Source organism: Pipra filicauda, unplaced genomic scaffold (genome assembly GCF_003945595.2).
Source record: "Pipra filicauda isolate LSUMZ 115617 unplaced genomic scaffold, ASM394559v2 scaffold132_size2486313_pilon, whole genome shotgun sequence".
Lineage (NCBI taxonomy): Eukaryota > Metazoa > Chordata > Aves > Passeriformes > Pipridae > Pipra > Pipra filicauda.
This window is the reverse complement of record NW_024103796.1, coordinates 1-233,258: the sequence shown is the minus strand read 5'-3', so window position 1 is coordinate 233,258 and position 233,258 is coordinate 1. Positions and strand designations below refer to the sequence as shown.

At 47.5% G+C, this 233,258-nt stretch overlaps 1 protein-coding gene and 2 long non-coding RNA genes across 3 annotated transcripts; 1 reads left to right on the top strand and 2 right to left on the bottom strand.

Annotated features, from left to right (window-relative positions):
• Positions 1–39,218: 39,218 nt before the first annotated feature.
• Positions 39,219–227,492, bottom strand: XKR6 (XK related 6). Its single transcript, XM_039378217.1, has 3 exons — positions 226,759–227,492; positions 61,129–61,325; positions 39,219–40,630 (listed from the first exon to the last, which is right to left on the bottom strand). The coding sequence occupies exons 1-3, from the start codon at positions 227,466–227,468 to the stop codon at positions 39,666–39,668; spliced, it is 1,872 nt and encodes a 623-aa protein (XP_039234151.1). The 5' UTR covers positions 227,469–227,492; the 3' UTR covers positions 39,219–39,665.
• LOC113999600 lies at positions 62,001–63,203 on the top strand. Its single transcript, XR_003544916.2, has 2 exons — positions 62,001–62,095; positions 62,876–63,203. It is a non-coding gene; the product is annotated as an uncharacterized LOC113999600 (long non-coding RNA).
• On the bottom strand, positions 178,714–179,059 carry LOC113999169. Its single transcript, XR_003544775.2, has 2 exons — positions 178,997–179,059; positions 178,714–178,886 (listed from the first exon to the last, which is right to left on the bottom strand). It is a non-coding gene; the product is annotated as an uncharacterized LOC113999169 (long non-coding RNA).
• Positions 227,493–233,258: the final 5,766 nt, after the last annotated feature.

Here is a 233,258-nt window from a genome sequence, read left to right as displayed (position 1 = left end):
TGGAAAGGTACAAAATTGAAATAAATACTTTCTGATTCATGTATAAATCTTTTGTCAAGATGACATTTTGTTTGTTTTTTTTCTTTTTTTTTTCATCAGTACATGTTTCAATAAAACATTTAAAATGACAAAGCATCGTTTAAAATGACAAAGCATCATTTAAAATATGGTTCATGGAAGAAAACGGTTGAAATCAAACAACTTTTGGCTTGTTTTGGCATGAGATCTTGACACAATCTGGGTTCCCCAAAACCACGTAAATGGTGGTAAAATATAAATGCTCAAACTTATTTAAAAAAATAAACAGGCTTTACAAAACCCTCTGATCCTTGACTTAGCCACTTTTCTGTATAGTCTGCACTTACGATATATACATTCATTATTGTCCAAGGGAAGACAGCCACTGACGTTCATTTAAAGAGCTTGGTGGAGAGGCTTAACGAACATTAATTAATTAATGCAGCCGACGACAAGTAACACCCTGAAAAAAAACTCCTGACAGTGCAAAAAAGAAAACAGCTCAGAAACCGAATGGGACAAGGAAGAGGCGAGTGCACAAGCCCAGATCTGATGCAAAGCTCTAGGCCAGGTCTAACAAAACAGCTGTGGCCAGGATAAGCTTCTTCTCCCAAGGGGTGCCAGCGCACACCCAATGCTGATGACACGGGGCATCGCCCTGCAGCTCCCAGGGGTATTCCTGCTCCCGGGAAAATCACCCCTTGGCACATGGAAACCTTCTGCAGAGTCTCCTTCCTCGCTGGTGGTGAAGGCAAGAGCTGAGCTGAATGGGATATCCTGGTGTAAGCCTGGCCTGGGGTGGGCGGGGGGTGAAGTCTAGACCAGAAATCATGAAGCGGGAGGGGAGGAGGAGTGAGTGTGAATGTGGGTTTGGGATCTTTGAGGAGAGGCAGTGGGGAATTCCCTGCTGGGCAGTGGGTTTTATCAGGATCGTGGAGCAGGCTGGTTTGTGTGCTTTAATCTCAACGCTGTGCTTATTTCCTTGTCACTGTAGCCTTGGGCTGTCGTGGTCCCTCGAACCTCTACCATGTGCTTATCGTTCCGGGGCAATGGGCAGGGGCTGCTTGGGGCAGGATGAGAGAGAATGGGCTTCCCTGGTGGATAACGGTGACTTCTTCCAAATTTCAGTATTCCAGGAGCTTTTAGAGTTTCACTCAAAAAGGGAAAAGAAACACAGTTACCTTAAAAATAGTATTAAAGAGAATCTTCCTGTGGGTTGTGTTGCTACCAGCAAGTTAAACTACACAAACCAAGGAGGGCATTTTCTTTGTTTGGTTGGTTTTAAGGCAGTAGAAGACTTTACCACCTCAGAAAGGAAGGAGAGGCCCATCCTGGCTCAGTGGAAGGGCAGGCAGGACTTGAGGTGGTGCTGCCTGTCTCATTCCTGGTGCTCCACAGGCTGATGGGGACTAAATCCTCTTGGACACCTGGTTGTTCCCATCCTGTGAGGAAGACCCTCGTGGCATGAACTGTTTGCAACGCTCTGGATGTTGTTACAGGCTCAGGGCTCCCATACCAAAGGGAATCCCATTGCAAAGTGAGCCCTGTAAGATGGGCTAGAGGGTCAAGGGTTGGGAAGGGTACGCCCTGGGGAAATTGTTTTCTCTCCCTCCACAAAAAGCCAGAGAGTCACAGTTAAAACTTCTTGGGAAATGGCAGCTTCAGGCCTTTTCCTGTTGAAAAATACCACATCTTTTGGGAAAGGAATGACTTGATTTGAAGCCCTTGGATGTCTTCTTGGACATTTTCCTTCAGTTGCTTTTTTTTTTTTTTTTTTTGGTCATTTCAGAAACAGCTTTTATTTCAAAATGCAGGATAATTTATATTAAAAAAAAAAAGAGGATGAAAACAGGGAAAGATCAAAACAATCTCCCTCTAAGAAACCCAAACTGTTTTTGTTGGCATATGCATTGTTTTGCATATTTTTGTTTCATGTTTGCTGGTAGCCTTGAGGTTTCCATGTGGGTTGGAAAAATAAATTCACAAAAATTCTTAAGGGATGGAACAGTTCTTTCCTACCCAACTCCCCTGTGCAGAAAACTCAATTCACCTTAACTAAAGCTCTCCCCTCCTCTGTTCCTGAATTTGTGACTCAGTTTTCAGAGGCAAACAGCGCAGAAGTTCTCTGAGTGCTGCTTTCCAGTGAGAGGGACCCACTGGAAGCTGCTCCAAGAATTTCCATGTAGCAGTGAGGGTGAAAGGAGGTCATTTCTCCTGTTGTTTTCCCTTAAAAAAAATTCACATGATGCACAAGAAGGGTTTTTATGGGCTCCTTTTCCACCTCTAATAAGATATTTTTCTCTTTTTTTCTTTGATTTTTTTTTACCATTTTGTGTCCTAATCCAATTTTCTTGCAGCTTTCTAAAGCCCTCCTCAATGGAGCTCCTTAGATATCTGGCTTTCCTGAAGGAATCAGCAGGAATTCCAAGCAGAAATTCCTGCACTGGGGCAGAATGGTTTCCATCCTGCTAACCATTCATTCCAAAAAAGAAAAAACTTGGGATAAAACAGCATCCTTCACTGACTATGGGGTAGGATGGGATTGTGACAAACTTTTCCTCTCCTCCAGCACCAGTTGCTGGGATTCCTGTCCTAAATCCTGTCTGCTAGAGCCCAAATCCATTGACTGAGGTTTGTACAGTCAAGGAGAGTCTGGCTGGGGGTGCTAAACTCCTATCAAAGCTGAGAAATTATTTTAAAATCACTTTCCCCTGCACATCCTTTCAAAGAGCAACCAGCAAACATTTCCTGGGATGTTCCTGTGGTGCCGTAGGGCAGCCTGGAGCGTGGCACAGAAGCACTGGCATCTCCCATGCAGCCAAATTGTGCACTTTTGATTCTTCAGTGAGATTTTTCAATCCAAAGACTGAGTGTTCATGGAGGCAAAGAGATGGATTAGGTGGCTGGTGGTGGCTTGGGACAGTGGGACAACCCCCTGTTGTGCACAGTCGTGTCTCAGGAATAAGAGCAGAAATTCCTGTACCTGATCTCCTCCACATTTCATATCCAGCCTTGCCTTTGATGGAAATGCCCCAAACCATCAACCAGATGAAAGGAGTGAATAAAACTCAGAACAGTGTTGAGCTTCTGCCAAGAAAGACTGTCAAGATGTGTCAAGAAAGAGCTGGTGTTGGCGACGTCGATGAGCTGATCGATGACTGCTGGGCGTTTCTACCCCGCCTTCCAGACAAGGGTCTCAGGAATGAGAATGAGCCTCACAACCCCCCTGAGGTAGATTTTATTGTACCTGGGTGGGCAAACGGAGTCACACGTAAAGGAATTAAGAGGAAAAGCTACAACAAGGATCCAGGGATTCTTGGTACCTCTTGCTCTGAGCGGTATTTTCCTTTCTGAAGAAGAAGACGCGTGGCTGCTGGAAGGTGGGAGAGACACCAAATGAGCTCCTGGGACAACAGGTCAACATTCATTTTCCTGTTTGAAGTCCAGGGTTCAGCTTGTTAAAGGTGACAAAAGGACACTGTGCAAAACACCAGTGAAAGAGAGAATCCGAAAGAGGTAAGAAACGAAACTGGGATGGGGACACAAACTACAAAAGGTGAGATCCAAATGAGCATTTGTGAGGTCTTCACAAGAACACCTTCAACTGAACATTGAAACTACGATGGACAGACCAAATCCAGTGGCTTCCAGTGAACTTTCTACCTTCTTATCTCACAAGAAGGAAAGAGGGAAGGGAGAAAGGCAAAGATAATGAGGGAGAGAGAGACTGGGGAAGGAAGAGATTTATTAAAAGAAAAAGGAAGAAAAATAAGAGAAAGAAGGAAAGAAGGGAGAGAAATTGAGAGAAAAGAGAGAAGAGAGATAAAGGACAAAAAGAGAGAGGAGGAAAGAAAGAGAGAAAGAGAAAGGGAGAAAGAGAGAGAGAGAGAAAGAAAGAGAGAAAGAAAGGAGAAAGAATGGCCTTAAGATAGAGAAAAGGAAGAAAAAAGGAAGAGTAAAGGAAGAGAGAAAGAAAAAGAAAGAAAAAACACATGTAAAGCCACATAGTTTTCCCCATTTGGAACCTGCCCCTGTTGGGACAGAGGCAAAGGGGGGATTTTCCCTTCCAACATTTGGCAAAGTGCTGCTTGGTGGAGAAAATACAGGGAGACTGTCCTATGCAGAAGGTTTTGGGAGATAGCACCTGGCAGAAGGTTTGCTACAATAAGTTGGTTATTCTTTATTGCGTTGGAAATACAACAGTCATGGAAAGTCCTGCATTAATCCACAGCCATTGCCTGCAAAATCTCCACCTCACCTTGACTTTGCTGAATATTTTCAGGGTTTAGGGCTTGAGAGGGTTTTTATCTTTTTTTTTTTTTTTGGTTTTAAGGGTGGAAATTAAAGCTGGTCATGGGATTTGTTCTTCTTAGGGGCAGGAAGGGGAAATTGTCTATACAGAGGTTCTTCGGATGGGTTGTGGTGAGGATGAGGTTAAAGGGTGAGCAAAACATGATGCTCAGATTGGAAACCAGTGTAATATTTTTGAAGAGAACTTTTATCTAACCCTAGAACATGGTCCTGTTGAGCAAATCAAGGCTTGGTAGACAGCTGGAAGATGAGCATCTTTCTGGCAGCTGGTAAAGAGCTGTGCCATGAGTTATTTCTGTGGGATTCTGGTAATTTCTATCAGGTGTCTGGTTAATTCCTCAAATGGAAACATTTTCATGAGATGAGGGAGGAGGATGGACCATTGGAGACTGATTTTGCAGGAGGCTGCTCTAAAAGCCAACTTCCTCTTGATGTGTGTAGGACCATGAGGAGGCAGATGGACCAAGGGCAAGGAGACACTACATGTCCATAAATCCAGATTGCATCTCTCAAGGAATAAACTCTTTCCTAACAGGGCACAGCTCCTTCTCCCAGACGTGTTGGAGACACAGAAGGCCAGCTCTGCAGAAACAAAACTAACAGGAAAAGCTCTGGTAAGGAATTGAGTACTGATGTCCTCCATCTGAGGGTGCTCCACAACCCTGAGGGGTCTGAAGTCACTGATCTCACAACCTTTGAAATTAAAAATTTTCCAAATAAAGACCTTGGACTCAGGATTGACTGAATCCATCTTAAAGAAAGATCCACTGAGCACCACGCCATGAACCATCAACCAGGTGATCTCCTCTCACCAGAGAGCCAGTGTTTGGACATTTCCACTGTTTTACTGGATCTGGAACAAAGTAAGGATAAAGCTTACCAAGCTGGGGAGACGACCACCACGAGCAGCTTTTCAGAGATGCAGCCAATCCTACAACAAATCACAGGATTTGGAGTCAGCATCAAGGCCACAAGCCGGGATCCATCAAACTGTACGATCTGGCCCCAGGACAGTACCAGTGCATATATCTGCATCCCAGGCAAGGATTCCTGCCATTGCCTAATGCCAGGCTGTTTGTCTCTGTCCAGATTAAAATCAGTTAGAACATCAAGCAGCAAACTCAGAGTGTAACTCATTTGTGGAGATCAGGGAAGACTGGAAGTTAATTGGTCAATGACTAGAAGGAGAGAGGCATGGAGTTCTCTTGTTTCTGGAGCTGAGAAGGAAAGATTTGTTCCCTATCCTCCTGTGTGAAAAGAGTATTTTAAAAGCTTTCAGGAAAGAAAAAGCTGATGAAAGCAAACTGGAAAAGTTTAGGTTACTTGGACAGCTCAATGCCCAGCATGGAGTGAGGAGAGGAACAAAGAGGGGAACTGCCCTGAAAAGGGAAATTAAATGAATCAACCTGCCTTCTCTGGTCTTGGTGTGGGCTCAGCTGGGATTTGTGCATGTTATACCTTTGCTAGGCTCCCACACCTCTTGCATAGAGTTGCCGTGAGCTGGACAGGTTCACCCCAGAGGCAGTGGCGGGTTGGTAACAGTGCTCTGCCACTTTACAGGCTGCACGAACGAGATTGTGTTAATTATGCTGGAAAAGCCCTTTGAAACCCTCTGGGATGGAGATCACGAAGAAGTTGGATAGCTCTATGTATCTAAGTCTAGCTCTGTCTGATTTTTGGGAAAGGCCACTGGAGATTTTTTCAGGCATCGAGAGACAAGACTGCGTGCATCCGCATTGACCAGCACAGGGAGAGCAATCCCAGGAGCCATTAATGGTCAGTAAAAGCAGCAAATTTAGATAGTGTTGGTGCAGTTCCTTCTGGAGGCTTGGAAATGTCCCCATCCTGGAGTTTCAGCAGAAGCAAAGCCTGAAGAAAACTGGGAAGAGGTGTGGTGGGGGCAGGAGATGTGAAAATGGTCATTGCTCACGTGACTGCCTCTTGGATGTTTGGTCCTGGCTCTCATGACATCCATCAGCCAGGCTCAGCTCTGCAGGACACAGAGCCAGCTCCTCTGGAACATGGAAAGTTTGTGCTTCTGGAAGGGAGCGTGGAGCTTATTGCGAGTGCTGAAGGTTCATCGTGTTTCTCATGGTGGCAAGGGCTGGTCGTCCGTGTTATTTCAGCAGTGTGGGATGGCTGCCCCAAAAAGCCAAATTCATCCACTAGAGAGCTGGGAGAAACCCCAGGGGATGCCTGCTGTGATCCTGATAAAACACATGCTGCCAAGAGGAAAAACCCAGCCTTTTTTCCCCCGGGGGAAGGACCAAATCCTGCCCTCATAAAACCCCTCCGTCGTCAGAGACCACCAGGCCTGGCGCTGGTGTCTGACTGGAGCAAGACACTGGGGTCCTCCTGGTCCCAGTGGCAGCCACAGCCTGGCCTGGAGGTAAGATCCCAAAGGAAAGTCAAACCTGGACTTCACAGCAAATTAAATGGAACGCAACTGAACCACGACTGTGATGCAAAACATCATTTTGCCGGACGAAACGCAGTTTCCACAACCTGGTTTTAAGGAACAGTTTTACACAGAGATAGATACACTATGCTAGATCTTGAGAAATTAAAAAAAAAAGAGAAATCAATATGCTAAATAAACTAAGACACAGTATAGGGGATATTCTGATCAACAAACCAATCACCATTAGAATCAAAAAGTAAACCAGCCTTTCACTTAGGACCCTAACAACATTTCTCAATGCACTAAGTACATTTTAAACCATGCAAGTTTACACAAACATCTTAACTAGGTTTTTTTTTTTTTTTTACTTTTTAAAACACCAACATTATGCATTTCTTTGTTAATTATATTGGTTAAAGTTGCAGCCGTTCACTGCCAAATATCAGATACATCATATACATATTTTTATACAGAATCTGGACAACACAACATTACACAGCCTAAATAGAGAAAAAAAGATTATTTGTTCCTTTGTTTGTTTGTTTTTTTCAGTTTTGTAAAAAATATGAAATGGTGATAGGAAGGAGGGAGAAGGTGTGGGAAATCTTCTACCAAATTAAAGGATTATATCAAAATAATTCCCAAATCACAGTACAACAAGGAAAAAATAATGGTTCAAACTCAGCTCCACATTTAAGATTCTCTTAGCTAAGAAACAAGACTTTACACACAGAATGTATCAGTATTTAAAAATAGAAAGAATTGCAACACCATGCTGTCTGATTCCAAATACATCTTAGTTAAAAAAAAAAATGTTTAAAAAGGGGAAGAAAACAAAAATAACAATTACTCAATAAACTTAGTGATTGCAAAGTTATCTCGTTGGTTTGGATTTCCTACCTACTCGTGATGCATTGCTGGGTGGTGGAGCTGGAGGTGGCCAGAACAACGCCAGGATAAAGGAATGACTCGGGAATCGCTCGCCGGTCCTGTTGTCTCACAGTCGGGGCAGCTGGAATTCTGAACGGGGTCTGAAACCGTCCCAATGGTTTGGGGTCTCTGCTTTTCCTTCTACTCGGCTCGTTCGGGCTCTTGGACAAGAGCAGGGGGTGCCCTACTCGGTTCCCATGGCCATTCCCTGCCCATCCACAGGGAGCAATGCATGGGTTTGGTTACACATGGAAAGGAAACAGAACCTGGAAATCAACCATGGAGGATGCTGTCGTTGACATGGCAAGTCATACAAAAATGCTAAAATTTCAGATATAATCAAAGATACAAAATCAGTTCTGACAAGTTTTTTTTTTTTATAGTTTTTTTTTTTTTTTAGTTTTTTTGTGTGGTTTTTTTTTTCTTTTTAATAGCAACCATTACAGTGCAAGGTTTTAAAAGTTATTATTACAGTAAAAGGTGTGTATCTGGTTTTACAGTAACTGTAGCACTGATTTTTGTTCTGTATAGTAGGTCCCTGATGTAAAGTGTATGCACCAGTTTGAGAGAAAACCCCGCACCATAACGGCTCTTTAGCTTTAAATACATTTTTCTTCTTTTTTTTTTTTTTAAACAGATACAAAATAACACATCAAGTTCACAAGTTCACAAGCACGGACTTTTGCCTTAATAAAAAGCATGAAAACTTCGTCGAAACCCCGACACTTAAAGAAATGTAAAAACTGTTCGATGAGGGACGCGAGTGTGCGTTTGAGTCCCGGTGTTCTGCCACCCCACTGAGCTCCTGGAGGTCACAGGTGATTCTGTGCTCTCCAAACTGCTGCTTCTTTCTCACTCACCAGTTGTCTTTTTTTTTTTTTTTTGCCAGGCAAACTGGTGTTCAGCTTCCCACAGCTGGGATTTGAGTTTGTGCATTTAATGTAACAAAAATCTACTTTTTTTTTTTTTTTTTTTTGGGTGGACGAGTTCCCTAAAGAAGGATCATCCACCGTGGCTCTGGGACTCCAAGCCACAGGTCCATTTGGAAGGGGCTCTTTTTTTTTGAAATGGTCAGGATGAGATGCAAATGGCTGCAGCCCTGAAATAACCCAGCTAACTCAGGGAAGATGCTCAGCTCCTGCCCTAAAAAGCCAACTTCATGCTATGCAAGCCACCAAAAGGGACAGAATTTGGGAAATCAGTGGGGCAAAACCAAATTCTACCCCCTTGATTTAATGGATTTAATCCAGAATGGCCTTAGTGCAGCTGACTGCCCTGTCTCTAGGGGCTGGATAAGAGCAGCTGAGGTCTCACCACTTCATAACTGTGTCTACTCTGAAAGTACAGCAGAACATCCCAGTGCTCAGAGAGGAACCATCGCTGTGTCTGTCACTGCTGAAGAACATCTGCCCTCTCTCCACATCTCTCTGTCCAGCCCATCACATGCCCTGGACGCACACACACGACTTAAGGTCATCACGTAATCATTCAGGTTGGAAAAGACCTCTAAGGTCATCAAGTCCAACCATCAACCCAGCAGCACCACCACGTTCAGCACTAAACCATGTCATCAAGTGCCACATCCACACGTTTTTTGGACACTCCTGTCTCTCTGCATCCAGCTTTGACTTGGAGTTAAACAAGCTTTAGAACAGTAGTAGAATCACAGAATATCCTGAGTTGGAAGGGACCCAAAAGGATCATGGAAGCCCAACTCCTGGCCCTGCACAGGACACCCCAACAATCCCACCACGTGCCTGAAGCATCGTGGAACTCACTAATTTCGTCAAACACTGATTTTATTTTATAACCAACTCGACTTTTATCTAAGAGAGAAAACACAGTAATCAGAAAATAGCGAGGAAAATCTGAGGCTGCAGATCAAACCACAGCTCCAAGAAGATGCATCCAGCTGACTTCATAACTACAAAAATACAGGCTTACAGCAGGAATGTTCTTGTCCCTGAACAGTATTTCAGGAATTTATTTAGTGGTTGATTCTGCAATTTCTACCTCGTTATGTTGCCTTTACTCAGGTAAATAGGATGCGTTTAATCTGAGTTCAAGTTATTGAAAGTTAGACCCAAAAAAGTGGTGTGGAATTTCTCTCCAGAGGGGCCCATCTCCTTCCACTGATGACAGAGGGAGCAGATGCAAAGAGGTCAAACCTGAAACTTTAACTTTTTGAGAGCGAAAGTGGGTTTAATCCCTCTTTCAACTCCTCTCCTCACCCCAAATGGGTGAGTAAGTAAATATACAGTACTCAGGTGGGAAAGGCTGCAGAATTACTTAAAAGGAATATTTTAGACTAACAAAAAATGTATTTTGAAAATTGCATCTGCAATCCTCAGCGAAGTGCAGTCCCGGCCAGAGGCCAGAGGAGGTTTGATGAACATTATGAACTCAAGGGAGACAAGGACAAGTGTTTTTTCCAGGTTCATCCATCTCTGCCTCTCCTCGGGACACTTGTGAGACTTCAAGAAGCAGCAGGAGTCCAGCACAAGAGTGGGATTTCTCAGAAACTTTAGTTTCTGTCAGACACATCATCCTCCCATCAGGTCCTCCTGCAGTCAGCTCCACCATTGCCCCTCAGCTCGTCCTTGCAGGAATTCCATCTAGGAATCCACTCCTCTCTCCCAACACACCTCCAACCTGCCACTGCACCTTGGCCACCTTAGTTTTAAAACTCCCTGCTTTTTTGGGAAGAGCCTGGCTTTGCTGGTCGAGCCTACCCAGCACCGTGGGAGCTCATAATGATTAGGCTCATAAAAAAGTAAAAAGCTTGACAAAATCCTTGGTCAGGAAGGATTCTTACCCCTTTAAAGAGGAAAGGATCAGGGATTGGACACATTCCCCTCCCAGTGCTTCTCTACTCTGGGCTTTAATTACATGAGACATTTCTCTGGGAGCTTGATGAGCCAGTGGAGAAGCACTCAAAGCATGGAGGTGTGTTCTAGATGTTCTGCCTCACTGCAGGAGGCATTTCTTTAGCTATGATCATTATTCTAAAGCAAAAATCAATTTAAAAGACAAATTCAACAACAAAAAAAAACCCTTGTAAAAGGAAAAGCACCACTTCTCCCAAACTCTAAGCAACAACAAGGCAGTGAACCACAAGCCTAACCCCAAAATGCTGAAAAGTCAGAGTGTCCATGAAGACTTTTTATTGCCTGCACAGAAAATATTCAGACAATTAAAGGACAAGATTTGAGGCTAGAAAAGAAGTGGTGAAAGTTTGATGAGGCAAGTTGCTTCTGTTAAACTCTATCAAGCTTTGGGATGTGAGACTGTGAGGCTCCTTGAGAGGGTCAGGCTTTGTTATTCTACGAATCAGTGAAGACCTTTTAGGGTGATTTTGCCCCTTGGATGTTAATGTCTGAAATTCTCTGATGAGTTGCAGATGGAAGAAGGACAGCAGGAATGTTGCCTCATTCCTGTACAAAAGAACTTGCTGAAAATGTCCTGTGATCTCCACATTGTGTGAGAGGATCACCCTTGGCTCTCTTTGTAGTCAGTGGAAGGAAATCAGCATTTCCAGAGACTGATTGATCTCTCATCTTTAGATATCTCTGCTAGGAGAGGTGAGTCTTATTCTCCAAGAATCAAAGAGAAAGTTGAGCAGCACTAACTTGAGTTTGGAGAGTTAACTTTCAGTTATCCAAGTCAGATAAAGTGGATCTTACCAGCAATATTCTGTCTTAAAAATTTGTGCATGTTTGGATTTTTTAAAGCACCAACACATTTCAGTGATAGCTTATTCCATCTTGAACTTATCAATCCATTTTGGAGTAACAGCTGTCTTAAATTTTCATTCCTTCATTTCACACCAGGGCAACACAGCTGCTTCTCCACAGCAGTTGTCAGCACAATTCCTCTCATCCCAATGCACCTGTAGTTTGTTTCCAGCGAGATGTTCCCAAGGAAATCAGCAAGATCTGTTCTTTATGGAACACAGGGAATGCCTCAGCACTGCATCATTGGCATTAGTCCTCTAAAACCTCTTTGGAAGACGAAAACAAATGATTCCATTTGTTCTGCCAGAAAGAAAAAGATGCTGATTTTGTGCAAGAGACTGAGGGTTTTCTTCTCCAATAACAAGGTATCAGTCGTTGCAGTTGAAGCCTTTGAATTGTTTTTATATGTTGCAATAAAAATCTGTAAGAGGTGCTAAAGGACCTTACAATATCCCTTTGGAGGGGCTTGACAAGCCGATCTGGGTTGCTTAAAGCTGTGCTGCAAATTTATCTTAATTCCCAAGTCAAGCAACACTGGCTGTGACCAAATCTTGACTGAAAGCAGCCCTGGATTTTTAGCAGGTGACACTTCTCTACTAAAACCCTGATTTGAGGAAGAAGATGAAAATGAGATGATTTAGAAGTGCTACTGTTCAAATAAGGTGTAAAGTGGCCATTAAGGTTCCAATGAGACGTTTTGCAGAAATAGACATTTTAAATGTCAACGAGTTGACTCAATGTTGGATGTGAGAAGTCCTTTTCTTTCCACACTCCTAAAGAGTGGAAGAAACAGAAGATCACCTTGATAGGTGAGAATTCTGCAGGGCCCACTTTAACAATTGATTTTGGTCTGGGGACACTGGGAGCCTCATTAGCTGAACAAACAGAGATTGATGCTCATGTTTGAGTTGGTACCTCGGACTTCTTCTACAGTCAAGACAGACACAGACATTTCTAGGTCATAATTCATCTGACAGAGTGCAGGCAGCTGCTTTACAATGACAGGAATTGCATCCCAGAAAGGCATATTCCTTTTTGCAGGATGTAAAAATGGTGTCCATTCATTAATCCACACAAGTGGGGCATCCACACTGTGGATGTCTAAAGTGAGGCAAGATAAATCTCACCTTCAGTTGCAAAGTTACTCATTTTCACATCTTTTTGCCTCCCAAAGCAGCCAGGTCATTTTTTAAATTTTGATTTTAAATTAATTTTAAATTAATTTTAAAATATTACCTATATGGAGCAAACAGAAAAATCGAGAACCAAGGATCTCTTCCATTGAAGAGTTCCTGTTTCTAGAGGAGACAGTAAAACCCTCAAAACTTCAGAGATTCCCGCTGGAGCTCTGGACCTTTTCAGTTCTGGATAAAGAGCAAGGGGAAGAAATAAAATCCCCTGGAAGAATGTCACTATTCTTGCCTCACACCTCCCCATCTAAGGTATAGAGAGGTGACAAATTGTCATGGGGATGGAAACAAAAGATACCTTAATAAAGAAGAGAAAACAAGCCACGTACTAAAAACTGATGTTGCTGCTACTAAGATAAGCTTTCAAAGGACAAAATCGGCAGGGTAGAATCACAGTTTTCTTCTTAGTGCTTCCAAAAGCAACCATCTCAAGATCCTGTCATGATTATCCAGCCTGGACACACCTGGGGAAGAACATCTGGCTGCACATGGGGCTGCCAAAGCCTGCAAGGTTAAAGGACTTATCTTCTGGAACTCCTCAAGCAGCTAAATAAACTATAGATGTAGCTATGGGACATGACAATAACCAGATTTTAATCACTGCTGAAATATTTTCAGACTAGACCAAATGAGAAATGAGCAGAGAATAGTTTTTTCAATTACCTTGTGTAATTTTTAATACCAGATTAATTTCAGCTCTTTTTGCTTCGTGTAAACCAGGCACTCCTTTTCCTGAGAAAGGAACTGTGCTGCTCAAATAAAGTGTTATTTGTGATCTCTGTTGTTTGAATTACAAATGTTTGGCTGATAGGGATAAAAATTGCTTGTGTCATTACACAAGAAGTGGCAGATACATTTGTTTTTCCTGATAAAATGTGACATATTTGTAGCAAAAAAAAGTAATAATGCAAAAACATCTGATGTATTGAATACAGGACCTGATGGAGTGAGCTAACAAGGGATCCAGAGAGTTGTGCAGCCCCTGATTTGCCAAATCTGTGGTTTCTTAACCCAGTCTCAGTTGTGATGCTGAATTCTTCCCCAGGCCTCACTTGATGCAAATTATCTCAATGCTCTTGGCTATGAATTTTAGGAAAGCCCAAGGCTGAGTTTCTAGTGAGCATCGGAGCTGAGGAAGGGTTTTAGGAAGAAAACAAAGAATTACATTTTAAATCAGTCTTGGACTGGGGCAAAGCCAGAAAAAAATAGCCAGTAAAACTCCCCTAGCCTGAAAAACTAGGAATGATTGCAGGAAAATGCAGCCAGCTCTGAAGGTGCTGAATTCTGCAGAAATATCTTGCTTATGGAGGGGAAATGCACATAAACACAGCACATTTTACACTACTAAAACTCGTGCAGCACTGTGGAGTCTTTATTTTTAAAAAAATACCAAGAAAACAAGTGTAACAAGGCCATATGCTCTCCATGAGGCTCTGTTGGCAGCATAACAAAGGGAAGGCAGGGCAAAAAAATTCTGGGCTCTTCCTGGAACAAACTGATCCCCTCAGCTCCCATGGAAAGCAGGGATGGTATTTTTGGACTTCATAAGAAACCTTTGGCACCTTGCAAAGTCGAAGCCTCCTGCTTTGATGTATACCCTGGGATAAGAACAGGGTGCAAGTCACGAGGATTAAAAGGGCCACAAAAAGTTTGTTAACACTGGAACGACAACATTGAGGCAAAATCCATTTTTAGGCATTTCTAAGCACTTTCCAGTCATGTTTTGGGAGCCGGAATAGTCTAAGGTAATACAAGAGGCAGGGTTTAGAGGGGGAGGTATTTTAATAATAAAATATATATTTCTTGTAAAATATATGATCTCTCCCTCAAACCTTGTCTCTCTTATTAAGCAGAGACTAGTTTGCAGGTCTAGCCTAATATTAGCTCCTCTTGACTATCATGTAGCTTGTCATGACATTTAACTGACAAAGTTCATGGTGACTGTGTCTATAATAAATAAAAGAAACACTTCCAGGGCCCATCCTGTCTCCCTGTGACAGTCTCCCTTGGCCTCCAAGACAGGGTTCCCACAATCAAAGTGCCTGTTGTCTCCAGACCAACTGCTAAATCCTCACACAGGGAATTGTTTGGATCGCCGCTCTCTGTCTGCAGCCAAAACTGTGCCAACATGTTGCTTACAACTAAAAAACTGTGACAACTGAGTGCCAGGCCCTGCTCTGTTTAATTTATTGGTGTGGATGGAGACAAGGAACTCAACAGGACTGGGATAATAATCTGTGTCTCATCAAGTTTAGAGCTTTTGCCTCTTCGGAGCGAATCCAAATGTCACTCAACCCCTCATGCTGCATCTCAGGGACGGTGATGAAGGGACCCCAAGCAGCACCACCAGAAAGGTGGTTTAGTTGTTCATCTTGAAGGCTCAAATTGGCTGGGCAGTACAAGGCTCATCTGGCGCTCAGGAAGAGCTGTACAAAATGTCCCTGCCAAGTGATGTCATCGGTGTTGAGCTCATGATCCAAACAGGGACTGGCACCAGGAAGAGCTGAGTGTCCCCACAGCTAATGCCATTAGCACCTCAGGAAAGTAATTCAAGGTGCATATTTAAGACTCAAGGATGCCTCAGAGATGGGACAGGCCCACTGAGAAGGGGGAAGATTGTCCTTTCAGCTTCTGCCAGCATTACATCTCCTCCTTGTATATCCAGTAAAGGACTGTGGGCTGGAGGGCATGACTGCTTTGGTGATTCCAGGCTAATTCTCATCAGGATTAAGATGATCTACTGCTTGTTTGAACAACTATCTTTTCCTGAGTGTAGAACAGACATAGTTCACAGGCATTGTGTCCTCAGCCCTCTTTGCTAACTGAGTCCATATTTCAGAGAAGGATTTCAATGGCTTTAAATTACAGCACTTTTCCTATATATTTTTAGTATTGTAGGATCTTCTGATGGTGCACTGGTGTCTCCTTCATCATGTGAGCCTGGGCATGTCCTGATGCCCAACTCTAGGGCCATCAAGGGACCCAGAAACCCTCAAACTATGGTTTCACCATCCTGCCTTGGACACAACTCTACTTCTTGACTTGACCTGAGCAGTGAGTGAACCAGCTGTGACTCTGTGCAGGGCTTTGTGCCTCCAAACCTTATGAAATAACTGAGAGAAAATAAAACAGAGCCCTGAAGCCTCTGTCAGTGCTTTGCTGCCTAAATGATCTCGGGAGCCACTTCATCCAAATCAAATTAATCTTGGTTTCTGTAAAGGCTCCATTGTCAGAACCTGCTTAACCCTTTACCCAAATCTTCTCTCTAGTGGGTGAGACAGCAGAAGACATTCCCAATACTATTATATCCACTTGTTATATCCCATCTGTCATGCAACAGGCAACAGAGAGGCAATTCCTGTCCAGAGCACACCCTGCTCACCACTGCTGCTGCTCTGTGCCAGGGTAGAAGCTGGTTCAGCTCCATGGAAGCTGGTAAAGCTCTCCCACATTTACAAAGGTGGAGGAACATTTTGCTCGTGCTACAACTGCCGAAATAAAAGCGATCTTTACTGAAATGAACAATCCTGCCACCTGGAAAAGAGCAGGGAGCACAGCAGTGAGTATGGATCTAGAACCACTCTCTCCTCCAGAGATGGAACAGACACACAGAAACTCGCAGTAAAGCAGTGCTGATGCTACAGAAGGACTTAACCCCTCAAAGGCAGCATTAGCAAATTGTTCCAAATTGACCACAGTAACAAACCAACAAGATATGACAAAAAAATCCTCCCATAACCAAAACCAAAGGCATACCATTAGCACCAGAGGAAATACTTGGGACAGCAAGGGAAGAAAATCTAAGGTCCTTTCAAAGAGATGAAGGAAAAGAAATGCTGAAGACTTTCCCTGTTTCATCAACCAACCACCGTCCCTCTGAACATCTTAGGACACCAGTAATGATACTTCAGACATGAACCTTATCCAGCACCTACTCCTGCAGCTGTGGAGGGCAGCAAGGATACCCCTGGCCCCTCGTTAACATTAATCAGCATGACCAAATCGTATCCACCAGTGATTTCCATGACCTGGTCCTTCCCAGACCACATTCCACTGCACATGAGAAAAAAAACCAGGCTGTCTCTTCCATTTACTGGACAGACTCATTGTCACTGAGCTAAAAGGAGACCTTTTTAACTTTCATCAGGTTTCAGAGAAAATAACCACCAAGTACAGAATCCAACCCTATTTTTAAAGCAAATAAAGAACAAATAAGGCCGGGAATTCGATATGAATTCTGAGCAGAAATGAACCAGATGCATCTCTCCCTTCTGCCTAATGCAAGATGATTAATGAACAGATTGAAAGGATTATTTATTTCATCTCAAAATTTGGAGATTATAATGGTCAGATAGGCAAAAAATGAGCTACCATAATGGACCCTCAATCATATTATAACAGTTTAACAAGAAATTGTGCTTTTTGGTATCTCAAGCCCCTCAAACTCCATAAAGTCACATTATTTCATAATAAACCTTTCAGAAAGCTCAGTAGAATGGCAAAATGCCCAAATTCAAACACACACTTTGGAAGCATACTTTTCATATAGATATTTTTCTCCTTGTTAGATTATTTCTTTTTCCAAATCAACCTCAACCTGTAATTCCATCTGCTTTACAACTTCATGAACACATCTGTATTTCATTCCAGAGAGACAAAATACTACACCATGAAAATAGAAATAGGTGGGAACAGGCAACAAAAAGAATAAAACCAAACCAAAAAACAAGCCAGATTTGTACAGACACCAGACAAGAATGACGGAAAAAATGCTGTTTGTACTGAACAATTGTGCCAGTTTTAGAGAGAAGACTACACAGAAGGGGTCTCGTAAACCAAGCCTAAATCTGTGCTTTGCAGTCCTGTCTTGTGCTTTAAGTGAAACCCAACAGCATTTTCTCCACTGAGATTTATTCATCTTTGGGTTTCATTTCCTGCTTGTTTCTGTAATTTTTTAAATTTTATTTTATTTCCCAATGGGATAACTGGATTTGAGTTCCGTAGTAATTTTTCTCCTTGCTTTTTTTTAAAAAAATACGTCAGACTCCATTTGTGTCCAATTCTTTCTGGTCACTAATTTTTTGTTTGCTTTGACAAATGGGAAAATGTTACTTCCCCTGCAGTCTGGTGGAAAGGAAATGGAGATGATTCCCCTCATTTTGCTCCCAGTAAAGTGAGATCCCTGTAAATATTTCCTAATCAAACTAAGATTATTTGGGGCTTGGTGCTTTTTTTCCAATTCCAGCCTATGGAGCAGTGTGGAGGTTGGAGAAGAATTGCCCTGGGAATGTGTGGGCTTTGTCCCCTCACATTTCTGGCATCAGGATCAAGCTGTGAGGCTCTTGGAAAGGCTTTACTGGGAATAAACAGATGAGAGGTCCATCCACCTCAAGATTCCTCCCTACTGCGGCTCCCCACCTCATAGGACTCATCCAGCATTTCTGTGCCAGATGTTGGTTATTGTAGTGTTACTGGCTTGTCACTGGGTCCAAGGACATTTTCCACCACATGAGCATAGGGAAAAGTCTTTCTCACCTCACCAGGAGCTCCCAGCTTCCTCGCCCCTTCCACTGGCAGAGCACAGGGTACTGTGTGCTTCAGAATGATGCACATGACCCAAAATCGAGACAGTTTTCACTTGCCAGGATATTTGTGCACTGACAGTGGAAGTCTTTGAACTTGGTTTTAGCCCATCAAGGTGAGGTATCCAATTGTGAGCTTCAAATTCTCAGTTCCATCCTGAAGGAGATGTCTGATGCCTCAGACAAGTGCCTTAATTAGCAGGGGGTGAATTGCCCTGGGGAACTCTTTGTCTCTCTTCATTCCCACAAAAAGGACCTGGATTAGTGACTCTGGGTCAGTGGCTGCCATTAAACAGACAACTTTTCAATGAATGTGGTCCCCATGCTCAGGAAAATGCCACATGTCAATTATTTCAAAGAATGAAACCCCTCTTCACCCAAATGGAAACAGATGAACATATTTTTCCTTCATCAGTCCTAAAAGCCTTGTTTGCGCCCTCTCCTCCTCCTGCCAAATTCAGTGTTAAGATCAGAGAACCAAAATTGAAAGATCAGGACTGCAAATAATTTTCTTTCAATTTTGCTGTTTGATTCCAGTTACAAACAGGCTGTATTTGGGGAAAAGAAAAAAAAGTAAACCAATTCATGTTTGACAATTCTGGTGTCTATCTCACATCTCAAAAATATCACTTGAATGGAAAAGGAACAGAAATAATAACCATTCATTCATGATCACAATATTGATTCCAGTGTACAGGAAAATAGGATCCAGACAGGATTTTACAACTGAGAAGGGAACATTACAATAAAGATTATGACATTTTATGAATATTCGTGTTATAGCTTTGAGCTTTATTGCAAAGCAAAAAATATATATTTGTATATATATATATATATTTTTATCTACATATCACCTCTGACATTGTATACAACACTAAATCACAAGAAATCAAAGAAATCATAGTGAGGTAGATACAAAACAAAGGGATGTGGAAGAATCTAGCTGTTAAATTTGGCTTAACACAACTGTCATTAACATATGTATATTCAACACAGCAGTGAGCTTTGATTCACAGCTTGATCAATGGATCCTACTAACATTGATATTGATATTAGAGCCCATTTAGTAATGATGCCATTTGGGAATGGGAAGGAAAGTAAATCAGAAGCATTTCCTACAAAACCAGTCGTCTCCAAGGGAAAATTTTCCATTGATTTTTCATGACTTTTAAAGGTGATAAAACAGCTCTGAAAAATAGCCTGTGTTCTAGGGGTAGTGCCTGAGGGCAAAGAGGGGGGACTCCACAGCAGGGGAATCTACTGGGGCTGAACATAAGCAAAAGAAAGTCAAACCATTTCCCCTTCCTTTTTGATGGCCAAGAGAAAGCAGCACACCCTGGGAACGCTCGAGGCTGCATCCAGCACTGTGTGCTCGTGGATATCAGCTTGGACTTGTGGATGGTGGCCAACCAAACAAGGCTTCAGCAGAAGGGCATCCCCTTGATGGATTCTGTTGCTGTTTTCAAGGAACAGCAGACACGTGGCAAGAAAGACGGTACCGCTGAAGTGACCGGTGTTGGTGGTACCTGGTGGGATCTGCACTCCCACAAGGAGACCTCTTAAGGCACCTGGATGACTGGAGCTCTTCGGATAATTCTCAGCACAACATCTTGGGAGGGGTTTGGAACAGCCTTGGACTTTTAAATTTAGTCTGTCAACCCAGGAAAATATGCAGCCAGTGCTTCCTTCCACAGGCGAAAAGACACGGAGATGAGAGGCACTGGATTTTACTACAGCAAGGGACAACCAGGTTGGATACAGGAAAACATTTCCAATATGTTTCCAGCGTGGCTGGTTAAAGTTCTTAGGGCAATTGGACCACCTTCATCCATGCACATGCAGCAAAGGATGGACATGACGCCCTCTCACCATTCAGGAGCCACATTATCAGGAGGATAATCAAGGAGCTCTCAGGTGCTTTATGACAGGTACAGACAAAAACAGGTTTGAAACTCTGGACTAGGAAGCCCCTTTGCCGCTGCTCAACCATCTCCTAATTTTCTTGCAAAGGTAGGAAGGGGTAGTCTGGAAGGAATATCATTCCCAAGCTGTTCTGCAAATGATGGCAATCTGGGCTTTATTCTTATATAATTTACAATGTCATGGCTGAATTAAAGAAAATGAGGAGAATTGACCAGAACAAATTGGTAATAAGCAGGAGAAGAGGCCAATGTGATTGTTGCCAGAATGCTGTGTGAATCTACTAAACAAGTCCCTGTTGGAAAATGACCTTATCCTTCAGGAAAACACACAGAAGGTTATTGCTTGTGCATTGATTTTCAAGAGTTTTTTTGTGAACCCTTGGAGTGACCAGAACATGGTCACAGAGAGTGTGGAGCACTTAAGAAAAGCAAATGCCCTCAATTCTTGAGTGGGTCCCACTCTCTGATTCCTTTAGTCCTGGGAGGGTAATGACTGATGTGGATGTGGCAGGAGCTGCAGAGTCATCACGGAGCTGTGTTGGAGGAGATAATTTTGAATGTTCATTAGCAGAGCACCGAGAGGACAAGTCTCATGAGAAGCCATGGTGGGAAGTGTTTTGGAAGCATGGACAGGTAAATCCTGTCCACTTTTGGTGGGATTCAGCTCACCTAAACATAATCACATAAAGGCCACACAACAGATCTAAACAGGAAACCAACTGGTTAATCCTGGGGTATCTTGCTGTCTAAGTATGGAATGGACCTTGCTAACTCCTGAGATACCCAGATCTTCTGGCTAAATTAGAGGATTGGATCCCATGCTCATAGACCCAGTAGTCTCTTTGGATAAGCATCCCCACCCAGGGGTGTGCGTCAAGAAATACTTTCTCTCTTGGGGTCTGAAAGCTGTAAGTGGCTTTATACTTCACAAAATGAACTTCTCCTGTTGTTTGCCAAACACACTCTTAAAGATTTGTTTTTTCATGTCACAAAAAAAAGTAATTTTGAACTGAAACACGGATCTGGTTCTATTTTGACTCTGATGGTTGCATTGCTTTGCTACAAAGGGACTGGTTAACCAAGAGAGGAAAAAATTATTGTCAAACATTTTCCATACATTTCTGGCCCTGAATAGATTTTTCTAGGTGAGTCATGGAACAAGTAGCCTTTGCAAGTTACTTCCTTTAAGAATCTGGAGTGTATGAAGTTAAAAGATTATGGATTGTGTCAAACTTGCCCTGTAGGTTCTTCCATTCACTGAATCTAGCAATTAGGAAAGTATCTTCATTTTTTTTCCTTAAAACTTTAGTAGAATCTGGGGCAGAGGATGACTGCACTTGGCCTCCTTAGGTGGGCACTTCTCAGCACTGCATTTTCAGGGAAGGAAATTAGGTGTTCTGACTTAAAGTGAGCCAGGGCAGGGGAAATACTGTCTTCAAAAATATGGAATAATCATTAAATTAATCATTAATAATCATTAATAATCCTTAACACAGCCTGTAGATGCCAGCATCCTAATAGCAAGTCCAAGGGACACCTATAGCTCCTTGCAAACACCAGCCCCAACCAGAGCCCAAAACCTGTCAGTAGATGGAAAAGCCCAAAACCTGCCAGTAGATGGAAGAGACCAAACCCCATCAGTAGAGGGAAGAGCCCATGTTTGTGCAGGAAGAGCAGATAAGGAGACCCTCGAGGTGTCACACGTGTCACACCATTAAATAGAAAATGTGCAACATGTAAGGCTGGGTGAGATGTACCACAGTAAGTTACTTAGATGTGAAAGCTGCTTTCTAGAGAATTGAGTTACATTAAATGCTCACAGGAGGTTTCTGAGCCCACCTGGATTTACAGATCAACCAACTGACTGGCAACACTTGCAGCCAGGATGTTGTGAAAGATGGAAAGATTGCATCCAGCTTTTCCACTCCTGTTGTTTTCAGGTAAATGTGGCTGTAACTTCAGCAGGAAGACTGACATGAAGTTCTTGGTAAGGATTCAAATGTAAAAGATTGGCTGAAAGAAGCACCCACCATGCCACAGACTGATGTGGTCGCTTGTGTTGCCACAAAATACACAGAAGAGGTGCCAGGAATCCACTCCCTTCATCCTTCCCACTTTTACTAGCTTCTGTAAAGGTCCTTTCTGTATCCACAGCTGTCCCTTGGTCACTTGGAAGAGCTTCACTAAATCAGGTGTCCAGTGAGTCAGAAACGGGATTTCCTCTGTCCTACCCCAAGAAACTGGAGGTCACAGAATCACAGAATGTCTCAAGTTGGAAGGCATCCAGAAGGATCCAGACCATGAGGTCTGTGTGTAGTGTATCAAACAAGAGTGGGCTGATGGCTGCAACCCAGGATTTTGCCCTTGGCCAAGCTGTTTCAGCACCTGGAGGTACTGAGGCTGAGGAGAGCCCGATAAAGGGATTTGAGGAGTGTTCACATCATGGGCTCTGGCTCTCAAGGGTGGGGAAGCCTTGAGAGGAAGGAAGGAGAAGAACAACACCTGAAAAAATCGTGGTGAGGGGATGAAGGTTGAAGCATGGCCCAAGGAGGCAGCATTGGCTTCCTGAACAGAAGAGAGATGGAGGAGAAGGGGTAGGTTGGTGAAGATCTCACCGTAAACTGGCCCGAATCGCCTCCCACCATCACGGAGAGGGACCCCGCGGTATCTGCAGAGGAGGACCATGAGTGCAAAGTGCTTAAAGGCTTGGTAAGCAACAGCAACCCCAGTTTGACAGGCACAGAGAAGTGGGAGTGATGCTCTAAGCTGCGAGGTGAGTCAGTGGTGGGCGGGGGACGTGACAGCATCTCGTGGGCGCGTGTTTTCCTGAGCTCATCACTGGACGACCCTGTTTCCTCACCAACACTCTCCTCAGCACCTGTTGGTAAACTGGGGCGGGGAAAGAAAGGTTCTCAAGGCTAAATTCTCCCAGGAATATGAACTAGGGGAGGAGAATTTTCTACCTTTCCTAACAATTTCCTGACAATTTTTAGACGTTTCCTACCTTTCTAGACGATTTTCTACCTTTCTACCCATCTAAGGACAGAGAAGAAGTTTACCCAGTAGAGTCAGGCTATTTATTACAGCTTAAAGAACTACAAAACCTCTACTTCAATGGTATAGATGGGCATGATCCTGTGTTTGGATGTGTGTATATGTTATACACACCCTACCATGGACATACGCTATTATATATTTCTATAATATATAATATAGTATATAATACACACACACACGGGTGAGATACTCAAACATCTTAACTCCTCTTAGTCATAGAATCAAAATGCTCTTCTTTGAGGGTCAGGTAACACTCACTACATTTTCTATATAGACAACTTTGTACATACAAGTCGTAAAGTGCGTTAAAAAGCGCGTAAAATTTTCTATGTAGAAAACTATGTACATATAGCACACACATGTACTAGAACACTTGGAGTTAAGCCAAATTTCACCTTCATCTTCACATCCCCAATACCTACAATACAAAACCAGAATCAAAAAAAAAAAATATATATAAGGAAATGAATAAAATAAAAAAAAAAATTCCTAAAACCCGAAGGAGAGAGAGAGAGAAAAAAAATGACTCAAGAAACAAAACCAAACCCAAAGAAACCTCGGTCAACAGAAGCCTGGCACATGTAGAAAACATCGATTCACTTAGAGAACATAAAGAGGGTCATGTCCGAACCTCCTTTTTCTTAAAAACAAAACCAAACCAAACCCCTTTTGTTTGTCTGTTTGTTAGCTCTTATCGTTTGAGAAAAGTCACAGTAGCACTCTCACCTTGAACCAGAGTTTGGAACTTTTTTGTGTTTCTTTGTACAAAAGAAAAAACGGTTTAGGTTATGGAAAATAGTTGGGAAATTTGAGGTTGGAGAGAGGAGATAGAGAGAGAAACTGGAAGATTGCATAGTTGTGAACAGTGGCTTCTCATCAAGGTGAAAAAGTGCATCATCTGATAAAATAGCATTTGATTATTATTTTTTCTTTTTTGTTCGGTTCCATACTTTTGTTTTTTTCCTCAGTCAACTGTACATGTCACACATGAAAAGGTATTTACAGCACACACACATGCTAACATTGAACGTCTGACACCGAAACAGCCATTCTTTAAATGTTCCATCAGAGTTTGTTCCATGCAAATTTTGTATTCTCTTTAAATACATTTTTTGCTACATCCTAAGACCACAAACTTGTCTAAGCCCATCTCATGTAATTTTGATCATTAGCAACACAAAAAGGGGAAAAGCACCAGAATGGCTCGGTTTGATCACCAAACCTCTGCTTTGACTTCTTTCTTTTGTTTTTAATTTTCATTCCTTCATTCACTGCTGGTTGTTTGTTTGCTTTTAAAATTACTATTATTATTATTTTTTTCTATTGTTGTTGTCATTTGTTTGCTTTAATTTTCCAGAGATGGGAAAAAACAATTGACTTTTTTTTCATTTTTAATAAACTTTCTTGAGGTAAGAGTTATGCTCAGCACCTGGGGCAGGCAACAAAGCTTTGAAAAGCATTTGAGAAATGAATTGTGAGTCCAAACACCAACATTGTTCACTAACAACGAAACCAAACAAATAAAATTGAGATGAATATTCCAGGTTTTCATGCGGGCTGAACCTCCCACCCTCTTTCCAACCCTCTTTCCTTTTCCCAAAAATCACGAACAGAATGTAAAGGAAATAGAAGCCACTCGGCACATTCCCTCTTGCACCAGCCAAAGGAACAAAGACAGGTGTTGTGCATTAAAAAAGATACTTCAAAAGCTTTTCACGCTTGCTGCCTGCCTCGAGTGCATTTTAATATATGTCTGATCATTTACATTTATATAGGAAAGTCATATTTGTTACACTTTATACAGGATCGCTTCATTTTTGTCTTTTTTTTAACCTTTTCACTTGGGTTCTTTTGTCTTTTGGATAATGAGTTGGTTGTAACAATCTACAGTAAGGCTGCACAGGAAGAATACTGTGTATTTTAATTTTTTTTTATCTCTAAGAACCAAAGTATATAAAATGAGGTTTGATTTTAGCACCTTTTACAGTATTATTGGTGTTGTTCCCTTCAGGAGAAAATACCTTCACTCAACATCTGTTCTGCCACCTCTCTCTGGTTTCAGCAATACTTCAAAGGTAACAACAAGGTGATAATTGACCCAACCCAGCAGTATTTTGACAAAAAAAACCCCTCTCCCCCCTGAAGTCAGGCAGAACTACTCATGTGAGCAAAGCAATGCCTTCGCTTCCCTCCTCCCCAACGGCGAGGGCTGCTCAGCTCACATGGAAAACCGAGCATCCAAAGAGGGAAAAAAAATACCCCGAGGTGGTGTCTGGCTGAGGCAACTGAGACAGGGAGGCTCAACAGCTGATGGTTTTGCTCGGGGGCAATAACAGCGCTGGCCACAAGGTGAGTTCCATCACCTTGGTGCCAAGAAAAGGCAAGGATGCTGCCTGGGATTCTGCCCTGGAATGCTGCCTCACCAACCCCTGTCACGGCAAGGGGAGACCTCCCCGTCCCGCAGCAGGAGGAAGGTGTTGAGATTTTGAGAAATGCTGAGAAATTACAAAAAAGTTTCTATGATGTGAAACAGCAGCTTTCACTGAGTGCGTTTCAGAGGGGCAGGAGGAGAGAAGGGAGCCACAAAAAATAAAAACATGGGAAAGAGAAGCTCCTTGCCAAGGTTGTAACACTTTACAGGACGTTGAGCTGTTGGTTTCACTCGAGCAGTGTGTACTCCTGCAGAGGAATGGTCCATTCCTCCTGCAGGGGCATCAGAACCTCAGTTATATATATATAATTATAACTATAGCAATCTATCTATCTATCTATCTATATTTATATAAGTATACATTAAAGTCTGTTACTGCACTGGCACCTAATACAGAGGACAAGTACTGGCGTTGCTGTTGGATGCAAGTGGTTGCCTTGACTGAAGTCCTGTGAAGGGTAAAAGCACCACAAGAAAAGGCACCACGAGGCTTTGAGAGTTGAAATGTTGCTGCCCTAACAAAGCCATCGTCAACAAACATGGAGAGCCTTTTGGAGTTACTGAGGGCAGGTGGGGCCAGGCCAAACTCTGGCCTCGCTGATGACAGAAAAACAAGGGTTTTCCCAGAAAAAAACACCAGGGTTTATGCAGGGTGGGCTGGTGCCTTGGGGAGACTGAGACCAGAATTTGGTCCTTTAAGGGGCACATTGATTTTGCGAGCTCTTATTTAGCACTTTGGATGCTTTTTAACAGCCTTCCCTAAATTAAAATGGCTGCATTTTGCCTTGTTCAACATGTTTGCACGGATGTAAGAGAAGCAGAACTGAACTTTGAGTGCTCAGAGAATGATCTCACATAAAGAGGGCACAGCCTGACGTGGGATCCCTCCTGGGATTGCTGGATGCCTTCCGCTTCCACTAAACCAGGGGAAGTTGAAGGCACTCAGCAAGTCTGATCTCATCCCTCTGCAGAGCCCTGCCCTGAATATCTCAATCTGTCACTCCCTGGGAGCCCAGAGAATAAATTGTCCTGGGCACAGGCAACAATTTTGATGGGTTTAGCGAAGTCCTGCCAGACTGAGGCGGAGATAAAACCTGCACGTCTGGGTCTTAACCCCTGCTTCTCATTCCCTCCCTACTCAATCAACATGCACTAAACACTTGTGTTGGCCCTTGCTCTATTTCTTCTGCTCATAAATTCCTGCACAAACATACACACACATTAACCTCCAAGATGTGGAAAATAGAGGAAGAGCTGGGGAATGAGGCAGAGCACAAACTCAGAGCCCTCCCATGAAAGGAGAAGTCGCTGCAGACACTGTTGTCCATCAACAACGGGCTCCCCAAGCGTAAGGTCATTGCTTGGTGATCGAAAAAGAAAGAGAAGAGACTCGCAGGCACTCTATGCCAAGTTAATAGCACCAGTTTTGCATCATGTTGACACCTGTCAGCTCATCCCATCCAAAAATCCCTAACTCTTCCGACAGCTGCTGTCAGCAGCGTCGCACCAAGGCAGAGATAACGCCAATGAGTTTAGCAGGAATTCACTCTCTGGACGTAGAGGAGGGTCAGCTCTGCCCTCTGCCACTTCTCCTGGCCAGCTCAGAGCAGAGGGTGTTGGCAGCCCTGTCTTACCTAAGCACCACGTGTGTGGCTTCTGGCAGAAGCTGAAACGGTGTTGGAACACCACTGTGGGGGACAAATGGAGTTGCCTGTGGCAGGACTTGAAGTAGTTTTCCTTGTTCACTCAGACCTACTCTTGGGGGTATAATTTCGGATTGTGGTCTCTCTAGACCCCCAGGAAGGAGGGCTCAGGTAGAGAAGTGACCTAGGAAGGAGCCAAACTCTCCCAGTTGAACTGGCAGGTACTTGATCCTGACTTGGGTGGATGGGCATCTTCACCTGCAAGCCACGCTGGGTCAGAATGGCACTGGAAGGATGAATGACCTGGATTCAGAATGGGCTGAATTTGGTTAATAAGGCAAATTCAAGGCATGGGCATGACTAAGTTTCAAGCTTAATAAACAAAAAATGTCCTTCTTCCTAGGAAAACTTAGGCCATTATTTCTGCCTGATGTGCCTGATCCAGAGGGTCTGTGGTGAGCAGGCTTCTCCTTTGGAAGATTTTCAACCAGACAGGATTTAGGGTAGAAGAATAAGACGTGGGCATGCCTGTGGCATGAACTGTTGGGAATGCACCTGAAGATCCACACACTCTTTCCATCTCTGCTTTCTTTTCCATGGCTCACCGGGACTGTGCCAAACCCCTGGTTTCTCAGTTGACTTCCTTGAATACTTTACAAAGGAAGAGTGGGGCATTTCAGGGGATGGAGAAAAGCACTTCCCAAAATCTTAATGTGACATTTCAGATCAACTTCTCTCTTTGTGTCTGCTGAGCTACATGGAGACAAGGGAAAGGTGACATGGTGGATTGTTTGGTCTTGCTCTGCCCACCACAGCCCTGCAGTGCTTTTGATGGTAAAGTCTTGAAGAAGTTCCACCAACACTGACTAAATAATCCTCCCATCACCCTTGTGAGGGAACCTCTACACTTCACAATTTACAGATGAGGCACAGAGCAAAAGAAAAAAACCCAAACCCCCAGGTGTTCTGCTGTAACAGCTTCTTTTGACCACTTTGTAGTGATTGCGGAATTTGTTCTCCTTGAAGAAAGTATATCTGAGGAATCAAGTGCAAGAGTGTTTTCCAGCTTTTGAGTGTTAACAATGAGCTCCAGCAGTGATTAGTAAAATTTCAATGTTTATGGGAAAAGTGGCACTTCTGCAGTAGAAGTATTTAAATTGTGCTATTCTCTGTGGCTGTGCCAATTTTCCAGTAGTATCAAAATTCACTAATCAAAAACTCTCCCAGGATAAAAGCTAATTTGAGGAGGTACTGTGGACTTACAGGATTCCTTTCAATCGGAAGAGCTTTGCAAGAAGTAGGGTTGACAAAGATCTTTAAATGCATGTTGCAACACCTGGGGTAAGGATGGCAGAGATCCAGGGCTGGAGCTGGGATTGGCGATGGGAGCCAGGCAACAGCCTGACCATTCCCATAGCACATGCCCTGGAGAACAGGCCAGTGGCACTAAGGAACATATTTCACCTGCCAACAGAGATAACCCTAAAATCCCCTTGGCTCTCCCAACCAACAGCCCATGGCAGAGATGGAAAGAAAATGTGGATCTTCAGGCACCACGATTTTGCCTTCTGTACATGACAGTGCGTCAAAAAACGTACACAACAAAGGGATGACATTTCCTTGCAATCAGAAAGTCATTCAAAGCCTCCAAAATATAGAGCCTTTCTGTGGAAATCCTGTTTTTAAGGGAACAAGCCCATGATGGAGCACACTGTCAGGTTCCTGATCACAACACTATTAATCTGGAACAAGGAACACACAGGAGACCATCAAGAACCTCTCCCTATCTGTTATCTCATACTGGTTTCATAGTGGGTAATCAGCTTTAGTGGAATGGTCTGAACTTGGCCTGATGACTTGAGTGAAAGTCATCAAAACCAAGATGTGAAATAGTCCTTCCCTGAGTAAATGAAATACTTTTGAAACTAATTCCCATTCCTCATTGGAACAAAAGGCTGGAATGGTAAAAGTTTGCAGAGCAGAAACATAAGCCAGAACCATTGGTTGTTTTCTGATAGGAAAATATTTTCCACAAAAAAAACCCCTCAAGTTTTAGATCCATTTTGGGAGGGAGGCACATTTTGTAGCTAATGGCAAACTTTGATGTTCGGTGTAAAATCTCTTCCCTCTCACTCTCCCTACACAGAAAAGATGGGGGCCAAAGGGATTGGGCTGTGACACCTGTTAAGCCATTTTTTCAGAAAACACCCATCACAGGTCTCCTCCAAATGGCTGCAATTGCACCCAATTTAAGGCTTGTTTAATTGCTCGAGTAGTTCTGGGAGGTCTATGGATAAGTACAAACCAGTCCACTTTCCCTACTACTTATCCATCATAAATTTGTTGACCGATACCTTCAGTGACTATTGAACAAAACAGGTTCTATGGGAATGATGTGAACATGTAGCAATTTGAGGGGGTCACCTGGGGAACACTTGGTCTATAGTTTCTCTCACAGCAGTGTCAGCTCATCGAATCACAGAATCACAGAATATTCTGAGTTGGAGGAGACTCACAAGGATCATGGAAGTCCAACTCCTGGCCCTGCACAAGACAAGCCCAAGAATCACCCAGTTGAAGTCAAGCAGCTTCGACCTCAGGCCACTGAAATTTCTGCGGGCACGTGTCCCTGTGTGTACTCGACTGCCCTCAGAAACTGAAACAAAATCCTAAGGAGAACAGATTGTAGGTGTAATCGGCTGGCATTTGTCCTGGATCTTCGCTAGTTAGGAAGGAACAGTGTTTGCTCTGAAAGTGGAAGGAGGGGAGGAAAGGCGGGGGCGGTTTGCAGGTGGTGTTCAGCTGGCTCTGAGGGAAGGAGGTTCTGGCACTGGCAGTGAGTTTTATTGGTAAATACAGCTAGAAAGGAAAATATGAGCTGCTTGTCCTTGTGACTGATGAGCGGGAATGGCATCTGGAGGGAAAACAATAATCATTCCCTTTGAGTGGCATTCGGCATTTGAATTTTAAGGGCTTGAAAACAGATTTGGAGGGTTTAATCCCTGCGAAGGAGGGCCCTGTTTGCTGTGTGTATTAACAGGGCTGCTCTCATTGTAATGGTGATACTGGTGGAAGGAGAAACTATCTCTTGCTCAGGACTACAAAGCCCCCATGTGATCAGGGGTATGCCACACTCAGATGGCTCTACTTGGAAAGATACTCCTGCTTTTGTCCAAGTTTTGCCTGGGCTTTGACAAAACCTACAAACTCAAACATGAAATCTTTTATCACAGGCTTAGAAAAAGAGCAATAAGGCCCAATTTGGGTTCCCTGGCACCAATAGAAATTACTGGTTTTAGCATGGGGAGTGTAAGGAGGCACCTGGCCATCAATGGAGCTTTACTGATTTATACTGAACCTTATTTTTGGTCTGATTTTGGCTTCCAAATTTCTTAAGAAGTGGAAGATCGGGTGGTACAGCATTTCCTCAGACGGACTTTAAGCTTCTGATGGTCTTTTGATTTAAAAAAAAAAAAACTATACAAGGAATGTTTATTTCAACCCTGCTTGCAAATCCCAAATTGCCAGCACCTCGCACCAGGAGTGACTTTCCTCATCTCAAAAAAGCCCTTTGGAATTCACAATGTGTTCATATATACTAAAACATATATACTGTTGCAGTAACATGGCATGTATGCTTGTCCATATTCCCACAGGATTGGGGATATAGACACAGACATACATGTTGATTAGTCCCTTTCATCCTGAAAATTCATAGCCACCCGTTTTATATCAGGCTTAATATGGAGGAGGAGGAATTCTCTCTCCTCCCGCTGCTGGAGTGGGTCATAGCAAAATAACCAGGTGCAAGCACAGCCAGATGTTTTCCCTATTGAACAGTACATTTTCAGGAAAATTAAAGGGTGGTTTATTGATAAATTGAACTTTTTGTCTTTTTTTTTTTTAAAATATCTATCTATCTATATAATGCCCTCAATACCTTATAGGCTATATCCTATTTAATTCCACAAGGTGGGCAATAAACAGCTTTGAAAGCAGTCTGCATCTACATCTTTTTGCTCTACTAGATACAAATGAGACTTTAATCGCTTTCAAAACCACACTTGCCCTCTCTCACCCCTCTCAGTCCATCCCTGTTCAAGACACAGATGTGTGGTGCTTCTTAGGACAAAGAGGGAATATCTATTAGTTGGCCAGCATTTGGTTGGGTCAAACAAAGCAGTTAGCATAGCACCGAAGGAGTTACATTGCTGTTTTTTTTCCCAACTTCAATAATTTTTTGGAACAGAAACAGTAAAAAGAACCCAGAAGCACCGAGCTGAGTGCTTAAAACAGGGCAAAGAAACAGCTGGGGAGAAGGATGGGGAAGGAGCAGACCCAAAGCCGACGCAGATGATCAACGGCCCATCTGCAAGAGTGGGGCTTCTGAATTTGCTCTGCCCCAGCAGGAAGATGTGCAGCTGCCTGGAAATTCAGGTGGAAGAGCCTGGCCCATGTAGCCAGAAGGTTTTGAACTCCCCTCCCCATGGTGGGTACAGAGAAGGGACGGGGAAGGTACGTGGCAGACCAAGACAGAGCTTCCTTCTTGCTTCATGCAAGGCAAGTCTTAGGTTAGAGAAGACAACAGCCACCTGAAACACCACCCAGTTCTCCAAAACAGACCAGATTTCACAGTCCTTACTCAGGAGAGAAAATGAGACCCAACAACAAAACCCAGGAGTTTTGCCTGAGTAAGAAGTGTGGGAGCAGACTTCACAAAGCTTTTCTAAAAGGGAGCAGGGAGTCCTGCCTGGCATTGCATTTCCAAAAGAGACATTATATAATGGTCAGGACACTTAGACAATAAAAACACTCAGCTCAAAAACACAAAAATAAAACAAACCCAGGCTTTCTATCACATGCTTTTTGGCCCTTCTGAATTATCTCACCAGTGGTGACATCTGGAGCAATGAACTGGATCCCTTCCCTTATTCTACAGAAAGTTGTCCTGGCTTTCACCCGAGTGGCTTGGGGTTCAACCAGGGGTGAATCCACCTCGATGGATCAACAGCCAAAACTCCCGTGGGTGGCAAGGGCAATTTTGCCTGTGGGAGGACGGTGAAGGCAGGCCTGGTCTGGTCTCTCTGGAGGTGGCACAGGTTTTTCTCCAGGAAAGTGGGTACTCCGAGAAGAGTCACGCCGGAGCAGCGTTGGGTCTGACTTATCCTTTCACATCCCGCCTTCGCCCTTTGCGTAAGGAAACTTCAAAAAAAAAAGCTACTGTACAACTGAGTAAACTGCAATTATTGTGCTGTCTTAGGCAGTCAAGAAACGTAAAAGGCAAAAACAGAAAGAAAAAAGGGTTATTTTCACATGTTTATCAGTTGAGACACTAGTTTTCCCATGCCTACAAGAGTCCTCAGCAATACCAGCCTCCCAAATAAGGTCCAGGCTATTCCAAAACAGCGTGAGCAAATTTTTCACTGTATTCAGATGGAAGCTGATGACTGAAAGATTAGTGCGCATTAACCGTGGCTGATGAGAGCGACTTTTAAAGAAATTCAAGTATTCATCAGTAATCTGTTCGGTTCAGAAATACTTTTGTCATCTTTAGTTTCAAGTTTCCAGAAACAGCAAGGAAAAGGGAAAGGTCACCTGTTGTGTAAGAAAATAATATTGCAAACAGTGCTGTTACATTTGACCAGGAAAGCAAGGCTATTCAGCACAATTTTCTCCGTTCCTTGCTTTTGGGGAGAGAAAAGACTTAAGATCACTTTGTCAACACATGCAGGTTTTCCTTCTGCTTGTTGTAACCAACCCCTTTACTGCTCTTTCCCCGTAACAGCACAAACCCAGCAAGAATAAAATTTTTACGGCGCACTTCCAGCACCTCTCACACGCATTAACTTAAGCCTCACAACACCCCTGTGAGGTAGGTAAATATTATTATACCCATGTACAGATGGGTAAACTGTAGGCACAGAAAGGTTAAATCACTTGCCCAAGGTTACACAGCAACTTCGTGGCAGAGCTGGGGTCGAAACCCAGGAGTACTGTCACCCAAAAAATCTGCAATGACTTTTAGACCGTGGCCACTTTTCTACGCTCGCTGTAAAACACCATCTGACCAACACGGCGTTGCACAAATCCAAACAACTCTGCGCATTACAAAGTGCCTGGTTTTCAAACAGTTGCCTTGCTGCATGTGTCCCAAAGGGATGGGGAGGGGAGAGGAAAATTTATGCCCTCAAATCATTTTGTCTGCTTTGCAAGGTTTTGTCAAACGTTTTGTTTCGGGTTGGTGTTTAGTTTTTCAGTATACAACAGCAAAGGAGAGTTCATGTTATTTTATCAACAGCATCACTTTCCAGTTGGGTTCTGTGCATGCCTGAATATCCACTAAGGTCCAGATGGTTTATGCTGATTTATTTTGATCGTCACCAATTGCCTCCCTCCTCATCAGTGGAGAGCCAGTGGAACATATGCAGCGATCTGTCAGCTCATTTTCTAATTTTTCTCATTATCCTACTGTCTGAGCTTCAAGTAAGGAAACGAGGGTTGAACACAGGCAATATCTAGCACAGCAGGAAGGCTCTTCTACCTTTCTTCACATCACACCTCGACAGAAAAGAGTCACCACATTGTTTTTCCCAAATTCAAACACAACAGAACAATGAAGCGATTCTGAACATGCTCATGGAGAAATAAGTGGATTGCAACAATCTCTAGCAGGTACCCAAAGGTCTGGAAATGCGTTCTGCACACAGTGAAAGGTTTGCCCACGTCTATTTGGGATAGCCTCAAATCTTCTCGTTCAAACCAGGCTGAGATTCTCTGCACCAGAATACACCTGAGCTCCAAGGAAAAATGAAAACCAGCAATCAGAACCCTGGGAAAACGACCAAGCCCAAGGCCCAAGGGCTTGAGACAACTGCCAAAATAACAGCATGCAAACTTCAGCAAGCAAAGGGTACACAACGGAGTTCACATCGTCCCTACCACCCTCCACCTCAGCCTCTGTGGGGATTGGCAGAGACCTTGTTTTGTTGTGGTTATTTGGGGGTTTTGTTTTCTGGTGGGTTTTCTTTTGCACAACCACGTTCGATCTGAACAGAACCCAGAGAAAAGCAAACCCAGTAAAAGAAGAAAATATCCCTAGAAAAAGCCTGTCTCCACAATTTTCCGCTGACTCCGGCAGCTTCCAAATTGTCTCCTGCCCAAGCTGCCCAGCAAGCAGGCACTAAAAGGTTTTGCAAATGCACAGTAGTAAGTTTTCCTTTTCAAAGCACCTCTGAGCTTCAATGGAATCATGCTGGACGAACCTCAGACCACATTTTCTTCAGGAGGTTTAGTCAGGTGTGCGGGTGACAGGTGGAACATGCATTTCTGTGCAGGGGACGGAGGGAAGGGTAAATTGTGAAGTGAATCTTGAGTGTACAGAAATATAGCTGAAGAGCACAGGGAGATTGTGCTCTGAAAGTCAATAGCAATGCTCCCCTGATGAGCCAGGCTTTAGCAGACCATTGACTAAAGCCTGGAATTAATTTTGTCCTTTTTCATCCAGTCAGCTTTAAATAAAAATGCATGCAAATGAGTGCTGACTTTTGGCAGGTGCAGAGAAGGACGGGGTGAAGCAGAGAATTAGCTCCAATCTCAAATACTGAAAATATATATATTTACACTCTAAATCGGTGGCTCACTTGCAGTTTTCACTAGTAATTATTCAACACTGGTTCCTCTTCTGCAGTTCAGGTTGGAAAAGCTGCAGATAAAAAATGCCTTGTGTGGGTGGCAAAGCATGACAAGGGCATGGGCAGGGACCTTGTAATTCCTGTATTTCCATTGTTGATTTGGTCTGGTCTGAATCATTCCTGTCTCCGAATTAGCTGCCTATGGTTGTATAACACTATCACAGTAAACATGCCACCCATCTGACATGGTTGGAGGGATGGATGGGTTGACATCAGAGCGATAAAAGTGACGCTGTTTGCAAAACAACCTCAGCAAAAAGAACAGAGTGAACTGAAAAACAACTTGTCCATTGAATCGGGCAGAAAACAGAAAAATGCCAGATTGGAGCTGACGTTCTCCACCACGTCCTGAATCCTGGTCTGTGGGTACAGAGTTACATCTTTATTAGCAAATTAAGCACTTCCAGGATCCATCCACGAGGCCAACTGACAAGTGCTGGCCCCAATCACACTGCTAAAATCTTCCACCCCTGATGCAGAGCAGCTGCATCCAAACTGCTGGATGGGGATGGTCTCTGGCCATGCCTGGGGAAGCTGTGCCCGAGTCCAGGGCTTGTTGGAGTGGGTCAAAACCATGCCAGGGAAGGTTTGAACAGTATAACAGTCGGGATGGTGGAGCCCTCGTGCCTCGGCTTTGCCCTGGCATGGCACATTTGGCTGGTTTAGATGATTCCAGGGTGGATCCAGCAGCACAAATGTGCCAGAGAAGTTGCCCGCTGATCTTGTGATGTGAATAAATACAGGCTCAACCTTCTCCATGGCAGTTTGAAAACCTCCTCACTCAGTACCTTCTGGCAAGAAGGTGGGACATGGTATAACTGAGCTACCAGGGGTAAGCTGAGAAGTTGAAACCAAGGTGAAACCAAAACAAGTCATTGACTATCCCGGAAAAAGTGCACAGGAAAAGTCAAAGGGTAAAAAATAAACAAAACAGGAGGAGAGGTCTAGACTCAGCACTGGGATTAGTACCAATAGAGAGCTGGGGGTAGTTTTCCTCCCCGAGCTTTTGGCTTGGCAAAAGGCGCTGTTTGGCAACAAGATCACAGGTAATCCCAAGAGGAAATGGTCACCACCCCAAACTGTCCACCGTGAACTCGTTGGGTGTAGTGGCAGAGCACGTGCTTTACGTTAAGGCTGTAATGGAGTCCTTGAAAAAAGAAATAGTTCTTCAGGGTTGACACAGGCTCTCACTGGAAATCCTTTACTCAATGAAGATGCCAGTGGATGTCATTCAAAGAAAGGACTAGAAACAGAGGCGGAAAGTTTATGCAAGGAAGAGTAATGAAACAGTCTTAACACGCAGTGGAGGCCCCTGCCTTCGTTGTTATCCACACTACGAGCCACGAATGAGGAGGACTTTGGAACAGGGATGTGTCAAGCCCTTAGTTAAGCTGGTTTGGTTGTGAGAAATTAGCACTGCATTGAGAAGTAAGGACACTTCCAGAGTGTTTTGCCCCTCCGCTCCCGTCACGGGAGGGAGAGGACGGCTGTTGGTGTGGTGGTGTGGAGTAAGATCCTGTTCCTGAGGGAAGGCAGGCTGAAGTTGCTCATGAGAGGCAACACTGAAGGGTCTCCTCCTCGACACCTGGTGACTGTGCCTTGGCTCGTTGGCTCCTTTCACTGTCCTGGTGTGAAGCGGCAGCATCCGGCGGTTCAGCGGGGCCAACGACTGGGATCACATCTCCAGACCTCAAGGGGGACAAGTTTGGGGAGAGGGACCTTCTCATGGTGCTTTCGAAAATAAGGTTGCTATCTCCTGGAAGAGAGGCCCCCAAGGAACAGCAGGGTTGTTTGCTGCCCATTCCTTTCTCATGCTTATGCCAATGAAATGCAGATTGCAGAGGAGAGCTCTTCGTGGAAGGACCAAGGAGACTCTTTACACAGGGAATTGGATCAGAGTTAAGCCTACACTTGCATTAAAGGTAGGTGAAAAGAAAGTCCTGGGAGGAGAAAGGCAGGCCTGTTGCTGGAGGATGGGCACCTCCATGTTTTTATGACTCAGTAGGTGAGGACAGCGAGTTCACTTCACAAATTACCTTTTTTTATGGAGACTGATCAGGGAAGAAACCGGGTGAAATGTTAGTAGGACACTTGAGACGGGAGTGGTTTTGTGACACAGACAATGGAGAAGGGAAATGAAAGCTTTTCACAAATATATATAAGTTCATGTATATATATATATATATACATATATATAAATGTATTTATGTGCACAGTAAACAAGGGACTGGGAAGTTAGATAGGGAATGACAAGACCAAATCCCTCCCTTTGCATGAAAATGTGACCATCACATTAGTTGTAATCAGAGCCCAGAAACATTTGCCTGAAATGGAGTTTGACTGGGAATTACAGTACCAGTGACAATTTGGCTTCATATAAACTTTGCCGTGTGTCTATAGTTTGGCGTGAGTGAGTCCTGCCCTCCTGGAAAAGGACAGACACCAGTTAAAAGTTTCCTTTACAAAACAAAATGAAACAACTGAAGAAACCCCAACATTTTCTCAGAACACTGCAAAGGATCACTGATTGAAAAAAATGTTTCTCTTCAGGTATATTCAGGCGAAGAAAGCATTCAGCTTCTTTAAACTGTTATATAAAATTGGTACTAGTTTCTTTAAATACTATTATAATTAAAAAAACCAACTGATTCCTCAAATTAAAAAAAAATCATAATCATAATTAAAAAATATCCCCCCCCATGCTGATCTCCTCTTCAGAATAGGTCAGCATGGGAGTTTTGCACCGTAGACAGTTACAGTATTTCTGGAATAAAAAATTGCAATTACACACAGAAAATACTACAGCATTCACTTAAAAATACCTCATTTTGTTGTTGTTGTTGTTTTTTTCCCCTCCCAAGTAGAGGGATGGTGGGATTGAAAAGATGCCCTGAAACGGGATTATTCCTTTTAAAGGAGCAATACTCTCGAAACGGAAAAAAGGGTGTTGTTGGACAGACGCAAACCCGTGATCGAACTCGAAAACAAAGAGATTCCAGCACAGAAACAGAATTGGAGAGATGGGAATGTTCAGACACCGAGCGGGTTACTTGGAAATGTCAAGACAACCACTCAGCCCTCGGCAGGTGACCGTCTGGGCTTTGCCATCGTCGGAGGTGGCAGCATCTCCTTGCAGTGAGAAGGCTAAAGCTAAACCACGATGCTCTCGCTACGCTCTTGGATCTCCTCTGCTTGTTGTTTCTCGCCATGTACTTACAGTAGAGGGTGACACGAGACAGTTTTTTATCAGCAGTTCCCCACATGTACCGAGTCGAAGAATTCTCAGCTAAATCACAACAACAACATCAACGAAAAATACAAAGCACCAAATCATCTCGAGACGTGAGTCAGTTTACAGGTTATTACCGTTTGAAGAAGTTTGTTGGTTGTTTTGTTGTTGTTTGTTTGCTTTTTTTTGTTTGTTTTTGTGTTTGTTTTTTTTTTAGATCCCGACTTTTCATGTTTTGTTTTCCTTAAAAACAAAACAGAACAAAAACAAAAAATCAAAACCCAAAAATCCCCAAAATGGAACGAAAGGATGCTTTACAATCACTTTAAGGCTCGCACTGAATGAGACATGACAGGTCTTACACGAGATTACAAATAATACATGTATGCCTTTCACAGCCTTAAAATGATACAGTAGGTCAAATTATTTTGCCAGTCACTGATCAAGTATTGTGCCTTTAAATTGACTCGCTTTTTGCTACTATGCTGAGTTTTATTATTACTGAAATAATTATTATTAGATATGTGTAAATGGACTTTAGGAGGATGTTTTTGGTACATAATTTCAATAATTCCATATTTTCCAGAATTCAAGGTGGCAGGCCTTATTCTGGGCTCAGGCTTTTGGTATTTGCTCCACTGGAGACAGTGGTGCTTTAGCACGTGCAGTTGTTGGAAACAAGATCAGATCCATCATTATCACACTAATCTGGTGCAAACCCACCATTCCACATGATCCGTTTCCACAAGGAAAACGGTTCCATGGTTGGATCGCGTTCATAACACGACTCGGTCAAGGCTCACAGGCTTGGCCAACTGGTGCTATAAATTCCTTGCCAAATTATCTTACAGACCTGATTTTGTCTTTCAGCTGTTGGAAAAACCAAACTCCATTAGGGGTGTCTCAGCTTTGCTTTCTTATCTTTAGATATTTGGGTTTGGTTATTTTTCTGTTAAATCCAATAAAAGCAACGGGATTTTTCTTTTTCATACATTTCTCTGTTGTTGTTGTTCATTTTTTTTACTATTTTTTTTAATTTTAAGGTTTGCATTTCAGTTGGTTTTTTGGTTTTGTTTTTTTTTTTTCTTTTTTTTTCCTGGCATATAATCATCAAAGAGTTTTGCATGAGAAAGGTGACAGTACTTAATGAAACTCAGCACCTAAGGGCATAAGGCAGTTGTAGGTTTGTTTGTTTGTTTTTTTTTTATTTTTCAATCAGCACCAATCCCATAAATAATGTTCTACACTTGGTGTACGGTATAAAACTGATGTGGAGATGCCTCCTTCTCCACCTGTGAATCCTAGGTGTGGAAGTTGAAATACTGTTTCTTGTGTGTAAAAAACAAAAGAAAAGTTTTTCTTTTTGTTTTTACTTACAAAACATAGAGAATATCTTTTTTTTTCTTTTTTTTATACATACAGCAACCAGAAAGAAAGCTTATCTGAAGGTTTGTGTTTGTTTCATGATCTGTGTTTACCGTAAACAAAAATAAGGTCCCCTCTTTTACTTTTGCTTTAAGGAGCTTTTAAAGTGAAGATTCATATTGTAGCAACTCATATAAGAGAGGTCCATCTCTATACCTAATACCTACAGCTGTGGGGGTGACATATTGGAGGATGTTGATAGTTCTTCTTAACCTCCTGTCTACAAAATGAGCATCCCATGCAGGATATCTTTTTCTTGGGATGTCAATCTTAATGAGAGGCCCCTCGGGTGGGTAGGGTCGCCCAGATGGAGTAGATGGAACCATTGCTCTCACCTGGAAAACGGGCAAGCAAGTGTCAGCTGTGAGTTCCTCCTGTTGCTCCGTGACCGCTCTGGTGGGCGTAGCCTGGGCCCCCCGGTACCCAGGGGTTTGGGGCGCCATGGGCTCAACATCGGGGGGCAAAGGAATGCCCCAGAGCAGCTCGGCGCAACAGGAGCTGACAAGGATCTTAGCTCTTGGCCCCATGGGATGCAGCACACCATAATATAACAGCATCAAAGCTATCCCAGCAGCAAAGCTAAGAAAGACACAACACAGTGCTGGCACGGCATATGAGTCAGTGGTTTCAGGATCTCTGTAAAAATACCAAAGGAGCGTCAAGGTCGCGTTCTCCGTCAGGACCACCGTGTAATACGCAAACATTCGGTATCGAGTCCGCCCTTCCTTGACATTAAACCAGCAGAAAATGTACACAATCCCTACCACCATGTTGAAGAGGATCTCCTCCCACTTAGACATGCAGAAATCTGTCCCACCATGGATGATCCAGAAAGCCATGGCACACCAATGGACCACTACAAAGATCCCAAAGTAGAGCTGGAAGATGGAAGCAAAGAGAGCAAAAGAAATAACTCGGGATGAGATGGTGAAGATGCGCCAGAAGAGATGGATGAGGGCCCCTCTGTAGCTCATACTCTTCTTGTCGTCCCTAGAGTCCCGAAGAAGCTTGTGATAGGAGGCTAGCACCCAAGCCAGGGACATCAGGGAGGCCACAGAGGACACACCTGCCGGAAGACACACAGATCCACTGGGTTAGAGAGGAGGTTTGGTTGAAAACATCATCTGCTCACTAAATTATTGCATCGGGGGCAGGCTTGGGAGCCTGAAGGTTCAACTCACGTCAGGTTGTCCTTACAGTCTGGAGGAGAGAAATACAGAAATATCAGTGTGGGAATTGGAAAGGATGCTGCATTCAGGAGTTTTCTGACACATTGTCCTGATCTCCAGGAGCCACCGGCTCTGCCACCCCACCCCAGCTCATCTCTTTTAACAGGGAACAACCTCTGTGCTCATCCTGATTGGATCCACATTTGAGAATTTGAAATCCAGATCCCATCTAAATGCTTCATCCCAAGTATGAAGGTTATTTTCTGTAGAAAGGAATCTTATCTTGGAATGCACCACTGCAAGAGCAGGACATCCATACTCTCTGCAGCTGCATGGATTCTTTCTTATTCTAAAATACTGTTATATGAGCAACATTCCCATTGACTCTGCCTTACTCAGGAATCTCCATTTGTATTTGCCTTTGAGAAAAATAGGCAGTTTTTTTATCCTGTGCATATAAATATATAAATACAGGGAGCATCAAGACTCATCAATACCCTTCAAATGGTCCCAAAACAAAGAATCTGATCCCTCCAGAAAATCCCCTGCCCTGGTTCCAGGGCAGCTGGAGGTATTGGAGGTATATTGGAGGTAGCTCATCTCCAGCCTTGTCTCCTGGATGGACCACAGATCCAAGTCACAGTTGTGTCTCCCGCCCTGTTTCTTCTCCCTCTGAGGAGACCTTGGATTTGGTCCACTCTTTCCTAAAGCACTCAGACCCTGAGGATTGTTCCCATCAGTGCCTGCAATTCCAGCCCTGGGGTCACCCTCAGAAGGCACCCCATGATATTCCAAAAGGAAATCAGTCTTAACCAACCATCATCTCAACTAACTCATCATCCCAACCAACACTTAAACAATTTATTTTCTCCGAAAGATAAAATAGTTCCCCACTACACTTCAGAGGTTTTTAAAAACAAAAAAAAAAACCCCACTGATCATCACAAGGGTAGATTGAACAACTCATTGAGCAAAACATCACAATAAAAATTAATTGACAGATTCCTGGGAAAAGAAGGAGTCACTGGCATCTTATTCCTTTGCTCCCACTGCTGCTCACTGGACAACTGTTCTGCAGGTGAGGGAACAGATGATGGACCAAAATCCATGTTTGGGAAGTTCAATAATTTGGTAGCTATAGTTTGATTGAGCCTTGGCCAAAGATTTGTCTGGGAGCATCACCTATAAATACTAAAGAAAAAATGCTAATGATTGTAAGCAAAACAAATAATAACACCTTTCTTTCTCTGATGTGTAACATATTAGAAAGTCAGAGAATCATAGGATGGCCTGGGTTGGAAGGGACCTTAAGGATCACCTGGTCCCAACCAGCTCTTATTTTAATTTTCCTACCCTAAAAAACCCAAGGAACATCTTTCTGCAGCTACTCAGGGTTAAAAAGCTAAAAAGTCCAAACCCCCTAAATTTCTTCTTCTCCTGTTTTCTCTCTGCCCACAGGGGCCTGGCTTCTATGGGAATGCGAATAAGATCCACTGGCTCTTCAGACCTCACTCCACAGACTTTATCTTCTTTTTTGAGGAGCCCACCCCACAGTGCAGTGGAGTTAGATTTCCCTCCTTCCAACCTATCTATGTCTGGAGGAGAGGTGATGAGGAAGGTGGCCAGGAAGGATGACAGAACTCCATCTCTGCCCCTCATTGGAATTCTCACAGCCTGCAGGTCCACCAAAACTGTGTCTTTCCATTAGCTTGTCTCTCTGAATCCTTTGCCTTTGGACTTACAGCTGCTTTAGCATTTCAGACTAAATTTAAAAAAAAACAACAACAAGCCACAAACCAGTAAGACCAGTGGCCTTATCAAAGAAGGAAGCTTGAAGCCACCAGCTTTCATGATTTCCCCCAAGTTCTAAGTCCTCAATAAGAAACAATAGATATTGGACTTGGGGATTCTAATCACAGAATCACAGAATAGTCTGGGTTGGAAGGCACCCCTGGAGACCATCTAAGACCATCCCAAGGCAGGGTCACCTGGAGCAGGTGACACAGGATCTCATCCAGGTGGGTTTGGAGAGGGAGACTGCACAACCACACTGGACAACCTGTTCCAGTGCTCTGCCACCCTCAATTGAAAGAAGTTCTATCTCATGTTGAGATGGAGTTTCTTGTGCTTTAGTTTATGGCCACTGCTCCTTGTCCTGCCACTGAAAAGAGTGGCACAATCCTCTTGGCACCCGCCTTGGAAATATTTATATGGATTTATGAGATCCCCTCTCGGTCTTCTCTTCTCCAGACTAAACATGCCCAGCTCCCTCAGTCTGGATGGAAACTTCTGAATGTGAACATCCTCAGCCCCAAGCAGATGCAGATGAGATTTATTTTTAACCTTCCAGATGTGTTACATTTTTGGTAGATATAATTAACAGTCCTGGAAGGCTGAGTGATGCCACACAATTTTAAAGTGATGTGTGTAAGTACAGTTTGTTGCAGTATCTTTTAGCTATTCAGTTTAAAAACTTTCCCTGATTAACAGGAAAAAAATTATGTCTTATTTTATTGCTGTTTTACTAGAAACTTGTATATTTTAGTGATGTTTTACTAGAAATTTGTTGGGCATTAGGTGTACCGGTACTCTGAAACTCAAGCAGCACCAACCCTCAGGAGACAGATTTGTCACCCTGGCTTAAAAATGTTTCTGTTGGGCTTATTTATTCTAGAGTAGAGAGAGGACTAAAATACACCTGAAACAACCCCTCAGTTTACACAGAAAGGCTTTTCTGTAACGTTTTCAGTGAAGAACATTCCACTAATCACAGCCAGGGTTGTAAATTGTACAGAGCTGAGATTACGTGTGTTGAGTCACTCACATTGCACGGTCCCTGCCTGCTGATAGTCATCTGAACATCTCTGCCAGTCAGCAGAGAGAGGCAGACACCCCCAGAAAGTGATTCACCCTGTCCTAAGATCCATGTGTGGGACAAGGAGTGGTTGACTCATGCTCCCAAGGTGTCTGACTCCAACCCTTGCCAGGGCACGCGCGAGCACAGGCAGTCAGGCGGGATGAGTCCTACCCTCACAAACAGCTCATTGTCTCCTCGTTTGCACCAAGATCTGAGGGAGGCAACGGAGTATCTCCAGACATTTTGACATATTTCTGCTGTTGTTTGAAAATTCGAGAGTGCGTGGTGAATGTGAGTTTTGGCATCCTAGTGATGGACCTGGGTGTAAGGCGGTGAGATCCCATAGGTGGATGTCAGCAGGAATCATGTGAAGAGTTCTACACTCCTTCTTACTGTGTTGCCACAGAAATTATTCCCTGGCTATTTCATAAAGACTTAAATGACACAGCACTTTTGTTCATCTTGACCACAACTTTCTCATTCCCATCTTTCCCTGTGACATCTTCACACAATTTACAATTCTCATAGATTGTGGGATAAACTGTCTCTTTTTTGACCCTCCACTTCTCCAGACCTTGTTTCTAACCAACTACAGAGATCTCTCCAATCATAACTAGAACAAAAAGTCTTGGAAATTTGGATCATATGAGAAGTAACTTTTTATTTTGATTATGAGTTTTGCTCATGGTGACTGACGCACCTTCATCTACGATGAGTAGGTTTCAGCCCCCTTCCCAGGTTTGTTTATCAAAGGGATGAGGTTGGGTAAAAACTGAAATCACTTCAAAAAAACCACTCCCACTCCTCCCACTCTGTTCTTAGTCTCGGGAGTGGAACATTCCCACCATGCACAACCACATCTCTGGGCATTCTCAAGCCAGGAGGAGGTCAGCTACTATGGAGCTGAATCTGTGGGGTCTGTCTCCCCCCTACCCATAACAAGTCAGACTGGCATAGACTAAGATTGTCTTCAAACTGTACAACAGCCTTTGAAGTCCTCCTATCACCTGCTAGGAAGCAAAGAACGACTCACAGGCCAAAGTCAGCACCATTGAGGAGTCAAGGCCCTGTTCCTTGAATGACACATCACAAGAATTAACCCCCCAGATCCCTTTAGTGACGAGCCCCGAAGTCCTCATGGCGAGACATCTCCTAACCTACATTCAGCACAGAAAGGTAGAGGTCTATAATGTCCCGTTTGACAGATGAAGCACTAAGATTTAAAGGATTTACCCAAGGTCTCCTGTAAAATCCAAGTGAAAGCAGGGAATAGATCTTCACATCACAGTGCACTTTGCCAAGGCATTTCAGGCAGGATTCAGTAGAGATTCACCCCAGGGTGTCCATGGTTAAACAATGTCCCTTACTTTACTCAGTACAGAATGAAGGCTTAGTGCAACCACCACAGGTGGGAATCCAGCAACATTTGAGATGCTTTGGGATATTCCAGACCTCCACGTGGAGCTGGCAGATGTGACAAACTTGCACACAGAAGACCAGAACATTTTTGAGCTGGGAGCTGGAGTGAGGCAGGGTACTCATGGCATCTCAAATGACATTAGGTGATGCTCAAAAAAATTGTTTCCTCAGTCATTATGGCCAGAGCTGTCTGAAGGCCATTACTTAGACTCTGTGGTTTTATTGTCTCTATCTCCATTGAATACAAGGGGAGATTGGACTCCCTCTTTGCATGGAGACACCTCCATCAGAGACACCTTTGTTTAGGTGTCTGAATCTGGACCTGAACTCAACAAGCATCTTGAACTGGCTTGATTCTGACTTCTTCCCTCACTAATTCTGCATTTCTCGGAGGGAGCTTGTGAACAGTCCTCAGTGGTGAACACACATGGCACAAAGGCTGTGCAACAGCAAATGGTGAAGAGAGGTGAGAAAGCGGTGGGATAAAGGCAGAGATAAAAACCATTATATTTCTGAGAATGTTGGACAAAGGAATCGACTCGTTGAGAATTGTTTTGGATTGCTTTGGATCATGAAAACACGAGTGGACTTGGGTATAATGCAGGCAACAATTTGATACCAGAGGAGAGGAGTCTGAACCACTCTGAGTTCAGGGAAGCCTTGCTGAAGCTCACAGGGACATGCTGAATTTTATCCTGTTTCGGTTTCCATCCTCCAGTTCCTACTGATGGTCCAGAAAAAGAAAAGGTCCTCTCAGGTTTGTAATGAGGATCTTTGAAAAATCCACATCCACACGAAAGAATCATAACAATGACTCCCCTTAAATTGTCACGGTAGTTTTTAAAGCCCAGGATAAAAACAGTGCATGGAAAGCCATCCCTATCTATCCAGACTATTCCTGGTATGCAATTACACATGGTTTTACAACTAGTCTAATAAAAGCCGTGGAAAAATAACATGCACACACACACACACACACACACACACACACATATAAATGATTATTTAAAATGAACAATATACCCATTTTTTGCCTTACTTGCAGTGTGGTTCAGCTGAGGAGAGAGGTTTTTCACTAGGGGTATGTACAGTTTTCATCACAAATCCAGCTGCAGGTTGTTGGCTGTCAGGAATTTGAAAGCAGTTGCTGTAGCACATTCCCTAAGTATTTCCTGTGGCGCCTGTCCCTTTAAAGTTGAAAATGATGCCTAAACAGTGCTCTATTTCTTGTTGGTTTTTTTTTAATATTAATTCTCCTTAAGACTCTACTAAAACAAAATGGGAAGATACCAACGTTTCTCCCGGGTGAGCTGGACAGCAAATATTCTGTGTGACACAAACCCTTCCATCAATCCCTGTGCAAAGGCAGAGCTTGTTTAATGCCAAGTGCCATGTCTCAGTTCCTCCCCAGTGCTCTCTGCTCAGGCCTCTGTGCTCTGAACCCTGTTATCGTGTTTTCCCCTTTAGGTGGCACGTTCCTCCCTGGAGCTCAGCAGGAGCCGAGGAACAGGCTTTCATTTTGATGCACACAGAGTGAAAATGCATTTATGTACAAAAGAGATCAAGCCAGACTCTGCTTTTGTAACAGCATTGCCTGAAAGTCGCTCCCCCTTATTTTTTAATCTGTTTTTATTTATTTGTGTCAGACTAAAAGGGGTCAGAATCAGACCCCAGGTCTGATTTTCATTGTTTCCCGATGGATTTTGATGCTTGATCATTCTTTATTCTTTCTCATCAGAGAAGGGAGTGACTTTGGTCTTCTTTCCTTCATTTTCCCTCTTTGTCCCTTTGAACATGAAAAAGTGCAGAACAAATAATAAAGGGCTGCATAGGCCATTTTGCCATTCATTTTCCTCATAGGATTTCAGGACACTGTCCTAAACCAGTTTCTCCACCGAGGTATTATGGAAATGAGCACTATGAACATAATTCATAAGTCTGACCCAGGAATGGCCTCCTCACATCTATGTGACACCTCTGGTCTCTGCTCAGAGCTGGAGTGACCAGGGATGAAAAACCAGAGCTTAACACTGGGAAGACTGGGAAGAGATGTTACACCAGTGTCACGTCCTTAGCCGTTTTCTCATGGAAAATGTTTTGGTTTCATCAGGCAAGGGGTGAGTTTCAAATCCTCAGCACCTGCTCCTTTGCTAGGGAGCCCTTCTGAGACCTTCCTTCAAGGAGCATCACAACCCTGTTCTCCCCAGGGTCCAACTCCCATAGGACACAGCGTCACGAGTCCCTAAGAAATACAAAACTGCTGGTGGTTGGGAAAGGCAGGAAACAAAGGTAAGTAACTCACTTCAGGGACATATTTCCAAGTAGGTCTGGATAACCAAAGAAGGTCTTCTACTACTGAATCCCACTGGGACTTCCTGACACAAGGCTTGTGTTGAGTTTCTATATAGGATAGTCCATGTCCCAGGTAGGGCAAGGAGGGCTCTTCCACATTAGACCAGAGGAACATCCATGTTCCCAAACCTTTCATCATGAGAAAATCCACAGCAAGGCAAGTTCAGAACAGCTTGTTCACACGGAGAGTTGCTCTCCCACCCCTCGACAGTTAAAGGCTGGCTCCTGTCCTGAAATGCTGCTTCCTGAAACCTTTTCCTTTTGCTAAATTAAGACGTTCTTAATGACCCCAGAAATGCTGAATCCCTTTTTAGCTCCTTCCCCTAGCCCCTGTCTCAGCACAGCCGTGAGGAACTGAGGTCCTTGGGTTCACTGGGGATTATGTTTGGAAAGGACTCTCTTTCCCCCCCTTTCATGCTGCTGCCTTTCAGCTCTCCCCAGTGCCCCCTTTTCTGTGCTGCTGGAAGAGGTGACCGGCCACACTCGTCTGATCTGTGCTCTCATTATCTCGGCTGCTTCTGTCGTGTCTCCTCCTATTCATCTCCTCTGTGAACTCGGGCCCTGCCAAACCAGCTCAGGCCCCGCGGCCATCGAGTCTTATATCTCCTCCTGGACTCCAGCCAGCCACTGATCCTTCTGTAAGAGGCACGAGCACCCCGGGCCAGGCAGAAATGGGATAATCTGCCCTCTCTTCTGGATTGTCCTTGAATAACCTCAGCCAAGTGTCAGATCTCCTGTTGAAAATGTTGGATGTCACCCACCACATCAGGACTGGCAAAGCTTCCCCACCCTGTTTTAAAACTCTCATAAAGAAGATTTCCCTGAAGCATCACGTGCTTCAGGGTTTGTCTCACCCAAGGAATGCTGTCTGGGACACGGGATGAGTTGCACTCTGGAAATGCTCCATTGACTCTACCTGGAGTGTGGATCACAGAATCACAGACAGGGTTGAGCCAGAAGGGATCTTAAAGATCATGTTGTTCCAACTCCCTGCCATGGGCAGGGACACCTTCCACTAGACCAGGTTGCTCAGATTCCCATCCAACTTTGAACACTTCCAGGGGTGGGGATCCAACTGGACCAATCAAACAAGGAGAAGTGGATAAGATGAAAAGTACCCTTGGTAGCAAAGATTTGGCATCCACCAACTCCCCACAGGAGCTCAGGAGAGAGTCCTGAGTATCAGCAAGGTAAGGAGAGCAGAAAGCAGGATTGGAAAACCCTGTTCCTGGCTCCAAGATGAGCAGAATAGTCCACACTGGCTCCTGCAAAGCAGGAGTCGACAGATGCAACATAACATGGGCAAAACTGAGTGACACAACACAATGATTTTATATCACTGAGGGCCGAGCAGGCAAAAAAAACCTCCCAAGACACACCTGATGTGAGAAGGGTGCAATGATCCATCAGAGAACATACTCAAGTGGCATTTCCTAGAACAGCCAGATAGAGTTACCACCATCCTCAAGTGGTAGCAGAAAGATAAAATCCCTCTGTTACATCACTGAGAAGAAGGCTGGTCCCAACAGGCCTATATGAACTGTCCTCATCAGCATGAAATTCCACTATTTGCTTTCCATAATATCCTTGTCCCTTTCCTAGGATGCTGGCTGCAGGTATCTCAGTTTTTCCTTACTTATTTAGGAAAAAAAAGCTGCTGATGCCTGTTCCAGAGCCAAAACATTTCTGGTAGCACTTAGGTCAAATCTTAGTCCTTATATATGCACAGATCTTCAAACAATCCTCATCTCACTTGGATAACAGAGATCTTTGATCCTGTGTAGTGACTTGCCACCAGATAACAGCTCATAAAAAACAGCAGAGAGGAGAAGGACACATGGGAACTCAGACCTGGAGAGACCCTGGTGGTGGTATCTGAACCAGCAAAGGAGAAACAGAGCCAGGACCATTTGCTGATCCTCAGCCCAACTGGCAGAGTCTGCCATGTCCATACAATTAAACTCTCTCAGTAGTTGTATCCAATCTGCCTCATGGGAATGGTTCCTGGACTATGTGAATTTGTTTTCTCATGCCTGGGAAACTTTGGGAAAGGGCTGGCTGGCCAAAACTGTTCCAGAGACCAACTTAACACAATCACCTGAGTGCCAGTGCTTGGGCTCCAACACTGTTTGCATTACAGGTATAGACAGAATCTGATCACAGTCCTCTGTTTATCAAAAATATGGTCATATAATCCCCTTCATCATGTTAAAAATAATGTGGAAGACCTGTGGTTCAACTCCTGGAGGTGGAACCTCTCATATTATCAGATTTTCCAGGCTGGGCAGAGTAAATTAGTCCAGGTGGCTGCTGTGTCTGGACAGCTCTGGGGAGCCCAGGCATGGCAGGTAGAGCTTAGGTAAAGTCTAATTCAGATGTGCAGGCAGCTTTGTGCCAGAAAAATGTTATTTTAGCTGTACAAGTTGATCCCTCTAGGAATCTGGTCTCAGCTGTGCTCCCAAAGCTACATCTGAGGAAAATGTCAGTGTGAGTCCATTGCTAGAGCCAGAGACAAATCCTGCCTTATGGAAAACAGCCTCTTCTGAAGGTCCAGCCAGCCACCAGAGTCTCTGATGGGAGTCTAAGGTGGACTTAAAGGAAATTAAATTCACAAACACACATTTCAGGGGGAGAAATGCATGGCAGGTGTCTAAGACCACTCAGGAATTTGGGGTGAGTTTGGTGCATAGTTTCAGTCCTGAAGAAGCTGGAGGCAATCATGGACTAGGGACACACACACACAACAAGACTAGTCTTACTTTTAGAGTTCCTGTTGATGTGACATTAATTACAATGATAACACAAAGTTATTTCTTTTGAAATGACTCTTCCATTTTGAATAAATGTTAATTCTAAATGTTAAGAAAAGGTAGAGACCAGAATTCACAACTGAAAGCTGGTTGTTCCACTTCAGTGGATGCTGTTTTGAGGGTGTTAATACAGAACAGTTCTTTGTGATTTTTGGCAAGTAAATCAGAAATCTCATTAATCTTACTGATGATGGTTTTGATGTTGGTGTAGGGCTACATTTGATGGTGTTTTCAACTGGAATAGCTTCTATCACTTAAACTGGGGCTCATGTAGCCCAGTAAGCACAACCCAGCAGTGAGGACTCAGGTTATCTCACATAAGTGCCAGCACTTCTCCAGGATTTTCCCACCATGCCCAAGTACATCTTTTCCCAGTACATCCTCCAAAGGGCATAAACCTCATGAATCTCTGAATCTCATGTGGGCAGGGTGGTCTTGAAGTTGACAGAGACACTCAGAACCAACAACTCTGTCTTCTAATGCCACAAATACACAAAGGAGAGATAGTCTGGTCAGAGCTTGGTCTAAATTTCTCCAGGTATCAATCACCTGGGTTAATTCTGCATGAGAAATGTGCTGGGAAAGCAGCAGCCAGGATTTCCCGGGCACAGATTAGGTTGTTTGGAAATGGAGCATGAGAAGTCTTATATGTGTCTATTTTTGTCAAAAGCTGCATGAATTGCTGCTCTATTCAGGCCAAGGTACCCTCTGCACAGTCATCACTGTAATTATGAAGACTTTTAGTTAAATCCCTGTTAATCTGAAGCCCTTAACTGCTGTCTCAGAATCACACTGACAAAGAACCCCACCTGAGTCTCTAAAAGTGAACAGCTACAGACAAGAGGATGTGAAGCTCCTCAAGGCACCCCAAGAGATTTCACTTGAAATGTTGCACCAGGATGTTCTGACAACACCTCCAGCAAGGATTTAAATCTATGCAAGCAGAGCAAAATCCCTCTTTGCAGATGTTACAGGGCAGTAGAGTCTGCCACAGAAACTTGGTTCAACCTGAAAGGAACACCTGAGAAGGGCACAGGCCACCTCTAAAGGCTTCCATTGATATTTCTTGGTCTACTTTCTGGTTCCTATTGTGCTCTGGTTCCTCAGTTCAGAAATCAGAGTAGTCTGATCCTTGTACCTACACAGACATTCAGATGTTCAGAGGTATCCAAATCTTACCCAAAGCACCCAAGGTGGGAAAAAAGTCAGTGTAAGCTACTTTTATAGTTGATCTGGAGAGCTAAGCACCACCATTGGCATGGATCTACCATGGATCTCTAGAGGCTAAAGTCACCCAAGTATGACTGTGCTGCCCTTGTAACCTCTTGGTTAGATTTGCAGTTTGCTGTGGTCACTAATTGCTGAGACTTGATTTTTGACCCTTTGCTAATTAAAATAGTCTTTCTGAGAACGACAAGACAAAAAAACCCCACCCCAAACATGTGATTTCTTTAACTGGGAAGAACAAGAGGACAAAATCCAAGAGGAGTTATTTTCTTGGAGGAAAAATCACATTGCACATTCAACAGCTGGTTCTTTATGAAGGACACTTTAGTCATAATTTTTAGTGACCAAGTCTTTGCTAAGATTCTTGAATATATTGAATCCAGCAGAGTCACTTCCAGTTTACATCCCAAAAAAACCAGAATGAGCCTCCTATACTGAGATTTTTCAGACCTAATGACATTTGAACTCTACCGTTAGGAACCCTTAGAAGAGAAAGACACCTTACGGAACTTCTGGAATGCACCAAAATGGGGAGGAAAACCTCTTGCTAAGAAAAACAATGCATGGCTCCATTTCAAACAAAATCTTTTCCCGCCCATTTCTATGTTCTGAGAACGGATAGTTGGCATGAAACAACTCAACTCCACAAACACATGCAATAAATGTGCATTTTGATACTGTACATTTGACATTTGTTGCAGCATCTCTATCCTGGCATCCTTTTTTAAAAAAATTCATATGAGAACCACAGCCACTGAGAAGAATGTAAATGTGCCTAAAACAAGCTGATAGGATGTTGCAATCTTGTAAGTAGGGGTAAAATATTCTGAAAAACAGGGGAGAAGCACATCAATGCTGGAAAGAACTCCAAGGAGTTCTACTGTCTGCTGTGGAGAACAACCATGAGAATCTCTTTTTCCTTGGCACAGGTCTGGGGCAGCTCTTGAACCTGGGACCCGGTGCCCAGAACTCAACAGCTAAGCAAAGCCTAATTCTGTTGACTGCTATATCCATTCTGTCTCAGCCTCCAAACCAGGGTGGGCCAGTCCAGAGTGCTTGGTGGGAATGGTTCTTGGCCTGTGCCATGACCTGAGCCAAGCACAGAAATTGTTTGGGTTGGTGCTGGCTGCTAGGAGCTAAAACTGCGCCAAGGACTGTGCTGATAATTGAACCACGTGGTTGACCAAGATTTGGTGGCTGTGCTCATGTTCTGACTTGTTTAGATAAAACCCAACAGACTTGTCACCAGATTGGGGAAGCAACATCTTCTGCCAGGGCTTAGTGAAGGAACCTCCTGCTGCAAACACAGCTCCCACGGCCACTTCCTTGGAGACAAGACAACAACAAGGCACTGCTTCAAACAGTCTGTGGCAGCACCAAACAGGGATCCTGCAAACCACCTCTGGTTAATGGTTTGATCTGGACACAGAAAGTTTGCAGGCCATTAGAAAAATTACTTCATCCCAGTTGTGGAAATGCTTTTGACCTGGCAGGGAAGAGGAAGGAAACTCAGCTTGGTTCACACTCACCGGTCAAGTGAAAGCTCTTCATTCAGCGTGTCTGGAGACGTGGCAGCAGTGCACACTTTGCTGACCTCATGGTTTATAAACCTTTGATGTTACGTAGGTGGCCTCTGGTGGAATTGCGTCAGCATCACTGTGGGTGAGGGGACTGGTCCCCTGAAAAGGAGGAACATCTCAACATTCCCGGAGAGTGCACAGGACTGGCATCAATGAAGCGAGTCTGGCAGAGCGTTTCTGTGAGGGGGAGTGACAAAGTGACAAGAACGGATGTGGTGCAGCTGGTGCTGTCTCGCAGTGGGGTAGCTGAAGGCACCAGGGACACTGATTTCCAAGGATATCAGCAAGAACCCGTTTCTTCCTCTGCTTCCCATGCTTTGAACGCTCTGCAAAGGTCTAAGTGATATGCAGCAGGCCAGAACTCAGCACGTGAAGTCATGCTCATCCTGGCTTGTCTACTTGTCTCCTGGGTCTTTTTGCCTCTTCTTGTGTGTTCAGGATGGAGTTGAGGTTGCCTCTTCAACAATGTCCTTGCTCAAGGTCAGGATGAGATCAAACCATGAGCCCATTGCCCTGCTGCAAACATCTCTTTGCACCTTAAGATATATAATGTACATGAGATATGGGCTCCTGTGCTACAGATACAGCTGTGCCTGGTGGACATCCCCCACCAGTGATCATTTGTGTGGAGACATGGATGTACTGAAGGCACTGAGAGCCTGAGGTTGGTCAAATGCCACTTAGGACAAAAGTCATTTCAGGAGATTTCTACTGACTCAGTGAATCTGCTGCACTCCCAGACTCAAGACTGTCACCTCAAGCTAATCATAAAAAAACCAACTAATAGTTGCTGAAGCAAGAAAGTTCTTTCCTTCAATATTCAGCAACTCTGAGTTGCAGCAACCCAACCTGCTTCATCTCCATCTCCATCTGGGGTAGAAGCACAGAGAATTCCCTGCCCAGCACCCACCAAGCATCTTCCCCATGTTTCTTTGCACACCCCAGTGGCTGTGTGCTCCCTGTTTATCCAGAGGCAGCATGACATGAACCCCAGAGCTGCACACTTGAGCAACCTGAAGACAAAAAGAGTTGAATTTCCATGCATTTCACCAGCCCATTCCACAGCAGGGTGCAGCCACCTTTTCCTATGCCCTGATCAAAACCTGCCATGGGAGGACTGTCTCCAAGAAAGCCTGCAGCATGGAATTACCCAAAAAAGCTTTAATTTCCTGTGTGGAATCTGCTTGATGTGCACTCCCCAGGAGCCTGCGGTGTAGGGATCCTCCCCAAGACCTCAGGCTACTCCAAGCTCTCTCTCCATGCCTCAGTTTCCCATCTGCCCTGCAGCTCCTGGGAACAGCATGAGCTAATGCTTGTGTGGTGCTGTGATGATGTAACCCCTTCCCAATGACTACCACAGTCTGACAAAGCCTAAATTTGGCAGCACTGGCCGAGTGCCAGCGCTGTCCCGTGAATGGTGACTCATCTTTATTGGCTGTGCCGTGTCCTGTGTGTGACGGTGACACGTGGCCCGGAACAGAAGGGGTTTCATCAGCACTCCCAAAATAAGAGCCAGAGACATGGCAAGGTGGTGGACGGGGAAGCTGCAGGTGGGGATGGGCGGAGGGATGACGTCTCTCCTTGGGCTGGCTCCAAAGCCCATTGGAAAAGAAAAAAAAATCCCGTCACTGGCTTCCAAGGCTCCTGGATCCGATCCTTCCCCGCCGAGCTGGGACAATATGGCTGATGATAGGGCGAGCTTTCCCATGCCAGCCTGCCTCAGGCATGGCCTGCTCTCAGCATGCCAGAGCAAGGCGTCCTCAGTGCCCACTGCCAACTGTGGAGATGGCTTTTTGATGCTGCTGGGAGCTGGCAGGGGACCAGCGACTCGCTTCAAGCAGGGCACCAAATTGCTCCCTGTCATCCGGCTCTGGTGACGAGGAGGGAAGGCAGGAGCAGAGCCATATGCCCCAGTCTGGCAAAGCATTTGAGTCATATGAGTGGCCTCCCAGGCGAGTTGCTTATGAGTTCAGAGCTATTTGGGCATTTTGTGAGGAGCCTCCTTGGTCTGCTGGTGAACATTTAAAGGGAAACCGTGGTGGAATCAGGACAAACTTTCAAGGCAGATGACCCTGGTTCCTCCCTGCCAAGCCCCTTCAGCAAGAACATGACTGGTGGGGTCCCTTGCCCACATGGCAATGAGCAACTGCTTTTCTGCTCATGCCTCTTCTGTCACAGGGAAACAGGGCTGTGTGATGGATGTCTCCCATTTCTTCTACTCCCCAAGGAATGGCATAAGAAAAAGGGAAAAAGAATATGCCTTCAGCTCCTTGGGCAAAGTTATAGCATCTCTTTTCCTTGTGATCTGTCTCATAGCCCAAGCCGAAGCCCAGAGCGTGGCTCTGGTAGACCTTGCCCCCTCCACATCTCCTCTGAATGAAGAGGCTATGAAGTAAAGACTCTTTTAGTCACACATTGAAGTTTTCCTGGTGAATCTCAGGTAAAATGCACCAGTCAGAAAGGGAACAAGATTTCTGCATGTGGAAGAAAAGTACTTTGCTTGGGTTTTACCCATCCCAAAGGGAGTCTGCAGATGCCATGTTGAATCTTCTTTGTGCTGAGCCCTGTGGAGTCTGACACCTGTGTAGAAAGGGTGGCCCTCAGCTCATCTATGATGAGTAACTCTGGTTACTCCACAAACTGGGACAATTTTGTGTAGTGAGGTCACAGGGACTGGATTTGGGGTTTTGGATTCATGTTTGAGCACTGTTGGAATGCATTTATCTAGTTACACCCAAACTGAACGACACCTGTGGAGAACAGGCAGCAACACCCCACAGCAAGCACTTTTCCCTGCACATCCTTTTCCATCCAGCCTGGCACTTTCCGCCCATAGTGGTGGTTCTCTACTAAGAATTAAGTGTTTATCTGCAGGGATTGTTCTCCAGCCCAACACACTCTGGTCCCATCCATATCCCATCTCCTGCCATTCAAGGTGGTTGCATCCAGCTACCTGCTGGGAATGGTCCCTGCTCTGTGCTTACTCCCAAGCAATCCTTGGAGATTTTTTGGCTCAGAGACAGCTGGTCCAAGCCAAAACCATGTCAGACCCATTCCAGCAGGGCAGCAGTGGTAATGATGGAAGTCCACTGCTGGTGCCATTTATGCTGGGCTCTCCAATGGATGTACCTGCTCAGCCCAAGAAGTGCAAGAAGGATCTTGCACTAACTTCTAGTGCTCCCTCAAGAATAGAAATGGTGAAAAGGACGGAATTTCAAATCTAATGAGTCTCTTCTACATTTCTAGTGGAGACATGGGAATTTTAGTCACTTCAGTTACATTCAGGCCAGTGTTATGTCATTTGAAAATCACACCTTTGAGCAACTAAAGGCTGAAGGTCTCTTTCTAACTCGGGTGTCCCAGCTAAGAAGATTTGTTTGATCTTTGGGGCTCGAGTAAGAAGTAATTCATTCATGTGTTATCCTTTAGAGATGGCCTTGGTTTTAAATCTCAAGCCATTCCTCAACAAGTCATGGTGCCTTGAGATATTCCCTATCCTATGATTATCCCAGGACATTTCACACAGAAGGCAGCTCACAGCACATCCATTATTCACAGCATATTATTGGTTAACTATCGGCCTGTCAACGGGGAAGATGAACTGAGGAATTTATCTCCACATTAGACTAACTCATTATCACATAGGAACCTTCTCAGTCAAGTGCAGCAGGGTTTAACTTGGCTCATCCCAAACCCACTCAGCTCCACCAGGGATGCCTTCTCGGGGCAGTGAGACATCTAACCTGCTGCTTGTCCTTCAATACTCTGCAAGATCAGTTAAGTCTTCTAAACTAAGTGACAGGTATCTTAGTGTGCCCCTGTGAAAAAGGATCATAAATGATCATAAATGCTCCCCAGACATGGTACAGAAAGAAGGAGAAGGTGACCAAGAATAGGACTTTGCTTTAGGAGGGACAACAAGATTTGCAAACTCTACCAGGATAACTCTATAGCCAGCACACTTCTGTAGCTGAGATGTCTGAAACTCCTTTCAGTGCCTAATTTGTATAACTCTGCTTAAAAGAATGAACCAAAAAACTGCTGAAGTTAATGTTGCTTTTCCTCAAATATATTAGCAACTTCAGAGTACTTATTGTGGGCTGTGGAGAGTTCAGACACCTTGCAGAATCCTGGAGATTCCAGGACTTTGCCAAATGAAGGCTTACACTGCAAATCTCTTTCAGATCAACACCAGGATTGTAGAGGAGGTGGCCACAGCATCAGGGGATAGATGTAACTTTTTGGGGGGGAGAGACCCTGGGCTGAAAAGTGCAGCCTCATGCAGGAAGATTCTCAGGGAACTCTGTGTAAAGGACTCGTGACACGAGTGGAAGGACGTTCGAGGTCCTGCTAAATCTCATTAAGCCTTAAAGTAGCCACATAAAAAAAAAAAAAAAAGTGAAAGCAAACCTCTTTAAGAGGAGATTTATGCCAGGAAAAGCTGGCATCCCTCTCACCTCACTGACTGCCTAGAGGTTGGGGTCTCCTTTAAGCTGGTTGTTTCTACTCCTTCCCATTCAGTGTGGAGGAACCAGCACCTCTGAGGAGTGAAGTGAGTTAAGGATGGTTTGTTCTGCAAGAAGTGAGGTGGATTATCTGCCAGGAGTGATTATGAAATGAGGATCTGGGCTGCTGGGCCTTTTCTGTTGTTGTTAATATTATGTTTCCTCCAGCAAATATAGTGTTTAAATCAGAACAAGTGCCCTGGCTGGTGTTGTCCAGGAGTCTGAGAGATGGACATCCTTTCAACCCATCCTCTCCTAAACCTCAGGGACAATTAAGGTGAGTGAGGAACAGGGCTACATCCTCTCCAGTGACCCATCACCTCCTTTACCCTAACCCTAAGGAAAAGTATAAATCCACCACCCAGCTTCTGTCCAGAATCCCTGGAGAAAGCCTCTGCTGGAGGTTGAGCATCTCATCCCACCTCCTTCAGTTGCTTTGGACATGGACTGATCCATGTTTTGGAGGCATCCTTTTCCCCTTACCTTCTGTTGATCCTGTTTTGGACCCCCACAGCTGTGGTTGTAGCAGATGGATTATTCACAAAGGACCTGCCTACCAACACCAGGTCCTTCCATATGGATATTCAGGAGGTGATGCTGATCCATGTGCCCCAGCAGCCACAGCACAAAGTATTCCAAACTCAGGCTCCCAGTGTGCACCTTCCAGGTCAGACCTGCTCACCTGATGGACTACACTAAGTTCTTACCTCTTTGCTGTCTTTGCTACTTTCTGTTCTTCCCCAGGCAGGGGCAGCTGAGTCTGCCTAGTGCTTGGGACATGATAAAGGAAGGAATCCTGACTTTTATGAAATCCCAAGGGTGTTGTCCCAAGCTTTACTGAGGCTGGGTCTTCACCTCCAAATCCAGCTCCAGCACTTCTGCTGCTTGTGGTGTCAGACCATGCAGAGGACTCTCACTTTTGGGTGAAACTCTGTTCTTTGAGTGTTGAAGGAACAACAAACACAGGTTTCACCCAACCCTCTCAGACAGGTACCTCTCAGGGTAAAATGGTCTTGCAAGGCATGATGAGGTTTTTCTTTCTTCCACTCACCCAGTAGACATGAAAACAAGGAAATTAAACATTAACCGGATTGTATCCCCCTCTACTAGTCCTCACAAGATCAGCCCTTTCTGCCACCAGATGCTCTGGGTCTGAGTAAAGACCTCCAATGTATTCACTCTTCTCTCCTCAACAGCTCTCTTAACACCAGGAACTAGGAGGAAAAAACAAAACCTCCTGATAACCATTCCAACAACTCCCTTTCTAAAGCTCCTTATATAGAAGGAGACATTAGCTGACCCATTTGGGGAAAACTGGAGCCTGGCTTGGCATTGCAACAGGCTTGACTTTGCAATCTGAAGAGCAGGGAGGATTTGGGCTTAGAGGAGGGATGTGCCACAGAAAATGGCAAATTGACCTTGCTCTGGCACTTAATGAATCCATAAGAGTTTGTGTGAATCGTATGGAAAGAGCTGGAGCCTGGACACATTAGCAGGGGCTGTACCTGGGTTTATAAGCCCTGCCATGGGTTGGTTTGCCAGCGTGAATCCCTCAGGGATGCAGTTGATGCTGAAGCCAGAACTGGCCTCTTCCTGTGATGAGCCACTGCTCCCATGGACATGATGAGCCAGGAGAGACTTGATTTGATTTTTAAACACACTGCCTTCCTAACAACATCCGTATTCCTTTGGTTTCTGCCTGCTTTAAGGGAAATCTTTGATGCTCCCTTTCCTAACGGCTCCTCACAGCATTTAATTTCCTTCTGTATAATTATGTACTGGTTGGGAGGAGGAGGAGAAGGAGGAAGACAGAAGCACGGAACGGGCATGGAGGAGCTCTAGGAAACCTTGCACCTGAGTCAGGGAGCGCTGAGCAAGCTCTGCTGCTCACATCCATCAGCATCGCAGCGCCGGGATGCGCGACCGCATCCCTGGCACAGGCGGGGAGGGAGGCGGGGAGAGGGTGCGCTGGGGACCCGGAGAGCTCGGCTGCTGGAGCGTGGCAGGCAAAGAGCCCTCCAGGGCTCGGGAAGGCAGGCGGGGACGTGCGCTGCCTTGGAAGAGAGCGCAGCCGGCTCGGCGTGGTGGAGGAGCGGAGGAACTGCAAAGCCGGAGAAGGGAGGGGGGAGTTGGAAAATGATGCAGCTTGTTCGGTGGATTAGGCAGCCATGCCTGGAAGTGGCAAACTGAAAGAGCCACAGATTTGAAAGACTAGAGGGATTATTCAGCCGTGTTGTCTGACTCGCAGCACACCAGAGGCCAGCAAACTTCACCCAGCGCTTTCTGCAGAGAGGCCAACAGTCTGTGTAACGCCCTGGCAAACCTGGCAGATGATCTCTACATTTTCAGTAGGGTTAATAACGTTGGAAGCAGCAGGAAAAGGGGGCTGGCAAATGTAAGCAGTTCTAGCAGGAGTTGTAGAAAAGGCATATTCATCATGTCAGCACTTTGGAGGCCTGGAGAGCTCGTGATGAGAGGTTTCAGAAAAAGGCTGCATAAACAGGAGGAGGGAGGCCTCTATAAACAACCCTGATGGACATGCTGGAAGTATGGAGGAAAGAGAGAGCAGTCAGACTTACTGGTGCTGCAGATAGTGGTGACTTTGGTACAAACAGCAAAATTTAACCCCTAAGTTAATTCTGATTTCAGTTCTAATCTCAGCTCCAAAAACTCCTCATGTCTGTCAGAAATGACTTGCCCCAACCAGGCTGTCTCTAGGAAGATGAGTGTCCTCCCTGGTGTGTGAATCGAGCAGGGGCTGAATAATCCAGGAGCTCCTCAGTTGATACCACTGTTGGCCCTTGTAAAGGACAATTTCCCCTTGAGCTGGTGACTCTCAGGCAGCCAGCATGCCCATGGGCTGGGAGAGCAGCTCATCCCAGTGCTGGGACAGGGCCATATCCCTCTCAGCTGGGATGGGTGTCCCATGCTTGGCATATCACTGCAGTGAAGCACATCAGAACTGGAAAACTATTCCCTGTGGTGGCTTCCAAGCCTCTGATCATCTGTCTACGTTTTGCAATGGTACCTCCACTACTTCTCTGTCCCTACACATTCCCCTTCACTGCCTTCCCCCTCTTTTATTTGACTTGCTCAGGACCACAGTACCAATGATGAAACCTTAATTTCTGTGAACTCATCGGAAAAAGTCCTACATCGTTTGGCTATTTAAGCTCCCCCCTTATACTACACTTGACACCATCAGAGCATTGCAGACATTGAACCATTTGTCCTCACAACACAAACTCAAATCTGGCCAGTTTTATCACCCTACTTTATGTAAGGAGGGAAACAGAGGCAGGGAATGGTCGTGTCTGCCCAGTGCCAGGGGGTAAACTTGGCAACACTTGCCATGGCAGCAGAGCCCTCCTGCCTCCTCCTCATACCACCATCACTCCTTTAGCCTGGACTGGGTGTGGAACAGCTGAATCTCATCTTTTCCTTTTATTATTCAGTGGAACAATCAGAAATTTCACCCAGCGAACGCAGCGCAGAGCTGGGATGAGATTTGTCCAGAGCGGCAGCCCCTGACACGCCGGGGCGGGAAGTGAGCAACACATCCATGTCCAACACATCCCTGCCGAGCATGGATTCGGAGGGGGAGGCCGGGAAGGTGGGGAGAGGGGGAACGAGGGGGCCACTTACATGGTAATGCTTCTGCACGGTTCTTTTGGATCATTATGCAGAGCTGTAGCACCAGTTGAGGGGCGCTCTCGAGGAACGTTTCCAGGAGGCGCAGCATGTTTACGTCTGCATATTCGTACATCATAGCCCAGTAGAAACGCCGCTGGTGTTCCTTCCGCCTCTGGCTCTGGATCCCCAGGTACATAGTTCGGATATACCTGCGGGAAACACAGGAGGAACAGCTGAGTGTGAGGCTTTGGCACGTGTCAAAACCCGAGGAGGGTTGGGCCAGTTGTTCTGGGGACAGGGAATCAGTGGTAGACATAGGGGGTTCTTCTCTCTCCTGCAAGATCTGAGGAGCACTTTTAGAATCCAAACAATTGTTAATGTTGAAAAAGACCTCCAAGACCATCAAGTCCAGCCTTTGACTGAATACCACCATGCACACTAAAACATATCACAAAATGTACTTCATCTTGCACAAGTGGAAAATCTTTAACTTGTACCAGCCAAATGTGAAGCCTGGGGGAAGGAAATGCTTGTGAAGCACAAGAAAACAACTCTCTCACTTTATTTTCATCATAACAAGAGAAGCTACTTGAAAAATACTGGTCATAACACTTGGTGGTGGATTGACAGACCATCTAAGTCCCTTCAGCACTCTGATAAGGAGGTTCTGTCACAAACCCCAGAGTTCAAGAAGCATTTGGACAATGCTCTCAGGCACAGGGTGGGATTCTTGGGGCTATGCTGTGCAGGCTGGGAGTTGGACTTTGATGATCCTTGTGGGTGTCTTCCAACTCAGGATATTCTATGATTCTATGATTCTGTGATCTGACCCTATTTCATCACAATTGGAGCAATGAGACACCACCCTCACCTTCAGCAGGTGTGACCCACAGATGCAAAAGGCCACAGCTTGCCACCGGTCAGCTATGGGGACTTTGGGCAATGTTGGACTACAAGGAGGTGCCTTGTGCACAGACAGGTACTGCTCTGTTTCCATAGACCTGCAAATCTCACTCTGGGGACACAACTTCCCTTCAGGGGACATTTGGGCAATCTTTGTAAATGGACTTGACCAAGGCAGGGCAGCACAATGTGCCCAGATGCCACAGCAATCATGGCATCTAGGAAAGGAAGCCTCTCCCAAAACAGGGTCCTTTCCAATACTCCCAGATATCAGAGAATCCTGGAATGGTTTGGGTTGGAAGGGACCTTAAAGATCATCTTGTTCCATCCGCCTGCCATGGGCAGGGACACCTGTCACCTGTCACAGGTTGCTCAGAGCTCCATCCAGCCTGTCCCTGGAACACTTCCAGGGACTGATGATCTAATACTGGGTCTTCTTCCTTCCCATCCTGAGTGGTGGCTGTAGCCTTTTTTGGAATGGGAATCATTTCCCCTAATGCCAGCCCTAAAGTTGGTCATCTGAGCCAGTCAATAGTTAGAAATGTCCCCTCCCGGGACTGTTCATCTGTCCCAGCCCCGATGCCAGCGCGGCAGCGGGATGAAGTGCCTTCTGGAGGCTCTGGGAGGGGCTCACAGCACTAACTGGGGTTTCGCCAGAACGATTAGATCATTCCTTGCCACTCGGGCGAGACTGTACAGCAAGGAAGAAAGAGCAGGAGGGAAGGACGGGAGTCTCGACAGCCTCTGTGTCTCCAAATTACACCCGGGGACAGGAAGCTTGCAGAGGCTGCTCTGCAAGCCCTGCCCTTTCTCCAGCACCTTGTCCTTCCTTCCCGTTCGCACTTCACGCGCACAGAAGACGAAAAATCCCGAAAGAAGTCCGCAAGGACACGAAAAATGACGCAGGAAAGCCACCAGATGGGGCTCGACGCTCGAGAAAATGCTACGCCAGTCACATACGACACTGGTGACACTGGTGTGACATCCCCAGCAGACCCCGAGTGGGGTGGGAATGGCCGTAGACCACCTGCTCTCCCAGTCCCCAACATGCCCAGATCCACTACCTGCGCTTGGCACTTCCCTGGAAGATCCCAGCCCCAGAAGATGCAGCACAATGGAGGGATCCTGCCTTCCCTTCACCCATGCAAGGAATTAAATAAATGCGGTTCAGCTGGAAAGGCAAAGTCAGGGAGAGTGTAATGGCTCAAGGAGAAAGCAGAAAAAGTGGACCACGCAAATGGTTTTTATAATATCAATGACACAGGGCCACCAAATCCCAAGGTGATGGTGCCCATAAGGTGCTGCTCACAGGCAGAGACACCATCACCTCTGCCAAACTCTTGCCACCAAATCTGTCCTGTAGTTCTGGATGGCCTCCCCTCCCCAGAAGCTCCTATTCCTGCTGGTACATGAAACTCTTCTTCTGAAGCTTAAGTCACTCATTTCTCATCTCCTCAGCCATGGACAAGGAGAATTTATTCATTTTCACCCTGCAGCCAGTCATTTACCTGTTTGCACATAGTTACCACATAAACTCTTCTCTCCAGACTGAAAAATCCCATAGAATCACAGAATCATTAAGGTTGGAAAAGAGCTCTAAGATCATTGAGTCCAATTGTTCCCCCCAGCACTGCCAAGGCCACCACTAACCCCTGTCCCCAAGTGCCACATCCACAAGGCTTTTAAATCCCTCCAGGGATGGGGACTCCACCACTGCCCTGGGCAGCTGTGCCAGGGCTGGACAACCCTTTCCCAGGAAGAAAATGTTCCCAATATCCGATTTAAACCTCCCCTGGCACAGCTTGAAGCCATTTTCTCTCGTCCTGTCCCTTGTTCCCTGGGAGCAATCCCAACCCCCACCTGGCTCCCCCCTCCTGTCAGGGAGTTGGAGAGAGCGAGGAGGTCCCCCCTGAGCCTCCTTTTCTGCAGAAAAAAATTCTTTCAGTCTCCTCTCACAGGTGACATTTCCTACACCTCTACTCTTCCACATTGCTGTTCCCGTCACCTGTCTCCACTTCTGGGTTATTTTTAAGACCAAAAAATACTTTTCCAAGCACTCCAGCTTGGCCGAACCAAACCATAACAGTGACATTGAGTCACTCAAAAAGATTAGGAAGAAACTAAAGAAGGGACACCAAATCCTGCAGTGATTTCTCCTTGATCTCTAGGGATTCACCACCATCCACACAATTTAAGCCTGAATGTTTCTTACTGGCCACAGTGAGAGGACATGAGAACAATTCACAGAGGCATCATGAAAGGACATGAAAATACATTGGAGTAACATAATTTCCTGATCCTGTCTCCATCAATGGCCGGAACAGTGGCAATGACAGAAACACCAAATTGTCCTGGTTGTTGAGCCCACAGCCTTTGGCAAAGGTCAGCTGTGTTTTGCTCTTCCATAGAGGAGGAAACTGAGTCATACAACACCAAAAAGGTGCTCTGAAAGGTCTTTCAGCATCTAAACTCATATCTTTGGGCGCCTCTAACCACAACACAAACATGAGTGGAGTGCTGCCCCACCTGCTGATGGTCCTGCATCCACGGTGGACATTCTCCTTCACACCCTAAAACCCAGCCCTGCCCAATCTGACCTGAGCAGGAAGACCCAGAAGGACAAATCTCTTCCTATCCTATGAGACTGGGACCTCAGGAATCCCTTGGCACAATATTGGCCAGCAAATGGTCCCAGCACGTGAGCAAAGCAGCTCCAAGGACCGTTTGGGGCTGAAGGGAAATGAACTTCCCTTTGTACTCTCCTTGGTCCATGACAAAATATGGTGCTGCATCTTCAGCTTCCTTCAAACTCAAATCTGGCAAAGAGAGGAAAAGAAGGACTAAAACCCCATTCCTCCTTGGTGCCAGTCAATTGTGAGCTTAACTGGGAAATATTCTGAGAATAACTGGGAAAGGCAATATTTCTACCTGGTAGGCTTCCAACAATTACTAAATATCTACTTAATTAATCAACATAAAATTTCACGCAGCTCTGACACTGATATTTCTTAACCTTATTTCCAAACACAAATGTTCAACACTGGTGTAAGCAGTTTTATTCCAGTTTACCTATTTCCTTGTGGTATTTTATTTACTTGTTTGAGGGATTTTCCTACTTTCACTAACACTGCTTAAGTGTAGACAAACTCTGAAGAAAGAAGAAAAAAAAATCAATGTCATTTCACCTGAAATTTGTTGTTCTCGGTCAAGCTGGTACCAAACAGGCTTCTATAATTAGACTTTCAAATCCATATTCGGGCCTGATCTTCAATCTTTAGCAACACGATGCTTCCTCTTATGTCAGAGAAAACCATTCACCGCTCTGCGCTTTTGAAAATCAGGCTAATTTATTTATTTAAGAGCTTAATTTTGGATACAGGAGCCTAACTTTATGCTTGGTTTTTTGTTTTTTTTTTGAATGCTGGCTATTTTTATATACGAGAGTGTGTGTATTTGTGTATATTTTTAGTTCTGAGTCTCATCACGGTTTCAAGAGATAGAACTAATTTGGGGTTGGGAGGGGGATTGGGGGGATTTTTTTTTGATTTTTTTTTAATGCACAAAGGGTTGGTTGTGCCCTCCCTCCTGGCAGGATTCCCAGAATTCCTGTTGGTGTAATTACCCTCACGCTTATTTACTACAGATGTTGCAGCAGCACATGAACTGCACGGGGCAAAGTCACTGCTGTCCCTGTGCCAATGGAGCCAAAGCCACTGGATCCAGAAATGTGGTCAAATAACCTTTGGAGAGAAGCACAGGAGGCAGGAGATGCTCCTACTGTAAAAAACCCAACACCCTCCCCCGAGTGCTGCGGAAAAAGATGCTCCATGTGGATGGCAGTGGATGGGTTTTGGAGGCAGAGGCTCTGTCATTAAACAAAGGAGACCAAAAACCAGCCTTTGTCCTTGGCCAGCTGGCATGACTCCACTCCGTGTGGCTACACCCATCTTAGTTGGACTTGGCCATAATTTCCAGAGACTGTGTTGACAGTGGAACTGGGTGGACTGTTGCAGGATGGTGCCTGAGCCTTGGCACGGTTTGATTTTTGGAGTCCGGGTATCACCACCAGGACGCCTCAGGCAACGGGCTGGCGTGAGATGAAGAGGATGTGGATGTGTGAGAGGGTCACAAGAGCACAGACAGGCTCATCAGCACAGGCCCTGGGCTATGCTTTGAGGAAAAAAGAGCCCTCATGGCCTGGCCCACACAACCATAAGCTGACCAAGGTCAGGAATCTCAGACTGTAAGAGACAACAAAGGACTGATTGCTTTTCCTGAGACCAGTGGGCCAGGACTGACCACAGAAATCAACTCTCTCATCCTCCAAATCCAGGCAGCTGCCTTCATACTCAGTATTGGGAATGATCCCTGGTGCCTACAGAGTCCTGAACCCTGTGCAGGTTATGGTGACGTGAAAAGTCCCAGCAAGACTGGATCAATCCAGTGATTATGCTCAGAACTGAGCGTAGAATCGTAGAATAACAGAGTATCCTGAGTTGGAAAGGACCCACAAGGATCATTAAGGCCAACTCCTGGCCCTGCACAGGGCATGATGAAGCTACAAGTGCCCAGGAACAGGCCTTGAAATTGCCTAATTTACTAGTATAGGTATAAAGAAATATGGAAAGTAGTATTTGATGTACTCACTCCACTCCCAACAACTCCAGGTTGGGAAACTCTTCTTGACTGAGCACAACCAATTCCTCCTTTCAGAAAAGCAAATCCTGGCTTGAAAATGGGAGAACATGCTGGAGAAGCCAGAAAGAGGTGTCTGGGGAAAGGTGGAGCTCAGAAAATTAACTCTGCTGAGTAGGTTGCAACTGATGCCTGCAGCACCTCACATGTCCCTTTGGCTTTGTAGGGCTTGTCAGGAGCAGGATGCAATGGGTACAGCACCTTCCCAGGGTCTCATTAACCTCCTTCGCTTCTCCCCAGAGAACCTCACCTTGCCACGTGGGGTAGGTTGACCCTGGATGAAAGCCAGTAGCCTACCAAGCTGCTCTATCACTCCCCTCCTCAGCAGGATGGTTTGGGGAGGCAGAAAATATGATGGAAAAAAACCCTTTATAGATTGAGATAAAGACAGTTTACTAAAGCAACAGTGAAGGTTGCACACAGGCAAGCAAAGGAAAAAAAATCCAAAGATTTCATTCTCTACTTCCCATCAGCAAGCAATGTCCAGATGTTTCCTGGGAAGCAGGGCTTCAGCACATGTGCTGGTTGATTCAGAAGGCAAACGTTGTAAAAAACTAATGGGTCCCCCTTTCTCCTCCCTTCTCTTAGCTTTTTTATCTGAGTGATGTCATGTGGGGTGGAAGATCCCTTTGGTCAGTTTGGGTCAGCTGTTGGCTATGTCCCCTCCCAGGATCTTTCCCTCCTGGTGGGAGCAGAATGTTGGGGAGACAGCACTGATGTTGTGGGAGCACTGCCCAGTGGTAGCCAAAACACTGGGGTGTTTCCAACTCCTTTTCTAGCTCCAAATGCAAAGCACAGCACTGTGAGGGCTGCTGTGGGGAAAACTGGCTCCATCTGAGCCAGACTCAGTCACAGAATCACACTGAAGATCATCAAGTTCAACCATCAGTGCAGGACCACCGTGTTCACCACCAAACCATGTCCACAACTGCTATATCCGTGCTTTTTGAACACCTCCAGGGAAGGTGATTCCACCAGTGCCCTGGGCAGCTGTGCCAGGGCTGGACAAGCTTTTCAGTGAAGAATTTTTCCCCAATATCCAATCTAAACCTCTCCTGGCACAACTTGAGGCTGTTCCCTCTTGTCCTGTCCCTTGTTCCCTGCGGAAGAGCCTGACCCTTCCCTGTCTCCCCTCTCCTGTCAGGGAGTTGCAGAGAGCCAGAAGTTCCCCCCTGAGCCTCCTTTTCTCCAGGTTGAATCCCCCCAGCTCTCTCAGCCTCTCCTGGTGCTCCAGCCCCTTCCCCAGCTCTGTTCCCTTCCCTGGACACGCTCCAGCCCCTCAATGTCTTGTTATGAGAGGCCCAGAATTGACCTCAGGATTTGAGGTGTGGCCTCACCAGGGTGTCCACACAGGGGGACAATCACTTCCCTGGTCACACCACTGCTGGTACAAGCCAGGTGCCGTTGGCCTGCTTGGCCAGCTGGGCACACTTGGGCTTGTGTTCAGAATTCCACCATGGCACTACAGGAGCATGTTATGACCTTGGTGTCGTGGTATCAACTGTATGGGTGGACACCACCTCCCTCATAATCTCGTGGCACCAACCTTCTCCCTGGTGCTCCCTCCTGGAAGGAGAGGGGTGGGATGCAGCACATTATCCATCTGACAGCTCACTCTCCTGCCACCTCCTCCACAGGCTCACTATTGCAAGAGGCCATTGGCCTTGAGCACTGGAGGGTGTTCATGGATAAAAAGCCCCCTTCTCAGAAGGGAGGAAACGAGGATGTGGAACTGCTTGGCTGGAAGGCTGGGAGAGGAGGCTGCCTGAACATCCCCTGAAAATGAGGTTATGTGAGGCCAGATCTCAGCTGGAGCGAGCTGGCATCCACAGGGCTCCAGCAATTTACACCAGCTGCGGCTTTGGCCCGCTTTTTTAATTTTAATGAATTATTTTCCTTCTGAAAGATCTAAGAGCAATATAAGATGCGGCGCTCAGGCGACGGGGGAGCGTGAAAGTAAAACGCCGTCTATTTAAAAAAATCAAAATCAAACTTGCAGTTCCCATCACCACCAGCGTGCTCAGGATCAACATTTGTTAGTGCTTGTTTTCTTGGTTATAATGTCACAAGCTTTAGTGATGAGGATTCACAGAGGGATTATTGCTGTCACTAGTTTGAGTATCAAAGTAGTAACTTCAGGGTCCCACCCAGGTGCTGATACATCGCAGCTTCATCTGGCTGCTTCCATGGCATCAAACTCCTCCAGAACAAGGGGCTGCATCCAAACTATCTCTAGGGAACGGCTCATGGCCTGGACTAATCCTCAAAGCATGCAGGACTTATTCACACCACTAATGGTTTTGTTGTGCCAAAACCAGGCTGGGGACTATTGCTGAACTGGAAAGATCACTTTCCATCTCAAAAGCAAGAATGGAATCCTTATTTCTGCACAAGCCCTTCCTCTAATCCAGCCTCTTCACAGGTCATCCCAAGTACATACAACTACAATCTCTCAGCATTTTGATGACTTTCATCCTGATTTTCAGAACTGAGATTCCCAGAGCTTTCTGACATCTTGCCACTTTTTGGGATTTCGTCATATGGTTTATACTTAAAAGTGAACAAAATGCAACAGGAAGTGTATTCATCAAGTTCCAGTCCTTCTGCCTTGCACTTTCTGCTCTCTGTTGCTCAGTAAACATCCTTCAGTGTAAAGCTACCCCTTATCTACTTAATTGTTTCTACCAGCTCCTATTAAACTGTTAATAATCTCCATTCTATGCCTTGTCTTACTTATTGGAGAATGTTGCTGAACACAAAATAAGCTTATTCCATGCCTTTAAGGCACTTAAATGCATGGCATGACATCACCCACAAGTTGTGCAGACCAGTAGGTCATGGAGGACTCTGAACACAGAATTGTAGAATAGAATCGTAGAATAGAACCACTGAACCATTAATGTTGGAGAAGACCTCCAAGATTGAGTCCAACCTGTGACCAATCACCACCTTGTCAACCAGCTCAAAGCACTGAGTGCCATGTCCAGTCATTCCTTGAAAACTTCCAGGGATGGGGACTGCAATGCCTGACCACCCTTTCAGTGAAGAAACTCTTTCTGAGAGGGAGTTTATCATCATCCTGGTGCCAAACCTGGAACTCCAATATGAGACTTTATCCACCTCCCCACTCATCACAACATCACTGTGATCCTGCATCAGGCTTTGGAGTCACTCACGACAAGATCACACAACAGCCATTTCATCAAGGTGACAAAATTGCATTACTTGGCCCATATTAACATTTTTGAGTTAAACTGTACCCCAGTTTACTGCATCAATCTCTTCTCATGTTTTCTAGCACCCAGACATACCTCTTGGCTCCTTATGTCCTTATCCCTGCTTGAAAACTTCTCTTAGTGAGTGAGAATCTTGAAAGCCTTAGCCAAAATTTTAATGGATTAAATTTTAGTTTTAAAGCCAAAGGATGGTGTCAAGTCAGACTTTTGGAATACCCCTAATTCAGAAGTACAATAAGCAGCAAGTTAAGAAATTCTGGTCTTCATGTTAATTAAAAACCCCCATTCTTTAAATGCGTGTATTTGAGAGAGGACGATACTTGAATGTCCCTTTATACCAGAAACTCTTGCTTTTTGCAAAATACTATTTGCAACTGAAATACCTACTTGAAAGAATGATAGTCCCAGTCCTCTGCTGCATGGGAGAAACTGTTATAATTTCATATTCTAAGCCAGTTTAAAGCTGTTTTAAAGCACAGATGGCTTTACTAGACACCAACCGCAAAAGAGGCAGCTGATTTATAAAACTTATGCTGGGAAGGATCATATCATGGAATAATTTAGATTAGAAGGGGGTTTTAGAGGTGTCTGGATCGAGGCTCATGGTCTTGTGCAACTGAGTTTTGAAAATCTCAAAGGATGGAGACTCCACAGCCCCTCTGGGCAACCTGTGCCAGCACTTAACTGCGGTCACTGCAGACTCAGAGAATCCTTCAGGTTGGAAAAGACCTCAAGGCATTGAGTTCAACCATCAACCCAGCACCACAACCCTATGCACCACTAAACCATGTCCTCAAGTGCCACATCCACTCTTTTTTGAACACTTCCAGGGATAGTGAAAAGATTTTCAGCCCAAGATCACTTTCAGTATTTGAAGGAAGTCTCCAAATCAGCCCCTCTTTGGAAAGAATCAATTCCACCGAATAGTTGAGGGAGATAATAAAATCACGATGCTGTAGGATTTTTAGGATCTGGTTCCCACAGCTTTGGTATTTGCAGGCTGATTTAACTCGTGGCTGATAATCTGGGGGCTCTGATACACAAAACGGGGTGCTCTGATAATTTCAGAGTAGTGTCCTCAGCAGCTGAATGGGACATACACCTGTATGACCTTCTCTGAGGCATCGCTCATGCTCTTTGTCTAAATCCTTTTTTACTGATGGTTTAAGCAGATATTTGGGGCTGTGAGACCACAGGCAGGGCTGCAGGTGTGATTTCATCCTGCTGACAGGCACTGTGGCCATCACCTCCAGCAGATGCACAGGGTAAAAAAGTGGGGCAAGGGCATCGCTGCAGATAAAGCTCCAGAGGCCAAAGGTGCTTGAGCTGCTCATCCCCGTGTTGCTCAGTCTGGGGGATGTTTCTGGTGTTTACCTTTGGGACTCCTCTCCTTTCCCAGCTGCAGAGTAATTTTCTCTGACTCACAGGCTGAAAGATCACAACTAAAAGGAGAGAAACAAATCATAAGGCTTTGATTTGCCAAACTTTCCCAAATCTGGTAGTTACTGAGCTATCCACGCTTAGCCAGAGCCTGGCCAGTATTTCTTTGTTTGCAAAAACAGTCATGAAAGTTCTATTGGAATATTCATTACAACCCCAATTTTGGAAGCAGCCAGGCAGCCTCTCCTTGCTGCATCCCCATGGGCTGTGGGGTTCCCCTTGATATCCATGTTGCAGAATCCCTATTCCCAGATCTTTGCTCAGTAAATCAATACAGAATCAGAGAATAGCTTTCTGGCGGGAGCTCTCATTGTTTCGAGCCAGGCTCGTGGAAATCATGTTTATGATTTCACTTGCCAATTATTTTGTGAGATGTGGAGCTCCAAAATAGAAAAACAAGCCCCAAGATCTCTCCAACACTGGGGTATGAATGCCCTTTTTTGATTTTAATGTGGGAAGCATCTCTGTGCTGCTCAAAGGAGCGGGGTAGCTGGAGAGGGTGTCGCAGTGATGGGTGCTGCACAGACATGTCCCAGCATCCATCACATGTGGGATGGTCTCACGTCCTAGCACTGAGCCCAATGTTTTCTTTTATCACAGATTCCCCCCCCCAAATTAGTTATGAATACTTAAACCCCAGTCCCTTCCCTATTTTGCACACACTTATTTACTTAAAGGATACTCCAACACCTACTGCTATTGCCTCCAGCTAAGCCTTCTGTTTTAAATCAAAGCTGTTAAATAGCTTTACACAGAGAGGAGGAACTTGGTCTCAGACTGAATTTTTCCTTCAAGTGTGTTTGCAAAAATAGGGTTTAACGTCAGGGCTCTCCTTTTGGAAATAAAACTGCTCCCAGTCCAGTAAGTCCTACAGGAACAGAGGAAAACCTCGAAAATAAAGTGGAGGGCTTTTGATTCACTTGTCTTGGCTCCAAGCAAGGGAAGTTTCAGGGAAAATCCAAAGAAATGCCTGAGGGCTCCCAAAACATGAGTGTTCAAGCGCATGATGCTCAGAGACACGTGGGAATAGTCGCCTTGCCCTTTGAATAGGATGGGCCATTTTACAGCATTTAACCCAGATGGTCTTGAGAAGTGATTTGGCATCGTGTGGACCCACCAGAGCCACAGGATATCTCAGGAGAGGAGAATTTGGCATTGCTCTGGGATACCAGTCAAAGGCAGGGACACATCTTCATCTCCTCACGGTTCTCTGCAAGCCTCCAAGATCTGTCAGTGGAGGATGCAGAGCAGGAGAAGGGAAAGTCATGTCTTTTACCAGCAGTGAGTCCTTTGGAGATGGAGACACTGGTTTTCTCTTCTAGGGGTTTTCCACATACTGAGGAATTTAACAAACCAGTTTGGGGTCATGAGTCCAATGATCTGAGCAGATACTGCAGATTGCCTGTGGTCTAAACCCTCAGAAACTGATGTGGACCCCAGAGCCAAAGAGTAACACAACTGGGAGCTTATTCCTTCCCTCAGAGGGAAACATTTCCTATTTCCAGGCTCTGGCTGCTGGGGAAGACAAGAGGGTTGTGTCTCTCACTGGGAGATCAGGGAACTGATTTGGATTCTAGGAGAGCATTCACTACATTTACAGTATTTACTCTCTCCATGGCCATCAAGGTCACTGATGCTGAAGCAGGGCCTGAAATCACCAGACAAGACTTTTCCACGCAGCACAATCTCTCCTAACCCCCACAAACAGTGGCTTTGTAGAGCTGAGGAGGTGGATGCTCCAGGAGTTTTTTAACAGCACGCCAGAGAAACACCAGCCAGGAGGAGTTTTGGGGCGGGAAGGATTCTGCTTAGGAAAAGGGGAGCTGGTTCTTGAGGACCTGGTGGAGCTGCAAAGAGCTGCTGCAGAGCTGCCAGGGTCAGAGCTGTGGCTCACTGCCAGCTGCAGCGAGCCCTCCCCGCCGCTTCCATCCCTCCCTGGCACACGCTGCTGCAGAGCAAAGCACCAGGACTCCCAGAAAATCCTCGGGATGCTGCTCAGGGATGCCTGAGTCCACCCCAGCCTTGCAAGGGACCGTCACGGCCCTGGGACTGCACATTCAGCAGCACATCCCCGGCTCCTCCGTGCTCCAGAGGCATCCCTGGAGCAAAGCTCCCGCCGCGGCGGCTTTGCGGGAGGGGGTTGAGACTGTCGCCTGCGTTTTGCCACCCCTTTGAGGAGAAGGAGCTAAAAATTGGGTGAGCGCCTGTGAAATCCTGGAAGAGCAGCCTCAGATCAGGGCTATTTTTAGTTCCACAGAAGCTGCGCATACATTAGTAAGGGCTTGCCTTCCTTCCCCGGGCTCGAAGAAATCACACGGTGTCCTCCCAGCCTGCCAGGAGAGAGTTTAACCCTTGTTGTCTCTCCACAGTCAGCCCCATCCAGCTGCACCTCAATATGGGCCCTGATGGGGGCCAGAAAAAGGGACAGAAAGGTCTTCATGGGCATTTTGGCTCTAGTCAGGTGGAGGAAGAATTAGAGGGGACCTTTGCCCCATGGTCCTTATATCTGGTGTCTGGTGAAAGGAGCAGGGACTGGAAGGAATCTCCAGCACAGAAATGGCATCTTACTCCCATCACTATCAGCCCTGGCTGAGGAACTGCCACACCAGGGGCTGAGAGGGGCAGGGGGGAGTTCAGAGCTTGCAGGACCTGAGTTGATGCCTCATCTCCAATGACCTCTTGTAATGGCCAAGACGGATTCCCTTCATGAACTGCCACCTTCAATGCACCCACTGTAGAATCACAGAATCACAGAATGGTTGGGATTGGAAGGGAATTTAAAGCTTGTCCCATTCCAACCCCTTGTCATGTTCAGGGACATCTCCCACTAGACCAGGTTGCTCCAAGCCCCTCTAACCTGGCCTTGAGCACTTCTAGGGATGAGGAAGTAAAGCACCATGAGGTATTTAATACAAATCTGCAATCCTTTGGCCATGTTTTCCTGGGAAACAAGACCTCATCACCACATTTTCAGATGCTTGGTGTCACATCTCCTTCCTCCCACCGGCGGTGTCTCCTGTGCTCCAGACACATCACGCCAGGAAAACCATGGCTTGGACCCATAAAGGGAGCGAGGCCAGGGATGAGCTCACCGGCTCGCTGCAACGCACGATGCCTTCCAGCACAAAATTAACAAAAAATAATTGCAACATTTGTCCCTACTTTTTTTTTTTTTCCCCTCCAGGATGAGGAGCAAACCCCGCACGAGGTGCCCGCGGACGCTCCCCGCGCTTCACACCCACAGCGCCCGTCAGCCCCGCTGCCCGTGCACTTTAACATTTTCCAGCTCTTTAATATTTATTACCTCTGCTGCTTCGTATTACTCATCAGCTATTCCTGGCCAGAGGAAATGCACTGGTGGGTTCTGAAGCGTGGATGGAGGTTCTCTGTTCTTTGGGGGGGGGGCCCTTGGTGAGGCACCGCCTCACAAACAGACACACGCTGCTCCGCACTCGGCCCGTGCCGTCTCCTGGGGCTTTGGAGAATCAAAAGAGCCTCACAGTGACTTTTCAAAGGCCACCAGGATGTGTTAAGCCACCAGGAGAGGACACACAGCCTTCTTGGAAGGTATAGAAACCCTTGCCTCAGCTGATCCCTGCAGAAACACCCCTTTCCCCCTTGGAAGTTCACCTGAGCATCCTTCCCTGCTTCACCTGCAGTTATTTTACAAGCCTCCTCCCAGCCCCGTGATTAAAATTAACCACGAGCCTGGCAGCAGCTTTGCCTACTTGCAGGATTTCTCCCAGCTGCTGGGGGCTGCCAGTAAGGATACATGTAATAAAATGAAGCAGGTCAAGCTATGCGGGAACCTATGGATGGCTGCAATTGCAGTTGTTTCATTTGATAGTTAACTCCTAATTAAGACTGATTTTAAATAATATGACAAACAGGACTACTTTCTAGTGATCACATCCAGGAGAAGAACCAGCCCAGGTAGAGTATTACCCACTACTTCAGCATTTTTTCTTTTTTTCCTTTTCTCCTACTAATTTTAAAGGAGCTTGCTGCTTGAAGCTTAATAAAAGTGAAGCCACCTGACCACGTCCTCGCTCCACCACCCTCTGGGCACAGCTGAGTCTTCCCGTGCCAGCAGACAGTTTATCCAAGTGACACAAATGCGGTCACAGGAGCTTTCCACCAGCAAACAGCATCTGGGAGGCGAGGTATGGAATCCTGCAGCTCAGCCCAGGGGATGGATGTTCATGCACAGTTAGGTGCAGAAATGGAGGCAGGGAGGTTAAATGACTTCCCCCGAGCTAGGGGGAAGTTGGTTGGTGGGTTTTAATTTAGAACAGAATGGAATGGAATGGAATAGAATAGAGTGTTTCAGTTGTAAGGGACCATCTAGCCCAACCACCACTTTGGGAGGTCCTTGTCTCCCTGTCCCTGCTGGATGGGCTCCTTTTGGAAGTGCAAGGTGCCTAATCCAAAGGAAAAGAAAACCTTTTGTTTTCACACACGTCCTTTCGACCTCCTGCTACTCAAAATGCTTCCAGGGCCCATTTGGATGCCTCCTGCATTCCTGATCCAGCCGAGGCAGCTGCCCTGCACTGCACAGAGGATGTTTGCATTAACATTGACTATGGTAAATGCTTAGAGGAGATATATCCCAGAAGCACCAATAAACTGCCGGACTCATTGATCCAGGCGTGACTCAGGAGTCACCACGGAATAATCTCTTTCGGCACCTTCCTCTGGCTGAGCCCGGGCAGAGTTTCTGCTCCCATCAGCAAAGCAGTCGAGGTCTCTTCCATCTTGCACTTCTCCAGGGGAAGGCCAGCTTGAATGACACGTGGGGGCTATTGATTTCTGTAATGAATGAATGGATTTTCCCCTCCTGTGCTCACACCCCCCTCCCTCTCCCATGGAATAATTCAGCGCCTCTGTCATTTACTACCCAAATGCCTCTCCGAAGTGCAAACATGCAGCCTTTCCCTGCTGGCTTTGTGTGCTGTCTCCAAAGCCCTGACCTTGGCTCCACTGTTTTCTCCTGCCTTCTCCCTCCAGGAGGGATGATTTACACTCGTGCAGTGAGGCAAAGATCCCAGGCAATGGAGAACATGGAAGTTTTCCTCCCCAGAAGGAAGGTGTGTGGCGAGAGCAGTTGGATACTCTGAGATTGTGTGTCACATGCTGCAGAACTGGATGGAAAAGGTGGGGCAGCTGCCTGTTGGGATGGATTTGGAATAGATTCCCACACTCCAGGGATCTGCTCCTAAACAGGAGCAGAACAGATGTTTTGGTTGTTGAGGATCTGAAGGAAGTTCAGCTGGGGAGGTTGCAGTTATGGGTTGAAGAAAAAGAACCCTGGTGTACATTGGGCTCAGCTGAGAAGTTGTGGGTGCCCCATCCTTGGAAGTGTTCAAGGCTTGGTTGGACAGGACTTGGAGCAACTTGGTCTAGTGGAAGGTGTCCCTGCCTGTGGCAGGGGGGTTGGAACGAGATGGTGTTTAAGGTCCCTTCCAACCACCCTGTGAGTCTGTAATTCTGTGAGGAAGAGTCTCACTGTGAGCCCAAAATGTCCTTTCTCGCTGCCCTCCCCAGCTCCTCCCCAGGTAACCCCCTCCCACCACGTGCTTATCCCCAGCCAGGTGTCTGTACCTTACCTGAAGCACCACAACCACTCTCCTGCTTTTGGGACCCTTCTTTCCCATCACCCCACCTTCAAGGGACCTGTTCTCCTGTGACCTGCTGCCGGTGGCTGTTGGCCATGGCTTAGGGAATGGCTCTGCAGCAGAGGGACGTGCCCCCTGTGCACGTGTCCAAAGGGGCCCTGTAGCAGGCACAGTGCCCAGGGGCAGCCTGACACTGTCTGTCAGCCCTCCTACCTCTACAGGTCCTGCCTGGCCCTTCACAGGAGTCAGGACCTTCAACACCATCACAGGATGCAGCATCTGTCACCTCCTACATTTGCAGAGAAGATGTTGGAGGGACCTGCCAGGAGCAACTGGTTTGAAAAAGCTCTGAGAGATGGTAATATAAAAAAGACATTAAGCTGCTAGAGAGTGTCCAAAGGAGGGCCACAGGGATGGTGAAGAGTCTGGAGGGGAAGCCTTGTGAGGAGTGGCTGAGGTCACTTGGGTCTGTTCAGGCTGGACAAGAAGAAGCTGAGGGGAGACCTCATCGGGGTCTTCAACATCCTCGTGAGGGGCAGCAGAGTGGCAGATACAGATCTCTTCACTCTCATGACCAGGGATAGGACTCAAGGGAACGGTGTGAAGCTGAGTCAGGAGAGGCTTAGGTTGGATATCAGGAAAAGGTTCTTCCCCCAGAGGGTGGTTGGGCACTGAACAGGCTCCCCAGGGCAGTGGTCACGGCCCCAAGGCTGCCAGAGCTCAAAGAGTGTTTGGACAATGCTCTCAGGGACAGGGTGGGATTGTTGGGGTGTCCTGTGCAGGGCCAGGAGTTGGACTCGGTGATCCTTGTGGGTCCCTCCCAACTCAGCACATTTTATGATTCCTTCTATTATTGTATGTCCTCCCCATAAACCTGTGATCACAGAGCTCAGCATCCAACCTGCCACTGTAGGGAGCTGGGATTTGACACAACCCTTGCACTACAAACTCTGAATCTGACTCAGGTTGCCCTTTGCCTCCAAAGCCAAGCCCTGACTGGTTAAAAATTTGCAGCTGGTTGTAAACATCTCAGCCCAGGACAGAAACCCTTCAAATCCTAATCTAAAACATCAGGTGTTTGAGCCCCCAGAGCAGGTAAGTTATGGTACAGACAGGAGGGCCCATCCAACACCAGGGACTGGTCTGGGCCACCAAAAGATTCATCATTTCCTCTTCCATCCTCCCCTGCCTCCAACACACCATCCCACATGCTGCCCCATCCCACATGCTGCCCCACCTCAGCACCCAACTAGGAACAGTCCCTGTGTGCCCACTCTTGCCACCCAGGAGAGTGGGGGAAAACAAACCCCTTCCTGTGGGTTCAAACCCCTTCCTGTTGGTTCAAGCCTATTTTTGTGGGTTCAAATCCCTTCTTTTGTATTCCAACTTCCTCTTGTGGGTTCAAACCTCCTCTTGTAGGTTTAAACCCCTTTCTGTGGGTTCAAACTTCCCCTTAGGCATTCAAACCCCTTCTTGTAGGTTCCAGCCCCTTCCTGTGTGTTCAAACCCCATCCTGCAGGTTCAAACCTCTTCTTGTGAGTTCAAACCCCTTTTTATCAGTTCAAACTCTTCTTGTGTATTCAAATCTCTCCTTGAGTGTGCAAACTTCCTCTTGTAGGTTCAAACCCCTTCCTGTCATTTCAAACCTCTTCTTGTGGGTTCAAACTCTTTCTTGTAGGTCAAACCCCCTTCTTTTGTGTTCAAATCCTTCCTTTTGGGTTCAAATCCCTTTTTATTGGTTCAAATCACTTCCTGTGTGTTCAAATCCCTTTTTGTGAGTCCAAACCTCTTTCTGTGGGTTCAAACCCCTTCTTTACCAGACGTGAAGGAAGGGCTTGACCTTGGCCATCGAGCATCTCAGGCAAACCCATCCACCACCCCGAGCCAAGCAAGGAGACAAAGCTCTCAGATTCCCGTGTTGGGGCTGCAGTGCAGGATATCCAACACTTAAACACCTCCTGAGACATGGCAGCGTGTCAGGAAGACTCTTGTCTGCTGGCTCGAAGGGTGGCCCAGGGAGGATATTGCCGAGGCTCAATTCCCTGCAGCCGGAAACGCTTCCTGAGCCGCGCGGGGTGGCCGGGAGCCAGCGGGCCCGGTTACCAACGTGGGATCATGAGGACACTCTGCTGGAAAGAGGATGCTGCAGCCTTGAGTCATCTCCAAGCTTTGGAGAGAATTAAACTTCCACCTTCCACCCCCCCCCCCTTGCCTGCGTGTCCTGCCACTTGAGGTGACGGCTAAAAGCAGGATGCCAATCTTGCGCTTTTTAAGGTAGATTTGGGAATGGATGCCTCCTCCTTGTCTTTCCTCACACCACCTATTTCTCTGTATGAATATTTTGTGCCAAATGTTTCCCCTCTCTGATACCCCCAAACCTCTGGGGTGGCCTGAGTTGCAGTAGGGGTTTGCTCCAGCTTTTTTGCGAAGCTCAAGTAAGTTCATGTGACTAAGAATCTTTTCTGGAACCACCAGAGTAGATCCAAGTCTCCTCAAACGGGATTCCCTTTCTTACTTCAGCTGTCCAAAAGTGGGAAAGCTGATCCAAACTCATCATCTCGGTTCCATCTTTTATCAAAGACAGATTCCCAGAAAGCCACTCATCCCATCCCAATATAAGTGTCTACAACACCTCCTACAGATTTCCTGTCTCCTTCCCTTGACTACAGAAGGGTCCAGACGACTGACTGAGAGCTGATGGCTGATACCAGATGTCTCCCATCTCCTTGGCATCGCTTCCCTATCACATGCCTCTCATCTCCCTGCTGTCATTTTGATATGTCACTTTGAGGAATCACTTCTACTTCCCCCATGGAAAATATCTGGGGGACATGGGAGACTGGGGCAGTGTCAGGGACCATGCCAACAGGTAGGAAAGGAAGTTTTCCTGTGGGAAGCAAAGTTCACATGGAAATGGAGTACATTGCCATCTGAAAGCTGGAATGGGAGCTCCCAGACCTGGCTGGGATGCGTTTTATTCCCACCATCTCTTAACTTGGTCTTCTTTTTCTCTGTGGAGAAAATGCACAGCCTTGGGAAGGTGACACGTGCCATGAGAAGAGAAAGCTCTGTGGTGACCTTAGTGTGGCCTTTCAGTACCTGAAAGGATCCTACAAGAAAGATGGAGAGGGACTTTTAAAAAGGGCATGGAGTGACAGGACAAGTGATAAGGTAGATTTAGATTGAATATTAGGAATAAATTCTTCCCTGTGAGGGTGAGGAGGCCCTGGCACAGGTTGCCCAGAGCAGCTGTGGCTGCCCCATCCCTGCAAGTGTCCAAGGCCAGGTTGGACGGGGCTTGGAGCAACCTGGGATAGTGGAAGATGTCCATGCCCATGGCAGGGGTGGGAACAAGATGGTCTTTAAAGTCCCTTTGACCCAAGCTATTCTATGATTCTATGAATAAATCTTATCAAGAACAGACCCTGTCCCATAACTTCCACATCCTTCTCCACCCAGAGGAGTAATCTTGCCTTTCAGTGAAACTCCCCATTGAGGACAATCCTGTGCATAATCCCTACCTGGCTTCTCCAAGCATCCTTGAGGAAGCTGGAGACCAGGGACAAGACTCATAGGCATGTGGGACTGTTTCAGAGAATATCAGATATCAAAGGACGGCTGGCAGGTAGGATATAAGGCATGAAGAAGACCTCTACCCTTCCAGACCCACATTTGGACAACTGAATAGAGCTCTTGGGTCTCAGTCCAGAGGGGGAATCTCTACAGCAAGAGGCTACCAAGTCAGGCAGGCAAACTCCACCTTTCCACAGACAAGAAAGCAGGTTCTCCTCCTCCTCCTCATGCTATTTGTTGCTCCATTTATGCATTTTCCACAGAGATCTTGCCCTTCCCTGGCCCCTGATGGCCACTGCAAGCACCAGCTGGAAGAATCCCTGGCTGTGAGACTGACAGCATGGACTGCATGTCCCTGCAAGCCACAACCACCAAGACCCTCTGTCCTTGCAACCTCCAGGGCTGCTGGTCGTCCTGTCACCAGCTCTGCCCTTTGACAGAGATGTCACTGTTCAGTGCTTGGAGAAGGGAAGCAGCATATAAAGGAGGTTTGGGAGCACAGAGGGTTTGTAGGCAGCAGAGAGCGGTACATGAGCAGAATAAACCTCTCTGAACAGCTTTGTTTGTTAAGGCAGCAAATGGAGAAGGCTGGGAAGCATGAGGGAGCAGGACAGTAGTGGAGCCAAGACACTGTCCACAAGTCCTCTGCTCCAGTGTTGGATCAGCCCTATGAGCAGAATCATAGAATCACGGAATCATAGAATCATAGCATCATAAAACCATAGAATCATAGAACACACTGAGTTGGAAGGGACCTATTGAGTTCAGCTCCAGGCCCTGCACAGACACCCCAACAATCCCACCCTGTCCCTGAGAGTGTTGTCCAAATGCCTCTTGAACTCAGACAGGTTGGAGCTGTGACCACTTCCCTGGGGAGCCTGTCCAGTGCCCAATCACCCGCTGGGTGAAAAACTTTCTCCTGATAATCCAACCTAAATCCCCTCCAACTCAGCTTCATGCCGCTTCCATGAGTCCTGTCACTGGTCATGAGGGTGGAGAGTAAGTGCAACTGGAAGAGAGTAAGTGCAACTCCTTCCCTTTTTTCCCTTAGGATCAGGTTTGTAGGAAGCCAAATCTAATTCTTACTAGTTATTCCCAACCCATTATTCAATTCTTGCACCCCATCAACCCTACATTAAAGTTACTCATAAATAGATCCTGTTTCTGCCTCCCATTCAACCAGTCCTTCTGACCACTATTTTAGACACTTTTTATTTTAGAACTGGATAAAATAGTTCATCCTGGATGCAGTGCAGGGTTGAGAGGCCCAGGCACAGAACCCAGGAGTGCTGGCTCCCAGGTATCACTGATATTTATATTATAGCCATGTTAGAAGACTTCTGCTGAGATCAGAGTTTGATTGTAGCGAGTCCGGTGCACACGCATAGTAAGAGACAATTCTTGCCCTAAAGGATTTACAATCTAAACTGACAAGGACAGAAACACAGCAAAGGAAAAGATGTGTTATTAACAGCAGGGGACTGAGGCATTGAGAGATGCAATAAATCGCCTGCAGTCACAGAGGGAGCTTGTGGAAGAGGCAAAACCTGACCCTTGATTTCCCACCGCCGCTGTCGCGTCTCAACCATCAGGGAAGGCACACACCGGGAATCTGGGCGAGTTGGGAATTTGCTGATGGTTCAGGTGAGGTCAAGACCCCTCCTAAAAAGCACATCCCAGCACAAAGGCATTCTTACCCTTATCTGTGCATGGCTGGGAGGGAGGAGAAAAGCCTCCTCTGATACCACCAGCCCCGCTGTCATTGTCATCCCAATGGGACGTTCACCCAGACAGGTCCCCTCCAAACCCTGTTAGAGGGGTCAGGGCTGAGGCTGATGAAACACTCTAGGCACGTTTCTAGACTGGCAAGAATAACAGAATCACAGAATCACGGAATCATTAAGGTTGGAAAAGACCTCAAAGGTCATCAAGACCAACCCTCAGTGCACCACCAACACTGTGTTCATCACTAAACCATGTCTTCAAGTGCCATATCTGTTTGGTTTTTGAGCACTTCCAGGGATGGTGACTCCACCACCATCCTGGTCAACCTGTTCAAATGCTTTACAACCCTTTCTGTAAATAAATCTTTCCTAATATCTAATCCAGGGAGGGGAAATCAAAATCATGACTGGACATGGCACTCAGTGCTCTGGTCTGCTTGACAAGATGGTGATGGATTGAAGGTTGGACTTGATAATCTTGGAGGTCTTTTCCAACCTTAATGATTCTGTGATTCTACGATTTTTGAGATTTTGCTTCTGACATAATTTCCTGTCCCATTACCCTGCCAAAGCTCCTTGAATCCCAGGGATGGATTTGAACCATAGCAGTGCTGCAGAGGGAGATCTAAACTATTCAGTGGAACCCCCAAATATGAGGAGTTTAACATTAGGTATGGCAGGATTTGATTTCAGTTTATAAAAATCAGTAAATTCAGGTTTTTGACTGATCACATCCAGCCCTGTGTCTCATTTAGGTACTTATTGCAATCCGATCAGTTTTGGCCTCAAAGTGACCCAAACTCTCTGTCCAGAAACTAAAATGGCCAGATCCACAGGGGAGAAAGAGGCAAGGGAGAGGCATGGTGGGGTTGAGGTTTGGACTCTTCAGAAGTGTCAACCAACAAAATGGCAACCAAATAATAAAACAGTGGGTTTAGAGACACAGCTGTTTTTAAGAAAAGTAAATGTCAAGTCCTTCAGAGCCAACTTAGAATTTCAGTTGCTGAGTGATGTGGCACTGGAGGTGAAATAGAAAGGGAATTGTGTGGGATTACAGTCCTGCAGCTCCACCCCCCCATGGCTATGAAAATACCATAAGTAATAAAGATCATCCAGTCCAACCATCAACCCAGCACCACATGTTCACCACTAACTCATGTCCCCGAGTGCCACATCACACAGCTTTTAAGTCCCTCCAGGGATGGGGACTCCATTACTGCCCTGGGCAGCTGTGCCAGGGCTGGACAACCCTTTCAACGAAGAAAAGTGTCCTAATATCCAATCTAAACCTTTCCTGGAACAACTTGAGGCAGTTTCCTCTTGTCCTGTCCCTTGTTCCCTGGGAGCAGAGCCTGGCCCCTTCCTGGCTCTTCCCTCCTGTCAGGGAGTTGCAGAGTGCGAGAAGGTCCCCCTTGAGCCTCCTTTTCTCCAGGCCGAGTTCCCCCAACTCCCTCAGCTGCTCCTGGTGCTCCAGACCCTTCCCCAGCTCTGTTCCCTTCTCTGGACACATCATTACACTGGTTTCTATTCTGAAGCCATAAATCATCAGGGTTCCAGCCCTCAAACAAGCAGAGCCATAATGCAGGAAATCAGGGTAAACCGCCCATGATCTTACGCAGCAAACCCCGTATTTCTGAGCTCACCCTGCCTCCATTAGGTCACAGATCCATCTTATTGTGTAACTGCTTCCCTTCCCCTGCTTCCCTGGAATCCACACTGGATTAGGAATGGTTATGATGTAAATAAATAGCTTAGTGCTGTGGGTGCTCTCAACATCTGCGTGTGAACCCTCGTCCGCAGCCACGGCAACGGGGAATTCACATGATCTGTCTCATTTCATCTCCTCCTTGCAGCTCCTCGTGTGGGAGCAAACATTCCCATGAATTATTCGTGTCAAATCCTGGAGTCCCTGTGTGCTCCTGAGTGCCAACAAGCACTTTCCTTACCCGATGTTTACGGAACAGGAGCATCAGGTGAGGGATGAGCGGTTTTAGGGCTCGTGTCATTTATTGGGCCAAGGAAAGGAATTGTTTTTAGCAGAGAGCTTTGTTCCAGTCTCTGGGACCTCATAAAAAGTAATTAACTAAGCACTTCAGGGTCCTTCTCTTGCCCTGAGGCCAACAGGCAGAATCTGACCACTTCCACGCTCTTGAACCCTCCGAGCTTTCAAAACTGGGTGGGCACATCCAATGCCTGCAGGGATGAACAGGGGGGTCCAGACAGCAGGGCAGCTCCTCTGTAGCTGAGCTCTCACAAAACAGGAAGAACAAGATGTAAAAATACCTTACGTCAATTTATTGTAAACATTTAATATTGTCAGTCTTCCACGGGAAAGCAGCTCCAATGCCCTGAGCTTAAGCCAGTGTGGGAGAGCTCTTGCCTCTACAAAGCCTTAGCCTTGCACAGGATCCTGTCCCAGGGCACTGAGATTCTGCTCATTCCTGGCCAGTCCCCAGAAAAAGGGTAAAGCCCTCAGGGTGTGACCCCAAAAATAATTTCTATGGCTTTAGGAGGGTCCTCAGGTCTAACTTTCATCACAATGCTCCTGATCCATCCCAGTATTGGAAAACATCACCCCGGCTCGAGCAGACTTTATGTTTGAGCTGGAGCCCTTGAGCTTTGCAATCTGTCCCCTCCCTATCCCACCCTCAGTGAAAGTTAATTTAGGATGCCAGTTCAAGTGAAAAATGGTGTTCATTTGGGAAGCACCAACTGAGGGCAGCTGTCCATGCACAGAGGCAGCCACAAGGAAGGGACAATCCTTGCTTCTAGGAATATCAAGGACAAGTCCCCATGAGGCAAAGGCATGCCTGAAATTCCCGCAGTTACCCCAATCAAAGGAGAGAGCTCCTCGGTGATTGTCACAGCACTATCCCTGCCAGAATCATTTCAATAAAACACAGTAAAACCCAACAGTAACACAGCTTTTCCTCACGGACCAGGTTGTTCTCAACCTAGAACATGTTCCCTGATAACAGGATTCCACCATGATGGTGTCACCAAAGCCCAGCAATGCCACTCAAGAGCCCGTGATCTTAAATACTGTATTTTCCTTCTCAGCAGTGAAAACTGCAGCTCCTTCACCCATTCCACTGAATAATGGGAGTGTTTCTGCAAGCTTGCCATGGTAATTTAAAATCAATTTTACTTTGGTATCCCATTATAACTTTTGCTATAGGAAATTAACACTTTCGTAAATCATCTATTGTCTGCAAAAACAACAAAGTGCAATAAACGGTGAGGTTTGGTTGGTTTGCAACGAAAAAAACCCCAAGGGATACGATATTTTAATGGTATCAACATTTAAATATATGCTTTTGTGAAGTCATAGAATAGTTTGGGTTGGTAGGAGTCTCTAAGGCCATCTAGTGCTACACTCCTGCCATGGGCATGGACACCTTCAACCCAGGTTGATCAGGGCCCTACCCAATTGGCCTTGGACACTTGCAGGGATGGGGTGTACCCTTTGGATGTACACTTTGAATGAACCCTTTGGAGGAGCCTTCTGGTGATGCTGTTGTGAAAGCCAGAGCTGTATCTTCCACAGCAAATTAACTGTTCCCGTGCTCCTGGACTTCAGGGGCTGGTTTTCTGGTGGTTTTCTGCCTGTTTTCTGACTGGAGAGCAGGAATTACTGAATATATCAGTTAACTCCAGCTCTTTGCATGAGAATCACTTTAATAAAAACCATGCTAAAAGATGATGAAGAAGAGAAAAAAAAAATCCTGTCTCTGAGTTCCCCCATTTAAATTGCTACAGCCATTCAAAAGCAAAGTGTTTCACGCTGTCCAAACCTCCAGATTATCCAGCCCAGCTCTTTAAATGCACAGGACAGAAAAAAAGGCATTAGGCTAGGCCTTCATCTCCTCTCCTGATGCTGCCTGCTTTCAGCCCTTGCTGTCAGCAGTCCCCTCCCTCCATCAGTGGAATCAAAGGTAAAACCAGCTCCAACATGACAAATAACAAAAGCTCCGGCTCCTCGCTCCGGAGCCGCGAGTCATTAGGAAGTTCCTGCCTCTCTCCCAGCTGCACGTTAATGAGCGGAGGGAGAGCTGGGGATGGTTTTGCTCTGTGTTTGAGAGCCAGCTCGGGGGATGGAACCTGCAGTTCCGTGGCTTTCACAGGAAAAACGTTCCCCTCCCAGGCTCCAAAAAATCCTCATCAAAACCAGGATGCGCAGGCGGGCGCAGCCTGATCCAAAGGATGGAGATGGAGGATGGATGGGGATGGATGGCTTCAGTTGCAGAAGGCCCCTCTGATCAATCCATGTATCTCCCCTTGTTTCCCCTGAGGCATTTTGTGGGTGGATGTATGAATTTTAAGTGCAAAGTGACTTTGGGATTAACATCAAGGGTGCATGGCAGGAACACTGAATGAATGGACAAGCCAGGGTGGATGTTGAACATGGACTTAAGAATGTCCTCAATGGTCTGGATGGGTCAAAAGGTCTGTTTTGCCTTCCTCAGCTTGGTGGACCTTGTAAAACAGGGGAAAGAAGGCAAAATTATGTCAGAAAGGCTATGCCTGCATCTGCAAAACTGCCCTTCTACCTCTTGGTCTCCCTCTTCCCTGGACCTGACAAGGAAGGGGAGATGCACCCCATCCCCATTTGGACATGCTTAGCTACTTCAGAAGGTGGGATATGGAGCCAGAAGACCTTCTTGGACCTAAAATAAAGCACTTTCCATGAAACAGAGTCACAGAATGGGGAAGTTTGGAAAGGACCACCTGGTTCAACCTCCCTGCTCAAACAGCATCATCCCAGAGCACACAGCACAGGATTGTGTCCAGATGGTTCTGGAATATCTCCAGTGAGGGAGACTCCACACCCTCTCTTGACAATCTGCTCAGTGCTCAGTCACTGCACAGCAAAGAAGTTCTTCCTCATGTTCAGATGGAACTTCCTGGCCATCAGTTTCTGCCCATTCCTCTTGTCCCATTGCTGGGCCCCCCTGAGCAGAGCCTGGTCCATCCTCTGCCCCCTCCCTGCAGATCCTACAGACATGGATGAGGTCCCCTCTCAGTGTCTCTTCTCGAGGTTGGACAGCCCCAACTCCCTCAGCCTTTCCTTGTCACAGAGATGCTCCAGTCTCTTCATCATCTCTGCAGCCTCTGCTGGACCTGCTCCAGGAGCTCCATGTCCCTCCTGTCCTGAGGAGCCCAGAACTGGACACAGCTCTCCAGATGTGCCTCACCAAGGGTGAGCAGAGGGGCAGGATCACCCCCCTCAACCTGCTGGCAATGCTCTTCCCAATGCATTCCAGGATCCCATTGACCTTCTTGGCTGTCAGGACACACTGCTGGCTCATGGACAGCTTGTTGTCCACCAGGACCCCCAAGTCCCTCTCCACAGAGCTGATTTCCAGCAGGTTGGCTCCCAGCCTGTGCTGGTGCCTGGACTTGTTCCTCCCCAGGTGCAGGACCCTGCATTTGATTTGTTGAATTTCAGACACTTCTTCTCTGCCCATCTCTCCAACCTGTTGATGTTCTTCTGAAGAGCTGTACAGGCCTCTGGGGGATCAGCCACTTTGTGTCATCGACAGACTTGCTGAGGAGGAATCTGCTCCTTCATCCAAGGCATTGATTAATAAATTACACCATCCTTGGCTCAGTATTGAACCCCGGGGGACACCACTAGTGACAGGCCACCAACTAGACCCTGTGCTGCTGATCACGACTGTCTGGGATCTGCCATTCAGCCAGTTCATGGAATCATAGAATCATCAAAGTTGGAAAAGATCTCTAACATCTAAGTCCAGCCAGTAAGTTAACCAGGTCCACCACTAGACCGTGTCCCTGAGCAACACATCTGTAACACAGTTCTCAATCCAGCTCACCATCCACTCTGCCAGTCCACACTTCCTGAGTTTGTCTAAGAGGATATCATGGGAGAGTGTCAAAAGCCTTGCTGAAGTCCAGGTGGACAATATCCACTGCTCTTCCCTCATCCATCCAGGTTGTCTCATTGTAGAAGTCAGTCAGGTTGGTGAAGCCATGATTTCCCTTCAGTGAATCCATGCTGACTGCTCCTGATTGCCTTTCCTAACATTGGTGTTTTCCCACCTAAAGCATTTGGGCTTGACAAACGGGCATCTTCCCTTGGGGGACAGGGAACAGCTTCACTGTGAAATGCTTTGCTTGTGTTAAATGAGGATTTTCCCGACTCAGACATGCAGAGACCCCCGTCCCTGCCACGCCAGCTGGGGAGAGCACAGTCACACACCAAGAGACCTGGGCTCTGTAAATCCTCCTGGGAGCTAGCACGGTGTCTCGCAGACCTCCTGCTGCACAGTAAGTCCTGGGGGATTGCTCATGCAGTGCCACTCCACTATGGACTGGGATAGACAGGTGGGTGGAGAAGGAAATACAGTAATAAATTAAACCTTCCTTGTCCCAGTCTCAATCATCCCAAATCAGCAAGAGGCTGCCTGTGCCTGGGGTGCCATGTCTGAGACAATCACAGCTGACAGTGCCTTCCAGGGATGCTGTCAAAGACTTTTAGGCTCATCATCGGGTGAGGGAATGATTTCATGACCGACTTCGTGGGAAGGAGCCCCTTTACAGATGTGCTGGGAGCTCAACCTGCTTAACCTCTGCTTCCCACAGCCTGACCCCGCTGCAGGATTGGTGCCACCAGCCCTGAAGGTGAGGGTTGGGTCACAGGGGCAGGAGGAGAGTTTGGGTGAAGAGCTGACAGGGATGAGGAAGTCCATGTGGAATACTCCTGTTAGGTGGATGGTGACCATGCTGTGGTGCAGCCAGACCTGGTGGGATGGGGACAAGCCCTTGGCTTCTCCTTCTGCCCCATGTTTTTGTCATGGTTTGGGTACTGCAGGGCTTGACACAAAACTTAGGCAGTGCCTTGGGGTTTGTGGTGAGCGGATGTCCTCAGAGCACCGTTATTCCTGACTCCAGCATCAGATGTCTGATGTCAACTGGGCTTCCTCTGGGGCCCAGGGAGAGCAAGGGGCAACTGCAGAGGGTGACTCATCCCATGAAACCAGCACTGAGTCATCCTCTGGAGGAACCTCTGCCTTGGATGGGGAGTGGGAGGATGAGGTGGCTCACAAAACCCATGGGTAGAGGAGCAGCAACGCCTGTCAGGGCTTCTGAAGGCTTCAGGGGATGAGGCACCTTCCAGGAGGCAGCCAGGGACTCACCACCCACTCGTCCATTCACACTGACTATAAAGTGGCCTTTTGAGTCATTAGGAAGAAAAAGTTGTGGGTTTTTTCACAGTGAGACCCATCTGTAGATTCAGAGATTCATAGAATGGCCTGGGTTGAAAGGGACATTAAAGATCCTCTAGTTCCAACCCCCTGCCATGGGCAGGGACACTTTCCACTAGCCCAGGTTGCTCCAAGCCCTGTCCAACCTGGCCTTGGACACTTCCAGGGATCCAGGGGCAGCCACAGCTTCTCTGGGCAACCTATGCCAGGGCCTCACCACCCTCACAGAGAAGGATTTTTCCCTGATATCTAATTTAAACCTACTCTCTGTCAATGTGAAGCCATTCCCCCTTGTCCTGTCCCTCCAGACCCTTGTAAATAGTCTCTCTCCATCTTTCTTGTAGGCTCCCTTCAGGTACTGGAAGGCTACAATTAGGTGTCCACCAGATCCTTCTCTTCTCCAGGTGAACCCCCCCAGCTCTCCCAGCCTGGCTCCAGAGCAGAGGGGCTCCAGCCCTCGGAGCATCTACGTGGCCTCCTCTGGACTGGCTCCAGCAGCTCCACGTCCTTGTGCTGTTGTTCCCCAGGGCTGGAGGCAGCTCTGCAGGTGGGGTCTCAGCTGAGGGGGCAGAGGGGCAGAATCCCCCCTCCCCTGCTGCCCACGCTGTGGGATGAACCCAGGACACGAGAAGTTTCTGGGCTGGGAGTGCCCATGGCCAGGGCATGTCCAGCCTCTCCAAGGCCTGCTTTAGGCTGAGAGGAATAATGAGTTAATTATATATTATATACCTCATTTGGAAATCTCTCCATCACCAAAGTACCAAATCAAGGGGAGTGAACCCCACCCTTCCACTCCAACCATTTTCCTATTTACAAATTGCCTTCATATTTATCCAAATCCACTTTCTGGCACTACACTTGACCAACTTCCTTCTTTTCCAGGGTTTTGCCCACAAGTCTCTTTATGTAATGACTCTGGAATTAATTTTTAAACAGTTTTGATTTGTTTTTTACATTTATGAGCACCACACAGGACAAGACACCCCACGGAAAAAAATACAATGAACAAATAAATCACATATATATAAATACATACCTTAAGCACAGGTATAGGTTCATATATATGTACAAACCTACATGAATCTATGGCTTATTTATTAATTTTTGGTGTATATACATGTATATATGTATACATAGAGGTATATGGCATAAATAAATAAAATCTGATTTATGAGCTATATATTTATATGAATAAACAATATATGTCTATATATGGCCACATACATGGTTTTTTTATTCATTTTTACATCTACACAAACAATCCCCTGCTGGCAGAGAGGTGAAACCAGGAATTGCTGTTAGAGGTAAATATGGGAAATCAGCTTTGAGGTCAAGCTGGAGTAAATAAATGAGTATTTTGATGATTTTTTTGTAAAAGACCTTAGGAGTGATTTGGAAAAGCCCTTTTTGGATATCTAAGAAATGTCACTTCTTGGTAAAATTCTTCTTCCTGGTTGCATTTCACTTTTTAAAGTTCACAGGCATTTAAAAATCTTCACAAGCCACCCGTAGTGTTGGGTGGGATGACCCACTACCGTGGAATGAATTAGCATGGAAAAATGCTGTAAGATAAAATAAAATAAATAAAATAAAATAATAAGATAAAGTAAAACAAAACAAAACAAATAAAATAAAATAAAAAAGGCAGATGTAACTTCATATGGATGGAATCAGTGTCTTGGGAAAGGCAAAGAGTTTCTCACTGGTGATCCAAGGAAGCAGCCAGGCATCCCCTTCACTGCCACTCCCATCTCCCAGGCTTTGCTCTGGGAGGTGTGGCTCTATATTTGATCTCCAAAAGAGCGTTGGAATGACTCATTTGATGATACACATCCCCACACACACATCCCAGGCTGATGTAAAGGAATCTCTTTCACATTAATTCATGAATCAACCCCGAGCTCAGACGCGGATCTGACAAACTCGGTGGTTGCAGAGACATTCCCCTCCTGCTGCCCCTGCCCTGGGATTTAATTCAGCTTTTGATAATCTCAAGAGCAACTGGCCAGAGGGGGGAGTTTATTAATGCCTTGATGTTTGGGAAGCGGGGGAAAGCAGCCAGAGATCACCTCCCTGGGCTGAGTGCAAGTCAGGACAACCAGGAGCAGTTCTCCACCACGGAGACGTGGATGTGCCACCCAGGAGAGCTGAGGGATGATGTGATGAGAAGCAGCGAATATCTCAGTGTGGAGTAAAGAGAAGGAGCCAGGATCCAGCCCTTTGCCTCTCCTGGAAAATCACTAAAGCAAGCAATAGTAATTGGAGAGCTACTTGTAAGCCGGGCATATTCTCCCCTGCTAAAAGCTTTGCCTGTAGCGCTGAAGGAGCGGCTTGTGATAAATATATATATATATTAAAAATATCTGCTCTGACAAGCGTGAAGCTGGAGAGCAGAGAGGGAGGGGAGGAGGTGAGGCGGGTAGGAAGCATAAATCAAAATGTTTTGCTGCTCCTAATTAAATCCACCAACCTGTTTGTAAGAAAGCCGCTCTGTGTCAACAGGAAGGGATGGGGACAAGAAGCTGCCATGGCCTGATGGCCGTGGTGGCCACTGAGCCTCACACACAGGAACACGGTGGCCTCAGAGCCTTTACACTGTGATTTCAGCCTCAGAAAAACCTCCAACCATCTGTGCCAGAGGAGAAGGCAGAGCAATCACTGCTAAGCAGAGCAGAGAGAGGGGGGAAAAAAAGCATTGCAGGCTGGAAAGGGAGGGCTGGAAACCTTCTCAGTGCTCCATGTGGTCTCCAGCCAGACGGCTGCAATGTGCTCCTGCCAGCCCTGCAGCCACCATGGCTCCTGCCAGGAATGGGTCAGGAAGAGCAAAATCAGATAAAAGGGAAGGATGGGAAGGGAAGAAAGCAAACCAGAAATCATGTTGCTGCTGCCTCACAGTCCAGGAGGCTGCTTGTGATCCCCACTCATCTCCCAAAGGATGCAGCAGAACTAGAAAGGGCTCAGGGAAGGGGGGTGAACCAGTGGGATGGAACAGATTCTATAGAATCATGGAATCTCAGAATGGTTTGGGTTAGAAGGGACCTGAAAACTCATCCAGTTCCAACACCCCTGCCATGGGCAGGGACACCTTCCACTATTCCACATTGCTCCAAGCCCCATCCAACCTGGCCTTGGACACTTCCAGGGATGGGGCAGCCACAGTTTTTCTGGGTAACCTGTGCCAGGGCCTCACCACCCTCACAGCCAACAATTCCTTCCCAATATCCCATCTAAACCCTGCCCTCTGGCAGTGGGAAGACATTCCCTTTGGCTGCCCTCCAGGCCCTTGTCCAAAGTCCTTCTTAAGCTCTCCTGGAGCCCCTTTAGGCTCTGGAAGGGGCTCCAAGGTCTCCCTGGATCCTTCTCTTCTCCAGTAGAACCCCCCCAGCTCTCCCAGCCTGGCTCCAGAGCAGAGGGGCTTCAGCCCTTGGAGCATCTCCATGGCTTCCTCTGGACTCATTCCAACAGCTCTACATCCTTCCTGTGCTGAGGACCCCAGGAAAAACTGTCCACAGTCCAGAAAAGGGACAGCTGATGTGATACAAGATAAAGAGCTGCAAATTCCTGAGTGCCCTGCAATGAAAGATTTCCTAGCAAGAGCTTGGAGCACCATGGAATGGTTGGGTGATATTTCAAACCCAGCAAAAGGAAGGCTCTTTTTTTTCCATAAAGCACAGTTAAACTGGGCAACTCCTTGTCATACTGCCAAGAATTCAGAAAAGAAAAAAAACCCCAGACTAATTCCACCAACGAGGAAAATTCTGTTATTAAATTGACAGCACCACATTTAGCTCAGGAAGGCCCTTCAGGAGCATCCTGGGATGCAGCACTGTGTGCCTGCCTTGTTCTTATACCATCCTGCTGTTACTCAACCTGCTCTTTGTGAACTTAAAAGCTGGCTGATCCAGCAAAACTGTTTTTTTTTTCAGTGCCAAGCACATTTTTATTTCAAGTTTCTCAGCAAATTCCACCCAAAAGTTGTGTTGTCATCTGCAGGGCAGCTTGTGATTGCAGCAAAGGTACCCAGTGGCCTGAAACCTCGTACAGGGATGGCTTTGCCCTGGCTTTCCCACAGGTCCCTCAAAAGCTGCCCCAGCTGAAGCACTTGTAGCCCCAGAGATGGTCAGGGAGAAACTGTGCAGGGTGATCCCACCTCCTGCTTGCAAATGGCATCACACAGTTTGGGATAACATCATGGGAGGAAGGTGGTCAGGGACATCAAAGCCATCTCTTCATCAGGGACTGGTGCAGCCGGTCCGAGATCTTATCAACAACCTACAACTCTTCCCACTTTCCTGACCTTTGCTCCCTTGCCTTTCACCCCAGCTGCTGAACGGATTAGGGAATCTTTATAGGAGGCTGATGCCTTTCTAGGGTTCATATTGATTGTGAGTAGAAATCTGCTGACTTGGGAAGAAAGAAGGAGGGAAAAGAACAAGCTCTGGAGAAACACACGGAGGGTGCTGCTGTTCTTCAGTCGCCAGACAAAATAAACACTGTGAAATTTCCACGGGTTGGTGGAAGGGTTGTTGGTGCTAATTATGGCTGTGAAGTGGGCAAAGTGAGAGTGACAATTAGGTACTTAATAAATGACTGTTTGGGGGTTTATTTGTTTCTCCACGGATGCACAGAGTGGGAGGTGGTGTAACAGGTCAGTAATGAGCTGTGGAGTGATTTCCCTCAGCATCTGGGCTAGGGAATTTCACTGGAGAAAATCAGATCCTGAGCCATCAGACTCTTGGTTTTGGCTTCCAGAGAGCTATCCAGGTTTGACTTATCCACACAAATAATGGAGAAAAAAAATAACCACGGTCCCTGTTGGTGATTTGTTCCCATTCCTACCTACCCACGCTGCTCAAAGATGTGGAACTCGTTCCAAGCTGGAATTTGAGTGACATCACTCTCCAAACACTGGAGCTCACTGGGCGATTTTATCTCCTACAGCAAATTTTGCCTTTCTGAGGGTGAGTAACTAATGGTGCCCATTCCAGGAGTGACTGTGCTTTTAGAAATCAAAAGTTCACCCACTGGGTCTGTTCTGACTCGGGAGGCAGGAGCCATGGGAACCATTGTTAGCCTTTCACGGGAGAGTGGGTTGATATTTTTTAATCAACATTTGCATGCTTTAACTTCACTTCCATTTTATTTTTATCCACCTCCTTTCTCCTTGTACTTTTTTCAGTGCACATAGGGAAAGAAAGAAAGAGAACTTTTTAATTAAACTTCTGAAGAAAACTACAGTACAAAACTCCTCTTTATATTACAGGAGATAAATCACTGCAAACATTTTGAAGAGCCCTGACTATCCTACTGTCTTTAGAGAGTTGTGTCAGTGAAATGAGACGTCAGAAATGATCTGGGGTCCAAGTCTGGCTCCAGATTGAAGGGGCCACTAGATCAATTTAGCTGTCACTGCCTGCTCCTCAGGCTAAGAAACCAAGTCAGGGCAGTGTGATGTTGGACACATCTTGGTCAGGTTAGATGTGGCTTGGAGCAACCTGGTCTAGTGGAAGATGTCCCTGCCCTAGGCAGAAATTATCTTTAAGGTCCCTTTATTGCAAGGCACCTTTATTTAGGCAAAATGCTAAAACTGAAGGAGCAATGAATAATGCAACCAGCTGAACTGAACATTAGGTGAGTAAAATATGGGCCTACTTTGGAGTTACTTCCCAGGTCCTTTCTGTAACCAGCTGAGAGAAATGCATTTGTGCTACTTTAGATACATTTTCCTTCCATTAATTGTAAAGGGGGTCAAGGTAACGGTTCAGAAATGTGTCTCCAGTGTGAAGGTTTTCTTCTGCTTAGATGACTCTTATCTTGTTTTTCTTCGAGTCCAACCATTAACTCAGCACTGCCATGTTCACCACTAAACCTTGTCCCCAGATGACACATCCACATGTTTCCTGAACACTTCCAGGGATGGTATTTCCACCACTTCCCTGGGAAGCCTGTTCCAATGCCTCACCACTGTCACTGCAGAGTGTCACAGTGGAGCTTCTGCTGTTTCTGCCCTGCTGTCAGTGCTGGACCATCTCTATGTAGGCTGAATCAACACAAATCCAGTGGGATGGGGAGTTATAGAGACCTCAAAGAGGGACCTTTTTTCAGGAGAAAGCACTCAAAAGAAAAAAAAAAGCCCTCTAGACTAACAGTAGACTAATGATAAGGTGTCTTCAACTCCTCCTCAGCTGGCTGATTAAACACACTGAACACAATGAATTGACAAAACACTTCCTCACTGGTGCCAACGAGGGTCTTGTTGTGCTTCCATGGACTTTGGAGCAGCATTTTGGTCGCCAGACCCAATTCTGAGCAGTTTGGCAGCAGTAGTGTAGACAGAAGTCAGTCCAGCTCGTGGGCAAGACAGGGAGGGATGCTCCCCTTCCACACCCTGGCAAGGAAGATCCTTGGATCTCATGGCTCATATCCCGGCCTTCTGCCCCTCGTGCAGGAGCATTTGCCTGTCAGATTAATAATGCAGTCAGAGCAGGTTGTCACCACACATAAGGTGAGCTGTGATAAGCCCAGCACCTGATAAAGCTGTCCCCAACACTGACAGCCAGTGTCATTTCCCACACTGTCAGCAGCAAAGGAATAGGAAGAAATGCAATGGGACTTTTCCAAAGTATTTCCTGGGCTTGTTGATCCTGCTGGAAAGCAGGCAGGGGAAGGCCAGGATCAGTAACAGGGTGCCTGAAATCCCCCACAACAAAATCCTCCCATCTGTCTTCACTCAGACACCAGGTTTGGTTGACAAGGGGAACTGCAAAGGGCTCCTGTCACGTAGTTGGCTTTGTGTCATGCAGAGTTCAGGTGGGAAAGCAGCCCAGCAGATATGTGGTTGAGGTTGCAGAGAATCAGAGCAGCATTGGGTGGAAGAGAAATCTGGAGGTTTCTGTTGGACCATCTGCTCAAACCAGGACTGTGTCCAACACCTGATCAGGTCAGTCATGGCATGGGCTAAGCAGGTCTTGACAACCTCTGTGATTCATGAAGCTCCAAGAAAGAGGTTCCTCCAAGCTGGAGGTTCCCTCACTTTGCTGAGTAGCTTTTCCAGTGCTGCACAGTCTCCTGTGAAAAAGCTTTATCTGATGCTCAGTGTGAACATCCCAACATCTTGGAGAAACAGTCATGGAATCACAGAATGGTTTGGGTTGGAAGGGACCGTACAGATCACCCCATTCCAACACCCCTGCCATGGGCAGGGACAGCTTCCACTATTCCACGTTGCTTCAAGCCCCATCCAACCTGGCCTTGAACACTTCCAGGGATGGAGCAGCCACAGCTTCTCTGGGCAACCTCTGCCAGCCCCTCCCCACCCTCACAGCCAAGAATTCCTTCCCAATATCCAATCTAAACCTCTCCTCTTTCAGCATCCAAAAACACTTAACTGAAAAATGGCTTAACTGAAAAAGGGAAGCCATGTGTGAATTTGGGCATCAGTTTTGCATTAGAAATAAAATGGCACCAAAGAAAGAGCAGAAAAGTATAAGAATTTTAGACTGACATTCTAAAAATCAAGTGTTTCAATCTCCCGTGTCAGCAGTCAGCTCAAAAGTAAATGGAAAAATCACCCTGAAACAAAGGAACTTTTTTTTTCTTGATATCCAAAAGCAGAGGGTGGGGAGGGTCTGTCTGTCGAACATGGAGAGGGTAGGAGTATTTAAAATGGTGTAGTAAAATCAGGGATAGATCCCTCTTCCTTCAAGTTTCCTCCTGAATTTCCATCCCTGCTTGAATTCACCCTGAAGCACGGAGTGGGTTTCCCTCCCTCCTCTGCAACCCAGGAGTTCAGAGCCCACACCAGGCATTATGTCATCCTGTGAGGAGGAGCTGGGCAATCCTGCAACCTCTTCCTTCCCAGCCCTTTCATACAATCCCTCCTCTAACAGCATTGCTGAAGAGCTGGAAGAAAGGAGCTTGGCCCCAGGGGGAGATCCCACGCCAGGATGTCCTGACAAGCATCCCAAAATTCCAAGAGCTTCGGGGCAGGGTTGAGAGTGGTGAAAGTGCCTCCCTGGCTGCTGTTCACCTGCAGCACCAACAGCCAGTTCTCTCCTGCTTGCAAGAAAACCTGTGTGCAGCAAAAGGTGATGTCATCCTTTCCCTGCTCCTGAAATCCAGCTCCTTGCTGAGTGTGGCTCAGGGCTGGTGTTATTAACAGTCCCTTTTGACACATCCCATGCTCTGATGGTTTCTTTCTTCCTTTTTTTTTTTATTTCCTATTTTATTTTATTTTTTTTTTATTTTCCACTCCTCTCCCCTCTTTTTGCTGCACAGTGACCGGGCTCCTGAGACTCAGGTTGATTAAATTCCTGTGCCGAGCAGCTTCCCTGGAGTCCACATAATTTATGTAAATACGAGAGATAAGGAACGGAGGGGAATCACAGGAAAAATGGAGCATTAAGCCGCCAAGATCCATTAAATTCTCCATCACCCTTTTCAGAATCTCAATGTTCAGCCGCACCGCCCCCATGTTTTCCCCCTGCCACGGCAGCGTGGATCAAATTAACACTCATCGGGCTGAGGAAATCCACGGGATCAGTCCCACCTCCTGCCTAACACTTGGATTTAGCCCTGCCTGCAGTGAATCAGAGCGCAAAACGAGCCCTATTTGAAAAACAGGTGGTGCAGCTGGTTGCAGCCTCCTTGCCTGGCTGGATCGCAGCGCAATGCCGAGCAGCTGGAGCTCCCTCCGGGCAGGAATGACGCAGGACACATCCCAAAGGACGTGGGTGGTCATGGGGAAAGCAAGGGGAGCAGGGCTGCTCCGTTTTAGGATACTTGGGAGACCCTCTGCACTCCTTTGGGGTGTATCCACACTGCCAGCTAATGGAGTGTTAGTCTGAGCCCACCAGACTTAGCAGTCCCTGAGCTTTGCCCCAAACCAGCCTTTCAACCCCAAATCCTGGGAAGTTGTGCTGAGAATGAGTAGGAATAAGGTCAGCAGCCTGTTGTTCTCCTTTGTGCAGCCTCTGCACTTCCTAAGCCCTTCCTAAGCAGCTTGATGAGTGTAAACCCCTTCTCCAGTGTGTCCATCGTTTAGTCATGTGGGTTGGACTTCAGAGCCAGCAAACATCTCCATGGAATATTGCCAAGACATTGGCAGTAGACTTGGGTGGTCTGGCTTGTTAAACTGTTCATAGAATTGTGGAATGGTTTGGGATGGAAGACACCTTAAAGACCATCCAGTTCCAACCCCCAGCCATGGGCAGGGACACTTTCCACTATCCCAGGTTGCTCCAAGCCCTGTCCAATCTGGCCTTGAACACTTCCAGGGATGGGGCAGCCGCAGCTTCTGTGGGCAACCTGTTCATAGCAGGGAAAAACCATCTGGAAATCTGTTCCTAAGGTGCACAACTACCTGGTAAGCACCATCCTGGGCACGGGGCAGCCACCTACAAGTGCACACACACACGTCCATGATCTCTGCCTGGTCCCAAACTGGGCTGAGCTCAGTCAGAGGAGAACCACCACAGTCACAGTGTCACCATGAACAGTGGTGCTCGAAGGGCACCTGCTGCCACAAATGGCAGCTGAGAGCACTTGTGACAGAACCAGGAGTCTCAGGGCAGGCTCTGTGTCTGGAAGCCACTCAGACCCAGAAATCTCCTCTTACACACAGCATCTCCCTTCCCTGGGGTTTTCAGTCCTGCCCAGGAAACACAGTTCACCCCAGCTCCTCAGAAACCTTTCCCTCTCCAAGTGGATGGCATCGGTAATAATGCCATAGATTTTTATTTCAGTTTTGAGCTCATAGGCTCTACTTGAATTGCTTTTCCTAACAAGTGTGACAGACAGAAACACTTCGTTAATGGACGCAAAGACTCTCCAACAACACTATGATTTTGGGATGCTGCAGCTTGAGGGAAAACTGCAAATCCTGAGTGGTGATGAAGTCCCAGGAGCAGAAGTCACCAGCTCTCTCTCAGCCCTGTCCCCAACCTGGATGCTGCAGCAGTACCGTGGGTGTTTCTCCTTACAGCTCTTACTCTGCAGAGTCAATCCTTGGTGCTCGTGCCCAGGGCACAATTAACTATTCCAATAATCTAATATCAACTTATAGATCTTTCAGTAGTCATCCAGAATCAAGATCTAATTAAGACTACAAATAAGTTAATCATGTGTGATGAAGTCTTCTAAGAAAATTACACCCAAGACTTACATCCTGTCTGAGCTGCAGATACTCCTGACAGAGCCCTAAAGCAGAGACCGAAATAGTGACAATTAAATGGAGTGATGGGCATGAAAAAACAAAGTTTCACAACTTTCAGAAAAGAAGGCCACCTGTAATCTGCAGCTTCGAGTGCTGAAATATTTGAGACAGATTTGATCTGACAGATTCTCTTGGAATATCAGATAATTTTGCAAACCACTCAGTGACCAGCAATCGAAAGAGACCTATTGAGTCTCTCCCTTTGCCTGAGTGAAATATCTTGTTTTGAGGAGTGGGCAAATGAAACAAACCACCAAGACCACCTGTGACCACAGTCAAAAAGGGCCACGGAGAAGTGACAATCCTTTTGAACTTCCAAACCAACAACGGGAACGATACATCCCTGTAAATAATCCGTGTGCCTGACATTTCCCAGGGTTTGAAAGGTCTGCTCCTTGGCTTCATCCCGTGCCATGGACGCATCATTTGCTGTGCTATCATGCTAAAAATGACCACGGTCATTAGGAACAATTTAGGCTTAGGAAAATAATTATGGTCATTAATGGGGCTGAAAGCAGACACTATTAGGAAGCAGGAGTGGGGTTGTGACAGTCGACCGTGTGTGCGGCGTGATTGACATCCACGGCAATTATGGTGTTCCCACCATCCCAACCAACTCCAGTTGAGGCTCAGAAGGCAGACAATAAGTGATATGGCCAAGGGGTGTCTGAGAAAGGCCAACAGGATCCCAACAAGACAAGACACAGAAGCATCTTGGAGAGTTGGCAGCCACCAAGTCACCTCTGACCACAGCAAAGTGTGCCTGCAGTTTTGAGTCTACTGATAATATTCAGTGAGTGGTGTCAGTGGCTCATAAACGAGGTCATGTCTGGCTCTTGCATCATCACTTCACAGAAATGGCTGCAGAGAGATGCCTAAGCCAGATATCTAAGTTTTTGAGCCAGCTGATGGCTTAGGTAGGACTAAGCATGGGCTGCTGCATGGAAGAGATGGTTTATCCTCTGGTGTAGCTCTCCCAGTGGAAAACAATGATGTTTTTCTGATGAATGAAGTTGGACTGAAGTTGTGGCAGGGGAGGTTTAGGTTGAATATTAGAAAAAATATCATCCAGAGGGTGGTTGGGCACTGACCAGGCTCCCCAGAGTAGTGGGCACAGCCCCAAGCCTGACAGAGCACCAGGAGTGTTTGGATGATACTCTCAGGCACAGGGAATGATTCTTGGGGCTGGTCCTGTGCAGGGCTAAGGGCTGGACTGGAAGATCCTTGTGGATCCCTTCCAGCTCAGCATATTCTGAGATTCTGTGATGGTTAAATGAAATCTTTAAGCATCCAGTTGGAATGACATTTTCAGGTCAGCTCACATGCTGTGACCCAGGAAACACTGGTCTGAGAAACTCAGTGAGAAGGGGAAGAGTTGGACTCAGTGATCCTTGTGGGTCCCTTCCAACTCAGAATATTCTGTGATTCTGTGTGTGATTTCCAGGAAAGTCCTGCCTGGATTTCCTCTTTCTCTGAAAAGCACGGGATTATTGGCAGTTAGTTAATAAAGCTCATTTGGGTTGTCTGGACAATCTCCTGAAGATTTAATATATTACTTAACAAAAGAGTGGATTTGAAATGGATACTGGTCAGTGAAATCGGCCAATGGTTGATTGATATCTACACTGGTAACACAAATCTGTGCTGTTTTCATTGAGAACAAGAAGGAAGGGAAGTTAAACTCCACACACACTGTTCATATCTGAGGCAAATCTTTTCCATCCCCTAAACAGTAATCTGAAATCAGCCTTGATGGGTACCCTGGCCACAGGTATGAGTTTCAGGACATGGATGGCCACAGTTTCGCTCCATGGAGGACACCAGTGATGTCCCAAGGGTGGATCAGACCACTGTGCAAAGCCCCAAAGCCACCTTTCGCTGCAATATCCAGGAACAGCCACTCTCATCCAGGTGCATTCCACTTCGTTGCTACTGCCAAAACACGTCCCTCTCTTCATTAACTCCAAATCCACAGACCATCTACACCCCTCAGTGACCAAGTTATACTCCTGGGGACCGAATTTCCAGCTGCCTTTATAGCCAGATTGAAAAATATCTTGTCCCATCAGCAGAGAAATGACTTACTATGTTTGTGCTCCCTCCTCTAACTGTGTTGCTTGCAAGTCTCCGGTCCTGCATTGACTTCCAGGCTGAATTGTGCCAATTCAGCAGCTGGGATCTTGTTGTGATTGAACTTGATAAATTGAGGAGCCTTTTAGGACAGGGGATGTCCCTGGTGTTTATTTAGTGAGCCAGACTAAATCAATCCACAGCATTGTACACAAATGGGGAATTTCGCTGTCCCTGCCTGCTTTGGGATTCCTCCTGGGGAGAGGAAAGGTGTGACCAGAGAGAGAGGCACATGAACAGGGGAAATAATGGATTAAACCATCCTAAAAGATGCAGTTCTGTCAAACTTCCCATGTGGTTGAATTAAGAAAAATGAATTAACTGTTTGGAGAAAGAGAATGTGCTGCAGCCATTTGTCTCCAAGGTTATCCCTGGGGTGGGAAGGTGTAGGAAGGAGCAGCGAGATTATCCCATCACCAGTAAGTCCCTGAGTATCAGGAGGATGAATAAACTAAGGATATAAAGTGCTCAGATGTTACCAAAATACGTGTGGTGGTGTTTGGGTTGCAGGATGACCAAACAGAAGGGGAATTATCATGGCTTTGTAAAGCAGGACTCAAAGGTTAAGTGGACACCCAGGCTTTGGTGCTGCCTCCCAGGCTTCAGCATTTCTACAAATAGCTCATTTAATAAACAGGCCCTTTAGTTTTGGAGTCCCTTCATGCTGTATTCCAGCAGATATTACATGGAACACGGTGGCAGGAGGCAGCATGGACAGACTTGCAGCATGGGAAGGACTAATTAACAGGCAAACATCCCAGCAGCCAGAAAGTGAATCTGGAGAGGCAGCATGGAGAGATTAAGGCAGCCAGGAGTGCAAGATTGCCATGAGAAGAGCCCCCATGCAGGCATGGGAAGAAGAACTGAGGCCAACTGCAGAGAGGAACATGGATGGTAATGACTGAATCATAGAGTGGTTATAGTTGGAAGGAACTTTAAAGATCATCTAATTCCAACCCCTCTGCCATGAACAGGGAACCTTCCACTAGACCATATGTAAGAAAATATTTTTTTTTATATAACTGCATTGTTGGGGACAAAATTATACAAGAATTGAATAAGAGTGGTACCAATGATAACTTCCCAAAACACACCTCTTTGATGATTTTAAGACTGAAAGGAAAAATAGGGGAGTTGACTAAACAGTCTCCCAAGGGCCTTTACAACCTCAGATGCTCTGTGAAATGCCTGTGGTGGAGAAAGTTGTGTCCATGGACTGCAGCCAAAGCCATGCAGTCCAAAGCCAAGGGGGAATGTGGGTTCAAGGAATCACTTGCAAAGCAAAGGAAAAACAGCCCTGTTTGGAAAGATGGTCAAAAGTTTGATAGCAAAGACAAAATGCAGGGAAATTCCACAAACTTGCTTTCCACAGGGAATTAGACAGCAGCTCAGCAGGAAGGCCAAGGAACAAGGACTCTCCTTCCCGTCGAGGTTGGTTCTTTGCAACGTGGCCACAGAGCATGGATTGGCACAGGGGCAGGCAAGAGAAAACCAAACCAGCCAGGTTTGCATTAGCAACCTCTGACCCCTTCAACCCAGCAATAATTTGCAAATGAGGACATAAAAATGCAAAAACTATGAAAAGGGATAGTGTAACAGCCCATATGGAGCAGAGGAGGCCGAGCTGCAGAAGGAGGAGGTGTCCTCAGGCTGTTTGCCTGCCCGAGGCGGCAGAGTTGTGTTCACTCCTATCTGCCCTGAAGAGGACGTGTTTAGGGATGAAAATGTTGCATTTTAGGAGCATTAAGCCTTTTGCCAGGCTTTGCTCAGGGCAGGCCAGGCAGTGGCCTTTGGTCTACTCACACAAGCAAGACCAGGTGGAAGCGGCATCTCCGTGAACCTCGCGGGTCGGAGAAGGTGGAATGACTCCCTCCCTCTCCTCTCTGCTCCTGCCACAATGCAAAGAGTGGGAGGCAGAATGACCTACTTGTGTCACGCCCTGAATGCCTCTTTTTGCTCCAGCCAAGGCATCTCCACACACCAGTCCTTCCCTGGCTCCTTCTCTGCCTGTTTGCACTGTCTAAAAGGATTTGTTGCTCCCTTCTTCCGTCTCCTGCTGTCCCCCACTCATTCCCTTGGCTCCTCTGCAGCTGGGAAGGCAGCACAGGCACTTTGAAAGATCCAACAGGAACAGAAAGCAGCAGCTGGACCACTCACAGACCCTGGCTTTGCTGTGGGAGGTGGAGATGTGGTGGAGAAGCATCCCCTGACATTACACTTCCCACCAGCTCCCCATGAAATAGGGATCCAGGTGCTCTCCTTCATGACAGATGTAAATCCACCGGTATGATTAGTGTTCCTCCAGGTTTAGGGCAGGATTACTGGAATCATCCTCTCCTCTCTCCCCAAAAGGGAGGGTGGGAGGAGATGAGCTTTTGGGGATACAGATCTATTTTTGGTTAAGATATTTATTTATTTGTCTCCTTAGCCAAAAATACGTGAGGGACGAGCTTTTCCAAAGCTCTCAGAATCAGCAACACTTTGCTCCTTCACTGATTTTGGAAGGAAAACCCCTGTTAACTTCAGTGGGAGCTGAGATAGCCCAGCTCTGGAAAATTCAGCCCTGAAAGCATACATTCTATTAATTTTTATTTTTTTTTAAAGATTTTTATAAAAACTATCACCTCACGCATCATCGTGGGCTTTCGGCACAGCTCCCACAAAGCCAAAGACATTTTCACTGCATCACGTGAGGCAGCAATAAAGAACCTCCTGTCTGTATTACTGAGCTCTTGTAGATACTTCTTCCACCTGCAGCTAGAGCCCAACAGCTGTGACAGGTTTCATTTAAGGTCCTTTATTTACAGCTATGACGGGCTCTCATTTAATCAGCCCCGTCCATCCTGCTTCGCACCTTCCATGTGGATAATGGTCCTCGGGCTGCCTCGCTGGGCTGCTGCTCATGGAGCTGGGAGACACAAGGAGAAAACCCCACAATTAGACAGCTAATGACATTTTCCCTCTCCCAGGGGTGGACAGGAGTTGTCATATTGACTTCCTCGAGGAAGATGCTGAGAAAGCTGGGGGTGAGAAGGCTCTGGGGAGACCTTAGAGCCCCTTCCAGTACTTAAAGGGCACTTGTAAAAAAGAGGGAGAGTGACTTTTTATATATGGGAAGATAGTGATAGGACAAAGGGGAATGGTTTTAAATTAAAAGAGGAGAGGTGATGTCAGGAAGAAATTCTTTCCTGTGAGGGTGCTGAGGCTCTGGCACAGGCTGGCCAGAAAAGCTGTGGCTGCCCCATCCCTGGAAGTGTTCAAGGTCAGGTTGGACAGGGCTTGGAGCAACCTGGGCTAGTGGAAGGCGTCCCTGCCCATGGCAGAGAGTGGAACAAGATGAGCTTTAAGGTCCCTTTCCACCCAAACCATTCTGCAATTCTGTGATTCCCTGCTGTTGAGTTTTCCCTGGACACAGATTGTTGGACAGATTGCATTCCTGCCACTTCTTCTGACTTAGGATGGTCAAAATGGAGCTGCTGCTCAAGTTTTGTCCACTGACTACCCACCAAGCCAATGTCTTGTGAAGCCAGACGTGGTGCCCTTCAGGACACACACTGGCAGAGGGGTCACAGCATCAGCCTCCCCAGCCACCAGTTGTGTGCCACAGCTCCCCCTGCACACTGCAACCACCAGCCTGCAGCTTGGCCAGTCCCACACCAGCTCATGGGACAGCAGAATTCCTGTGGCTGTGGGCTGCAGAGGTGTAAGGAGCAGGACTTCAGTGCAGAGGGAGAACGAGGGGAGAGCGACATATTCAACTCTGCTTATAAGAGCTCATATGAGGAGATGCTAAAATGGATGGTTCTACCTAAAGCTTGATCCAAAGCGACTTTGTAAGGGTCGTTCACCATCTCTGTGATTTAACTCTTCTTCTCTTCAACACACAGCTCAAACCTCTAAATCATCTGAGCAAGAAAATCAATTTGGAGTCATAGAATGAAAGGATGGGTCAGGTTGAAAGGGAGTACAGTGGGGTCATCTGGTCCAACCTCCCTGCTCAAGCGGGATCATCCCAGATGACATTACTCAGGATTTTGTCCAGGCACCTTTTAAATGCGTGCAGGGAAGGAGACTCCACAATGAAAAAATAGGAAAAGGGAAAAGCAGTGTGTTGTGCTGTGAGTGGGATCACAGTCAGACCATCCCTCCTGTCCACAAACACCTTGTGCTGTGAAGTACCTTGAGGTCTCCAAGGAAGAGCATCTGTGAGAGGTGGGTTCCCACCACAGCAAGGTAAATTTGCAGCTTGGCTTTTGGGAGAAGAGCTGTGGCCTCCCCACCACCTCAGCATGGCCCATCCACCATCACCCATTCCCCCAGTGAGCAGGACAGGGTTCCTCTCCTTGCTGCAGACCTGGCTGAGAAAGCCCGGCTGGTTTCTGCGCATTAACGTCATCCCCATAACCCTTCCCCGTGGGAGCACATCAAGAGGAAGTTAATGTGAAGAGATGGGCCTCACCATCATCTGTTCCAAAAGTGACAACGATCTCTGGCCATCCCAGTCTCTGGGGGGTTGAGTCCCACAGCCAAAGGGCGGCTCTGCAGAAGGTCTGACCCCGCTGCACTCGAGGAGTTCACCCCAGGCCTTGTCAGCGTCAGCCTCCCTGGGGACCTGAGCTGTCTCAGCTGGTCACATCACAGGGGCAGGAGACAGATGATTTACAGAGAGCTTCCCCTCCCTGACTTCATATATTTCGTATCTCACTAATACTGGTGCCTTCCCAGCTCCCCTGGGAACCACAGCTCCTGCCATTTGTTCAGGGCAAATCCTGGATGGGGCTTCAAACTGTGAAGAAGCACTTTCCTCTTTGATCTTCCACCTTTAAGTACCCCTGCTCTGTGCTAATTCCAAAACTGCTCCTAGGAAACACTTTAGCCAATGCTATTGGCCTCACATCCCACCCTGGCACTGCCTAATTCATCCATCCAGCTGTACTCAGCAGGTGGCTCAAGGAAATGATGGAGCAGTTGGTATCTCGAGCTACTTTCAGGCACTTTCAAGACTTTCACCTCTCCCTTTTTCACTCACCTTTTTTTCCAAAAGCAGAGTGGTTTTCTCTGTGCTGCTCTGGAACTGGATAGCTCTGAGGCAGAGCAGGGTATTCTCAAGAACTCCAGATTAATCACTGATGGGACCTCTTCTTTCTCCATGAATAAATCAGGACTCTGCTTGCAGTGTCCTTTGGGAATGTTCAAAAAGCCCCTTCCTGCACTCAGGCAGGAATTTGTTTAATTCATGCTGCTGGGGACTTTTCCCAACAAACAAAATCACAGTCCTGTCAAGCTGAAGAAATCAACATGAAAGGGAAGACCCACTTCCCACAGGGGTCTGGAACACTCTTGCAGGAGATCATGGAGAGGACAAGGTCTCTCTGCCCAGGTCCAAGCTGTCACCTCACTCATCAACACATCTGATGCAGGATCAGAGAAAAGAGGGGTTCAGCACTGACATTTCTGATCTTGCAAGCTAAATATTCCCAAGAATATATCCAGTTATCCCTCAGATAACTCAGCAACCTGTGCTTTGGTTCCTGGAATGATGCCTAAACACAACAGGTGAACTAGCACCCACCCAAACAAGTCCTTAAATATGGACCATCCTCAATAGAGCTTAAATATCCCGAGTCCTTACGTCAGGCAGGTGAAACAAGGAAGACATGGATCTGTTGGGAAGGGTCCAGAGGAGGCCACGGAGATGCTTCAAGGACTGGAGCCCCTCTGCTCTGGAGACAGGCTGGGAGAGCTGGGGGGGTTCACCTGGAGAAGAGAAGGATCCAAGGAGACCTTGGAGCCCCTTCCAGTGCCTAAAGGGGCTCCAGGAGAGCTGGAGGGAGACTTGGGACAATGGCCTGGAAGGACAGGACAAGGGGGAATGGCTTCCCACCGGCAGAGGGCAGGGAGAGATGGGATATTGGGAAGGAATTGTTGACTGTGAGGGTGGTGAGGCCCTGGCACAGGTTGCCCAGAGAAGCTGTGGCTGCCCCATCCCTGGGAGTGTCCAAGGCCAGTTTGGACAGGGCTTGGAGCAACCTGGGCTAGTGGAAGGTGTCCCTGCCCATGGTGGGGGTTGTAATTAGGTTTTAAGTTCCCTTCCAACCCAAACCAATCTGTGATTCCATGATTCTATAATTTTACCCATCACAAAACATTGTTACTAAACAGGCTCCTTTCTTGTGTTTGTGTGTGTTTTGGTTTTTGCTGTTTGGGGGATTTTTGGTGTTTGGTTTTGCATTTTTCACCTCTACTGGATCTTAGATTAAGTAGATGAGTTCAAGATATCTCAGACAAAGTTTCTTGCTTGTTTCAAATTTAAAAGCTCTTCAGCTATAGAAAAAAAATCAGTAAAAATACAGAAACACTGATTTAGTGATTTGTTAACTTGTACATCGAGTGGTAAAAACATTGATAAACCATCAGCACTATGCCCAGAACGGAGCTCTCCCAACTCCTTCTCCTACTCAGGCTTTCCATCCATGACATTTTCTCTGCAGATTTATTTTCAGGGGGAAAAAAATCACTCTGATTACAGTAGGAAGAGAGTTTAGAGTAGAAGAGCCACTTCCCAGCGGTGCTGGGGGCTCTCACACTATATCACGTCACTGCAACTTCAAATATTGCCAGACATCAGCTGACACTTGGTTATTACACTATTACATGTGTGTTTTTCACTCAGAGACAGGTATTTTACATGATTTTTTTCCTCCTCTCTGATATGTAAAATTAAGCTGAATTCCATTGCATTTTCCATGGATCCAGTTGGTTCCCAAAACTCAGCTGATTTGTGCTAATTTCTTAACCTGGTTTTGTGTCGGGGTCCCGGGTGGATTGAACTAATTTGAAACAAGGCGTGTCTGATTCTGGAACAGGAGCATCAACACAGGGAATTAATTATGAACCACTAATGTCAAGTGCCTAGTCCAGAATAAGTCCTTGGATAGATGAACCTTAAGGCCATCTCTAATTTTTCTCAAAAGAAAATTGGTTTTTCTTGGGCTGTCTCTTGATCTCTCTTGGGTTCCCTGCCCATGGCAGGGGATTGGAACCAGAGGGTCTTTAAGGTTCCTTCCAACCAAACCATTCTGTGATCTTCTGATACTATGAAATAGTCACACACATATTTTGTCTGTGGATGGGAAGCTCAGTGTGCAAACTCCTTCCTACACTTGGGGCTTGATCTTCCCCTTGAGGTCACCAGGCTTATTTGTCTAAAAACTTATTCAAATCATTGTCCCCACCTAATCAGAGTTCAGCCAAAGAACTATAGATGAGAGAATCACAAAATATTTTGGGTTGGAAGGGACCTTAAAGCTCATCTTATTCCAACCTCCCTGCCATGGGCAGGGACACCTTCCACTAGCCCAGGTTGCTCCAAACCCCATCCAACCTGGCCTGGGACACTTCCAGGGATGGGGCAACCACAGCTTCTCTGGACAACCTGCGCCAGGGCCTCACCACCCTCCCAGCCAAGAATTTCTCCCCAATATCCCATCTGACCCTGCCCTCTGGCCATTTAAAGCCATTCCTCTTTGTTTCATTAATTATAACCCTTGCTCAGCTCTGGGTGAAAACCCTGCCCCGTTACAGCACCTTAAGCAGGTGAAATTTAAACCCGAGAAGCTTTATAGGCATGAGGACCTTGGATTGTATGTCGGATTACAGAAATTACCCTTTCATCCTGGGAAGTTTCAGCAACCTCGATAGAGACCATGACAGAGACAGGATAACTGTCCAGTTTTGCATTTATGTGCTCAAATGGTTTTCAGCAGGAAACAAAGTGCACTGGCAGCTCCTAATTGCAATATATCCATAACAAAAGTGAGGAGAAATACTGAACTTTGACTGGATTTGTAAAGCCACCAAGAATGATGCTGTAACATATAAATATGGTAAAGAAGTCCTTAGAAAAATCCAGATGGACATTAGATAAAGTAAGAGGACCATACTGGGCAGGTGTTTGGAGATGTCCCAGAGGTGAGAACAGGTTTTTGGCCTCTGTCAAACTGTTGAAGTCTCTGGTAAAGTCAACAGAGTGAATTATTGCTTTGATTTCAGCAATAAGAAAGGGCAATTCTGTGTGTTGATTGCTGCTTGGGTAAACCTGTGACTCCCTTCATTGGTTCTGGTGTGATTTGTCATAAATAAACCAAAGAAAAGGAGCAGTTAATTGGGCCTCAATGGGATCTGACGGCCAACCTCTACTTCCACAGGTGCTGTGAGGTGCAATAGGGCAGGACACAGAGGTTGCTGTGCCTGGGTGACTCTTGCTTTCCACTCTCTTCTCCTTCCAGAGGTTTAACAGCCCCCAGACATGATGGACACATCACGAGATGGGGATGCTGAGGGAGATGCTCTGATTTTGCAGCAGTGGGGTGCCAGTAGCAGTGCTCCCCTCCCAAGATGTCCTATCCAGTCCTATCCTTGTTCTTGTCCTTGCTCAAGAGATACATCCACTCCCAAGGTGGGAAGAGCCGTAATAGGGGGAAGAGTTTGGGTGGATGGACGTGTTTGGAGAAGGACAACTGAAAACATCTGACCAGAGCTTTGATCCAAAACGAGTGGTGATAGTATGACTCTTCACTGGCTTACTGGTGGAGCTTGGAGCTCCTGGCACCTAAAGGCAACAAGACTTGGTGGTGGTCACTCTTTAGGAGAAGGGACTAAGGAGATGGTCTCCAGGAGCAACCATTTCTGCAAGGAGATGGATGTGGATGTGCCTCACCCACAGCCCTGCTGCTAAATGTGTGTCCTCGCCTGCTAGAGCCTTTGGGATTTACCTTATCCCTTGGGAAGCAGGTGACAAGCTTTGCCCAACATAAGCCTCAAATTTACAACCCAGACAGTGGGTGATGGTGTGAAGATCTCAAAGAAGATTTTCCTTTTTTTTTTCCCCCAACGTAAAGGCCACTCATTTTGCTGGGGTTCATCAGAAATGAAGTCATCTTCAGGTGCTCAGCCTGTATTTTCTCTGCTTCCTCCCTGCCCCTCTACATCCAGCTCTGGGTGCAAACCTGACACCCCCCAAACGTGCCTGGGGATGGTCTGCTTGGCTCCCACTGTGGCAGGGCAGCAAGGACATCCCTGTGGGAGCCCAGCCCCTGCTCCCAGGATCCCCACGTGCTCTCCATGAGGGCTGGGTTTTGGTGATGCCCTTTCAGGAAGGAAGGGACTCTGATGTCAGTTTTTCAGTCACAGTTCTCCTGCACACACACACAAACATAGACAGAGGTTTCCAGATGTCTTCTTCAACCTCTGCACCCCCAAACATGGAGTAGGACCAGCCTGGACATTAAGTGAAGTTATCTGAGGATTTATTTGGCATTTCTGAGAAAAGTGTGTTTTGATCTCCATATTTTCCCCTCGATATTAGAAGACAGGAATTCAATCACCCACCACCTTCTCCTCCCTGGGCTGAGCTCTTGTGGCTCCCTCAATCCTTCCATTAGGTCAGGTGTGAGTAGATAGAAGACATTTCTCTCCAGCAAACCCAGGGTAAGTCACCTCACCCACTCCTTGACTCAGTTTCTCCTCATTTTCTCTGACACCCCTCTCAGGACCCACACAGGGCATCCATTGTCATGTTACCTAAAAGTCATTTTCCACCCAGGGAGTCCAAAAACCTCCTGGTCTCCTTGAGAAACTTCACACTTCCAGGTGAGGTGCCAAGCATACATGAACTTGCTTTTCTCAGCCTCGTGTCACCAACCCACCAGCCCCCAGTGGTTGAAGGACAATGACCCAGCACAAGACCATGACCTTGAGCAACCCCACGAGCCCCCACAAAGCTGAAGACACCAGAAATCAGGAGGGCGTTCAGCAGCCTTGGCTGAAAATTCCAGGAAAACCAGAGAAATCCTGAATTTGGCTGTGAATTCTCCCACTCTAAGGACTCCAAAAACTTTGGATTTTCCTCCTTCACACTAACCCCATCTTTTTTTTTTTTTTTTTTTTGAGAACAAAAAGATTGATGGAGCTTAAAAAGACGAATTACCTGATCTCCATATTCAATGAAGCTCAAACGCTCCATAAACGCGACATGAGTTTTAACAGTATTTAATGGTTTGCATTAATTAATAAGTCTTTAAAGATGTCAAACATTTGTATGTTTAAAAATTTTATAACTTTCAATAAATTCAGTGGGGCTTAATGAACTCCTCCAGATTTATACAGCTTCTGATACACACTCCATCTCCAACAAATTCAATAATGTTTGTAATTTTAAGGGAAAGGAGAAAAGAGAAGACGGAAAAAAGAAAAAGAGTGGGGGAAAAAAGGAAACAATTTATTAAGTTGCAATTTAATGGAAAATAGATGTATTTTTCATTTCTTTTCAACATTTTATTATGTTACTTGATTGATTTTTTGAGCAGTTCTGTGGGAGAACTGCTGGTGCAATGAGGGGTGGGGAGTTCACAGGCTGAGCAAACCACTGGCATCCTCTGGGAAAAATTTGGGGTCACCTCTTTTAGTGTGGGTGGGGTGAAACAAGCCAAATCAAGGTTCATCCCCAGGGAAGTGATAGAGACCTGGAAACATTAAACGACATCCTAGCCAAGAGGCCAGTGTGGACATGGGTTAACCCGGGGACCTTTTGATTATCCCCAAAAAATACATCCAAAAGGTGAAAATCCCACTCGTCGAATGATTTTCCACAAACAGAAAGGTTGTTCTGCAGAACAAACAGGTAGAGGATCTCTAATTCCTTCTCCCAGTACAAGAAGGACATGGATGCCCCATCCCTGGAAGTGTTCAAGGCAGTGTCCCCGCCCATGGCAGGAGGTTGGAACTAGATGAGGTCCCTTCCAACCCAAACCATTCTATGATCCTAAAAAACTAAAAGCTGAGATATTAACATTTACTACTGGACAGAGTTTGATTTTCTGCCATTTCTAGAAATGTTACTAATTCAGAAGATGCCTCTTTACGACTCATTTACCAGTGCAGACTTAATTATTTGCAGGATGATAGGAGCTGCATTCCTACCCTTAGAAGAGGGATAACACACAGCTGGAGTCAGTGCTCCCCAGATGATTTATGGTTATTAGCAGAAGGGTTTCAGTTACACCCTCCCGTAGCATAGAAAGCGCTGGAGAGCTCAGAGTGGTCCTACCAAGGGATGTCCCCCAGCTCCCGTCAGGATCAGCGTGGTGATGAGGAGGTGATAAATCATGTGGAATGGGGTCAGACCCCAGAAGAAAATCCCAACTCCCATATCCCAGAATGGTGCCTCAGCCTCGAGGATGGTGCTCCTCATCGAGCTCCAGAGGTCGCTAAGGCTGGTGAGGTTTCATTTTCCAACCATGTGACTTCCACAGGCAGGGATCATGTTCCTAAAACCAGCTATTTCACTGGAATGCTCCCACCCTGAGAAATGTTTGAAACCTTCTGCAATCTAAATAGGAGTGTTCCTTTTAGGAATCAGGATTGCTGACTTCTAAAACACTGATTTTATTTTACAGGATGATGTTTGTTTGGAATCAGAAGGCCGCAATAATGGCAACAAAATAGCAGCAAAGAGCTGCAAAATGAGGCCTGGATATCAATTAAAATACATATCTCTGTATGTATATGTCTCTATATATGTTTATGTCTCTATATAAGGAATCACAGACTCACTGAGGCTGGAAAAGACCTCCAAGGTCATCAAATCCAACCTGTGCCCAATCCCCACCCTGTCCCCCAGCCCAGAGCACTGAGTGCCATGTCCAGTCATTCCTTGGACACCTCCAGGGATGGGGACTCCACCACCTCTGTGGGCAGCCCATTCCAATGTTTAACCCTTTCCTTGAAGAAATTCCTCCTGATGTCCAACCAGAACCTCCCCTGGCACAGCTTGAGGCTGTTTGCTCTTGTCCTGTCCCTTGTTCCCTGAGAGCAGAGCCCAGTCCTCACCCACTGGCTCCCCCCTCCTGTCAGGGAGTTGCAGAGCCAGAAGGTCCCCCCGAGCCTCCTTTTCTCCAGGCTGAGCCCCCACCAGCTCCCTCAGCCGCTCTTGGTGCTCCAGCCCCTTCCCCAGCTCCGTTCCCTTCCCTGGACATGCTCCAGCCCCTCCATGTCTCTCTTGTCTGAGGGGCCCAGAGCTGCCCCCAGCACTGAAGGTGCCCCAGCAGTGCCAGCACAGGGACAGGCACTGCCCTGGACCTGCTGCCACACCAGGGCTGGAATAGCCCAGGTGCCACTGGCTTCCTGCCCACCTGGGCACACCTGGCTCATGTTCAGCCCCTGTCGACCACACCTCCAGGTCCTTTTCCATCAGGCAGCTTTCCAGCCAAACATACATCTATATCTGATCTGTATTTGTATTTGTATTCATCTCCACACGGCTATGCACCTCCCCCCCCCCAAATATATAAATTTAATATCTAGATTTTGCTAGTGTTATTTCTGAAACAAACTATTTCAGAAATCCAATTCCACACTCGTATCCTAAAGGTCAACTTCTTACATCCATTTGGTACGAACACAAAGACTGGATATTCCAATTCCTCCCCACACCTTTGGTAATTACACATTTCAGAGAAGCTCTTTGCTCAGAGGAAAGCAAAGTGAGAGGCAGGGGCAGGGCTGAAGGCAGAGCAGGGGAAGGAAAGAGAACATAACTCATCCTCATGAGTGAGATATGTGTATGAATATTTTCCTAAGAAAACCTGCTGTGCTCACATTGGAAGAAAGCCCAGAGAAGCTGTGTCTGCCCCATCCCTGGAAGTGTTCAAGACCAGGCTGGACAGGACTTGGTGCAACCTGGGATAGTGGAAGGTGTCCCTGCCCATGGCAGGGGCTTGGAACTGGATTATGATCTTTAAGGTCCCTCCCAACCCAAATCCTTCTATGATTCTGTGATCCTATGACTCGATCACAAGCCCATGGTCCCAGAAGGTTTTTCCCAATGACTTTGCATGCCTAGGAAGGTACCAGGAAGAACCAGCTGGACTTGCACCCAACACCTGCCAAGAGAGCCCTTTATGTTTTTGCGTAAGAAAGACCCAAGAAGGTTTAAGACATGGTGTGTCTCTGGAGAGAACTGTGTGAAAGGTTTGGAAACAGCCACAGCAAAGCTCTCATTGGTGTCCAAGAGCCTGATTCACACCACAAGCTGCAGCACACTGTCAGGGGTGTTCAGGAGCACTCATGTGAAAGCTGGGGGCTTCTGCCATCCACATGCCTCTTCTTATTGTGGAATCACAGAATGGTTTGGGTGGGAAGGCACCTTAAAGATCATCCAGTTCCAACCTCCTGCCATGGGCAGGGACACATTACACTAGACCAGGTTGCTCCAAGCCCTGTCCAACTTGACTTTGAACACTTCTTCTTGCTCCTCTGAGAGACTCACACAAGAGAGACCTCAAGCCCAAGGTCCATCTACATCTCTAGCCGTGACCAGTAGCAGAGCAGATGTCCAAGGAAGGTTTATAAGGTGACCTTCTCCCATGCCCACCAGACACTGCACATCAGCACCTCAGGGACCCTCTGATGTACAGACTGCATTGCTGTCCATGGATGTATGTGCCTCCATGGACTTCTGCTCCCTGTTCAGACTTCCAACCTTCACAGCACACTCCAGCACCAAATGCCACCTCACAATAACACCCTGCAGTGCCACATGTTTTTTTGAGGCTCGTTCTTGGCTGTTTCACTGATTGCCCCCGGTCACGTCACTGGGAACCTTCATGATTTTGGAGCACAGTCTCAGGCAACTCTATTCCCTTTGTTCCTTGAAGTCACTGATCCTAAAGGCACCTGGTCCACTGCCCCAGGCTGTGAGCCCCAAATCAGACACAAGTCCTAGTCCCAAATTAGCTACTGACCTTCTTTGGAGTGTTGCTTTCCTTGTGTGACCTGTTCCCTTCAGGACAGTTTTATAATGTAAGCTTGTGTCTAAAAATGCAGTGCAGGAGGACTCCAGCCTTACCCTCCACAAGCTCCTGTCACGCAAACCAAACCCTGGCAGATGTTGCTCAGTTTTACCATCCCTGGTAAGGAGAAGGACACGTGTGACCTCTTTAAAGCAGGCACAGACCTCATCCAGATTCAGTCCTGGTCTTGTTTGGCTTCTTAAATGGCTTTAAGCTGACAGAAGGCAGAGTTAGATGGGATATTGGGAAGGAATTCTTGGCTGGGAGGGTGGTGAGGCCCTGGCACAGGTTGCCCAGAGAAGCTGTGGCTGCCTCATGCCTGGAAGTGTCTAAGGTCAGGTTGGACAGGGCTTGGAATAACCTGGTCTATTGTAAGGTGTCCCTGCCCATGGCAGGGGGGTGAAATGAGATGATCTTTAAGGTCCTTTCCAACCCAAACCATTCTGGGATTCTATGATTCTTTACCAATCATTTCTCATTGCCAGTGACTCACCTGGTGACTTATGCATGTTCCCCACCCAGCTCTGCCCAACATCACACAATTTGGGGCCAAAACAGGCCGCTCCCCTCCCTGCTCATTTCCAGCACAAAGTGCCCTCCCACATCCTGAAACCTCCCCTTCTGCTCCCCTCATTTTATCTTCACTCCCATTCATCCCTGGGAGCCACAAACAAGGAACAAAGCAGCCCTGGATCCCTTATCCTAAACTGGTGCCTCTCTGTGCCACTGGGACGTTATCAGTGCTCTCCGTGGTTTTGGCAGGACACTGTGTCCAGCAGGCAGCGGGAAGCTCAGTGCCCGTGACGGAACTCGCAGGGATGCTGCCCATCCATATGGAGATTGCACTGGGGGCACGCTGCTGACGTGCTGCTGCCTCCGCTCTCCCGACGGATCCCTGGCGTGCTCCCGGCCCTCATTTGCCGACAGGATCGGCTGCTTGGACTCGCAGCATCCTGGGAACTTCCTGGCTATCAGCTTTACCGGGCACGCTGAGGTAGGAGACAGGCAGAGGAAGCGAGTCTGTAATTGCAACAGAGGGGAAAGCTGCAGGGGAGTTTGTCTCGGAATGACAAACAGGAGCTGGAAAGGCAAGGAGAGGCTGAGGGGAAAAAGGGATAAACAGTCACGAGGGTGGCTTGGCCCGCTCCAGCCAAGTGCCCTGGGGAAGGGGGAGGCAGGTCTCACTCCTCGCCCCTGAGATGGTACAGCAGCACCAACCACGTTGCTGTGGTCACCGACATGCCCACATGGAAACATCTCTGTTCTCCCTGCAAATGAAAAAAACACACCCCGAAAAAAAACAGGAAAAAACCCTCTTTGTGCTCAGGGAAATGTTTTATCTGAGCTTCTGGCAGGGACATGCATGGTGAGGGGACAGGGCAGGTGTGGGGAGGGAGCAGAAAGGCAGAGCCCATGTCAGGATGAGAGCAGATCCTGACCTGGCCATGCAAATGAGACCTGGACTTGAGCTGTTATTGAAGAAGATCTTGCCAAGGCCAGAGCACCCTGATGGACTGGTGTGGGGCTGATAAATAACCACATTACAATGCTCTAGCTGTGCTCAGAGCTGCACACTCGTGAGCTGGCATGGTCTGATGAGTCTACAAGCACCGGGAGACTGAGGCACAGAGCAGTGACCCAGTGTGCTCAGTGCTCCTCTGACCTGTGTCACAGAACAGGTCAGGTTGGGAGGGACCACAGTGGGTCACCTGGTCCAACCTCCCCGCTCAAGCAAGGTCATCCCAGAGCACCTTGTGTCCAGACAATTCTGGATTATTCCCAGTGAAGGAGACTCCACACCTTTTCTGGGCAGTGTGTTCCAGTGCTCAGTCACTGCACAGCAAAGAAGTTCTTCCTCATGTTCAGGTGGAACTTCCTGGGCATCAATTCCTGCCCGTGGCTTCTTGTCCCGTTGCTGGGCACCCCTGAGCAGAGCCTGGTCCATCCTCTGCCCCCTCCCTGCAGACGCTGACAGACATGGATGAGGTCCCCTCTCAGTGTCTCTTCTCGAGGCTGAGCAGGCCCAGCTCCCTCAGCCTTTCCTCATCATCTTCATAGTCCTCTGCTGGATCTGCTCCAGCACCTCTGTGTATCCCTCCATGATGAACCTACCCTCAAGGAAATCAGGATTCCAGGGACATGTAAGAAACCACAGTACTCTCCCATAAAAACCCAAAAATGTTGCTCCCTTGAGACATCCCAAACTTCATCCCCCCACCTGCAGCTGGGAGACACCAGACTGGCTGATTTTGGGTTGCTCTAAATTCAAAGAGAACACCCCAAGTGGTCGGAAGCACAGAGGAAAGGAAAATGTGAAGAGCTTTTGGGAAAGAGATGAAAATTTTCCTTTTGCCCTGTGTTCCTGGTCCTCCTTGAAGGTTCGGGTACTCGTTGTTCTGGAGCTGGGGCGATAAAAAAAAAAAGAGTCTGTGCCCTTTTTGGATAATATAATAAAGACTTAGATGCTTTTCGGACGTCAGCTGCTGCCAGTAATCAGCGCTTCGCAGCTGCTGAGTCACAAATAGCTTGAAAAAATACTTCCAGCCCTTGCTCTCCTAAGAGCTAATCCCAGAACGGGCAGTCATAAAAAAAAAAAAAAATAAATCCCCAAATTACCAGAATGGCCCCAGAAATCTCTTTTAAGGCGATTAGTTCGATGTCGGTTCTGGATTGTCTTTACCTCGTTGCTTTCTCCTCCATGTTCCTGCTTCCTCTCTTTTTCCCAGACATCCTCACATGGCTGGAAAAGGTCATTCTTCTGTCCCTCATTCTCCAAACCAGCCTTATTCCAAACATCTTGGGGTCTGCTTTCCACCTGATATGGGCTCTGCCTTCCTGCTCCCTCCCCGTACCCAAACTGTCCCTTCTCCATGTGTGTCCCTGCCAGGAGATCAGGTAAAACATTTCACTAAACACAAAGAGAATTTTTTTCTGGAGTTTTTTTTTTGGGGTGTGTTTTGTATTTTACAGGGAGGACAGAGATGTTTCCATGCATAAATTTTTCAAGCCACCCTTCAAACCAAACATAAACACACGGCACAGCCAAGGATCTTACCCTGGTGTCCAGAGGGCTCCTCTAAGTTTGTCTTAAGCTTGTTCAAAATTGCTTTGTCCATTATGACCGAAAAAAAAAAAAGAAGAAATAACCAGCTCGTTTATGACCCTTTTTTTTTTAAGGGAATGCCAAGATCCCTGCAAGAGTCATCATCATTAATTAAGCAGAAAAAAAGGACCAGGTGAAGCCAATGTGAGCATGTCCATGCAGCTGTTTGCATCATTTTAAATATATAAGCTTATAAATATATAAATTACATCAACTATATATAAATAAATATATATTAATTTAAATTTTATATATATATTTAAGTGGGTTCAGAGGAGGCCACAGAGATGCTCTGAGGGCTGGAGCCCTCTGCTCTGGAGCCAGGCTGGGAGAGCTGGGGGTGTTCACCTGGAGAAGAGAAGGATCCAGGGAGACTTTAGAGCCCCTTCCAGTGCCCTGTGAAAAAGAGGGAGAGTAACTTTTTACATGGGAAGAGAGTGACAGGGCAGGGATGAACAGTTTTAAACTAAAGGAGGGGAGGTTTAGACTAGATATTCAGAAGAAATCCTTCCTTGTGAGGGTGGTGAGGCCCTGGCACAGGTTGCCCAGAGAAGCTGTGGCTGCCCCATCCCTGGAAGTGTTCAAGGCCAGGTTGGATGGGGCTTGGAGCAACCTGGGCTAGTAGAAGGTGTCCCTACCCATGGCAGAGGGCTGAAACTGGATGATCTTTTGAATTCCCTTCCAACTCAAATCATTCCCAGTTGTGTGCAGAGGATCAGGAAATATCTGGAAAGTCTTGCCAGTTCTTGTTTATGGACATGGTATGGTGAAATGCAGATACTGGCAGTGGGAAGCCATTCCCCCTTGTCCTGTGTCTCCAGGCCCTTGTCCAAAATTCCTCTCCAGCTCTCCTGGAGCCCCTTTAGGTGCTGGAAGGGGCTCTCAGGTCTCCCCAGAGCCTTCCCTTATCCAGGTAAACATCCCCAGCTCTCCCAGCCTGGCTCCAGAGCAGAGGGGCTCCAGCCCCTGGAGCAGCTCTGTGGCCTCCTCTGCACCCTCCTCTGAAGGGGGGTGGCTGTATCCAGACCACTTTGTGGGAACACTCATGGTCCCTGCCTCATGACTGGGCATTATGGGATCAGTGCTTGTTGGTCTTGGACAATCAGTGCCATGATAACAAGCAATGCAGACAAAAGCAGACCCCATGTCAGGGTCCAGCACTGCTACAGTTACTGGTGCAGACACCCTATGGCTCTCCCTGCTTTCCTCTGGATGACCTACTGCTCTTCCCCTCTCTGCTCAGTGATCCCAGTTTTGGACATCCCCATCCAGAAATTCCATTCCCCTTCCCAAGGACCCAGTGTTTTATGCAAGAACAGGAAGACATGAGCCATCCACACAGACACAGCCCAACAGGAGCAAAAAGAACCTCTCTAACTCAGCAGAGAATATTTTTATAACATTAACAATAATATCCGGATGGCCTGGCCTACAAAATGCTGCTCCAGGGCATCCATCCCAACGTGGCAACGTTCCCGAGTGGCTGCTGGGACTCTCTGAACTAAGTTTAGCCCTGCAATGAGCTCAGACCCCTCGCTGAGGTCTCTGACTCGTGGTCTCCCAGCTGAGCCGGGGGAAGAGGTTTTGCTGCTCCCCCTTCCCTGCCTTGGCACCGATGACTCCGTGGCCACAGGTGGCTTTGGCTGCGCCAGGGAAGATGTAAATGCACCCGTGGGATGTGGAGTGGACATGTCCCTCCCCCTGTGGTGACAGCATGAGGCTCTGCTGGTGCTCAAAGCCTCGGCTCCAAGGGATCAGTGCCTGCCCTGGGTTGCTCCCTGCTCTGTTTTTGGCTTTGTTCTCCTCCTCGCTGCTCCCCATGGGAAATAAAACCCCATGGACAGCGTGGGTTTGCCCAGAATTCCCTACCAAGCCCTGCAGCGTGTCCTTGCAGGACCCTGCAGCCCAAGGCTCACAGCCACGACCCATCCTGGAGGAGATGCTCAGGGAAGAGCTTTGGTGCTCCTGGGTGGCATCCCAGCACTACCTCAGGCATGGGGTCTCCCCCCACTGTGTTTGGCACCTCGTGGATGCCCTGACTGGTTTTCCCAGGGAGCACAAGCTCCCCCCAGTCCTTCCCCTACTACGAATGCACTGGACACAGCTGAGCTTTGCCCCTCTGAGAGTGAAGTGCTGACCAAGAGGCCTTCAAGGACATTTTTACTACGTATGGATAATCAGGAAATAAATAAGGAATAAACTGGGGAGGGGACACCACCCCAGGAATCTCAGAGCCACCACCAGGACTATGCACAGGCAGAGGGGAAGGAGGGGCAGCGAGGAGCCAGCTTGCTATTTTAAGGACAAGCTCCAATAGTAAAGTAATCATCTCCCGAGCAATGCTATTTTCTGGATCCGTGCCCTCGAGTCAGCACGAAGCCACCGTGCTTTCTATTCCGGTCACACCGAACGCTCCTCACCGATCTATCCATCTTAATCCCAGCCCCGGTAGCCGCACAGCCCCGCCGGGACCGAGGGGTGCCCGGGAACGGGGGGTGCTGAGCTGGGTGTACCCGTGCCAGCGCACCCCGAGCACACCGGAGCATCCTCGCCATCGCCTTTCCCCCCGGGCGGGATGATCCTTTCATCTGCATCCTCGCTGCTGCTGCTGCTGCTGCTGGTGCTGGACAAAATGCCTCCCACGTAATCAGTTCCCAGCCTCCCTCCCCTCCTCCTCCTCCCCCTTCGCTGGCTCTCCTGGCTCCGTCCCCTCCTCTGGCGCACCACGGCTACAGATAAAGGGATCGGTCCTGCGGCGACGGGGTCATTTCAGGAGCTGGAGCGGCGGGTGTTTGCACGCACGACAGTCCCGTCCTCGCTGCAGCACCGCCTGGCCACGGGGAGCCGAGGAGATGCCAGGATGCTCCACCTAAGTTAAGCACCTGCATCGCTCCTCTCTGACATCCCAGCCCCTCGCTGCGTTCCTGTTCCTTCATCCTCTCCGTGAGGATGAAGAGCTGGGTCCGCCATCCAAAAGCGCTGAGGAGGGAGACGTGGCACAAAACTTCCTTCGCCCCCTCCCATCCTTGAATGCCTCTCCCTCCACCCAGGGCATTCAGACCACGGGGTCTGCTCTTCCTTTTCCTCTTTCCATCAGGAAAAACTCTTCCTCTCTCTTTTTAGAGCCAGGCAGGAGCTGCACTTCCTGCTGCAAGGATTTCCCTGCAAACTTCACCTTCAAAAGCCCAAATCTCCAAAGCCCCGAGGCACAACAAGTGGTCAGGAGCTTGGGGGGGGTTGGCATTGTTTCCTAAATAAAACGTTTCATCAGAAGCCCATGAGATTAAAAGCTCAGCTGACTTCCAAAAAATGATGTTTATACGGAGCACTAAAGGATTTGGAGTTTTAATAAATGTACATATAAACATATGCTACATAAGGGGCCTCCTGGACACAAATTAAACTCCAGTTATGCTTTGGGAGGAAACTTTCCCTGGGATTGTGTGTTTTCTGCCCACTCAGACAATACCTAAATGGTAATCCTTGCAATAAAAATGTACTGTATTGGAAAGCCCAAATATTGCCTAATTTTTTTTACCTTTTGCTTCCCAGACCCCATTTTTTTCCACCAAAGTGCTCAAATCCCTGAGGTCCAAGATGTGCCTCCCTCTGTGCCTCAGTTTACCCAACTGGGAAACAGCCCCAACACTGGTCAGATGACATGGAAGCTTGTGACATGTCCAAGACCTGTTTCTGATAAAAAAAAAAATGAGCTGCAAATCAAAAATCAAAGCAGAGAAAACCCTCAGGGCAGGATGGTTGGGGTCTTTTGGGGAGGGAGAGCTTTTTTTTTTTTTTTAGGTTTGTTTTTTTTTCAGTTTTCTAAAAAATATATTTAACATGATCTAAAAAAGCCAGCCAGAAACAGTCACAAGGGACCTGAAGTTTAAAAATATGACCTCATAACTCTTCCCTAAGCTGTGGACCAGCTCAAACAGGGGCATTAATCAAGTTCTTTCACTGAGAGCTTTGCAAATCTGTGACTCAGATCTGGTCTTTACATGATTTCCTCATTCCCATTTCCCCAGTTTGCATCTTTTCCCCCCTTCCCACCCCTTCTGTCTCCAGCTCAGCAGAGCATTTAGCAAAGTCATGCTCTTCAAATATATATAAATAAATATTTATTTGTACACTCAGTGGGTGAATTTGAGTGAAGCTGAGGAGGAGGAGAAGATGGGATGGGATGGGATGGGATGGGATGGGATGATGGGATGGGATGGGATGGGATGGGATGGGATGGGATGGGATGGGATGGGATGGGGTGGAGTGGGGTGGGGTGGGGTGAGATGAGAGAGTAAGAATGGTTGTTTGCAAGGGGCTGCACCAGTGTGGGAGATGCAGAGGTTATAGTTCTACTGGTAAAATCAATTCCAGGGACCCTTCCTTGAGCTCACTTGGCCATATCCAAAATGTTAACACTTCCCTTCTGGCCAAACTTTCTGGGTCAGGTCCTTGAATCAAAATTTAGGGGGGGTGGTGTGTAGATAGATAGATAGATAGATACACACATATACACATATATCTCCACAAGTACTCAAACCTAGAATTTTAGGGGTTTTTTTCCCTGCCTCTAAAAAAGGTGAAGGAAAAAACCCCAAAGAATAAAGAAGAAAAAAAAAAAAGAAAAGAAAAAAAAAAGGAAGAAGAAATCCAAACCTCTAACAAAAGAACAGAATAGGATCCTGCTATGTCATTCCAGGTCCCCAGGACTAAATTGGAGCAGGTCCCCAGGAGTCACTTGAGTGGCAGAGAAGAGGCAGAGTGCTGCAAGAGCCAGTCATACACCCTGCAGCTGGCAAAATAATAATAAGAGTAATGATAATAATCAGCCATGTCCAATCAGCCCTAATATCCATCACCACCATCAGGTTCAATGCAGGATTGAGAACTGGAAGTGAATAAATATGCCTGTGATTTCCACTGTGTTTTGAGACTGATTGGAAATCCCAGCAGAGGAATGTTTTCAGCCATGGATGCATTTTCCAAGCCAGGGCTGCTGTGGTTCTCTCCTGGCTGCACTCTGGACTCCTGACACCCTAAAATCATAGAAGGGCTTGAGTTGGAAGGGACCTTAAAGCCCATCTTATTCCAACCCCCTGCCACGGGCAGGGACACCTTCCACTAGCCCAGGTTGCTCCAAGCCCTGTCCAACCTGGCCTTGGACACTTCCAGGGATGGGGCAGCCACAGCTTCCCTGGGCAACCCTTGGTGAGGGAACACCCACCACAAACTCAGATGGGGATTCATTCTTTGAGTTGGCCAAAATTTTCAGTTGGACCCACAAGTAAGACTTTGTGCTCCACTTTGTGCAATGTCCCACTGCTCAGGCACATTCTTCTCACCCAGCCCATTGTGGAGACTTTCAACCCCCCAGTGCTGCAGTAAGATCATATCCCTTCAGTTCCTCATGGTGGTCTTATCATTTCTCCTAATTAATGCAATTCCCTCACTTTACTAGTCAAAGGCCCACCTGCAGAATTCAGTGCCTTGCCCAAAAAATTCATGGAAAGCAATGGGAACATCCTCAGCAAAGCAATGTAGAGTCATAGAAGGTTAAGGTGTTGGAATGGACCTTAAGGATCATCTAGTCCTGCCATGGGCAGGGACACCTTCCACTAGACCAGGTCACTCAAGGCCTTATCCAACTTGGCTTTGAACACTGCCAGGGATGGGGCATCCACAACCTCCCTGGGCAACCTGTGCCAGTGTCTCACCACCCACACAGTAAAAAATTATTTCTAATATCTAACCTAAATTTCCCCTCTTTCAGTTTGTACCCATTGCCCCTTATCTTATCACTACAGTTCCTGATGAAGAGTCCCTCTACAGCTTCTCTGTAGTCCCCCTCCAGGTACTGGAAGGTTGCTGTGAGGTCTCCACACAACCTTCTCTTCTCCAGGCTGAACAGCCCCAGAGTTCTCAGCCTGTCTCCACAGGGGAGGTGCTTCAGCCCTCTTATCAACTTTGTGGCCTCCTCTGGACTTGCTCCAACAGTTCCACATCTTCCTTATGTTGGGGACACATGTAGGAATGGGGAGACCTGGAAAAGATCTGGGCCATGATGTGGGATCTTGCTGAGGAATGTGGCACCTCCCCCCCAGCCATGTGGCAGGAGCCAGGGCCACCGGAGCTTCCCTGGAGTCAGGAGTTACACACTGTCACTCCTCTGGGACTCTACCATCCCCATCCAAAACTGCTAAAACAGTCCTTGGTGCAGCTCACACTGCCCCAAACCCAGCCAGGGCTCAAGCTGGGGGTGAGCATGGCCCAGAGGAGTCCCCAGAGCCCTCGGTCACATCCATGGCTGCACCACGACATTCCCTTCACACGCCCCAGTTTCCACATGGGAACCCCTGGTGCCTTCCACCATCAGCCTGGAACCACAGCAAGAGGCCAGATGTGGCCTTTAGTGACCTCCCTGGGGGAAGCCCAGCGAGCATTCCGATGGTCAACAGAGTTTCAGGGAAGGACAGAGAAGTGATGGAGGTCCCCACACGGGCCGTGTCCTGCCCACCATGGCATCACCTCCATGGTGTCCCACCTCTCAGAGATCCCTGATGAGGGGCAAGGAGGGGACAAGGCTATTTTCTGGGGAAGACTGTGTTTGTCCTGAAGCACTCAAGTGATGATGGACGATGTTGGTGTCTTCCAGTGCCACACTACAATGCCAGGATCACAGCTATTGGCACAGCGGGAATTTGATGTTACCCCTTCCTCTTTCCTCACTGGATCCTCTTTCTTTCCTCACTTTGCTGCTCCTTTTTTATTCTTCCTTTTTGTTTTTTGGTGCTACAGGGAGGAAGGAGTTGCCTTGGAGAAGGAACAGTGCAGACCAATCCATCAACTTCAGCCTCGCCGGCAAGGAGGAGCCGAGCCAGCAAACTGCCAAGCCCTGAAAGCAGCAGAGAGATGTCTCTACCTTGGGGGAATCTCTGCATGGAGGGATGACAGGAGAGCCCCTCAGCCCCGCTGCCTCTCCGAATCCTCCACACTCTCGGCATCCCCTCTCCGCCCTCGCACCGCACCGACTCTCTGGTTACCGTGACAACGGTGGCTCACAGGAGCCTCTCAGGTTCAGCTCTCACCCACCCCAGCACAAAGCACAGCCTGTGGTGCCTCTGCATCCCATGTGGGATTTCACGGGTTCACCATCAGTCCAAGACTCCTGGGCCGGGGCCTTGGAGGAGGCTCCACATTGCAGTTGAATCCTGGAGTGGAAAGAAGCCATCTAGGTTGGGGATTGTCTCTTGGATCCAGCTCCTAGGAATGGCTAACACAAGAGATGGATGCTGAGAGAAGCTGGGAAGCAGAAAAGACAAAGTGGAAAAACCCTCACAGTTGATCAGAGAATCAAAGAACCCCACCATGGTTTGGGTTGGGAAACACCTTAAAGCTCATCCAGTTCCAACCCACTGCCATGGGCAGGGATACCTTCCACTAGACCAGGTTACTCCAAGCCCTGTCCAACCTGGACTTGAACACCTCCAGGGATGGGGCAGCTACAGCTTCTCCGGGCAACCTGTGCCAGGGCCTCACCACCCTCACAGGGAACAATTTCTTCTCAATATCCCATCTAACCCTGCACTCTGGCAGTGGGAAGTCATTCCCCCTTGTCCTGTCCCTCCAGGTCTTTGTCCAAAGTCCCTCTCCAGCTTTCTTGGAGCCCCTTTAGGCACTGGAAGGGGCTCCAAGGTCTCCCCAGATCCTTTTCTGCTCCAGGTGAACACCCCCAGCTCTCCCACCTCGATGCTGAGGTTACACCTCTACAATGGAATAAATCCATTCTGGAGCCTTACCCCCAGCCCTGAGGCTTGGTCGTGCCAGCATTATTAATCTTTCTCACCCTCCTAGGGAGGTGGCTGCATCCCAACCACGTTTTAGGGATGGTCCCTGGCCCATGCCACCTCCTGAGCTGTGCCAGGGATGGTCTGGGTAAGTCTGAGTTGGCCAGGGCTGAAACAGCGCTGGGGATGTGGTGGAAACGTAAGAGCAGAGAAGGCTGAACCCCAGCCCTTGTGTCCTGACCCGGTTTTATTTACCACTTACAACAATCACTCAGCCATGGCAGGGCCTGGGCAAACCCGAGTCCATCTCCTGGAAGTGCTTTCAATCCATCAGTGCCCTGGCTGAGTCAGGGCAGTGCCCAGAGCAGCAGCAGTGATTTCATCAATGAACGAAATGAGACGGTGACTCACAGGACACCTTTCCAGTTGTCCGCCCTCTGCTCCAGGGAATGGACTCAAATGCTGGATGCTTTGGCTAAAACAGCCACCAAGGACATGAAGCCTCTTTGTAGGGACACAGACACTGCCAGGGGTGTTTGCAGGGAGCAAGGGCTGTGCCCAGGGAAGTGGCCACAGGGTGGGAATAAAGGGCAGGAATGATTTAGCATCACAGAATCACAGAACATCCGGAGTTGAAAGGGACCCACGAGGATCAAGTCCAACTCCTGGCCCTGCACAGGACATGCCAGCAATCCCACCATGTCCCTGAGTGTTTCCAAAGGCTTCTTGAGCTCTGGCAGCCTTGGGGCCATGACCACTGCCCTGGGGAGCCTGTTCAGTGCCCGACCACCCTCTGGGGTAGCACCTTTTCCTGAGATCCAACCTGGTCCCCAAAAGAAACACAGCTTGTTCTGTCATGTTGCTAAGGATGGGTAAACATGGTATCTCTGTAACCTGGAGCACAGGAAAACAGGCAAATAAACATCCAGCTCCTGCAGGTCTTCTCTCCACCCCAGTCCTTGACACCAGTGACCCACAGGGCATAGGGAGGACTTTGTCTGCCAGCACAGTCTTGGCCCAGACCAACAAATGCTGTCCCAAATTGTCCCACCTTATGGGTCTTAAAGAGGAGCCAGGACCAACTGCTACACAGAGACAACACTGATCATGGAATCATACAAAGGTTTGGTTTGGAAAAGACCTCTAAAGGTCATCCAGTCCAACCCCTGGAATGAGCAGGGACATCTTTGACTAGATTAGTTGTCCAGCTGATGGGTTGTCCTCTTCGGTTCTTATCTTACACCCTCACAAACATCACAAAATTAGAAATCTGCGTAGAAAAGAGAAAGGGAGGCAGACAAAGGTAAGGAGAGGGGATACAGTTCATCCTCCTTTTCCCAAGGCAAAGACTGTCTCATGGTCTTACCCTCAGCAAAAGTAATCAGTGAGTCCAAATGAGGGGGACAGCCCTACCCAAGCTTCAGTCAAGACTTGCATATCCCAAAAAACTCATCACAGTGAGTCTGGGAAACCAGACTTTCTGGTTCTCTTTTCTTGGCCAGAAATCCAAGATAACATTTTGAACTCTCCTATAGCAAACACAGAAATGGGAAAGGAGTAAGAGCAGAGCACGTTCAAAGGAGGTGAGATCCATTATCAGCATAAAGACATGGGTATAGGAGAGTGTGTAATGACTTTTCCTCATTCCCATTAATCTGGGAAAACTTGATGTGAAGGCAAGATCCCTCTGCTTTCCAGTTAGGGATCAGGGTGGTACAGCAACAAGGAGGGAGTTATATATACTGACCTATGGAATTAATTCTGTGGAGGGGAAAACACAGCTCAGTGTGAATCTTTATTGGAGAGGGAGTTAATTATCCCCTCTACAAAAAAAAAAAACAAAAACAAAAAGGCATCATACTGTCACTGTTGGAATTTGTTTGCAAGAGGACTTTGTCAGTGTCAAGGGAAAGGCAGGCTGGGGTCCAAATCAGCTTACTAAAGGGGGGTGAGATCCTGCTGCTTCCAGTTGAGGTTCTTCCTAACAGGGCCCAAAAGTGGTGGAGATGTTATTTGCAGGCAGCCAAGTTCCCAGTGCAGGCAGGAAGGGACTGGCACAGATAACTTTTATGTATCACGTGGAGTCATGTTTTAAGTCTTGGGAACAGAGTCCACTCCAAGCTCTGGATCTTTGGCCTTGGTGGGAAAACCTGAACCAGGAAAATATGGATTTGACCTCACTGACATTGAGAAACCAGCTCAGATTCCCTGGGTTGGCAGAACAAAGGCTGAGGAGCTGTACTTAACTGCAGGAGATTCAGTTCTGTGTTACACACACACACACACTGAGTTGTCCCAAGCATTAAAATTTCATTACAAGGAGTGTACCAGGAATAACCATTATCAATTATATATCACACATTGCTCTAGTCTAAAAGAAATCTGATGGCTCGGGGGTTCTGCTGAGAGAAGGAGTCTCTCCTGCAAGGTCTGGAGCTGCTTGTGTTGAGAAGCTTTGTGATTCACCACACAACTCCCACTCATCCAGCCCCATGTCCCTACGGTGGGAATATCCAGCCCAGGAGGTGCTTTACTGTTTCTATGGGTTCCATCAGGTCATGCTGGATTACCATGGAATCACAGAATAGTTTGAGTCGAAAAGGACCTTAAAGCTCATCCAGTTCCATCCCCCCGCCCTGGTCAGGGACACCTTCCACTAGCCCAGGTTACTCCAAGCCCTGTCCAACCCGGCCTTGGACACTTCCAGGGATGGGAGAGACACAGCTTCTGTGGGGTAGCCCTCTGTGGGATGCCCAGGAGGGGACAGGAATTGAGGATTGGATCTTATGGCTTTCAGAGGGGTGATTCTGTACAGCTCCCACTTCTCTGGATAATGTCACTGTGCCAGAAGCCCCTTATGTTCATCAGTCGGCCACCTGAGGTGCCACCTACACCCATGGGCACCTCCAAAAGTGCTGGTTTTGTGTGTCTTGGACATCTCTTACGTGTAGGATAACTGGAGGTATCTCTACTGCTGGCAGAAGGCTCTTGGGTGACCACAGTCTCCTCTTTTTAGATACTTTGGTCTAATCACCAGACAGACCGACATCCAAGATCTGTGGTGTGACCCTCTGAAAGCAGGAACAGCCATCCCTTCAGTGTTTACAGCACCCAAACCTCCTCTTTCCCTCAGGCCTGAAGGCTGAGCAGCTTTTAAAATCCCAAACCAAAAAGACAAAGTCTTCCTTTCTCAGCTCCTCATCCCCTCTCCTGCCTCCAGCTACTCAGCTCGAGCAGCCCCGGCCCTGTGCAAAAAAAACCAACAGTTGGCTTCCACTTCCTCAAGTCCAGGAATAAATGCTGGGGTTGTCCAAAGGTTTTCCTGTGAAATGATCCCCTTCTGTGGATGGCAGACAACGAGCAATCCCAGAATCCTGAAAGATGCCACTAAATGACAATGACAGGGACATTAAGCCGTGATGGGGCAGAGGGAGGGGCTGCCCTGTTAAAGTCTCAGTGCTGATACTTTAATCCAATTAGTGCCTCTGTGAGCACCAAAGCACCAGATCTTGTGGAAACATCAGCAGCTGGGTGATAACAGCCAGGCCAGGGGGGTCTGCAGGAGTTTGCCCACCCCCTCACTGCTTTTGGGGGGAGATACACAGGCAGACAGGGATAGAACATGGGGGAATGGTTTTTAAACTCAAAGAGCAGAGATTTAGATCAGATATCAGGAAGAATTTCTTTACTCTGATGGTGGTGAGGCCCTGGCAGAGGTTGCCCAGAGAAGTTGTGGCTGCCTCATCCCTGGAAGTGTCTAAGGCCAAGTTGGATGGGGCTTGGAGCAACCTAGGCTAGTGGAAGGTGTCCCTGCCCATTGCAGGGGGTTGGAATGAGATGGACTTTAAGGTCCCTTCCCACTCAAACCATTCCATGATTATACTACAATTAGTCCAACATTTCTCTGCTGCCAACAAGCCCACTGCTGCAGTTTGAAAGCCTTATTTCCCTTTCCCATTCAGTAGATTGTGCCTGAGAAAGTGATTTCTCAGGATGCAGATTAAAGCAGAACAGCAGAGAGCCCCCAGTGCAATTATGAAAAGGAAGTCATAAAAAATAGTAATTAAAAGTCGTATTTCTGCTGGGTAAATGCCTGGGCAGGGCTGGGAGCTGGTGGAGAGAAAGATGCCTGAAATACAGAGGATGCAGCAGAGGTAGGGATGGGACAGAAAGGCTTTGTCTGCACCAGTGAATGACTCAGGGACTGGGATTGCACCACCTCCACTGTTACAGGTTGGCACAGCCCCTGGCACAGTTTTAATCCAGCAAAATAGGCCTGTTGGGTGCTGGTCTGTGCTGTCACCTGTCTGTGACTCAGTTTCCTGGGATAATGTGTCTTTATGGCTGTCCTGTCTGTGGATGGTGGGACATACAGAATTCCAGTGTGGCTGCTGAACTTGAGGTGGGGAAAAGCAAAGCCTTTTGGGTTGGGTGGAAGAGGTTTTTCCCACTGAAATGAAAACATGGGCAGAGTTTTATTTGGTTCAACCCCGAATTGAGCACATGTGACCTCCTGGAGTGACAGTCAGGGCACCTCAGATGGCACTTGGCCCCTGTTTGGACAAGGGGAAAACTAGCAAAAGCCTCCATCTAAAAGCAACATCTTTAAAATATAAATTATCCAGCCTTCCTGCACCGTCCATCAGCCCATTTCTGCTGCAGCAACACAGGTCCAGCCCCATAAGCAACAAATGAGACCCCAGCTGGAATGAGCCTTCCAGGAAATGCTCAAAAGAAAAGAAACCCCCGAAGGCAAAGCCCTAAAGCCTGGTGGGACTCTTTGCCTTCCTGCTGCTGAATCACCAGCGATGAGGGCAGCAGGATTTAAACAGGACAAACAAGAACGGAGCAACAGCACATGGAGATTGTAAACGTGAGCCAGATTAAAAACTTAATGGGTCTAAGTGGGCACAGGGGGGAAAGCAGGAGTGGGAGGCAATGAGGCTGGGAGGGAGGTGCAGGCTGGTTTGGTCTGGTGGGTGGAAAGGGCTGTGGGAAGCTCCAGCAATCCCACAGCACTCAGGGGAAGGGAACCAGATGCTCAGGGAGTGGGAGCTGGAAATGAAATGACTCTCCCTGACATGCAGCTGCCACTGTGCTGGGCTGGGTCCTGCCCAAGAGCTCCAGGGAAATTTGGAGGGATTTGTGTGCAAGGCAAGGTGGAGGTTCATGACCTTCACCATCCCACCCCTTGCTGTGGTCCCACGTGGGTTTTGGGGCAGGGGATGGGGTACAGACCGATGGAGGATATTTGAGGGGTGGTGGGAAATTATGTATATGGAGGAGGGAAGGGTTTTTCAGCCCTGTGTAAAAGTTTCTGGGACAAAGCAGAGATGGGCTGATGGAAAACAACCCAGTTCTCTTCATAAAACAGGAGGATGCTCAGACCAGGATAAGCCTGGTGGGTAAGATGTGCCTCAGATGTGGAAGACTGAGGCTCCAATCCCTGCTCCATTTACTTCTCCGTGGGGCAGATGACCAGACCAGGTGGGACCTTCCAGAAAATCTGCTCCAGATGAACAGAAGTAGCACCTCTGAGTTTTGGCACATTTTGTTCACAAATCTCCACCTGCCTTCTACCATCAATGGCTCAATATTCTCTCTTTGCTCCAGGTAAACCTGGAAGCAACGTGCTCCAAAATCCCTGCAGAGAGGGGAGTGTTCAACCTGCCGTTTTCCAAGGATGTCCAAGAGCCCCCAGGGATCTCAGGCACTCCCCAGCTGAAGAGCTCTACAACTACTGTTGGGAGAGGGAACATTTTCTGGGCCAAATACCTGATGAATTTCTAATTCTAACACTTTTTTTCCTTTGTAACCATTTAGAAATGATTTTCAGACCATGGATGGACCAGATCTGGTGGCAAGAGGGGCCTTCAGAAGCTGAGATGGGAGGGCTCTTCTGAAACCCCGTTAAAACAAACCCTTTCCTGGTGTGACTCCTCCTGATCCAAAATGCTCTGTCTCATCTCCTTCAGCCTCCAAAAACCTACTCCTACTGGTTGAAATCCCGAGAGCAAAGATTGTTGTTAGGATATATTAGGGTATGGAACAGATTGCCCAGAGCAGCTGTGGCTGCCCCATCCCTGGAAGTGTCCAAGGCCAGGTTGGACGGGGCTTGGAGCAACCTGGGCTAGTGGAAGGTGTCCCTGCCCATGGCAGGGGGTTGGAATGAGATAATCTTTAAGTTCCTTTCCAACCCAAACCATTCTGGAATTCTGTGATTAAAGTGTTGCAGGTTTGTCCCTCACGCTCAGGTTTTTGGTCTGAGCCCCAAGTTGCAGTTCCCCAGTGTGAGGCACGTGCTGAGCATCAGGTTTAGAAAAGCTCCAGCTTGGAACCCTTGAAACTCCCTGGCTTTAGGAAAGTTCACAAAGGGTTCCTTCCTCTTGCTGTATCAGCCAGTGGGATAAACCCATGATCCTTCCCTTCCATGACAATTTGTATCCCTCAGTGCTGTGCACAAACACAGCTTAAGTTTCACTCTGCCATCCACATGAGGTGATGGAAAATGAAAGCCATAAATAATCAAGGCAACATCAGCTTTACCATTTTTACAGCTGTTGGGAAATCTCAATGTTCTTGCAGAATCCCAGGGTTCAGAAAATCCTGCTTTTCCCATTTGCCTCCCAAAGTGTTCCTTTACAGGCTCTAACATGGAATCACTGCCAGACCTCTGAGAAAACAAATTGCTCTTTGAGAAGAGCAAAGTAAGGTTGGTGTCCAAGGGATAGTGGATTCTCTAGTGGAGCACAAACTCCAGTGAAGGATTTACCCAAGGCTGTGACACTCATAAGGAATTTGGCTGTAATTTAAGAGGGGGTGTGCTCCCCCACTGCTTTTTCCTTCACTGAGGATACTAATTGGTTCCTATTCTCTTTCCACATGCCTGGTTGTGTGAAAGTTGTAGGATTTATCCCCAGAAAAATCAGTATTTAGTGTTGTGAGGGGTCCTCAGCTGCTGGCTGACACCCTCCATCCCTATGTAGTCTGGTTTCCTTAGGAAATCAAAAGGAAGCTGTGGTGAAAGACCAAAATTAAACATGAAAGCTTTGGAGACAGAATTTCGCACCTCACGGGCAAAGAGAAGCATTTAAAGTGCCTCTGAGGTGAGATTTGACTTGAAAACTTTCCTCCAGGCTCTAACACCTAAGGGAAAAAATAATAATAAAAAAAAATGGAATGCTGATGTTTTTTTTCTCTTCTCGCCTGGATTTAGAATCGTGGAATGACAGAATCACACAGGTTTGGAAAAGACCTTGAGGATCATCGTTTTAGTTACTTTCTGAGGGCCTGATGTGTGTCCTGGAGAGTCTGAGGTTGGCAATGCCACGGGGGAAACAGCTGAATTCCAGAACACAGGGGAAAGAGCTGGTTGGTCACACCAGTGTGACCCACTAAAGGGACAGGAACTCTGCCAGGTGGCTCAGCACTCACCTCCTGGCTGGTGGTGACCATGTTCTCTCCCTGCTGTGCCTGTCACCCCAAATCCCAAGTCCCCCCATCTCCGAGACCACCATGGAAAAGCCTCCACGAGCTGTAGCATCATGCAGACCTCGGATGCATCCGCTTTTTGGACCTTCCCTGAGAGTGTGGGCCACCTTCTCATGTCCTCCTCCAAGAAGGAGCCTATGGGGCTTCCCTTGGGAAGAGGGGACATGCAGGGTGTAACCTTGTCCCAGCATGTACATATGTCATCAGAGAACCACAGAATCATGGAATGGTTTGGATTGGAAGGGAAACATTAAAAATCATCTCATTCCAACCCCCTGCCATGGGCAGGGACATCTTTCACTATCCCAGGTTGCTCCAAGCCCTATCCAACCTGGCCCTAAACAATTCCAGGGATGGGGTAGCCACAGCTTCTCTGGGCAACCTGTGCCAGGATCTCACCACTGTCACAGGGAAGAATTCCTTCCTAACATCCCATCTAACCCTACTCTCTGTCAGTGTGAAGCCATTTCCCCTTGTCCTGTCCCTCCAGACCCTTGTCCAAAGTCCCTCTCCATGTTTCTTGTCTGCTCCCTTCTGGTACTGAGAGGCCACAATTAGGTCACACCAAAGCTTTCTCTTCTCCAGGCTGAACATTCCCAGTTCTCCCAACCTTTTCCTCACAGCAGAGGTGCTCCATCCCTCTGATCACCTAGGTGGCCTCCTCTGGGTTTGCTCCAAGAGGCTGGGATGCGTGTTGGCACCTTTGTGCAATGTACAGCTGAGCACATGCAGGTGTGCTGGGAGCACGAAGGGCCTGTTTGCCCTCTGGTCGTGTCCACGTGTGAGGGCAGGACGGTCCAAGCCACCCCCTTCCACGCAGATCCCTGAATCCCAGCAGGTGACCTGCTCCCTGTGAGGTATCAACCAGCAGTAACTGAGGTATCAACCAGCAGTAACGGGATCTGGCTGTGACTCATCATCACGGCCCTGACAAACTGTTGATCCCATTGATAAAAGCCCGGAGGGTTCGGGCACTCGGCCAAATCCCTCCACTTCATTCATGGGAAGGAGGGCCCGGGCTGGGCTCAGCTCCAGGGAACAGAAGCACAGGCAGCTCTGGCCATTGCACAGAGTCCTCCTATAGCCATGGATGGAGGCCAGAGGCTCGGGAAGGAGCCGTGGCCATCCCCACACAATGACATTCCAGCCAAAAAAACAGGAAGGCAGCAGAGTCCTGGGCCAGGAATTCTCCTTGTGGGGGGAAATAGGAGCAGACCCTTCAGCAATACCCTGTTCCCTGGGAAAGGTCATGTCCTTCTCCCTGTGTGCAAATCCCTCCACTGGCACTGTTAACCCAAGCAGTGCTGCTTTCCCAGTGGGATTTAGAGCCAAGCTCCAGTCCTACACACCAGCAAACAGCAAGACAGGAAAGGACAAGGAAGGATGGAGTCCCTGGGTGTCTGGGATTCCTGTGCTGCAAATATTCCTTGTGCATTCCCGCTTTCCTGTGCGCCCAAGCTCTCCTAGATGCTTCCAATGTTGGAAATTACATCTGCTCCTTCCAGCTTTTCCTAATTGCTGCTGGAGAGGAAAAGGCACCTGGAGCAGATGGGGGGTTGGAATGAGATGACCTGTAAAGTTCCTTCCAACCCAAACCATTCCATGATTCTATGGGCTACTGGAGCATATCACAACCATTGGGACACCAATCACAGGGGAAAACCTGGAAATAGTAACCTCTAAATTAGTTCCCTGGTCACCAGAGGATCAGTTCAAAGGGATCATTCCTGCTGGAGAAATTACTGGAATAAGCACCCTCCTAGAAAATGAAATAATTTTTTGGCTGAACTGGTATTTTCCAGCAGGGAAATAAAAGTTTGCCTTGAGAAATTCCTGTACAGCTTTCCCAGGAGATTTATAGAATCATAAAATCATTAAGGCTGGAGAAGCCCTCTGAGATCATCGAGTCCAACCATTCCCCCAGCACTGCCAAGTCACCCATTAAATCATGTCCCCGAGATATCCAGCCACACCTGGATATCTCTTAAATCCCCCCAGGGATGGGGACTCCACCACCACCCTGGGCAGGGAATGATTTACTCCTCAGTGAAATCTGCTTGGAAAAGGGATGGAGAGGCAGGAAACCCTCCCCGTAGCCTCAGGCAGTGCTGGACACGCTGATCTGACCCATCAGCAGGGGTCATCTCTCCTCAGTGGGTTTAAAGTGTCAGGTCAGAAGACCTGACAGCCAACCCTATAATATTTTAAGCTGTGGGGATAAGAACTGAACCACAATCCTCTCTCAGAAGGCACGTGGAGGACCCAGGCTTGGATGGGCTGAACAGCTCCTGCTTTCACTGATACATCTCCAGGCCTTAGGGGTGAACTGCAGGGAGTGACAACCTGTCCAGGACAAAAAGACTCTTCAGTGTGACCCCACCTGGACTTTGATCCCCAGCCAAAGCTGCTGTAGGAGAGAGGTGATGGCTGGTTTGCTTCCAAAGCTGCAGCAGTGGCTTAAGTCGGTCCAGCCCCCAGACTAGTGTTGGATTAGTCTCACTTCAGTGCTTTAATGTGTCTGTGAAGGTTAAGAGCTGATTCCTGGAGGTGTCAAACATGCAGTGGGGCTGTGCTGGAAGGGGGAGTAGAAATGACAGCTTGAAAGCAAGCAAAAGGCAGATTTAGAGTGTTTGTGAAGATACTTCTGAGGAGAGAGAGAGGTTGGTCTGTGGTGCAGTGCCCGGGAGCAAATGGGGGCTCAGTCCCACCATTCACTTGGGGCTGATTTGGCCAAATCATTGATCCCACAGAAGACAGCGAAGTAAATTTAGAAAAAGTGAGTCTAAGACAAGGCAAGACACGCAACAGCAAGACCAAAACACCTACAGAGACCCCAGTCCTGCTCTGGACCACAGCAAGCAAACCCTTGGAGAGCGACGCACACCATCCCCTCATCCTGAGGTTACCTCCAAGCCTGGATGCAGGATTCAGGGAGGCACCTACTCAAGCCCCAGTGAGTAACTATGTCAAGCAGAGAGGAAAATGAACACTTGAGCTGCATACTGGAGCATTAGTCACGAGTTCCTGTGCGTGAGGAGAGTCGATCCCAGTGTTGTGCTCTTCCCACACAAGCAGTCCCATTGAGATCCAGAGTTACTCAAGCAGGGAAAGTCGAGCAAAGTGAGGATGTGTGGGTAGCTCTCGCAGTGCTTTTAAGGTAACATTTGAGGTTGCCATCCATTTCTCCCTTTTGAAATTCACTGAGCAATTTTCTCCCTCTTGCAATCTTCTTTTTTTTTTTTTTTTAATTTTTTATTTTTTTTTTAAAACCCCAAATTCACATTACAGAGAAAAATGGCAAGAAACTGTAATTGTAGAGGAGGGGAGGGAATGCAGAGTAGGGAGAGGAGGCAGCTGTATTGACCATCTGCTATACCGCTAAAAACACCCACTTAAGTATCTGTTTACAAATCAAGTTGCCTGTGTTAGTAGAAACAGAGGCTCTTGCTTCAGAAGTATCAGATGATTGGCTGCCAACACACTGAGTTTATTAGGTAGCAGACTGGGTCTTTCTGAAAATGTGTGGTGGGAGGAACGAACCCAAAAGCTGTTCCTTAACAAGGAAATATTGAGAGGCACAAGGTAGAAAAAACAATTCCCAGGAGGAGCTGCAAGGAGTGCCCATCCCTGAGCCAGCTGCCATTCCTAGAGGGATCCCAAGCTTTCCCAAACATGAGGTGCAACCATGCCATACAGCCACAGAACCATGGAATGGTTTGGGTTGGAAAGGACCTTAAAGCTCATCTCATTCCAACCCCTCTAGACACCTTTCACTAGACCAAGTTGCTCCAAGCCCCATCCAACCTGGCCTGGAACACTTCCAGGGATGGGGCAGCCACAGGTGACTTCCAGGTGAGACAATGTCCTTTGCCCTTCCTCCCCCTTTGGATAGCTCCTGCTATACCATCACTGCCTGAATACCCATCAGACAGCACTGCTTGGAATTTCATGTCCACTTTACACAGAAACATTAAACAAAAAGCCCCCAAATCCTTTCCAGAGGTGTTTAATCACAGCAGGGATAATGAAGCATCCCAACCCTCAGGATGTCAGGTCATCATCGCTCATAAGTGCCTGATGATGCAAACAGAGCTCTAAAGATGTGTTGCTAACTGATCCATACTTCCATTTCCACAGTCCTTTGAGAAGCAGGTGCAGGAGGATCCAGCTGCATTTTGGGAAGTCTGCACACACAGCTGAGGCCACCTCTGCTTCAAAAATCAGGGGCCTTGCACTTCTGACACAGCCACGTCTCAGGTGATGCCCTTCAGAGAACATAAATTGGGTCTCCAGGAACTACCTCCCCATCCCTTTCCACCCTAAAAAGGGTTTGGAGGTAACAGGAATTTTAGGGTAATCCAGCAATTGTGTCCTGAAGTCAACTAGAGGAAACCAAGTTTTCTCTGATTATAAAATTCATGGGATAGGACTTAAAAACCAGGGAACAGAGCAGGGAGAGTTTCCTTAGGACTAACTGCACTCAACTCTCCCAGCTCCAGTTTCTGGGATTCTATAAAATAGGAAGTCAGGTGCTTGCTGTCCTGGAAACTTATCCAAAGTGGTCAACAAGTCCCAGGAGAAAGACATTTTAGGCGCCAGACATCAGTCAATGAACCTTTAAAGGTATTCCCCTGACTTCTTCCAACTTGCCCACTGCTGGGCACATGTGGCAACACATGGAAATGCAATCATGGAACCACAGAATCCTTAAGGTTGGAAAAGCCCTCTGCTAAGGTCATCAAATTCCAACCCCGGCACTGCCAAGGCCACCACTAACCCCTGTCCCCAGGTGCCACATCCACAAGGCTTTTAAGTCCTTCCAGGAATGTTGACTCCATCACTGCCCTGGGCAGCTGTGCCAGCGCTTGACCACCCTTTCAGTGAAGAATTTTTTTCCCAATATCCAACCTAAACCTCCCTTGGCACAGCTTGAGGCCATTTGCTCTTCAATCTGAGTATTTCCACAACTGTGGATCAACAAGTGGCCGTGACGTTGATGCCCAAGGCAACCACAACTGTTCTAAATCAAAGCTGCTCCATCAAGGTCAGTTAATTTGCCTTTCTTTCCATCCATGGGAGATCTGGCTTGTATTCCAGCTCAGGCATGAGCAGGGGGCCAAGTGGGACTACAAAAACAGTGGTAGGGATACTTAGAAATGCGAAGGCAGATGGCACAGCTCCATCCCAACTCCTGCCTGCAGAAAGCCCTGGCAAACTGCTCTGAAGTCCTGGCTGACCTGTCTGCAGCAACTGCCTGTTTCAGACTGTCTGAAATCCCAGCCACATGCCAGGAATCTTCTCCCTGACAAACAGTCCCACCAGAAACCTCTTTAGGAAAGCCCTGCCAGCCTCTCCTCCCTTATGCTCCCCTGTGCTGTAGTTTTCTCTTGCTCGGTGTGTCCATGCAGGAACACCAATTTTTTAGCTCCAGTGACATCAGAGAGGCAGTCAACCCTCTCCTGCAGCCTGTGTTGTGCTGGCAAGCCTGCATGGCAGCCAGATCCAGGCAGTGACCAGCCCTTCATCTCCTGCAGGAGATGGCATTCCCTGTCTCTTTGAACAACTGCATGTTAGGAGGGAGTGAATAGAGCAGACACTGCTGATCAGCTGTTAATGCTCACTCCAAAGATGAAAACATTTAACATGAAATCACATCTTAGGGGACAGGATTTTTTTTTTTTTTTATTATTATTATTATTCTCTCTCTCTCTTTTTATTCCCTTCCCTTTTAATTCACTCCTTTATCTCCCAGGCCTTGATAGTGTCAGGAACTGACTGATGACTACGGTGTTAAGTTGCCTCTGGTTAAATCAAACACTGCTTCAAGCAGGGAGTTTCTGGCTGGGAGCAGTTCAGGAGTGACATGGAGAAAGGGAATAAAAATGCTCTTTTGATGGGTGGAGGGAATCACACTCTTTGATTGACGAGGAGAGGAAGAAAATATCCCTGTGCTGGTTTTCCCCATTGTCTCATAGTGAGGGGTCAGATAATCTGGGCAACGTGCAGGGGCTGTGAGGCTGGAGTGGGACAGGAGAGGATGTTCACAGGAACAAAACCTTGTAGAAGTGACAACAGCTTCCACTCAGAGGGAAGGGAGGATCTTGTGCTTTGTGTTCTCAAACAGAAGCTGTGTATATACATCAAAAAAAGCCTCCTACTCCAGTGGAGTTCTGTGTTCCACAGCCTCTCTCTCCACAGGAAGAAATCAGTGGAAATGTGAGTCAGGGGACTCCTTTTGCTGCTCAGCAGCTGCCTCTCAGAGGCTTGTTCAGCTCCTGGACCAGCCCCTTCCAGTTGTGCATCCAGGTGCACACACCATTCCCATGCTGTCGCCACAATGCCAAGCAGCAACACAGTCATTCCCAGTGGCTCCCAAATGCCCAAATCAGAGCTGATTTTGCTTCAAGGTCAGTTCCTGCCTCTGCTCCCACCAGGTGAAGCTTCTCCAGGAAGCTGGTGAGCTCCTCCTGCTCCACTTTGTGCCATTTTGCATTAACATCAACGCTGCTGAGAGCAGCAGAGCCCTGCTCTTTGCTCATTCAGCAGGGCTGCTCATCCACACCCACATCTCATCCACACCCAACACATCCTGTGAGCAGCCAGGGAATCCATCCCCCACTTAGAAGGGCCATTCTGGTAGACACTGAAAGCTGGGAAAAAGGGTAATTTTAGGAGCTCCGTGGCCTGCAACACATCAGGCAGAGCCAGTCTCCCTGTAGGGAAGGCTGCATTCCAATGGATGTGTCCTGAGGGATGGAGCATGTCACCCTGGTGGCAAGGTGGAGTCTCCACTACGGCTCTGAAGTGACACAGCAGCTGTGATGGTGTCTCTGGGATATTTGGGGTCCCTTGGAGCCCAAACCCTTCTCCTCCCAAGGCTCTGTACAGCTTTTTGCAGGCTTTGCACTGTAAGCTGCTGTGCTATCCCATAATTTAAACATTTAGGAGAGGTCCACAGTGGGGTCACAAACCCAAACTCCTTTGGAGTTACTCAAGCTGGATCAGATCCTGTAGGATCTCAGAAACTGCTGTTAACTGGGTTAACTGGGTTAACTGCTGGGTTAGACTCATCCACTTTCTGGCTCCAACAACAGCCAATAACAGATTCCCAGGGAAAGTGTAAGGATGGGCTAAGATGAACATTTCCCACAGCCCTCCCAGTCTCCGGCAATCTCCACATTAGGAACTGCCAGGGAAGGGAATGGAGCTGGGGAAGGGGCTGGAGCACCAGGAGCAGCTGAGGGAGCTGGGGGGGCTCAGCCTGGAGAAAAGGAGGCTCGGGGGGACCTTCTGGCTCTGCAACTCCCTGACAGGAGAGGGAAGCCAAGGGGAGTCGGGCTCTGCTCCTAGGGAATAAGGGACAGGATGAGAGGGAACAGCCTCAAGCTGGGCCAGAAGGGGTTCAGGTTGAACATCAGGAGGAATTTCTTCCTGGAAAGGGTGGTAAGGCATTGGAAGGGGCTGGTCAGGGAGGTGGTGGAGTCACCATCCACATCCAAACAGCCCCTCTTTGGCAGTGATTTCCAGAGTATGGATCCAGTATCTGGATCCTGTGAGATCCCAGTGCATCAAAGGAGTCCTGTGCCTCAGTTTCCCCTGTGCTTTGACTGCAAATGCTCTGGATCTGGGGCTGTTTCTGCACAGAAAACACTGGATGTTGTATCACACCACAGGTTTCCTGGGAAGGGGTGGCAGCCAGTGGGGTTTAGTCCTCTCACTAACAGTCCCTAAAACTTCCAGACACCTGGCAAAGGGCAGCTTTGCCTGCACAGCCTGACAACCCAGCACACAAATCCAATGCCCCTGAGACACAGGGCCCACATCCCTGCTAGGGAATGAAATGGGTCAGGGCCAGTTCTCTGAGGGCAGAGCAGCAGGCACAGCTCACATCCATATGGCTCAGCTCCCCGGCCTCCAGAGCAGGCTGGCTCTGTGCCGGCTGGAAAACATCCCTGCTAAACCCTCAGCCATGCCCAGATATTGTCTGGGAGCAGGAGAGCTGGTCTGGGCCAAACCTGTGTTTGGGATCATGGGAATGATGCGGTGGCACGGATGATCCCAGAGCAGGAATCAGTCTTGTGCTCTTCCCCTGCTTGGTTTGTCAGTGCAAACACAGAGCCATGGCCCTGGGGGAGCTTCCAGCCTGGACACACAGACCATTCCTGCAGGGAGCCATCACCCTGAGCTGGATAGCTCCATCCATGGCACATCAAACAACAGAGGACCCTAAAATTTAGAATTGCAAATACCTGAACTCCAGTGTCCAGGTCCTGTGTTTAATTTGCTGGTACAGACATACCCTCTCCAGCTGGATACATCCTCCATGTTCCCACCTTCCCACCCACTGCTTCCCAGAAAAAAAATCAGAGGAACAGGCAGTCTTGCATCCTACAGGGTGCTGAAGGTAAAAGTAGCCATCTGGTCCATACACATGGGCAGAGTATGTTCCCACTCCAAATTATCCTAATCCCAAAGAAATGACAGACACAAGCATGGCAGAATAGGGAGAATCACAGAATCAAAGACCCCCATCGTGGTTTGGGTTGGGAAACACCTTAAAGCTCACCCAGTTCCAACCCACTGCCATGGGCAGGGACACCTTCCACTAGCCCAGGTTGATCCAAGCCCTGTCCAACCCGGACTTGAAGACTTCCAGGAATGGGGCAGCCACAGCTTCTCTGGGCAACCTCTGCCAGGGCCTCCCCACCCTCCCAGCCAACAATTCCTTCCCAATATCCCATCCCTTCCTGCCCTCTGGCAGTGGAAAGCTATTCCCTGTGTCCTGTCCCTCCATCCCTTGTCCAAAGTCCCTCTCCAGCTTTCCTGGAGCCCCTTTAGGCACTGGAAGGGGTTCTCCCTGGATCCTTCTATTCTCCAGGTGAACACCCCCAGCTCTCCCAGCCTGTCTCCATAGGAGAATCACAGAATCATTTAGGTTGGAAGAGCCCTCTAAGATCAACCATCCCCCAGCACTGCCAAGGCCACCACTGACCCATGTCCCCAAGTGCCACATCCACACAGCTTTTAAATCCCTCCAGGGATGGGGACTCCACCACTGCCCTGGGCAAGTGTGCCAGGGCTGGACAGTCTTTTCAGGGAAGAAATTGTTCCCAATATCCAACCTAAACCTCCCATAGCACAACTTGAGGACATTTCCTCTTTTTTTGAGAGTTTTACCAGTAGGAACCCCCACACAGCCAAACTAGCATGGCTTTACTAAGCCAGGCTTTACCCGACTTCAACTCACACCACAAACACATCCCTGCAGGAATAAATGATTAAATCCCATAGAAATGTGACTGGAAAAAACTGTGGGAGTGCTACAGCTTTAGTTCTGGGTCTTCTGCCCTGGCTCCACAACACATCTGAAAGGCTTTAAGTCAGTCCTGAGAGGACATTTATTATTACAGCTTTCACATTTGTATTTTTAACCTCCTTGAAGGCTTCCCAAGGATTGCCAGAGGAGGGGGGGTATTTTAGGCACATGAAGCAGATGAAAAAACCCCACCAAATTAGCACTTAGTGCATTTAGTGGCCTGGCAAGTGTTTGATCTGATCCTCAGGTTGGAAAGGGTTGGATTTCCTTGCACAGAAGCCAAAGAGAATCCTCCTCCCAAATCAAATGTCAGCCTCCAGTACCAACACATCTCAGGCTGTGGTTTCAGAGGATGCTTCCAAGAGCTGGGAGCACGTGCCCACCCCTGTCAGGTGAACACAGAGACTACAAGAGCAAAATTGCACAATCACATTAACTTAACTCCAAGTGGTGGTGATGGAAAAGCTCCAGTGCATCCTGGCAGAACATCAGGAATCCAAACTTGCAGCAGCATCCCCTGTGAGGAGCTCAGGGACAGACAAACAGCCCACGCACAGAGGTGCCGGGTGCTTTTTGCACGCCACCTTTTTCTGGGCAGGGAAGTGCTACTGATCCTGCAGTGCTGGAACCAGCAAGAGGAGCTGAGGAGCGTCCCCAGAGACATCTAGGAGGTCTGGCACTGAGCAGGGAATTGAATACACTCCCCCAAGTGTTTCTAAAGCAGAGGACATCGCCTTGTGAGCATTATAAACCAATGGACACCTAAGCGATGGGATGAATCAGCCCCAGCCAAGCCACCTTACAACCTGCTGTCAAATTTCTTCTGCTCTCCTCCAACCCAGCTGAGACAGATGGAGGATTATAAGGAGGGGAGGTTGTTTCATATTGGTGTTTCATTGGGGGTTTTGTTTCAGGTGTTGGTCTCTTCTCCCAAGTAACAAGTGGCAGGACAAGAGGAAACGGCCTCAAGTGGAGCCACGGGAGGTTTATGTTGGATATATGGAACAATTTCTTCACAGAAAAAAGGTTGTCAACACTGGCACGGGCTTCCCAGGGCAGTGGCAGAATCACCATCCCTGAAGGGATTTAAAAGATGTGTGGGGATGGTGCTTAGGGATGTGGAATAGGGAATGGCTCTGTTGGCAGAGTGGTGGATGTGCCTTGGGAGGAGGACCTGAAAAAGAAATTATTGAATTGGTTGATACAGAATCACAGAATCATTAAGGTTGGAAAAAAACTCCTAAAATCATCAAGTCCAACTGTTAATCCAGCACTGCCAAGCCATCACTAAATGTGTCCCCAAGTGCCAGCCTGTTGAACTTCTTACAATTGGCCTCAGCCCTTCGCTCCGGCCTGTCCAGACCCCTCCTGCCCATAGAGAGGCACCTGTGTCATGTTTGCCAGTCCTGTACACCTTCCTCTTGAAGAATAACCCTTCTATCAGGCTGGAATATTTCTTCAGAGCAGCAACCATTGAGTAAGGATGGGCAGCACCTTCAGCACGTAGGAATTCTCAGCTGGGGCCTCTGGCTACTGTTGCAACACCACTTTTGGGAAGGAGGGCAGGCAAAAACATGACAGTGGGTCTGCACACGCTGGGGAGCATCAAGACAAGGTGTGACATTAACTTTCCCTTCTTTGTTGGTGGACTCTTCAGTCATTGTTGCTCCAGCTGTGATTAATCCTGCAAACCTTTGGGGGATGTAACAGTTTATGACTGTACTGCTAATGAAGGGGATTAATTAGTCCCTCTTCTCTCTCAGCTGCTTGGAGGGGGCAGCTGTCCTGGTGTGGTTTTGGACATCACAGGGTGTGATTGTAAAAAGCCATTCAACCCTTGGGTTCATCAAGTTCAACCTTTGGGTTCAACCATGCCAGGTCTCCTTGCAGTGACCCAGCAAAGGGAGACCTCGACCCTCAGGATCAAGGCACAGTTGTCTCCTTGCTGGTGGCTTCAAGCCCATGGGGAGACACAGGATGCTTCCAGCTGGTACCCCAAGCTCCTTCTATCCCACTGGCTGATGGATTTGGGATGATCTGGGTATAGATCATAGAGTCATAGAACAGCTTGGGTTGGAAGGGAACTTTTAAGGTCATCTAGTCCATTCCCTCCTCTGGACCCCACCTCTGAACTCTGCCCAATCCAGCCTGGATTCACCCTTGATGTACCAGAAAGACCAGAAACAGATGCCATGTTCCAGCAAGGTCTCCAAGATGAGATGGGATCGAGCTGGTCTCTGCCAGAGACCCTTCCTCCTCCTTCCACTTCCACTTCCACTTCCATTTTCCACCTTGTGATCAGCTCACACTTGGGTTTTCTTTCCTTCTCCTGCTGTTTCCAAGACAAGCCCCTGAACCTTGGCAGAAGTTACCACAGTGAGTCCTCAGGTGTGGGTCCATCAAGTCCATATTCCCAACTCCACCTGCTCCACACGTTGCTCCTCAAGGCCAGCCAGGCTCACCTGATGTCCCTCTGCTCCTCTCCCTGCATCCATGTCATGGAAGCCCCAAGGCCAGGTCTGGAGCTGAACCTGTGCTCTGTGGGGCTAACAGAAATAATTCCATGAGTGGGAATTTGCATTAAAACAGGTCTTTGTGTGAAGATCTCCCCTCTCTGACCAGTAATTCCTATGAAACTTGTAATGCAAATACTTTTTGAAGCATGGTGGCGGCGCCAACATCGGCAAGAAGATGCCAAAGGGCAAAAAGAGCAGCAGCAGCCTCTGGGAAAGCACCTGGTTTGAGCTTTTCTTCTGACACCAGCACGTGCTGGTGTCTCCACTTCGGAGCAGGGCTGGAACCTCCTGCTCTTTGTTCTGGGGAATTTGAACTTGTGCAAATCCTTTGCATTTCCACTTCTCTCTCCTGGTGGAGCAGTGCCCATCCTGAGCTCCTGGAGCACACAGACTTCCTCGGAAAGAACATATTTTCCAAGCAAAGATGCTTAGGAAAATGAGATACTTGATGAAAAGCTATCCCCTTGCCTTCCCTCCCAATTATTTTTTAAGTACTATAGACACGAAATAAAGTATTTTTATTAAAATGTCAGCAGGCAAACAAAAAAAATCTGAGGAGATACTCCATAGAAAAGCCAAAATCAACTCTAAAAAATGACTAAAGCAGAAGAGTTAACCCCCAGACTGTAATTTCTTTCCCAGGGAGACAGTAAAGCCTCCTGAGCTCTCAGTACAGAGGGACTCCTGCAAAGTCTGCCGTTATTTGATTTTATTGTTTTCACTTCAGAGTAATAACAGCCCTTCTCTAAGACTGGGGACTGGATTTGTCCTTATAATATGACCTTTTTGTAGCCTACAAGTAGTGAGAAAAGGACAAACTGGCAGAAAAATGGACAAGATCTCTGGCTTTCTACTGTGAGAAGTCAGGTTTTATCCACCCTCAGCTCTGAGCTGCTCCAGAGACAAGAGACAGTGATCTCCACTTATCCCTTGTGATCTGCTGCTTCCAGAGCTCCTGCTGGGAGCCCAGGCCATGTTCCCAATGTTTTATTTGCTTTTCTTGCAGTGGTTGAGCAATCTCTTCTCACTCTTTGGAGCAGGAGGAGCCCCTTCCCTTGTTGTCCAGCACAACAACCACATGGATTTCCTGTAGGTGCCCACAGCTCTTCTTGTTAGTGGTCCATTCCAGCATCAGTCCCTCTCCTGAAATCACACCCATCCTGGTCAGAAACACAGTGTTTTTTCTCCAAAAGCAGAAGGAATCATGATATGCTGGAGCATGCAAGTGTTGCTGTTTGGGTTGATCCACCCAAAGTCTTTCAAATCCTGCAGAACCCCAACCAGAACATCAAGTCTCCAGCAAGGGGTTTTATTTCTCATTCCCCTGGTGGGATTTGATCTCTCCTCTGGTCAACTGCTCCCTCATTTCCACTAAGAGAAACCCTGGGAGCTACTCACTGTCTGTTTTGAGAGGTGCAGAAGCAAAGGAAAATGTCCAAATACTGAAAAAGGAAGGATAAATTGCTTCCTTGGGTAAATCAGAGCAGGTCAGTGCAGGCTGGTCTACACAAAACCCACAGTACTGAAGTGAGGAACTGATGTGAGCCTCCATCACGAATGAGAAAAAATTCATATTTCGTTTTCAAACACATGGGATAAGACACATTTCCAAATGAAGCCACAAGGAAAGGGAATGAGTCAGATACAGGACACTTCTTACAGTGTGTAGGAAGCACGAAGACCATCCCAAGCAAACCATCTGGGCCCGAAATGTCAGGCAAATCCTTCCTGAAGGAGCATATTGGTGGGTACATCAATCAGAGGAGTCCTTCCAGCATGCACATGAGTGAGCCAATACCTCATTACGGCTCCATGTTCCACTGCACATTGACCTTAAGAGTCTAGTGCTTTATAGGAAGGAGTTTAATTCAATTAGCAAACCCACAGGGTTTTCAGCCAGGCTGCCACTGACCTGCTGATGTCAGGCATTTAAAGTAGCACAAAGGCACTGGAGTTCAAATGGACCATCTTCCCCGGTTTTCCATTCGCAGCCAAAAAAAAAAAGGGACACCAGTGATGCCAGCAGAGTGGGATTTGTTTGAAGGAACATTCCAATGTTTGGTTTTGAACTTTTAAAGGCAAGGAATATTGGTTGCTATGATATATAGAATACCCCATGTTGGAAGGGACTCGTAAGGATCATCGAGTCCAGCTCCTGGCCCTGCACAGGACAACCTCAAAAATCCCACCAGGGTGTGTAATTCTTCAGGCTTTCAAAGTATATTCAAGCAAGTGACATTCATAAAACAAGGAGAAAGTAAAATCATGGAATCATAGAAGCACAGAATGGGTTGGGTTGGAAAGGACCTTAGAAACCATCCAGTTCCAAACCCCTGCCATGGGCAGGGACACCTTTCACTATCCCAGGTTGCTCAGAGCTCCACCCAGCCTGGCCTTGAGCATCCCAAGAGTCTTGTATTGGGATCAAAAGACAAGGACAGATCAAACAGCCTTTTCTTTTCTTGACAACTCATTGGAGAAGCTGCTTTGCAGTGTGGCATTGTCCTCACATGGGTCAATCACAGGGGGGTTGTTTTCTTTGGGGGACGAGGGTTTTGGACAGGACAAACCAAATGCTGGACAAGGCAATGCCCACAGGATTGCTCATGGCCTTGATCATACCAGTGGTCCATTAGGGACACCTTCCACTATCCCAGGTTGCTCCAAGCCCTGTCCAACGTGGCCTTGAACACTTCCAGGGATCCAGGGACAGCCACAGCTTCTCTGGGCAACCTGTGCCAGGGCCTTACCACCCTCCCAGCCAAGAATTCCTTCCTAATATCCATCTAACCCTGCCCTCTGGCAGTTTAAAACAGCTCTCCCTTCACCTTCCCTGGGAGATGTAACACCTTCAGCTTCACCCTGCAGATACAGCTCTGAGTTCACTTCAGACATTGACAACAAAAGCCCACAAAGAGGATGGTTACAGCACATCATGGCCACAACTTTGTCACTGAGGAGACCCAGGGCCTGGCACTGAGTGCAGTGAATTCCAGCATGTCTTCTGGAAAGAGGGAGGGAGACCCCACACTGCTGGGGAAATACAAATGAGGTCACTTTAGCAACAAAACATCTGCACAAGGGGCACCATCTCTCTCCTCCAACCCATTAGAGGATGACTTGAGGGGGGAAGCAGCGTTAATCCTGACCTGGAATACCAAATTCCACCTCATTTTAGGCACAGATTTTTAAATGTCCCCAGGTCTGAGTGCAGGTGTATTTTTTTTCTCGAGTTGAGGAAAGAACTACAGAATCATAGAATCATCAGGGTTGGAAAAGACCTTTTAAGATCATCAAGTCCAGTCATCAACCCAGCACCAACACCATGCTCATCACTAAACCATGTCCTCAAGTGCCATATCCAGACATTTTTTGAAGACTTCCAGGCTTGGTAACTCCACCACTTCCCTGGACAGTCTGTTCCAATGTTTTACAACCCTATCCATGAAGAAATTCTTCCTAGTATCTAATTTAAACCTCGCCTGATAGCAGGAGGTCAAACTGGAAGGTCAAAAACTTTTGAAACACCAGTGAAACCACAAACTCCATAAAACCAGGGGCTGTGTCCCACTTCTCCTCCATCCAAGACATGAATAATGCTGCATCCTCAGCCAGAATTTGGCAGCACAGCTGCATTCAGGGTGTCTTTAATGGTGTGAGTGTGTGCACATCACATCTGTTGTACCTTCACCTTTGCACACCATCCCGTGGGCTGTGAACTGATGCTCTGTGCCCAGGGAGGTCTCTACTTTCAAGGCAGAGACCTCACAAAGCACCCGGGAAATTCAGGGAGCAGCGGGAACTGCCGAGGTGCACATGAGCAGAACACCTCCAGGAACGGGCAGGAGGGGTTAAAAAACAGCAAAGCTTTAAAAACTGGAGGTTCCTTCCCAGTGCTTTGGCTCCCAGGATAGCAGGGATGCAGCGAGGGAGCGAGCCTGGAGAAGCGGGGGTGGGGAGAGGCAGGGGCACTGCCAGCTCTCATCCCTCTCCAGGGTATCTGAGAGCTGGGGGAAAAAAAAAAAAAAAAGGAGAAAAACCATCCAGTGACCTCACCGAAATTAGAAACTTAACAATGAACACGCTCCACATACAACTTGCCCGTCTCCGTCGTCATGGAGACGGCTACAAATCTGTGTCAGCTGCAGTCCGCTCTCCAGCTCCTAAAATTTAAACGAAAAAGGAGGGAGGCGGGAAGAGGGAATTCCTCTGCACTGCCTGGCTTTGATGTGCATCACGTTTAAAGGCACAGGGGATTATCTGAGCCTGATGCCGGATAAAGCGGCGGCTGTGGAGCAGCTGATGTGTGCTGGCCACGTTTGCCTCCAGCAGAGCATCTCCCCAGCCTCCACAGGGGCTGTGTGCAAACATTTTGGTGCTGAGGATGAACCCAAAAACGTGGAATTCCCGGGAGGCTACAGAGCATCAGCATCACCCTGCAGGCAGCAAGCTGAGATGGTATCTCAGAGGGGATGGAAGGGCCAGGAGAGCTGGAAAGGAGTATCCAAGGGGTCTGTGGTGGTGCTCAGAGGGGAAACACTCCGATGGTCTCTTCATGACAAAAAGGGCAGAGTCAGAGAGGAATTCCTGCTGCTGGGATGGCAGGAGAGAAGAGGAAACAGGAAGGAGAAGGATGGGACCAGAGACTTGTTTCTCCAGGACTTGGAGGTCACAGCTGAAATTTGGGGCATGAACAACACCCTCCAGGTTGGGCAGAGTGTTGGCTGGGTCTGCAGAGCAGCAAAAATAGAGATGTCTGTGCTGTTGGACAAGACACTTGGACCTGTGAGCTGGTTCACAAATGAGTAGTGGGGAAATACTGAACATGTGACCATACAGGAGGATCCTGGAAAATTGCCCTTTCAACCAGGCAGGAGCAAAGCCAGGGGATAAAGGGTAGGTAAGGTTGGAAGGTACCACAGTGGGTCATCTGGTCCAGCCTCCCTGCTCAAGCAGGGCCATCCCAGAGCACATGGCACAGGATTGTGTCCTGACAGTTCTGGAATATCTCCAGTGAGGGGACTCCACACCCTCTCAGGACAATCTGTTCCAGTGGTGATCACTGCCACAGTAAAGAAGTCCTTCCTCAAGAGAATCAAGGACACTCCCCAGACCTTCCTGGAGAAATTCTCCCCCATCTTGGCAAAACACAACTGACCAACCAAGACCCTCAGCCTCTCAACTCCCACCTCTGACAATTACTAGGATTTGGGCAATTTTTACCTCTCCTGCATTTCCTTTTCTTTCTTATTTGGACTATTTTTGGTTGTTTAGGCTCATTTTTGCTACTATTCAACTCAATCCTATTTCTGCTGCTACGCGGAGTTGAAGGCAAGGTATCATATGGAACTAAAGGGCTGGAGGAAACTCCAGCACAAGGAGAGATGAGAGGACTCTGAAACTCTTACAGCAATGAAGAAATCATGGAATCATAGAAGACTACACCACCAAGGCTAAATTACACAATATCATCCTCAAACCACAGATGATCTGCCAAGTTACAAAGCAAGGGAGAGCTAGGGCTGTTCTCAGCCTTATATGTTTGGAGAACCCTTGGGGAGATGCTGTAGGGTTGCCCATTAAGGTCACTAAGGAACACTGGAGGTGTCCATTCAGAGACATAAAGGAGACATGGACTATTTTGACCAGTTCCTGTCGTTTCAAGGGCAAAACTCATTGAATCATCCCCAGGTGACCAGTGCAGAACCACAGAAAAGCATCCCAGAATGGGTTGGGTTGGAAGGGACCTTAAAGACCATCCAGTTCCAACCCACTGCCATGGGCAGGGACACTTTCCACTAGCCCAGGTTGATCCAAGCCCTGTCCAACCTGGCCTTGAACACTTCCAGGGATGGGGCAGCCACGGCTTCTCTGGGCAACCTGTACCAGGGCCTTCCCACCCTCACAGCCAAGAATTCCTTCCCAAATCCCATCTAACCCTGCCCTCTGGCACTGGGAAGCCACTCCCCCTTGTCCTGTCCCTCCAGGCCTTGTCCTAGGTCCCTCTCCAGCTCTCTTGGAGCCCCTTTAGGCACTGGAAGGCCACAACAAGGTTACACCAGAGCCTTCACAAGCCATGTGCAGGTTGAAACCATGAGGATGGAGAAGGCAAGCTCAGTTCTCATCAATTTTTGTATGACTGGAGGGACATTTTGGCCACAAATTCAGGAAAACAGAGCAAAAGAAACCTAATTTTCTCCTGCAATCATTCCCTGCTCCACTATGTTCCCATTACAGGGGTTTTTGGATGGATAGGGTTGAGAGGTGAGAAGTTATCCAGGAGGGGAAGACCCTTGGAAAACTGTTACTTGGATACGGATGCAAAACAGAAACACACCTCCCAGTGACTGTGGTAACAGAATGACCCTCCTAATTCAGGAATGAGTTCCGTGGAATAAGTTATTTCCATGGAATTCCAGAGGTGGAATTACCTTGCTCACTGCAATGCACTGTCAGATACCCTACCACTCGATTAAGATCTAAAATGTGCATGGAGGATTTATTGAAATGGTCTCATTTGCTGCAATGTAATTAATTAGACACATTCCCAGCCAGGCACAGTTTTAATGCCATCCATCTGATCAGGCTCCAAAAAAAAAAGCAGAGAAAGAAAAAGGAAGGAAAAAAGGACAAATTTAAAATGAGTTAAATCAGGAAATGAAATGCATGAGTGTAACTCCTCCTTCCAGAGCATGGAGGTTCTGCTTTTCCTTTCTAAGAAAAATCCTTCAGAAGGCATTTTTGCTGAATCCTGGATTTCCCCCATCAGTGGAGTGTAGTTGAAACCAGAACTTGGAGTGGAAGGAGGGAATTAACAGCAGCCTGTTGAACAGTGATCCATCAACACCCCACCCTGACTAATTAGCAGGGCTCTCCTCGTTATGTGCACTGCACTAACTCCCCAATTAATTCCTTCATATTTGCAAAGGCATCGAAAGAGGCAAAGCATTAAATATAGATGCTAAATAAAAGGGAATAAATAGCAAGCAACACTTGGCTCTCCAGGCTTCCAGGCCCCGTCAGCAGGGACATTCACTCCCTGCCCGGAGCAGACTCTTAACTAAGGCCTGTAAGTGCATTATTAATTTTTCAGCAGCATCCACCAGACATAATGAAGACACAGTTACTCTGTGCACGAGGACTCTGCCCAGAAGAGTTTTAAAATCTCCACCCTGGTGGCTGGCAGGGTCACTGCTGACCTGCATCCCAGCCATCGGATGGTCCAGGCACAGAGCAGCGTCCCCTGTGCAGCCATGAGTGCTCCTGATGCCCATTTTGTGTTCCCAAACTGGCTCCTTCTGCCAGGACACCTTCCACTATCCCAGGTTGCTCCAAGCCCTGTCCAACCTGGCCTTGGAGACTTCCAGGGATGGGGTAGCCACAGCTTCCCTGGGAAACCTGTGCCAGGGCTTCACCACCCTCAAATGCAGGATGGATCTCCACACATCCTGGATGGTATCCAAGGTCCCAGTTGCAGCCAGGCACTGGTGACCAGAAGGGCCCTACAGAGCTCCTCTTCCTTGATGAAGGCTCTTTGCAAACCCCACAACCTCCTTGTTCTGATCCCACTGGCACAGATAAAAGAGAAATAATCCTGTCATCATGGAGAAAACCTGAACACAGGATTTAAGAGCATTCCAGTGGCTCTCAGAGGCAACAAGGGACACCCCTACTGTAAGGATATTGGTGGAGAAGTCCTCTTTCACATAATCACATAATCACTGAGGTTGGAAAAGACCTCCAAACCCATCATGTCCAACCTGTGCCCAATCCCCACCTTGTCACCAGCCCAGAGCACTGAGTGCCACATCCAGTCATTCCTTGGACACCTCCAGGGATTGTGACTTCACCACCTCCCTGAGCAGGAATTTCAGCTTGAGTCTGCATTGGTTGGATCTGTAGCCAGAAGGCAGCAGTAGGTAAAGACACCTTAAATTCAGACAGAAGAGTCACCTCCTTCCCTTGTGGATGGTTATCTCCCTCAGCAGCCCACGATTGTGGGCTGACCTCTAGAGAAGGTCTCTGCTTCCTGAAATCCCTCCCCAGAGTGCTTCCCATGATGGCTAATGGTCCATCCCTCCCCCACTCACATCACCTGCTGCTGTTTCATCTCACATGATGATCAGGGGGGCAGCATTCAAAAAACATCCTCTTTGCATGTCACCCCACACCCCCAGGTGTTGAGGAGACAGGTTTATAACGTGTGCAGTCAGCTGGTGTGTTCCCTTGGTTTAGGATTACATCAATTATCTCTATTTTTAGGCATGAGGGCAAAGTCCCACAGACCACAACAGAGGCAAAGAAAAGGTATTAACATATCTTTATATTCCAGTCTTTGTTAAGCTCCATGAGGGATCCATCAAGAACCAGAAGCCTACGATTTCCAAAGGCTGGAGTATTTCCAGGAGTCAGTTCTGCTCCAACCCAGCTGGTTTTTTCTCCCCTTCTCTTTCTTCCCTCATCCTCTGCTATCTGTGGGAGTTTGTTTCCCTCACAGCACCTCCTTGTACTTTGTCGAGCTTGTGCCTTTATTACCCTCCTGCAGAAATTCTTGTATGGGAGGTTTAAAACATGATGAGTTCCTTCAATTGGGGCCACAACCCCATTGCAACCAGCAACCAGAAAATTCCACATCTTATTAGAATTTTCTCTTTGATTAAGCTCATCCCTTCCTTGCCAACCTGCCCCTAAGGCTTCAGAGAACCACAGAATGGTTTGGGTTGGAAGGGACCTTAAAGATCATCTTGTTCCAATCCCCTGCCATGGGCAGGGACACTTTCCACTATCCCAGGTTGCTCCAAGCCCCGTCCAACCTGGCCTTGGGCACTTCTAGGAATGGGGCTCTAGCTCTCCTCTCAAGTAGAGCTTGCAAACCTCTGAATGATACTCTGGACTCTGCATACTCCCCTTTTCAACACCACACCACCGTGACACAGGATTTGGGAGTCTGGCAAGGCAGATTATGCAATTAACTTCCTAAACTCGGGTGTCAACACCACAAGGAGCTTTCTCGTGCCTTCATCTCTCCTCCATGGCATCATTTTGCCTTTCAAGGGCGAAAAGCAAACAAAAGAGGCTTTTTGAGCCATTCCAGCACCTGGCTGTCCTTGCTTTGTTTCCCAAGCCTGTGTGACAGGACAGCTCCCAGCAGAGAGAGAACAGCAGCCGGTACAAAGTCAGTACTTCAAGAGCTTTTGGACATCCACCCTCAAGTGCTGCGGAGGTTGGGGGACGGTGACGGGCCGTGGGAACCTGCAGGGATTGTTGTTCCCATTTTGAGACCAGCTGTGAAGTAGGACATGAGAGCAGGAAGGTCGGTGGGTGGAAGTGGAGTGGGACACCTGGCTCAAGATGGGATGGGAAACTTCCTGCAAATCACTTTCCCTCCGATAAAGGTGTTTAAAGGTGCTAAAGGTTCACCAGTAGAAGCATCACCTAACGAAGTTCCTTCTAAGATTGTGCTCAATTGAAAGCAGGGGTGTGGGGTTTGAGTAAAGCAAGGTTACAGGTTCTCCAGGCTGCAGGGCAGTGGCTGCCCAATATCCACCTCCGTGCTTTGCAATTCCACAAGCAGTGAAATGCAGAAGGGTTGGAAGGAATGGGTGGCACAGAACACAGCCAGGGTCAACAGATACGAATTCTTCAATGAATACTGGCAGTGATCTAAAATGAGGAAGTGACACCGAGAAGGAGCACAGGCTTCAGAGATCACATCCGTTTGAAATAAATCATTTATTTAAGAGAAGAGCAACATATCCCTCCAACAGGGAATACTTGATTTTAGAATCATCACTGAATGATAAAATGGTTCAGGTTGGAAGGAACCCTAAAGACCATCTGGTTCCACCCCGTGCCATGGGCAGGGACACCTTCCACTATCCCAGGTTGCTCCAAGCCCCATCCAACCTGGCCTTGGACTTCCAGGGATCCAGGGGCAGCCACAGCTTCTCTGGGCAACTTGTGCCAGGGCCTCACCATCCTCACAGACAAAAATTTCTTCCCAATATCCCACCTAACCCTGCCCCCTGGCAGTGGGAAGCCATTCTCCCTTGTCCTGTCCCTCTAGACCCTTGTCCCAAGTCCTTCTCCAGCTCTCTTGGAGCCCCTTTAGGTGCTGGAAGGGGCTCTCAGGTCTCCCTGGATCCTTCTCTTCTCCAGGTGAATACCCCCAGCTCTTCCAGCCTGTCTCCATAGGGGAGATCTGTCCAACACCAGGACACTGGAGATGAGCAGCTCAGGGGGTGGATGAAACCACACATGAGGCTGCAGAATCACACAACATCTCCTGTGTTACATGACCCTGAACACAGATAAACCACCAAGTCACACTTAAAAGGCCCTGATAGTCTTTCCCCTCCTACCTCCCAAACCCTGTAGACACAGTTATTTAGCACTGCTATAAAAATAACCCCCAGACTGCCCTGCTGTGCCAGACAGAGCGCAAACATCTGAGGCAACAGATCTTGTCCCCAGAGCAGGAGGTTAGTGGGTAGCTGAATGTTAGATCCATCTGTCCCAGGACCCAGGGAAGTACTTTATCCTCTGTCAGTGCTGATTCTCCCACAAACATGGAAAAAGCTATTCCTGCCCACAAACCAGGAACTTCTACCTCAGGAAAGTGTAATGCCCAGCCTGTCTTTCTGTACTCAGATGTGAATAATCTCACTCTGTATTCGAGTAACATGAGTGACACTGTTAAGTGGGAAATTAATATTAAATAAAAATGCAAAGCAGCCCTTTTAGCGGAAATAATTCCCGGTGTAAAAGGAGAGCGGAGGCTGTGCCGTCACTCAGCTGTCTCCACACTGGTGGCTCCTTTTGAATTCAGTGTTGCTACAAAAACACACTCCCACTTGGGATTTGCTTCCCCCCCCCATCTCTCCCTCACTGTGAGGCTCGCTGGTGGTTCCCAAAACCCCGGAGAGGCTGCACAGGTAACGGGTTGTGCGTGGTTTTCATGGGATACTGCTCTGCCACCTAAATCCCTCATGGAATCATAGAATGGCCTGGGTTGGGAGGGACCTTAAAGCTCATCTCGTTCCAACCCCCTGCCATGGGCAGGGACACCTTCCACTATCCCAGGTTGCTCAGAGCCCCATCCAACCTGGCCTTGAACACTTCCAGGGATGGGGCAGCCACAGCTTCTCTGGGCATGGATGATGCTTTGTGGATGGGGCTTCACCAAAGTCAGCTGATATAATTCCCAGGCATGGTCACAGCCCACCAAAACACACCTATCCATGTCCAAGCCCCTTCTGCAGGCTTCCACTGCAACTCATGGAGAAATCTCCAGGCATCCAGAGGAGGCTGCAGTGGTTCCTTTCCCTGGAGCAGCTTCCTCCGTGTAGGCGTGGGAGGAGACGAACACAATCCCAGCCTGGCTGAGAGCCTCTCTTCTATCCTCACTCGACCTCTAAATTCACACACAGCTCCTGCTCTGGGAGGTTTCCTCAGCTGATCCTCCCCTCTCCAGCCTGGCTGCTCCCTGCCCTGGAGGGGCCTCCTTTGGGACCGTGGTTCACAGCAGGACAAAGGACTGGATGCCGTGCTGGTGCTGAGGGCAGCTGGGGTTCCATCACACACCAGGGCATTTCCTCGCTGGAAACAAGTATTTTGGTGCAAGACAGAGATGGGAGGAAACACCTGAGCACAGCAGTTCCTCCTGCAGCAAAAGCAATGGGCTCAGCAAAGGTGGGAGTGAGTTGGTGCTGGATTCCCACAGGGTTTTCCCTGAGTGATGGGTCTCAAATTGCATTAGCGAGTGATCTTGTCCCTGGAGGCCTCAGAATCAGGAAATCCTGGGAGTGAAGGGACCACAGGGACCAAAATCCACCTGGCAGCTCAGTGACAGCTACACTTGCTCTGGCATTGGCTCTGGGGCACAGTCTGTGATCTCTGGCAAACTCCACTGGAGACCAATAAATCCTAACATAATCCAACATCTAATCCAACATTGCTGGGGTGGAGAAAAGCAGGTTCAAGGGGGACCTTCTCACTCCCTGCAACTCTCTGACAGGAGAGCGGAGCTGGGGGGGGGTTGGGCTCTGATCCCAGGGAACAAGGGACAGGACAACAGGAAACTGCCTCCGGTGGCATCAGGGGAGGTTTAGATTGGATATTAGGAAAACAATTCTTCAAGGAAGGGTGGTCAGGCAATGGAACAGGCTGCCCAGGGCAGTGGTGGAGTCCCCATCCCTGGAGGGATTTAAAAGCTGTGTGGATGTGGCACTTGGGGATATGGGTTAGCCTTGGCAGTGCTGGGAAATGGTTGGACTTGATGATCTTAGAGGGCTTTTCCAATCTTAAGGATTCTGTGATCCTATAAGGGAATCAGGGATGTTTCCAAGCTTTGGAGCTGCTCCTGCTCTCCTCCAGGAAGCTGAGCATCCCAGCTGAGCACAGAGAGGAGCCCGGGTTCCACAGCCTGTCCTGCTCCCTGGCAGACAAGGAGTGGTGGAGGTTCAGCAGGGGCAGCACAGCTGGGTTTGCTGTTCCATCTGCAGAGCTGTCAGGCCTCTTCTCCTGGCAGCCAGAGACCAGTCCCAAGTCCCACATGCTCTCATGTCTTAATCTGCTTGACTGGAGCCGTGGAACTGTGAATGGAAGTGGCTGCATGAGATGACACCGGGGAATTTTCCCTTCCGCCACCCCGGTCGGTCCTGTTGGTTCTCTGAGATGCCAGAAACCTTTGGGAATTTCAGCCCAGGAATAGGTGTTTATTTATTTATGAGAAAAGGCAGCACATGGAAAAGCAAGCAGCGGGGAACAGCTGCCTAGACCGGCCTCTAGAGGTTTCCAAGCTGTGCCCTGAATCCCAAGAGGTGCTTCAATCAGGGCCAAACATCTCCCCAAGCTGCTCTACACCGTCTTAGGCAATGAGAGGTGGACTCCGAGGACGGTATGTTTGGGATCTCTGAACACCAGGAAAACCCCAGCTACCACCACAGCTAAGTAACCACCATGAAAATTCTTTGTCAAGCTGGATCCCAGTGTTGGTGGCTTCCCATGGTTCAGGTGAGTTCACACACCATCAGAAGGCACCACGGGTCCGGAGGCTACGTCAAAGCCCAGAGGGATTTTAGGGAGAGGAGCCTGCTTGTTTTGAGGGGAGAGAAATCTTCCTGCCCACACACAAAGAAACAGAGCTGCAGAGAGCTTTGAACGCTGCTAAACATCCCTCCTGGGAATTTCTCCCCAGGTTTTGAGTTTTTCCTTTTGAAAATAAAAAGTGGGGTTTTGTGGCCACGGAATCACACGATGGGACTGTTCCCACATCAAAAGGTTTCAAAACTCACTTAGAATAACCAAGATTCATTTAATAATCACATTTGCAGTTTGCAAAGCAACTCACTTATCACAGAATGATAGAATGGTTTGGGCTGGAAGTGACATCAAAGATCATCCAGCTCCAACCCCCTGCCATGGGCAGGGACACCTCCCACTAGCCCAGGTTGCTCCAAGCTCCGTCCAACCTGGCCTTGGACACTTCCAGGGATGGGGCAGCCACAGCTTCTCTGGGCAACCTGTGCCAGGGCCTCACCACTCTCACAAGGAAGAATTCCTTCCCAATATCTAGTTGAAATAATTTCGTACAGCACATCCAGCCTGAACCCCAGTGTCTACACATGCTTCTATAAATGCTGTTTCTCCGGCAGGGTTTGGTCCAGGCTGGATTCCTGCTGTAGAAACCATTTGGGCAGCTCCAAATGTCACAGGTGCTTACAAAGGGAATGACAGCACCTTGAAAGCATCTGAGTAACCATGAGAGTCATTCAGTTCAGAGGAGAGGTTGGTATCTGGGCTGCAGACAGAGAAAAATTATTTCAAGAGCATGGTTCAAACCACTGCTGTTTAAATAACCCTTCTGCTGCCCATGGAGAGACTGTGAAGTCAGGGGACGACAGTGATGGGTCATTTGGGCTCCTTTGCTCCTGCTTTCCAACCTCTCATAAAGAAAAGCAGCTCAGGGAGATGCTCAGAGGGAGCACAGCCTGACTGGTGCTCCTGATCCAGAAATACACTGCTGTAAACTCCAGATACGATTCCTTGTTGGAGCAACCTGGGATAGTGGAAGGTGTCCCTGCCCATGGTGGGGGTTGGAATAGATGGTCAGTAAGGTCCCTTCTAACCCAAATCATTCTGTGATTCTGTGAATCAAAGCTTAGGTCTTACACCAAATGTGAAATAACCTCTAAGTGATGCTCAACCCTCCCCTCCTATCCATCTCTCTATTCCTCTTCCCAGTCCTTAGCAGGAAGAACATCCTTGACCAGAAACTCTGCAAACAGAATCACAGAATGGTTTGGGTTGGAAGGGACCTTAAAAACCACCTCATTCCATCCCCTGCCATGGGCAGGGACACTTTCCACTACACCAGGTTGCTCCAAGCCCCGTCCAACCTGGCCTTGGATACTTCCAAGGATGAGGCAGCCACAGCTTCTCTGGGCAACCTGTGCCAGGTGGATGCACACCCTGGCCTCCATAAAGCATCACCTCTGTCTCATTAGTTCTAGCATATCACTGTTATTTTAATTGGCCAAACCTGTGTCCTTGTGATACCTTTATGTGATTGCACTCGTTCCCCCGGTGCCAGACTGAGCCTTGTTTAACAGGTCCAGCGCTGAATTTATGAGCAGCTTTAGCACCACACAGCCCTTTTCATTACTGTCTGAAGGTATTTCCTCTTGATCCAAAACATCCCATGGCTGGAGTGATGCTGAGAAGGGAGAGGTGGGAGAACTTCTGAGTTTTAAGCACAGGTAGGTTAAAATATCCAAATATTGAGCTCACTGCACACCTGCCCTGTCCTGGAGCTCTCTGCCTCTGCTGGAAGCAGCCAGCAGGAATAATGGAAACTCCCAGACACAAACATGGAGCAAGAACTCTTACCTGCCTTGATCTTTGCAAATCAGAGCCCGAATTGAAGTGGACTGAGCTGCCTGGTGCTGTTGAACAGCACTATGAGTGTGTGCAGCAAATGGTTGGGTCCTCAGGGCAGGGGAACCTTGCTGGTGTGGAGACAGGGCCTGAGGGGCTTGGAGGGAGCTTGAGAGGGAGTGTTGAGGGCCCACACAGGGGAAAGCAAGGTTTAAAGGTCAATAGCTTGGTCAACTCATCACTTCACATTTGTAAAACAGGAGAGGAAAAGGAATCTCCATGATGGATCCTCCATTTCCTAATGAGGGGCAGTGGTGGGGCTGTTCCGATCTCTGCTCTCTGTGACCAGGGACAGGACCTGAGGGAACGGCTGGAGCTGTGCCAGGGGAGGGTTAGGTTGGATTTCAGGAAAAGGTTCTTCCTCCAGAGGATGGTTGGGCACTGACCAGGCTCCCCAGGGCAGTGGGCAAAGCCCCAAGGCTGCCAGAGCTCCAGGAGTGTTTGGACAACACTCTCAGGGACAGGGTGGGATTGTTGGGGCATCTGTGCAGGGCCAGGAGCTGAACTGGATGGTCCTTGTGGGTCCCTTCCAACTCAGGATACTCCATGATTCTGCAAATTACAGGGAGCTAGGACCTGTCCCTGGAAGGGCTGGAGACACAGCCTTTGTTACCTGCTGATGCCTAAGGAGGCTTCGGCACCTTTCTGGAGAGCACCAGTAATTCCTAGAGCTCATTTTTGGGCATTTTGTCATCACACTGCACTGGTTCTTCCCTGGAAAACTGCACTTGGACAAACAAAGGCTGTTTGTGTACTCTAAAAATCATGGCAGAATCCCCAGCCTCCCAAGGGCTGTAGGCAGGGGAAAATTCCAACTTGTCCTCTCTGAGCAGGGGACCATGGGCTGTTCAATGCCCTAAATGTGCCAGAGGGAAGTTTGAGCACCCCCTCAGCTGCCACCAGCTTCAAACTAGTGAGGTTAAACCCAGATTGTGACCTCCACACCAAGGGATGGAAATAACTGGCTGATATTAAATATAATAAATAAAATAAATATAATAAATAAAATTAACAGGCTGGGAGAGCTGGGAGTGTTCACCTGGAGAAGAGAAGGATCCAGGAAGACCTGAGAGCCCCTTCCAGTGCCTAAAAGGGTACCAAGAGAGCTGGAGAGGGACCTAGGACAAGGGCCTGGAGGGACAGGACAAGTGTGAATGGCTTCCCACTGCCACAGAGCAGGGTTAGATGGGATATTGGGAAGGACCTCCTGGCTGTGAGGGTGGGGAGGCCCTGGCAGAGGTTGCCCAGAGAAGCTGTGGCTGCCCCATCCCTGGAAGTGTCCAAGGCCAGGTTGGATGGGGCTTGGAGCAACCTGGGCTAGTGGAAGGTGTCCCTGTCCATGGCACGGGGTGGAACAAGATGAGTTTTAAGGTCCCTTCCAACCCAAACCATTCCATGATTCTCTAACAGCATCCCAAGTTTTGAAAGCACTACAACCTTGTCATCTTCCACAACTAAAGCAACATCTCAGCCAGAGTCTATTTAGAGCATATTATTCCGTTTCAATACTTTCCAATATTATTTCTTTTTCTTTTTAATTGCAACTCCACCTTTGGGATTAGTGATTTTATTTCATGATAGGATATTAAGAAGAGGCAGCCAGACCTTTCTTTTTTTTTTGGTCCAAGCCTGTATTCAGAAGGAATAGATTAAATCATTAAATACACACAAGCACAGGAAACACAGGAAACTCTCAGCCATTATCCTGTGAAGACAATGCCAATGCAAACACTGTAATAAAATATTCTTCACTGAAATCAACACTAATTTTCCAAGGCAATCAAATCCATCCCTCCTCCCAGGGAAAACAGCCAGCACGGCTAAATCCAGATCTATGTGGCTCCATGCTTAAATTTGGCTCAGACACGCTGCAAATCAATGACTCCAGAAAGGTTTTCTAAGGAAAAATTCCCGACGGGCAACGTTTGCTACAGCCCCCGGCACTTCTCCTGACACAGCAGCAAAGCCTACGGAACTGCATCGATCCAGGGCTCCAGGAAGGCTGAAGAGTCAAGTTACAGACTTGTTGAGGCCACCTTGAGCAGTGTCTGGAGATGGCTGTGTGTGCCCAAGGGGAGCTCAGCCATGAGGAACACCCCCAAAGGACGATGATCCACCAGCAGCCCAGAAACACCATCGAGTATTTCCCAACCTCTTTCCCGGTCAACCCACAGAGGGGAAGAAGGATGTGATGTTACAAAGGGATAAAGCAGGTGATCAGTAACCTGGCCAACACTGGGAGGAGAGGACATGTGACATTTGGGGTTGGAAGGGACATTAAAGACCATCCAGTTCCAGTCCCCTGCAGTGACATCTTAAACTAGACCAGGTTGCTCAGAGCCCCATCCATCCAAATCTTGAATGTTTCCAGGGATTAGGCACCTACCACCTCCCTGGGCAACCAGAACTGCCCTTCCCCATCTGCCTGCAGTTTGTGGATTGCCCCTGCCAAGGGCTGTGCTCATTTCTCACATAACCCCCGCTCTTGTATCCAAAAAACTGTTGGTACCTCTCTGATGTCCCTTAATTCTTACATGGTAAGACACTGAATAAATGTCATCCCAGGGTATTTTAAGGTGGGTGCAAACCCTCCATGATTTCTTCGAGGATCTTGTAGCACCATGTCCTCAAGCCCAACAGTTATAAAACCATGGTAAAATAACAGAATCACAGAATTATTTAGGTTGGAAAAGCCCAACTGCCAACCCAACACTGCCAAGGTCACCACTAACCCAGGTCCCCAAGCATATCCACATGGTTTTTAAATTCCACCAGGGATGGGGACTCCACCACTGCCCTGGGCAGCTGTGCCAGGGCTGGACAACCCTTTTGGGGAAGAAATTGTTCCCAGTATCTAATCTGAAACCTCTCTGGGGATCTTAACGCCATTTCCTCTTGTCCTGTCCCTTGTTTCCTGGGAGAACAGACCGACTTGGCTCCACCCTCCTCTCAGAGAGCTGCAGAGAGCCAGAAATTCCCCCTGAGCCTCTTTTTCTCCAGGCTGAGTCCCCTGCCAGCTCCCTCAGCTGGTCCTGGTGCTCCAGACCCTTTCCCTGTCCAGCACATCCAATATTTTTACATCCAGACCCCCCAAGTCCTACAGAGCAGTGAGGGGTGACGGTCTCTTGGCCATGCAGCAACATCAAGCTCAGAAACAGCCAAGCACTTCCATGACAGAGGCTGAACCACTTCTCTTTTTCATATCCATGGCATAGGATCAATTAACCTTTGCCTTGGCTTCTCCAGGGAATCACTTAAGAGGGGTAACAGTTAAACTACTTCATAGGAAGTGGTTTTAAAAATGCCCTGCTCTGCATAAGATGAGTTTGCCACAGAGAAGGGGAGAAAAAAATCAAGCATGTTCAGCATCTTATACATTAATCCTAGGCCTAGAGCCAGGATAATTACTGCCAGAAGGAATAAAAGTAACATAAATATAGGTTAACACACAAAGGGTCCCGTTTGAGAGGTTTTAACACATCACCAGCTCGCAGGCGGATTTGGAAATTTAATTATAGAAAGATTATAAAAGCAGGTGATACCCAAGGGGTCGTAAAAAGAATTTTACTACAGTGATGAGAAGAAAACAAAATAATAAAGAAAAAAAAAATTAAATAATCCAAACGTTTTAAATGAAGTGGGGCATCCGACGGATCTCCCGAAGCCCTTCCGCAGGATCCAGCCCAGACGGCTGCGCACGCAGCGTCCGCCACAACCTCCCAGAAACGCCATTCCAAGGGAGAGGAGATAAGTCACTCTGACAGCCTTGTGACCTTCCAGCACTCACTTGCTTGAAAACATCTTGGTTTTTTATAGGAGGTGCTCCTTGGTCTGGTTAAAGCCTTTTTAGGACGGAGGAGGAGGATTCCGAACCCGTCTTTGCTGCGCCGGTGATGTGAAATCCCTAAAAATGCTGCCTCCCATCAGGATTAATGGCACTTTTCTGCCAAGAGCAGCTTTGGGGGAGGAGGATGGTTCCCTGTCCATGGCAGGGGGTTGCAATGAGATGATCTTTAAGGTCCTTTCCAACCCAGGCCATTCTGTGATCCTGTGATTAAATGTCTTTGGGGTGGATTTGGGCTCTGAGTGAGCTGTTGCCAGTGAAGGAATAGCATGGGCTGTCCAAGAGATTCAGCATGGAAAAACAAGGATATTCTCCCCCATCCAGGCTACAAGAGTGTTTAAAAGTCTCTGTTTTCTGTGAATGCTGCATTCTTTTCTTTAAGTAAAATGAAATACTACTACAAGGTGTGTATGAAATGAAGGAACAGGGAGAGAGGAAGATTCATTTTTGGGATCTCTTGGGCTTCCCATTAAAATACAGACACCCCTAGAAACTGGAAATTTTAATTCTTGACCTATAAAACACATTTTTGGTGTATAAACTGTATTTCTGACCTATCCAATACTTTCTACTTCAGAAGGCAGTTCCTGAAGGGTCCCTGGGAGTGATGTGGGTGCAAACCCAACACAGCCCTGACCAAGCTTTTGTCAGTCCAGCAAAACACTGTCATTTCTAAATGCATCGTTTGGGGACTTAAAATAGCTCATGGGCTGAACTGCTCCACTGTTCTGTTACCCTGATCCCTGGTGTGTGTGAGGAGAAAACGTTTGGAATGCTGAATGCCCGTAAAAAAGCACTTCAAAGGATCACAGACAAGGATTTTTTCAGCTTTGAAAATACACATTTATTAAAAAGAAAACTTATGGGTTTACAAACATCATAAATAAAATGCAGTGCATTAAAAAAACCCTCAGGATTGATGATTAAACCTCTGGAAAACAGTAACAGGAGCCTCCACTTTGCCTTGCTCAGCATTAGTTCCGCACATGTGGCTCTTGTAATCCTGTTTCACACCAGTTGTTTCCATCCAAGGTGGACACTACAAACCTTTTTTGCAGGTAAATATGTTCTACAGCTTGAAAACCTACACACAAAACACCCAGAGTTGTTTGCAAGAGGGTGTTTTAAATATCTATCTATATATATCTTGACTGAGCGCGTAGTGAGAATCTAAGATAGCACAGGGATAACGATCCATATGCCTTTGGAAGCCATATCCCACAAAGCAGGGACATTATGTACGTGGCACGGGGATGAAGTGGGAGGCAGTAATGGAAATGCAAATTGAATCTCAGTATCAAGTGAGCAGCACTAAATCAGAGGCTGCACCACACGGCCGCGGCGCAGACGGAGCCGTAAGAAGCCGAGTCCCCCGAGACGTGTAAAACTGGATTAGACATGAACTTCAAACCCAGCGTGATGTGGAATAATCCTATGCTGGCAGAAAGGGATCAAAGCTAATTTCTCTAACTTGCTTAATCTTCTGCAGAGATGTCTGAACTCGGGAGACACACCAGGCTGGGAGTTAAAGCCTCGCTCTTTTAGAGGGTTCAGCAGCGGCTCAGTGAGAACAGAGCAGGTTAAATATCCCGGAGAGCGGAGTTACTTCTGACAAGCTCTTATGGAATCACAGAGTCACAGGATGGTTTGGGTTGGAAGGGACCAAAAAGATCATTCAGTTCCACACCCTGCCATGGGCAGGGACACCTCCCACTAGCCCAGGTTGCTCCAACCTGGCTTTGAACACTTCCAGGGATGGAGCAGCCACAGCTTCTTTGGGCATCCTGTGCCAGGGCCTCACCACCCTCACTGGGAAGGCTTTCTTCTTAAAATCTCATCTAAATCTCCCCTCCTTCATTTTAAAGCCATTCCCCCTTGTGCTATCACTGCTTGCCCTTGTCAAAAGTCCCAGTTTCTTTTGTGGAACCTTCTCTGCTAAAAGAAGCCTCATTTGGTCCATGAGGATATCACAGTTTCCATCCCACTCCTGAGATCAACTGAGCTTGAACAACTCGTTGGCCAAACCCTCCCACTTCCCTTTGCTGTTTTCTGTGGCAGCTCCGCTAGAACTTTTCCTGCCTGGGATGGTTTAATTTGCTCTGTGCACATTTATTTTTATGTGATTTGATATTGGGAAGAAAACCTTCCCTGTGAGAGTGGTGAGGCCCTGGCACAGGTTGCCCAGAGAAGCTGTGGCTGCCCCATCTCTGGAAGTGTTCAAGGCCAGGTTGGACAGGGCTTGGGGCAACCTGGGATAGTGGGAAGGTGTCCCTGCCCGTGGCAGGGAGTGGAATGAGATGAGCTTTAGAGTCTCTTCCAACCCAAACCATTACAAGATTCTCTCACCTGGATCAGCTCTGCTGACTTATAATTACAGCAACTTAAAATAACCCAAGCAAACAACAACAAAAAAAGAATCCACTCCTTCCCGACATTTAATGAAACACATTGATCCAAGCACTGGAACATCTCACCACCCATAAAAACCTTTCAGACCTAAAAGAAAAAAAGAAGAAAAGAAAAAAAATGAATAAATAGTAATGCTCAAATATTAACTAAACCATTTTCTATCAACTAAAGCTTAAATGGTGAAATAAAAATTGAAATAATGCTTTAGACCAACAGGAACTGAACCATTTGACAAAACCTATTTCTAAGTACAACAGGTGTATTTTTCCACGTGGTGTCCTCTCACATTCCTATTTATTAGTGGAAAAAAATCAGCAGAACTGGAGGAATAGAGTATTTGCTTGACAAAATTAAAAATTCTACAACTACTGGTCACAGGGCTCAGATCCAGGACAAGGTGTTGCATTTGAGCAACTGGTCTAGTGGAAGGTGTCCCTGCCCATGGCAGGGGGTTGGAACAAAAGGAGTTTTAAGCTCCTCTCCAACCTAAAACATTCTGGGATTCTATGGAATCAGCAAGCCAGCTTCCCTGCTCCATGGCCAAGGCCATCTTGTGCAGCGGGAAAGTTTTGCAGCTCTCAGTGGGATATTGTAGGTTATCACCCAAGGAATAAAATGCCAGAGGCACCAGAGGATGTTCAAGGATCCCTGATGGGGTGGGGGAGCTCATCCCACCAGAGGTCTGCTGTCTGAGGTGGGTATCCAGTCAAAGATGGAATCAAAAGAAGGATTTCTAGGAGAGGACACATTGAGTGTTGCCAACTGAGAGGGAGCCAAGACAAGTAGCTCTGACTGGACACCTCCCTTAGAATCACTGAATCCTTTAAGTTGGAAAAAACCTCGGAGATCATCAAGTCCAACTGTCCCAGCACTGCCAAGGCCACCACTAAACCAAGTGTCACATCTTTTGAACACTTCCAGGGACAGTGGCTCCAGCCTGTTCTAATGTCTGAGCACCTTTTCAGCGAAGAGACTGATAAATGAAGTCAGCTGGAATAAAAAAATCCCAGCAGGGTAAATTAACCATTCCAAAGGCTTTAAAAAAATGTTGTACAAGTGGGTACCAGCGGCTTGGTAACTCCACCTTATACTGGGACAGGAATTGGGATATCTAGCTTGGGATGAGACATCCTTCCGCACTCAGTGCACCATTTGTGCTGCTAAAAGGATGCTGCTAACTGAGAAACTCAGTACTCCATAGCCTGCTTTGAGGTGTAAATCAACTCATCTAAAAACGATCCTGCTGGATAAAAAGCACAAAAAATTAAGTACAAGGAGGCTCAATCACCTCAAATAACGATCAGCCATAAGTGGACACTTTACACCACAGACATGACTCTGCTCTGTTAAATATTAATTTAAATGGACACATTTAAAAAGACATGTACTCGAAATATGGATAAGCACTTTTGGTTAGAAGAGAGCAACTCCTGTCAGTGAGTAAGAAAGGAACAGCTCAGAGAGCAGAATGAGGAATTTCATGCAAGAGCAATCCAGGGATGAGAAAAATGTATGGTACATATGCACACATGTGTTTGTGCATTCAGTGCAGCTCTTCTAAATTAACTCCTTTCTTTAAAATCCTGAATTGAAAGCTCAGTAATGTGATATATTGCTGTCCTCCAGAACTGTAAGATTATTCAGCTTTAAAAGATTACTCTTGTGTGGAGTAACACTCTGCTAAAACACACACTCGAGCTGGAACGAGCATGGATTTGGCTGCAACTCGGAGCAGGCAGCGTTAGAGGCACGAGTCTGGCACTTCAAAATGTGAAGAGACTTCTCTCAAAAGCTTCACACACGCCCCCTAAATAAACCCTCTGCCAAAACACAGCAAATACTCTCTGTAATAGACCAATCTGTGAAGCTTTTTTTTTTTTTTTTTGGCTTCTTTAAGTTGCAGCTCAAGGAGTACTCGGGAAAGCTCTGCTGCGAAATATCAGCCCGAGCACGTGCCTGCCTTGTTTCCTCCACTGGGGACAATTTACAGGCAGATTTGGTGCATTTGCCAATTATCTGCCTAGACAGATTTCATTCTTAGTCATTTAATGGCAACCCAAATCACCTAAATGGTTTGGGTTGGAAGGGACCTTAAAGCCCATCTCATTCCACCCCCCTGCCCTGGGCAGGGACACCTTCCACTAGTCCAGGTTGCTCCAAGCCCTGTCCAACCTGGCCTTGAACTCTTCCAGGGATGGGGAATCCACAATTTCTTAGAAGTTTTTTGCTTGGTAAAACTCCCCTCTGCTCTCAAAGCACTTTTTAGGGAATTACAGGATATCCAGGACTTTACACACCACGGAAACCCCAAAGAAAAGTAAAGAGGAGCTTTGCAGAGAAGCAGCAGCTGTGTCTGAAGACAAGCAGAGGAGTGAGAGCACAACACAAGCCTTTCTTTTTCTCTTTACCATTTTGTTGGAAGTTTTCCAGCACGTTGATCTCCTACAGCACCTTCTATGATGGAATCAGGTGACGTCAAACCAACCCCAATTCTGCCTTAACGCCTCGTTCTCTCTGGTTTAAGCTAAAAACAAAGACACAGATGGGATGATTATGGAATGGCAGGCACAGGAAACTGAAAAGAATGGTTTGTTGGACTGGAAAATAACGGTGAAAATAAACAAATAAATAAACAAACAAGCAAATAAAACAAGAGACAAAAATGCTTCATCTTAAATGATGGATATAAGTGTATACATTAAAATATATGCACATTGGAATACATGGTTTATCAAAAACATATAATGGAAATATACAGCATATAATGGAATAGTGTAAGTGTATATATATGTATAAATAGTATAGTATATAGTATAATACCGTATATAATGGAAATATACAGTAATATAGTACATATATTTGTATATTTACATATATAATAGTATATAGAATAGTGTATACATATATATATACACACACATATATACACTTACAATGCAAATACATGGTGTCCTTCCAACAAATGATAGAAATGAATAAAAATTTGTTTACAGGAACTTAAAACATGTTGCCACAGTGTATTCCTGATTTTTGGTTTCGGTCCCAAACAACCCATTTGGGGAGGGGGGAGGATTATCAGTGGCTTATTTGTCACCCTGAATTACCTGTGCTGTGTGTGTACACAAGCACCAGCTTAAACATTCAAAGGAACTGCCTCCAAGAAAAGTCATCTTTATTGGCATTGTCCCCAATTTCATGGCCAGGGCACCAACACAGCCCCCACTTTGAGGAATCCACACTGACACGACAAGAACTAATCCTATTATTTCCTTAACGGGCGTCTGAATAGGCATTTTCCAAGTCCTGCTTCTTATTGTGAGTTTAACCCGTGTGTTAATTCTCTTACTGAGATCTCAAGCTGCTTTCTCTAGAATCGGGGATTTAAGGGAATCAAATCCCTTCTATTCAATTTCCTACTTAAGAGACAAACCTTTCAAAATTAAACTTGCAGGCTGTTTGCCTTCAAAACACTGCGCCTCTTGCCCAAGAAAATATCTCCAAAGCCCGTTTTAAGCACAGAGAAAAGAAGTTTTTTAGCACATCTCAAGTTTAGACCTGACAGCAGTTTGGGCAGCTGCCTTGAAATAAGAACCAGGACAACAGAAATACAACATGGGAAAGATTTTCAGGTGATTTTGATGCCAATTTGATGAGTGAACAATCGAGCAGAGCTTCATTAGAGTAAATTATTTCCTGTTGTTCTGATGCTCCTCCGATAAAGCACCATCATGGAATGGTTTGGGTTGGAAGGGCCCTTAAAGATCACCCAGTTCCAACCCCCTGCCATGGGCAGGGACACCTTCCACTATGCCAGATTGCTCCAAGCCCCCTCCAACCTGGCCTTGGACACTTCCAGGGATGGGGAATCCACAATTTCTCTGGGCAACATTCAAAGGTGATCAAGTGGGAAAAGATTTGGGCAAAACCCGACCCCTCATAGACATTTTGCTTGGCTGAAGAAATTTTTGTGCTCAGGGGAGTTTCCTTTTCTGTAATCAAATATTAAAATATGAAGCCCCATGAAAACAAACATCTTATTCTACACACACTTTCTGTGCTTTCCAGCAAAGCCACAACAGCAGATTTGCTGTGGGTCTGCAGGACCTTATAGGTAGCACATTAAATATTGATTAAAAATAAATCCAAATAATTAGGTTTCAATTTCAGTACCCCGTGAACGCCTCTCCGTAATTCATCACGAACGGCATTTTCTGAGGTTCCACGAGAGGCTCTGGGTTTAATTTTAATTATGCATTTATTACATAATTCACCAAATTCAGTAATGTGCAGTGAAGTCTCCCAGCCATTCAAGTGAGTAACGAGATTTATCAGCCCAGTTTGTCACACAACAAATGGGATTCAGAGCGTTCTAAAGGCGGGTGATGAAGGAGACACGGAGGGAGGGGAGAACCAGCGGCAGCTTTATTGCCATGTAATAATGCTAATAATATGCAAATAATTCCCCATGTTAATGAATGCTCCAGATGAATGGCACGTTCCAAATGGAGATGGCACGTGGAACGCCCGCGCTGAGAGAGGGAACGCGGAGCTCAGCTGCTGGGAGCGCTCAAAGATCTTTAGGAGCCATGAGGTTACAACTGAGCATCCATTTTTCATCCAGAGGGTGGTCGGGCACTGGAACAGGCTCCCCAGGGAACTGGTCACGGCCCCCAAGGCTGCCAGAGCTCCAGGAGTGTTTGGACAATGCTCTCAGGGACAGGGGGGGTTGTTGGAGTGTCCTGGGTAGGACCAGGAGTGGGACCGGATGATCCTTGTGGGTTCCTTCCAACTCAGGACATTCCACAATTCCACGATCCCCACCTGTCCCATTGCAGAAGGTATCTAAGAACCTCAAGCTCCTTACATGTGACAATCACACCAAAGTCACGTCAAAAATGTGCATGATTTCCAAAACACACAGGGATGCACACACCCCCCCTCTAGGGATCTCCATCCAGCCTCTGGAACACAGCTCTTAGGGAGCAGACAACATCCAAACCTCCAGTGGTCTGGCACTTGCTGCACACACACACACCTCTAGGGATCCCCATCCAGCCTCTGGAAAGCAGCTCTTTTGGAGCAAACATCCAGTGGTCTGGGACTTTCTCTCCTAAATACTTCTTTTCAAAGCTGCATTTGGAAGTTTCTCCTGAATCCCTGCAATTATTGGGAGAGTGAGTCCTGCTGTCCTTCAACAAACATTTTAATGAATTTTTTTACCGTTCCCAAACCCTTTGCAAACTTCACCCCCTTTCAGGAGGCATCATCTCCCCTAGGACAAGCCAGTGATACTGGATATTATAACAACCTTGAGCTGCCATGCTCTTCTCTTCCCCTACTATTTTATCCTCAAACATCTCCTGGGAAGTCAAATATTTAAGATTTAAGACTTGCAACCTGCCCACAAAGCAAAGCCATCCACTGCCTGCACCATCCCTTCCCACGTTCTCACTCGAAACCCACTTCTGTAATTTCTTTTCAGACACCCCTTTCATTCAGCTTCCCACATCCACATGTGTCCTCTCTGATTTCCAGTCTATCGCCTCTCCCAACAAAGCCTTAGGAGGAACAGGAACCTTCAGGGTGTCTCTTCCCTCTGCCCTCTAACAGCCAATTTGGGGCTCAGGCCCAGTGTCCATGACTAGAGACACCCATGGAAACATGACCTTGTGTCCTCCCTGCAGCTGAGACCCTTCCTACCCTTCTTCACAGAATCACAGAATCCTCTGAGCTGGAAAAGACCTCCAGGATCATCAATTCCAACCTGTGCCCAATCCCCACCCTGTCCCCCCGACCAGAGCACTGAGTGCCACGTCCAGTCATTCCCTGGACACCTCCAAGGATGGGGACTCCACCACGACTCTGGGCAGTCCCTTCCCATGTTCAACAACCCTTCCAATGAAGAAATTCCTCCTGATGTCCAACCTGAACCTCCCCTGGCACAGCTTGGGGCCGTTTCCTCTCATCCTGTCGCTTGTTGCTTGGGAGAAGAAAACAATCCCCACCTGGCTCCCCCCTCCTGTCAGGGAGTTGGAGAGAGTAAGAAGGTCTCTCCTGAGCCTCCTTTTCTCCAGGTTGAGCCCCCCTGGTCCCTCAGCCCCCCCTTTATGATTTAACTCCCTAGACCCTGAGTTTCCATGGAATATAAATGCTTAAAATCCGCTGGAGCCACGAAAGTTCACCCTGATGCTGAATGGGGGCAGTGGGGCCTTCTTTACTCTCATCCTTGGGAAAGGCAATAGTGTGAACCTCTCATTTCCCGGGATCTGCACAGAGGAGAGGCCTGGAAAAGAGAGAAAAACCTTCCAGAGCTCTGCAATTCCCTCCTGGGTCCGGAGCAGCCGAGCGTGAGCCCCGAGCCCCCGGGACACCAGGCTTCATTAGTCTGGCACTCACAGCACTGCTCAGGAGACATCCCAACTGGAAGGCAACAAAACAGGCCTTTACCAACCTCCCCTCTGCAGCTCCAACACTATCACAGGACTTTACTGTGAAATCATAGGTCTTTTAAGTATTTTCCTTAATTTGACCTCAGAGGGAAATCTGCTGCTTTCGCTGGGAGGTGGAACCAGCAGAGAGAGGATTTTTTTCACCATCTGATCCAACATCAGCAGAGCTCACTGAGCACTCAGCCACTGCCTGACCTGAAAAATAAACTCAAGCCTCATTTTTACTTAAAAGATGCCTTTAGACATCAGATTATAGTGGGCTGTAAGCAGACGTTTACTAAAAAAATATCAAAGCTGTGAAGGAAAGAAATCCTGAGCCAGGAAAAGCAGAGGGACTGTGTTGTACACACTGAAATGCATCATTTTCAAAATTAAGAGAGTAAATTTACCTGTCCTCATGACCCAGACAGAACCAGCCTATCAGTCAGCAGGACTACAGAAACATCTTACAGTGGTTTGGGTGGGAAGGGACATTAAAGCTCATCCAGTTCCAACCCCCATTCCATGGGCAGGGACACCTTCCACTAGCCCAGGTTGCTCCAAGCCCTGTCCAACCTGGCCTTGAACCTGGCTAAGGTTAGATGGGATACTGGGAAGAAATCCCTCCCTGTGAGGGTGGGGAGGCCCTGGCACAGGTTGCCCAGAGAAGCTGTGGCTGCCCCTGGATCCCTGGAAGTGTCCAAGGCCAGGATGGATGGGGCTTGGAGCAACCTGAGATAGTGGAAAGTGCCCTTGCCCATGGCAGGGGGTTGGAAATCTTGCAGTAGGTCTTGAAGGGACTGTTTCAAGCTGTTCATTGATCACAGAATGCAAATAAAATAAAGGAAGATGGACAAACAAGCAACCAGAGCAGCACATTTAAGCTCCCAGGTGGGGAAACATCACTTAATAAGGGAGCTTTGTGGGCAGCACCAGAGCTGGAAACCTTTCTTGTGCCTCCACAACCAGCACTTGAAGCACTCACTGTGTTGACACAACAGAACGTGGCTCGATTTCAAGCACCGTTGAGGTTGAGTAATTTCAAACATCTTTTAATGTTTGTAGATAGTCCAAAGGGAAGTTGGCTGAAAAAGATCTCCAAGGCAGCCACGTGGAAATAGATACAAACCTCTCTGAGTCATTACGGTGCCAGGCAGGAGAGAGGAATGGAGACTGAGGAGGGAAAAGGGGGATTGGTGAGGATCCAGACTTCCAGCTAAACTGCTTAAAGCATTTATTTATGTCCAGCACCTCCACTACAAGTTTATGCCTTGGGGAGCAATAACAAATCAATTCCATCAACCTGGATTGGTATTCCAAAAGGAAAATTTTAAGCATGATCCGCACTCCTCTTCCCTCTCATGGCAAGAATACTCACATCAGAGGGAGGTCATTCCCTGGTTTTCTTCTGGGTAGCAAGAAAGTCACAGGAGAAATCAGATAAGACATTAATACAGCTGGATTTATCCAGAATATTACACACCAGGACATCAGTGCTTTTAATGGAAATCTGGGAAAGGCTGGTGATAAACCTGGTTTGGGAACAACACATGCCAGGGAAGACAGACAGCCACTCCTCTACAGAGCTTCCCCTGAACTCCTGAGGTCAAGGGAGAGCTCTGTGAAAGTCTAAATTAAACTCAGAAAGGACAAAATTAGCTGCTCAGGGTTAATATTAGAGCAGCTTCCAGAGGGGGATCCAGCAGCAGGGCTACCCTGTGCCAAGGGGTGTTCCAGGGGGTTAGAGAGGCTTTTGAGGAAAGGTGTGGGGAAGCCAAGGCATGGGAATGTGAAGGACCTCCAGCAGCATATCAGCATCTTCTGCATCAAATCCATGGCTCAAATCAGGTTCTTTGGATACACAAAAGTAACCTGAGAGGAGCAAAAGGGCTTTTTGGATATTGCTGGCTACTGAACATGCCAATTTTAACAGATTTTTTTCTCCAGTTCACAAGCATTACAGAGAATCATGGAATCATAGAATTGTTAAGGTTGGGAAAGACCTTTAGGATCATCAAGTCCAACTGCTGAGGTCAGGCCAGTATCCCAGCAAGGAATTTCAGGGTAACAAACAGTAAAACCAAACCAGCACTTGGGGTTTGTCTGGTTTTTTGGTCACTCATATTATGAGAATTCAGAATAAGGAGATCTATCCCAAGAACATCCAGAGAAACACACCTACTTCTGGATGTCCTATTAAACAGGGATCCTCTGCAAACACATCTAGGAATGCCACCAACACATCAGTTATTATGTCACAGCCAAGAATTCCTTCCCAATACCCCATCTAGCCCTGCCCTCTGGCAGTGGGAAGCCATTCCCCCTTGTTCTGTCCCTCCATCTCTGGTCCAAAATCCCTCTCCAGCTCCCATGGAGCCCCTTCAGGTACTGGAAGGTCTCCCTGGAGCCTTCTGTTCTCCAGGTTGGACACCCCCAGCTCTCCCAGCCTGTCTTCATGGAGATGGCTCCATTTTTATGGGAAAATAAATGGCAGCAGGACCGTCAGATTTGTTCTGGATCCAGGGATGGGGACAACTGTGCAGCTCCACCCTGAGCCATGGGGTCTGTTCTGGACATCTCTTCCTGCATCCCAGCTCCTCTGGGAGCAACAGCATCACTTCTAGGAAAGCAAAGTTAAATCCTTCCTGTCATTTGCTTTCTTCAGGAGATGATTCCTCCCCTTGTACAGTTCCACACAGCTATCCCATGATCAGGATAGTCCACACTGCTGAAGTTACTCCTCCTAAGCCTGATCTGACACCTAAACACCCTGAAACCCTTTCCTAAGGGAACATTTTCCTCAGTGCAGCCCTCCAGAGCACAAACTACTCCTCCAAGCCTCTATTAATGTGCCATTTGCTTATCCCCAGCAGAGGTAAGGAGCAAATCAGCACCTCTGTGGTTCTGTCACAGATGCCACAGGGTCTTCCAGGCAGACAGGCTGTAAGTGCTGCCCTGCTGGGACACTGCACTCCACACTCCGAGGATCACGATCCCGGCATTAGCTGGGGGAACACCAAAGAGCTGTTTTTCCAGCCTGATTTCTCCAGCTTCCATCATTTCACATTTTGATGCAGATTCTTACTGTGAGGAAACTCATCTCTGCCCAGCTCACTCTGACACCACATTAGTTCCCACAAGGCTGTGACACACGGATTTTTCCTTCAAAAAATGAGCAGTGTCAGCATTTTTGTATCACTCTCCTGGAAAAACAGTGATCTTAACTCCCCCCTCCCAAAAGCTGGAGCACATTTCACAGCAACTCCACTTTGTCAGGCCACAGTGAAGTCAGGGATCAGCCTGGCAGGTGGAAAAGGAGTTTTTAATGTGTTTTTAGGGTCAACATCACTGGGGGAGCAGAAGAGGATCTCTTCCATGTTCAGGTTCCTGTACAGCTCTCTCCTGGCTTGAATGCAAAATAGTCTCAGTTGAATTTCCCTAATTCCTTCAAAGGCTCCCTTACACTCATCTCCCAAGATTATGCAGTAAATGCTCTTTAGGAGAGCACTCTGTAACCCCAACAAGGCTGTGCAAAAAATAAGGCTTAACCGGCTGACCCCTGATTATCTTCAGCAGTTCACCCATCTGTCTCCAACACACAAATTCCAGCCTCAAAGCAACACTTCCTTAAGGGGTTGGAACTGCATGTTAATATTTACAATGCTCTTTGGCTACATGAAAGTATCCAAACTGTCCCCAAAAAAGCTCAGGGAGGGCTGTGAATGGTTAAACCCCTCTTGAAAGCCACCATGTCCCAGATACATCACATTTAAGGAGTATTTCTGCTCTCAGGTGATAAATAAGCACCACCCCATCAAGGTCTGACCCCCCGTCTCACACTTGCACAAGATCAGCCCAAATGAGACGAACCCAAACCTTAAATGTGAATTTACTCCCACATTGTGACTTTAGGAAGAGTCCTTTCAATGGTTCTGCCTTTTGTAGTGACAGTGTTTACAAAATTTGGGAGCTGTGAAGAAAACTGGAATTGCTCAATGGCAGCTTTCCCTAAATGCAGCAGCCTGCAAAATAAGAGAAATTTGATGCTAAAAATTAGTGAATTGTTTGCCTGAAGGCTCCTCCAAAGGTGAGCATCTCCAAGATGCTGGAGCATTATCCTCTGGCTCCTTCATGCCCTCCTCTTTCCTTGACAGCTCTGTAGTGATTCCATCTGGGCTGCAGGAATCATGGTATCCACCAGGAAACTTAAGAGTTATCTCAAACCTCCTGGGGTACCACAAACTTGAATTTTGTCCTTCTGCCTCAGGTTATTTTGGTTTTTAATTGCAGTCAGGAGTTCACTCTGCTACCAACCACAGAATCCCAGAATGGTTTGTGTTGGAAGGGACCTGAAAGATCATCCAGTTCCACTCTCCTGCCATGGGCAGGGACACTTTCCACTAGCCCAGGTTGCTCCAAGCCCTGCCCAAGCTGCCCTTGGACATTTCCAGGGATGGGGTAGCCACAGCTTCTCTGGGCAACCTGTGCCAGGTTCTTCGGACACTGCCATGATTGTAGACTCAGGGGGAGATTTCAGCTGTTCCAGCCCTCTAAAAGTGGTGTTTCACCTTTTCCAGCCTGGTGTCCAGGCTATTTAACATCCAGTACAAACACTGTAGGCAGCTTTTGCATTTCAAGGACTTCCACTGAGTGCAAATTACAAGTCAGGTCTCTTTAGGACCAAATCTGTCTTGCTGTGCATTTGAAAACACTCAGAGAGATCCCGATCCTGGCAGGGGCTGGAGATTGTTTTGATCAAAAGAGGGAAAAAAATGCATAAATAAATCTTAAAGAAAGGGGAAGATGGAGCAGGAGCCTTCAAATGGAAACAGGAAAAAAATCAGAGGAAGAGGAAACCACAGAACACCAGTCTGGGAAACAAAAGACCTGCAAGAGGCTGGTTGTGGCTTTGATTAACAATCCCTGCTCAGGGCTGGAGCAACAGGAGCATCAGTGAGCAAAGCCATCCCTGGGAGTTGTTGAAGGAAGGTAGGAGCTGCTTTCCAGGAGAGATGAGCTACAGGGACTCTTCACACACCCGTTATCCGTGAGGAAAGAGAGCGGAGCACTTGCCTGTGGAAATGAATCTTGGCTCAGGAGTGAGACAGTGCTGGGAGAGTGGAAGAAGTGCCTACACCCAATTACAGAGCCTTAACGAGTCTAAGAATAGATGACTAATTTATTGGCTTTCATCCTGAATATTTGGAGGGTTTTTCATTTCAGGAGAAAAGGAGGATGGAAACTCCCAGTAACACACGATGGGGCATCCAGCTGGTTCATAAAGAGCCAGGGATCTTGTCTTGCACCTCCAAATCCCAATGATGCAGCTGGATCCTGGATAAAAGAAATCACACGAGGTGCCACTTCTCAGCCTGAGGCCAGCAGCAATGTAAGAGGGGGATTGGGTGCACTTGTAGCCATCTCCTCTGTTTTGTAATACTCACAATCTGTCCTCCTGTAAAGAAACTTTGGGATATCCCTGGAAGTGTTCAAGGCCAGGCTGGATGAGGCTTGGAGCAACCTGGTTTAGTGGAAAGTTCCCTGCCCACAGCAGGGGTTTGGAATGAGATGAGCTTTAGGGTTCCTTCCAACCCAAACCGTTCTGTGATTCTGTGACATAACAGAGCAAATTCTCTCCCTCCATCTTGAATTAAATCTAAGCATGAAAAGCGGCTGCATTTGGGTGGTGATACATTAAAGCGCCTGTAAAGCATTTTAGGATCCTTCAGGAAAAATGCTAAATGTCTGTTCTGTAATTCAATGAACACTAATATATTCATCACAGATTTCGGCTCTCCAATTGCACGGGGGAAAAACAAGAAAATTGGTGCTTGCTGAAACACTACGATGCCAAGGGATGGAAGCGGTCCAGGATCTCGGAATATTCAACCAAGTTTTGCATGGGATGCGGTGAAAGATCCCATCAGAACACACACAGAGCCCGTGTGGTGCAGGATAAGGAACGAGGTCACACTCAGGCACGCTGCGTTTGATCTGAAAGTGCCAAAAGAGACAAGCCAGATGCTGCTTCACCTTTCTGTGGTTGCCAAAATTTAAACCCAACCTTCCTCCGTGCTCCCCCCAGTGAGGGCTCTGGTCCTGCTTGCCAGGCAGAGCCAAGTTAATCCTTCTTCTTGCTCATTTTTCACTCTGTGCCCTTCTAAAAAGCTGTACCTGAGCTGCCTCCATGCACCGGCAGCTTTCGCCTGACGTGACCTCCTGAGGACAGGGCTGGGGACCACAAAGCAGGAGCACTTGCCCTCTTTTCCCAGCACACCATTCACTGCTACTCCTTGTGGGCTGGGAGGTATTTTTGTTCGCTGCTGAGCACGTAATGCCCTCCTTTGTTCAGGCTCTTCAGTCTCCCTGCAAACAGGAGAATCCACTGCTTTCCCGGTGTGCTCAGACAGAAAGACTCTCAGCAATGTCGTTCATTTAAGGGGCTCGGAGCTATTTCAGGAGGTGCTAAATTAGGGGAGTGTTTGAAACTCGCTCCTCTCAGTAATCAGCGCTCACACACCTCCTGCTTTTACACCTCAGTGGGAAAAAATAAATCCCTGCCACAGCGTGTTCATTGTGGGAATACTCCCCTCTATAATCTCCTTGCTATTTTCCCAAAGTACCTGGCAAAAGTTCTGCCATTCATTATCTCCCCCAGCACACTGGGTTTCTAGGTGACAAGTCACTTCAGGGGCCTGGAGCCCCTCTGCTCTGGAGCCAGGCTGGGAGAGTTGGGGGTGCTCACCTGGAGAAGAGAAGGATCCAGGGAGACCTGAGAGCCCCTTCCAGTGCCTAAAGGGGCTCCAGGAGGGCTGGAGAGGGACTTGGGACAAGGGATGGAAGGACAGGACAAGGGGGAATGGCTTCCAACTGACAGGGATTAGATGGGATATTAGGAAGGAATTCTTCCCTGTGAGGGTGGGGAGGCCCTGGCACAGGTTGCCCAGAGAAGCTGTGGCTGCCCCTGGATCCCTGGAAGTGTCCAAGGCCAGCTTGGATGGAGCTTGGAGCAACCTGGGCTAGTGGAAGGTGTCCCTGCCCATGGCAGGGGGTTGGAATAAAGTGAGCTTTAAGGTCCCTTCCAACCCAAATCATTCTGGTCTATGATTCTATGACCTCTGTTACAAACTCCTCCTGTTTTCCTGCCCTGCTCCCAATAACACACCTCACCCTGGCAGCTGGAGTGCTGCCAAAGGGGCTTTGAGTGCCTTCACAGAAGGAGCAGGAGAAGCACTTCAAAGTGAAAGTATGATTCTCCAGCAGTGAAGCACCCTCTCCTCCTGCCTGGAGCAACAGCAGCCCTTCCATTCCTCTGGTTTCTAACAATATCCTCCTCCTGCTGCAGAGTTACAAAAGGCCCGACCCGAAAACCAGCTCCTAAAACAACTGTCAGCAGTTTTTAGAGCCAGTTAAGTAGTGACTGGAAGGAGAAGGGGAACAAACTGGCCTTGGAGGCAAACACCAGTTCAGCTCCACTTGGCCATAGAAGCTAAAATGTTAAATAAAAATGTAGGTGCACATTGGTGAGCCCCAGAGTTGGCTGGCAAGGCACAGGGTTTGCTGGCAGATGGATGGTTGCAATGGACCTTCCTGTATAGAGAAGAGCAAGACAGAGGGTCTCAGTTGCTTCATGGGAGCTGTCAAAAACCAGCTCTGACCTGGGGAGAAGGAAGAAGAGGATGTGTCTGCTGATTACAGGGCAAAATGCCACCTCTAAACCAGCAGCAGTTGCTTAACCAGCTGTGGGCCCAACCCAGAGATGCTCCAGGAGCTGAGGAACACACAGCCTTGCTCAGAGCTCAGCTGGAACCCTCTGGAGATCCTGGCAGATCCCCACCCGTAAAAACACTGGTGGGTGGTTTTTTTTACACAGGTCTGGAGGGACAGGACAAGGGGGAATGGTATCAAAGTGGCAGAGGGCAGGGTTACATGGGTATTAGGAAGAAATTCTTCCCTGTGAGGGTGGGGAGGCCCTGGCACAGGTTGCCCAGAGAAGCTGTGGCTGCCCCATCCCTGGGAGTGTCCAAAGCCAGCTTGGATGGGGCTTGGAGCAACCTGGAATAGTGGAAGGTGTCCCTGCCCTGGTAGGGGCTTGGAACTAGAAGATAGTTAAGGTCCCTTCCCAACCAAAGCATTCCATGATTCTGTGAGGTGTCACAGGAACTAGATGCAACCATTAGAAGTCTCTGAAAACAACACACTCAGATGGACAATGTTGGACCAGCCCAAGGTAATGATGCACGGATGGAACAGGGCTGGAGTGTGTCAGTGGGAAGTGGAAATGCAAAAGCACAGGCTGCATTCCTCCTGCTCTGGAGCAGAGAGCGTGTCTGTCCATGTGCCACCAACAATGCAACCAGCACTCCTTTAATTTCAATCCACTCCCTGGCACTCAATCCACTCCAGTGACAGTTGTGTGACCTTCATTCTCTCACTGCCCAAGTGGGTATTCCACAGGTTTACACATCACATACCAATCGCATTTCATCCCTGGTAATGAAAGCAGAGGAACAATTTAAGAACTCTAGTGTTACCAATTTTTTTTTTCAAATGGTAGATTAAACTAAGAAATCATTGTCTAATCTTATTTTATTCCTTAAGCACCGGTGCATGTTGCACAGGATTTGAGAATTAAGGAGGTGAGAGTTTAAAAATCCAAATTCCTGAGCAAACTGCTTCAGAAGTTTTCCCAGAGTTAAGTTGCCCAGCGAGGTTGTGGACTCCTCATTCCTGGGAGTGTTCAAGGCCAGGATGGAGGGAGTTTGCAGCAACCTGGTCTAGTGGAAGGTGTCCCTGCCCATGGCAGGGGGTTGGAATGGGATAAACTTTAAGGTCCCTTCCAACCCAAACCATTCTGTGATTCTAAGGCAGGGTTACAACACCTGGTTACTTTTTTGATGTTGTTCTCAGAAAACATTTGCAAAATGGCCATTCAAGATCTCATCTTTATTATCCCAATGCCATCAACGCCACATAGATTTTGCCTCTCAGTAAATGCAGAGTATAATATTTAGATGTTTTACGGCTCCAAGCCTGGAAAGTCATTTCCATCTTAAGAGCCTCGAGAAGCAATAAATCATAACATTTCAGACAGGAGTTGTTTTTGACTCAGTATACTGAGTTAAATTACTTGTAGCATTACAGCAGAGTAATTCTGTGTGTGAGAAACGAGCAGCAGCACTTTGGTGATCAGGTTAGAGGGATATTTGTGCTAACAAGGAAATTTAAGCTCCATTCCAATGCCAGAAATCTGGAGCCTTTAGCAGTGTCTCCTCTGCTTCCTCCAGGGACCAACTGGGTATCACTCTCACATACTTCTCTGGAGTGATGAAAGCACATTATAGGCTGATAAAAGGCAATCCATGGTATTTTTTACAGGTCTCCAAAGATCAGCAATTTATTAAAAAGAGCTTTCCAGGAACCTGGCAAAAACATAACCTTCCTCGTCAACACCTTGCACCAAATGCATCTTCCCTTAGATAAATTCCTAGAGCTGGAATACACAAAGTCACTCTTCCCTAATTGCTGCTGGTTTGCATTTGCAAATTCCAAGTGGTGATGCCTCCTGAAGTGGTGTTGCCTCCTCGCTTGTCAGCAGAGATTTATCAACCCCCTTCTGTGTCCAAAGGTCACACAAGCAAATCAGTAAATCCGAGTGTGCTCTGAGCAGGAATCCAGGAATCCCTCCCTCCCCAGCTGAGCTGTCCCATCCATAACAGTACACACACCCAGGATGACACAACACAGACTAAACCAGCTTAAATAATGAAAAACAAAACCGTAATTATCAAATAAAAGAACAAAGCAGCTCTGAGAGCTCTGCTGTTCTTTATCCTCCGGTGACTTATTCGCAACAGGTCTCCCGGGCACTGCTGTGAATTAAGAGTAATGAGGAGATGCTCCAGGGCTTGGTCAAAGGCTACTGCATCCAGCTGTGCATCTGTTGTTAGAACACAAAGAAACCACCAAAAACCGAAGGGCTGATTCTCACTTCCCACTTTAAACCACCCCAGCAGCGTAAATGTGAGCATAAATTACACCCACATCTCCTCTAACAGCGGCGTGAACGAGCTGGAGTGAAAAGGATGATCCAGCTGAAGATTTCCAGTTAAGAACTAAAGGAAACAGGGAGTGCAGATGTTTCGTTGCCTCGTGCCTTGTGCAAGTGCTGCTTTCTGTGTGTGCCTGAGTTGCTAAGCTCTCTTTTGAGCAGCACCTGGGAGCTGCAGCATCACAGGAGACAATAAAAACCAGGCACGGGAAAACATGGAAATGCCCAATAAATGAATCACCCAAAAATTCCTTTTACTGTGTCTGCACCTTCACTGGAATAAAAATCTATCTCCCAGCCCACCTGCTGCTGGGGAAGCTCTTGGATTCATCCCCACAGCTGAGAAAAGGCCCTCAGAGTGAAAAAAGCCAAGTCCCTCTGTGTGAAATCAGGTGAAATCAGTTAAATCAGCCAAGTCAAGTGGAATAACCAGGCGAGGAACTCTGCTCCTTCATGGAGTATCCTGATCCATCACAGGTCACATCACTTGACTTCAGGCCCGTTATTCCTTTGGCTTCCCAGGGCATTCTGCAGACTGAGTGACACCTCCAGTCTGCACTGACCAGGGTCACCACCTGACAACTCACCCCTTGTGGGACAGTGTCACCCCAAAAGCCCCCAACAACGATGGGCTGGCAGGGATGCAGGAGACTGGGGCAGAAGGAATAGCCTGGCACAAGGACCTTGTTCTGATGTCTTCCCAAAGGTGCTCACTCCAGAACCTGGAGTTACTGTTAATATCATTTTACCTTACTGTTAATATCAGTTTTTTTCATGTTGTTTTTTTTTTAAACACATAAAACTAAAAACAGAAGATGTACCTGTGCAGCTCATACACAACATGTCCCGACAGCAGCGGTGCGAGTTCAAGTCATCCTGTGATTTATTGCCTCTGGAATGTCTCACATCTAAGTCATAGAATCAGGGAATCACAGAATCATAGAATCAGCTTGGAAAAGACCTCTAAGATCCCCAAGTACAACCATTGACCCAGCACCAACACCATGTTCACCGCTAAACCGTGTCCTCAAGTGCCACATCATGTTTCTTGAATACTTTCAGGGATGGTGACATGAACATCCTACCCCAGAAATCACAGTTTTCCAGCCTTACAGTCCATAAAACCTTATTCTCTACTAATATTCTCTACCTTATTCTGTGAGGGTGGTGAGACACTGGCACAGGTTGCCCGGGGAGGTTGTGGATGCCCCAACCCCGGCATTGTCCAAAGCCAGGCTGGATAAAGCCTTTGACCAACCTGGTTTAGTGGGAGGTGTCCCCACCCAAGGCAGAGGGGGTTGGCACTGGATGATCTTCCAACTCCTTAACATTCTATGATTCTATAATTCTCCTTTTTTTTTTGAGGGATTCTGCTTCACCACTGAGACTCCAGAATGTGGCATCTAAGCCTGTTATAATGGACTGAAAGCAGAAAAAAATGTCAAAATACACATTCCAGGATTATCCTACCAAACTGGGTGGGGTGGTTTCACAATATTTTGGTAGAGAAAGGTTTCAGAAGCTCATTTTTTTAAATTACACTGCGATGCTGAGAGCTGGTGGCACTGAGTGTTTAACTCACTGTTTAATTCAATTTTGCTCTGTCTAAAAATAAGAAAGCAGCACATTAATCCCAAATCCCGTAAACACAGACTTGTAAACACTCCCCACCACCCTCCTCACCCATGCTGGGGAGGGCTGGCCTGTGTTTTCCAAGCCTGTTTGGAAGCAGATGGCAGCCACATAATTCGGATTCGCTGCAATCTGTTGCTGGTGGGGGGAAAAAAAAATCTCAACTGCCTCTTCCTACAAACGTAAAACCTGGGAAGTTCAACCCACTCCGTAGTTTTGTTACATGTTTTGTAACAGTTTTGCCAACAGCCCCAGCCCTGCTCAGGGAGAACACATGCTCCTTGTTCTCAGCCTTAACTCAGCAGTGAAAAAACCCCTCGCATCGCTCTGGGAAGGGTAAGTTGTCGATTTGCTCAGCTCCTAGTCTGGCTTTGCCTCCTAAACACGCATCCACCACTCCTGACATGACACAGAGAGGATGAGCCACTTCATCTACCTTATTTTTTATCATAGCATCTAAGATCTTATGGAAAATACATGCAGATTACAGGGAAATGCTTTTTGCCCCCCCCAAAAAACCCCACACTGTCAATCTGTTGATGAACTCCCTCTGCTTTGGTGAGGGAGGGGCACAAAACTGGATGAAGGATTTTGTGGATCCCAAGCAAACGAGGTCAAGTCACTTCCCTCTGCCTACAAGTTGTGCTGCTTAAAGAGCCTGGGACGTTGGTGGATTCACTTGTCCAGGGAAGGGAACGGAGTTGGGGAAGGGGCTGGAGCAGCAGGAGCGGCTGAGGGAGCTGGGGGGGCTCAGCCTGGAGAAAAGGAGGCTCAGGGGGGATCTGTTGGCTCCCTGACAGGAGGAAGGAGCCAGGGGGGGGAGGTCGGGCTCTGCTCCCAGGGAACAAAGGACAGGATGAGAGGAAACAGTCTCAAGTTGTGCCAGGAGAGATTTAGAATGGAAATTAGGAACAATTCCTTCCTGGAAAATGGTTCTCCAGCTCTGGCTGTAACATCCCATCTTACATACAGTGGGAGACAGTTTAGAAAGCTACAGTCAAGGTAAATCATGGAACAGAATCCCAGAAGGATTTGGGTTTGAAGGGACCTTAAAGCTCATCCTGTTCCAACCCCTGCCATGGGCAGGGACACCTTCCACCATCCCAGGTTGTTGTTGCTGCCACCCACTGTCCTCCCCTCACCCACAAATCCAGTCACTTTAACCTACAAGATCCTCAGGTTGGTCAGGCCTCATTTCCACTTGGTAAATCCATGCTGACTGTTCCCAAGCCCCTTCTTTCCCTGCATATGCCTAGAAAATTGTCCCAAGAAATTTGTCCCCAGGGGTCCAAATGGAGCTGACTGCCCTATAGCTCCTTGGATTGCCCTTGTGGACTGAGGAATATGGGTACAATATTTGCCTTTCTCCCATCTCTGAGGGCCTTCTCCACTTTCCATGGATTTTCAGAGTGGCCTTGCTATAACATCAGCCACCTCTCAGCACCTCCAGATGGAACCCACCGAGTCTCATGGATCTGCAGGCACTCCCTGACTCAACCCTTTGGTGCTGCTGATGTTGCTCTGTGTCTCTAACACCTTTGCTAATCACACAGGCCAAAACACAGGAGTAGATGTTCATGGAATCACTTAGGTTGGAAAAGCCCTCTAAGATCACCAAGTCCAACCATCTAACCAGCACTGCCAAGCCCAGTGCTAAACCACATCCCAGGTGCCACATCTACACGACTTTTAAACATATCTTGCTGTCCTTCACATCCCTTGAGACCATGAGCTCTAGGTGAGCTCTGGCTTTCCCAACACAAACCCAACACTCCTGGATGGTGTTTCTAACCTCCAGACTCTGCTTCCACCTCCTGAATATTCCTTTTTTTTTTTTTTTTTTTGCATATTGAAAACAAAATGAACCCCACTGCTCTGTTGTGCCTCTAGCAGAGATCATAATATGATGCCTCCGAGTGAAAAACCCCTTTGACCCCACTCAAAACTCAAGGCTTTGATAGTTCTTCTCTCTAAGCATGAAAAACTGGATAGTGCTGGCAATGATTAGTTAAGACCCTTCACAGCAGCCTGTAAATAACCCTGGTTTGACACAAATGCCAGTGGTCACAAAGCTTCAAAGTCCTTCTTTAAAAGTGGCCAATTTTATTTGACTGGGTTTCTCCGTGCAGGAATGAGTTTTGGAAGCTGATTCCATGTGATACAATCAGGATGTTTTAGTTCCTGGAGATAAGTTGACACTTCTAATCCCACCCCCAGCTATAAACTTGAGAAGCGTGACACAGATTTCCTACAAACTTACAAATGTTTTCTTGGCTGTTTCAGAAGCCTCAAAGTGCCTCAACTGCAGGTTTTTTTATAAAAATAAAAATCACTAACCTGAAGTTACAACATTCCTGTGATCCCTGATGTTTATAAACACTAAATGAAGCTGTCAATGAGCACGTTCATATTCTCACCAGCACAGAGCTGCCTTGCTTTGTTTTGTTTTTTTTCTCCTGGGAAAAAATGCAGGAGAAAAATCTCCCCAGCTGTAAATCCCCCCATCCCAGAGTAACAGTAGACACTGGACATCAGCTGGTGAGTCAGGTTGAGCTGGAACTTTACTGGAATACTGGAAAATGCACCAAGACATAAGACTAGAAAGCTCTACTGGTCATTCTTTTTCTTCATAAAACCATTTACTTAAGTTCCTGCAAAACTCTTCCCTGATCCCACCTCAAACCATGTTTTTCAACGCTTGGAGTTTAAAACCTCCTGCTATTATTGGTACCATCAAATCTTCATCTAAATTATGCTGGGGATGAGGTGATATGGGAAGACTTTTTGGTGTAATTGATGTGCCTTCCTGGGGCATTAATCCATGTCAGATAAACAAAGTGAAAGGGGGTAGGTATAGATCAGACATTTTAGGAAGAAATTCTTCCCTGTGAGGGTGGGGAGGCCCTGGCACAGGTTGCCCAGAGAAGCTGTGGCTGCCCCATCCCTGGGAATGTTCAAGGCCAGGTTGGACAGGGCTTGGAGCAACCTGGGATAGTGGGAGGTGTCCCTCCCCATGGCAGGGGGTTGGACTAAATGATCCTTCCAACCCAAACCATTCTGTGATATCAGACCAGGGGCCCACCTTGGATGATGTGGGATCAAAACCCTTCAGGAGATGGCAAAGGGACAAGTCCATTAAGCCACTCCTGCTTCCCTCTGCGGAGGACAATTACTAGAAACTGCCTTCAGCCTGGAAGAGAAGCTGGAGGAATTTGTTCCTAACTTGCTTCTGTGCTACAAGCAAAGGCAAAACGCCTTTTTAACCCATTTGGAATCATCAAATCACATAAAGAGTCTCCTCAGCAATTCAAAGCCCCAAGGCTTCCAGAGCTCAAGGAGTGTTTGGACAGCGCTCTCAGGGACAGGGTGGGATTGTTGGGGTGTCTGTGCAGGGCCAGGAGTTGGACTCAGTGATCTTTGTGGTCCCTTCCAGCTCAGGATATTCCACAATTCGACTTGGTACGCTCCTTGGTGAGCAGAGTGAGAACATCTTTTCTCAAGTCATGCAAGGTTTGGCGTTTTCCACCTGCTCTGCCCTGGAACAGCTGCTGTGGCCAAACTTCACCCGAATCTGCTGCTGCTGAAAAGCAGCACCGTGGTACTACGGCCTCATTCACCGCTGCCTGCCCCAGATTAGGAACTCTGGGGGCAGGACCTAAGGCAACAGCTCACAGAGATGGGTTGTGCCAAGGTTTAATCAAGGAATCACAGAATCAATTAGGATGGAAAAGGCCTCTGAGATCATTGAGTCCACCCTATGATGGAACACCACCTGGTCAACTAGACCAGAGCACTGAGTGCCATGTCCAGTCTTTCCTCGGACACCTCCAGGGATGGGGACTCCCCTGGGCAGCACATTCCAGTATCTAATCACCCTTTCAGTGAAGAAATTCTTCCTGGTATCCTACTTAAACCTCCCCTGGCACAGCTTGAGGCTCTGTCCTCTTCTCCTGTCCCTTGTTCCCTGGGAGCAGAGCCCGATATCCTCCTGGCTCCCCCCTCCTGTCAGGGACTTGCAGAGCCAGAAGGTCCCCCCAGCTCCCTCAGCCTCTCCTCACAGGAAGGTGATGCTGCTCCTGTGCCAAACTTGGCTCTGCCAAAACCACCCTGCAGACCATCTGCAGCATCAGCAGCACTGACAGAGCTGAACCAGGGTCTGCTTTCTCCTTTGGGGGAGGTCTGGCTGCTTCCCTTGGGTTTTATGTCACCACTGCAGGGACTGTCTCAGATGCTGGACCGACGTCCACCCGCAGGGTCCATCCCAGTGCATCAGTTCAGTCCCTGCCAAACCAAACCTGTGTTAAACCCAGCACAACCGGGGGCTTGAAATTATGTGCCAGCTCTTGACCCATCAAGAGCTGTTACCATCTCTGAGATGGTACCAAGATCAGGGGATGAGTTTTAACGCCCTGGAGCCAGGAGAGAGATTCCCCTCTGTGTCTTAGCCGTGCCATTTCACAGAATCCATCTCTCCAGGAGAACTCTTGGTCACTTCAGAGGTTACAGATGCGGTTTCACAAGATTCATTTTCATGAAATGAGACTTTTATCCTCCTTTTTCTAAACTGTCTCATCTCACAGTGCACTTCAGCTGTGATATTAACTGTACAAACTCACACATTCCCAGGCAGGAATGTTAACAGGGAATGCTCAAGAACTGGAGAATGATGTGCAGGGGGATGCAGAAGGATGTAAGAGCAACACAGCATCCTGCTCAGAACAGGAGACAGGCACATGCAGCCACCTTTCACTAATGGGAAAAAAACTTCGGGAAAGATGAATAAATCAAAGGGATAATTAAGAAGGGATCGTTTTTGAACTGCATAAAATCTGGAGGAAGATGTCAACACTCAGTCTTAACACCTCCTCCCACAAAGCCTTCCACTTTCAGCCTCTGCCACAACGTGATGTGGATCAGTTTTCAAATCTTTTAAAGCAAAGTGGAGCTCTCCATTCTCACACTATTCCCAGTATATTGATTCCAAGTATGCAAAAACCAGCAGCCAGAATTATTAAGGGTGTTGGAAGCAGATGCTTTGATGTAACTTGGACAGAAATTACAGGAAGTGAGATATTATTGCACCTCCTTGGCATAAATAGTAATAAGACTGTATGTCTATAGGAAAATGGGGAAAATCACAGTTGTCTAATAAGAATTCCACTGCCTCAGAATGAAGTTTTGGGCAGATAATGCTGTGGAAATTTCACTTGTTTCAGTAATCTCCCTCTCATCACCTCACTGCTATCAGGCTTCTGATATAATTGTCATGATCACTTCTAACAGTGAGGAAAGTTTGTCTTTTAGCACAGCCAATCTTGGTCCTCTTTTCCTGCACTGCTTCAGACTCACTCGTTTATACAATTAGATTTTTTTCCCATATAAATACTCCTTTCTAGGAAAATAAATTCAAAATAGTGCCAATGTTCAGGTAATCAATATAAATGAGTTAAAGACACAAAAATATTATCTAAAGGGACAAAACCTCTTGTTTTTTCACCTGAGAGGATCAGGCTTCCCACTTATTTCTGTCTGCAGAAGGAGTTGTCCCCAACATCCTGACACAGAGCACTGACACTGAACTGCTCAAAACCCACCTGGCTGAAAAGACAGCAAAAAAAAACCCCTTAAAACAAAAGAACCTAAAGCTCAGACGCCTGGAATTTCCTCTTAACACCTCTTCAAGCATTCCCTGTTCATTGAGCCTTTCATTTCCTTCTCAAATAACCTCCCACTGAGTTAAACCAACACAATCGAACAAAATCTCTGTAACCAGGAGACACGGGGAGCTCCCACAGATCCACGGAACACGTGGAGATCTATCCCGCCCCGTAGTGCCATCTGAGCTGGGATCAGCAGCTGCAGGAGGAAAACCGGAGCCCTGGACTCAGATTATGGCATCAGTTCTGCCAAAGACTTACTTGGAAAAGAGGAATGTCCTCAGGGATGGCCAGACCTGTGAGCAGAGGGGTGATGGAGCTCAGTGAAAAATAATCACAGAGTCATTTAGGTTGGAAAAGACCTTCAAGATCATCCAGTCCAACCTTTGAACAATCACCACCTTGTCAGCTGGAATAATTGGTGTCTCCCGGTGAACTCACTTGTGGACTCTCTGACACAATGTGTCAGCTTTTACTCCCTGGGGACTGGAACAGGTTTTTCTCTCTCCTCTGTTTTCATGGACTCTGCAAGCATTTGTTATCTGAAAAATCTACGCTGAAAAATGTGGTTGAAATGGGTCAAATCCAAAAGTTACTACAGGGACAGGCTCTGTGTTTCCTGCACACATTAAACACCACAATAATTATCAAATAATTTCATAGAAACACAGAATCATGGAATGGTTGGGGTTGGAAGGGACCTTAAGGATCATTTTAGTCCAACACCCTGCCATGGGCAGGGACACCTTCCACTAGCCCAGGTTGCTCCAAGCCCTGTCCAACCTGGCCTTGGACACTTCCAGGGATCCAGGGGCAGCCACAGCTTCTCTGGGCAACCTGTGCCAGGGCATCCCCACCCTCACAGGGAAGGATTTCTTCCTAATACCCAATCTAAATCTAATACTCAGAAGAGACTAATTATCCAGTGCTTTATGCTATGCTTTTCATGATTTAGCTCTGTTGATTTCATGATTCAGAACATCAAGACAACAAGCTAAAGATCACTAGAAAACACTAATCAGGTTTGCTCCAAAGTTTTTGAAGAAGCAGCATAAATACAACCACTATTTCTTCTTAGTCACCCCGTTCTGCAGACACTTGAGGAAAACTAAATCAAACTGGCAAGGAGTAGCCTCACTCCTCTCCTTGTGCTGGAAGCAAATCTGTGTGTCCTAAAGCTCCTGTGACAGCAGGTGACACTGTGACAGCAGTGACAAAGCTCTCACCAGGTGCTGGGTTCATTTCACTTTATAAATCCTTTTATTTCACTTGACCACAACACCCTCTTCTTCTGGTCACTCTGCCACAGTACAAACACAGCCTGGACCTTCCCACTCCAGCTCCTCCTCTGTCCCAAATCCTGGGCTCAGTTCTGTCACACATCTCTCCCCACACCCCAACTTGTGATTCCTTCACCATTTACCTCCTCAGCAACATGATACCTTCCAAGTGCTTATTTTAAGCAGTTTAGAAGCTGTTCAGATCTGTGCAAAACAGCAAATCAACTCCCTGCTTTAGTTTCTGCACCAAACTGGGGCATCCTTGGGATCTGTTTAGGGAGCATTCAAGATCCCACCTCCTCCTCCACACTCCTCCTGGTCTCCATCCTCCCCCTGCACTGCTGGTTTCTTTAAAGCTCACATGGTCCAAGAGGACACCTCTATCATGACAGAATACTCTTCTTTCCTCTCCTGAAGTTTTCAGGGCGGCAAAAGTTAAACAGGAACGTTTTTGTTTCTTCTAGTGAAAACTGCTCTGCACAAAAATACAAGAAACTGGGGAAAAAACTGGTTGTGCCTGAGGAACTGGTAAACCTCCCGTGGGAAGGGATGTGCTTTGAGCCTGATCCCCTCCCACTGGGATGGGGCAGCACTGTCTTAAATGTAGAAAGACATCCCTAGGAACCCCGTGTCATTCCACACCACCCCCTGAAACACAACAAGCAGAATATTCTTCTCCCAGCACATCAAAACCACAGGGAAAATCAGGAATCACAGAATCACAGAATGGTTTGGGTGGGAAGGGACCTTAAAGATTCCAATTTGTTTGACCCCCCTGCCATGGGCAGGGACACCTTCCACTAGCCCAGGTTGCTCCAAGCCCCATCCAACCTGGCCTTGAACACTTCCAGGGATGGGGCAGCCACAGCTTCTCTGGGCAACCTGTGCCAGGGCCTCCCCACCCTCACAGGGAAGAATTTCTTAGATATATCTCATCTAAACCTATTCTCTTTCATTTTGAACCCATTCCCTCTTGTCCTGTCACTCCATACTCCTATAACAGTCTCTGTCTTTCTTACAGGATCCCTTCAGGTACTGGACAAATCAGGTCACCCCAAAGCCTTCTCTTCTCCAGGCTGAACAATTCCAATTCTCTCAGCCTTTCCTTGTAGGAAAGGTGTCCCATCCCTCTGGGTACAACTCAGGTTTCCCATCTCCCTCCCACCCACTTATCCACTGCAAGTTATAAGTGAAGAAACATCTGTGACAATGAGACCCAGCTCCCTTCTCCTGGAATAACAAATCCATGTTCTGGCTGCAAGGTCGGCACATCCACAGGCTCTGGACTCTGCCAAGGCAACACACGGATATCACAGAGACCTGACAAAGGCTGACAGCAGACCTTTTCTTACATCCTCTGCCAGCTCTCCTGTGTGCCAAAATATCCAACCACCTCTACCCCCCTCCCTGAGGAAACAACCCCCAGCTCTGCCTTACCCTAATCCATGGATAGAGTCGATGTGCAGGACAGAGAGCAGGGCCCGGGTGACACCAACCAGCACAGGTTTGCTTTTATTTCAATTTTCAGCTGCTCTAGATTCCTACCTGGTGGCTGCTGAGCCAAACCTGCAGAGCCTGGCACTGGGAGCTGCATTTCTGCTTCCTCAGAAAGCCAGCAGTTAATGGCATTCAGGCTGACTCGAGAATCATGGAAATATCTTTATTAAGCATGTCAGGAAACGTAGCAAAATGCTGTGTCGAACAATTGGCCGTAGCAATGCTACTCAGCCCTGCAAAGCGAGCCTGGATCACATCTGATGTGTTACATAAAATATATGTCAGCATTTTCCTGGCAATAACAATAGAGCAGTTGTTGAAAAAACCTTAACACGCTGCAAATAAAATATTTGGAATTGTGGTCACTGCGGAGCTTAACACACTCAGCTGGAGACTCACATGTCTCAATCCCCTTACAAAGTGCTGAATAAGGCCACTTTTTTAGGTATATAAATACACAGTGGTGAGTTTAAGGTCTTCTTATATATTTCAGGTATAAAAGACATTTTTATTTAGCTCTATCTATGCATTCCTGCATATAGGGATATGACCCGAGGTGCAAAAAATGGAGATGAAAGCAGGAAAGCAAGGCCAGTGTGAGGGAGGAGATACAGTAGTAAAGTTTTTTTATGAGGCTTGAAAACTGCTGAGATTAGTCAGGAAAGAAATCAGAAATAATAGGAAAGCAGTGGATGATCATATAAGGAGGAGGGAAAGCACTAAATGTAGGGGATGGGGAAATGAAAAAAAATAGAAATAAAAAATACAAACAAACAAACAAACAAACCCCAACCCAAACAAACAAGCAGAGAAGAACTGCCTTTTAAATGAGTTATAGAATTGCCAAGGGTCAGAGAAGAGTTCAGGAGCCAGGAATGCACCCTCAGAGTTCAAGCATGTGATTTCTCCCTGGAATTCTGTCCAGCTGGAGCTCTGGATGCTGTCCTTGCAAGGCTTTGAGAATCCACCCATTGCTGACTGTGCCCCCCCCCCCCCCCAGTAACTACACCAGTAACTCATCTCCTCGGTGCTCTCACTGAAGCAGAAGCTGCTTTTGGCATTTTTGGGGGATGGAGAATCCTCAACTCAACCCAAGCACAGCCCAACAGAGGTGGCCTCCTGTGACTTCTTGTGACCTGACCCTATGGGACAAATTCCAGTTAACATCAGTGCTCCCAATGACTCCAACAAAGTTGGGATTTCATCTCCTGCTACTTATGGGTCTGAGCTGTGACGGTTCATCCTGAATCCCAGAGGTGCTGACACCTCATTCCTGAGCTCTGAGCAGAAACCTCCTTCCCCAGACACATGTCCCCATCCAGCCTGGGTTCATCCCACAGCGTGGGCAGCAGGGGAGGGGGGGATTCTGCCCCTCTGCCCCCTCAGGTGAGACCCCACCTGCAGAGCTGCCTCCAGCCCTGGGGAACAACAGCACAAGGACGTGGAGCTGCTGGAGCGAGTCCAGAGGAGGCCACAGAGATGCTCCAAGGGCTGGAGCCCCTCTGCTCTGGAGCCAGGCTGGGAGAGCTGGGGGGGTTCACCTGGAGAAGAGAAGGATCCAGGGAGACCTGAGAGCACCTTCCAGAGCCTAAAAGGGCTCCAGGAGAGCTGGAGAGGGACTTGGGACAAGGGCTTGGAGAGACAGAACAAGGGGGAATGACTTCAAGCTGAAAGATGACAGGGATAGATGGGATATTGGGAAGAAATTATTGGCTGTGAGGGTGGTGAGGCCCTGGCACAGGTTACCCAGAGAAGCTGTGGTTGCCCCATTCCTGGAAGTGTTCAAGGCCAGGTTGGATGGGGCTTGGAGCAACCTGGAATAGTGGGAGGTGTCCCTGCCCATGGCAGGGGTTGAAACAAGATGACCTTTAAGTTCTCATCCAACCCAAATCATTCTGGGATTCTGTGACCTTTCCAACCAAACCATTCTGGGATTATCAGTAAAAATCCCTCTGGCATAGCAAAAAACCAAAATTCAACTTGACCTGAAAAGGACACACAGGCACTGATTCAGCACCAGTTTAGATTAAATTCAACATTTTGTATAAGTAAGGAAACTCCCAGACGTTCCAACTTTTCCCACCGTAATATCCCAGGATCATCAAGTACTCAGGGCTAGACTGGAACAGCTGGAAAAGGGATATACTGGATATACTCAGCCCTGTGATGCTCAGTGACAGAAGCAGGACTGGGTTGGTGGCTGTGCTGTGTTTCAGGTACCTTTGAAGAGACTGACACCAGCAGAAACAAAGCACTTGCATTTCTGTGAGCTCAGTCATCCCAGGAGAGCACTTCTGAAAGGTTTAGGAAGCCTTTTGATTAGAAGGGAAATTGGAAATCCCAGCTACAGATCCCAGCACAGAACAGGGAAAAACCTGCTGTCACCAAAACTACCCATTTCATATTTTTTTTTCCACAGCTCTACCAGAAAATGAGTTACACAGAAAACCAGATGAAGGGTAAGGAGTAACACAGAGGGCTGTTAGTCTCACCACCACCTCCCTGCTCCAGGTAATTCTGGCTTTGTCCAAAGCTACCCCTGAGAATCCCCTGCTCTCACCTGGTTTATCTGTGAAGTCTCTTTAGGGATGACGTGACTTGGTGCTGATTTTAATGCATCTCAACACCTATCAGGGCTCCTGATCTCACAAGGTGCCTTTCTCACCCTTCCCAGCTCCCCTTCTTCCCTGAAAAACTGCATCAGACAAGGACTTAGCCCTAAACCCAACAGCTTAAATGAGTCACTCGTCCCACTGAACGGGGTGTTCAGTCTGGAGAAGAGAAGGCTCCAGGGAGACCTCAGAGTCTCTTCCAGTGCCCAAAAGGGCTCCAAGAGAGCTGGAAAGGGACTTTGGACAAGGGCCTGGAGGGACAGGATGGGGAGAATGGCTTCCCACTGACATGGGATAGCACCACACGCACTTGGAGGGATTGAACATCAGTAGCATTCCTTTGCTTTTGCTATAAAAAAAGAAGAAAAACCCCAAATAACTAGAAAGCTGGGCCAGTCCTGAGCTAGAACTCAGTGGCTGATCCTTCTCCCCAGGTCCTGTCTGCAGGGATTTGCAGCAGGGACGCAGCACCCACCCCACAAAGACACTGGGATGTTGATAAGTCTTGTCTAAAGGAAAGAATGGCTTCCAAACCTGGCTGTAGCATCCTGGGCAGAGCCCCAGCTTATCCTGGGATCTGATGGGTAAGGAGAGCAGTGAGTTCCACAGGCAGAGGAAAAAGGTTTGAGGAAGCAAAGCTTTATAGGAGGAGGAGGATGGGGAGATCTGGCAGCCCCACCGGGAAGGCAAATTTGCTTTTCTTAGATTATTTAGGGTCTCCCCCTAAATCTTCCTTGGCCCTGCCTCATCTAACGCCGGCCCTGCCAGAGACACTAATTTTCCCTGCCCCATCTGTTTGGATTTGCTCACTTCCTAATTTATCCAACGCCTAGCTCCATGGTGGCTAAGCATTTTAATCACAGTGATTAACACACTGAGCAAGAACAAAACAAAAATGGTTAATCAAAGGCTATTAGCAGTGTTTGAATGTCTCGACGCCGCGTTTTACACATGAATGCTGGTTAACGATCATCTCCCCACAACACTTCCTACGGTCCCTGATTTATTCCTTCCTCTGCCAGCTCGCAGTTTGCCACCACCACGGCAGAGATTTTGACCCATTTGGCACCGGGAGGACACAACACTCTCCTGCAGGAAACGCTCAGGGTTTTCAGCCTGTCTGAAGTGCTCGAAGCCACGAGCAATCACCAGAAAATCCTCGGGAGAACAAGCACAGTGGGACAGAGATGCAACCTCTGATGCTTCCAAACATAAAGAGGATCCTTCCCAAATCGAGGAATGGGACAGATCTACAACAAAAAATGCCAAGAACTGTCATTATTAGATGTCTTAACTAGTGTTTGGCACACAGGGATATTATTTATGCACAAACACAGGGAGCTGGGGATTAATATAAGCCTCGACTTGCTCCTACAGCCCTACTCATCACCCCAAAATTATTCCCAGCATCAAAACAGAGCCCAGTGCCCAACTGGGAATCAGAAACCCCCTGGGTGAAGCAATCTTAGCACCCAAAAAGGCTCAAGGATTGCTCACAGGAAGCGAGGGGATGCCCTAATACCTGGCCAAAGCATTAATTTGGGAAGCCCAAGCCTGGAAGAATGAGTTACCTGGGCAGGGAAAGTGTCTTATCTGTGTTTGTAAAGCCCTGTGTAAATTAACAGCCTTGCACAAACAGGATTTAAAACAAAAATACAAGTGCAGCAACAGGGTTTATGGCTTTAAATACATCTCCAGTGGTTTAGGCTGTGAGCACAGAGCTGAATGGTTTATTTACAAGTCACGGCTGCTTAAAGCAAAGCAGAAATGTAGGTTTGTTTGAGTGTTTTTTAATAGTTAATACAATTAAAAGCAGCCCAAAAAGTTTGGCCACTCTTCCATGTTTTGAATTCCGCTGCTTTCAACTGGTCCTTCTGTCACTGAGCTTTTTCTGAGGCCCCATTGGCCAAATAAGTTTTATTTTTCTTAGGAAATAGGACACCATGGGGCTCTGGTTCTGGGTTCAAAAGCCTCCAGTAAAAGCTGAATGATGGGTTGTGGAATCATGGAATCATTAAGGTTTGAAAAGACCTCTAAGATCATTAACCACTATGTCCAGAATAACTAGTAAGTCAGAAAATGCTACAATCCCATGCCTGCACACAGACATCCAGCTCCCTTGGGATAAAAAAGGGTCTCTTTGGTGGTGAACTGGAAGGAATCGAAATGAGCAGCACAAGCAAACACTTCCTGTTCTACTCAGGTTTTCACCTCCCTTTTCCAAGTAATCACCACTACAGGGACATTAATTATTTCAGCTCAATCTTTGCTTTGTTAGAAGTGTATATTTACAGCAAAACGGCAATTTTGGGGGTTTTATCTCCAGTTTTGGGTTTTCTGGATATGTGGAGACAAGTATCCGAACTCTCAGTGCTGTGCAATAGAAAAGAGTCATCTCAAGATGGACCTCAATGAGCTCAGTCCAGTTATGTTTCCAGTCATTCAGGTCCCTTAAAACAGCATTCCCAGGCACAGGAAGTAATAACCACACTGACCCTGCATGTTATTCATTTAAAAAGCCTGGCTGGTAGATCCTTACATTGCCCATCCCAGCTTCCCACCAGTTCTACTCCACTGTTTATTTATAATTTACTATCCAGGTGTCTCTGGGACAACTTAATACCCCGCGATGAGCTCTCATCTCCTCCCTGCTAATGAACATAATAAATAACCACAGTGAGCATTAGAATCAATATTACACTCTGCTCACATCCTGGAGAACATGAGGTCTGTGGCTTGAAATCCTGCTGGAGATGAAAAGTCTCCCTGGGATCGGGAGTGCTCAGGCAGGAAAGGTGGATTAGTGGGCTTGGATCCCAAGGGACAGCTCTGCTCTCCGAAGGGCTGGGAAGGCATCGTTGCAGCTCATGGCTCATGTTTCAGGTGAGATGCCAAGAACTGTTTTAAACTAAAACAGGAAAGATTTAGATTGGATATTAGGAAGAAATTCCTCCCTGTGAGAGTGGGGAGGCCTTGGCACAGGTTGCCCAGAGAAACTGTGGCTGCCCCATCCCTGAAGTGTTCCAGGCCAGGCTGGACAGGGTTTGGAGCAACCTGGGATAGTGGAAGGTGTCCCTGCCCCTGGAAGGAGAGTTGAACTGGATGGGCTTTAAGATTCCTTACAACCCAAACCATTCCATGATTCTATGAAGAGACATCAAAATTTTATGCACTGAGTAACCTCTGTGAACAAAACCACAGATCCATTTCTGCTTTGAGAAAATAAATGATTTTAACAGGTACTATCACAGTATAAAGTTCTATTCACTGCATGAGAGGAACAGGCTGCAGCTACTTGGAATTCTCCTTCCTATAAGGCAGAATAACAGACAACTCTCGGGATGCTGAATTCAACTGCTTTTTCCCTTTGTTTCCTGATCTTAGGAATTCAGAAGAACCCCACACAAGATTTCATGCTGCCTCTTGTCAAAGCCAAGACATTCCTCAATTCACTCACCAGCTCTTCACCTTCTTCCTGACCTGCTCTAGCTCCAAGGCAGGAGCCAAACCACATCATCCAGCAGCTGAAATCAGACCCAAGCTTTTCCTTTTAAAATACCCATCACCCTTGAGATTAGTTATTGCACCACTTGGGAGCCTCCCAGGAAATATTCAGGCAACATATCTCCCTGCTCCCTTCTCAGTGCTTGCCCTCTTCCAGGATTTTCCTTCAAATCACAACCTGCTGCAGAGAAATCAGTGGGGACTCAACTCTCACCAGACCCTGGGGCGAGTTACTCCAAGTGGTAAAAGATGAGAAAAATGAGAGAAACCACAGCTCAGTGACTCATCCAAGAGCTGCTGAAGCTATTCCTGGTTTCACGCCAAGGAATCTCTGTGTAAAATCACCCCAGGTACCCTGTTTATCATGTGTATCCCAGGGGCAGATGGGATTTGATCCAGAGGGGGGGATTACAATGTCTGTGCCCTGTTTTCAGAGCTGGGTTTCCCTCCTCCTCCAAGGGGCTCAGCTCTCTGCAGAGACCACAGGCATTCTTCAAATGCAATCTTCTGGTGGAAGGTGTCCCTGCCCATGGCAGTGGGTTGGAATGGGATGATCTTTAGGGTTCCTTCCAACTCAAACCATCCCAGGATTCTGTGATTCTGTAAAATCCTTCGCACTAAAACACACTTCGACTGCAAAGTAAATAAAACACGTTCCTGCTAAAAACTCCAATAACGCAAGAGCAATTTCTCTAAACATATTCCCAAAGCCCAATAAATACACACAAAACATAACTGCCTAATAAAAATACCAAGAACAAACACAAGTTTTCCAAATCTCCTTCACCAGCTTCTCATTTGACTGAAGAATCAGAGAATTATAGAGTTATTCATGGAATGGTTTGGGGTAGAAGGGACCTTAAAGCTCATCTCACTCCAACCCCCTGCCATGGGCAGGGACACCTCCCACTAGCCCAGGCTGCTCCAAGCTCCATCCAACCTGGCCTTGGACACTTCCAGGGTAGTCCTGGAACCCCAGCCAGAAGATATTGCATAGGTAAACCCTAAAAAATACAAGAATATTCAAGTCTCTCCAGTATATGAGAAATTCCCAACTGTCATTACTTTGTTAAGTCACCAGGAAAGAACCTGGTCCTCCACATCACGAAATCGTAACTCCTTAAGGTGGGAAAAGACCTCTAAGATCATTGAGTCCATCTCAACATCAACACCACAGAGAAGCTGGAAAACTGACCTTGGAATATTCAGTGCCTTGTCCCACTTAAAAATAAGAGTATCCACAATTAATCCGTGGAAAGGTTTCTGTTCCACAGATGCTTCCTCTCTCTGCAAGGGGCAAAAATTCACCCTGCTGTTTCAGCTCTTCCATGACAACTTACTGTTTCTAAGGCTTAAGTAATCCCTATTCCACAGAGGAATTTGCATGAAAACAAAACAAATAATAAAAAAAACTCAATAAAACAGCTGTAATTGCCCTGTTCTCAATATTTGCAGGAAAACTGTTTCATGCCCTCAGAATTCACAGAATCACGGAATGGTTTAGGTTGGAGGGGACCTTGAGGATCATCTTGTTCCAACCCCCCTGCCATGGGTAGGGAACCTGCCTAATGTGGGAATCTCCCTAATTAAAACAGCAAAGAGACACCAAGCAAAGCAAAAATTACAAAAAAAAACAAGCACTGAAGAAAATTTTGCCAAGCTCCAAAATCCCTCAAAGGACTAAAACATCCACCGCAGGTTGTTAAACACACAGCACCTCCTGCTCAGGAACTTTGAAAGCCACAAATGCCAGGTGATGGCTGGATAACCTGGAGGAAAATCACAATTTACCTGCCCTGATCCAACACCTTTTCCTTGGCCACCTGTGCTCTTTTCTGTTTGCCATCAGAGAGACGATAATGAGCCGCACGACGTTTTGGCCTGAGATCTCTGAAAATACTTCTCCGTACTGCCAGAAAAGCTCTTTCAAGCATTGTGAGCTGTTTTCAGTAACTGGTAGAGTTCAAAAAAAAAAAAAAAAAAAAAAGGTGTTTTATTCTCAAATTGGAACTACTTTAAAAACACCAAACATGCTTCTGCTCTGTGGTTCCTTCCTTTGACTCAGGCAGTGATCACAGATCACAGGCAGCGCTGCACAATGGCTGGTTATCCCTGTCACCCCGAGCTCTGACCCGTTCAGGACACGGAGTTACATCTTTAATTCACCAAAGGCACGATGGAACAACTGCAGGACACCCCAGGAAGGGCCTCCATCAAAGCTGGAGCAGAGCTGAGTCGGGAAGGACTGGTAGCAAACAGCCTCATTTAGATAATCCCACTGGTTTGACCCAAGGCGATACAACTTTATCAGATAACAGAACTCCCCTGGGGGGGGAAAAAAGAGCATGAGCTCATAAACCCACAAAGGCTGACTTTGCTGACTGAATCCAGAGGGTTTAGATGTATCCAACTCTTCAGGGCTGCACATCAGCCCCTCTGCTGTGGGCTGAATGGGACACGGTGTGCAGGGGAATGGAACAGCTACACACAGAGCTGGTAAACAGTTCTAATTTAAAGGTGGGTAAAACAGCCTAATTTAAAGCTGCAATTTCTTTTTATAATTCTACTCAGATGATTAGGAAGAGCGATATAGATCCTTTAATGGGCAAATAATTTTGGTGTCATCATTAGATTCATCAGGCAGAGGCTGCAGGAGCAAATTCCACATCTGGGATGGTAAATTTTCTCGGACATTCCCTGCTCCTACAAAGAAGCTGCTCTGAAATCTAATACAGAGCTTAACAGCACTCTCAGTAAAACCAGTCTTAAGTTGTCAGGCTTTGAGGTTGTATTTCTATTATGAACTTCTCTTTCATTAATAAGGCAAAGGGACCCAAGCTCCAAAAACTTGAGACTTCCTGAGGGTCCCTGGCTGGATGGGAACCCAGCAGTTGATGCTTGAAGGGCAAGGAGAGTCAGCCTGGGACAGGTAGGAGCTCCCTCAAAACATGTCTCAGTGACCCAACAAAGTCTGTGTGGATCAAAGGAAACACTGAAACCTGAACTCCCTGAAAGGAGGTGGCAGTGAGGTGGGATCAGGCTTTGCTCCCAGGGAACAAGCAACAGGACAAGAGGAAACGGCCTTAAGCTGTGCCACAGGGAGCTGCAGGTTGGACAGCAGGAGGAATTTCTTCACTGAAGGGATGGTCAGACATTGGAAGGGGCTGCCCAGGGAGGTGGTGGAGTTCCAATCCTTGGAGGAGTTCAAGGAATGACTGGATGTGGCACTCAGTGCTCTGGGCTGGGGGACAAGGTGGGGATCGGGCACAGGTTGGACTCGATGACCTTGGAGGTCTTTTCCAACCTCAGTGATTCAATTATTCTGTGAAAAGTTGAACACACTCCTACAGAAGGAAACTGGGTAAAGGACAGGAAACACATGAGGGGCAATGCCAAGGAGGGAGGACAGGACACTGCCCATCTCAGAGCTCTTTACAGATATCAGAGAATCCCACTGGCCTCACAAACACGGACACACACTTGCAGTTGGAGTTAACACTGAAAGGTTTTCTCTGGCACTGGAAGAAAAATAAGTACCTGTGATGGTTTCAGTCTAGGCCTTCCTGGAAACCAGCTTGTAACCAGGAAGGAACTAGGAAGGTGACCAAGGAAGTATTCCATGCTATTCCTTTACGTAACCTAGGGTATAAATAAGGCATTGATAAGATAGTTCGCTCTCTTCTCTTCCGGCGAGGTTGGAGAACGGTGGTCCCTGTCTGGGCCTGGCTTATCTGGAGCTGAGGCCTACAGTAACTGCTGTTATCGGCCACGCGTGAGGGGGGAGTGCTGGGCGGTGTCCAGACATACTGCTTTCTTTCAAGGGAAGTGGTGAGCTCTTGTCAATTCTTCAGCTTTACTGGGTTTTTAGATTGTGTAGATCTGTTTTATTATTTGTCCCTTTTCACCCTATTTTATCCTTTTCCCTTCTCCCTTCCCCCCTCTTCCCTTCGACTTCGGGAAGCTATTTGGGGTCATAGATTTATATACATATAATTCTCATTGTATATCTCTGTTTTATACATAATATATATATATTTTTGCTAGAACTTTGACTGCCTGGTTTTTCGGTTTTTTTTTCCTTCCCTCTCTGGGAAGGAGACCCTGTTGTCGAGTTTCGGAGACTTGGCAGGAAGCCAACTCCAAACTTGCACAACAATTTTGGTGGCAGCGGTGGGATTATTTTGGTTAAGTTTGGCCTGTTTTGAAAACATTGTCCGGGAAGACAGCCAAGCTAGGTGTTATTTTTCAAACCAAATCTATTGTTTTGGGAACAGGTCTGGGAACACTGCCAGAGTCTGGGAAAGCAGCCAAGGAAACTTTGTTTATATAAACAAAGGGTTGTTTTAAGAACAAGAAAAAAAAATAATAACAACAACAATGGGTAGTGCTGGTTCTACCTTCATCAGCAACTACCACAGGAACTCTGTAGGTGGCCCTAACAATGACCCCGAAATTGGCATTGCCCGACGGCCCTATAAGGCAAGGGCTCTTCTTTTAAAGACCATTCTACCTATTTTCTTGCTGATTTTGGCAATGTTTGTGCCCGTTCTGAGTTATCCCATAGGGAAACGTCCACGCCCAGAGGACGAATGCTGCCAGTACTTTTCTTTTCTTAACCTCGATATTAAAGGCCTGGTAAAGGAGATCCCCATGGTTACGATTGGACCCAATTATTATCTAAATTGTGTGGCAACCATACTGTTATTAATGAAGGTAATGGAAGTGTTGCTTAAAATTGGAAGAATGGTGGTGTATTGCTTTCCCTGTTGCAGGAAAGGTCGCACCTCAAAGGAGATCGCTGGAACTTTGGAAAGGGCTGCGGACAGGCCAGTCCCCGGGTGGCATGGAGCTTGGGTAGATTTTGGTAAATTAGTAGGAAGTGTGTCACCTCCCATTAATTGGGAGTTCACACCGGAACAGATGTTTGATTCCGGTGAGATGGCCCGTTGTCTAACAGAAGGGTGCTTCTCCTACAAGGATCCGAATATGCGATTCTCTGCTTTGTGCTGGGGCCTGGCTAATGCTTATCGAGCTGCTGTAGACCATTTTCAAAAGGTTAAGGTCAACACAGAAACTCAAACCACACCACCTGAAACCAGTGATGTCCCTATTAAGTCCACAGAAGTCGGGGTCCAAACACAACTTAAAGTCAGTGCCATTTCTACTAAGTCTACTAGAACTGGGACTCAACCTAAAACCCGGAAAGTCATTGTTGCCCCCATTAAGAAGAAGAAGACATGGGTAAGGGAGATCAAAGAACTTACAGACCCATCTCCGCTACCAGAACACACAGAAGAAGAAGAAGAAGAAAAAGAAGAAGAAGGAGCAGAGGAACCTATTCAAACCATGCAGGAAGTAGTTGACGAAGGAGCGGCAGCAACAGATGAAGGAGTGGCTACAAGCGAGGAAGGAGCGGCAGCAATGATCGAAGGAGCGACTGCGAGAGAGGAAGAAGTGGCTGTGACCGAGGAAGGAGCAATTGCAACAGAAGAAGCAGCTGCCAGAGAGGAAGAAACAGTTGCAAGGGAAGGAGCACGCCCAAAAGAACTAGGGGCGCGTCCAAAGGAAGGCAGAGTAGTATCAAGAGAAAGGAAGGCAACAGTACAAACAGCCCGTGGTATATTGTCACTTGATGATTTATACCCTGACTACACATTCAGTGTTACAAAAGATGCAAAGAAGGGGCCAAAGTATCCCCCTCAACCTGAGGGAGAATTATTCCTACCCCTCCAGACCCAACCTTCTCTTGGAGGCGTGGATGATTGGAGGAAGCCCTTATCTTGGCACCCGAGAGACTACTCGCTACCTCCACCGGCTGGGTATCGCGAACAACGTAGAAGTCCATCTCCACGGCGTGAACGACGTAGAAGTTCATCTCCACGGCGTGAACGACGTAGAAGTTCATCTCCACGGCATGAACGACGTAGAAGTTCATCTCCACGGCGTGAACGACGTAGAAGTTCATCTCCGCGGCGTGAACGACGTAGGAGTCCGTCCCCACGGTATGAAAGGCGTAGAAGTCCATCTCCACAGTATGAACGGCGTAGAAGTCCATCTCCACGGCGTGCCCAGTCTCCACCTCCACGTGAGAGATACAGAGAGGAGGCAGGAGCGGTTCCACGTAAGAGCGGAAGAGTAAAGAGGGAGGTGGAAAAGATTCTACGTGGGAGAGATGGACAAGAAATAATGCGAGAAAGCGAAATTACGCAATCACTGACCACAAGAGAGCTTAGAGATTTACGGAGAGATTATATGCGCTTGCCTGGTGAACAAATCCTCGCTTGGCTGGTGCGATGCTGGGACAAGGGAGCTGATAGTCACATAATTGAAGGTGACGAAGCACGACAACTGGGATCCATTGCCCGAGACCCTAAGATAGAACAAGAAATGGGAAGGGAGAAAGCGGCATCCAGTCTTTGGCTCCGAATTCTTCATGCTGTGAGGGCGAAATACCCGTTTAAGGAATCCCTGAAGAGTTCTTCAAGAAGGTGGAGGACTGCGGAAGAAGGCATCCAATACCTACGGGAATTGGCCATGCAGGAGATTGTCTACTCTGATCCAGAATATTATGACATCCAAGTTCCCGAGAATGTTCCTTGCACACAACCAATGTGGAAAAAGGTAATTCAAGGTGCTCCTAAACCGTATAGGTATTGCTTGATAACCGTATATCATCCAAAGATGGATGAACCAAGTGTGGACACCATGTGCGCTTGGATGAGAAGCATAGAGGAAAATCTGGAAGACCCCTTCGACCCTCTATACCGACACCCCTATGATAGGGAAAGAATGGAGAGAGATTATGAATACTACAGATATGAAGACGACCTTAGAGACAGAGAGGACAGAAGGTATAGAGATTACAGAGAAAGGCCGATGAAACGGTCACGGCGGGATCGACGTAGACAACCTCGACCTAGACCTCGATCCTGGTCTCGATCTCGCTCACGATCTCCATCATTCACGCGTCGAAGGAAAGAAAACCCCAAGCGTCGGTCACGTAACCAATTATGGGCATACCTTCGTAATAAAGGAGAAAACATGAAGAAGTGGGACGGTGAACCCACTTCCAAGCTTGACGCTAGAGTGAGAGAGCTGAAGCAAAGGGACATGGACAAGAAAGTTGTCTACGTAGTAGATGCGGACTTCTTGGAGAAGAAACTGCGAACACCAAGGCACAAAAAGATGGAGGTCCGCTTTGACGATGGAAAAAAGGCCTCTAAGAAGTCAAAGTCCGACGATGAATGCTCTGACCAAGACCAATAGAGGGGCCCTACCTTCTGCCAGGAGAAGGAAGGGGACCAAGAAGATAATCGAGTTTACTGGGCTGTGTGGGTTCGATGGCCTGGCACATCGGATCCACAGAGATACCGGGCCTTGATAGATACTGGAGCCCAGTGTACTTTAATGCCTTCGGAGCATAAGAGTACTGAGACTGTGTCAATTTCTGGAGTGACAGGAGGGTCTCAAGAGTTGTCAGTGGTGGAGGCTGACATGAGCTTGACAGGAGACCAATGGGAAAAGCATTCCATTGTGACGGGGCCAGAAGCCCCTTGCATTCTCGGCATGGACTACCTGAGAAGAGGATACTTCAAGGACCCAAAAGGGTACCGGTGGGCTTTTGGAGTAGCCACAGTGGTTGAAGAGGAGTCCAAGCAATTGTCTGCCCTTCCTGGCCTCTCAGAAGACCCTTCCATTGTAGGACTACTGCAAGTTAAAGATCAAGAAGTGCCAATAGCCACGACAACGGTACACAGACGACAGTATCGGACGAATCGAGACGCTGTGATCCCTATCCATAAGATGATCCGGAAGTTGGAGAGCCAAGGGGTGGTCAGTAGAACCCATTCACCCTTCAACAGCCCCATTTGGCCTGTACGTAAGTCTGATGGTGAATGGAGATTAACCGTGGACTATCGTGGCTTGAATGAAGTCACGCCGCCATTGAGCGCTGCTGTACCAGACATGTTGGAGCTCCAGTATGAGCTGGAGTCCAAGACAGCAAAGTGGTACGCCACCATTGACATCGCAAATGCATTTTTCTCCATTCCCTTAGCAGCAGAGTGCAGGCCACAGTTTGCTTTCACCTGGAGGGGCGTTCAATACACCTGGAATCGACTGCCCCAGGGGTGGAAGCACAGTCCAACCATCTGCCATGGGCTGATTCAGGCCACGCTAGAGAAGGGTAAGGCTCCAGAACATATCCAATACATTGATGACATCATTGTATGGGGGGACACAGCAGAAGAAGTGTTCAAGAAAGGACAGAAGATCATTCAGATTCTCCTCGATGCTGGTTTCGCCATCAAGAAGAGCAAGGTCAAGGGACCTGCCCGAGAGATCCAATTCCTAGGGGTGAAATGGCAAGATGGACGACGTCAGATACCAACAGACATAATCAACAAGATTGTAGCAATGGCTCCGCCCACAAACAAGAAAGAGACCCAAGCTTTTCTGGGAGCAATAGGCTTTTGGAGGATGCACATCCCAGAGTACAGTCAGATTGTGAGCCCTCTTTACTTTGTGACCCGTAAAAAGAACAATTTCCAATGGGGTCCTGAACAACAACAAGCTTTCAGGCAAATCAAGCAAGAAATTGCACATGCCGTGGCTCTTGGACCAGTCAGAGCGGGACCAGATGTAAAGAATGTGCTCTACACCACAGCTGGAGATAAAGGTCCCTCCTGGAGCCTCTGGCAAAAGGTGCCTGGCGAGACAAGAGGGCGACCACTGGGTTTCTGGAGCCGAAGCTACAGAGGTTCTGAGGCCAATTACACCCCTGTGGAGAAGGAAATCTTAGCAGCCTATGAAGGCATACGAGCAGCTTCAGAGGTAATTGGTACCGAAGCACAGCTCTTCCTGGCACCCCGATTACCAGTGTTGAGCTGGATGTTCAAAGGGAAGGTGCCCTCTACGCATCATGCCACCGACGCCACGTGGAGCAAGTGGATTGCTTTGATTACGCAACGTGTCCGAATCGGGAACTCGAATCGCCCTGGCATTTTGGAAATCATAACCAATTGGCCTGAAGGTGGGAACTTCAGTCTGGTAGAAGAAGAAGAAGAGCCAGTGAGTCGAGCTGAAGAGGCTCTGCCATATGATAAGCTGCCAGATGAAGAAAGACGCTATGCCCTTTTCACCGATGGTTCCTGCCGTATTGTAGGGAGGAGCCGGAAGTGGAAAGCAGCTGTTTGGAGTCCCACCCGACAAGTGTCGGAAGCCACTGAAGGTAAAGGCGAATCGAGTCAGTTTGCGGAACTCAAAGCGGTCCAATTGGCCCTAGATATCGCAGAGAGAGAAGGATGGCCAAGGCTCTACCTGTACACCGATTCGTGGATGATAGCCAATGCCCTATGGGGATGGCTAGACCGGTGGAAAAAGATGAATTGGAGGCGTAGAGGGAAACCCATCTGGGCTGCTGATCTGTGGCAAGACATCGCTGCCAGAGTGAAGAAACTAAATGTAAGAGTCCGCCATGTGGATGCCCATGTGTCTAAGAAGCGAGCTAATGAGGAACATGCTAATAACGAACAGGCAGACCGAGCTGCACAGGTCAAGGTCTCGCAAGCAGACCTAGACTGGCAGCAGAAGGGAGAGTTGTTCCTAGCTCGATGGGCTCATGATGCTTCAGGTCATCAGGGCCGAGACGGCACTCATAGATGGGCACGAGACCGAGGGGTGGATTTAGCGAAAGATATTATCTCTCAGGTTATCCGTGACTGTGAAACCTGTGCTGCTATCAAGCAGGCAAAAAGGTTTAAGCCCCTGTGGTATGGTGGACGTTGGGAGAAGTATAAGTATGGAGAGGCCTGGCAGGTTGATTACATCACATTGCCACAGACCCGCCAAGGTAAACGCTATGTGCTTACCATGGTGGAAGCAACCACCGGATGGTTGGAGACATATTCGGTACCGCATGCAACAGCCCGAAACACCATCCTAGGCCTTGAGAAGCAGGTCCTGTGGAGACATGGCACTCCAGAGCGAATTGAGTCAGACAACGGGACTCATTTCAAAAACAGTCTAGTGGCCACTTGGGCACAGGAGCATGGTATTGAATGGGTATATCACATTCCATATCATGCACCTGCTGCAGGAAAAGTAGAAAGGTGTAATGGACTGTTGAAGACGACTCTAAAGGCACTAGGTGGGGGAACTTACAAAAATTGGGACAAGAATTTAGCCAAGGCCACCTGGCTAGTCAACACCCGAGGCTCTGTCAACCGAGCTGGTCCTGCCCAAGCAGAGTCCCTCCACACTGTAGATGGAGACAAAGTTCCAGCGGTCCAGCTAAAAGGTATGTTAGGTAAGGCCGTTTGGATCACTCCTCCCTCAGGCCAAGACAAACCCATTCGTGGGATTGTCTTTGCTCAAGGGCCTGGATATACCTGGTGGGTCATGAGGAAGGATGGAGAGATCCAATGTGTGCCTCAAGGAAACCTAAGCCTGGGGAAAAACTAATTCTGTGCCTTGAGTTGTATTTTTCAGGAGACCAGACACCAGATGGGAAAAAGGACCCGAATAAAGCTGATACGAGAATCCAAGGATGGCCGATGATGACACAGCCCAAACCAATGAGCCAGCCCTAAACCGGAACTGTGATTATGACGAAAGGGCCAAGAACACAAATAGAGTTGCTGGTGGTGCTGATCTTCAATGACAGATGACAGCCTTCGAGAAAAAATAAACATGGACTATATATGTATATATGTATATGTGCGGGATAGAGACGAACACAATATACAGGGGTTACGTAAAGAAATAGTATGGAATAAGGGGTGGAGAATGTGATGGTTTCAGTCTAGGCCTTCCTGGAAACCAGCTTGTAACCAGGAAGGAACTAGGAAGGTGACCAAGGAAGTATTCCATGCTATTCCTTTACGTAACCTAGGGTATAAATAAGGCATTGATAAGATAGTTCGCTCTCTTCTCTTCCGGCGAGGTTGGAGAACGGTGGTCCCTGTCTGGGCCTGGCTTATCTGGAGCTGAGGCCTACAGTAACTGCTGTTATCGGCCACGCGTGAGGGGGAGTGCTGGGCGGTGTCCAGACATACTGCTTTCTTTCAAGGGAAGTGGTGAGCTCTTGTCAATTCTTCAGCTTTACTGGGTTTTTAGATTGTGTAGATCTGTTTTATTATTTGTCCCTTTTCACCCTATTTTATCCTTTTCCCTTCTCCCTTCCCCCCTCTTCCCTTCGACTTCGGGAAGCTATTTGGGGTCATAGATTTATATACATATAATTCTCATTGTATATCTCTGTTTTATACATAATATATATATATTTTTGCTAGAACTTTGACTGCCTGGTTTTTCGGTTTTTTTTTCCTTCCCTCTCTGGGAAGGAGACCCTGTTGTCGAGTTTCGGAGACTTGGCAGGAAGCCAACTCCAAACTTGCACAGTACCATTAAAGGTGTCTGATGGGTAAAAATCTCCAGTTTTATGATGGGGAAATTGCTCCTAAGGATGAAGACTTCTATTTTGAGTGACTAACAGATGTTTTCACTGAGGATTTAAGACAGGAAGAATACAAATGGAATCATAATGGCAGCCTAATGAAGCTTAGTCCTCAGTTAATTCACACAACCAATTAATACCACACCCAGTGGAACATGTGAGCGAGGCAAGGACCTTCCTTGACCATAAGGCAAAATATCCAGTCTAAATATCACATCATGGAATGGTTTGAGTTGGAAGGGACTTAAAGACCATAAATATGTGCATTTTAACTCTTTATTAGGGCTGTGGTCCTTTATGAGCAGCACACAAGCATCCAGCACCGAGTCCCAGTCAGAAACACTTCCCTGATCCCAGCCTGGCTCCTTGAGCAGTCAGGAGCTTTCTGTTCTAGTGAGACCCACATTCCACATGGGAAATGGCACTAAATAACAAATTTTCAGTTGATACCTCCTCATTCATTAATTCCTACGTGAAATTCTTCAGCAGCTCCCCTCCAAAATAACACGATGGTTTTGCCTTTCCTCACCATTTCCCCCCAAACCACAGTTTCAGGACGGTAAAAGTAATTCATTCAATGCAAACAGAAGAGTTTTGACCCTCCCAGTGTTTTTACACACCTTTGTTAGGAGTGCTAATTTACAAATCCCCTAATCCCCTGAAAGAAAGGGGGAAATAATCATGTCCCAGGCAAAGAAGTCGGCACAGACATCAGAAATTCAATTTAAACCCTGAATTCAAACTCCCGTCGCAGCTTCGCAGCTCCCAACAATTGTGGTCTCTTTTTTACTTCCTCTGAGAACACACTGAAACACCAACAATAAAAATTAGAAATAATTTGCCCTGCCTGCTAAAAAATTGGTCACTTCCCAGGAACTGCAAAGAGCCGGTTCCTGGTGAAAGAAGCAGCAGGGAATTCCAGGAGATCTGTGTGTTCAAATAGGAAATTCGTTGCAGGCAGAGCTTGATCACAACCAAGAAAAATAATGAGCCTCTAATTGTGCAACAAGCCATACCAGAAAAAAAAAAAAAAAAAAAGAAAAAACCCAAATGTTTTGATAAATGGAATTATTAAACTCCGGAGCAGTAAAACAAAGGCCAAGAACACAAATGATAATAAAGCATCATTTATGGTGGTGTTCTGAAGCACTCCAGTGAAGCACAGGTAAATGCCAGGTTACCCAGGCAGAGGTTTAGTACTAAAAAGCAGTGTTTAATCTGATTTTTTGCTCTCCTGAATTTCTGGACGGAAAATATTCCCTTTACTCACGGTTAATTGTTATTTTTCTCTGAGGATGTGTGGGTTTTTTCAGCACATCCCGAGACATGGGGCACAACCAGAAAGGACCAAGCACTAAGACCAACCCTACAGGGCTCTTTTATCCCTCACGTTCCCTGTTAGACAACCAGATTTCAAACAGGGCTTTGCATCCCAATTGGAGGAGCCACACCAATTTCACAGCAGCTGAGGAAATGCCTGAGAATAGTTGAACTTAGGGACGTCAAGATTTTCACACAATAAAACCAGACCAGATCAACCATAATTTTTCTGCAAAATTATAAATGACACCTGAAGGCCTGGCTGGATTCACCTACTGAGAGATGATTAAGCTGCAAATCTGCAATTACTTCTAATCTTAAATAACTGATAGGATTTGAACTCCCCACATACAGTAGCTCAGATGTGATATTACTGGGAGCTTTTTGAAACCAATCAATAACTATTAAAGCTGGATCCCATCAGCTACCACCAGGTATCAGCCACTTTCTCAATATTTCAAGGATTCAGTTATTCTTAGACACAGTTAAAGTAGTAAAATGAAGTGGTCTCATACTGACACTGCGATAAATACGAGATTAAATATAGAAAAAATTTATTACTCCCTGAAGTCCTACTGAGTGTCCTGATTTTTTTTTTTTTTCTATATCCACAACAGTCTGGTTTACTTTGATGTTTTATTATCCCAGATCTAAAGCTCACAATTGCAAAGCTGGTTCAAAGACCCAAACCTGGCCACGCCGGGAACGGGAAGAGATGCCGAAGGGAACGAAGGGAACGTGCGGATCGGGATGACGACCCTCTGACAGCCGCCGTGCCCCACTTAGAGCAAGTGGCACTGCCAGGAGAGTGATTTGTGACACTGAGCGTGTGTGACACGTGGTGGCACCCCTGGAGTGCCTGCGGGAGCCGACTTTTCCTAATACCCCGCGCTTTGAAGGGAGCGGAATAATCAACCCATTTCTGAAGCGCTGGTTTGAAGGGCTCCGAGGAGTCTTAAAGTAAAGCAGTTAATTACTTGGTGTGCTTTAAAAATAAATCAACCCCCAAATTAAGGTTGGATGGGTCTGGGTGATGAGTTTCTGGCTTGCAGCCTGTCCAGTGCTCCCAAGATGGTCCCAGTTTAACCCCACTGGGTCCTCACTGCGGAGCAAAGCACTCAGAGACGCTGAGGAGCAAGGAAGCACATCCTCCCTCATCAGCATCCAAGCAGGATGAGTCCACAAGGACACAAACATTTGGGTCTCAGCTAGATGGACTCATTTGAGCCTCTGCTAGATTCCCTGGAAGTGTTCAAGCACAGGTTGGACAGGGCTCGGAGCAACCTGGTGAGGTGAAGGTGTCCCTGCTCGTGGCGGGGTGGTTGGAACGAAATAACTTTTAAAGGTCCCTTCCAACCCCAACCATTCCATGATCCTATGACGTGCCTTGGCATTTCTCCTTTCCCCACCTCACCTGGGATTCACCCTTAACGCATTAATACTAAAGTGACCCACTGAATGTAACTCTCCCAAAGGTGACATCAACAATCTAATCCAATGAATGGATCTGGGACCCACTACTGGATATAGACCCAAACAGGTCTATATGGCCACATCTGAAAGCTAGAAGTGGAGTGTCCTGGAGACTGTGATAGGCTGGATACACCTTCAAAAAAACACCCCAAAACTAAACCAACCATATTCTCATAAAAATGAAAACTAACCCTAAGTAAGGGGACTATTTTCCTTCCAGTGTGTTGCATCCTTCTGGGCTCCTCCTTGTCCATTAGCCAGCTATGATGTTATTTGTGTGGCTCAACCACCACAGGATCACCCCTGGCACAATTTTGGCTGGGACCTACCAGCCCTCACTTCAGCAGCATCTTGGCACCGCTGGAACCATTCCCAGCTGACATCCTGCAGAAAGCCACCCTCTCCCAAAAGCCATGAAGGCTTAGCACGACAGAAACACCCACACTATGCCAGCCCATCTCGGGGCCAGAGGACAAATCTTGCCACTGCTGTGCTCCCAAGAGGAGATGTGGCCACTGAGGGTGAGTTCAGGGATCAGGGAAGACAAAGTAGGCTCTATTCTTGAACAGAGGACATGGTTGGATTTTACAGGTCTTTTATTTAAAGGAGCAACTTGAAGAAGAGGAAAGCAACGAGATGGAACCACGGAAGGGAAAAGGTGTCCCTGCCCATAGCAGGGGGTTGGAACAAGATGATCTTTAAGATGAACAAGATTATCTTTGAGATGAACAAGATGATCTTCCCACCCAAACCATCCTGTGATTCTCTGAAGGGCTTTGGTATCATCCAAAAGTGAGCTTTGTGACATTTGGGGCTGGAGCCTCTCCCGGCGTCAGTGGCACGATGCATTTACGTCAGTGTGTGACAACGGCCCCGGAGTGACAAGGACTAAGGTGAGATTAAGCATTCAGGAGAAAAGCTCGTCCTTCACTGGAACAAGGGCACCAAAACCTTATCAAGCGCTGCCTTTCGGCACAGCCACGTGCCCAGGCCAAACCTCACCCTCCAGCTCCCGCTCCGGGTCGGATGCACATGACTTGGCAAGGCACTGCTGCAGCTTTTCCCAAGGAAACCACTTCTCCCCCAGCCCAGTTGTAACAAACACCGGGAAATAAAGCCCTGAAACGACCTCCTGCTGTGTCACCGAGTCACCGTGACAGACCCTTCGTGGTGACTTCACACCCCGAGGTGAGATCGGATCTTCCTGGGATTTGTGAGTCTCCTGCAAGGCAGGAGCTGATGGATTTCTGCAGCCGGTGCACACACTGTTCCAAATTATTTCCACTCCTAATTAATATTCATAAACGACCCACAATGCTGCGCCTTCCATCAGCCGTCACACACCACCCACGCCAGATGAAAGGACAACTACACCAGATAAGCAGTTTATTGGATCAAAAGTCCCCTTCAGAGCAGGAGACAGCTATTGGAACAGCTCAAACTGATAGCATTCCATGGCAGGGAGGGAGTATCAGCACATCTCCCTCTTTAAACCCCAGATTCAGCACCCGGAATGCATAACCCAATTATTATGTTAATTTAGCTGCATTTTGCTGCTCGAGGCCGGAGCTGGAGGGAGGAACTTGGGTTTGAAGAGCTGGCACCGAAAATGGCCACTTCAAAAAACTCAAGAGACACCCAATTACACCATCAGTGTTTCAGGTTTAATTCCCTGTCCCTGTTGTCACCTGTCTGGACCTGGGCAAGGACTTTGCCCTTCAGCTTTTGCTTTCACTTGCCATTTACATCTTGCTCAAGCAAGATGCTGAAAGGTGCTTTTACCCATCCTCCTCCCCAAAGTCAGTTTAGGTGGAAAAAATCAAGGATCTCATCCCCTTGCACAGAACATGGACTGGGAATAACAGCCTGGCTGCTGCTGTTTGGCCACTAAAAAGAAGTTAATTAAAAAGACACCTGACAATCCCATCAAGCCCATGCAGGGTGACAGAAAACACTGAATCTGTAACATTGGGTGTTCCCCCCTCTCCACCTGACGGGAAACAAGTTATTTCCCAGCTTTAAACTGAAAGACAGCAGGTTTAGATTGGACATTAGGAAGAAATTCTTCCCTGTGAGGGTGGTGAGGCCCTGGCACAGGTTGCCCAGAGAAGATATGGCTGGCCCTTCCCTGGAAGTGTCCAAGGCCAGGCTGGACAGGACTTGGAGCAACCTGGGATAGTGGAAGGTGTCCCTGGTTGGAATCAGATGATCCTTAAGGTCCCTTCCAGCCCAAACCATTCCATGGTTCTGCAATAATGGCAAGATGGTTAAAAGGAACAGGGAAAGGTGTATTTCCCACTGCTCTCCAGAGCTGTTCTGCTCCTCATCCATGAGGGACCCAAACAGTCTGCCCAAGAAAAAGCATATTTACACCCATTGCCAGAGAGGGAAAGTATAAATATTTCCAAAGCTTTATGAAGGCTGGTACTTACAGTCATGCTTTGAAAGGGAAAGAATAAAGCAAAATATTCAATTAGAAAAAATTACTATAATTGCAGGTTCTATTTTATCCCTCCATTAAAGCAATAAAGTGCCTGGGAATATTGCTGAGCTGGGATACAGAGCTTAGTGCTACTTAACATATTAATATACATCCAGGGGGGTTAATTTAATTTAGATCTGCATGAGGGTCTTCTCTCCTCCCTGGACCCCACTGTCTCTCCCTACACTTCCAACCATCCAGCTGGATATCCACGCATGATTCTCCCCCAGGCCAAGGGATGGACACGCAGAACTGAGGCTGGACATAAATTCCGACATGTGCCACCACACCTCCAAAGCCAGAGGACATCCAGCACAGCTCCACACATCCACATTCCAGTTAAAACCCTGTCTGCCTGCCCCTCAAAGCTGCAATATCTGGATATTTGATTTTCTATTGGAGGAAAACATCCAGTTTTTGCTCTCCAAACATGAAACAAAATCCTCTCGGAAACGTAAAATCATCCCATTTTGCTCCAACAGCACATAAATCCCATGGGAAGGGATTTGTTGTTGCAAGTCACTGAGCAAGGAACTGCTGAGGCTGAAGAAGGGGCTCTTCCTCCCAGCCCTGGCTCTCATCACACTTTTCCACACTACGACGCCACAAGCTGCAGTTTTCCCAATAAAACCTCCTCGTTCTTCCCTGCGATAGGAGATAAGTGAATCTTATTTTAGAGAGCCCTTCATCCTTTTAATTAAACAAATTAATATCACTGCTCCCTATCTCGTAGCCTCCATTATCTTTTGTGAACTCCTACAATTCTGTTGTAAAGATATATTGAAAAAGTGCTAATTGAGATAATCTCTGGAATTCGAGAGTTGCTGTATTTTTAGCCATGTTTTAAAACTATTTTCCCTTTGTTTCTGGAATGCCTCCCATCCTTCCTCCCCTGCCAGACTGTTTACATTATTTAAATGCCTTCTGCTTATACCACTCTTTACAATTTTTACTTCAACAACATCGGCCTCCGTTGCTCTTTTTTCCCTCACTTAGACATAACTGGGATGAATTCCAATCCCAAACTCAGAACCACTCCTGGTGCTTTACTGCTGTCTTCTGTGTTTGGTAGATCAGGCAACACATTCCTGCCAGTCCTGTCATCCAGGACTGCCTGTGGGGAGGATCCAAGCATGAGGAGTTAAACTGTTCTTCTTTTACAACAGAAAAGGTGATTTTCCCAGACGTTGGAATGCTGTAAACTCACAGGGATAGTTCTCTTCCCTCTGCTTTAGCAGAGGAGCCTGAACTACGTCCCTGAAAGGATGGGGAAGCCCAACTCTCCTGGAGTTTTATGGAGAGTTGTAAAATCCAGTATCCATTGTGGAGGCAGAAACATGACACATCTCCCCTGTCCCTACAGAAAATCCCAGAGAGCCCCAGGAGCTGAGGGAGGCTCTGGCAGCCGGACACTCTCCTCTCCCACCTGGGTTGTTTTTTTCCACAGGTTTAATTAGAAAAGTGATAAAGGCAGCTCCAGGTGCCAGAGCCTTTTGCATCGTGGCTCCTGAAGAGTTTTTAATAAGAGTTCTGCCAAAGTGGTGGGAGTTTTATGGGAAACCTCTCCCTCATCCACCTCCCTGCGAAGGCAGCCCAGGAGATGCAGCTCAGCAGCCCAGTGAGTTTTCCAGACTGAACCTGGACCTCTGCAGCGTTCACTTAAACCTGATCACAGTAGGCTTGGTTTTCCTAGTCCCCATTCACAGACCATCTACAGGGCACTGAGGCAGCTTTGGGATAGATTCCTGCCTTAGTTCTATTCCCCATGGAAGAGGAAGAAGATGCCTATTCCCTCAACCCATCCTGTGCAAAAGGGGGTATTCAGAGGGGGAATAAAAAAAAGAGGGAAAGTGACTTTTTACATGGACAGACAGTGATAAGACAAGTAAGAATGGTTTTAAACTAAAAGAGAGGGATTTAGGTTTGACATTGGGAAGAAATTCTTGGCTGTGAGGGTGGTGAGGCCCTGGCACAGGTTGCCCAGAGAAGCTGTGGCTGCCCCATTCCTAGAAGTGTCCAAGGCCATATTGGACAGAACTCAGAAAAACCTGGTCTAGTAGGTTGCAACCCTGCCTGGGGACAGCTGGAATTAGATGATCTCTAAGGTCCCTTCCAACCCAAACCATTCTGTGATTCTACTCTATGACAGCACATGGATATTTCTTTGGGATACAAAAATCCTCAACAGCCTCTGCAGCAGGAAAACCAAATCATCCCAAAGGTGCCACTGCCCAGGCAGAGCGGGGCAGAGGAAGAGGAGGGCACGATAAAGGCTCTGGGCTTGAACACAGAAGGTTTCAGCAAAGCTGCCAATTCTGCAAAGGATCTTCTGTGCAGCTGAAGTCACTTAAGGACAGACTGTGAATATTTCATAGGTGAACCTGAGCTCTCACAGATTCCCAAAGAAAGGAGACATGAGGAGAAGCACAGTCTCCAAGTCCCACTATAGTTTTGGGGACACATTTGAGATGGGCTTTTGCTCTACTTTTTTGTCTCTTGGCCAAGATCTGATTTTATTGCTGTTTCAAGACTCGGATACAAGGAATAATGCACTGAAATAACCAAAGTCCATCGGTAAAATTTGTCCAGGGGTGGACAAAGAGCAGCTCCTGAAACTTCTCCTGAGCACTGTAAATGTTGTTCCTGTGCTACAGCAATTCCATATAACCAAACACAGGCTGAAACTGAAATACAGAATGGTGGAAAATATAAATTTCCAGAGTGGGGGAGTTACAAAAAAAAAAAATTAAAAATAAAAGTCCATCCATGGGAAGCTGCAATGGGCTGCTCCTGCTACCCTGGGACACAGCCAAAAGCTCAGTACCACAACCCAGAAGATTTTGGGACCATTCTTGACACTGCAGCCCAAGGATATGGGATGTGCCTGTTGATCTGCCCTGCAAGGATTGTGCTGTTCTGCTCCCTAGGGTTAGAAAGCCATGGTGTTCCTCCCACTGTCAGACTGTTGCAAGGGTTGAGGATTTTTTAAAATCCTTCTCCCCAGGAAAGCTCTTTCCCCATTTTCTTGGGATCCCATTTGGAAAAGCATCTCAGTGCCCTAAAGCAGACTTGGCCATCAGTCTGAATCCCAGTGCATCAGAAGGAGGAGGGGTCAATGAAGTAACAATATTTGGCACATGTTCTTTGCTTATGCCTTTAATTACAATTTAATTTCCTCTCTAGCAAAGCCTTGCTCTGACTCACAGCTCCTCCTGCCTAAAAGCTGCCAGGTGTTAAAACACTGCCTTTTACTACTGCTGATTTTCACCACAGTCAGGTGCTAAAAATCAAGTCAGGATTTGAGGGAAATAAAGCAAAATGGAAGTTCTGTGAGGGATCCAGACTTCTCCATAGGCTCACCTTCATTCCCCAAGGAAAATTACACGTTTGATGTCCAATTTCTGCTCCTTGCAGTCTCAAGGCAGCAAAAGCAGCTCTGCTCCAAGGAGATGCTTTATCACCATCAGTTCTCCCTCCATCCTTTTCATTAAAAGAAATGCTCCCTGAATAACCTACATTTGTTCGGAGAGGAGAACCACTGCAAGGAATAAAGGTAGCTCAGTGCAGCCAACAGCAAAATGGAAGTGTCTGGAAAGATGGAAAATAGAGAGCCTGGGATTTTAACAGAAGAAAAATGGTGAGCCATCTTTCCTCCTCCCCTTGGCACTCTGCCTCCCCTCCACCAGGAAAGGCACTTCCAGGTTGCCACTGGCATTAGAGATCAAACCATGGGGTGAGTGGGAAAACAAGGCATGGCTGTTTTTCCTGGAGTTCAGTGGGAAGCTTGAACAACTGGAAGGGGATGTTCTGGTCAAAGACCAGGTGGGTGGGAGCATTCCCTTACAGTTCCCTTATAGTTTTGGGATTCCTGGAGAAGATGCCTCAAAAATACCTGGCACAGCTGGTCTTCTCTTTGACAGCCATGGAAACTTCATGCTGGTTCCAGTAGGAACCAAGTCAGGTCACCAGAGCAGTTCTGCTTCCCCTTCCTCCTCCCCAAACACCAGGGCAGAGCTGATGAGCTGCTGTCACTGCACAGCCACAGGGAACCACATGGCTCTTCCTCAACAGCATCCAAGAGGAAACCAGTGCTCCTCCAAATTCCACCCCCCACCTCCCCAAGCCCCGCTGTCTCTGCAGAAAGAGTGAGCCACGTGGGAAAGCCAGTTCCCAGCAGTCAGGGCAGGACATTATTTCTCCCAAGAAAAGGTGTGGAGAAATCCCTGCCCTCTCAAGGCTGGCCCAGCAGATCCGCTCCAACATCTGTGGTTGGACCCCCTCTAGTGGGAACCACTCAACAAGACACGGAGCAGCACCACCACCCGCAGCCCATGGAGACTCTACCCAAGGGATAAAGCCTTTTTTTCCCACCATTATTAGGATTATTAGTATTATTTTCACTCACACACAACCTACATGCTCTGCACTTCAATGTCTTTGGACCTCCACACCCACAGCCCAGCACTTCCTTCAGGAGATCCCATGGAAAGCTCTCAGAAATGGGGGTGGAGTGGGGAAGATTTTTGGAAGAGAGAACAACCTCACTGGGAAAAAAAATAAGAAGATATACCCCAGACCTGATTTTGTAGGGAGAACATATTTATCATCTATCCCAGAATGTCTTCCCTCTGCCAACTTGTCAAAAGCTGACAAAACTCCATACTATAAAAGCAAGCTGTTAAAACTTGGCTAAAGGGAAAAACTCAGCTGCCAGACAAGCTAACCAGAAAAAGCTGAAAAAAATATTCCAGCGTGCCAGGAAATTTATGGAAAGGCTCTACAGAGCTGAACATCCCAAACCAAGGCAAGGAGGCAGCATTAGGTCAGCAGCTTCTCCTTCATCTACTCTTTGACAAGCAGATGTCTCCCACTTGGAGGGATTTGGGCAGAGAACTTCTGAGTTGTAGCTGCCTGTATTTCTAAACTATCCAAAATTGTGTGTCTCTAACTCACAGACCAGCCCGGAGCAAAGTATTTTAGGAGAGCCTGAACCCACTCATCATGGAGTCATTAAATACCACATATTCCACTTAAACCCATTGATTCATCCTTCCACCTCCAAAGCCGAACAACTCATAGATTTTGGTCTTTCCACTAATAAAAAAGATGTCAACTCTCCGCCTAAATGTTAGGAATTTTTTCTGTTAGTCAGGCACATACACAAAATGTTTTAATGTCAAAACAGTGACAAGGGTTGTTGTGGTCTGCTTGGGGCTTTTTTTTACAGAATGTTTTACTCCTAGATACGTATTCAGATCTGTTTTAATAACAAACCCACAAATGTAGTACATTTGAGTCACAAAACTCCCCACTACTGACAGTTTACCAGACACAGAGCGATTTCCAGCTGGTCAGCATTCATTTTAGCTTGAGCTCCACATCCCCTTAATCTAATGGAATCCAATAAGGTTTGCTTTAATAGCACAGTGCAACGCAAGGGATCGGACTCCATAAACCCTGTACTCCAGGACAGCATCCCTGACCCAGTGACCCACTTCTGACAGGGGTTAAGGAAAGGTACATCAGACAGGGAAGTTCACTCCTGTCAGTCACACAACCCGTGCAACTGTTGAAGATACAAAAGCTTCAAGCCACAACTGTTCCTCCCAGATTTACAAAGCTAAACAGCTCCAGTGAAAGCAACAGCCCTGGCAAGCTCTGACTCCCGACCTTCCTTCAGCTTATTCCCAGCAAAACCACAGCATTCCCTCAAGGAACAGCCCTTTGCATCTTGCAGAGCAGAAGCTCTGTAATGAGCATAATGTGCCCAAACTGGCATCCTTCACTTTCTGGGTAGTCTGGATGAACTGTTCAAGTCCTCAAGAGAATCTAAGATTTGAGATGAGAGGTGAAAACCGTACATTTATGGAGGTAAAAACCCCAGGAGCTGAGCCTTATCGGTGGGAATGGCATTTGAGATCAGAGTCCTGGAATCCATTTGGGATCAGACTACTTCAAGCAAGAATTAAAAATATGAATATGTCTGTATATATGTATACACACACACACATTTTTTACAATGTATACTATTTTTCCAACAGCCAGTACAGGCAGGCAGTGTTAACACAGCCTTCAGTTCTCAGCTGAGCAAGAAAAAAACATAAAAAACCAGGAATATCATTAAGCCCCCCCTCAGTACTCACACTGCCCCCTCAGCCCTCCTGCCTGGTCACGATTCACCCTCTGCAGAGAACACAAGCAGCAGACAAAGCCCTCATCCAGACTGCTCCAAAACAAGCTCCTTCTCCCACAATCCTGACAAAATGAAGAGACAACCTTGCTAAAATAAGATCCGGATGTGTATTTATACTTCTGCCACAAAATGTTATTTATTCATCATCTTATTGGCAAGTCTTCCAGATATTTAGAAGAAGCCCCTACAAGAATTGTGTTATCCCTCAACTCCAAACCCAGATTTCCCTGAGGGATTCGGGAGGAGGATTTCTGTACTACTCCAACCTGCCCCCTCTCTATTCTCTATGATTTCATTCCAGCTGCTGAGCAACACCCACGACAGCCCCTACGTAACGTACGATCCCGATTACGCTCTGTGCACGCGTATCCGTGATCCTGCAGGAAACCAGGCTCGGAGCATTCCACTCTGAACTTACACCATCCCAGGTTTTCCTCCTCCATCCCCACGCACAAACCTCTTTGCCAGCACAGAGCGGTTTCGCCGCAGGCAAAGGCGGCCAAACCAGCACATTCCAGTCTTGCTCCCATCACCGCATTCCAGACTAATTTTAATGGCATTTGCAACAGCCGTAGTGGGAATGAAAAAAGACACCCTCGTGGAGGCTACTCCACAGATCCCAGGAAGTTAATTCTGCCTCTGGTCAGATACTGGGAGTCAGCTCCGCGCTGTCCAGCGTGCCTTAAAAAAAAGCAGGAGCCGCGCGCTAGTGGGATTAGGGATCAACAGGAGAGAAAGCTCCCTGATTTCACCTAAGGTGATCCGGTCTGCAGTGCTCCTTGCCAGTCCCCTTCGGCATTCCCAGCCCTGCAAACGTTTTTCCTCTGCATTAACAAAGCAGGGAAAAGTCTGGGCAACTTGAGCTTTGGTTCCTCATATTCCCAAAAACCAGCCCCCCACGTGTATCCCCTCCTCTGTCCCTGCCGGCATCGCTCCGGCGTCCCCCTCCCCACCGGCTCACTCGAGCGTGCCACGGCTTGGAGTGTTTGTGCACGGCTAAAGCACAATCGTTCCTTTTGCCTGACTCCGGGAGAGGAAAAATCCAACTTGCCAGAGGAGCATCTGCATCGAGAACTGCCTTTGCTGATGGGATCAGCACTCGGGAGCACCAGAGGAAGCAGGAGAAAGGGTCGAGGACCAATTCATCATCCTCGCACGCATGACCCGCAGACATCCCCCCCCCGCCGCCCCCCAGCCTAAACCTCGGCCGTAAAAAACCCATAAAAATAGAATAAACCCCCAAGCAGAAGTTGAGAACAAATGTGCTTTGAACGCTGCACAAATGACATTGAAGATGCAGAAGAAATATGTATTTGCTGTTGCACTGCACGGTTCCAGGGGCTTATTTCCTACGTACACATCTCACGCACCCTTCCCACGCACGTCCCCTCCCCTCCACCCCCGCGGCTTCTTCAAAAAAAAAAAATCGGGAAAATAAAAATCTTTGATCCCTAAAGATTATTTTAAAAGCTACAAACCCCAATGGACCCCCATCTGCAGCCTCTTCCCTACAGCCTGAGCCATCCGGGGGGTGAAGGGGGTGTTCCCAGCGCTCTGTGGCACAACCCGGAGCCGTCCCTCCGCCCCCTATCCCAAATCTCCCAGGTTTTCCACGTTACTAACCCGCGTCCCAGCTCAGAGGACGCCGGGCCACGCCGGGTCTTTACAGCTGTCCTTACACCACCTCTTTCCGTAAGCCCGACATCTCTGTGGCAGTGTTTGCTTCCACAGGCTCTTTCATCCTGGAGAATCCCTCCCTGCCTCCTCCCACCGCTCTTTTTGGGGAGGATAACGTAATTTCCAGCTCACGCTGGAGGATGCTTTTTTATTCCTGCTGAGCCCGAGGTCACTTCCTAGACCTCTCCTCTGGCCAGCGTCTCCTCCACCCCAGGACCTCCCTCTGGAGGGAACAGTCCCTTCTCCCTGACCTTCAGCCTCACAGAGGCGGCCCCACCGCCGTCCCCACCGAGGAAAAGGTTCCTTCTCCCTCCCAAGCCACAGCCGAGGCATCACGCTGCGTTTTTCCACTCCCCCAACCTGCTCCTTCGGCGCTGGGGGGGGTGGTCAGCGAGCCAGGGGGCTCCTGCTCTGCCGGCTCTCGGGGATAGGGGAGACCCTCACCCCCTCCTCACCCACGGGAGGTTTGATCTGTCCCAAGGGGACATCAACCCTCTGGAATTGGCACATCCCAGCACTCGGTAGCCGGGGGTCCACTCCCCCTGCAATCCCTCTCTGGAGCAGCCTCCGTGTTCTGTGGGGTCTTTCTCTGGCTGTCCCACGGCTCCAGGAGGTGGGTGGTGGGGTGAGTCCCCCCTCAGGGCCACAGGAGCTCCCTCTGCAGCGCTGCTGCTGCGAGGGTCACCCCCAGCCCCGGGCCTGCCTCCACAGGGATGTCCCCCCCACCATCTCCTGTCGGGAAGAGCAGCTCCATGACCCCCTCCCCGTCCTGCCCTATGTATGTGGGGCAACATCTACAACCCCACGGAGCCAGAATCTATTCCATCCCATGCCATGAGGGGATGGGATCCGCATTCCCTCTGGACTGTGAGATGACAGTAGCCCCATTCTCCTCTCCCCAGCCCCACACACTCATCTGGGGGGCATGTCTCCTCCCTTTGGAGTTCTTTCCCAAATATCCACATGGGGGGCACCATCCTGTTTGGACACACAAATCCCACTCCTCCCACCTCAGCCCCAAAGACACATTTTGGGGGAACTTCTCTTTCTCTCAGATGTTCCCTCAGCACAACAGGGGCCCTGACAGCTCCTCCACCATGGGGAGCACTGGCAAAGCTCCACCTTGGACTGAGGTGACAACGACTTCATGGCCCCCATCTCAACCCCAAAGGCTCATTTTATGGGAATCTCCTCCCTTTGGGTCTCTCCTCACCCAAAATTGGAGTAACCCTCGAATCTCCATGGGGAGGGCACCACACTGACCACAATCATCTCAGACCACAAGTTGACAATGACCCCCATCTGCCCCACCTCAGCCAGGGACAGTGACCCACCTCCACCTCAAACCATGAGATGACACTGATCCATGTTCGCCCCAGACCATGAGATGATGCTGACCCACATCTACCTCAAACCATGAGGTGACACTGACCCACACCCATCTCAGACCACAAGCTGACAGCTCCCCATCTCAGCCAGGGGACAGTGACCCACCTCAAACCAGGAGGTTACACTGACCCACCTCGAAACATGAGGTGACACTGACCCACCTCCACCTCAGACCACGAGCTGACAACGACCTGCACCTGTCCCAGCTCAGCCAGAGGACACTGACCCACATTCACCTTGGACCACGAGGTGACACTGACCCATGTCCACCTCAGACCAGGAGCTGACAATGACCCTCATCTATCTCACCTTGGCCAGGGGACACTGACCCACATCCATCTCAGACCACGAGCTGACAGCTCCCCACCTCAGCCAGGGAACTGTATCCACGTCAAACCATGAGGTGACACTGACCCACGTCCACCTTGGACCACGAGGTGACACTGAGCCATGTCCATCTCAGACCACGAGGCAACACTGACCCACATCTGCCTTGGACCATGAGCACCTTGGCCAGGGGACATTGACCCACCTCAGACCAGAAGGTGATGCTGACCCATGTCCACCTCAAACCACGAGGTAACACTGACCCACGACCACCTCAAACCATGAGGTGACATTGACCCGCGTTAGATCATGAGGGGAGACTGACCCACCTCACACCAAGAGGTGACACTGACCCACGTCCACGTTAGACCATGAGGAGACACTGATCCACCTCAAACCAAGAGGTGACACTGCCCCACGTCCACCTCACACCGGGAAGTGACACTGCCCCACGACCACCTCAAACCAAGAGGTGACACCGACCCAGGTCCACGTCAGATCACGAGGTGACACCGATCCACCTCAAACCAAGAGGTGACATCGACCCACGTCCCCCTCCCGCCGGGCGCTCACACCCCCCCGCCGCGGCCGCGCTCCCGAGCCCCCCGCGCCGCCCGCCCCGCCGGGGGCTCGGCGGAGTCCCGGGCCGCCCCTTACCTCCAGACCTGCCCCATCTGCAGCAGGTGGATGACGGTCTGCCAGACCCAGACGGAGATCCTGCAGAGGCGCTGCGCCCCGGGGGTGGCTCCTCCTACCCCGGCGGCGGGTCCCCCGCGCCGGCCCGCGGTCCCCCCCATCATGGGCGGCCCGCGGCTGCTGAGCCCCTGCACGGCGCCCAGCCCGCCGCCCGTGAAGTCCTGCACGAACCAGCGGAAGCTCAGGATCTGCACCAGCACCGAGGGCAGCAGCACGAAGGCCAGGGTGAGGCCGCACCACAAGTAGTCCCGCCGGCCGTAGTGGTGCAGCGCCAGCCACAGGTCCGTGCCCACGTCCCCCACCAGCACCAGCAGCGCCAGCACGATCCACAGGCAGTCCAGCCACGGCTTCTCGGCCGCCTCGCCGACCTCCGGCGGCCCCTCGGCGGCGGCGGGGGGGCGCGGGGCCAGCGGCTCGGCGGCGGCGGCGGCGGCGGGCGCCCGCCTGAAAAGGTTCCGCAGGCAGGCGCACCGGCAGCCCCAGTAGCAAGACGACGTGTTGCAGCAGTGGCAGATGTGCATGGAGCTGCTGGCGCCCGGCTCCTCCGCCACCTCGGCCGCCGCTGCCCCGACGCCGCCGCCGCCCGCGGCCGCCGCCGCCTCGTCCAGGTTGTGCAGCTGGGCGAAGCCGCCGCCGCCGCCGCCGCCACCGCCATCCGACTTGGCCGCCATCTTGCTGCCGCCGCCGCCGCGTCCCCGGCCCGTTCGCCGGGCGCTCGCTCGCTCGGCCCCCCCCGTGCCCGCTCCCCCCGCCCGCCGCTTCCGGGGGCGGCGCTTCCCGTGCGCGGGCCGCGGGACGGGCCGGGGCCGCCTGGCGGCGACAGCGGCCGGAGCCGGGAGGGAGCGGCAGGGAAGGGACCTCAGGGACCGTCTCGTTCCAGCCCCCTGTCGCGGGCAGGGGCACCTTCCGCTAGACCGCGTTGCCCAAAGCCGTTCCCCCTTGTCCTGTCGCTCCGTGCCCGAAGTCCTCTTGGAGCCCCCCTGCAGAATCATTTAGGTTGGAAAAGACCTCCAAGATCATTGAGCCCAACTAACCCAGCGCTGCCGTGTTCAACCCTAAGTCGCGTCCCTAGGTTCCACATCTACACGGTTTTTTTTTAAAATCTCCGGGGATGGTAACTCCACCACTGCCCCGTTCCTTTGCCTGACCACCCTTTCCATGAGGAACTTTTTCCTAATATTCCAATCTAAACCTCCTCTGGCACAGCTTGAGGCCATTTCACAGAACCACAGAATCACAGAACCACTTAGGTTGGAAAAGACCTCCAGCATCATGGAGTCCAACCTGTGACCCATCCCCATCTTGTCCCCCAGCCCAGAGCACTGAGTACCACGTCCAGTCATTCCTTGGGCACCTCCAAGAGTGGAGACTTCACCACCTCTCTGGGCAGCCCCTTCCCGATGTCTGATCACCCTTTCTGTGAAGAAATTCTTCCTAATGTCCAAACTAAACCTCCCCTGGCTCAGCTTAAGACTTTGGTACTGGAAGGTGCTCTAAGGTCTCCCCAGAGTCTTCTCCAGGCTGAACAATCCCAGTTCTCTCAGCCTTTCCTCATAGGAGAGGTGTTCCACCTCTCTAATCTTCGAATCATAGAATCTTCACAGAATCATAGAATATCCTGAGCTGGAAGGGACCCACAAGTCTGACTCCTGGCCCTGCACAGAGCACTCCAACAATCCCACCATGTTCCTGAGAGTGTTGTCCAAGCACTCCTTGAGCTCTGGCAGCCTTGTGACCCTGACCACTGCCCTGGGGAGCCTGTTCAGTGCCCAATCACCCTCTGGAGGAAGAAACTTTTCCTAATACCCAAACTAAACCTCCTCTTACACAGCTCCACCCTCGGGTCCCTCCACTGCCCCTCGTGAGGCAGCTGCAGACCCCGATGAGACCTGACCTCAATTTCCTCTTCTCTTGGCTGAAGAAACCCAATGACATCAGTTGCTACTCATATGGCTTCCCTTCAAGATCCTTCACCATCTTCCTGGTCCTCCTTTGGACATTAAAAACATTCCATGTGCTGACACCAGCATTCCCAAGACCATCCTCAGCTGGACACCCTTGTGCTGACCCTATCCCACTCCCAAATCAGCTCCCCCGTCCAGTGTCTTGACCCTCAAATCCATATTCTGAAATGCAACTGCCCTGTCCCTGTCACCTGCTCACCCTCAAATCCCAGGACCACCACTATGCTGTCCTCAGTCCCGTGGCTGTGCTGGGGAAGGGGTACTCCTGTCCCTCCCCATTCCACAGGTCCCCCTTCTTTACTCTGAGGGTAGTGAAGCATTGGAACAGAGAAGCTGTGGCTGCCCCATCCCTGGAAGTGCTTAACACTATGCTGAATTGAGCTTGGAGCAACCTGGGATAGTGGAAGGTATCCCTACCATGTCAGGGGATTGGAGCAAGATGATCTTAGAAGTCCTTTCCAATCCAAACCATTCTGAGATTCATTCTATGATAATAGTGGCACTCTCCAAGCCCACCTGGGCACCCCAACCTCACATCACCTCATTGCCCTTCCAAATACCCCACCACAGTCTCTTCCTGTCCCTTTATTTCTAACATAGGGATCACACATCCTCTCTCTCCTCTCCTCTTGTCCTTTCCTTACCCACTTTGGGGGACACTGCTTCTCCCACCCTGTTCTTATGGAGTCAGGCAGACCAACCAGCTCCTCTCCATGGGCTCAGCTCCATGCTGGAGAAACCTCTGACAAGCTGAGGAAGCCACTCCCTGCTCTGTTTTTGGGATCTGCCTGGGGCTGAGCTGCACCCCAGGCAGCTGTTTCACCAAAGAACCCACTGGCAGGCTGGGAAGCCAAATTCAGGGTCCTTCCTCCCCAGTTCCCCATTACACATCTGTTCATTCATCATATCCATCTTTTCTGAGCTGTCTTGTGCTGTCCTCTGTAGGTTACAATCTTCCCTCTTTACCATTTGTGCTTTTTCCCGTCTCATAAGGATGCTCCTTCCAGATCCTCCTCCAGCTGCTGCTTCTACCCCTTTCTATGGGAGTCTGAATTCTACCCTTTCTCTTGTGTCTTTTTCTTTAAATTGTGGCAAAAATCAGGGCTGAGAGATTCAGGGCTCCAGAACTGGCTGCCAAAGTTGCTGCTTTGCAGAGTCTAAATTTCAACACGGAAAAAAAAAACTCCCAGAAGGTAGAAAAGTGCATAAATGCAGATAAAATGCTTTTTGCAGGGAGGAAGAGTTAATTTAATCCTAAGAAAAGTGGGATGACTTGCATATATTAAATAGGCTGCCTGGGAAGGGTGTACTTGGTGTTTCCGAGTTGAAGGAGCTCAAAAGTTTTGTGAGGTCTGAAAAGTGCTGCTGGTTTTGAAATGATTGGATCCTCCTATGGTGGAGAAACAGGAGAAAAGGAGCAGAAAGCAAAGTTTTTGGCATTAGCCAGGTGGATTCACCTGATGCACACCTGGATGTGACCAAACTGAAGTCAATTGGAGTGAAACTCTAGCACAAAGTTCTCTAAAAGGAGAAAACTGGTATTATCGATATTATATAAAAGAAATGGAGAGGACATGATCCCACAGGTCCCCATGATAACCAACCCAAATGTTGCAGATATTCTCTTATTTTCTGCCCACTTAAACTATTGCAAGAATATGGAAATAGATAAGACACAAACCAGCCCTTCACGTGCATAAGACATGTATAAAAGTATATATATAACATAAAATCCCTCTCCTGTTGGACACTTTCAAGTCTAAATATGGATGTTAATTCTCCCAGCAGTAAGAAATAAGGACTCTGGGACCTGTATTTTTGGATGGGAAGCACCCAGATTAAGCTTCAACTTCTGATTTGCAGCACAAGGAGATATAAATGGAATCATTCCTCATCCCTTCAAACTTTTCTGTGAAGCAGATTTGCTACATATGATTAGAAAGAGGGGGGAAGAAAAGAAAAAGCAAAACAACACAGAAGTAATAACACTATTTGGTGTTATTACTTAAATAGAAGTGTAGGTTGCACGTTGCACTTCACGAACCAATAAGGGGGCAGACGAGTCATCTGTTTTGATACAAAAACAACCCAAACTTGTGTGATGAGACATTTGGGTGGGAGAAGGCAGCAGTTGAGGATTTTGGCACACAAGATGCGAAAAGCAGCTGCTTGGGCAAGAGATGACATGATACAGCACACTGCTGGCACTGCCTCCCAATTTCTCAGTGCAGTTGTGACCACCGGTGTCCAAGAAGGGCAAAGTCAGGCTGGAATTTGTGCAGGGAAGAGCCAGGCTTAGATCAGAGGTTGGGAGAGTCTGCCTTTCTCTCCTGTGAGCTGAAAGAATTTGGCTTCTTTAGTTTAGCAAAAATAAGATTGGAGAAGGAGTTTTCTGCCTATAAATATACCCTGGAAAGTAAATGCGAGCGAAGGGAAAGGCGCTGGGACACTGAAGGGCAGCGGTGGAAAAGTAAATGAGTAGGAACTGGCCAGGAATATATTTAGGCTGGAAATCGGAAGATCTTTCCAGTAGGAGTACGGGAGACTAAAATAAAAAAGTAACTCACTTCAACACAGAGCTTCATAATCTTATCAGGGAAAATGCATGCCAGTGTGGAACGATAAACAGCTGGGATGAAAGCCCTTGAAGGGTCTTCCATCCCAGATCATCTCTCCTTGGAAAGATCTTGTCCATTTGGATGCATGGAACGCTACGTTCCTTCCTGCATCAGGCGATGACTCATGGATACATGACTCCGTGGGTGGCCAGAAGTGATATCTCCACCTCTTATATCTTAATTCCTGATTATCCCATGATGTTCTCCAGCTCCTGCTCACTCTCCTAGCACACAGCAGAGATGCAGCCACGTCCAAATCTCCTCACAACTTCCTGATTTCCGTGGTACCCACAGCCACAGCTGCGTGGTGGCTTTGGCCAAGGACATGGGAATGGTGCTTTGCCCTCTCAATCAACAAGAGCTGTTCCCTTGTAGCCCTGGCCCTTCCAGAGAGCTGGAAGTCATTAGTCAGAGCCTGTTTCTTTTATTAGCCAACACTATGGTATTTTTAGGGATTTTTTGGAAGTTGTAAGTGTCAATCACACCCATGTTGAGATCTCTCAACCCACATTTTTGAGAGGAGGAAGCTTTTTTTGGCGCTCAGCGCCATCCCACGCTTCCATCGCGCTGGAGGCGCTTCTGTCCGGAGGTCTGGGTAAACTCTGGGTGACCCTGAGATCTGCAAGTATTTATAAAACGTGTTTAGCCAGGGTTTTTCCCTCGCAGCACTGGGAGCTGATCTGTCTGTGCCTTGCATTTCATACTCTCTCTGTTCTCCAGAAGCACCAGCGAGGCACCAGGAATGGGAGGAGTGTTTGGTGCTCTGGCAGCACCCCGGCATGGGATCATAACCTCCTTGTGCTGCCTGGGTAAAGGCTTTTTTGGTCCTGATCAATACACTAATTGAGCTGTGTGGTCTTCCATCTTCCAGGCATTTATTCAGATCAGGGGAACAAACACTATATATAGAGAGGTATGTAAGCCAGAATCAGAGTTGTGTAAATCTGGAAGTACCTCATTTAAATAACTGGGGGATGGATCCAGCTGAGAGTTTGGTGTACGTGGAGTACAGATAATTACAATTAATGGGGATTTACTTTAAGCAAAGTAGGTCAGAAAAAAATGACATCTTATTGTGTCATTAGTTTCCATCAATTACTTCCATGTTGTTTGCTCAGTTCCCAAGTCAAACGAGTGTGGGCTGACAGCCTTGCAAGCTCAACTTGGTATTGTCTCCAAAAATCAAACTGCATTATTTCTGCCTCATGCATCATCACTAACAATAAAGCATCCACTGCTGGAATATAGCAGGTGGCTTTCTTATTCATGCATGAGGCAGAAAAGACTCCAGCTTCCTTTGCCACAGTGTTCATGTCTCTGCAGTATGAAAACTTGGATATGCTGGTAAACTTAGTAGTTATTGCGTGAACTTGGCTTAGAAAACACATTTGGACCAGTCTTTCTGTTGATTAACTTTGCTAATTTCTATTAATATTTTTGAATGCTACATGTTTATACCTAGGGAGGATTAACAGGATGCTGCTTTTGCTATTACTTGTCTCTTGCTTATCTTCCTGTGGCAGCAGTTCCATAGAATCCTGGAATCCTGGAATGGTTTAGGTTGAAAGTGATCTCTTAGAGTTCATCTCCAACACCCTGCCATGGGCAGGGACACCTTCCACTAGCCCAGGTTGCTCCAAGCCCTGTCCAACCTGGCCTTGAACACTTCCAGGGATGGGGCAGCCACAGGTTTTCTGAGTAACCTGTACCAGGGCCTCACCACACTCATTGTAAAAACCTTATTTCTTATATCTAATCTGAATTGACCCTCCTTCAATTTAAAACCATCACCACTTGTCCCCTTTGGCCCCATCTTTCTTACAGGCCCTCTTCAAGTACTAAAAGGCTGCAGTAAGGTCTCTCTGGAGCCTTCTCTTCT

Bases quoted from the DNA above. Each gene is read 5' to 3' on its own strand.
- XKR6 (XM_039378217.1), bottom strand. From the start codon at position 227,468: ATGGCGGCCAAGTCGGATGGCGGTGGCGGCGGCGGCGGCGGCGGCTTC. The intron at 61,326-226,758 runs GTAAGGGGCGGC...TGTTTCCCGCAG, and splicing joins CAGATGGGGCAGGTCTGGAG to GTATATCCGAACTATGTACC. The intron at 40,631-61,128 runs GTAAGTGGCCCC...GTCTTCCGGCAG, and splicing joins CCGTGCAGAAGCATTACCAT to GTGTGTCCTCTGTGGCCTCC.